Source organism: Electrophorus electricus, chromosome 15 (assembly GCF_041902795.1).
Source record: "Electrophorus electricus isolate QZ-2024a chromosome 15, ASM4190279v1, whole genome shotgun sequence".
NCBI classification, from domain to species: domain Eukaryota; kingdom Metazoa; phylum Chordata; class Actinopteri; order Gymnotiformes; family Gymnotidae; genus Electrophorus; species Electrophorus electricus.
The window spans coordinates 10,226,656-10,510,701 of NC_137511.1; the positions used below are offsets into that span (position 1 = coordinate 10,226,656).

At 40.2% G+C, this 284,046-nt stretch overlaps 20 protein-coding genes, 4 long non-coding RNA genes and 1 pseudogene across 86 annotated transcripts; 13 read left to right on the top strand and 12 right to left on the bottom strand.

Annotated features, from left to right (window-relative positions):
- Positions 1-1,083: 1,083 nt before the first annotated feature.
- Positions 1,084-11,929, top strand: itgb3b (integrin beta 3b). 2 transcript variants are annotated; one of them, XM_027002698.3, is made up of 15 exons: positions 1,084-1,476; positions 2,212-2,297; positions 2,645-2,849; positions 3,039-3,291; positions 3,798-3,960; positions 4,047-4,208; positions 4,315-4,410; positions 4,542-4,631; positions 4,774-4,908; positions 5,656-6,082; positions 7,584-7,806; positions 8,656-8,756; positions 8,843-8,962; positions 9,679-9,845; positions 10,400-11,929. In XM_027002698.3, the coding sequence occupies exons 1-15, from the start codon at positions 1,407-1,409 to the stop codon at positions 10,463-10,465; spliced, it is 2,364 nt and encodes a 787-aa protein (XP_026858499.1). In that variant the 5' UTR covers positions 1,084-1,406; the 3' UTR covers positions 10,466-11,929. The 2 variants fall into 2 exon arrangements, with proteins under 2 accessions (XP_026858499.1, XP_081553926.1); XM_081697800.1 differs by lacking the exon at positions 4,315-4,410.
- A 4,530-nt stretch (positions 11,930-16,459) lies between these two features.
- Positions 16,460-28,309, top strand: ndel1a (nudE neurodevelopment protein 1-like 1a). 7 transcript variants are annotated; one of them, XR_014117143.1, is made up of 11 exons: positions 16,460-16,844; positions 18,162-18,258; positions 20,502-20,655; positions 22,127-22,275; positions 23,107-23,243; positions 23,463-23,636; positions 24,378-24,469; positions 24,800-24,948; positions 25,284-25,363; positions 25,653-25,686; positions 27,070-27,175. XR_014117143.1 is itself a non-coding variant. In XM_027002690.3 (10 exons), exons 2-10 carry the CDS (start codon positions 18,173-18,175, stop codon positions 27,106-27,108), a joined length of 1,017 nt encoding a protein of 338 aa, XP_026858491.2. In that variant the 5' UTR covers positions 16,460-16,844; positions 18,162-18,172; the 3' UTR covers positions 27,109-28,309. The 7 variants fall into 7 exon arrangements, 6 of the variants coding, with proteins under 6 accessions (XP_026858491.2, XP_026858493.2, XP_026858494.2 ...); XM_027002690.3 differs by lacking the exon at positions 25,284-25,363 and having other exon boundaries at positions 25,650-25,686; positions 27,070-28,309; XM_027002692.3 differs by lacking the exon at positions 25,284-25,363 and having other exon boundaries at positions 25,650-25,686; positions 27,073-28,309.
- Positions 28,310-28,712: 403 nt separating this feature from the next.
- nat9 (N-acetyltransferase 9) lies at positions 28,713-30,665 on the top strand. The gene is made up of 7 exons (XM_027002707.3): positions 28,713-28,908; positions 29,042-29,128; positions 29,225-29,334; positions 29,446-29,586; positions 29,671-29,730; positions 29,812-29,906; positions 30,019-30,665. The coding sequence occupies exons 2-7, from the start codon at positions 29,052-29,054 to the stop codon at positions 30,175-30,177; spliced, it is 642 nt and encodes a 213-aa protein (XP_026858508.1). The 5' UTR covers positions 28,713-28,908; positions 29,042-29,051; the 3' UTR covers positions 30,178-30,665.
- Positions 30,666-30,971: 306 nt separating this feature from the next.
- lrrc59 (leucine rich repeat containing 59) lies at positions 30,972-35,345 on the bottom strand. Of its 2 annotated transcripts, none has more exons than XM_027002705.3 (8): positions 33,396-35,345; positions 33,044-33,143; positions 32,864-32,923; positions 32,604-32,762; positions 32,380-32,484; positions 32,005-32,077; positions 31,682-31,873; positions 30,972-31,538 (listed from the first exon to the last, which is right to left on the bottom strand). In XM_027002705.3, exons 2-8 carry the CDS (start codon positions 33,140-33,142, stop codon positions 31,282-31,284), a joined length of 945 nt encoding a protein of 314 aa, XP_026858506.1. In that variant the 5' UTR covers position 33,143; positions 33,396-35,345; the 3' UTR covers positions 30,972-31,281. The 2 variants fall into 2 exon arrangements, with proteins under 2 accessions (XP_026858506.1, XP_026858507.1); XM_027002706.3 differs by having other exon boundaries at positions 33,380-35,345.
- A 139-nt stretch (positions 35,346-35,484) lies between these two features.
- rnf157 (ring finger protein 157) lies at positions 35,485-50,744 on the bottom strand. Of its 11 annotated transcripts, XM_027002658.3 has the most exons (21): positions 50,172-50,744; positions 48,394-48,512; positions 45,463-45,551; positions 45,206-45,352; positions 44,745-44,862; positions 44,360-44,426; positions 44,212-44,255; positions 44,003-44,050; positions 43,843-43,914; positions 43,509-43,668; positions 43,185-43,297; positions 42,770-43,005; positions 42,343-42,451; positions 41,670-41,778; positions 41,105-41,286; positions 40,823-40,891; positions 40,617-40,665; positions 39,425-39,544; positions 38,539-38,573; positions 38,250-38,289; positions 38,032-38,091 (listed from the first exon to the last, which is right to left on the bottom strand). In XM_027002658.3, exons 1-19 carry the CDS (start codon positions 50,257-50,259, stop codon positions 38,539-38,541), a joined length of 1,974 nt encoding a protein of 657 aa, XP_026858459.2. In that variant the 5' UTR covers positions 50,260-50,744; the 3' UTR covers positions 38,032-38,091; positions 38,250-38,289. The 11 variants fall into 11 exon arrangements, with proteins under 11 accessions (XP_026858455.2, XP_026858454.2, XP_081553408.1 ...); XM_027002657.3 differs by having other exon boundaries at positions 37,949-38,289; XM_027002656.3 differs by lacking the exon at positions 38,250-38,289 and having other exon boundaries at positions 37,953-38,091.
- A 1,469-nt stretch (positions 50,745-52,213) lies between these two features.
- srsf2a (serine and arginine rich splicing factor 2a) lies at positions 52,214-55,665 on the top strand. 2 transcript variants are annotated; one of them, XR_014117263.1, is made up of 4 exons: positions 52,214-52,713; positions 53,306-53,630; positions 54,797-54,893; positions 55,352-55,665. XR_014117263.1 is itself a non-coding variant. In XM_027002694.3 (3 exons), the coding sequence occupies exons 1-2, from the start codon at positions 52,358-52,360 to the stop codon at positions 53,616-53,618; spliced, it is 669 nt and encodes a 222-aa protein (XP_026858495.1). In that variant the 5' UTR covers positions 52,214-52,357; the 3' UTR covers positions 53,619-53,630; positions 54,797-55,665. The 2 variants fall into 2 exon arrangements, 1 of the variants encoding a protein (XP_026858495.1); XM_027002694.3 differs by having other exon boundaries at positions 54,797-55,665.
- Positions 55,666-55,811: 146 nt separating this feature from the next.
- mxra7 (matrix-remodelling associated 7) lies at positions 55,812-60,850 on the top strand. Of its 2 annotated transcripts, XM_081697983.1 has the most exons (5): positions 55,812-56,472; positions 56,879-57,045; positions 57,966-58,113; positions 58,200-58,308; positions 60,311-60,850. In XM_081697983.1, exons 1-5 carry the CDS (start codon positions 56,337-56,339, stop codon positions 60,423-60,425), a joined length of 675 nt encoding a protein of 224 aa, XP_081554109.1. In that variant the 5' UTR covers positions 55,812-56,336; the 3' UTR covers positions 60,426-60,850. The 2 variants fall into 2 exon arrangements, with proteins under 2 accessions (XP_081554109.1, XP_026858488.2); XM_027002687.3 differs by lacking the exon at positions 55,812-56,472 and having other exon boundaries at positions 56,485-57,045.
- Positions 60,851-62,082: 1,232 nt separating this feature from the next.
- On the top strand, positions 62,083-67,995 carry LOC113572794 (alpha-N-acetylgalactosaminide alpha-2,6-sialyltransferase 1-like). Of its 2 annotated transcripts, XM_081697790.1 has the most exons (11): positions 62,083-63,192; positions 63,293-63,468; positions 63,583-64,200; positions 64,485-64,797; positions 64,952-65,114; positions 65,429-65,597; positions 65,904-66,042; positions 66,292-66,395; positions 66,665-66,748; positions 66,923-67,022; positions 67,248-67,995. In XM_081697790.1, the coding sequence occupies exons 3-11, from the start codon at positions 64,109-64,111 to the stop codon at positions 67,416-67,418; spliced, it is 1,335 nt and encodes a 444-aa protein (XP_081553916.1). In that variant the 5' UTR covers positions 62,083-63,192; positions 63,293-63,468; positions 63,583-64,108; the 3' UTR covers positions 67,419-67,995. The 2 variants fall into 2 exon arrangements, with proteins under 2 accessions (XP_081553916.1, XP_035389681.1); XM_035533788.2 differs by having other exon boundaries at positions 62,083-63,468.
- A 5,483-nt stretch (positions 67,996-73,478) lies between these two features.
- caskin2a (CASK interacting protein 2a) lies at positions 73,479-107,127 on the top strand. Of its 14 annotated transcripts, none has more exons than XM_081697341.1 (21): positions 73,479-73,631; positions 74,082-74,430; positions 84,967-85,018; positions 88,315-88,412; positions 88,688-88,833; positions 89,587-89,682; positions 90,002-90,195; positions 92,212-92,320; positions 92,854-92,962; positions 94,300-94,394; positions 97,348-97,465; positions 98,355-98,525; positions 99,368-99,501; positions 99,887-99,986; positions 101,286-101,383; positions 101,545-101,655; positions 101,764-101,865; positions 102,002-102,140; positions 102,232-103,926; positions 104,028-104,283; positions 104,503-107,127. In XM_081697341.1, exons 2-21 carry the CDS (start codon positions 74,337-74,339, stop codon positions 104,597-104,599), a joined length of 4,014 nt encoding a protein of 1,337 aa, XP_081553467.1. In that variant the 5' UTR covers positions 73,479-73,631; positions 74,082-74,336; the 3' UTR covers positions 104,600-107,127. The 14 variants fall into 14 exon arrangements, with proteins under 14 accessions (XP_081553467.1, XP_081553468.1, XP_081553469.1 ...); XM_081697340.1 differs by having other exon boundaries at positions 73,489-73,631; positions 73,852-74,430; XM_081697348.1 differs by lacking the exons at positions 73,479-73,631; positions 74,082-74,430 and adding exons at positions 81,694-82,149; positions 83,114-83,215.
- Positions 107,128-107,737: 610 nt separating this feature from the next.
- Positions 107,738-110,003, top strand: dusp29 (dual specificity phosphatase 29). 4 transcript variants are annotated; one of them, XM_027031709.3, is made up of 4 exons: positions 107,738-107,952; positions 108,173-108,409; positions 108,732-108,958; positions 109,196-110,003. In XM_027031709.3, exons 2-4 carry the CDS (start codon positions 108,246-108,248, stop codon positions 109,453-109,455), a joined length of 651 nt encoding a protein of 216 aa, XP_026887510.2. In that variant the 5' UTR covers positions 107,738-107,952; positions 108,173-108,245; the 3' UTR covers positions 109,456-110,003. The 4 variants fall into 4 exon arrangements, with proteins under 4 accessions (XP_026887510.2, XP_026887512.2, XP_026887511.2 ...); XM_027031711.3 differs by having other exon boundaries at positions 108,735-108,958; XM_027031710.3 differs by having other exon boundaries at positions 108,186-108,409.
- Positions 110,004-111,351: 1,348 nt separating this feature from the next.
- On the bottom strand, positions 111,352-121,783 carry adkb (adenosine kinase b). 3 transcript variants are annotated; one of them, XM_027031720.3, is made up of 11 exons: positions 121,738-121,783; positions 120,616-120,690; positions 119,024-119,077; positions 116,767-116,845; positions 116,059-116,231; positions 115,666-115,774; positions 114,997-115,167; positions 114,503-114,538; positions 114,248-114,362; positions 112,504-112,590; positions 111,352-112,059 (listed from the first exon to the last, which is right to left on the bottom strand). In XM_027031720.3, the coding sequence occupies exons 2-11, from the start codon at positions 120,669-120,671 to the stop codon at positions 111,935-111,937; spliced, it is 1,005 nt and encodes a 334-aa protein (XP_026887521.2). In that variant the 5' UTR covers positions 120,672-120,690; positions 121,738-121,783; the 3' UTR covers positions 111,352-111,934. The 3 variants fall into 3 exon arrangements, with proteins under 3 accessions (XP_026887521.2, XP_026887520.2, XP_026887519.2); XM_027031719.3 differs by lacking the exon at positions 121,738-121,783 and adding an exon at positions 121,553-121,710; XM_027031718.3 differs by lacking the exon at positions 121,738-121,783 and adding an exon at positions 121,265-121,526.
- A 645-nt stretch (positions 121,784-122,428) lies between these two features.
- vclb (vinculin b) lies at positions 122,429-145,115 on the bottom strand. Of its 6 annotated transcripts, XM_081697565.1 has the most exons (22): positions 144,760-144,777; positions 138,606-138,676; positions 138,330-138,392; positions 138,076-138,226; positions 137,609-137,717; positions 137,371-137,493; positions 136,304-136,464; positions 132,245-132,338; positions 131,935-132,082; positions 131,299-131,452; positions 130,837-131,012; positions 130,412-130,602; positions 129,253-129,452; positions 127,786-127,914; positions 127,227-127,376; positions 126,759-126,867; positions 126,172-126,474; positions 125,814-125,938; positions 125,096-125,281; positions 124,726-124,929; positions 124,009-124,113; positions 122,429-123,688 (listed from the first exon to the last, which is right to left on the bottom strand). In XM_081697565.1, exons 4-22 carry the CDS (start codon positions 138,184-138,186, stop codon positions 123,542-123,544), a joined length of 2,925 nt encoding a protein of 974 aa, XP_081553691.1. In that variant the 5' UTR covers positions 138,187-138,226; positions 138,330-138,392; positions 138,606-138,676; positions 144,760-144,777; the 3' UTR covers positions 122,429-123,541. The 6 variants fall into 6 exon arrangements, with proteins under 6 accessions (XP_081553691.1, XP_026887514.2, XP_026887515.2 ...); XM_027031713.3 differs by lacking the exon at positions 138,330-138,392 and having other exon boundaries at positions 144,760-145,114; XM_027031714.3 differs by lacking the exon at positions 138,330-138,392 and having other exon boundaries at positions 132,245-132,335; positions 144,760-145,113.
- Positions 145,116-150,989: 5,874 nt separating this feature from the next.
- On the bottom strand, positions 150,990-169,067 carry exoc7 (exocyst complex component 7). Of its 14 annotated transcripts, XM_081697506.1 has the most exons (22): positions 168,870-169,067; positions 168,358-168,423; positions 166,778-166,962; positions 166,570-166,675; positions 165,987-166,203; positions 165,358-165,525; positions 165,045-165,056; positions 163,090-163,179; positions 162,556-162,627; positions 161,622-161,767; positions 161,273-161,425; positions 160,740-160,838; positions 160,388-160,450; positions 160,159-160,225; positions 157,807-157,845; positions 155,889-155,954; positions 155,377-155,497; positions 154,553-154,648; positions 154,284-154,347; positions 153,802-153,843; positions 153,398-153,531; positions 150,990-153,303 (listed from the first exon to the last, which is right to left on the bottom strand). In XM_081697506.1, exons 1-22 carry the CDS (start codon positions 168,927-168,929, stop codon positions 153,201-153,203), a joined length of 2,169 nt encoding a protein of 722 aa, XP_081553632.1. In that variant the 5' UTR covers positions 168,930-169,067; the 3' UTR covers positions 150,990-153,200. The 14 variants fall into 14 exon arrangements, with proteins under 14 accessions (XP_081553632.1, XP_081553633.1, XP_081553636.1 ...); XM_081697507.1 differs by lacking the exon at positions 165,045-165,056; XM_081697510.1 differs by lacking the exon at positions 163,090-163,179.
- Positions 169,068-170,972: 1,905 nt separating this feature from the next.
- tvp23b (trans-golgi network vesicle protein 23 homolog B (S. cerevisiae)) lies at positions 170,973-175,030 on the bottom strand. Of its 2 annotated transcripts, XM_027031721.3 has the most exons (7): positions 174,945-175,030; positions 174,027-174,103; positions 173,701-173,845; positions 173,091-173,180; positions 172,703-172,840; positions 172,368-172,496; positions 170,973-172,138 (listed from the first exon to the last, which is right to left on the bottom strand). In XM_027031721.3, exons 1-7 carry the CDS (start codon positions 174,954-174,956, stop codon positions 172,112-172,114), a joined length of 618 nt encoding a protein of 205 aa, XP_026887522.2. In that variant the 5' UTR covers positions 174,957-175,030; the 3' UTR covers positions 170,973-172,111. The 2 variants fall into 2 exon arrangements, with proteins under 2 accessions (XP_026887522.2, XP_026887523.2); XM_027031722.3 differs by lacking the exon at positions 174,945-175,030 and having other exon boundaries at positions 174,018-174,103.
- Positions 175,031-175,576: 546 nt separating this feature from the next.
- Positions 175,577-181,453, bottom strand: LOC113591260 (tripartite motif-containing protein 16-like; annotated as a pseudogene).
- Positions 181,454-181,740: 287 nt separating this feature from the next.
- On the bottom strand, positions 181,741-189,462 carry fads6 (fatty acid desaturase 6). Of its 2 annotated transcripts, none has more exons than XM_081697288.1 (6): positions 189,086-189,462; positions 186,817-186,983; positions 186,161-186,341; positions 185,715-185,899; positions 184,402-184,581; positions 181,741-183,119 (listed from the first exon to the last, which is right to left on the bottom strand). In XM_081697288.1, exons 1-6 carry the CDS (start codon positions 189,336-189,338, stop codon positions 182,925-182,927), a joined length of 1,161 nt encoding a protein of 386 aa, XP_081553414.1. In that variant the 5' UTR covers positions 189,339-189,462; the 3' UTR covers positions 181,741-182,924. The 2 variants fall into 2 exon arrangements, with proteins under 2 accessions (XP_081553414.1, XP_026887503.2); XM_027031702.3 differs by having other exon boundaries at positions 181,741-183,074; positions 189,086-189,460.
- Positions 189,206-199,585, bottom strand: ush1gb (Usher syndrome 1Gb (autosomal recessive)). Its single transcript, XM_035533822.2, has 5 exons — positions 199,422-199,585; positions 194,685-195,135; positions 194,002-194,523; positions 193,280-193,568; positions 189,206-189,342 (listed from the first exon to the last, which is right to left on the bottom strand). Exons 1-4 carry the CDS (start codon positions 199,583-199,585, stop codon positions 193,284-193,286), a joined length of 1,422 nt encoding a protein of 473 aa, XP_035389715.1. The 3' UTR covers positions 189,206-189,342; positions 193,280-193,283.
- On the top strand, positions 198,097-203,083 carry LOC118242447 (uncharacterized). The gene is made up of 5 exons (XM_081697291.1): positions 198,097-198,992; positions 199,403-199,789; positions 200,082-200,105; positions 200,559-200,592; positions 201,455-203,083. The coding sequence occupies exons 4-5, from the start codon at positions 200,583-200,585 to the stop codon at positions 202,237-202,239; spliced, it is 795 nt and encodes a 264-aa protein (XP_081553417.1). The 5' UTR covers positions 198,097-198,992; positions 199,403-199,789; positions 200,082-200,105; positions 200,559-200,582; the 3' UTR covers positions 202,240-203,083.
- LOC145651283 (uncharacterized) lies at positions 202,591-203,913 on the bottom strand. Its single transcript, XR_014117147.1, has 2 exons — positions 203,774-203,913; positions 202,591-203,533 (listed from the first exon to the last, which is right to left on the bottom strand). It is a non-coding gene; the product is annotated as an uncharacterized LOC145651283 (long non-coding RNA).
- Positions 203,914-205,309: 1,396 nt separating this feature from the next.
- LOC118242441 (uncharacterized) lies at positions 205,310-214,576 on the top strand. 2 transcript variants are annotated; one of them, XR_014117145.1, is made up of 6 exons: positions 205,310-205,832; positions 210,693-210,789; positions 211,189-211,322; positions 211,968-211,991; positions 212,562-212,595; positions 214,466-214,576. It is a non-coding gene; the product is annotated as an uncharacterized LOC118242441 (long non-coding RNA). The 2 variants fall into 2 exon arrangements; XR_014117146.1 differs by lacking the exon at positions 205,310-205,832 and adding an exon at positions 210,296-210,451.
- Positions 214,577-218,040: 3,464 nt separating this feature from the next.
- Positions 218,041-230,572, top strand: LOC118242440 (uncharacterized). Of its 3 annotated transcripts, XR_014117144.1 has the most exons (7): positions 218,041-218,563; positions 220,834-220,886; positions 221,392-221,433; positions 222,273-223,992; positions 227,963-227,986; positions 228,558-228,591; positions 230,462-230,572. XR_014117144.1 is itself a non-coding variant. In XM_081697289.1 (6 exons), the coding sequence occupies exons 1-6, from the start codon at positions 218,289-218,291 to the stop codon at positions 230,466-230,468; spliced, it is 435 nt and encodes a 144-aa protein (XP_081553415.1). In that variant the 5' UTR covers positions 218,041-218,288; the 3' UTR covers positions 230,469-230,572. The 3 variants fall into 3 exon arrangements, 2 of the variants coding, with proteins under 2 accessions (XP_081553415.1, XP_081553416.1); XM_081697289.1 differs by lacking the exon at positions 222,273-223,992; XM_081697290.1 differs by lacking the exons at positions 221,392-221,433; positions 222,273-223,992.
- A 4,119-nt stretch (positions 230,573-234,691) lies between these two features.
- On the top strand, positions 234,692-239,256 carry LOC145651263 (uncharacterized). Its single transcript, XR_014117104.1, has 4 exons — positions 234,692-235,396; positions 236,104-236,127; positions 236,684-236,717; positions 238,538-239,256. It is a non-coding gene; the product is annotated as an uncharacterized LOC145651263 (long non-coding RNA).
- Positions 239,257-246,510: 7,254 nt separating this feature from the next.
- LOC118242388 (uncharacterized) lies at positions 246,511-255,102 on the bottom strand. Its single transcript, XR_004776810.2, has 4 exons — positions 254,672-255,102; positions 253,686-253,986; positions 253,130-253,180; positions 246,511-249,807 (listed from the first exon to the last, which is right to left on the bottom strand). It is a non-coding gene; the product is annotated as an uncharacterized LOC118242388 (long non-coding RNA).
- A 1,643-nt stretch (positions 255,103-256,745) lies between these two features.
- LOC118242387 (uncharacterized) lies at positions 256,746-258,539 on the top strand. Its single transcript, XM_035533216.2, has 2 exons — positions 256,746-257,282; positions 257,523-258,539. Exons 1-2 carry the CDS (start codon positions 257,099-257,101, stop codon positions 257,966-257,968), a joined length of 630 nt encoding a protein of 209 aa, XP_035389109.1. The 5' UTR covers positions 256,746-257,098; the 3' UTR covers positions 257,969-258,539.
- Positions 258,540-258,645: 106 nt separating this feature from the next.
- On the bottom strand, positions 258,646-261,672 carry LOC145651393 (uncharacterized). Its single transcript, XM_081698243.1, has 3 exons — positions 261,561-261,672; positions 261,001-261,052; positions 258,646-259,321 (listed from the first exon to the last, which is right to left on the bottom strand). The coding sequence occupies exons 2-3, from the start codon at positions 261,008-261,010 to the stop codon at positions 258,837-258,839; spliced, it is 495 nt and encodes a 164-aa protein (XP_081554369.1). The 5' UTR covers positions 261,011-261,052; positions 261,561-261,672; the 3' UTR covers positions 258,646-258,836.
- Positions 261,673-284,046: the final 22,374 nt, after the last annotated feature.

Sequence of the window (284,046 nt, forward strand, 5' to 3'; positions counted from 1 at the left end):
CTCCACTAATCTCAGCTGAGACAAAAACATCAAAGACATGCTAGTCAAGAGTGAGTTAAATGGCCATTCAGATAATAACAACACTAGATGTGCTAAATGTACATTTAACACAGCCATCAAAAATAACTGGCACAAAAAGATCAATTATCATCACCCATGCCTCTTCATGCATTACTGTGGGTATTGTCTGCTGTATTACCTGCAAGAGATTTAATCAGTTTTACACTGGCCAAACCAAGAGAAGGCTTGTTGATCCGTTTGTTGAACACAGGAAAATCAGAATTAAAGATTTGTCATTGTAAACCATAGTCAGAGTATGCAGGATCGGAGTAGGTTGAGGGGGTGTGTCTGTCAGCCATTGTCGATGGACTATGGAACCATATATCGGCCCAACCCAAGAATCCACCCCCTTCAATTGCATGCCCTCCAAAGCAAAACATTTGTTTGTTTTAATAGTTTTAATATCAGAGTTGTGCCTATGGCTGAAATTATACAGTATTCTTAGATATTTATTAGAATTTCCTACAATGCAGTTCTTTTTACAGTAAACGAGTTTATTCTATCCACCTATATTAAAGATATATTCTCTGTCATGTTAGCATGTCTAGTCTTAGATATGTGCAAGGCTATGTCAAATATAGTTTGAGCTAGTGGCAGATGGCTAGTAGTCTCATTTGCATTAGTTGCATTTGCTATATCATTTACATAGTTCCTCTTACGCATCTGCTTAGCCATCTATGTGTTCTCATGTATCTCTAAATCAAGTGTACTGCTTCTCAGCAATCTATGTCACTCATTCTGAGAAACGTGCCCCAGGGCCCTGATGAAGGACAACCAGACCAGGCGAGGGACCAGATGGACAGTTTAAGGAAAATATGTATTTTTTCCTTTACAATATTACTTACAAAAATGTTTAATAATGAAACTGTGTACTGTTCACTTATTGCAAGATGTTCCCGTCATCTTTTCCGGAAAAAAAAAATCTCATTACGTATTGTGCGTTTTCAATTGGTCACGTGGGACACTAGAACGAAAACCACAAAGTATTTGGAAGGCTCAGATGTGAACTTGGCTACTTGCTTGAGCAATCAAACAAACAAACAAATTTTCTTTTTCACAAGATGTTTAAAATGTAAAGATCACCTAAAACAGCATTATCCAATTAATATGTTCACTCATGAAAGATTCAACAAAACAGAAGAGCTACCAACAATCAAACTGTCAGTTAAGGCAGAGTGTGGCCCCACCTCGTCCTTACTTTGCTAGTAAAAAACCTCTTCGCTACAGTTTACTCATTTTTTTGATACTTGTTTCCGCTAGAAGGGAAAAGCGAACACCAGCACATGAAAGGCCAGTTGGCAAAGGCGCGCGTCTGAGGAGCGGCTTGTTTACTCCAGACGAATAAAATGCCAGTTTTACTCGCGCTAAATGTATGGATTTATTATCTTGTTTTACTCCTAACAGATTGTGCTCTTGGTGAGTCCGATTTTCCTTTTTGTTTTATCGCTAAACCTGTCCAGTTTTATCGCTTAGAATGTCGTCGACCTGTTAGATAATTGATTGGCATAATATGCTTTAGGGGTTTTGAAAGACTAGTCTGTCCATCCAGGAAACTTCTAAGCGTACAGCCGTGTTTAGATGTTGCACGTAGTCAATAAACTAAACAGCCTACTGAACGGAAAATAATGTTTAAAATAACGTTATTATTAGTTGAATTTTATGTGTATCGTTTATATTTCTCTAGTATTAGGACTTTTTTCTTTTCTCTATCTTTTTTTTTCGGGGGGGGGGGACTTATTTTCCCCCGACCAACTGAAGAATTTATTCATCGGTCCCTTTACAATTGACGTTTCCATGTGGCTTTAGAGCGCTAAATCCGACAGCGTATTTGACCAAACTTTAATCAAACTGTATTTGACAGTTCAGTTCGGATAAGTGGCCTCGGATTCCACAAGAGCTTGCACAAAGCATGTGAATGATATGCTTATGGGTTTGTTTGTTTGTTTGTTTTTTGTTCACATCTGCTATTTCAAATGGAACTGAAATAATGTAATATCGTGAGAATGTTGTATGATTATATCTCAAGACTCAAGAATAAATAATAATTTAAAAAAATAAATAAATGCTGTGTGTGTGTGTGTGTGTGTGTGTGTGTGTGTGTGTGTGTGTGTGTAATCAACGAACTACAATCAATATTTTTATTTGTTTCAGGCTCCAATATTTGTACATCTCGAGGAGCCAGCACATGTCAGCAGTGTTTAGCAGTGCATCATTCCTGTGCATGGTGTTTCCAAGAGGTGTGACCCACCACCTTTGCCAAGCCATATGAAAACATCTGTTTCAGAGATGTGACCAGCATGTACACTTCACTAGACATGAGGAACACAATAACTAATAAGTCCAGATACAGAATTTTGTTTGATTCTTTTCTTGTGACAAATGTGGTTGAAAATAGATGTTCTTTTTCTGTGTAGTCTTTTTGTTCTTGTATAGCTGTGAATCATTAATTTATAGTTTGCAGATGTCTTGTCACTAGTTATGTGACGATATTTTCATATTAAACTATTTTTTACCAATATCTACCACTATGTCCCACTATGAGGAAATTTTTGTGAGTTTGTGAAAACCCATGATGTCATATCAGGAGTTTGGGCTAAATACCCCTGGTGCCTCCCGCTGTGACCTGGAGAGGAACCTCATAAAGGCTGGATGCAGGAGAGGAGCACTGGAGTACCCCACCAGCCAGCTGCTGGTTAAAGAAGACAGACCTCTAAGTGACAAAGCCTCTGGAGCCACCACTGAGGTCACACAGATCCGACCCCAGAAACTGTACATAACCCTGAGACCTGGTGAGTCCAACCCAACCTGAAATCAACACTTCTATGGACGGGGCCAGGGTTACTTGGAGAAACTTTACATGACACACACTATGCTCGGTCCACCTGCTACATACCATGAGATATAGATCATTGCAACAGTTTGTAAGTGACCGACTCTAAGGACTGTTCCCGCTACCATTTGTATCTTATCTTCCGTAGATGACACCAAGCAGTTCACGCTGCAGGTGCGACAGGTGGAGGACTACCCTGTGGATCTGTACTATCTGATGGACCTCTCCTACTCTATGAATGATGACCTGTCCCAGCTGAGGAGGCTTGGGAAAGGGTTGGCTGAGGAGATGAGTAAAACCACCAGCAATCTGCGCATGGGCTTTGGGGCCTTCGTGGACAAACCCGTGTCTCCGTATATGTACATCTCCCCACCCGAGGCTGTGAAGAACCCATGCTACTCGTGAGTGATTGACAATGCCAGAAACTGGATTATATCCGTTGCATAGATGGTAGCTCATGGTATTTCCTTAAAGTATAGGGGAGTGTCTGTGTGCCTGAGGACAAACACAGCATTTTGAGTTAAACATTGTCTGTATTTGCCATCCTTTGCGTGACATGACCAAAATGCTTCTAACAGTGTGTCACCATAAAGGTAATGATTAAAGTCCTACTTGAATATGGTCATTTAAGTGATGTGTGTAAGCCTTGACTCAGTGGTTTCATTAAAGGATCTGTGGCAGACAGGCACTCTTGTCCAGACTGAGCTCATCCAAACGTGCCGATTTTTACCATGATGACTCTCATGGGTTATCTCTCTGTGTTGACAGCATGGTCATATCATAAATCCCATGTATAGCTCCCCCCCCCCCCCCCCCATTTTGGTAAACCTCACTTTAACCTTTGTGACATGGCCCTGCCAGTTGCTATGGCAACCCTAAGCAGTCATTTGTCTTCTGATGGCTATAGGATCCCGTACAAATGTCAACCACAGTTTGGCTACAGACACGTCCTGTCTCTGACAGAGGAGGTGGGCCGCTTCACAGAGGAGGTGAAGAAGCAGAAGGTTTCTCGGAACAGGGATGCCCCAGAGGGAGGCTTTGATGCCATCATCCAAGCAGCTGTGTGCAAAGTGGGCCACATCAAAAGTTCCCATGTTCAGCCATGATGCAATAAGAAACCAATAGTATTTAATTGTAAATTAAATCTCATTTTCAGGAGAAGATTGGCTGGCGGCCAGGTGCTTCTCACCTGCTGGTGTTCACCACGGATGCTAAGACCCATGTAGCACTAGATGGGCGCCTGGCAGGCATTGTGCGGCCTAACGATGGCCAGTGCCATGTGGGCACAGACAACATTTACAACATGTCCACAACAATGGTACAGTCTTTACAGCAGTTTTAATCTTTATCATGCTCATTAGCATGTCAATGCAAGAAAAAAACATTTGTTTAGATTTACAAATGATCTTTAAATGATCTTCCAGGACTACCCATCATTGGCCCTGATCACAGAGAAAATGTCAGAGAACAATATAAATCTAATCTTTGCTGTAACCAGTCCTGTGTTGTCACTATACAAGGTATGAATTGCAATGATCATTGACTGAAAGGCAGTTTTTTAAAAGAAAGTTGTTGTTGCTGTAAAATGTTTTATTTATTTCAAGTTTGGAATACTTCATTACCTATCTTTCTATTCTATTCTGCCTGACAGAATTACAGCAATCTGATCCCTGGCACTGCAGTCGGTACCCTGTCAGAAGATTCTCGCAATGTGATCCAACTGATTCAAGACGCATATGCTGTAAGTACAAAGGAAACTTCTGTGTTTATTTTAGCATGACATTGTGATATACCTTTATACACAAATTTACTTGAATGTTGTGCAAGTGCAAAAGTTATGAAATCTAATGGACTTATCTCTGTTTTATGGTGTTGGACCGCAGAAAATTCGCTCTAAGGTTGAACTGGAGCTTCTCAATGTCCCAGAGGAATTGAGCCTGTCCTTCAATGCCACGTGTATAAATGGAGAGGTCATTCCTGGGCTTAGGTCATGCTCTGGGCTCAAGAGAGGAGACACAGTCAGTGCCCTTTTCTCTCTTCATACTTATTAATTCTATTTATTAATACTATTTATTCAGTCTTTTTCTCATTCACAGTCCTTCCTTCCCTCTCTAATCTTCTTTCTCTTTATGTGTATATATATGTGTGTGTGTGTGTGTGTGTGTGTGTGTGTGTGTGTGTGTGAATAATTTTTCAGCTGCTCAACCCAAAGTTCTCTGAAAGCATGTTTCTTTTTCATTCAAACGTCACTCCGCCTTATTCAGTTGTTCAGTTTGTGGAATTTGTCCTCACACATCCCCAAATAAGGAAGAGCACAGATGAACATGCCTTTCTGATGTACATTCACCATGATAGATGACTTGCATATTGTTTTGTGGGTTCAGTTGCCTCAGTTTGCTGTACTGGTAAATGATTACGCACGCACGCACGCACGCACACATACTTACAGGATGCGTGAAAGGATGTATTTGAGTATATCTGCTGTGCCTGTTTCCTGCCTTTTTCTGCTCTGTTTCTCTGAGTCACCATGTTAAGCATTACCTAAGCTTGCACATAAGAACATCAACACATTAACACATTTCTACCCTCATCACCAGGAATGGGGGAGGATAAAACTCATAGCGCGCACACACACACACATATAAAAAAAATACCATTTCTGCTCAGTCAGGAGCCTTTGCATTATTGTAACATCATGCATTTGTTGCCACGTTTAACGTCTATTCCTACACAATGTAAACGACTGTCTGTCCTTGTCCATGTAGGTGTCCTTCAGCGTAGAGGCCCATGCCAGGGGCTGCCCCAAGGAAAAGCTCAAGACTTTTACTATTAAACCTGTGGGCTTCAAGGATGCACTCCTGATCACTGTCGACTTTGAGTGCGAGTGTAAGTGCCAGGCTCACAGCCAGCCCAACAGCCCCGTCTGCCACCATGGCAATGGCACCTATGAGTGCGGCCTCTGCCTGTGCCACCCGGGCCGACTGGGCCCACAGTGTGAGTGCGCAGAGGGTGACTATGGTCCCAGCAAGCAGGACACATGCAGCAGCCCCAATGCGTTGGTGTGCAGCGGTCGCGGCGACTGTGTGTGCGGCCAGTGTGTGTGTCACAGCAACGACTTCGGCAAGGTGTGGGGCAAGAGATGTGAGTGTGACGACTTCAACTGTCTGCGGTACAAAGGAGAGCTGTGCTCAGGTACGAGGCATAGAGCCATTCCCCATGTCTGGCCTTGTGTTTGTTTGTTTGTTTGTTATTTTAATCTGCATGTGCAAAATACTCAAGCGATAGGATGGTCTTTACCCATTATAAAGACATCTCCCTCGCACTTCTCTTCTCATGTAGTTAGTCTCAGAGGAGGAATGTCATTGCAGCAGAGTGCCCTGCTGTGTTTGTTGAAGACCTCATTTGGGAGGAATTACTTGCTATAACACTGGATGTCTTTTGGCTCTGCCCAGCAAACCAGCTGCTTTAGCAAAATAAACATGATGTGTGGAGGTGTGTAGGGGCTCAGCCCTACACTGGCCTGCCAGGGAACCTGGGCGATGTGTTATGGGCAGTGACTCAGGATGGAAGAGGCCAGTGCTTCCAGTAATGCGCCACATGGAGAAACTTGGCTGGCTACCACCGTATGTGCCTGTCAAGTTAACTACCCTACTTTGATCCTCAGTGTAGAGCCGCCTGACTTTAAGTAACATAGTGCTTCACTGTGTTTTCATTTAAAACAAGCTTACTCACTCACCATTACCACAGCACAAGTAAGGCCTTATTTACCATATTCTCTAAAGCCCAGTGATTATTGAGAAAATGCCTTTCTGCATTGTCATGCACTGATGATGTCAGAGCACTAAAATAGCTGGCCCGGTGAAGGAGTACACTGATGTCTGGCTTGGCTGAGCTAGAATAATTTCAGGGGGGTTGTTTTTCTGTGGCATGGGTGATTATAGGCAGTGAAATGTTTGTCTTAAAGTACTGGGGGGGGGGTTGGCTCTAGATGTGGCCATTGTATATATTTTTCTGGTTTCTTGTTTCCTGATGTTCTGCAGTTATACTGAAAAGAAAGTGAGAATTGTTTTGAAAACTGTAGTAAATATGCATGTAAACTCACATTAACACTACTTTACTTTAAAAATATAGATCTAATGTTCTCTTTTGCTATAAAACTAACGTTTAGTATTACTATTTCCTCGGCATTCTGTGAAAGGTGAAAAGTTAATAAAAGGACATATTATTTTGCTTCTTCACATTATTGTGAAATTCCAAATGCTTCTCAACAGGAAGATTCCACTTTGAAATGTTGTATGATATAAAGGGAGACTGGTACATTTTGGCAAGGCCTGAAATGTATACCTCTGGGATTATGGTGTGTGAATTGCATAAATCTTCCAAGGATGCAGTAGGAGTGAGCTCTGCTTCTGTGGGCACACCTTCACAAGCTTTTTATGGGCAAACCTGTATCTAAACAGAGAAAGACGTGTTTTCACAGAAAGCATTATAGGCCAAACCTTTCTCCTGTAACCATTATGCATATTAGATGAGACTATGGGTATGAGTAAATCTTCAACGCAAGGGCTGTACAACATTTACCTATTTCCTCTTCTCTGAATCACTTCAGAGATATCTGTTACCTCAGCCACTCTGAATCTGGCTAGCCCTTCCATCACTTAAAGCCCTGTGTTAATTCTGTGTTCTTACGTAGGCCATGGAACATGCTCGTGTGGTTTCTGCCAGTGTGAGCCAGACTGGACGGGTGAGAACTGCAACTGCTCTAGCCGCACAGACACCTGCATGTCCAGCCTGGGTTTGCTGTGTAGTGGCCATGGCCAGTGTGTATGTGGCATCTGTGAGTGCACCCAGCCTGGCGCCTATGGCTCAACCTGTGACAAATGCCCCACCTGCCCTGATGCCTGCACTATGAAGAAGTGAGTGAATGCATAATCATGGGGCACCTGTTCCTGTTATACATTATTAGTTGTTTGAAGGCCTAGGAAACCTAAATCTGTTTCATTCTAAGTATGTTAATCTTGTTCTTCAGGGCACATAATAAAAATATACAAAATGAGTCCTGAAACTACCATTCCAAAGTTTGATAAGTAACTAATTTAGTTCACAAGAAATTCTCCCCATCCAACATAAACTGGGTCATCCTTATGTTATATGCAGCTTATGTAAGCTTTACTCTCAGCAGTCAGAAAGACCCTTAGCCAGACCCCGTAGCCAGATGTGTAGTGATTTTCTTGCAGTAACATAGGCCTAAATTTGATTTTGCGCATTGTTTTACACAAATCAGGGCATCCTGGTGACACCAAGATTGCATCTTGTAGAATGATTAGTTAATTCTAAACATATTAAATTGGGGGATCAGGCTACACTAACATTAACTACAGGACACTACAGCTACACTGCAAGTTGTTTTGCAGTGAAAAGTTTCACCATCCACAAAGCTGTCCATTTGTGTCTAAGCCTGTACTCCATTCTCATCCAGGACTCAGGTTCCAAATTGGTTTTTGGACAGTCTTTTACTGTATTTCTTTTCTGTTTTTTATTTAAAATTAGCAGAATTTTTATCTAGTTTGTCATACTAAAATAAGTTTCATACTAAAATAAGTATTAATTTAGATTATATTACCATAGGTCCTTACCTATGAAGTAGTGACTTTTAAACGGAAATTATACTTTAAATATATATAGCTAATTGATGTGTTTGTACCAGTTGCTTTCTCATATACTATTATATAGAGACTGTGTTGATTGTTTTCCCATTTCTAAAGGGAATGTGTGGAGTGTAGGCATTTTAAAAGAGGGAAGCTTTTTGAGGATGGTAGCTGTGCTCGGATTTGCAGAGATGAAATTACATTGGTTGATGATCTAGGTAAGATGCTTGGCTGTAATTTATTTTTAGTCCTAAATGTCTTTTAAATGGACAACATAATTTCTTCTTACTCATCTGTACTCCAGCCTTTCATGATAAGAATGCTGTGAACTGCACCTACAAGGATAAGGATGACTGTGTGCAGAGGTTTCAGTACTATGAGGACAACAGTGGGAAGTCTATTTTATCTGTGGTGAAAGAACCAGGTAAAGCTCCACCCACAATGGCCAAAACGTGAGCAAAAACAAAAATGTGTACAGGTGCATGGTGAAGAGTCTATTATAAATGTGTGTAACTAAATGCTGTGTGATGTTCTTGTGATATAAGACTGAAGAAATACAGATTTGGGGCTTACCAATTTTGTGTCAATTGTCCATTGTGAAGGTGGTGGTGGTGGTGATGTGGGTGGGTGTGCAAGTGAGAGAGAGAGTTTCTGCTTTTTAAGTCCATGGGGAGTGTGTGGGTCATTAGGCCTGTAAAAGCATGGAGCCTGCAGTGAGTCTGCCCCTTTCCTTTAGCAGAGCCACATGTGCAACATGCACCCCATTAATTATTCAGCAACACACAGCGCTAGAGCACAGAGAGGAGCCCATATAGCAAAGCAAGGCAATAAACAGCATTCAAGCTACTGTGGAACACGCTGACATGGCATCAAGGGTACCACAGAATCACACAGAAAGGATAAAGGGCATGTAGGCACACACAGATGGTAGATATCAGAGAAAATGTGAAATTATACAAGACCATTTGTGTGTCATTTAGAGGGCTAAAAGACAAATAATGGTTTATCAGAATTTATTGAGTGAACAAATCTGTATATATGTATACCAAAAGGCTGTTTTTAGTACATTTTCATGTTAGTTTTACTTATGACTGTAGCCTAGCTGTTCTTGCCTGATTCTTCATGCCACTCTTCCCCTAGACTGCCCTAAAGGCCCAGACATCCTGGTGGTGCTCCTCTCAGTTGCTGGAGCTATACTGATCCTGGGCCTGGTCTCCTTGCTCATCTGGAAGCTGCTGGTCACTATCCACGACCGTCGTGAATTTGCCAAGTTTGAGGAGGAGCGGGCACGAGCCAAGTGGGACACGGTGGGCCTGGCACCTTGCCGACACGCACATAATTACTCATATCAGTCTCCGTTACTTTTATTTACAAATACTTCTCATCCAGCCATGAATAACAACTTGCTTGTTGGGCTGCATGCACACAAACATTCATTGAACCAGCAAACACATAACTACCCTGTTTACAGAATTGTAACAGCGGGTATTACTATTTCAGAGTTGCCTGAAAAATCATAGATGTAGGCGGTATGATTTTATTGTCTCTGTGGCATGCTGTTTTGCCTATAGAACAAAGGAATGCCTCCACTCCCTAGGGCATGTTTGTTTTAAATGATGCCATTATAATTAGGCTGTCCTGGTGAGATGTGTAGCTTTGCACTCACACGGGGCTATCACAGCCACATCTGGCCTCCAGTTCCTCCACAGTGTCTCCACTTTAGCACTCTTGCAACTGTCTCCAGTTTTTTTTTTCCTGCTTGAGAGTAAAGATTACAGAATGTCTGTCAGGTGTGGGCCTGGATTGGTAAAGTTTTACAGTCTGAAACATTATCTTCTCTTTTCATCTGTCTTTACTGTAGGGCCACAACCCTCTCTACAAAGGTGCAACTTCTACTTTCACTAACATCACCTATCGAGGCAACTAGGAATAGAAGTTCCTCATGTTGGTCATCGGTGCAACGGGGGGGCAGGGCCTACGGGAGATGCTCATGTTCTCTCCACGTAACAGTTTTTACAGCTGTGAATTATTGCTATTATTTTATCTTTGTGGAGGGTGTACATGTTTTGTTTGTAAATATAACAATCATCTTAAATTGTTGGGGGGGGGTTGGCTTTATAGATTTCATCACTTTTTAAAAAACGTTTAGTTTTAATTCTGTGTATTTCATGTACATGTGCACCCAGCATGCACAGTGTGAAGCATTTAAAGGCTTCTTTTTCATGTAGTATTTCTAGAAATAGCGAATCATCATGACACATGCTTCTTTGGCCTACTGTGGCTTCCTGATTAGTAGGGCCATGCAGAGACTCTTAAAGAGGCAGGTGCTCGAAAATGGGCATATAGATCAACAAGGACACCATGACCTGCTAATCAAACTGCTGTTCTTTTTAATTTTAGATCCACTGCCTCACACAATACCTTTTTTACTATTTTCTATTTGCTTTCTTTCTTTTTAGCTAACTACAAAGCAGCTCAGTGGTTAAGGTACTTGACTTGTAATTTGAAGGTTACTTGTTCAAGCCCCACCACTGCCAAGTTGCCACTCTTGGGCCCCTGCGCAAGGCCCTTAACCCTCAATTGCTCAAGTTGTACTCAGTCATAATTGTAAGTTGCTTTGGATAATGTCAGCTAAATGCTGTAAATCAATATTGAAAGATAGGACGGTTCAAATAAATTGAGAAGTTAACTATAATCTGTCATTGAATCAAACATGACTGCAAAAGCTAGGTAGTATTCTGTCAAAGTAATGAAATGGAAAACATTTTATCAATAAACACATAGGCAGTACATGTGAAAGATAGTAGATAATCAAAGACATAGATGCATGTAGCCTGCTTGCTTAGACTGCACAGCATACTGTTCTGACCTTCCAATTCCCAAAGTCATTATATCCCAGGTAACACTATAACAGTTAAACACAATGAGTAATGCACATGTTTTGGCCCCATTAAAATTTGATTAATAGAAAACTGTCACCATCTCCCAATTTTCAATTGGGTGGCGTCAGTAGGTTGTGGCTGTAATCTAATGCCATTTCACATGATATAAATTCACCAACGGTAATCAGGTCCTTTTATTTGTAATTAAATCGTTTTGTGTACTGTATTACTTGCAAGAGATGTAATCAGCTTCACATTGAAGACTCTCTCTCTCTCTCTGTGGGCACAGCACCCCTTTTTGTGTACTTGTACTTTTTAAAGTACATTCTACAATTTGTCATTTTACTTTTTCTTAAGTATGTTTTGTATGAAGTATTGTAATTCACTACATTTTAAATACATCCATTAGTGAGTTTAAAAATATAAACAAAAATGCAAGAAAAAACATTGCATCCAGGAAACTGCTGCAGTGAATGATGGGTCAGAAAATAAACTTTTGCTAAAATCAAGTCAGACACCTGTAGTGCTGACCCATTTGAATGCGAAATCCTGTTCAATTCTTCTGGAATTGAACTCTTTATTATGTAGAGTAAGTTGTGTTTGCCCAAAGAGACTGAAGTAGCAACTTAGAAAAACTAAGCATCAAACCTGTGCAAGCATGTAGAGCTAAGTTCAATAATACTTGTACTACTGCACTGGTACTTAAAAATGGTTGTTTTCATAGTTTAATAAGAGACGTTGCTCAAATTGACCAAAAGACATCAGTGCATGACATTGCTAAGACATTGCTAATGTAAATTGGCACTATTAAACAGGACTAAGTTAGCTAGCATCAAGTTCAACAGGCTATAAAATAATGCCAACGTTTAACACCAATTTATTGATAATAACAGAAATAATGCTAATTTGAATCGATAACTGCAGCTACAGTCTGTTTAGGTCTGTAGAGTGGCTCAATCCACCCATCAACTGATAATTCACGCCATGGCAGGTGCTTAGCTATGTGTAGACTACTGTATGATTGGTCTATGAACTTATGCTGGAAAATGATGTCCCATTAAAATGACCACCTGTTTGAATGTATAAGAAGTCATATCTCTATTTACAGTTGCATCAAAATTAATTGTGCGATAGTTCAGTTGTTTTGAAGAGGGGTTGTATGACAGACACTGCTGAACACAATACAACAAGTGAGACTTATTGGAAGAGTATAATATTTATTAGAAGAATATAATTGGTTTTTGTTGCTGTGGTCATGTTCCTGTGCTTAGTGGATCTCTGTTCCTCCCCCCAAAAAACCCCCCGATGTCACGGAACGCACCTCTTTTACTGGTCACGTGGTCGCTAATTGTGTATTTGTAACCACGCCTACGTTATTAAGCGCACACCCGAATCAGTTTATTCTTGCCATGTTTGTAATTATTTAAGCCCTTGTCAGTGTGTGCGTTACTGTCAGTCATTGTTCACGTTCATGTTTACAGTTATTGTCCCTGTTAAAGTTCACGTTTGTGTCTCTGTCCACCGTCTCAATGCCTGTTTTTGTGTTCACCACTTGTGTTAGATGTGAGTGCCGATGTCTTCAGTGTTCGTCAATAAATGTCTGTCTCTGTCGAGCGATTCTGTACATCCTGCTGCTTGCCCTGCGGCACTCGGGCCATTACACCTGAACTATCCCTTTAATAGTAATGATGTTCACTATAGTATAGGTGTACCTTCCACTGCTTTTAAGAGTCAAATTCATATTTTCAGGCATCTGTGTGCAAGACTTGTGCATTATGCAATGTAAAAGACAAATGTATTGAGATGTATTTTGAGATTTATATCCCCTTGTCCTGAAAGACACCCCCTCCCACTGTTTAAAAAAAAAAGCAACTTTTACTCTGAGTAAATTTTAAATTGGTTGCTTTTTACATTAACTTGAGTAGATCTTAGATCAGTAAATTGTCTTTTACTTAAGTAAAAATTTCATCAAAGTAATAGTACTTTTACTTGAGTAGAACATTTTTTACTTGAGTAGCACTCTTTCCAGCTCTACTATCTTCTCCCTAAAATTAATGAGAAAAACAATCCTGGATGTCTTATTGTATCTACTTGTTTCTGCCCAACAGAACCTATATCCCAGATTATGGATGACATTTTCATCCAATTGTTCAGTTTTTACTGACATGTTAAAGACTTCACACTTTCCGCAAATTCTTGAATGACTGAAAGAACAAATGCTACCTGCCAATTCCCTACTTTTTTTCAATGGGCATTAAAAGTTTATACACAGACATCATTAATGAAGATGGTTGGAGAACATTAAAACATTTTCTTGATGCAAGACCTGAGAAGAGCCATTCCAAAGATATTCTCTTAAGACTCAGAACTTCTGTTAACTCTGAACTGCTTCACATTTGACTCCATGTACTATTCACAAATAAGATGATTTAGTATTGGTACTAACATGGGACAATTCTATGCAAACCTATTTGTTGGATTTGTTGAGAATTTTTTGAACACTATAATGGACCTGCGCCCTTAGAATTCCCGAGAGGCCCTGATGATATTTTGTTATTTCTGCATGCACATTTGAAGAGCCCCAAGTGTTTATTTCTTCTTCCTCCAAGTTCCAGCCTTCTCTGGAATAGTACATACTGGTATGAGGATAACCTTTTTGGATGTTTCAGTTAAGTCAGGAAATTCTTGTTTAAATACCACCATCTATTATAAACATACAGGCTCTCATTCCTGTTTGCAATACATCTCTTCACATTCCAAGGCCTGCAAAAATTCCATCCCTTACTCACATGTACTAAGATTGATGCACAGTGTTACCACATTTATTTTGTTAAATCATGCTGATATCCTGGGCACAGCAATATGCAGTACATCAGACCTAGGAAAACCAAATACTTTCTGTTTGTCACTGGTGCATATTAGTTGTGTCTCATTATTATTGTTGTTGTTATTTAGCTAGTCTGTTTTGGTTTTAAGAATTTGCTCTGTTTCAATTATCAATAATGCTCTGGAGGATTCTGCAGCCACACATGCAGTTCCAGTACCACTACCTGCATACCCTTCATATTTATTATGTCAAAAATGTATACATCCTTTATCTTCTCTACCAGAGACACAAAGACATCGTGGTTGAAGTTTGAACCTGACTTCACGAGATATACTATTAGTACATGTTTACTACCATTTGATTTTTAACTACAATGTATTGTCCATTAATATAGCTGGAGCTAAGAAATTAATAACTTTGTATTTCAGGAACAGGACATTTCCAAATGCAATTAATAACTCAGAGACATGGAAGAGCAGGCTGCTAGTTTGATACGTCATATTTGGCACTGTGTGGGCGGGGAATGCGCATCAGTAGAGGAGAGTACCTGTGGGCTTAAGCAGTAGTGAGAACAAAGGAAACAAACAAGGCACAGGTGCTTGTGCTTAGTAATCAAGAGATTGGGAGTGGGGCAAGTGCAGTGTGTGTGTGTGTGTGTGTGTGTGTGTGTGTGTGTGTGTGTGTGTGTCTGTCTGTCTGTCTGTCTGTCTGTCTGTCTGTGTCAGTGGGCATGTCCTTCAGGCTGGGTGCCTAGCGTACTGTGTCACTAAGAAGCTAAGATCATTGTAAAAAAGGTCGACACTGACCGAGTACAGACTCATTGACCATCACATGGCCATAGAGACCAGCATACATAAACAGTCCTGGTTACCTAAAGAGCGGAGACTGTGCTAGCAATGCCAGGACAATAAGATTGGGACAGAGCTGAACTTTCTAACTGAATATAATAAATTTACCCAGATTAGAATTAAATTACAAAATTAGTCACATATTCCCAGAGTTTTAAAAAATCTCTCTGATGAGAAGCTGCCTTATGTTCTTGGTGAACAGAAAGAGTTCAGCACACTGGCAGCGCTGTACATTCACTCCTGCCACAGTCTGAGGGACCATATCATATACCAGAGATACAGAGCCTATTATTATTATTATTATTATTATTATATAATGGTGATAGGAGTATTGTAGTTATATTATTAATATGGTGGTTGTTATTACTATTGGTAGCAGTTGTATTATTGGTGTTGTCTATTATAGCTTTGACAATATGAATGAATATTTGTCATGCCAATAAAGCACCATTTGAATTTAATTTAATTGACTCTCTCTCTCTCTCTCTCTCTCTCTCTCTCTCTCTCTGTGTGTGTGTGTGTGTGTGTGTGTGTGTGTGTGTGTGTGTGTGTGTGTGTGTGTGTGTGTGAGTCTTTCTGTCATTACTCAATATTTACTATGGCTTTACTTGATAATTATCACTTTGTATCTACGGGATAAGCTCAAAGACTTAAAGGTAATGGAAGGCTCCACTTACCCAGACCAGGCATTTATATTGTGTTAAGATAACCACTCATTCCGTGGCAAGAAAACAATGTAATTCTGTTTATTTGCCAAGTAGACCAAGGACAGTTTTTTGTTTGCATGTTTATTGATATCATTTTTCATACATGTTTCCAGTATATACAAAATACTGTCTATGCCTACAATTATAAATGTAGGGAATACAAAATTCTAATGTATCTATTGTATCACTGCTAATGATATGCACTTTATGGTAATTTACATGAGATACTGTCAACTTGTGAGTACAATTTACATTTCAGTCCATTCAGCTGTCTTTTATAAGAAATCCCATGCATGAACTACTGAAATCATGCTTTCACACACACACACACACACACACACACACACACACTTGACATTGGTGACTTGGCATTTTTTCATTCTCTCGATATCAGTAAAAAGTCTACAGAAATAGTCACAAGCAACATTCCACTTGGCCTAAGTACATTTTAGCGTATCTTTGCATCTTGCTTGTGATAACACGCCATACTGATGCAATCATTCCATTTTGATGCAAACGTTTACAGAGCAGAAGTTATGGGCTAAGGCTTTAACACAGCGCCCTCTGCAGCTATATATATTTACAGTTTTCTGCTAAATTCGGCCTTCCTTGGCCTCGGTTGGCAATTTCGTCTTCGTTTAGAGGACTAAATATCCGTACAATTACAATGACAGTCCAGCGCTATGCTTGGGCCTTTACATATACATCCAAAAGAATGTTGGATTAGACAATAGGGGGCCGTACTCTAACAATTTTCAAGAAAGATTAAAATCTTAAATCGGTACCTACAATGACAATAAACGTTAGTCGACTTTTTTTTTTTTAATTTAAGTAAAAGTGGGAGTAACCAAAAATAAGGCAGATCGCTTGGGGAACTTCACTTAAGAATGTGACATTCATATCTGGAGATTTTTTGACACAGGGTGGCTTTGCGAGGTTTGACTAGGCAGAGATTATTACGTCATCAGAAAAATGACGCGCCTCTGGTGTGTTTTTGGATAGACGGCATTCTCAGATAAACGCAGAGGCTGGAAATGCTAAGGTAAGTTTGATGAAAGGTTTGGCTTTCGAAATATATTGCGTGACAGCCAATATTAAGAAAGGTTTGGGTTTTTTTTTTCGTCTGGCTATCTCGCTAGCTAGCTAGCAAGGTTGGCTAATGTTGTGAAGAACTGGAACAAGTGAATAACGATGACAACATCGTTCAACACCAACTTCAGTTATAAATCAAAACTCCATATATGTTCATAATAGTAACGCTGACGACATTTATCTAGGATAGACATAATTCTATGTTGGGTCAACTAACTAAATAGCTTTAGGCTAGCTAGAGCTTTTGTGGGGGATCATTTAGCGTTATTTCTGGCGTTAACTAGCCCAGATAGTTGAGCTAACTAGCTAGCGTAAAGTTACCACTGTGTAATCACGCGCCCCAGTCACATCGTTGCTAACTAACTAACTAACTTGGCTATAGCTTTTTCTTTTTTTTCTACCGCTGATGACAATTCTCATTTTATTGTTTAAGTTCACAAGTGGAATTATTCACTTTAATGAAATGACAGAACCTTCAATATTTATTATAAAACAACGTTAGCTATCTATATAACAGCTAGTTTATTTTGTTTAAGGTGTAACTACTATCATTATGCTAACCTAGCTACCTAGTTAGTTAACTAGCCAGCTAGCAAGTTTGTCCGAGACCTAAAAACTGTGATTTGAAATAGTAGCTAGCTTTTTTTGATTGATTGATTGATTGATTATTGCTGCTGGTTGTGTTGTAGTCCTACACTAAAAATAATATGGAGATGAAAAGACTAGGTACTAATTCGTTGTTAGAGTTTCTTTTCTTAGGGTCAGGGCAAGGATAGCTTGCGTTAGTATCATAAGCTAATTTTCGCCACCCTCATACTTTTGCACTATGCTGATTTGTATAATATTGATGAGACTCATTCCCCAGTCAACATCTGTCCTGAGGAGAGCACAACCACACAGACCTATAACACTGGTGTAGTATACAGCACAGAAATATGCTTTCCATGGAATTGTAATTTTTTTTTTAAATATAAGTTGTGCATCTTTGTTGACCTGTACTTGAAGGGTCATGGGTGAGCTAGGCATATAATTTAAAATAGCTTGGTACTGGATGTTTGGAGGTCATGTTTGGTCCTATTGATTTTGTAGAGACTGACACTGCAGTGCAGATGTAAGCTGAGCCTAGCATTAAATGACTCAGTTGTACAATGTTATTGTGACCCGTTGATCAGGGTAGAGGCCAAGATGGAAGCATTTTTCCCTCCCGTTACTTAAATCATCTTTTTGCATAATTGTGATTATTATTAACATAATTGTAATCTTTTAGGTTTATCTGTCATGGATGCAGATGTGATACCCAAATTCTCCTCCAAAGATGAGGAAATTGAATTCTGGAAAGCACTTTGTCTCAAGTACCAGAAAAGGTAGGTCACAATAAGTTTAACTGCATTATGCCATAGGTCTTACCATTTAGCTGACGGCACTTAAGAGAGTTCTCTCTCGACCTTGTTATCTTGGAGGAGCTTTGTTAATTTGTGACATCACTGCTAGGAAGGAAGTTACCTTAAAAAGTGTGACAAAAATGAAACCACACTCAATCACGTGATGGAGGTCCTCTTTCTTTCAAAAGGCACTAGGCCAAACTTTTTAACATAGATAGCCTTTAGCTACGTTACGGCTTAAAGGAATAAGCTTTATTTGGTGTCGCCCATGTTAGGAAGTAAACTCTTAACAAAGAATAAATGAAAGCAGCCTAAGTTCAAACAACAATATACCAAGTTTTACACTTTAGATGTAGCATTTGGGCTGGAAGTTCATCTCCCCAAAAAGCTCAATCTCATTGGTATGTTCAGAAGAATGGCTGTCTGTAAAATACTAATCTGTAATATGGTTTACACAGTCCACTACCAGCGGCTTCCTCTTATAGGTTTTTGTTGTAAGATGTGCCAGTCTTATAGGGAAGCCATTGGCTGCAGTTTTGTCCCACTACAGCTAAGATTAGGAATAAAAGATGCGTGTGTTACATGGGAAAACACATTTCATAGAACTGCATATACATTCTATCCTGGAGGACTGGGTTTAGACTAACCTGATTTACAATTACCCTCGCCATTGAAATGAAGAGCTGCTAATAACACAGTGCATTTTTAGCCTAACGGTAAACTAGTCTAAAGTTACGCCTGGGTTACATAAGAAACCCTGAGCATGCCAGAGGTTTACAGTCTCACATATTTACAGAACACCACAATCTGAGCAGAAGCTTAGATATACAAATGAGAGCTGTTCTTGTTTATTTAATTAGGATTTACTGTTACTGCCAAAGAAGACTTTGGTTACATAGCCAAAGACATTTTTGGTTAGTCAGAAATATTTGGATTTTGCAGAGTGGTTGTGAGAGTTTGGCAGTGCTTGATTAGGTTTGGCAGCCTGCCTCCAATTTGCTAATGGCTTATGACTATTTATTAGATATGTCGCATGGAGGCTGTTCCTGATCTCTGCGACACATGACTAGGGCTTCCTTTGCACACCACCCTTCTCTGCCCAGCAATTTAGAGACCAAAGAGGGTGCAGGAATGTGTCACAGATGATAACTGATAGTGCTGCCTAGCCACACTAGTGGTGCTCTTGAAACAGATGGATGCACACATCATCCCACCCTGTTCTCTGTCTCACCTGTTTATACAGTGACTATATTGTAAAAATATCTTTCAGTTATGGTTGACACATGATACTGGGTGATTACATAGCCAACTCTGAAGAGTTGCCCTTCCCCCAGTCACCAGTCAATCCTGAACTCTTATTCAGAATTCTATGCAGAATGCATGAGTTGAGGTGTTTTTAAGCAAATAGAAAAATAGAATGGCCTTGGTGTGACGAAACAATAATTTTTCCTAGATGTGCTCTTTTAGGAAAGATGCTCTTCTAGGCATCAGCATTGATCCCTGTATTTCAGCAGCATTTTAGTTCAATGGTATCTTGAACTCTAGCCTACTGTACTGGCTAGGATGCATTCTGTGTGTAAATGAAAAAGCACTTTTGTAAGGTGCTCTGAATGAGAACATCTACCAAATGCTGTAAATGTAAAAGTAAATGTCTGTGTCCATGTGTGTGTCTGTGTCAACATGTGCATGTGTGCACGTTTTTGCACATGCATGTGTGTGTGCACATTAATATATCAAGCACAGATAGCATTTATCAGGTGTCCTTGACAATACCTTAGCTTTTTCTCCAGTAGTATTGTAACTGCTCTGAGCTTTGCCAAGTATAGAATAAGGCAATAGTTCACTGGCCAAAGGCATCCAGAAATCTTTTTTGGGATAATTTTATAATAGTTTTTCTTTTTGATGTAAAATAGACTTGAATAAACATGTGTCAAAGGCCAGCGGTGTATTTCATGAGTCTATCAACTGTATTGTGTATAGAGTGCTCCTTCTGGAAATGGCGTTAAGGCTACAAAATTTATACCCTCTGTACTAGCAGTTGCAAAAAGAATAAGCTGCAAATGTGAAGTATATTAAGGAAGAATGTAAAACAAATGATCCCTGTTTTATTTCCCTTGTATTAGCCTGTTTGATGAGGACTGATCAAATTCAGTTAATTTTAGAAATATACAAATTGTGAATGTGTTTTTTGTTTGTGTTTGTGCGTGTGTATATGATGTGCTCAGCTGTAAGGAGGCACAGGAAGAACTCCTGGAATTTCAGGAGGGCAGTCGTGAGCTGGAGGCTGAGCTGGAGACTCAGCTGGGCCAGGCTGAACACTGCCTTCGAGACCTGCAGGCAGACAACCAGAGACTGCAGCGCGAACTCGACACTCTTAAGGTGACAGAAATGGAACCAGCCTGGAGACTTACTGAAGCCAGGTTCATTTTCATGCTCCCGTTGATGAAGGCAGAACTTGCATCTTTAACGCCATGTTGTGCTTCGTTTTTTTAAGTGCAATGCATGTTGACGTCACATTTTTCCTGGCACCTTGGCTAAAAAATTACACTCACGTGAAATATGTGATGAAACATATTCCTGTGCCAGGACAGCACTGTTAACACTACCCTACCCTTAAGTAGTGATTCATGTTATTTCAGCATGCTTTTTTTTATCATCTCCCTTTATTTTCAGATGACCATATGCATAGTATATGGTACTTTCATGTGTGTTCTGTCTTTGCAGTTCCCACTGCATGCTTTCCATTGATACATTACAAGCCCAGCTGTGTTCCATTATGCACATGTGAGAAGTCAGGTACCTTTTGTCTCCTCAGTGTGTAGTTTCTATAGATGACGTCTTTTCTTGTAGGTTATTGTGTATATGAGAAAAATAGATTGAAAAAGCTCTCTGGATTTTTGTTGGTGAAGGCACTGCAAAGAAGCCCAATACTGTAGTGACAAAGCTGACTAAAGTTCAGTGTTGTATCTGGATGTGAAATGAAAATTATTTAGACTAACCATAATTTCTAATGTGTAGACCTTTTTAAAAATTGTATAATATACATGGAAATTAAATGATCAGATCACTTGGCAACACAGATTTATTCTTTCCCCCAAACTAAAATGGGTGGTCCTTTATAGTAAAGGCTACATTTAAAATGTTTAAAATGGCAGGACAATTAAATTTTATGTTAATTATATATTTAGAATTAAGGCTGTTATTACACTTAGAATGTGCACAGATGTACTTCCAAAATGTACAATGTATGATTTTGCCTATATTTGGCATCAGGAACATTCGTCTTTCAGTGTCCAACGGTATTCTGCCATCAATAGTCCTGATCCTCTTTATTTGGTACCACTTTTCTATACTGTACATAATGATATTTGAGTATACTGGACCAAACAAATATGGGTAATAGAGAAATTCTGAAAACATTTGGAACATGTAACATTCAACATGTAAAAAATACATAATAAACAGGTTTTGGGTTTTTTTGGGGTTTTTTTTTTTTTGTTTTTTTGCAGTAACCAAAATTGTTGGCCAGTGAATCAGTGCAAGGTCTATCCTATTTTGGCATATTGTTCTTCCAGTAGGTCACTAGCATATATGCATTTATTTTTTCATTGGCACAAAAAACAGTTTAAAATGTGAATGTATAGTGCTAGCTTTTTTATTCTTAGCCTAGGAAGGAGAATGCTCAACAAGAATTTGTGTGTCCATAGCAGTTTGTCAGATATTGGCCCTGCCATTAAATTTGACTTGAGTGTGAGAAAGCAGTAAATATGTATCCCACAGACTAAGCACAATGAAGCCTAAAAGCGCACACAAAAAGAATTAATGTGTCCCCTTCTGTGTGTGCTTTTAGGAGAAGCTGGAGCAGCAGTATGCACAGAGCTACAAGCAGATCTCCATTCTGGAGGACGATCTGGGCCAGACCCGGAGCATAAAAGAGCAGCTGCTCAAATACGTCAGAGAGCTGGAGCAGGCCAATGATGACCTGGAGAGAGCCAAGAGGTCAGAGGTCGTTGCAGCGGCCTTTTTCTGCCATAGTAGTTACATATCTCTGTAATCTTTACTGACTCCAGTGTCTTGTAAAACTACTTTGATGTTTATTGGAAATTAGTGTTTTACGTAATCTTTTGACTTTTCCCCTAAAAAACATCACCATTGGTTTTTACATGTAGACAAACACAGGAAAAGACACTGGGGTCAGAGTATGTTAACTGCTGTGCAGTACCACTAGTAATGTTGTGCAGTACCTCTGTGTAGTGCTACTGTCAATTAATATTCTGAATTGATTGTTATCAAATTATTAAAAAACCCAGATAATTGATTGACAATTAATATATGATTGTTGGGGGAAAATAGCAGCACTAGCTTGGTTGTTTTCCTGATGTCTGTAAGACCATATAACAGTACAGAGAGAGAAATATATACATAGGTTTGATCCAGTCAAATATCAGTTTTCTGTGTGTCTCCCCTCCCCCCACTGCTTTTTAAAGAAGGAATAATTGAATTTTTGACCAATTTTGACAGCGCTACTATGCAGTACCTCTGGTGATCCTTTTCAGTACCTCTACTGATGCTGTGTAGTACTTCTTTGTAACTCTTGAGATGTTGGGGATATAGGGATTTTGTTCTAACTGCCAAAGTTCTTGCCAGCAGCTGATTGTCATATGGTTCCTCAGCCAGTCATGAAAATTAAATCACTGTATCCCTTTCATTGGAACTGATGCCATAAATAACCTCAGTGTTTATTTCACTGTGTCCTGTGGTCAATCTGAGTTATGGGTTTGAGCAATTAAAGTTTTATATTCAAATTTCTGTGATGTTTGTTCCCTGCAGAGCTACAATTACATCTCTGGAGGACTTTGAGCAGAGACTGAATCAGGCCATAGAGAGGAATGCCTTTCTGGAGAGTGAGCTGGATGAAAAAGAATCTCTCCTGGTGTCTGTGCAGAGATTAAAGGATGAGGCTAGAGGTGCTAATTGACTTCTCTCATTCTTCAACCTGCACAGTGTCTCTTGGTATTTCTGTCTAACTAAAGAAAGCCCTCTCTTTCGCTCTTGATTCTAAAGTGTTATTGGGTCCCTCTCTCTTGATTTCTCTGTCTAACTCTAATTTAAACTTAGAGGAAATGTATATTCTCTGCATATGTAACATGTACATTTTAAAATGTGGTGTGCGTATGTGTCTTAAGATCTGCGGCAAGAGCTGGCTGTGCGTGAGAGGCAGCCTGATTTAACAAGGATGTCTGCTCCCAGCTCTCCGACTCCAGACAATGAGAAAACGGATTCTGCTGTGCAGGCTTCTCTCTCACTGCCTGCAACACCGCTTAGCCAGAGCCTGGACAATGCCTTCAGTGGTCAGAAAGGTACAGCTCCAGATACAGCCCTACACCAGGAAATGAGTGGGACTGTGAAGTCACAAACATCAAGAAAGGCTTTTGATTATATGTATGTATGTGAGTGTTTTGTTAATAGTGAATAACCTTAATTCAAACTTGCAGGATTACTGTTTCTCCAGGCGAAAAAAAATTAAAGCAGATGTTCTAATTTAATTATACAATCTATATAAAAAACAAAACAAAACAAACAAACAACAGAAGAAAGCCTGGAAAAAAAATCTAAATTAGTAGTTACATGTGACGCGAGGAGGCTAAGCAGGATGCGGGGATGAGTCGTGGGAAACAGAACAAAATGTTTATTTCCAAAACAGAGAATGTAGCACTCAGGCACACGTAAGATTAAACACGGACAACATTAACAATTAAACAAGAGACTTGTACACACGCACTATAATAATACAAAACAAGGAGCAGGTGTGAAACACGGGGATGGTGTACGCGCACACACACATTGGGCTGGCGGGGGTAGACATCTGGGGGGAGGGGCTGTATGTACCGTGATATTACTGGAAGTATTTAATCACAGTTTTCCTAGCCAGGATGTGGGAATAAGTAATGGTTCCTCATGTCTTTTTTAAATGAAATGTTTCTTTTATTTCTCTAATTTGTAAAATGATAACAGTGACTGTAGAACGGTTAAACTGTTTTGTTTAATTCACTTGACTGAGCGTATGAGGCAACTACTGATAGATTTTTTTTCTTCTGCAGTGTTGCCTGATGGGTGTAATAATTCAGCCCTTACTCCAGCTGCTAGAATATCAGCTCTCAATATCGTTGGGGATTTATTACGCAAAGTTGGGGTGAGTACTGGCACCAAAGTGCTTCTTTACAGGACTTGAATCTCCACCACCTACATAAACTGGGAGAAGCATAAAAACTGGCTTTGCCTTGTGTTCACTGTGAGGATAGTAACAAATGATAGAAATAATTCTTGAACACAATCCATGGCATTATAAGATTGTATTGTTTATAGCATTATTCAAATTTATGTTAGCAAGTTTGATTGGGTACAAATATTTAACGCTTGCTTAACATTCCAATAATTACTATACATCATATCATTACTATACATACTATATAGTACTAGAGCTTTCTAATGCTTTTTGTCACTTTTTACTTTTCTTTGGCAGGCTTTAGAGTCTAAACTTGCAGCCTGTAGAAATTTTGCAAAGGACCAGGCTGCAAGAAAGAACTATGTCATCAACGCCAACGGAAACCTTATAAACGGGGGGATTCATCAATATTCACACTCACTGCACATGTCCTACTTTGACAAGGCGTGAGTATGCCCTCTCCATCCTTTCAGGAGTCTTGCATGTCAAGAAATGTTGCCAGCCACCACCCAGTAATCAGACAGTAGTTAACTGTTGGTTTGATCAGGTAACCGCATTTCTCATGTGTATTAGAATCCAGTTGTGATGCATTATCTTATTTAGCCTAAAGCTCATTCATAATATGTATTTGTTTTTAATTTTAGTTTTTGGTTGTTTCCCTTAAGGTTGCAAGATGGCTTCAAAAGCCATTTCTGATAATAAACAATAATTTCATAGAGGGCTTACAGCAGTCTCTGGTCATATACTTAGTGGCTACTTATCACCTGCATATGTCTTTCAGATGTACTGACAGGCTGAACTGCCCTGATGGAATTTTTTCTGGCTATTATACCTAGTCATCAGATGAGACACTACCAAAGAGTATGACACTGACAGTCAAATACTTTGCAGTAATCAGAAAGTGATCTATGAAAAACCCCATGGAAACAATGCATAACTTGTGCATAGTGCTACCAGCAATCAGATAACATCTGAATACAACAGATGAGGCAGCAATATGTCCTATATAATTCAGAGTTGTGTGTAAGACATGGTATTCTGTTAATTATACCTGTAAGGTAGGCATACCTGATAAAGCAGTTACTGGGTGTTTATAGGGGAAAGAGCCATCCTTCTCAGACCCTGACCCTGTGTGTTTTTTCCCCAGCAGAAGAGAGAGAGTCATTTTCCCTGCATTTCTATGGGTAATTGAGCTTAGTAGAAGCTGTATGTGGGGTGCTTGCATGCTGGTTAACACATCCCCTTTAACCCATTTAGAATAAGCTTCTATTATCCTGTAGGACTGAATCCTGTCATCTCCATTAACTGCTTGGTGGTGGTTCAAATCTTTTGCATCAAGGTGCACCCTACAAGTGTGTTCTAACCATGTTTCTTAACCATGTTTTTTTTAAAAAAATTTAACTCACTGATACCATGGGAACTTGTTTTAGTCACCAGCCTTAAAACACTGCTTGGCCTTTTCACATGGAAGGAGAAAAGCTGCTGTTACATTCAGATGAGACTGATGATCTTAAACATGACAATGTGTTAACAAGAGTGGTCTTATGGAGTTTACAGTTAACCTTAAACTGAGCCAGTGGTTCCTCTCATTATCTGCCTGACAGGATGCCTTTCATCTTAGTTTTTGTAATAAGAAGTGAAGCCGAGCACAAGGGTAGCTGGGGTTAGTGACTGTTTCCCTTTTCACGTCTGCATGCTGCATCTGTGGGGGCTGGCTTTGGGAGAGGTCTCCACAATGCTCCATCACTGCGCTGCTGATGCAGTACACGGAGAAGGACACTGAGAGGAGATGCAGAGCACTAGATTTTTAAGTGTTATTGGGTCCCTGCAGTTTTTGTCAGCATCTAGCTATTACCACTGTGGGAGAGAAAATATATGGCATTGCTGATTGCAGCTGGCAAAACTGCTTAGAAACTAAAAACATTTTTATTTGTAAAAAGTACAGTCTGAAAATTAGTTTCATCAGTTTTTCATAGTGTAAATTCAGTTTCCAATGCAGTACTAGTGGTTATGGAAGGCAGGATGTATGTGTGGCTGTGGCTGTTGTCTGCTGGTTACTTGATTTTCCTCATATTGAGTCCTAGAAGATATTACTTCTGTAAAAGTATTGAGTGTCTTGTTTTTTACTTTGTGAGTCATCAGACTTGATGTATCCACATTTTCAATTCACTCTGTTCATCTGGTGCAAACCTTTCTCCATAATTATTTTAGGGTTTGACTGGTTATGTGAAAACTTGAATACATACTCTTCTTGGTACAAAAATATGATTTTTTGATTTTTTTTTTACTGTGATGGCTAAATCAACTCACTCAGTAGCTAACTATTCTGTTCCTTGCACAACACATTTATAGAAGTACAGTAACCTACCTAGTTGGCATGAATTTCACATTTAAAAATATACAATCATATAATAAATCTTGGGTATTATAGAGTATTACTAAAAATGTTTCTTCCTGGTGCATGACTATAATAGTGCCTACAGTGATATCCTGAGCAATATGCTATAAGATGTTGTGTTAATCAGTAAGAAGCTTCTAACCAGTATAACTGTGTTTGGTGTTTGCAGCAGAGCGGTAAATGGCCTGGACCCTGGTGTCATGACTGACAACAATCCACCTTGTACCAACTCTCCCTCAAGCCTGGTGCCCTTCAGTGTGTGATCCTCTGATACGCACACTGAAAAAGACTTCTCATGGCTGCCTACACACAAGGAAATCTTCCAGAGCACTACATTACATACCCAGTCAGACAATGGTGTCTCCATTTATTATAGTTTTGTCCAGTGGGAGCAGTAAAATGTTGGCTTCTGTAGGGCAGTAACAGAGTGTGCTATGCAGCCAGTGGCAGCCTAAATAGTAGTACCTCAGTCTGTGTTCTCACTGGACTTCTGTAATGCATCTTAACTTAGAGCACATGTTAATAGTTTCTCATGTGTTTGTAAATGTAATACTTGTTTAATGCTTGCATATAGAAATCTGCTTGTAAAAATATGTAATATTTAACTAACCTTTATTATCCATTGCTTAATTTTTGTTGGAAAATGAAAATGTATTTTAAAAATGCATCTATTTATTGGTAAACCTGTGAACAAAATTAGTTGTGATGCAAAGGGAACGTACACTTTTACACTCTTTCAGTATCACAGGCTTTACTGTAGACGTGTGTTCATGGGATAGCCAGGAAAGGGCTTGAATTTCTCATTTTAGACCAGTTCTACCTTAATGAGCCCCAAATACCTTAACAGCTTGTGAGTTCCTTTTGAAGGAAGAAAGAAAAACATGAGATAAACCATCAATAAAGGGTCTAATGTGGTATGATGGTTGTAGGACAGTTAGAAACTTGTGTGCACTCAAGTATTCACTTAGGTCACCACTTGGGTCAGTGATGTGATTCATAGAAGGATGGGTATTTCCTCATGCCACATCTTGGTGTTCTCCATGTTTGTCCGTGTACCTCCAAACATGACTCGATGTGAAGTTGCAATTGTTCCAATATTTGAAAGTAAATTTGTTGAAAATGTGATAAAGGGCCTTTTCACAGGTAGCTGTTAAACTTTTAACAGAATGTTGGCCATATCCATTGTTAAATTGACATGACTCATGAAACGTCTGTCCCTTAATTGTAAATTTAAGTCTCAGTTTTTGTTTGATTTCAGCAGAAAGACATACTTTCCTGTTATTGCACTTGTGAAATACTGTATTGAATTTGCTTGAAATGGCAAGTTTGCTTGTACTTTTTCTAGTGAGTACAAAATTGTTGTGAAATGACTGTATTGTATTACAGTAATACACTGCACAGCAACTAAACTAGTTGTGAAATCTCATTCATAGCAGTAAAACAACTGTGACATAACCTAAACCATGTTTAGATTTGGACAGTATATAAAATGGCATGTGATGAGTGTGTAAGCATGTCATTTTGGTTACAGCTCCCCGAGAGTTACATGTCTGTACTTCCAAATATCCATAGATGGATATGGTTTTTAGCTGTGATTATTTTAAATAAGAAATCCTATTTCTGGGATTCTAATTAAACGACCATGCATAGGAAGATCAGCTTGATATAGAAAAAGTAACCAAGCCCGACAACTGAAAAAGCTAGAAGGATGATCCGAATGATTACAAGGGCCAACCATCCCTTGGTTTGTTGGCCATTCGTGGAGTAAAACGCCACCCTGTGGTCGTTAGACTGGAGGAGGTCTTAGCCGCATAGTGATGACGTCATAATATCGCGCATACGATGACCGTACGGAAAGTTATAATTTAGTTACACCAAAATATGTTCATTTTTAGTCATTTACACTGGGTACAATGCATGTTAAGTATTGAACGTCATGACACGAAGGAGTATTTGAACATTTAATAGACGACACCGCACACAACGTTCCACTTACTGTTTGAATCAGGTAGGCTAACACTGAGGTAACTAGTTAGCTAGGTTAGCTAGCTAGTACTATATCGCTGCCAGCTATCGGGAAAAAAAAAACATTATGCGGTTATGATTATTGATGTTTTAATGACACAGAACTTCTTGTACAGGTTCCAAGCGATGAGAATAAATGAAGACACTTTACTGGAAGGGAAGAATGTTGTTTTGGTACCGTACAACGCTGACCATGTTCCTAGGTATCTCAGTTACCCCTCCTAATTCGTACAAATACTTGTCTTAGCTAGATTAACTGTATAGCTAGCTAACCTAAAATAACCTCTTCCTAATTTCAGATATCACCAATGGATGGCTTCCCCGGAACTACAGAAGCTGACCGCATCTGAGCCTTTGACGCTAGAGCAGGAATATGACATGCAGAGAAGCTGGAGAGAAGACGATGACAGTGAGGCTTCCTTCATTACTCCGCACATATCTTGTTAGTGTCGTCTGTCTTAGTGACCTCTCTTTGCATGTAATTTACGTATTTTCATTCATTATAATTTCTGTCCATTAGAATGCACGTTTATCATATTGGACAAGCAACGATGGGCCGATCCGAATGTTCCAGAGGAAGGGTGCATGGTAGGAGACGTCAACATCTTCTTGACGGACCCCAGTGACCCTTCTCTGGGAGAGTTGGAGATCATGATTGCAGGTTTGAATTAAAGTTATAGGCAGGTATTTAATCCATGCAAGACTTCTGAATGGCCAAAGTATGCTCATTTTCCCCACTTGACAGAGCCCAGCTACAGAGGCAAAGGACTTGGCAAAGAAGTGACACACATGATGATGTGTTATGGTAAGATTAAGAGATTAAAAACCTAAAATCAAAGGTTGCATGCTGTCTCAACTGTACGTTTACTCTATTTAACTTCAACAGGAATTCATAAACTTGGAATCAGGAAATTTGAAGTGAAGATTGGTTTAGGAAACAAAATCAGCATAGCAATGTTCAAGAAATTGCACTTTAATGAGGTACAAAATAAGAGAACACTAACATAAAATATTGCAATTACAACAAAGAATGCTTATTATAATGGTATTACAAAATAGCAGTTGCGAAGACCTTTTTCCCCATCCTCACCAGCTCTTTGTCAGTGAGGTATTTCAGGAAGTCACTCTGGGACTGACGGTAGATGAGGCATTACGAGATGATCTGCTGGACAATATGGACTTCATGCAGGAGAGGGAGTATGGAAAAGTGCGGGACTGTAGGAATGGGGCAAAACCTTCTATAAGCACATAAGCACATGAGCTCATGGAAGCAGTGGAAAGGATTTAAGTTTGCTAAAAAAGCAGTTGATGGTGTATAGAAATGTCAGTAGACCATTTACTGAACCTTAAAATGTATTGTTAAGCACTATTAATTTTATTGTGAGTAAATTGAGATTAGTTTAAAAAAATGAATCTTGAGATACAAATATAAGACAAGGTAAACCTCTAATTCACTGTGTTGTGTATGTATTAATGTATAATGTTCTTATTAACACTATCTGACTTTAAATAATTCTGTATTACACAAGAATGGATTTATTAATTCAACTTTGATTGGAAGATCCCTGAAATTCACTGAGAATCTTATAGAAACTTCTATTGTGCACTAATATGATTGAGTCATGTAGATCACATGGTCAGTATGGTGACATTTATTCATGCCATTAAACTCCCTGAATGGAAATACTGTTGTCAGAACAACAAAACAAGTTTCATTAAAAAATTACAAATGTATACAAATATGTTTGGTTGTACAGTGTTGTGGAAGACGATTTGACACGTTTATGTTCTAGATTACACAGCACAAATGTGTATTAAACACAAGAAATCTAACTGGATTTAGAAATAAGCAAGGTGCACTTCATTTGGAGTAAATGAAGCTGGTGCACTGTGTTGTCCATAGTAAGGGACAAAAATGGTATGATTTGTGCATGTTGCATGAACATTCATGTGTCCTCTTGTCAGGCTTGGGCAAGTTTTGCTGTTGCCTTAATTTATTCATAGGACCTTTTCTACAGAACTATAAATAGATAAGCATGCTTCAAATTTAGCAACAGCTCTTTTTTATTATAAGACATTGCTGTACAGCATTATATAAGGTGGCAAAGACCAATTTTTTTTTTGTTCAGTAGCTTCGCCGGCACTTGGACCTGAAGTCTACTTCCCCTGTTCCATTTTGGCAATTTGACTCAAGTGTAGAACTCAACCCATTAGCCTATAAAGGCCAGCTATGCCATGTTTTTAAAGAGATGCACAGAAACATGGGAACATCAATTCCTTAGGAATATCAAAAGCCTGCCTTTGCCATCATGCTTTCCTTTTCAGGCTAAAACCTGAGCAAAGTGGAAACAGGATCTCATGCTCGGAAGTCAGAGATTTTCTGAATGACGTGCTGCACGACCTCCAGGTCTCGGGCCCAGCTCAGCGCTTCATGAGCGTACAGATTAATGGGAGCACACAATGATTCTTTACTCAGCTCAGTCAGCTGACAAGCCACTATTGCTCCTACAGCTCCGATGACAAGCAGAAGCAGGAGCCTGAGGAGCAGAGAGAAGAGGCGAGAGCACGCGGAGCGCTTGGCCTGAGGCACACTTGGCAAGGCCTTCTTTTTATCTGCAGGAAGGGAAAGCACAGACACCCCATTTTTTTACCCACTTAGTGTTGCTTCATGTCACAATGTCGGGTGTTTTTGAATAGTAATGTATTCAGCAACAGGTCCAGCCCATGACACAAAGGCATATAAACGTTTAACAAACCGTGGTTTTGACTGGCCTTCTTTTTCTTCTCTTCTTTCTTCTTCTTCTGTTGCTCCTGTGCAGCCTGAGCAGCCACCTGCGCTTGGTATTCCTTCCTCTTCCTCTCTTTTTCTTCTGCCTTTTTCTTTTTCAGGGCTTCTTTTTCCCGGGCCTCCCTCTCCCTCTGCTTAGCTTCCCTCTTCTTTTCCTGTTCTGCAGAAGATCGAGATCAAACACGCACAGGCTAATTTGTGCTGCTAAATTTGTTCTGGTTACACACCAGAACATTCAGTTTCAGTCAGTCATCACCCATGTGATGTTTTGTCTCGTGTGGCAACACCCACCTCTCTCCTTCAGCAGCTGTCGTTCTCGTTCCCGGTCTGATTCTTCTTTCAGAGCTTTCATGTGCTGGAGAACCTGGAGCAGAGTGATTTTAGAGAACCTCTGTCTAGTCTTCTTGGTAATGGAATTCAACGACAAGTGGGCTTAACATATTACAAGTTCTGCCTAAGAACACCTAGGATGAAAACTGCATTTTTGATTTTGGTACTCATTTTAAAGGATATTGCCATTTCAGTTCTGGAATATTATTTATTTTACCTTTAGGTTTCTAGTGATGGTGATACAGAATCACATATATGCAATGCTAATCACACATCCTTGTTTAATTCACCATAAGTACAGGTCTTCAGTGCTGAAATATGTATGCATCATCTCACCCTTGTTGCGCACTGTTTACACTGCTTTTCATCCAGACAGTCTCCTGCAGCCTTGGCCAGTGTCACTTCCAGGGGGTTGTCTTTGAGATCCAGCCATCTGAGATTCTGCAAACAATGACATTTGCAAGAATATGTCCATGAACCCAGTGTGGAAAATCAAGCAAACATCAAAGGGAGGTTTATAGGTACAGTGCTGCCTGAGTGCGTAGAGCACTTGAACTGACCTTAAGGTATGAGAAACTGACAGGCAGTGATGTCAGCTTGTTGTTATACAGATCCAGATGCTGTAGGTTGCTGAGCCGCCCTACGTCCTCTGGTAGACTGATTAGCTGATTTTTGCTCAGGTCAACTTTCACCAGATGAGTCAAGGTACAGAATTCAGGCTAAATAGACAATGTTAATTTCACAGCAAAGAAAACTACTATCATACCGCACATTGTAGACAATGCAAGATATGCACAGTGCAGTGCAAGGAAACGCTTACTGGAAGAATTGTGAGATTATTACAGGAGAGGTCCAAAACAGTTGCTTTCGGAACTGCTGCCTGAAAAGAGAGTCAACAGAATAATTTATCAGACTTAATTAATGGATTCACAGTACTAGGTATGGTAGTGAGCCTTGCAAGCGCATTTTCTGCTGTAGGTCATAAGCTATTTATACTTACAAGATCCTTGACCGGTACATCTGTAAGGTTGCATAGACTAAGATCCAATTCATTCCCTTCAATCTTGTCGCGAAGGTTCTCAACTTTAATTTTACTCATACTATAGAAGATAATGGATCAGCACAGAGAGGGTTATAGATGCCAAAATAAAATAATTGTTGATAACAATAATAAAAATAATAATAATTCCCTAAATACCAAGGTTCAGATTTTTAACAGATGGCTAACCTAGCTAGGTATGTCTGAATGAGAAAAGTTAGCCAGCTAAGCTAGCTAGGTTAGCTCACGTAGAAAGATAACCAGCTATTATATATAGCAATTACTGATAGTACGTACGTTATCTAAGCTTTACCTTTTACTACTATGAATAAACACAATGTCCTTATCAAGCGCCGTAAATATTCTAATGAAAATTAAAATCAGATCCACTTAGATCTAGAGCTGAGGTCAATAAATTCAAAGGCTGGAATTTGGTGATTGAAAATCCACGTCATTCATTGAGCATGATGTGGGTCCAGCTGGCAGCGTCTTCTTCGTCGTGTGTTAAACGTCCGAGTGTTGTATCGCACACTGTGAGTATGGCGCCATCTGCCTCTCGGAGGAGCGTCTTTCCTCGATCTACACAAATACATAAAATATATTTTATAGGGGCGCAGACGAAATGTAATCAGTAAAGAGCATTATTTAAATCGGTTTAAACACATCAAAATGACTAATTTACATCAATAATTCGAGTAAACATTCAATGAAACATAAAGTTAGGCCCAATTAGTTAGGCAGAGATCATAAATAGATATCATTGTAATCATAATTCTGCAATAAACATTATACCTACAAGATAACCAGAAAATATGTTTAAAAGATGTCCACTCTATATTGACAAAAGGTGGAATTAAACGAAAGCAAAGAAAGCCAGACTGAAACATTTTTAAGCTCTGCTCCAGATCCCTGTCCTTGTCTTGAGCATCCTGAGGACTGAGGGCAGGCAGATCATGTCTGAGAAGTTGCTTCTACTTTGCCCACCTCCATCCAGTCGGAGACTCCCCGGTCAGTCCAAATGAGCTATAATCATTTGCTGTCTTCTCTCCTCTTCTTCTGGCACAAAAGACAAATTTAAGCCCTCCATGTACAATTTATTTGAAGTTATTTATAAATCCAGTAAACACCCTCTTTTTAAGCTCTGAAGCAAAGCAGAATATAAATTCATCAACCTCATATCCATGTGATTTGGTAAAGAGCTGTGAATGCTCCTAGCGACATGCTTATATGCCAATTTCATATCAGCTAAATAGGTCACTAACATTGTCCCATAGAGGCTCAACAGCATTAGAAAAAAACAAAAAACAAATGTGGAGAATACATATGGAGGTGACTGGTGGGGGGTTATAAATGTGTATGCATCAACAATGATTATGATTATATAAAGGCTTAAAGCAGATATTGCTGTTTATGACCACACCATTCAAATTGTTTTTGATATGTATCTGATGGCTATCTTCTTTGTACTCCATCTGAACAATGTTCTTACCTCTCATGGGTGTATTGTCAGATTTGAAAGTTAAGCTATCATTAAGAATGACGAGTAGAACAGACATGATCAATAACACAGTCACCTTGAAGCCTAGCTTCTCCCCTTCAGTATAAGATATGAAGAAAGAGGCCAAATCTAACACAAGGACAAGTAACAGAGAATTACAAAATGAGGCAGATGTATTTTTCTTATTGACACCTAGAGAAAACTGAGGTTATACAAAAAGGGATATATAAACATCCACAGGTTTAGTTTAATTCACTTGTACATTGGAGTGTTAGATCTTAAAAAGGTCTAATGAAAGAAAATGACAAACCACACCTGAAAATATTTAGCAATAAATCCATTAGTTTGGCAAATGTAAAGCTCAACATACTGTAGATCTTGACCTCTAGTTTAGCATTTGGTTTCATGAGTGCATTCTGGTTCTTTTCTGAGTAGAAGTGACTTAGGCACAGGTGAGGCAAGCAGAAAGCTTGATCTGGTCTACTCCCTCTAGCTTTATGAGTTTTATGAAGGATTTGTTATTTGTAGCCAATACAATATTAATTTCACTGTTATTGATTTACAATATAAGGAGGATAAGATTCTTGACCAGTGACTGGGTTTGTTTATTTAACGGACAGATGTCACAGTGTCAGAAAACCTACAGATTTTCATTGATGTTTAACTATGGGCAAACAGAGATTACCAGTTCAACATTAACTGCTGAAATATTAAACTCTGCATGGACAGAATGGATTTGTCCAGATAATTCCTTTATCCCAGTAGAAAAGATGTGGTATCTTCCATAACACATTAACAGGTTTCACTGGCTATCTTGATTGCTCCCATATCTTAACACCACAATGTTTGTTTCAGAAGTATTGTTTCATATCAGATAGCCTGTTGCAGGATATAATTCACAAAATTGGTAGAACAACATTTTAATAAGAAATGTTTGTTTTGACATTTGTATCTTTCATTCTATAAAAGTGACTAATTTATAGACTCAGTCCATTTTGTAATTCATCACAGTAATTTTCCATATCAGTGCAGGATGACAACAATAAAACATAACAGAAGGGAGTGCATTCAGATAACGAAACAATGCTCCATAAGCATTTAGGAAGGAAGTTTTCTTTACAACAATTCAGCTCCTGAAGTGTCCTTAGAGAACAATCTAACTTACATTTCACTGCAATAATCTCACTGCACAGATAGGTATCTATTATTTTTAAGCAAAAAACCATGTCCATGCAGTCTTCTAAATCAATAGACCTAATTTTTCTGAAACTTCTGTTTGTAAGCAGAGGCTGGAAACGTTAGGACAGAGGGGACTACTGTAAATATTTACTGCTAATGTACGTGTTTTTTTTTTGTTTTTTTTTAAACATACATCTATTGACTTGTGGGGAATGGTCGAAACTACCATGCTTGTGTTACACTTGCCATATACTTGTGGTCTAGGGGAAACAAACAAACATTCCTAACTGTGCACTTGTGAAAGGTCACATTGTTTCTTCTGTAGAAACAGTTATTATAATTTTACATCATTACCCATATAATTACAGAACAAAATTGACAGTCTAATAACAATAGCAAGACCTATTACAAGACCTACATAAAAAAAAAAAAAAAAAAAAAAAAAAAATCTTTTTACAAAAAATGCCTATAGACATGTTTTAAAAGGAAATCATAAATATGACTCATTTGGGATTGTCTCCAGATTTATTTAGAACACGTATCTGATGTGTCATTATTGGGGCATTTTGTTTAATCACATATGGGGCAAAGCCAAAGGAACCAATAAAATAAGATTATCAATCAATTAATGCAGATTAATTAATGCACTCCTAATCTCATAAAATGTGAAATCTTATAAGATCTGTATCCTTTGAAAACACCATTGTAAAATTCAGTGTTATCAATTGGCTGTCCACCATTGTCAAGTAGGTGGCACATTTATGCTGCATTTAATATCAAACCAAATTAGTTGGCCAAGATGCCAAGTAAACACTTTTGGATGTAGAATCCTGCAAAGTACAGTTCACTCCTGCCAAGTGGAATGCATAAAATCGCATTTTAAAAGATCTGGCAGATCAAAGTCACACTGGCACACTGGCTAAGCAATCCATATTCCTCATGCAAATCTGTTTCATGTAATGCATCTCTATGGGGCACTAGTAACCATTTATTCCCAGGTTCTGTTCAAAACCAAGTTAATTGCACTATTAATCCTACCCCTTAACTACCACCCACCCCCACTCTCCATCCAAAAAATGATGCACCAACAGTCAACAGAACACAAGAATAACTGTTATAGTAAATATATCATAGCATTATCTATATAAGGTTTGTTGCCATTTGTGGACGATTTTTTTCTGATCACCAGTGATTTTATTCAGATCCATAGCCAGTCTGATTTAGAAGGCAGGTGAGGCAGCTTTGTAGCTTTAGGCTGTTATATGTCTGTGTTTTATGCACAGCTGTAAGACCATCTCAGTGATTGCAGCAAATCTAATAAGGACAGTTGCAGCGCAAAGATGTGTTATTGCTATAAATTCATACTGTGACGTGTTAGATATCCCTTAAGTAGAGCAGGCGAATCCGTGTACTAGGGGCTTATTTGGAAAATCTTCTCTTTGTTGGGTTCTTATGTTGTTAAGCGTTGCACATTCAGCCACTTTAGAAGCCTTTTATCATCTTTTTCAGTTCCTATGTCATGAGAAAGGAAGTGCAACATGTTAATACTGACATTCCAACACGGAGTATTCTAGAGCTGAGGTACAAAGAACACAGGATTGGTTTGTCCAGAGGTTCTGTGCATGCAAATGAGTAGTTGATCCATACTAAACATCCCATCAGGCCAGTACAGTAATTTAACCTTTTCTTCTGTTGAGGGAAGTAAAAACCAGGTAGTCCAGCTATACTACAGGCAATCATAATCAAAGAACACATTATCCACTACTGACCTCTCAAGAAAGCCCTTCATGAATCATGACTTCAAAAGCGATCATCAAATTTCCACCAGTTCTGCTCATTAAGAAGGGCATTTTTAGTGCTCCTTTACATGTACTGGTAAAGGGGCCTCCACATATACTGGCAGGCACTCATTTAAATTCTTTGCTTTACACAGGTGTCAACACAACATATTTTAGCACAGTGAGGAAGGGAAGCCACATAAATATCTCAGTAACATACTGACTTGTACCAAAAGTAGAGAAAGAAAAAAAATTGAAAAGAAGTCTCTAGCTGAATTCTGGTTTTGTTAAGACCAGGGTATGGGGTGACATGATGAGTTGTGGTGTAGGGGCTTGACAGCCCTCAGGCTGCAACAGGGAAGTGCTGTGTAGGTGCGTAACAGCAGGCTGCAGTATGTTTCACACTGCTAGCGGTCCACGTCGAATTTTTGGTGTCCTTTTTGGACTTGCCCCCATGTTGGTGACCTGTTGCTTCTCCAGGTTGATGTTGCTGGTGGAGGCATGGTGAGGCAGATGTGCCTGTGAACACCGGTAAGCTTCGAGGTACAGCAGTCCTGTGAACCACACAGGGCAAAGAGGATACATTGAGGGAGGATGTGAAGAGGAGCATGTAAGAAATTTGAGGAGTGAAAACAAACAAAGGCACATGGTTATTGATTTTTCGGAAGAGAATAAGAAAGGCAAGAAATTGAAGAAAAAAATAATTCATTACAACATTTGATCCTAAAGACGGGTCATTTCTCTTTCAGCATCTGGAGACCAGCAATAAAAAAAGTGTTACATACAGGTGCTTGTCTTAAGTTGACTAACACAGATGGCTTAAGACCCTTTAGACCATTGTTCAGTCCAGCACTAGACATTCAAGAGATCATTTCTGTTTAACTTCCTCTTTGGACACTAAGGTAAAGAAAGAAAGAAGGAAAAGTGGGGGAAACTGTCTAATGTGAATATTCTGTGCATTCGGTCTTCTGGGGAATGACCCCTTTGCCATGAGCCCGTACCTATTCCTCAATGTGAACAGGACACGAGTCCTCATCTGTCCATTCCACAGACATCCAGGAAGATAAAGAGAGAGAGATGGGGTGAAAAATGTAAACAGAGAGATAGAGAGAAAGAAAAGAGTACATTTACAGCACAACAGGAGATTTAATCAGACATTCACAGAAAAGAAGAAATCTGGTCTAAGAGAGAGAGGCTGAAATGTACAGAGGTGATGAAAGAATTGTAGGCTGGAGATACCATGCATGGGATGGATGACTGTATGGTTAAGAATTATTATGGCGGCAGATTTTTTCTGTTCATCACACATATTTGGAAAAAGAAATGTAGGCCATATTTGAAAACAGCCAGCATGCGCAGCTTCTGCCAGAAGGACCTGAACAAGACTTACGATCAGAAGAGAGAAATTATTATTTTGCTAATGAGTGTGCATTTAAATGCAGAATTGCTATACAAATATTGTATTGTGAAATACAGCTTTGCAAGTCTTTCTGTGATCACATATCTCTGCCCAGTCATGGCCACATTATGAGCTGGAAATGGCATAAACCAACAAGACAAATCAGAAGGTGAACAGAAAGGTGGAGGAATGAAATGCAAAGCGCCTGGGAGCTGGCAAACAATCAGCATCAGCTTAATCACATGATGTCTCTCAGATGGATCCATTCAGAAACTGACAGCACACACACTCACACCTGTACACAACCACACTATAAAAAGGAGAATCAAGGAAAGAGTGCAGCTACCAACTCTCTTTTTAACACAATTATCAGAGGTTAAGGAAAACCATATTCCATCCCTACCAAATCTCTTGACTGCCCTTTTAAACTGCAAATCCAGTATGAAGAGCTCACCTAATCCCCTCCTCTCACAAAAGTTGCCACTCACCAGCGAATTGGCCATCAGAAGCCTGTTCATTGTCCAGGAGTGTCAGACAGTGGGTGTCAGACTGCCCCTGATTGTTATTGTCAAACTCTGGACAAGGCACATCGTTCCTGCTGCGCCCACCTGCAAGCGAGGTCAGAGGTCAAACAGAGCAGCCAAGGCACAGTGGTGCACAGCAGAGTGTAGGGGAAGGCTAGGCCTGGAGGGCATTAAAGCAGTGAGTTGCTGGATGTTATGTAGCAGCCACTGTGTGATGGCAGATGCACACATGGCATAACAACAGTGCACACATGCACACAGACAAGCATGGAAGTGCAGGGAGAAAGTGAAACTCCTAGAATCAGCTCACAGACTCTGCATTACTGTGGCAAATAGTTTCTCAAATTTGACATAGCAGCTCAGAAATCCACAATATTACATCAATAAGTACATTAGATTAGCATGCATCATTATGTTTTAACAAGTATACCAAACTTAAATGAAAACAGTGTAGGCCAAAAGCATTCACTATCAGTGACCAAATGGAAAACAAGCACCGTGATACTGCAACCCAAACAGCAAAGGCACCATTTCTGTTAGATGCCAATACCCTCTGTTTTCACAGTCTTTTAAATCCATGTCTAGTCCTTAAAAAAACAACAACAGTAGTTCAAAAGAGCATATCTCCTGTCAGTATGCCAGTATTCCTGAGTGTGGCAAACCTCATATCAGTGTGCCAGGTGATTAGTAATCAGTACAGTGACTACCAGAACAATGCAGTAACTTTCAAAATTAACAAAAGGGATACCTGTATCCAAGGCAGGCTACTTCTAAAGTATACACAATTAAAGGCCATCATCACATGCTAGAGGATTATACCAGCACAAAAACTGCACATTCAGAACACAAAACATACACATCCAGTGTGAGAATGGACTATCTAAATGAAATACACAGAGTGATAAGGCACTTGTCACGGCCTGCACTGCTGAATAACCTCATCAAAATGTTCAGTGGCCCCATAATGAAACATGTTTATAGAGTGACTGAGCCATTTTTTATGAAGAATGTGTCAACAGGATGATATAGCACACTGCAATATGCTCTCTCTCTCTCTCTCTCTCTTTCTCTCTCTCTCTCTCTCACTTCTTTATTATGTGCAATTTGATATAGATGCATGACAATAAAACAATCACAAAGCAATGTTTATGTTTACCCTGGTCTTTAGTAGGAGATGCACAGTCCTCCTCTGTGACATCATTTCCCTAAGGAAGCAAAAATTATAGGAGTAAATTCTATACAAAAATTAAGGATTAAAGCATTACAAATTTAACTGCTAAGTGAAATTTGTTTTGACCCATTTAATATAGTGATAAGGTTAAATTTCTATCCCATTTAAATGTCTTTAAATTTTGATTGCACCTCCGAATCCTGTTCTTCACCCATGGCTGTCACAAAGTTATGGTCATTTGAGTCACTAGGGATTGCCTGCTAACGAAACAGAAATGGATGGTTTTTGTGCTTCTTCTCATAATGTTAAAAAGTTCACATCTAACACTTTACTGTTTTGTATCATACATATGTGAAAGATCCAGTGATTTAATAGACTTTCTGATTTATAAAATATGATTTCAGATTCAGTTATGAACAAGACACCAGGTGAGAGGTTCACTAATCCCTGGGCCTTTCCTCTCCCCAGTTTACCTCGACCTCCAGCCGGGATGGTCCCTGGCTCTCAGCCAGACTCTCGTGGGGCTCCTCCCCCTCAGCTGCTGCCAGGTAGGAGCCAGACATCGATGAGAGTGTATCTGTGCTGATCTGGGAGTGCTGGCTCTGTGACGATGCCATGGACATTACAGACTGAGCCAGGCTGCTGCTCACTGGCTCTGGAAAGGCAGGAGAGGGTAGTGGGGAGAGAGGAAGAGAGCACATTAGGCTAAGATACAGACAGTGCTGTGCTTTCACATGGGAACATAGCGTGTTGCTACGACACTCTTAAAAGTTTTTGTCAAAATATTACAACTTTTTTCTTCTAACTTTAAAACTTCATTGTCAAAATACTGCAGTTTATTTTCTTGTAACCTGACAACTTAAAATATTACTGCTTTTAAATGCTTAAAATATTACAAGCTTATCCTGAAAATACTTTGTTCTATCGATGTTTCAACTTCATTCTTGTGGTATCAGAATTTCTAACTGAATTATTTTTTTTACAGCAGCCTTAAAAAAAATATGGTATGTAGCTGTTGATCTCTGTGTGGTGTGTTACCTTCAGGGGAGGTTATAGTGGAAGACAATGGCGTGTCTGTGCAGGAGGACTGGCCTATGGCCCCACACGAGGACAGAGTGAGGTTGTCACTCTCTGGGGTCACACCACACTGAGAAAAACATCATGGCCACTTGAGTTGTCTTGTTCAACTCTGCATCTTTACATTTTGGCCAGTCCTTTTCAGATTGTGCCAATGTACACATGAAAGTTTACATGTTAAGAAAAGTCAGTTATATATATATATATATATATATATATATATATATATATATATATATATATATATATATATAAAAAAATACATATACACACACACACACACACACACACACACACACACACACACACACACATACATATACATATATATGTATGTGGTATGTGTGTGTGTATATATATATATATAATAATTTTCAGTGTGCCTATTTACTTATTTTTGCACCTATTTTATTTTTTTGTTGTACATTTCTTTTTAAAAGAAATAACAACACATTTCATGCAAGAAAGAGAGAACTCAGTAAAAAAAAAAGAGGTAAATATCTGCAAAGTCTACAAAAAATAAAACTACTACTGTTACTACTATGAAACATCATTTGTAGTTAGTCAGCTAACCAGGAGTGAAGCTTCCTAAGTTGAAGTGAAGCTTCCTAACTCTTTAACAGTTTTAAAGTACCTCTTGCTGTTCCATAGGCAGCTTCCTCCTGCATGCCTGAACCTCTGATTCACTGCATGACTTCTCATCCTCCTCCTCGGGAAGCACTGAGGAATTTTGGGAGAGGGACCTGGGAGCATCCCAGAAAGCAGAAACACAAACGCCTGGTTGGTATGTATAGATATTTAAGTTGAAATTCACTTTATAATTTGAGCGTTCTTAAAATGGTCTGCAAAATTTAGTGGTTAATTCTTCACATCAAAAGTCAAATAACTTATATCTTATAGGATTATAAGGATTATAAAGAGTAGACAAGACTGAACACTGTAAATAGATGTAGGTGAGGACATCTTTTATAACCAATTTTGACATGCACCCCATGATGAAATTGAGATTTCCCATCTGTGCAAGTTAATACAAGTGGCATGAAGGGCTGTGGGTCACTCACTTGGAGTCACTCTTCTTGAGTTTGAGACCCTGGCTGGGGTTGATGGCATGTTCTACAGGGGAGAGTGAGTGTGCAGTCATGTGGTGACCCTCACTGCTATACGAAGGCAGGGTCCCAGAGACATGGCCCTTCTTCAGGCCTTGCAAGGGAGGAGCAGATGGCGAGGGGTTCAGAGGGCCGTTCAGGGCCTCCAACAGGGACACAGCCTCGTAACCTGCCGGAATGTGCTCCGGAGCCTGAAATACACAACAGATGAAAATGGCTGCCTGAGCTGTAACAGCGTAAGCTGCTTTGTGTTTGATCTTCATAGCTGGCATGTGCATGTGTACATGCAATACAAACAGATGACACTGTTTTTTTAGAGTCTGTGCTAAGCCAAGCTTTGTGAGGTAAAAATGCAGGTTCACTATGTTACCGAGTGTTCCTCAGAGTCAGAGGTCTGTGAAGTGATGACTGAGTTGAATCCAGTCGGGGAGATGGGGTTCAGCTTCCTCCTCAAGGCTCGGATCTGCAGTAGGGCTCGGAATGCTGCAAACAGCATCAGATAACAAAAATGTGCTCCATGAACAGGTAAAAAGAAAAATAATTTTAGTAATACTCTTGTGTGCTTGGGAGAGTTTATGTCCTCTCAGTCCTGCAAAGCATCAAGTTATTGTGCATCATATACAATCCAAACAAGACATGCAGAGTTGGGAGGTCGGTGAGGCAGTCCTGGATTGGACCCTGAATTTGTACTTACGCAGGCGGCAGATTGGACAGCAGTTGGCCTGGTAACGCAGTGTATCTGCGCAGGCCGTGCACAAGCACAGGTGTCTGCAGGGCAAGATGAGCGTATCACGCACATCTGACAGACACACCACACACTCCGCACTGTTGTCACTTATCTCGTCATCAGCCACCTGGAAAAAGTGTGGATCATAAAGGAAATCATCAGTAAGATGGTCATGAAAAAATGAACCGAAACGCTAACAATGAAGGGAATGCTCTAACTGAAATGTCGTGTCTAATCATTTTATGATCTTTAACTATGTTTCCCCTTGATGCATTTGAAGAGGATGAGACTGATTACTTACTTTAGAGTCTTGGCTGTTGTATTTGTTTTCTATGCCATAAATTTCCTGTAATAGGTAACTAACTCCATCCACCTGAAAGACCATCAAAAGACATCTACTAGAACCAACAGACAACTGCTCAACTAGACCTCACAGATAATTTCATATTTAGAGGATTTACCACTTGCTTCTGCTTTAGTGGTTTCACACAGTAGCTGCCGTCCACGTGCTATAAAGGGAGGTATAAGATTTTGTACACCCAAGAGGAACATATATGTGTCTAATTTGTTATTCACCATTTCACATAGTTAAGCTTTACATTTTACTTTTAATCAGTACTTACAACCCTAATGCCTGGACTACATTTTCTACATAACTACAAATGCCTACCTTCTCAAAAGTTGCAAGAAGAATGTGAGAGTGTCCTAAATGCTCTGCAGATAAAATGAGACAAATAAAATATAAAGTCTCACATGTTCCTGTAACAGCTACAGTAGTAATCACATATGAAGACAGAAGACAACGTGATTCATCTCACCATCCCCTTCATCGACCACTGCTTGTACAACCATTGGGAAGATTTCTTTATCCATGTCAAATAAAAGCTAAATGATAACAGTTTAACATCATTAAAACAGAGCACACAGCTTTTGCAATAGTAAAGATCTACTGGCCAGACCCGTACCCCTCAGTAGCTACAGCTGACTCTAGCTAAATTCAGTACACAAGTACTTTGAGTCATTTCTCCACAAATTCATAAAAATATAATTAATAAGAAATAAGGAGGGGCAATAGGTTCCTCTTAAACTGATTGAAATATCTTTCTTCCTTTCTTTTTCACTCAATTGTACATGCATATAAGCACAAGGACACAGACATGCAGACACCTCACTGAAAGGTCTACCATTAAAACATGCAGTTACCTCCTCATCTGACCACTCTGATAAGTTGACAGAATGTGAAGGTAGGCAGAACTGCTGGCAGACACCTCTCTTGAAATGCACAGTCTCAGACTGCAATGAGCCATCCTGTGGCAGATATCTGTCAATACACAGCAATACACAAACATAGCACCTAGCTATCAACCCACAGTCTTTTATTTAGAATAAGTGGTTGTCTTTATAGTTAATGATCACATGCAGGAACACAAATTAAGTATGCAGTGAAAAATGTTTGACACATACATTATCTTTTCTTGGCCAATACACAATAGGAGCGATTACAAGCAATATAGGCAGTAGTGCTAGTAGTATTTTTAATTGTTGATATACATTTCTCATAATAAACCTACTCTTTATTCAACACTGTGCAATAATATTGAAAAGTTTTCAAGGTTGTTCTAATGATTTTCTTGACGTTTTTGGCCATCACTCCTCTGACTCACATGGGCACACCATTGTGGAATTCCTCCGAGGCTTGGTAGTAAATAGTGATGGCAACTTGCGTGTCAGCATCAAAGGTAAACTCAATGTTGTAGCAAGTGTGGCCTTTTCCAGCCTCTTGCCCTGGTAACGTCATGTCTTCACTACACCTGGAGATGGAATACTAGAATTCAACACATTCTAAAACAGTAGAACATGTCAACAGCTCATGGCAGACAATTACAAGCTCGTATACTGCATATAAATACTGAAGTCTCACCTGACCAATCGCAGGGTATCTTTGCGGATATTGATGAGACTGCGCAGTGTTTTCACTGGTTCGTGAGGTGGTGGAGCATTGTATGGGAACTGTTAAGGACCACAGTATAATTAATAAGTCAATCGCAACAGCAATAGCTACTGAATCCTAACAAACTCAAAAATTACTATCTAAAAGATGCCTTCATCACTGATTGACTATGCAGTGTCACTTCAAGGTTTTTACAATTGTATTTAATCTACCTTATCAAATGTCATAAAACAGATAATTCTAAATACAACAAAAACCCATCTGATTAAAGGATCATATAAGTGTGCATTAATCCTTACATTCCTTTAGGAAAAATACCCTCAACAGACATGCTCGTGTGCTCTAGATGCACTGTGGGTATGTAGTTTGTGTAAATCAACATTGAGGTAAATGGGAAATCGGTTTATGGGAAGGAGTTAGTATACATTGTTGATAATTACACTGGATCAGAACACTGTGTCTGAAGAAAGCTGTATTTCACCAAAAGTACCTAAGGTGTTGCACACAAATCGTCTTCAACTGTTAAGTCAGAACATCCACTTTTCAGCTTCAATACTTTCTTGTCAGTTCCCAACTCAGCCAAACTTAAAAGATGAACTTTTCCATTAGCATCAGCTGTCTTAAGAAGGTTTCCCTCTACTTGCAGGCATTTTCCCAGTAGAGCAGGGCTCCATGAGCTCACTGTCACATCAAGCTGCTTAATGTTTAAATTAATTAGGATTGCACTCTTTTATATGCTTCTGGGAATGCAGCAACCCATTTTGCAATCAGCCCAAACCTGTACCAGGTGAATTTAGCCCAGACTTGCTTTATTGTTTTCTAAAACTACTACTTGATGTGAGAAATTAGTTTAGCTGAACTAATTTACTTACAATCTGTAACTTGGTCATTTATATAACCTAATTAAAAACAGGCTCAGTAGGTATCACACAGAGATAGAAAACCTTGAAGTCAACAAATATCTATCTATGAAATAAAACCACAGTATAATTACAGCCAGTGAAAACCTATTTTCCAAAAATTATTAAATGATGGAGTAATATAACTTATAACGATTATTTAAAATATTAATAATGAATATTAACACTTTCACATAAAAAGTTTCAAGGAAATAGGAATAATCCTTCATGGGTAAATATATAGTCAAAATAACTTAAAAAGTGGGGTTGCAGCTCCAGAGCTATGTTTACAAGATCAACTCCAGGTTGCAGCTCCAGAGCTCTGCACTGTGGTCTGTGGTGTTATCTGTATTTTTTATGCAGCACCAAATAACTTTAAATATAACAGAACTATATTAATACTACTCAGAAACAAAATTTGGTTGAAAGAAAGTGTAAACTATTATAGATTTTTCAAAATAAAATATTCTTTATTTAGGTAAAAGTCATTGTTTATTCATTTGATTATTGTAAAATATTCAGAAATAAATATTTACATGAACACATGCTGTTAATTATCCTTAAGGTTTCTTGGATGTTCAGTATAAATTTCAATCCAGTCCCACTGGCAATTGGTGAGGCATAGAATTCACATACAAAATTTTGCCAAAACGAAATGTAGCTTGGAGATCCAAACTTCAAAAATGTATAATTAAGAAAAAGTATTTGCAGTAGAACTACAAAATTTTGCAAGGTCTCATGAATTTAAAAGAAGGCTTCACAGTTTTTTTCCAAGAAATTCCATGACATGAACTAGGAGGTCTAGGTGAGTTGGCATGGAATAACCTATGAGGCCTGCCTGGTACCTCCCACCCCTTTCTCCCCACTAGAGCAGGACTTGAATGTAACTCTCTGTATTCCCCACAGGAAGCTGCTGCTTATATCTACATCACCAGCCTTTCTGCTTAGAGAACCAGCCAGCTTTTAAATCACAGTGACGCTATACACATGCATATAGGCCAACAGATTGCATGAAAAATGAAATACGACCCCATGCTTTAAAGGGGTAACCCAGTAGCCTTCTCATCCAGTATTCAGTGTCATTGAGTTTGTCAAGCTCAATACAATATAAACAATATAAAACAGAGCTTCATGGTATTGTGCTGCATCCCTGAACTGTAGAATATTTCTCTTCTGTGGCTTATAGTGCTAAGCAATACCACTCAGTAGCTGCAATAATCCCCACCCCCATGAGCATGGATTGTGCATTTTAATATATGAACATCATTTTATTATATTATTTCAGATTTAGAAATCAAAGTAATTACACATGGACAAAAACTATAAGACTTTCTATGATCCCGCATAAAGGTTTGTTTTCCCAGACCCAGTTTCATCCTAAACGTGGACCTAAACAGCAATTGTGTCCTACTGTCACAATGGCAAATGACCAGTGGTATGGCTATTTATTCCAAGACTAGGCTTAATCCATTGCCACAAATCTGGACCACTCTTACAGATGTTATACTCTTTAGAGTTGACCTAAAGGCTTAATTCAATTAACACCCACTCATATTTGCCATGGAGCATTACCATTGCTTTCACATTCATCTCATTTCACCCCCGCTGCAAATGTCTTATTGGAAGCAGAAATTAAAAATGACGGCATATTAAAAGTCATGCAAAACCATTTAAATGCTCTTGATTCAGTTCCTTTTCAGAACATGCTGAGCTCAAGTCACTATGCTCTTACACAGATGTGATTATATAGAACTGACATTAATTCTTGAAATGAGAGTGAAAAGTGTGCAGAATTTATTTTTAAACAAAATACTGTGCATGTTGACACTGGTTATGAGATCATACAAATAAACTGGTTAATTCAGACAAGTACTATTTTTTAGCATTTACTTTAATAAAACTGTTACACACCTACATTCAAAACACACAAATGTCCTCATGCTTCCCATAATAAGCAGCAATATCTATCTTGTAGAAAAAATATTTAAATTATTTGTCCTACTGTCACTGGTCTGTTTCCAAGAAAGTTGAGATCAGTGTTTTCGCCAAACAGGTAGCCCTCAGGATGGGTCGACTCAAACTTCTCACCTCCCATAATAAAATGGCTGGCAAAGTAGCTCCCTATATAACAAAAGAGAACACACACATACATGAGAGTTCGCATTAAGATGAATTTACCATAAACTAATTTACCATAGAGGTCAAATACTGGTAGCTCTGTTCAACATACAGAAAATGTAATCCTGTTCATAGACTTTTTTTCAAGGAATTCTCAGTTGCAGAAAATTGTTTTATTAAGAAATGTATGCAACCTGCAATGTATGTTTACTATACATTCACTATTAACTTAATTGTTATCCATCTTTAGCCATAGTCCATTTCTGCTCACAGAAATGCTACCGCTACTATATTTTTAAACGGCAGAACACTCTCTACCCAGAAGTGACAGTAAATGTATGAAACCTCCAGCAATACCACTGTGCCATATGTACTCATATCAGTGCAACAACCACTGCCATGTGTTGAGAATAGTCACTGCTGTGTTGAGAACATTCCAACAACCAAATAATATCTAATCAACAGTAGTCATATGGTCAGATGTTGACCATTTATGAATAGGATAAAAGGTGGCTGACAAATTGTGCATGACAAGAAAAGGGCTGTAACTAGATAGTCTCTAATTGGACAATTAAAACTGCACCCAAGTGTATGTGATAAAGTAATTTTAGAGACAAAGTAGGTGTTTCTAATGAAGTCTGTTATGAGATTATAGCCATGACATTATTGCTGAATACTAATGTTGATACAAGATATATGATAATAATCACTATGTTTCCTGGAACTTCTTTAGTGGTAAGAATGCACAACTATGCATATACTACCTGTATCATGGTCTACAATAGTCTAAAGTGGTCTAATTAATGCATGATTACATCTGCATTTAATATTACTTAAATCCCACTACTGAAGCATTATCAATAACAATTTTGATCAATAATCATAATATATTGCATTGTATAGGTTTTATAATGTCATCTTGGAAACACATTTATTGCACTTTGGCAGATTTTCTTTTTGGAGAACATTTCTGAAACTTCTGAAATGTTAAAGCATCTGTTGTGTTTGACTGATAATATAGAAAGATCACAGATTCAGCAGGTAAAGCTACACACGCTATAGTGAGCCTAACAAGGTAAATTACTTCAGCCAAGGTGATTCAGTCATAAACCTGAGACCACCCTGGGCAAAATTACACAACAGTGCTGTCATAATAAATTGTGAGTGCTCATTACAAATCCAATGGCACAGCAATTGTAGCATAGCGAGTGGTAAATCGTAGGCACCAATAGGCTTTATGTCAGCATAATTTACATGGTTAGCAATAAGATGAATGGCTACCTTCAAAACCAGAATAAATTGTTCAGTGAACTGACAAAATGCAGTGGGTGGTGCCCCACAGGGCAAGAACGACTTATCTGTGATTATTCCTTTCACAGTATGAACAGTAATATCATTTTAGAAAGGCAAATTATGCTTTCATCAATTAAATTACACATTTCACTAATCTAAGCAGATGTAGCACACTCCATCTTAAAAGACTACATGAAAAAAGTGCAACAATAGTTGTTTTGCAGTTTAGCAGGCCATATACTGACAAGTCGTGATTTTGCATTGTAAGTAAAGGTGCATAGTAAATTGAAAAACCTGTGCATTCTAAAACTCTAATACAAAAAAAATAATAATAATAAAAAAAAATAATAATAATAATAATATGCTTACCGGTTTTCGGTGGATATCTGTAAACAGAGTTGGATGGTATGTCAACCTCCTCCACTCCAGCATTTTGTCTGCTTGTCAAAGCTCCCATTTCCAGGTAGTCAGTCTATCTTGTAAATTAAAATTCAGATGAACGAAGCCACTGCAAGGACGGAACGAATTGTAGACTGCTGCTCCCTTTTCTCTTAATATACCTGCTCCATCTCCAAGCAATACTGATATTGTAGCTTTTATATTTTTGAGATTGCATGAGATTAGTCTTAATGCTGCCTCTAAGCTTCGCGAAGCCACAGTCGTTGTTTTGTTTCCAGACAAACAGCTTCCGTCCCCAAACCTGAGCCCATTCCTAGGCTACCTCTTCGTCTTGAACAGCATGCTTTGCCAGGACGCGGCATACAGTGCCACTTTGACGACGAGAACGAGACTTAGGTTGGATCAATTTTCGGTGTAGTGTACAGCCTACATCATCTTATAAGATACTATAGTCCTTTCAAGATAGCGGTGGAAGCTGATGCTTATGCTTGCTCTTTTCCCAAGCTCCAACTGTCAAAGGAGAGCCCGAATGGCTACCTCTGACGTCATGCATAAATCCGGACCTTTTTTGCGCAGTACAATACAGCTCCTATTTCGCTAAACATGACCTTCCCAAAACATCACTGCAGTGCAGCAGAGGCGCAGCGATTTAACGCTGCAATTATCGGTGTTTGTTTTTTGGCGCACCTAAGGGTAATGCGTTGCTTTTTTAAAGGCATAAAATGCATTTTACTGTTTATTAGTTTATAACAGATTCAGTATTTTGAAACCTGTAGGCCTAGTTGAGTAGCCTACTGCAATATAGTAAATGGAGCCGTCCATATGCAAGCTGACTGAAAGTAGTAGATTGGACTGAAGACCAATTTCGTAGACCTGGCTACAAGTATCAAAATCTAGCCTTAAATCTAACTATTCTGCATCATAGCAAATACAGTGCTATAGCTGGCTTTGACATAACCCAGCTACAGTGCTCAAATCTAACGAGCACTGGTAGTTTTATAATAAAAAGTGATATAATACTCATTCCTTGTCATTCACTCATAGAACTACTTTAAATGAAATCTGGTTTTGTGAGCTCAGAAATCATAAAACCATAACCCTCATAAGAAATGTTATAGGATATGATAAGAATAAATACGTTTATGTGATAAATATAACTGAATTAGATATAAGCGAGAATCAGCAACTAATTGGAACTAGATAGAACGTATTTAACTATTATAACCTCAGGGAGGTTTAATTTAGAACATTTCCGCTCGATTAAATCAACTTAATTATAGCATCTTACATTACTCATACTGTATTCTTTGGTTTCCTGTTCTGTCGTCTGTCGGCTTTAGGGTCTGGGGTGCGGTCTGTATCAAAGTTCTTTATTTTTCGCATTTTGGGTAGGCTAGCAGTTAACTTTGAGTCTGTAAACAACCAGTTAGGCTATTCTTTTTTCAGTAAAGCAAATTGAAGTCCGGATTAAATGCAAATTCATTTTACATTTTTAAATCATATTTATCTAAATCGCTCGTTTTATATTGTATTCAACTGATCCAGTGCCCCACATTAGTTAACCCGATCTCATAATCTATCAGTCGACTACTGCGCCTTTTAAACCTTTAACTTCAATTTATGCTTTTATTTATAGATCTGTTAATCCCTTATAGTTATTTATCAGGATAAACAAAGCTACGTAAAAAGAAGGCTGTAATAATGAGGCCTTGCTGGATTCAATTCATATCAACCACCTAGTTATCAGAGCAGAGATTTTATCTAGCCTAAAAGGTCCCAAATGTAGTATAACGTCCCAAACGTTTTCACCTTCAGATGAGAATTACTAGCTAACTATATGTAACAAGTAGACACGTCCATCGTAAAATATAACATGAATATGCAATACAAAAAGTGTTGTAAAATATATCTATTGTGCGCATGCGTGACGTTATGCGCATTTAAGGTCCAAGAAATGCCGCAAACCGAAGAGGGTGGGTAAATGAAGTAGCGCACGCCATAAAGCACTACACCGGAAATCCTCTTGCTGCCATTTTAGGTTTAGCCGCGCAGCGTGTTCAGTCCCGGTTCTTGTAATGTAACGTTGTTTTTTGGCTTTTAAGTTCAGTCTCACACTTTCCCTTTTTTTAAGTTTACGATACAGTTGTTGACCAAGGATGAGTTACGGCAGGCCTCCGCCCGATGTTGAGGGGATGACTTCGTTGAAAGTCGACAATCTGACTTATCGAACATCGCCAGAAACGCTGCGGCGTGTTTTTGAGAAGTATGGCCGAGTTGGGGACGTCTATATTCCCAGAGATCGGTACACAAAGGAGAGCCGTGGGTTTGCCTTTGTTCGTTTCCATGATAAAAGAGACGCTGAAGATGCAATGGACGCAATGGACGGAGCCTTGCTAGATGGGCGAGAACTTCGCGTCCAGATGGCTCGCTACGGGCGCCCGCCAGACTCCCATTACGGGCGCCGCGGAGGACCTCCCCGGAGATACAGTGGATACGGACGGAGAAGTCGCAGGTAAGGCCACGTAACTTAAGTGAGCCGAATATGTTCAGCAAAAACAACAGTCGTACGTCCGAAGTGCGAAATTGCATTTAAACTAAGACTGGGGGCAACTACAAAGTGCTTTGTCCTACAGGGCCTTACTGGTTGAGTGCGTTTCAAACGCTATGCTAGCTAGTAAGATAACGTTAGCCTAGCTTGCTATACTTGCCCTGTGGGTTCCAAGTTTCTAGCCAATTAGCTAGCTAACGTGATTAGCTTCCCAAATGGCTAGTTAGCTAGCGTAGTTACTTCATAAAACGAATTGGCCTGGTCCCGTATGTGATTGTCTTGGTGCAAAACGCTAGCTAGCTAACCCTACGGTTTAACTTAAGTTTAACTTTAGTTAAACTTTGGCAATATAGCTGTCTTAAAGATGCACGGTTACTAGCTAGCGAGATAGTTGGCGAGCAATCTCGTTAACTAGATGGAGCTAGTTTTTCCAAATATAAAAGCATTGTTGCAAGTGTAATGCAAATATTTGACTTGTCCTTGGACAAAAATGTTATACTTTTTTTACTACTTGATTATGAACACGTGGCACTGATGCTAATATTCTCTTTTCTAGCCGCAGTCCACGGCGCAGGAGACACAGCCGATCGAGGAGCAGGAGTCGCTCTCGTTCCCGAAGTAGATCTCGTTACAGCCGCTCCAGATCCAGGTCTTACTCCAGGTCCCGGTCTAGGTCTCGCTCTCGTTCCAAAACCCGCACACCACGTAGAAGCAAGTCCAAGTCAGCGTCGAGGTCCCGCTCAAGGTCCAAGTCAAAGTCTCGGTCCAGGAGTCGCAGCCCTCGATCCAACAGGGGGTCCAAGTCGAGGTCCAGATCCCGAAGCAGACCCAAATCTCCTGAAGCCAATGGAACTGCCCAAGAGTCATGAACCCAAGCTTAGGTAAGAACGACATCGGAATATAAAAAAAGTTGACACTGGTGTGGGGTCTTTTTTTTTTTTTTTTTTTCCTCTTTCCCCCCCATAAAGTATGTCCCTTCAAGTTTGATTTAAGTTTTCGTTTTGTGATCGCTGTTCCTGAGGCTTCTATTACTAACTGCAAATATGCAGGTTCACATCAGGAGAAGTGGATGAAGAATATCTGCCATGTTATGTTCTTGGTTGACATGATGCTCTTTAAATTACAAATGCACTGTTAGACTATACATTTTATTTCAAGTGTTAACTTTTTTTGGGACCATTATCTGCTGCATCCTTTGGGAAATGATGCATGATCTGAAGGAATGCATGATTTTAGGTGTCTTTTAATGCACACCCTGATACTGATTTGGAGCAGCCAAAGGTAAAATCGTAAGTATTTAATTATTTGAAAACAATGGATTGTGGGTGGTAAATCTTTCATCTAAATGTGGAATTCTCTCCTCCAAGCTGCTGATTCCTGTTTGCAAAAGAGGAGTTTGGGGGCAGTTTGAGAGCAGTTAGTGTGTGATCCGACCATTGGCTGGCTGCTGCTGGTTGGCGGTTGCTATGGAGCAGGTCGGTCTCATTGAGTGTTGAGGTGGTGTTGAGGTACGTTCGAAGGACAATGGACTGAGGCCCTTTTCATCATCCTTGTCATACGCCCATGTCTATGGTTGCATAGACAAAAGCAGGATGGAAATGGTATGGTTTCTTTAAAGCTAGTTTAAGGAGTCAGCAAGCTGTCATAACTGACCTGTGGTTCTTTATTGCAAAAATTTGTAATGCAGCACTTTGCTGCCTGACTGTTAGTCTGCTGACATCTTAAAGTATGCTTTTAGAAATGCATACCCTACCCCCAGGTTTGTTGGCTTATTTCTGAGGTTACTCAACCCCAAGTAGGGCATACAACTAACTTGAGCAACTTTCAGACACTTGTTGCTCTATATACAAGTGTTAAAGGTGTGCTTTACTAAATGTGGATTTTTTTTTTTTTTCCTCTCTTTTTAAATTGAAGGTAACAAAGTGAGCATTGCTTAACCAGCAGTTGCCACTTTTTATGGAGACGTACAAGCCGCAATTTGCTTGTATAACTGAAATGTTGTCTACTTTTAAGTTCTTCAAAGCTCACTAACTCTTTTCTTTCCTAGATGATCTCAGATGATTGAGACTTCAATATGAGGATCGCTTCGAATGGGGGAAAATCCATCTGAGGATTTCTAAGTTCACCTGATATCAGACCAAAAGGTTATTGTAACTTGGTCTACATCTTTTAAAGGATTCATTCTTTCAGTTTACCAGACAATTCTGTATCACTTTTTGAAGTTTGTGATCATATGCAATTGAATATTTACACAAGTGACATTTAGGTGAACATTTATTTTTTTGGTAGTTTTTGCATTTGTTTAGTACCTCATGTAATTGAATCTCCCAGACAAAGTAAGTTCATTTTAATCACAACTCATAATCCTTAATGACCCATTGTGTATTCGGGTCTTCAATGTAGTAGGTTTTTTTTGTTTGTTTTTTTTTTCTCTCCCTTCTTTACTGATTTAGGGAAGATTTGGCCAGATTTTCATTTGGATAAAAGCTAAAATCTTGTAAAATTTACTTTTGCAGTTGCTGAGCGAACGCTTTTGTGTTAATTGCTAATTTCACAAAATTGATTTTCTAATATTCTTTCTTGTGTATCTTTTGTGCACTAGGCGCAGTTGCGCAGCAGTTGAGTATTGCTGGTTAGCTGTTAAGGTGGCGTGTTGCGGTGCAGAGTGCTTGGCTGTTTCCGGTATTCTCCTGATTGCTCCTGTGTAACGGCTTGATTTGACGGTTTTTAAGATGAAGCGCATCGTCCTTTTGTAAAATGATCCTGTGCAGGTTCTTCAGTGACAACCTTGTGTGTTTTATTCAGACATTGGGAGGTAGTGCACCATCACATTTTCAATAGCAGCTTTTGTCATATGGGGGAAAATACATAATTGTAAAATTCATGTGAATGCTAATAAACTTCCTTTTGTGTTTATGTTTGTTCTTCTTTTTATTAATGAATGGTGTGCATTTTGTGGTAAGATCATAGTCAGAGTGTTCAGGGCCTCAAATGAATCAAAACTGCATATTTCCACTATGCACTTTTTTTAGTGCAGCATAAATTGCAAGAAGGCCTTGGGGATATTCAGTGCAACAAGCTCGTGCTGGTTTAGGTCTATACAGACGTGTTGGATCAAAAGTGAAGAGTCCTTGGTTCAAGTCATAATCATGACCGCCGTCGTTTCATTTATGAAATTTCAGAAGCACGTAAAGCACATCTTTTCTCGGGAAACCGTGTATATTTCTCTACGCATTTAAATGCGACCGCAAATAAAATCTCCCATTACAAAATTACTCCTGGATTGTGTATATATGCGATAGTCTGTTTATTGGATCCCCTTTTAACAATTACACCAAGAGAATTCCTTGTTGATTATGGTACATGATGAATAAATATTCTGATGTAGCATTGTTTGCCTAGGGTGGAAACGAGTTAGTCCGGTTGTCCTTAGGCCCACTTTATGTAGACATGGTTTTCAGTTACGCCGCCTGCGTTTCCTGATATCTAGCCACACTGCAAACAAATGAAATTGTGTGACGGTTGAAATCGAGCGAGTTTGTTCCTGTATTTGAAGGCGCTGATCTTAAAAAGAGTAAAACTATATCATGTCTGCGCAGAGGTTGCGTTTAATATGTTACTTGTTCAAAATAGTTAAGACCACTACTCCGACCCAATATTCCAGTACCAGAGTGGTGTACTGCATCCCGTCATGCAACTGTGTTGGAAAATCTTTTACAAGTGGTAGGCGGAACCTTCATACGTTTGTCGCATACTTCATACTAGCTATATACTACTACGGGGATGAGTATACATTCTATAGTAGTATAACACATCGACCACTGAATTACAGCTAACTTTATCCAAGTAGTTAGTTTATTATTTATGACGGAGTGAGTAAAGGCGTGTAAGATGTGGTAATTTGTGCCTCGCTACTTTAAGACTGCTTACACATGAGATATCGGATTAGAGATTCACATTTGCAAACAGGCGTCCGAAATCACCGATGTTCAGATAACGAGAAGTTCAGTATAAGATAGCTAACTATACGGCAACAAAAGCAGAACGTTTCCAAAAGAAATCATGGACATGTCCATGGATTTGTTTATCTTGCCTGCAGTCATTTTTACGATCTTCGCCATTATTGTAGGAGCTTTTGTGTTGTGGAAAATTCAAGTTTCTGCGCCCTCCACAACCATCTACAGGAATAGTGCCGTAAAAAAAGACGGAAAACCTTCCGAGTGCATGATATCAAGCCAAGCTGAAGCGTTTACGCATTGCAAAGAGCAAGAAAACAAAACCACCAATTGTTTAGAGGTAGGCTAGACCTTGTAACAGGCGCTTGAACCTTTACGTAGGTAGCTATAACTGTTTTAAGCACTTAATCTGTCGACCTGTTAGGAATGAACAATGTATTAGGATAGCTAACCTACATGTTCTGTCACCAGTCTGGGTGTTTTTGATGCATCCTAACTGGTCTGTTAGATTATGTATTTTATACCAAGTGGTGTAGGTTTTACTTAAATTTGGGGAGACATACTGCTCCACCCAACCTATCTCATCATATGAACATATGTCTTTTATGTAAAGCAAAACCTAGGATATTATATACACAGTGAATGCCAATTAATTATTTAATTATTTAAGCATTCTTACCTTGAATACTTTGATTTACTATGAGTATATTTTAAACATCTTCACATTAGAATTGTGCTCAAATTCACAATCAGCACAGCATCACTATACTTTTGTAATTGGCTTATATATTAATTTAATTTCAGTTTTGCTTTGTTTATTTTTAGATCTCAACAGAAAGTGACCTACAGTTTTACAGACAAAGTCACAGTGTAATAACTTGACATTAAGGAGCACTGTATGTGCACTAGGCCTACAAATAACTGCACTTCAAATGTTGAAAAACATGTACCAGTTATCAAGTAAAAAAAATGCCCATGCCTCAGTTCATGAGTGTTCCTCAAGGCACTGGTCAGCATCCCTCTTATTCTGATGGAATGATCCACCTTTTATGCCTGTCATTAGCTGTTACAAATTCAAGTACCTAATCACAATAATTTTAAAATGACAAGTTACAAAATGAAATCACAAGGATACTGTGCATGGTAATTGGGGGGGGATTCACACCCCTCCAAAGAAAGGGACCCACACCCCCGTGTTTAGCGTAGGAATTTTACCATCTTAAAGGCAAAAGTGACATCTCCCCTTTTCTGCATGTTTAGGAACTGTATTCAGGACCTGGTAAGCCCAATATTGAGTGGGAGGCTACAACACAAACAACCAAAGACATTTTACAGAGTAAAGCACATCAAACAATTGCTGAGAGTCAGTGTGAGAAGGGGAATGGTGAGTCTGCAGACTGTCCCACAGGTGGGTGCTATTAGAATATTAATAACCAGCTTGTGAATATACATGGATACATCTTGGAATAAAAAAAAAAACTATAAATTTTACAGTCAAAAGAGTGGGTGGTGAGGATAAGCCTCTAAAATGCATGCCGGGTATGTTGCGGACAAGCCAGCTTGAGAAGATGATGAGCAAAGAAGAGCTGGAGGAAGAACAAAGGTACTGTTTCTATAATAAGTCATCTCTGCACTTCCCTTGCATAACCATTGCAAGCATTTTCTGTACATTTAAAATAATCTGAAAGAAAAATATGTGCCCAAACAATTTGTGTGGGATTATCAAGAAAAATAATTTCACTTGCCTACCCTATATTGAATAAGACTGTCTATTGTCATTAAACCCCTAAAAACTCATCTCTGTTCATCCAAATGACAAATGCATAAGTTATTTCCAAGAAAAAAATCATTGAATCATTGAATAGTGTCTTAGATGTAGTTCTACACCTTGGCCTTCATTCAGTACGTGCGGATCTATGAATGTGCAAATGGTCCCCACCTCTATCTCCACCCACTCCTTTGCTTACTCACCTTCAGCTCAAGCTTACCTGCTCACCTTGGACTCTGCACATCAAACGTACAAAACTCTTGTTTGTTTTCTGTATTGCTAGCTACTGTACACTACACAATGGCAAGTGGTAATATGCCAACTAGTAACAGAATCACAAGTTGATGTAACAGAATGGTAGCGTATTTTATATATGGCCCTCTACAATGTTTGAAATGTAATGGTAACATGCCTTCATCTTAACTATGTTATCAAACAGCTAATAATGTGTTGCTAACGTTACACATCCTTGGTCTTGATCCCCACCTCTGATAAGTTAGGTACCTTTTAAATATAAACATAAACATCCATATGTACCATTGTTTGATAGGCATTGTTTGATAGGCAGTTAGCTTTGGTTCTTTCCAAAATGTGCTAATGTGCAGATCATGCATATGACTGCATATGGAAGAAGTTTACCTTGAAGCCTTTATACCAGAAAGTTCCTGTTCCATGATTAGATTTAATCTTTACTTTATTTACATCCAAATGCATGCAAAAGATTAGAGTATTTAATCTTAGTATTTACATCTCTGTTAAGTATATTTATGTAACAAATTAATTGAAAGCAGTAAGATTTATGCTTATCTAAATTAAGGTATCTAAACAGAGTGGATTAATTAAGCCCTTGCAATCCACATTCACCAGGCTCACCTAGTCACGCTGGAATCCACATGTGTCTTAGTGTCTATTTCCTTGACCACTTGCATAAATTCACTAATAGACTGCAACTTTTTAAAATAAATTATTTGTTTATATAAACAAAAGATTCTGATTTTGATTTGATTTTGATTGGTTCATCATCTTGAAATCAAACTGAAATAGTCTGAAAAATGAACAAATTGAAGAAATAAACACATTTAACAAATATACATTATTAATCCAAAAAAAAAAGTATTTATTTCAGGTGGTATGCAAGTTTTGGATGTCAGCCAGATTATCTGTGACTTCTGATCACTGGCTGGATCAAGTTTATCTTTCTTATATGTAATGGAGAGGTGTAAAAATACAAAATCCACCGTAAAAGTGAGAATATTACAAAGTTTAGGGGGGTTTTTGTGTTAAAAACATTAATAGTGCTGAGGACATTGTCTCTCTAAAACCTGCCTATGAATAAGTTATTATAGCACTAAAGTGTTATATTCTTCTTCTTCTTATTTACTATGGCATACATTTGGAGCACATTATCACTTAAGATCTTTAAACTTTTGTTTGTTTTTTTTAAACTTGCATTTGAAATACACCCTTGTATTTATTTTTGCTACTCCATCTAGAGGCTCTAGACAAGAAGGTTGTATAAAATAAAGCTGAGTGTCCAAGCTGTTTGGTCACTGTCACACTCCTCATTATAATATGTTTAAGTTGGATATTTGTGTAAAACAGCAAATATATCTTCTACATAAAAGTAGTTGTGTTTTAAAAGATGTGTATAAAATACCTCCACATTGGTGGACTGTCAACTCTTAATGTAAATTCAACTCTTAATGTAAATACACCAACATTATGCTTTGTATAATGTATGTTCATATTCTATGTCATTCACAAACTTTATTTTTCTTAAAAACAACGTTCTGTCCATTACGTTTATAGAGTGTGTATGTGTACATATTTATTTCAGAGTACAACGGGAGCAGCTAGCTGCCATCTTTAAGTTGCTAAAGGAAAACCAGGATACATTTGGAGAGATGACCGAGAAAGACATGGAACAACAGCTTAAGCTTTACTCTATCTAAACACTGTGTCCCCAGATCTTGGACTGCAGTAGCTCCAAGAAATGGAGTACAGTGCAGATTAGTGTTGCTACTGTTGAAGAATGGGAAATCAGTTTTGAAGGCCCTGGGCATTTTAAATTTTTCCTCTTGTCATGAAGTTCGATTTTTAGGATAACCCAGAATTCAGAACTGGTAAATTATAAAGTATAGTAGATCTATTATTTTTGTGTTTCTGTATTTAAGACTCTATTTTCAAGCTTCAAATATATAGTTAATAGCATTGTTGAATATTTGATTGGTTATAGAGGGGTTATTGTGTTTTAAATGTGATTACCGAATAATCATTGATTCACAGCCACACATTAAGGGCTTATTACATAACACTAGGTTGTTCATTGTCTTGCCAATATTTTTGTGTATTGTCAGTTATTAAAACACTAAAGGATGTGTAAAAAAAAAAAACAGGTATATCATTTTCACTAAAACCTTTTGTAAATATGTTCAGACACATTAAGTTCTGATGTTACGTTTACTGTAATACCATAGTCATGACATGTTTGTTCAGTTCTGATGTTGGGTATGTCACAGACTGAACTTCATTTCAGTTACCAGTCCTTCATGCCAGACCATGCTATGGTGGCATTTATTATCAGCTGCCTCCCAGGGTGAGCTAAGGCCTGGCGCATGGTGCCCTCTGACCACTGACTCACTGCGTGACTACCCTGCCTTTGTTGAACAGATTAAAGCAGTGTTTAATTACTTGTGACAGGAGTAGTAGTAGAGACTGCAGTGTATTAAGCAGGGCTCCTGCCCTGTGGCTGAGTATACCATAGAGTTTCACAATTTGGCAGCTGCCACCCAATGGATCAAAGAGGTATTTTGTAGATGTCTTTGTGGAGTTCACCAGAACACACCACCTTTGACCGCTGCCTACAAGAAAAACACCACTCCTGTCAGCACAGACAACCTCCACAAACATCCATGTGTTCTTACCTTCATCCATGTGTGTTCTTACCTCAGGTAAAACCCATACAGCTGGGAGACCTGTGTCTGTACTGACCACAAGGTCTCTAAATACCCAATTTGTCCTTGTACTGCAGAGGACAAGGCTAAAGTTGACAAGGTGAATAGCACGCTTCATGATGATTTATTTATTTTTTAATCATTTCCTTTTCATTTCTAGTTATACACACCCTTCTGCAATCCCCACAGCAGAGGAAGTCCAATTAGGAGTGGAAGACCAGTTTCAATAGAACATCTGGCCATTATGAGTACCTGGTTCTCCCATATGTACTAGCCACATCACCTTCAGCTTTTCAGTTGACAGTTCCATCCAAAGAAACTTACAATTATGACTGAGTACATCAGTGGCAACTTGGCAGGGGTGGGGCTTGAACCCACAATCTTGCAGTTACAAGTCAAGTACTTTAACCACTAAGCTAGCACTTGCTGTCCCTTGGCTGTGACATGTGCCAAATACTTCCCACTCCTGCAAAACCATTTATACTCCAAGCTTGAGAAGTATGAGGTTAGGTATCTCAGCTACCTTAGTAATGCAACTGGCATACAAATGCAGACAAGCATGGTGAAGGTGTTGACCCAGTGGCCCCGTCCCCAGACACACTATGTCCTGCAGCATTTTCTCCAACTTTTAATGAGGGGATTATCAGGGACTTTAGTACTAAAGCCAAGCCTCTAATTGATTTATTTCAAGGCAAGGCTCAGCTTTTAGAGTTGAATCTGATGGCTGAGAGTGTATTTAAAGAACTAAAGAGAGATCTGACTGCCACCCCATCCTCCAGCATCCTCATTGTTATACCATGGAGGTGGATGCCCCCAAATGGGAGCAGTGCTCTCCCAGCGCTTCGGGGCTAGCCCCAAATTCATTTCTCAAAGAAACTGTCACCAACAGAAAGAAAATATAGTGTAGGGAATGGGGAGCTTCTAGCCATCAAACTGGTCTTTGAGGAATGGAGGCGCTGGTTAGAGGGTGCTTGGCATCATTTTGTGGTTATTACCAACCACAAGAATGTGCAGTATTTACAGATGGCCAATCACCTGAATTCTTGACAAGCCAGATCTTCTATCTTCTTTGCTAGGATGAATTTGCCATAGCGTCAAGACCAGGGTCAAATAGCATAAAGGGTTAAGCACTCTCTGGTCAGTTTGACCTGGAAGCCACACCCACCAACCAAGAATCCATACTGCCCTCTCACTGCTTCCTATGTGCCGTAAGATGGGACCTCGATCATGTCATAGTTTGGACCTATCCAAACCTTCAATGTCCTACACACTTTATGTTCCTGTTCAATGCCGCTCTCCTTTCATCATGTGGGCCCATAACTCTCTGTGCACTCTACTGGTGGCCTTCTATGCAGTAGGAAGTGGCCAAGCATATGGCTTTCTGAGTGACCTGTGCCTGGAGCAAAAGTGCCCCACACTCCACCCACTGGCAAACTGCTCCCACTGCCTACTCCAGAGAGGGCCATGTGGCAGTCAACTTTATAACTTATCTCCTGGCTTTGGAAGATAACACCACTGTTCTCTCCATAGAGTTTTATCCCCCCTCCCAGCTCTTTTGACAGACCAAGAGACAGCCATGCTCCAGTTCCAGCAATTTTTTCCTGCCAGTTCGGCCTGCTAAAGGACATCGACTCTGACAGAGGTATATCATTTACATCCAAGGTGTGGAAGGAATTCCTGGATAAGCTCAAAGTTATAGTGAGTCTAATGTCTGGGAACCATCCTCAGGCTAACTGCCAAGTCGAAATGGTGAACCAGGAACTTGGTAAGTTCCAGCTATACTGTTAAGAGCATCTGGAGACTTGAACTGCATACCTACTGTGGACAGAATATGTCCAAAAATCCCTGTGGCGTACCTCCACCAGGCTCACCCTGTCCTGGGATTTTAGCCCCTTGGAATCCACCTACCTCCAGTCTCCCTTTGGAGTCCTGGTTCCAGGAGAGTGAATAAGTCCTGAGAGTCCTGAGCGAGGAAGGCAGATACACAAAGAGGGGAGACCACCATCTACCAGCCAGGAGATCATGTATGGATGGCTACAAGGTACGGGTGTTTGGGCCCTCGCGGACATGTCATTGGGTTATCGGGTCAACCTACTGAGTCAGCCTACCTGTGGGTAGACAGGTGTACTCTGCCTTTCATGTTTCTTCTCTAAAGCCCATCACTACAGACCCATTGCACAAAGTCGACTCACTTGCTGAACCTACACGGCCATGGGACATAGGAGGAGCTCTAGCTTAGAAGAGGAGCACACTCCACAACTCCAGAAGATGCCAGAATGGACTTCAATTCCTGGTGCAATGGGAGGGGTACATGCCAGAAGAGAGATTCTGGATACTGGCCAGCCAAATCCTGGACCCAGAGCTGAATGTCTAGAAACCGGTCTTCGATGGGCCCTCCAGGAGGGAGGGGTGGGGTTATAGTCATGCCCATTTATTTATTTGGAACTGATCTTATAGAATGCATTAATATTCATTTCTATGCCTTTATGGAGTTTATATAAATATCAGCTTGAAATCAAAGCTCAGTAAGTTTGATTAAATGCTCTATTGCATCTAACATTTTTCAAGGCAGAAATGCAAATTTGCAGTGGCATAGACCTGTCCTGTTAGTCTCTGAGACTATAAAGTCACTCACACAGCACACACCCATCTAGTCAAAACATCAAACAGAATCACAAACGATGCAGAAAGTTTCTCTTCATGTGATATTCCTGCTTTGTTGCATCCTGTTATATGTAGTGATTTGGAAGAAGATTCCTGGAAAATGGGTTAGGTGAGTTTAACTTTAACAAAAATAAGATGTGTATATATACCAAAGATAAGCCTTACCTTTAAGATTTTTTTCTTTGCAAAATTAATTATCAGATTGAAGCTTGATGCTGAAGTAGCTCTGATTTTATAGCAATAACCTGATATTCTAAATGTTTTTTAATATTTCAGTTAGAATGAATATTTGCCAGTTTCTACCTGTAGGCAGAAGTGAAAATGTTGGATTTTACAATTTCAACAATACAAAGGGGTTCTTGATAAATTTTTCCTCTCCTTTTTTGTTAAAAGTTTCCAAAAAGTATATAATTCTACACTGAATTCAAGAATCCTTTGGGGAAATGGATATGGGACCACTGAAGAAGTTACAGAAGCAATTTTAACTGAGTCTATAAATATGTCTTCAAGACAAAATGCGATAAGTATGGCAAAAGAGGTTCTGGATACACTGCATCAAGATAAAATGCATCACTCAGCGATCTCCAGCAGCTACAAGCATACAGAAAATCTAACTGTTCTTCCACTGCTTTACAAACATTATTTTACAAAGATGCCAAAGTGGGACTTTGAGGATGTTTATATGCAGAATAGTAATGAAAGGCTGGTGAGGTTTCTTTCTTTCAGTAGACTAAAACTATAGTTTTAAACTATAGCTTTAGTCTATAGTTAGATGCTAGTGTACGACAACATAATAATTGTTCATTACGGTGTATCTGTTGTCATTTGCTTGTAACATAATAAGATGTTATTTTTAATAGGTTTGTTCTAAGTCACTTCATAACTCCAAAGATAAAACATTTCAGGCAGCAGTTATCCAAAACATACAGCTTTGGCTGCATAAAGGCCTCTTAAATATCAGTGAATGGAATCGACTGGCACACTTCAACAACCCCTTTGGATTCATGGGATACAACTATACTGGTAAGCTCACTGGATAAACTCAACAGTTGTTTCTCTTCCTTTCCACACAGTTCTTACTATGAGGACTTTTTTTCTTTTAGCTTCTGTTTGTTAAAGGGGAACAGTAGGTGTGCAAATAGTGTTTGTTCGCTATGTGTATACGATAATCCCTAAAATTACAACACTGTTTATATTAAATATTAGCAATTGTACAAGGTAAATGGCACATAGACAATTTTATTTACACAGAAATTACCTTAATTAAATTGTATTTAAACAAGCTCTCAGTGAAAACATGGTATTTTTCCAGTCATTATCTTTGTGTGTCTCCAAAGACATAAAACCATCTGTAGATTTGATCCCGAAGCCTATGTCCTATCAGCTGCTGCCAGTGCCTGAAAGTGCGGATGATGGCTGCATTCGCTGTGCTGTAGTGGGCACTGGGGGAATTCTGAATGGCTCAAAAATGGGCAAAGAGATTGATTCCCATCCTTATGTGATTCGGTGAGAAGAACAGTTGTTTGATTTGGAATTTTTTGTTGTTGTTTTCAAAGCTGCCTGTATCTTCACTTCTTCCTTCTGCACCCCCAGACATGCACAAATTTGAACTCTCACTATTCCCTATATTTGTTGAAGTCTCAAGACATTGGCACTTGAAAAGGAGTGCCCTTAACCCCTTTACTCACTGGCAGTTTTACGCTCATTTTTGAATGATTTGTACTTGTTCACTTTAACACTAGATATCTGCCATTAGTGTACAATACTGACCTTTTATTGCAACAATTATCAATTACCTTTTGATTCAAACAGAGTGAATGGAGCTGTCATCAAAGGATATGAGGAGGATGTTGGAAGTAGAACCTCAGTGTATGTGCATACATCCTTCTCCTTAGAACAATCCACTTATCTGTTGAGAACACGTGGTTTCAAGAATGCACCAAGCGATGAGGTAGGTACATTTTAAAAGTGAGCTGTTCCGATCTGCAGTATGAGTAAAAAACAATTATAAGTTAAAAAAGTTAAACAAATTAGGGGAGTTTCCCGATGACTACATAAGTGTTCAGACTATACAGTGTTTATAGGACATTTCAAGCACTGTGTTAGCTATTGACCTTTTTAGGTAACACAAATTATACATGCATTTATTAAGAAAATATAATAATCTAATATTTTAATAAATATTTGTTTAAACCCAAAGGGAATTAAATATTTAATGATTCCAGAAGGTCTAAGAGACTTTGAATGGATTCAAGGCCTGATTAATAAAAAGAGGCTGTCAAAGGGCTCATACTCTGGCTTAAGGTAAAACTCAAATCAAAGGGATTACCCTAGTTTTCACAGCATATTAATATAAAACAGCTAAAGTTATTGTCAGTAATATAAATCCTTAAAGTTCAGGGTTTTTTTGTCGGCAAAGTAGTAGAGGTATAAGTGAATGTAGTCTCAAAATATGTTTTACGAATACATATGCTCAACAGCAAGTAAAGTCTTTTTGAGAATTACTGTAGGTTTTTAATGATGAAATTATGCTAGTGTCTTGGAAATTCATTGTTTATTCTTTTGCTGTTTAGGCCATTAGATTTCTACAGTGGGTGGTTTAAGGAGGATAGATTTTATGTACTTCATCCGGATTTTTTAAGATATGTTCGGAACAGGTATGTTTATGTCTTGTCTCGAGATCAAATGTGAGCCTCAAATCTGTTTTAAAAAAAAATTTCATCTATATTTTTAATGAATAGTATTCAAGCAATTATAAGAATTTATTACACTTTTTGATTCCACTTTTCAAACACAATATGCAATATTTAAAAGTAATGTTCTTTTTATAGATTCTTACAATCCAAAAGTCTGGATAAAGATTATTGGCGTATTTACAGACCCACCAATGGAGCATTTGCAATATTCTTGGCTCTTCACACCTGTGATATTGTGAGCAAATATATACAACTCTTTTAATAATGGATAGTGTAATATTATTAACTATCCACTGTTACAACTATTACTTATAATAATAATAATAATAATAATAATAATAATTATTATTATTATTATTATTATAATCATCATCATCATCATCATAATTATAATCATCATAATATTTTGGGTTTTGTAAGGGCAAAGATAGAGCATTTTTCATTCCTTCTTCAACTTTAGGTGAATGTCTATGGATTCATCACTGAAGACTATGATAAGTACTCCAACTACTACTATGAAACAACAAAAAACAAAGTTATTTTCTATATTAACCATGACTATAACCTAGAGATTAAAACATGGAAAAAATTGCATGAATCTGGAATCATTAACCTTTACCAAAGAAATTAAAGTCTGACAATGAGCTGAAAAGGAAACATTATTTAAAGTATTTTAAAAAACCATGCAAAAAGTGTCATGGTTAGTCCCTCCCAGCTTCCATGTTCCATGTTTTCCCTGTCTTGTGTATTTTAGTTCCATGCCGTAGTTTAATTTTCTCTGCCCCTCGTTTGATTTTCCACACCTGTTCCTCGTTTCTAGTCTTGTAACGTGCATGTATTTAAACCCTGTTGTGCTGCCTGTGTCTTGGCTGTTCATTTATGGTTGTGCATGTCTGAATGTGAATGTCTTAATACCCGAAAGCCTGTATCTGCCTGTTTGTAAGTTTTGTACTACATGCCTATATGTTTCCTCTTTTAATTTCAGTTGAACATATTTGTATTAAATGCTATTGAATGTTTTAAAGATACTCTCCTGACATCAAATAAACCCCTAAAATCTAATATTCGATAATCAAAATGACATATTTAGAAGTTATTTCCAAGGGAAAAAAAAGCTTTATTCAGTACACATGGATCTATGAATATGCAAATGATCCCTGCCCCTATCGCCACATACCCCTCCACCACTTACCTTCAACTTGAGCTTACCTGCTCACCTTTTGACTCTGCTCATAAACACAAAACTCTGCTTGTTTTCTGTATTTCTAGCTACTGTATGCTACACAGTGGCAAGTGGTAATGTTGGAGTAACTCAGCCATCCATGTTCTAAGAAGAAGAAGAGCAAATTGTACAGGATCTCCGACAAGTCAATAGTTTAGAATGGTAATATATTTTATATATGGACCTCTACAATGTTAGAAACGTAACAGTAACAAACAACATAAGCCTTTGGCTCAACTATGTTATCAAACAGCTAATACTGTGTTGTTAATGCTACACAATCATGGTCCCAATAATCAGCTCTGATAGGTTAGTTACCATTTAAACATCCAGATGTACTGTTAGGAGGAAATGCTTTGAATACCATAGAAAGTTTCTGGACAAAGGCATCTAGTTCATAACATATACAGTATGCTCTGTACATCATTATATCCATGCCATATCCATGCTCCGTTCTATTAATATGCAAATACTCCTTGCCTCTATCACCACCCATCTCTGTGCTGCTCACCTGCAGCTTTGACTCTGCTCATTAAAGACATAAATCTTTGCTTGATTTCTCTATAGCTAGCTATATTATACTAAACAATTGCAAGTGGTAATATTTAAGTAATTCAGCCATACATAAGTATCAGATATATAAGTCATCCATAAGTTGATGTATACGAATGGTAATGTATTTTATGTATCGTTCTCAAGACAACCTTGGTCCAAATCGCCAGTTATCTACCTTGATAAACATCCACATGTGCTGTTAAGAAGAAATGCTTTGAACACCACAGAATGTCTCTGAAGAAAAGCATCTAGCTTGTAACTAAATTTGTAGTATACTATACACTGAATTGTCACTTTATTAGAGACACCCAACTAATAGTGCATTGACCACCTTTGGCCTTCAGAACTGCAGCAATTTGTTGTGGCATAAATTCAACAAGTGTTGAAATCATCCTGCAGGAATCATGACCAATCTTGGTTGGCCACAATGCTTAGGTAAGCCCTACTGTCCAAACGTCCAAGAAAACATTCCCCACACCACTACTCTACCTCCCATAGCCTGAAACCTTGACACCTAACAGGAAGGGCTCATCAATTCACGCTGGTTGTGCCAAATTCTGACCTTCCCATCAGCATGGTGCAACAGAAATCTGGATTCATCTGACCATGTTTTTCTACTCCTCATTGTGGTCACATTTTTGAACTCTTTTGCCCACTGGAGTCTTGCATTTCTGCTTCACTTAGTCTGCTGTTATAGCCCACATGTGATAAAGAACAGCAAGTTGTGCATTTAGACATGTTAGATGGAGCACCAGCATTGTATTTGCCTGCATTTTGCTTGACTGTGCACCACCTGTTTGTCAGAATGATTCTCGACATCCTCCTCGAACTTCTTTTGTCAACAAGTTGTTTATGGCCACAGGATCTCCTTTTGCTGGATGTTTTCCCTTAATCATACCTTTACGGGTTACTCTCAACTTCAATGCATGAGAAAATCAGTTTTTAGGTTGGCAGTTTTTTAATACTAGCCATGCTATGCCTCATTTTAAGTCACTCAGATCACTTGATTTTCCCATTCTAATGTGGATTGCCACTGAAATTGAGCCACAGAAAACTTGCTCATCTGACTTTATGCTGCACTCCAGGGTCACGTGCCTAATTTATATTAAGGGAAGCTCTTATTGTGAAAGGGTAGGTGTCTCTAATTAAGTGGCCATTCAATGTATGAATATATATATATATATTATTTTTTATTTTTTTTTAAGGAATAACAGAAAATACACTTTAGAATTATCCATTGAAAAAAAATGTTCTAAACAAGCATCCTCATATCCAAGTCATATGATATACATGTGATATGATTATTAAAAATGTGATGACTTTGGCTACTTCTTGGCCACAGATCATACATTCTCTGGCCAGTTTATTAGTTGCACCTTGCTAATAAAGGGTTGCCTTAATTATTTGTGGTATAGGTGCAAGAAACATTCCTCAGAGATTTTTAGTCCATACTGACATAATAGCGTCATGCAGTTGCTGCAGATTTGTCAGCTGTACATACATGATGGAAATCTCCTGTTCCATCACAACCCAAAGGTGCTCTGTTGGATTGAGATCTGGTGTCTATGGAGGCCATTTGAGTAGAGTGAACGCATTGTCATGTTTAAGAAACCAGTTTGAAATTATATGAATTTTGTGACATGGCTTTTTATTATGCTGGAAGTACGGACATGGTCAGGAACAATACTTGGGTTGGCTGTGGAGTCTACATTTAACAGACGCTCTTATACAGAGAAACTTTCAAAAGTGTGTTTAAATGACACTCAGGTGGAATTAAGGGGCCCAAAGTGTGCCAAGATAATATCCCTTGCACCATTACACCACCACCACCAACCTGAAGCATTAATACAACGCAGGATGGATCCATACTTTCATGTTGTTTATGCCAAATTCAGACCCTGCGACCATCCGAATGTTGCAGCAGAAATCAACACCGGATGTTTTTCCAATATTCTGTTGTCCAACTTTGGTGAGCCCATGTGAATTATAGCCTCAGTTGCTTGTTCTTTGTTGACAGGCGTGGCACCTGGTGTGATCCTCTGCTGTTGTAGCAACGTTTGAAATGTTGTGCATCCAGAGATCCTCTTCTGCACATCTCAGTTGTAACTAATGTTTATTTGAGTCATTGTTGCTTTTTTATCAGCTCAAACAAGTCTGTCCTTTTATTTCTGACCTGTGGCCTCATAAGGCATTTTTGCCTGGAGAACTGCCACTCACTGGATATTTTCTATTGTTTGTCCATTCTCTGTAAAGCCTTAGAGATGGTTGTGCCTAAAGATCCCAGTAGATCAGTAGTTTCTGAAATACTCAGACCAGCACCAACATCTAGCACCAACAACCATTCCCCATTCTGATGCTCAGTTTGAACTTCAGCAGGTTGTCCTGACCATGTCTACAGATCCAAATGCACTGACCTTCTGCCATGTCATTAGATATTTGCATTAAGCAGTTCAACAGGTGTACCTCATAAAGTGGCTGGTGAGTGTATATACAACCACTTGTGGGAGAGTTTTGTCTTTAAGGCTTTCTCCATGTGCCATATGCATTTAAATTAACTAACCTTATCTTAATAACTCTATACTAGCAGCTTATTAGGATGACCTTTATTAAGGTAACACCAAAGTCATGTGAAGATTTCTGTTAGAATTATCATAATGAATATCATCTAATTCAGCAAACTGTTTTGAGTAATGTTTACTCTGACTTTCTTTGTCAACATCTTCAAGAAACATAAAATTTTCTGTCAGCATCAGACATGCAACTTTATGTAACATCATGGCAGGCAAACATCCAACATTATGTTGTACACTGCAGATTTGTTGTACCCAGACAATTCATAAAATACAAGATAAATAAACGTACTCCTTAACGAACATATTGGCTCATGACTCCTGTAATGCCATGCGCCCCTACACAGAATTATTTCTTTCAATTTTAATGGCTGAAATGTAGTTGTTCAGTCATTTAGTTTGGTGTATGTGATTTGTTCAGTTAGTTGTCTCTTTTCTACTTTAATAGTGTTAGAAATGTTTGTATCATGGATGGACAGCAGCCATTACCACGATGCAGCTGTGTTTGGCACTGGAGGGGAAAGCACTACATGTGCTTCTGGATCTGTCACTGGAACAACACGATGACCTAGTGGCTACCCATTAAATCTATGGCATAGCTTTATCCTGTGCACCAATCATGCCTCACTGACTTGGAGTTCAGCGAGCCTGAGGGTCAGGTTGTGGGGTCGAACATGGTGCTGCAGGAATACTACATCCATACACCACTAAAGACTGACAATACCATGTGGTCCTTGAGGAAAGAGTAGAGGCAGCTGAGAAGTGTGCTGCTGTTGTCACCCCCCAGTAACGGAGTTGAAGCTGTGAGCTGTGAGGAGTTCTGCTGCACCCATGAGGAGGATGTAGAGCTGTCCTGGGTACATGGATGGGTCCAAGCAGGACAAAAAAAGGGTTGGGCAGGTGTGATGCTGCACAGGCCCACTGCCAAGGTGTTTCATGATGGCTTGGATAACCTCTAGATGAGCTGCTGTACAAGATGTGGGAGGAACTGGTGCTTGTGCAGAGTGTGTGGCAGCTGCTGGTGCTGAGCAGTTTGAGGAAGACTGCGCTGTGTACGGTGGGCCACGTTGGCATGGGGCATTTAGCTTGACAGAGGGACCACCACAACAGTCGCATGCCCCACTTCAGTCAAGCAAACCAATGGAGAGGGTTCCTGTAGATGTCCTGGGCCCCTTTCCCTCCACCGACGCCAGGATCCACTCAGCCTGCCATCGCTACTGCACAACTCCAGTACAGTTGGGACTACTGATTTGCCATGCACGTTCACTCCAGCCCCTCTGATGTTCGGCTACGAGCTCACGATGCCCACGATGCCCATGGAGCTTGTGTTCGGCGGTCTGCTAGGATCAGAGGAAGACAGGGCACCTGGAGCAGGGTACACCGAGGAGCTCCAACACTGTCTCCACACCATGGCCCAGTTCATCAGAAGCCACCAGGGTGATGCCAGTGCTCACCAAACTCTTGCCAGGGATGTAAATGTGGCTGGACAACCATTCCCATACCATCTCCATGAGATATAGACTGTGGTCGGCCAGGAGGCCAAGCAGACTTCAACTTCGACAATGCAGGCATTACTTCAAGAGTGGACTGGGGGTTCGCACTGCTGAGGACATCGGACTGTGGGTCAGTTAGGGGAGTGGAGAAAGGCAAGAACTCTCATAATGCCATGCACCATTCCACACATTTTTTTTTTTTTCAAATTTAATGTTTTAAACAATACCGATGGCAGCCTTGTATTTTAAGAAGTGTTATGAAAGCTAGAAATGTTATCATTAAAATCTCATAAGGGTCTTGGATTTTATAACTCTATCTTTATACTACTCTGTCTTGTCTTTCCACATACATATACGTAGGCAAAAATGCATGCAGATGTATACACATACAGCTATGAAAAATAAAAAGCAGAATCAGCACAAACAAAACTGTGACAGTACCTATTTCAGTGACATTCTTAGGCTATAGTCTAAATTGATCATGTGTTACTTTTTCCAGTAGGTGTCACACTCGACTTTCACTTTGACTGGTATTTGGGATACAGCCAGATAATACTTTTGTTATATATTAATTATTATAAATATGTATTTGTTTGGCAAATTAATAAGTAAAGTATCTGTTTTTAGCAAATAATGACATGCAGTGATGTGTATGATTAACAGAAATCAGCACAACAATAATTAAGCTATTTTAAAGGCTTGCTTTGCTATCTACACAGTTTAAAAACGAGTAAGCTATGCATGTTTACGGATTGAAAAGCTAGATATTGCATGACTTCGTAGAGGGACACCAGACAATGTTTACGGGGGAGGAGCTCATCAGCGAGCTCAGTTCTCTCGGGGAGTGCGGGAACATTTGGCAGTGTCAAACACCGTTGACTAATCGTAATCGGCTCCTGGTCTACAACTGGAATAATGCAATTCTGTAGTTTCAGGATAATTTCCCGAAATAACTGGACATGAGTAGTCCACCAGTGCGCCTTACATCAACTTAAGCTCTCATGGTGAGTTCACTATAATAAAAAAACAAACGGAGGTTACAGATCGCCAATTTAAGGTTGACTGTAGGTGAGCAGATTTTTTTTAATTGCAGAATTTACTCTAAACAATCTGAAAGGATTTCTTTTACCCATATTTTGTGCTAATAATGTGATCCTGGCGACCAAATAACTTCAGTCGCAGTGCAGCCTACACGCTGACTCTACTTTTTTTCTGATCATTCAGATCAACAACCCCTGCGATGACTGTACGCATGTAACACCCCGAAGACTCTCACTTCAGACAGTACAGATAAACATCAAATAGCCTGGTGTACAAAAACCTGTTTGATAGTCCATGCTTGACACCATTAGGCTGACTGATAGGAACTTATTCTCGACTGTCAAACGGCGTCAATCCTCAAAACTGAAATTTTCAAGAGCAAAACATTTGACGGATTTTCCCCTTTTTTGCAGCATCCTCGGGTAGGCTTTTGGATGGAAGATGATACATGCCATGGATAGAGTCGATGGATTAATTTGCTCGACGCTTTTGCGTGATATTAAATATTCACTGGTTCTAAAAATGCTATGGACAGAATAAGGCTTCAGATAAAGGAACATGTGGGTAATGCAATGCTAGATGAAAACGTAGAGGTGCGGCATGTTGGGGACAGAGATCATTACTGTCTGAAGCAGGTTTGACACCGCACTGAAAGTTGGAAAGGAGCCATGGGCAAAGAGCAGGACCTCCTGCTGGCTGTGAAGAATGGAGACCTCCTCTTAGCTCATAAACTCCTTGCTAAGATCAAGGTCAACCGAAACAGTAAGTGAATCTTCATTTATGAAACTCCCTAACTGAAGAGATTCTGCCTACATCTACTGTATTGAGTGAAGAAGTCCGGCACAAAAATAACTTATTTTAAGCAAAACGCATCCTTGCTACATCGGATTTAAACCTCGACCCAAAATTCCCTTATCATTTAGCATGGTTTGTAGTTGTCAGTTTCTCAGAATACACTTCGGGTGATAAAGATCACTAAGATCTTTATTTGTCACACCGTACAATACTTGATATCACTCATCTGAGTCACTCATAGTGACTTTTCATCGCGGAATCTATAAGGAACATCAGCAATAAGTAGCGGTACAATCACAACACGTTGAAGTAAGGCAATTTCAAATATTCCGCTTCAAATATTTATGTCGTGAATTTAATCATACCTAGCGCTACAGCTACGTTCATGTCCCCATTTTATCAATAAGATACCGATGAACATCATGTGATGCAATAGCCTATTACTTGAGCACGAGCTTCGTTTATTGTGGATCGTGTTGCACCGGTGACCGTTAGACTACTTCTGGACACTGAAACAGCGGTACAACCTGTCAACATGTCTTACACCGGCAGTCCTACTAAATGCAACACTACCATCTGCCGTAGGGAACCGTTATGCATTCTTATACTATTGCCCGTAAGTAGTGTACATAGGTTCGCTAAATTTACGATGCACTATGGGTAACAATATAGTGAACATTATAGGGAAACTACAAAACATTACAAGAGTGGCTGACACTCTAAATAGAACACCAAACAGTAAGAGGAACGGAAATTCATACCGAGCTACTGTGTCATTTCACTCAGTATTTTTGCTGTTTATAATCAAGGCTATGCCTTCTTAGGAAGTAGGCTACACGGAAACAGGGTCCCTCTGAACCTAATCACATCTAGCAAATCCAAATTATATTAAGCTCTTATAGGCTTACAGGCAATGCATCTTAATTCCTCATTTTAATGGCCCATTTTGACTGATTTGAATAACCACAAATAAAATATATGTCTTTAAAATGCCCATTATTTGTGACTGCGCAGGAAGGCAGTAGTGAGTGGCAGAGCCAGTGTGCCCTGCACCTTCTGGGAGGCATTCTCAGAGCTGTGGCGCAGGTCTGCCCTAGGTAGATTAAAACCAAAAGCAGGTAAGTTTAGCAGGACAAAGGGCAGGCTGTCAGTGAACTGATAATGACAACATATGATTAGCCGATGGTCTTTCCCATCCTCAGCTTTAGACGTTTCTGTGATTGTTTAGTATTTCTGCTGTTCTTACATTTTAAATAGCCTAAATAATTGTCAAAAAATGTTATTCTGATAACAGATAAACTAAACTTAAAACTGAGTTATAGTCCAGCTTTGGAATTTGAAATTAAATGACCTCATCTCCATATGCTTAGTTCATTATGCAGTATAAATGTACATATTCACTATAAATGTAATGTAGAGAAAAGTTTAGTTTTTGTTCTTTAAGACTTCATTACTGATGCCTCATAAGAACCAAAGTGCTAAATTATTTTCTTATAACTGGTATTTTTGTTGCTTTAGACAACAGGAGAACAGCAAAATCAGCTCTGGCTTCCAATGGTCTCTAAGGAATCACATTGCTCAATTCATTTAAATTTCGCACTATAACAACTTTTATAAATTCATCTCAATTCCACAGAAAGATGACTCTTCCTACATGATGCAAATTGTCCTTTTTTCTGTGCACTTTTGCGTTTAAATTTAACAATAAGTGTGATGGCCTAGAATGTGGAATAACTAACTGTGCCTGCTGTTAATAATAATAATAATAATAATAATAATAATAAATCTTGTTAATTTATGGTGTCTCATCTAGCATCTTTCAGTGGGTCAGCAGTTAATGACCACTGTGTCATCTCAATCTGTGCACTTTGAAGTGTCAGTTCTATCTGTGGCAAGTTGCAGAGTGACATCTGTAAACAAGTCAAATGCATTTACAAATAAGGGATTAGATTCATTTACATAAAACGGGAGTTTACTAGTCTTCACTACACCAATGCCAACAGCCTATTTTGTTTAATCCTTTTAGCTTTGTTTGTGCAACCTATATCTGCTATAACCCTTGTCCTAAAAATAGCAGTCCAGTGCTTTAATAAGCTAAAAGGATCAACAGTCTGCTGATACACTGTTGGATCAAGGTTAATTCATTGCCACACAGAAAGTTAAGCCTAAGTTTGCACTGGGTAAGTCATGCAAGTCTGCACACATTTGAATCTTTATCCAATTCTTTCAGAATGGATGAACTGAATTTCAGTACTGCTGTGGAATCCCCTGTTTGCCAGTGTATGGGTCATACTGGACAATTCAAATTTGCTTTTGTTTAAGCTACAGCTAGATAATAATCAATCAAATTGTTTATGTCTACGACTCAAAGTCTTTGAATATTCAGTGAAATCTAAGGTGATGAAAGGAAGGTTAACGTATTAGTGATAATGAGTATTCCTCTTGCATTTCTTCTTGCATTTCCAGACTGGCCTCATTTTATATCTTTGCTCTGTTGCTTCACTGAAAATATGAACAGTAGACTGTTACAGCAGACTGCCAATGCATCTTGGAGGCTAATTTGACCACAAATCGACCGACAATGGCTTTCAGTGGCTGTATTATAGAGTACGGTTTTGTTTATGGATAAATCCTGAGGGATCAGAGGATAGCAGTGTTGCGGTAATGTATATCTGCATGAAGTAAGTTTTGTAGTTGCACCATTTCTCCCCTTTGATCATCCTTATTTTATAATGATGCAATGAATAATGAGCCATTTATGCCATTTATGTCATACTGCCATTTATTCATCAATACATAGCCTATGATTGAAGAATATAATGATTCTGTGAGTGTTCAGCTAACTTCTTTGAATAGGCAACATAGACTGTTAAAGAATAAGTATAATTATATATTCATTCTTTAACAGTACTGGGAGAAATGGAAAAAGTCTGAACAGTAATAGTTACATAACTATATGACTATAAGTAGGCCAGAATAACAGTCAACATGGTGTAAATGTAAGGTCAAATTAAAAGAATCATGTCGTTCACCAAAAGCTAAGAAAAACTGACTTGTTTTCATATTGTATTATTGACAAGCTAGTCAAAGGAATTAGCTTCCTTATGTGCTGTTCAAGGTGGGACAAGGAAAAATATTTTCAGTATCCATTATAATATCAATTATTCTAACAGAGTTACTATTTACACCTTTGTAGCCTCATTTTCAGACATTCAACCATCTTATATGGAATCAAACCAACACTGCACCTACATCAAAAGGGAAAATGTTTGACAGTTTCAAGGTGCCAGAGTTACATATAGTGGTTCACTGCCAGATGTTGCCAGGGTTCCCATGATAATTTGATAACATTGAGAACTGCATAGGGAGACAAAAGGGACATTTTAACCAAATTTGAGATTTTAACCAAAAGGTCCCGAAAACATAATAATGAATCTATTTGTGATCATCTTTTACATTGCCATCTTTGCAAAACTGATCAATTTGATTACATTTATCTGAAGATGTCTTTGTAACTAGGGTCTATTCCCCAGATGTTCTTTAATCATTATTAGTTTACTGTTTTCAGAGCCAAAACAACCCAACAAAGGCAGATATCACTGCCCTAAAAAAGACCAGAACTATAACAGTTAAACAAATTTTGTCTGATCCCAGTGCCAATATTAACTGAGATGATTTCATCTTAGACTCACTTCTGCTTTGTTTACATTATCTGTATCTTTGAAGTCTGTTCTAAGGAGTTTGATATTATCTGTGATATTTCTAGCTTTTACATGAATGACTAATACATAAGCTTACATCACATTCATTTATATGAATGAGCCATAGAAAAACACATTTGTTTGCATAAATATATATGGAAATATAGGGTAGTTCAGAGAAGATAGCTTTGGGCCATTGTCCTGGATTCTATTTAAGGCTTTTAGTTCTAGCCTATCATTGTAAATAATGTGATTTAATACCAGATTAAATAACCATTAATGTGTTCATTTGTAGAGAAAAAATATGTAGACTATTTTAAAACTGAACTTGTTTTTGTTCCCAGGCTTCTGAATTGCTGCAGTTAAAAATAAAAATGGAAACCAAAAAAACAAAAATGTACACAAGGACATCTGTTAAAAAAGAGCACAGGCAGCAACAACCCAGTGAAGTAACTACTTGAACCTTACATTAGCCTGGAAGATTTGGCACCTCCCCTGCCTCATCTCAAGTAGCCTGCTTTTCTAAGAGGAATCATAGTGATATGTTTGTCAAATATGCAGAAACTGTCATACTGGCTTTATGTAGATTTGAACTTACTGTTATTTTGTTTTGCTTTAGAAACTTTCTGCCATGCATTTGGCATGTTTATTTGTGCTCAGAGCTGTTATGCTTTTTATTTTTTGCAGCAGTGGCAATATGCCACAAACACATGGTGCCAAAAGCCATGGTACAAAAAGGCTTGATACATGCATGTCAATCATTTTACCCAAGCTTGCGAGGTTCCGATCTGAGGGGTGAAATTTTTATTTATTTTTTTTTGCCGTGTGCTTCCTCCACCAAACATTTTTTATCAGTACTTTACATTTTGTAGCTATTTATACTGTGTTTGAGCTATTCTTTAGTATTTATTATCAAGATTGGTAGATATATTAAGAAAATATTGCTCCTTCAATGGGGCAATGAACCAAGGAGAGGAAGCATTTCAAATCTTCATCACTGCCATCCATTGTATTGTTACACCATTCCTTACCCAGAGTCAACAATGTGTAAGATTTGAAGTGCATAATATTTTTCTAGAGGTGTATAGCTAATGTAGTTGCCAAGAAAACATGCATCAATACATTTCTCTGGTACCCAGGGGGTGGAAGGCATGTCCTCTGGCTGTCAGTACTGTTGAGACAGTAGCTGTGTTCAAACGAAAACTAAAGACTCACCTCTTCACTGAGCTACTAAATAAACATCTATTTAAGAAAATATTTCTGCCATTCACATTTTAGGGCTTTAGCATGATAGTAGGTTCTTGACACTAACACAGTGGTATTCAAATCTAGGCCTCAAATCCAAATCCTGTCCTGGATTTTGTAATCCCTTGTAGTTGATTAAAATGATTAATTTAACTGGTTGGCTATCTTGTTGTTACACCTGACTCAAAGGTAAAGGGAGGGTGGAAAATTTGTAGTGTCTGGATCTTGAGGACTGTGATTTGAATACCTCTGCACTAACCTATGCTCACATGATGATATGTTTCGATAGAGAAATTTCTTTAAGTTGTTCTGGACAAATGTATCTACCAAATACTGTAAATGTAACTGGAAATGCAATGTTACATCAGCAGATTTTTCCAGTCTGACTAAAAACAATGGAACACAGCAGAATGATAGCTAGCTAGCATCAACAGATAGGTTGGTACTTACAGCTAAACAACAGGCCTGTGCAATGCAAAGTAACATTAGCAAACTCAGACCAAACTTTTCTGACATTATATTTCATGTAAGTTAGCTACATATCTATATTAAAAATTATATTTGTTTACTATAATTAGTTAGTCAGAATAATAGATTAAAATGACTTATATGCTGTTGTTTCTTTGAAGAAGGAATTTAAGAATTTATCAGAATTATTTTTTCCAGTCAGTAATGATGCTACTGATATATTTTAAGTTGCTTGACATAAAATGGCTAATATAAAACTATGCAAAGCTCCAAGATTAAAGTAGCCTAGTCAACCTTTCATATGAGTTATTTACCTTTAAAAAATATGTTCTAGGCTAATGCTTAGTATTAATTGTCTGTTAGTGATTAAACTTTCTTAACACCAGTTTTGGCACGTGAAAGCATGTAATTAAGCGTTCAAACCATATGATGTCTTCAATTAATCAACAGTCAGCACATACATCTTAATAACTCACAGTTTATGATAATATGGGGTTGTCTTATTTTTCATTTTGGTCTCATTAATGGATATTCCATTACTGCTTTTGGTCTTTCTTTGGTAGTCTTTGACGCTTTTTGTGTTTAGTAGGAACTGTGAGAGATTAACTCAGCTGCACTATATTGCAAGACAGTATAATCACAATGCCACACATCCCCATGGATTTAGTTGCTGCTCTGGGCAGTAAGCCAGCACTGACAGTTAGCTGGCTATGTATGGACAAGGAATTACTCTCCAGCTCACTACATATTTCAGAATGTAGAGGTGCAACATAGACCAGCTGGTCAGTCTTTCCTACTAGACATTGCTGTGACATATTTCAGTGAAGGGGGTCAAAGGGGGAACCCAGGATGTACACCAACAAGTGTATTGGATATTGATAAGATAACCACTTTTAGAGATGCAGATTACTTACTGGTAGATGGTTTGACTGAATCATAATTTTCTTGTGATGCTGTTTTATATACATATGCACAAACATAGACCACTGAACCATGTACTCTATCTGTCCCTTCTTGAATTCCTTGTTTCTCAGACTGCTTATCTTTTCATGTACAGTCTGAAGAGTGGTTTATGTATCATTAAGCATTAACCTTTTTTAAGTGTATCACTGGTAAGTCAACTGGAAATGAATGGTTTGATATTAGGTTTCCTTAAATCACTTCATTATACATATGAAGGGTGTTGTTTTCAGGAACACATCAACCATATTAGTTTTCTGTGGCCCATTTTGCCAAGAGATGCCCACATAAGATGCAATGCACCATTCAGACAGAACAGACTACTGTTGATTGATACAAAGAGAGTTTGTGTTAAAATGTACTTGTGTGTGTGTGTGTGTGTGTGTGTGTGTGTGTGTGTGTGTGTGTGTAAAGGAGATGGATAGAGAGACATAGGGTGGGTGAGCAATGTCTGGAATGTTGGATCATGTTGAAACTTGAACTCTTCTTGACAGGCCTACAACAGCCATTTCAACAACAACTTTCCCCCTCCTATGTTGTAATTTATGAAGTGCAGGCCTTTATAGGCAGAGTGCCCACTGCCTGCTGGCCACAGCATGCAACCCTGTAGGGCAGCTCTGTTGCAGCACAAGAGAGTCTGTGATCAGGCCAGCATGAGCGGGATGGAGTCTAAAGCTTGCCTGAAAGGTCCTTCTGATTTGGCATAGGCATGGCCATCATCGTTGTGTGTTAGAACACGTATCACTTTGAACACTCTGTACCATGTAATGTTACATTACAGAGCTTTTTGGAAGGACATTCTGAATTACTCAGAGGATATAACATCACATGATAAATCATTCTCAAGTAGCATATACAGACAGATCAAATATTTGGAAAGATATAACAAAATAACAAGACTGAAACATTCAAAGACAGCATGCACAAAAGTTTATTGTAGAGCTTCTTTGCACTGCTCATAGAGCAGTGATTTGTTTGTGATTGACTATATGCCAAACACTGTGGGGAGGAGGAATCTAGTACATCTCATATTCTTCCCACCATGAAGGAGTGAACAAATTATTATTGATGCATTGTTATACACACAGAGAGCTTCTGCAGCCTGTGTAGGGGCCCAGAGAACAACAGCTAGAGTTTGAGTGAGAATAGGAGTCAGTGAGACTGCTGTATGAGGGTTATGTTACTGGATGAGTTGGAGCAAGTGCGAATCTGAATTGAGAAAGGTGCTTGACTGAATTCAATGAGGCCTTGATGTAAATCACATCTATAAAGAAATACACGATGGGGCAGGTGGCTGGGTGTTTATTGACTGGTAAGTTCCTCATAGTTACTTGTTTAAACTGATGTTACCTTTTTGTTCATTTTCTTAATGGACAAATGTAAACTTATAGAGTAGGATCATCTTGAATTAACTGCCTTTCCTTTTTTTCCGTGCCTTTATAGCTTGGTGAGTATGGCTGTAATAAAAGCTATGATTTATATTAAAAATAACTGCCTACAGTAGGTCTGCGACTGTCATTAAGTTCATCAGTTCATCTACATGTACAAACTGTAAATACATTCTGTATTGGATCACAGATTAACTTTTTATGTAGCAGATGTTTTATAGATTTCTTTATGAGGAGGACTCAAATCTTCTTGTATGAAATAGAGAGGCAGTGTCTCATCCTGTTAGAAGATAATGGAGTGAAAACGATAACTCTAGAGCACTGCATCTGACAGGATAGTTTGCTTTCAAACACTGACAATTTGAACACAGTTGTTCAGCATCACTGTGACCTAGGTTATGTTTTCCTTTTTACTAATGGTGACACTTATATACTTTAAACCTTTTCAGTTGTTTTGTAAATGGATCCAATAATATATAGCTACCTAACATCATAAGGATGAACATTTTTAGGTTGTAGGGTTCACATTGCAAATGTTCATGCGAGTAACTGAAATTAATGGTTTAGGAAGAAGCCCCTGGCTATGACACTGTGATGACACTGGTATTTAATTTACATATGCAACTTATACATAACTAATCCCACTGATAATGCTTTAGAAAAGAGATCTTATTGATGAGGCAGTAATAAATTGCTGATATACTGTATCATTTTCATCAAGTTTTTAAAATTGTACACATACAAATACAAAAAGTAATCCCAGGCAAGCCTCTTTAGTTTTGTTGATTAACATTAGTTTTATGTTTGGTAATTATAGGATTTAATTATAATATGATGTTAATTATTAGATAAAATAGGATTTTTAACTCATACTGTGTCTGACGAAAGGTGTAAGGATAGCTGTTGGATCTCATGGGTCTGTGACTGCAGCTCAGGAATGGATCTAGAATTTGACAAAATTGTGGGCCATACTCAACACAGAGGGGCCAAGTATGTGACACATTCATACATAATTCTTTGTTCAGTGGGCTTTATACATATTTCACCAGTCATACTTTATTGTTGGCTGTACAACCTTATGCAAGAAACAGGATGCACATTATTGAATATACTTTGCAAATTTCTCATTAGAACTGATCAAGCAAAATATCTTTACTGACAACATGCAGAGCTGCATGAAGTATCTTCAGTTTACTGCCCATATATGTCCAAATAGTTGCACATGTGGAGCCAAAAACCATACCATACACCAACTACAGATTGGGTCATACTTTGAGAACCGCCAGACCTCCGACCACTACAAGGGGCAAGAATTCAGTTATTCCTTTAATTTTTGACATCATGTCATGAGAACAAAGAATGCAGTTAGCTTTACCTACAATTATTAATGCCGTGTCTAAATGTTTGCTGACCTGGCGAAAGTTTAAAACTTTAAGTAAACTCATTGGATACCGAATCTTAGACTTTGCCAAGGACTGCTAGCTAACGCTTGCTTCCTCCTTTTTCAAACAGAAAATACATAGGGTGTTAGAGCAATTTATGTTCATCACTCCTCTAATGGCAAATGTGTTAATCAACCGCATAAACCGCATTCTAGATTGTTGTGTGTGAACGGTAAGACCTATCTATGCAAACTAGTAAAGTAGCTAGCTATGAAGCTAGATTCCTATCATTAGACGACAGAAATTCAGCAAGTAAATCCACATTCCTATATTAGCTGGGTATATTGTTAAATTGGTTGTAATTTACCATGACGCTTGTGGAGGTGACAAAAAAAAAAGTCACCTCACGTTTGCCATATGGCTCTCTGTTTTGGTGTGAACTGCAGCTTGTCACAAAGTACAAGAAACGTTTAACATTTCGCTGTGAAATCAATTAAATGTGACTTTTTGCATATCAGAATTTAGCCAATTAAGTGTTCTGAAGCGACAGTGAGTGCACAGGGATACCTCTCAGTCCAGATTTCAAGCTAGTCCAACACCCTCTGTAGCCTTCCTGGATCAGCTACCGCTGCAACTCATCATTACGCTTGTTCAGGGAAGATGAACAGAACCCAGCAGGAAAGTTTTACCTGCCGTGAGATTCATACAACTATTCGGGCTAAAATATATTTTTAAGAATATGAAAGTAAATTTCTTATGTGAGCATAATATACGCACTAAATATTTTAATAGCCCTCATGCTGTATTATATGATTTGAATACATATTTTCGGAAATAAGGACGATGTAACTGGAGACGCATTTTGCAGCTCTTTGCGTAAGTTTACCCAAGGGATATCAATCGTGATTTGATTCGTTAACTGCGTACTTGGTCGCCGAGGAAGTTCTGACTGAACGTCTCTCAGTAATGAAGCTATCTGTAAGCACTGGCCTATCAACACTTTTAAATGTTCCAATACTCATGCATCACTATCACTGGAACTACTGTGTCAAAAACATTTAACAAAAAAAAGTGTTTCATTTGAGAAGGTTTTGCTTGAATGTAACAACAACAACAACAAAAAGGAAAGTAACATTTTTAGGTAACCAAACAGACATCATCCATAGGTAAAGCCAGGCGTAACAATAAGCACCATGAATCTCCAGCTGGTTCCCATGGGAAAGAGAACTGTTGAGCTGCAAGTGTCATGCTGTAGCAGCATATCATGCCTCATATTTTTCCAGTGGCTGACAGATTTGTTGTATATGTCACATATTCTGACAGAGCTTTTTTTCTGCTATGTTCTCATTGTTTTCATAGAGATACTGGGCTCGACAAAGAAACTGAATGTCAACTACCAGGATGCAGACGGGTGAGTCAGTTTGGCAGTATGATTAGCTGTTGGTATAAAAGAACACCACCTCATTTTTCATTTTATAGCAATTAAAATATGTTTTAAAACATGCTGTTCAGCTGTTACACACAAATTAATGTAAAATGTTTGTATGTGTCTGCTGAACCAGCCATTCAACTACTGTGTGTTTAACTTCTGCCAGGACTATCAGGTGGTTGTGTGTTTTTCATCATATTCTTAGTTTTCTTTGTCTTTGGCCACTTCAACATCCTTAAACAGCATTCATAACCCCTTCAGTCTTGGGTGCACTTATCACGCAACCCGAGGCAAGGATGGGAGAGACTGACAGACACCATGGCACATAAATTACTTCTCAACTCAGAATATACTGTAGATGAAAGGTCCATCTTTACTTTGAATTCAAGTTCAAGTTCAAGTTCAGTTTATTCGTCACATACATAGTCATACACAGTATAACTCGCAGTGAAATGGTGGAGAGTGCTCTGTCCAAACTGAGGAAGAGAAACAGGGGTGCATAGAGAAAAATATATATATGCAGATAAATATATATATTCTATGTATGTACAAAATATATTAACAATGTATGTACAATATATGTATATTATGATTATATACACAATGTACAATGTATATGGTTGGGTATATATGTACATACATATATATATATATATATATATATATATATATATATATATATATATATATATATATATATATATATATATGTACATATATACATATATACATATTAGAATTCCAGTCTGAGTTTGAAAACACTCAGGCTATTATCTGTATTGTTAGCTGGTAGAATGCTGTTTTTAACTGGATGCCTTAGTGGGGACATCATGAAACAGGTATGAAGAGAATGCAGCTGAACTTAGTCTGTATTTGTCCTCCTGGATGACTTTAGGTCCCACTGGACAGCCCAGTGCTTGCATAATCTCTTGCATGCTGCATACATGGTTCAGAAAAACTAACACTTTCTGCAAATATTGAGATGACCTTTTGCACTATTTTGTATATTTTAGATTTTCCCAAATAAGTTAAGACGTGTGACTTGTCATAAACCTCAAGGTAAAAATAAAGAGAAGTAATTATCAGTAATGAGTTTAGGGAATCATCTAGAATGATTGCTCTATCTATGGAGGAATTATTACAATTCTCTGCAGTTGCTGAGAACAGTGGAAGGTTAAAACAGTTATGCTGGGTTTTGAGTAAATGCAATAAAACAGAAGAATATGCTTAAAGATATGAGAGCTGTTGTAGAATTTGAGGGTCCTGCAGAGACAAAGGCAACGCAGCATGGAAAGCTCTGATAGAGTTAGGGGAAGAACATTAGCATCTTTGCACATTAATTTTCAGGGTAGGAAGAGCTGAGAAATATTCTCCTCAGGGAGCACATGAGGAAGAGGAAAACATTTCATAATTCATCACTGCTACTAACACTCATCTATCACCTTTCTTTTTAATTTTTTTCTTCCTTTGTGTAACCAGCTTTTTACTTTCTGTCTATCTGTGTTTCTTACATTCCTTCTGTAATTATTCAGTTTATTTTTACATTCATTCATTTGTGTATTTTCCCCCCACACATAGATATGTGTTCTTAGATATTAGGATTTTTGCCTAACATTCAGTGCTTCTCAGTGATGACTAACAGCCTCCGGACCTGCTTCCGGTGATGGCTCATGGTTGTCTGTTACACTCAGAGACACATGTTAGATCAGACCCCTGAAAGAGAGGGTGGTCTGGATCAGATCCACACAAGGCCTTATGTATCAGATGAAAGGCAGTGTACATCAGATGTGTGTCACTCACTGATCACATCTTGGCTGAAACTTCTTCTCTCTGTCAGGCTCACACAGTTCTGTTCGGTAGCGCAGACCTACGTGGGCATGTTTTTCATCCTCAGATCCTCAGATGTTTTGTATAGTCCAGCAAGAAAGGAACTCATTGGTGGCATTTTAAGGAGCTCTGTTACTGGAGCTGAGGGATGTGTGTGTGTGTGTGTGTGTGTGTGTGTGTGTGTGTGTGTGTGTGTGGGTGTGTGCACATGCACGCTCTGTCTCTGCATGTAGATGGGGGTTTAGATTGTCTGCTCTTCATGTGGGAACATGCTGGATCACTTTGTCATGGTTGTGTGACAGGAGAAGGGATGCAAAGTGAGGGCTTCAGAATGCACTGCTTTTGTTGCCAGTGTTGTTGTGTTTAACCCTACCTAGTTTTCATGCATACATACACCCGTGATGCCATAAGCATGAGTAAACCAGTAAGATGAATGGGTTTGTGATCCAAAGGCATTCGACCAAAAACAGATGGGGGCTGGGAAAACACTGAGGATTCACTGAATTGAAATTCTCAGGCAAATGGATGAACATACCTTTTATTGTACCTGGTGTTTTTAGACACCTGAAGATTGCAGAAAGATGTATTGCTTAGTGTTAAGATATTGCCATAAAACATATCTTTTAAAGACAAGGAGATGTTTCATGAAAAGTTTTGTTTGTTGTTTTTGTTGATTTTAAAAATATCTGATGAAGGAATTTAAAAAAATATATTTCTGTGCTATGATTATTACATTATTATTATTATTATTGAACTGCTTCCCAAAGTTATAATGATCATTTATATTCATGTTAAATTATGCTCATTTGAGGGAGGAACCATCATGGTACAAGTTAAATTGTTGCCAAGAAACTGGCTGCATATCAGTACAGAACTTTGAATGAGGCTTTGTACTGAACATTTACTATTAGTCACTTGCCCTCTTATAACAGGATCCTATTGTCTCTACATATCTAATGGAGAAGCTAAATAAAAGTAAGAATTAATATGAAATTCCAGCCTTCTTTGGACATGTCTAGAGAGAGTTTTTAACATACTTTTCCTTTAATATTTTTTTTCACAAATTATATTACACACGAACTGCATTTATCATGCTCAGACAGAAGGGCTTTGTTAGGATTAACACTTTTACAACAGATCCATTTTCCCAATCTATGGAGGAGTTAGACTGTGACTGCATATCAGAAATGTCAGCTTAATTTGGAGCTAATTATACAGCTGTTATTTGTACTGAAAGATCTGTAGCTTGCCATTCATAGACACTGTGGATAAATGTCACAAAGTTAGCTAAGTCCATTTTACTCTGAAAGACTTAAGGTGCTTGGTTAGCATCAAGTGAACATTGTCCTCAGAAAGTAAGTACATGCTGCAATGCCTTCGCATCTGAAATGGTCACAGCTCTGTCATTTTTGTCCTCTTCACCTTTCCTGTGTGTGACATTTGCGGTGCAGGTTCTCCGCCCTGCACCACGCGGCTCTCGCAGGTACCAACGACCTGCTCTCCCTCCTGCTGGAGGCTCAGGCCACAGTAGACATCAAGGACAGCAATGGTGAGGCTGTGTGACCGCCCTGCACATGTCCATCCTCTCCACAGCGTTCAGTTAGCTAGGGGGGATGCTACCACAGGAACAAATGACAAAAAATTGAAAAATTCACTTGTATTTATGGTTTGGGTTTCCTGCATTGTTTTTGTGAAGATGGTTATATTAAAGGTTAAGAGTTAGACTATGTTTGAAAGTTGCACGTGGTAATCTATGTAAGACGTGCCTTGGCCTATTTTGCCTGGGTTCTGACCTGCCGTTCCTGCCCTTCACGGCTGTCGCAGGGATGCGGCCACTGCACTACGCCGCGTGGCGAGGAAAGGCTGAATCTGTGCTGATGCTGCTCAGATATGGGGCTTCTGTTAACGGAGCATCACAGGACGGCCAAATCCCTCTCCACCTAGCAGCCCAGTATGGACATTACGAAGTTGTGAGTACCACCTTCCAGGGCTTTCCATGGCATTGATAGCAGGGAAGGCAAATCCTCAAACAGAATTCAGGCTCCTTTATCTTCAAATGAGTATGCTTTTGTCTTTATTTAAGCAGACATGATATTGTATTATGGTCAAATGACATAAATAGATTGACGTTGCATGTATAACATAAGAAGCCATGGTGCAGTTTACACAGATGCTTTTGGAGTATTCTTGTGAGCTTGACTCCTAAAGATAACCCAATGTATCTGGAGGACAAAGCATAGTTCCATTAAGAGACATGAAACCCTGTCAGCCAGGTGGGCAAGTGGTGGAGTTTTTGTTGTTTTTAGTCCCTGGTGAAAGACAGACAGAGTGCAGGAGAGCGGCTGGATGGCGAGACTTGTCATTGCATGCTCATGGATAAAGACCAGTCCCCACCACTGATAGCACTGAGTCACTGCTCCATTGCATTGTTACTAAACAAAGTATATTTGAGCCGACCCCATCGTTCATACAAAGCGTTCAAAAAACTAAGCTAGACTGGCAGTTTCCTTCACTCAAAGGAGTTCTCTTTTGCCAAATCCTGTGCATTTTCATAACACATGCAACATGATTCTGTGCTCCCAGCACACAGAGAATAAGATTTATTTATTTCTCTGACCACCCAATGAAAGATGTTTTTTTTAATTGCAGGCATAATTCATCATGGAAACCTTCCATGTAGAGACACCTGCTAACTTTGTGACTGTGTCTGTCTGCTTCTCCAGACAGAGATGCTATTGCAGCACCAGTCCAACCCCTGCACGGTTAACAAGGCCAAGAAAACACCACTGGACCTGGCCTGTGAGCTTGGCAGGCTGAAGGTTGGTTTGACCAGAGGGAATTGTTGGATGGGACTCCATCATAAGCTGCTGTAGCAATGGCCTACCATTATGGTGCACTTGGATGCGGTTTACTTTACTTTCTTTTGTTGGAAACCTGTTTCTCAGCTTCACTGGGCAAATCCTCAAACGTTCAGATGTCTAGTAGTTGAAAAAAGTCTATATTAGCAGATTCTTCCCTACTCAAGTAGAGGTGAACACAGAAGTGACTGTTGAAATAGAGCTTTAATGAGGTCTGTGGTATTTTTGAATGAATGTCTGTAATATAAACGTCTTCCGTATGGGTGTGTGTGTGCACCAGGTGGCCCAGCTGCTGCTGAGCAGTAACATGGTGGTGGCTCTGCTGGAGGGGAATGGAAGGGACAACACACCCCTACACCTCGCAGCCCGCAATGGCCATAAGGACATCATCAGGTCCTCTTCCTCATGCTCATCACTGGCTTTCCTCATCCTGTGGCTGTGTATCCACTCCTCCTTCACTCCACCTTCCACTAGGTTCCTGCCTACTTATAGGCTGATGTCAGGGAATTGTGTGTGTGTGTGTGTGTGTGTGTGTGTGTGAGAGAGAGAGAGAGAGCGAGGGAGAGAGAGAGAGAGAGAGAGAGAGAGAGAGAGAGAGTGTGTGTGTGTGTGTGTATGAGACTGAAAAAGAATGTATATCTCTGTCTATTTGTGGGCGTGCGTGTCTTGTGACTGAGTAAGTGGGTAGGTCTTTTAACCGTATGTCGCATGCTGTCATGCAGGTGTCTCTTCAGGCAGCCACTGGCCTCTCTATTGACATATGACATATATATTTGAAAAAGAAGTGAGATGTAGAGACTGGTGAAGGGTGTGTGTGTATGTGTGTTTATGTATGAGTGTGCCAGACAGTGCACATGGGTGTATGTGTGTGTGTTTGTGTACATAAGCACATACGTTTGTGTGTGTGTGTACAAGAGAGTGTGCATGGAAGTGTGTGTCTGTGTGTGTGCATGTTTGACCCACACTCATCAGCATTGTGCAGGGATCTGAGTGTGCTGAGTGTTGACATGGTGTAGGAGTGAGGCCAGGTTGGGTTTCATTGGCCAGTCAGCTGCTCTGCCTTGTTTCTCTAGTGATTTCCATATATGAGAGCTCACACTGCATTCCCAACATAAACAGCTCCCCACCAGCACCCTGCTGAAACACAGCCAGTAAACAAGCAAAAGATGGACAAAGGCAGGTAGGGAGAGAGTGAACATATGAGTCTGTTGGCACTGAATGTAAGCTTGTTTTTTTCCGCTTAATTGTGACATCAAATAACCTCACAACTGAACTGACACAAACAGATCAATTAAATCATATTGAGAATAAAGAGATATAACATCATGTTAATCTGATGTGAGCTTTACCGCAGTGTGACAGTCCTGCCCTTTCTGAAGTCAGCCCTTTTCAGAGGATGAAAAGGCACTTAATCCATCCAATTCCCAGAATCAATGAAAGCATCCTGCAACGGCCAGGCCACAGGCCTTTGGCTTTTCTGCTTTAAGAGCAGGCTCGAACTTGATAGACAGTGCAAGGTTCTGTGTGAGACCATTACATAAAGACTGGGGCCAAGCCTTCCTTGGAGACTACAGGGTACTATTAAATCACATTCTTATCCACATTCTTATTTTTAGTTTACTTCAGCGTAAAGTCAACCTCTGAGTGACCTTTAAGGCCCGGGACAGGGGCGGTCTCTACAGAATGTCCTTAGCAGTATACAATCCAGCCACTGATCATCGGTGCCAGATATGCTGAGGTGGGGGTATTCTAAGTCCATGTTTATGATGCATCCATCTTTCTCAACACTTTTTTATACCACATCCCATTTTCTCGGGATATGACTGAAACCTGAATATGACTGAAACCTGATGACCAGAGCAGGTCCACTTGATATGCGTGTTCTACACTACAGTTGCATGGTATCTAAGCTAATCAGTGCACTGGCAGCTGACTGCTGAGAGGCAGTGGAAGTAATGGTCCAGCTGGAGGCTGCTGGAGTGGAGAGGTTCTCCTTGGATATTTGCATATTTGCTGGTGTGGGAGTTTGAGATTCTCTTGTGCTTTTCTTGATTATATCATGCATTCTGCACACACTCTCTCTATCTCTTCTTTTTTTACCTCTCTTTCTTACTCTCTCTTGTGCTCTTTATCTCCAAATCACTCTTTTTCTTGTTTTTTCTCTCTCTCTGTCTCTCTCTCCTCTCACATGCTCCACAGCTCTCTGACTATCTGACTACACACTGACCATTCTCACTACCAGGGAGGGTTTGTCTGTATGAATGTTTATAGTTGTGTGTGCGTGCTTGAGACTATGTGTCTACATGTCTAATACTTACCTATTTATCCTTGACTTTTGAGAGGCAGTAAACAAGGAGTTGTCTATGAAAATATTGTGTATTACAAGAGAAATTAGCTGAATTATTCATGGAAGTTAATGATGAAATAAAGGCACGGGTGCATGTTTGTGGAGGATTTATGGTGGTGACAATGCTTCTCCACCTCTTATAGACTGCTGCTAAAAGCTGGCTTCGACATCAACAGAACCACCAAAGCTGGCACCTCCCTTCACGAGGCTGCCCTCTACGGCAAGACAGAAGTAGTCAAGCTACTGCTGGATGTAAGCAGAAGATCATGCATTTTTTATTTTTCCCTTTATCGAAGTAAGCCTGCATCAGTAAGCCTGCAAGTCTAAAAGGACTAAAGAATGGAGCCGACAAGATGAAAAAGTGTGCTTGTTTTACAGTAGTGTGCTTGTCTTAAGTATGCCAGGATTTATGAGCCTATAAAATGTGCCTGTGCTTTTATTTATGTTTAAAGTGTTTGCAGAAGACATTTAAAGCTCCTGGCCAATTTAAGGACGAGGCCACATCATGGAAAAGAGCTTCTCATTTCTATTTTTTGATGTTCTTGATTTTTATACCTAAATTAAAATTTAACAGTCACCCTTTGTACTTTCACTTTTAACTGTAGCTTTGAGTTCAGTGTCAACCCTATATGCCTGGAGGTTTCATGATGAAAGCGGAAAGCCATTTTTTTCTTCTCTCTTAAATAGCAATTTATTGGGTGAAAGGGGATTTTCTCATGACAACAATATTTTACTTTTGAAACACTTTAACTCAAAATGCCATTTTACATTACCATTTTATGTAGGCTGGAATTGATGTCAATATCCGCAACACCTATAACCAAACAGCACTGGACATCGTGAACCAGTTTACTACTTCTCATGCCAGTAAAGACATCAAACAACTGCTCAGAGGTGACTGACACCAGTACAAGCCTTTGTCATCTTTTATTTCTTTCACTTAATATTTCACTTAATATCTTGCATTGTATTTTACGGTGAGTATTATTTTTTATAAGACCTTTATATGCTGCTGTTAAAATGTATTATCTGAACATGCTCACAGTAAAAGACAGCATATTTCACAAAATTCTTCTTCTTATTATTATTAAGACGTGTCGGTAATACTGAGAAAAGAGAAAATGAGAGTCATGTAGGAGGGTAGAAAGTTGCATATTGTGACCTGTTTTATTTTCAAGTCTGTGTTAATTTCATCTGCGGATAAGCTTTCTCCTTGCTCTATGTTTGTGCATGTGTGTGTGAGGTGTGTCAGTGGTCTTGCGTGCATCTGTTGCTGTTCTGTGAGAGCTCTGCTGTTCCACTCCCTTCCCTGTCAACCTTCCTTTCACCATGTTACCTTTGAAGTCTCAGCTTTGATAACACTGAAAGGCAGTTACTTGTGAAGACAAGTAACATTAAAACCTCCATGTCAGCTTTCTCTTACTTCATTATATTTGGAAGGAATATAGACTATTTCATACATCTTTTTTGTGAGTTATTTGTGAAGCTAGTTACAAACTAATTACAGTTCTAGGCTACTAGTTTATATTAGTATTATATTAATCTTTGATGTTGCTTATTGTTTCTTGCCTCGTTGCAGAGGTTCTTTCGGAGGCCTTTGTGGTCATTGGGCATGCATCAATACAATTTCATAGAACGTTAAAAAGTACTTAAAGAAATGTTCTAGACAAAATCCTTTTGCATTCTCAATGATCTGAATGAACACGATTGCAGCTGAAACCCCCTAGAATGCTTCAATCATATTTCTATGCATTTCCCCTCTTAGACTGACTCAGGAGTCCTATTTGTCACTAATAGTAATTATGGGCAGTGGTTAAGGTACTTGTAATCAAAAGGTTGCTGGTTCAAGCCCCACCAGTGCCAAGTTGCCATTGTTGGGCCCCTGAACAAGGCCCTTAACCCTCAGTTGCTCAAGTTGTACTCATAATTGTAAGTCCCTTTGGATAAAAGTGTCAGCTAAGTGTCATAAATGTAAATGTAGTCCAGATGCAAATAGTTAGTGTTAGATATGTTAGAGTTTCACTGACGTACTCTAATGATCGTAATTAATATCATTATCATTGGTATCCTGTAATATTTGTAATCGATATAATATTTCAGGAATATAATAAATTACATAACAGCCAATACGTGTACATCTCTATGAAGTCTTTGTTGCCTAAACTGAATGTCCTGGTGATGTCGGCCTTAATGGTCATCCAAGTGTAAGCTGTCTGTCTCGTGTATGTCAGAGGCTGCAGGAGTACTGCAGGTGAGAGCCCTGGAGGACTACTGGAACCTCCATGACCCTACAGCTCTTAACATACGTGCAGGGGACACCATCATGGTAAGCATCATCATGAGGACATCATTGTCTCTTTTTGTAGTGGGTCTGTTGGTTACCGCTCTATCCAGACACCAGAAGTATGTTTCATGTAGCCTTTGTTGTATAAATGCTATATGTAAACTATTTGTATTTACTGAAAGAGGGGAGTTCTTTATAAAAATAGTATAAATATAGAATCAAGAGATCTACAGTGCATCCAGAAAGTATTCACACTTCACTTTTTCCACATTTTGTTATGTTACAGCCTTATCCAAAATGGATTAAATTCATTTTTTCCCTCAAAATTCTACACGCAATCTACAAAGTGAAAAGTTTGTTTGGAATTTTTTCAAATTTATTAAAAAATAAAAAAAAATTTAAAAAAATCACATGTACATAAGTATTCACAGCCTTTGCTCAATACTTTGTTGAGGCACCTTTGGCAACAATTACAGCCTCAAGTCTTTTTGAGTATGATGCTACAAGCTTGGCACACCTATTTTTGGGCAGTTTCTCCCATTGTTCTTTGCAGAACCTCTCAAAGCTCCATCAGGTTGAATGTGGAGTGTCGGGGCACAGCCATTTTCAGATCGCTCCAGAGATGTTCAATCAGGTTCAAGTCTGGGCTCTGGCTGGGCCACTCAAAAACATTCACAGAGTTGTCCTGAAGCCACTCCTTTGTTATCTTAGCTGTGTGCTTAGGGTCGTTGTCCTGTTGGAAGATGAACCTTTGCCCCATTCTGAGGCGCTCTGGAGCAGGTTTTCAAGGATGTCTCTGTACATTGCTGCATTCATCTTTCCCTTGACCCTGACTAGTCTCCCAGTTCCTGCTGCCGAAAAACAACCCCACAGCATGATGCTGCCACTACCATGCGTCACTGTAGGGATGGTATTGGCCAGGTGATGAGCAGTGCCTGGTTTCCTCCAGACGTGATGCTTGAGAGTTCAAACTTTGTTTCATCAGACCAGAGAATATTGTTTCTCATGGTCTGAGAGTCCTTCAGGTGCCTTTTGGTAAACTCCAAGTGAGCTGTCTTGTGCCTTTTACTGAGGAGTGGCCACTCTACCATACAGGCCTGATTGGTGGAGTGCTGCAGAAATGGTTGTCCTTCTGGAAGGTTCTCCGCTCTCCACAGAGCAATGCTGAAGTTCTGTCAGAGTGACCCTTGGGTTCTTGGTCACCTCCCTGACTTCTAGGCCCTTCTACCCCGATCACTCAGATTCGCTGGGCAGCCAACTCTAGGAAGAGTCCTGGTGGTTCCAAACTTCTTCCATTTACGGATGATGGAGGACACTGTGCTCATTGGGACCTTCATTGCTGCAGAATTTTTTCTGTACCCTTCCCCCAATCTGTGCCTCTATACAGTCCTGTCTCTGAGGTCTACAGACAATTCCTTGGACTTCATGGCTTGGTTTGTGCTCTGACATGTACTGTCAACTATGGGACCTTATATAGACAGGTGTGTGCCTTTCCAAATGATGTCCAGTCAACTGGATTTACCACAGGTGGACTCCAATCAAGTTGTCGAAACAAATGAAGGGTGATCAGTGGAAACAGGATGCACCTGAGCTCAATGGCACCTGAGCTCAGTGTCATGGCAAAGGCTGTGAATACTTATGTACATGTGGTTTTTTGGGTTTTTTATTTTTAATAAATTTGCAAAAACAAACTTTTTTCACTTTGTCATTATGGGGTACTGTGTGTAGAATTTTGAGGGAAAAATGGATTTAATTAATTTTGGAGTAAGGCTGAAACATAACTGTGCACTGTATATGATAAAAATGGTGACTGATTTTGAAACACTTTTAAAAGCATGTATGTTTTCAGTACAGTTTTATGAAAAGTATGATTTTGGTAGTTTTATGAGTATATGCCTCTTCTGAGAATTTTTGGTTTGTGTGTGTATATGTGTGTGTCATATAAAGGTGTCTATAAAGGTTTTGAACTCTGGTAATCTGCAGAAGGCTATTGACTGTGGTGTTGTGGCTGCAGTGGTGAAAGTAACCCACTGTTCTCTGCAGAGAGGATGTGTGGTGCAGCGCACCTTAGCAGGCTCACTTCTCTTAGCCATGCTGGGTGACTCAACGCAGTCTGCCTGCTCACAGCCGACTTCCTGCTCTCATTCCATTGCTCCTCAGTGCTCCTCCCATGGCTGCAGGCTGCTTTGGCTTCACTGCTGGCTGTGTTGGAAATGTGTGCCCAGAGGCCTTGTGCTGAACACATAGGGGAGGGTGCTTTGCTCACATCGAATGCATGCATGCGTGTGTGTGTGTTTGTGTGTGTGTGTGTGTGTGTGTGTTTGGTAAATGGTATTTATGATTCCACAGAAACTTGGGTAATGAAACTATATATTTAACTGACACCTATGGGGAAAATGAAGGTGGTTAAAGATATTAACACTTTAATAAAAAGCATTCAGATATATCTCTTGCTTGTCAATGGATGTTCTCATGTAGGGCCTCGTTCCTTTAAGTAAACAGAAATGAAGGGCTGCACATCCCTTAGACTGATGTCACAACTCCTATTCAGCTGAGTGAGGATTTAAGGCACGTTAAAGAGCAATCTGTTACCCAGCATTGTAAAAGTCATTGGGAGAATACAGTGTTTTGCACTCTCAAGCAGAAGTCCTGGGCACCATCCGTGGAATGCCAATGGTCTCGTTTGCCCAGCATGTTCTGCTAAATGAGGACTAGCACACAGGATTCTAGGACTTAAGGTTATGAAAAGCTTGTACCAACAGACTTTGACATTGGGAAGGGATGAATATTAATATTTAATGTGGTCTATGTAATGTATGCAATTAACACTATTCTGTAGCTCAGTGTATTTATCAGAAGTCTCCCCATAAACAAATAATTGTAATTACCACTAAAACGCTTATAGGCCAGTGACACAAAGTCTGATATAACCCATACAATCACAGCTTTTGTGGAAAGGGCACTCTACTGGCCTAAAGTTATTTGTCTGTGATAGGTGTTAGAGCAGCACATAGACGGACGCTGGAAAGGGCATATCCATGACAGCCAGAGCGGCACAGACCGCGTGGGCTACTTCCCTCCTTCCATCGTGGATGTTATAAACCCACAATTAGGTAAGCAGAATCTGTCTGTTTTACAATGTTCAAATTATGTATTTTATGTAAGAATATATATTTTTAGATTTTTAAACATTCTATATAAAAAATTTAAGTTGTTTCTCTCTGTTTGGGGAACATGTCATTTTTAGATTTTGTTTTACTCCCATAATAATAGAAAATGTTCATGAATCAGTATTTAAAATAATGATCCAAAGCAAACAAATTCTTTTTTTTTTTTTTTTTTTTTTACTTGGTCCACTGATAAAGTCCACACACATGCACGTACACACACACACACAAGATTAACATGGACATAATGGGTGCTTTCAGATCAGCTGTAAATCCCAGAGCCTCTGTAGAAGGCTTGTAGGTCCTGAGCTGGGAGGCCCTGGGTAGAAAATCTAAGCTGAGATGAGGAGCTGTTGACACTTTGTGTGTATATGTGCGCCTGTGCTTATGTGTGTGTGTGCGTGCGCGTGACTGGGGGAGTGAGTGAGTGAGTGAGTGTGTGGGAGAGTGAGCCTGGGAGAGAGAGGCAGATTCAGCACTCTGCCTTGTCATAGTGTCAGCATCCTGTAGGTTCCACAAAGTAAGCCTCTGTAGTTCACTGTTGGCTCAGTACTGTTGAACTGTAGATGGTGAGGGCAGAACACATGCTAACAGATCAAGCCCTCCCCGCTCAGCTCAGTGTGAGTGCAGGACACATAATCACAAATCAGACCCTTCCTGCTCATTCAGTGTGTATCCTGCCATTGTGCTCTCTCGCATGATCTGTTTCAGCTAAAAAAAAGCTAAAAAGATATGACCATTGTGCTTGCAGGATGTGATGATTGCCTCTTCATAAGTGATGATAAATTAATGAACTCATCAGAATTCATCATGTGTTTTCATGTTATGTCTGTAGGGGGCACTCTCTCTCGCCAGGCCTCACTGCCTATTCAAAGACATCATACACTGGCCAGAGTCCCCACCCCCTGCAGATCACATCCCAACCCAAACACTGATGACTCTTATACCCTGTACACATCTACTCATCCAACCTTACCTTGCCAAAATGACCTGGACAAGCACCCAGGTACCTAGAACTGCACATGTTTGAAACACACCCACATTCACCCTCTGACACAAAGCCCTTTCTCTTTCTCATGTGTGCACACTCACATACATTCTCTTATTCAGGTTTGTAGGTTATTGCTGTAAGAGGATCTTGTGATCAGAAATAGTCACCCTTAGCGACATACCCTACCCTGTAGCATATACTGAAAGACTCCATACCCTGTAGAGAATATTATTGGCGCACAACACCAGCAATCAAGTGTATATTCATGAAGGCAGCTCCCCTAATGTAGATGACCATCAACCCAACCTTCCTCCCAGTCTTCCTCAGATGACAACACTCTTTATGACTGGTTGTCCACTGGGTCTGCAGACACCCATAGCTGTCCCCTTCGCCCTTTAAAGTGTTTGTGTTTGCTAGGTCCTCCTCCTGGCAGCCCCAGTACCCTGTATTTATCAGCTGGCTCCACAGAGCCAGAGGACAATTGGGTCCTCAGGAGCTCTCTAACTGGTAAGAGTTGCCCAGGTCCCCTTTGGCCACCTGTCTGTTCTCGCAACGTCTCGTCATATGCCTGGCTCCCCCTGCTGGCCGTAGTGCCCGGGATAGCAGCAGGCAGCCATGCTCAGGTGGGATGAGCAGTGGTGAGAATGACATCTCAGCAGATCTGTATCTCCCTGTTTTTCCCCAGCCCTGGTTGTACATTTAATAATCCACCTCCTCATCTGCTAAACACTGTTAGTGCTCACAACCTGTGCTTCCACTATTTTGTAATACACAAAGCATCCTCCCAGCGGACTCTTCTCTCCATCTCCCTTCCTCTCCCTCTCACCCTTTTCTCACTCCCTGCGCCTGTGTCTCAGGAGACAGGAGCAGTGTTGGAAGTGCTGGCAGTGTGGGAAGCAGTCGTAGTGCAGGCAGTGGGCAGAGTGCTGAGGGCAACCTCACCCATCATACCCAGGATCAGCGCAGAGTTGCTGCCCAGGACACCAGCCAGGTGTGCTAGACATGCCAGGAATCTTATGTTAATATGATACATGCTTCTAGCTCTGCGAGACAATGTGAACATGAACCAATAAGTTATGGGTTTGGTCCTAAATAATGTTTTTATTTTCATAAATAAAATCATATACTTTATTATATACTTTAGAAAATTACAGTTGTATACATCTTGTGACTGCTAAATGAAGACGTGTTTCTGTTGGACAAAACATAGTAACTAATTTTGTAGTGTGACAGAATTTCTACAAAACAGCAAAACATAATTAGGAAAAAAACAACAAATACATCTGATATTATGATAGTATGATAGTACTCATAGTAATTAATATTCAGAATTTTAATGAGACATGCCGAGTGTGCTATACTGCTTTGTTTCACAGATCTCATTTTACCAGTGTTCTGTTCAACTGTTGCCCTCTTGTGCTGAACTCAGAGAACAGCAAAGTCTGACTTCCCACCTCCACAAGACTGAGCCTCTAGGTAAATTCAACTTATAATGAAATTATTTAAACTTATTATAAAAATTGATATACATATTGTAGTCTAAACAGATTTTGCTGATTTTGACAATTCTGATACACCACAAAGTGACAGTATCTTGGATGGTGTACAGGAGAGGATAAAAGTATTGCCTGTACATTAACATAAATAAATTTGATTCTGACACAAAAAAAGAGAGTAATAGAAACTGGAAGAACTCTTCCTTCTGTCAGCCATTTGAAATGGCCTCACCTAAGATGCCTAGACTTACAGGGTCAGCATTCTCTGTAGGAGGAACAAGGAAGAAAATAAAAAGACAAGACTGAGAAAGACACCCACACACACACACCCACACACACACACCCACACACACACACCGAGACACACACGCACACACACCCACACACACACACACACAGACACACACACACAAAATTGTATAACACACTGTGATTCTAAAGAGAAATGATGGGGGGGATTTGTTTTGATAGGCCTGTCAGTTTTCAGAGGAACTGAAGTCCCTATGATCTACTGTAGGAAAGAGATTGAGGAACCTTTATTATATTATTATTTTATTCAAGGAAAGTGTGAAAAGTGTGATATGTTCACAGCAGCTTTTCTATGCAGCTTTTGTGTCACACTGGTTAATTGGAGCTGTTGGTATAGTTAATATTTAACTGAGTACCTCTACCTGTCTAATTTTTCATGTCAGAGGCACTGGCATTCTTCATGAATAGGAAAAATCATTTTAAGCAGTACCAAGTGTCCGATAGATGTATTTATAGTAAATGTCTCTCTTCCTAAGGTAAGTGTATGATTTCATACAGATTGACTCCAAAAGGCTTTCCAGGTACACTGATAGTGTTTGTAACAAATCCATTTTATCCTTGTCCTTCAATGTAGACTTTTTGTGTGGTAGCATATACACACAGACACAGAGACAGAAAAGTGTGACACACACACACACACACACACACACACACACACACACAGACAGCCAGACAGATAGACAGATCGTTAGTCGCTAGCTTTACTGCAGGGTCCTCATTTATCTTGGTTAAGTGTCACTGTCCAGATTCTTCAGGGTGAGAAACACTGAAGTGGTTAAAACATTCTTCTCTACTTTTCTGAAACACAGTCCTTCTTTTCAATGACTCATAATCCTGGATATCCAACAGCAGATCATGTGTAGGAGTGAGTTGGGGCTGCTTGCACTAGTGGTAGCACCAACTCTGCAAGTTTATAGTTTTCTAACACCCAAATGGCTGTCTTTTTTGTGTGCTTGTTTGATTTGTGTAGGAGCTCTTGGTCATGCACAGATTCTGAACAGCTCCAGGGCTGAAGATCAAGGTTTCAGTCCACTTGTTAGCCGTCCTCAGCAGCTACTGGAGAGCAGGGTTCGTGCTCAATGTCTGGTCATGTTAAGCATTCGTCCTGCTTTATATCAATTTATATTCATACAGATATTCCATTACACAAATTGCTAGTGTCAGTCCTGAGCCTGAGTCATACAACACATCAAAGTAGGTCTTCTTTAGCATGTGTGTCTATCTATAAGGATGCACAGGCCATCTGCCAGTGGCTGAGTGGGTTTCGGCTGGAGCAATATACACAGAACTTCCTAATAGCCGGCTACGATGTGCCTACCATTAGCCGAATGACTCCTGAGGTGAACCATTTATTTTGAAAATTACACTAAGATTTGATTGTTACAGCTTTGAAGTTATTTGAAGAACAAGAAATTATTACATTTATTATGATCATCTTGTCATGGCAGGATCTCACAGCCATTGGTGTGACTAAACCAGGCCATCGCAAAAAGATTTCCATGGAGATCAGCAATATGAATATCCCTGAGTGGTTACCAGACTACATTCCAGTAAGGTTCTTTAAATGTTTTACAAAACTATTATCATTTTGTACAATTTTTTGTTGAAAAACATGTTGAAAAAGTGAAGTTTGTTTAGTGAATGTTTCAGTGACACTGCCTTTGTCTTCCTTTATCTCTGTTTTAGACTGATATTGGTGAATGGCTTGGTAATCTTGGGCTTTCTCAGTATCAGAAGAGGCTTGGCGATAATGGCTATGATTCCATTAGCATTGTGCGAGACATCACATGGGAAGATCTGCAGGAAATTGGCATCAACAAACTTGGTGAGAAGACCTAACATATCCCTCATCTGTCCAGTGGTACACAAGCATGTTTTTCAAGTGCTGGAAATCTCTGAGAATGTTTCACCCACAGGACACCAAAAAAAGATGATGCTTGCTGTGAAAAGGCTTTCTGACCTGCAGAAGGCTCGGAGGAACCAAGCAGAGGGGCAGGGGACCCTGCAGCGAAGGAGAACTCCTCCCACTCTTGAGGTGGTGGCTATAGAGCCACCTGACAGCACTGATGGCCCTTCCTCACCTCTCTTAACCAAGATGCTCACCTTCCAGGACACCGAGCTTAGCATTGAGCTACAGAGCGCCATGATCCATAATGGGTCCAGTGGTTGCCAGGAGGGCTTTGTTGCCACGGTGAATGGTAACACCGTGTCCTTCAGCCAGGGAAGCATTGGTAAACGCTCATGTGGCTCTGGGCGGTCGCAGGGAAGGCCCCAGGCTTCCGTCACACCCAACAGCCGCACTGTCGAATGCCTGGCCAGCTTCGACTGTAGCGCCTGCAAGGAACATGCTGCGATTACACAGTCACAAGAGCCAGGCACCGTCTTGGTGGCTGCCAAGATGGTGCAGACAGAGTCTCTACAACAGCAGCCACTGCCTTCAGCTGGCAGCCCCGTGTCTGCACAGACACCCCCAGTAAGCCCCAGTAAGATAACTCGCTTTGTTTACCCTGCAGCCCAGTCCAAGGCCAGGCTCGGCATCTCAGCATTGCCCCAACCCAACAGCGTCCATGGTTCCCCCAGCCAGAGGGGCTTCACCAACCTCCAGCCACAGAATACCTCAGACCAGACCCGCCCTGGCCTAGCCAGACCTGCGCAGTCCAGCAGCGGCATTTATAGGTCAAAAAAGCGCAGCCAGAGCCTGTCACGCTACACCTACTATGATGGAGAGGTGGAGGAAGATGACGTACAGGCACCGTCCACCAACCTGGCAACATACGCCACGCTTACACACAAGCCCGGCCGCTGCCGGCTGCCCACCGGCACCGCCAGTCGGCAGGTGGGTCGGAGTCATTCCTTCGCCATACGCACCAAGAGGAAAGGTCCGCCCCCACCCCCTCCAAAGCGAATGAGCTCTGCCCCAAGTGGGATGAACGATGGAGGTGTAGAGACAGAGAGTGCAGGCAGTGTCCGCAGTATTGCAGCCAGGCTAGAGAGCAGTGGAAGCCCCAATAAGATCCCCAGCATGTCACCCATCAAAGTGGCCTCACCCACCACCCCATCCAAAGCTTTAATCTGTCAGCAGAGGACCTCCAGCAAGACACTTCCACAAGAACCAGACCAGGCAGAGTTTAGCAGCCTCAAAATGAGGCAGCAAGAAAAGAAGCTTTATATAAGCCAGTCAGCTGCAATTTTGACATCACCTCACAGAAGCTTGGGTGAGAGCATTCCATTTGCTGAGGAGGGAAAGGTGACGATAAAACAGAGACCAAAAATGACAGCAACTAAAATGGATACTGAAGTCACTTTGGAGACCTCAAAACCTGCACAGTCACCCAATTCAGGTCACGAATTGCCCAAATTCAACCTGAAAGAATCAGACACAGTGAAAAGGCGCCACAGGCCCAGAGAGCAGGAAATGCAGCCTGCCAGTCAGAGCCCACGTCCCGAGATGGAAGGCATCCCACAGGCTGTGAAGATACCACTGCGTCTGCAGAATGGTGGACCCTCAGGAAAACTCCCTAAACAGAACCGCTACCCCAAACCTGCTTCTCCACAGAAACCTCCCACCCCATGTAAGCCTACACATCTTTCTGCTACTGCAGCTCGCTCAGGTAAATAAATAAATAAATAAATATATATATATATAATATATATATATATATATATATATGACATTTTAGTGCATGTTACATGGCTGCTGATCTGTTATTAGTAGATGGATGTCCCCCTGGGGGGGCGAGCAAGAAGGGGCAGAGCGCTGCCTATGCCATCTCCTCTCCATCCAGCTCGGGGGCAGTGTGTACCCCTGTTGGGGAACCCCTGGAGCAGAAAAGAAGAGGGACGGCTCAGACTTCAGGGCTTTGCCCAGACGCACTGGTTCATAGGCGGATGGAGCAGACCAGCAGTTCCTTGGAGGCAGCGCTGAGGGTTGTGGAGAGAAAGTTAGCTCAGGAAGATCAGACAGACAGGTACCACCAGACATAGGCACATGAATAATGACATCCTCTCTGTGCTTTTGAGTCATTGTCTGATTTAAATCAATTATAAGAACGTGGAAGTGATTCTTCAAAATATTCACTCTAGGATGTTCTGGCTTGCACTGGTTTTACCTGTACAACACATGAATTGATGAGTTCTGGCATCACACAGACATTACACTGACCTTTTTCATGTATTTCTCATGGCAGTGGTGTTTACACGGTGAAGTCATCTGGCAACATTCTGGATGACATTGGGAACATGTTCGACGATCTTGCTGACCAGCTGGATGCCATGTTAGAGTGACCATATTCTGTCATTTCCTACTCTTTAGTACCTTTATGTTTCTAAGAACTTCTCAGTCTCCATGCTTATGCTGGGCACTCTCACGGGATCCTGACCAGTGGAGGAACTGTGTGGTTCCAGACTGCAGCCTGGTCTTTGGCCCCACTAAACCTTGTGAGCCTGCAGCATGGCTCACACCTGAAGCAGCATTAGTGGGGAAAAAAATGCACTCCACAATTGCATCTGACTGTATCCAACATGGGATCACAAGGGCAGTGTGTCCTTTCTGTACCTGCCAGTACTTTACAGCACTTAACATTTGAACCTACTGCGTCAAAGAGAAATTATTTAATTTTCTTTGAGACACAGGCCATGGTGCTCTATGCATTATATTATAGGAAACAGGACAGTATGATTTCTCATCCTTTTAGACCTTACAGTACATATCATTTCCTTTTACTGTCTGTATATATGCCAGATAGTATTCTTATGGGTGCTTAAAGAACTTCTGGATCTGCCATGATGAAAATAACTACTAAATCCTCTCTGACAGTGAGGTGCAGGGTAAAATGATCAATACCACTATTCATGTTTGTGCTGATTTTTTTAAAAGCAAAGAGGACCAACTTTCAGACACTGATTACAAGATTACAAAGAACCAGTACATTAAGGGTTACCCTCTATATCAGATGAATTATACTTAAATGAGAATGAGCAAGTCATCACATCAAACAGCACTTTTATATGCCCTAAAATAGTATTGCAAAAATAGACTCTTTTTTCAGTATTAGAGTTGTCAGTAGTATTAATATTGAAAAATCAACTTTTTTATTGATTGTAAGGAGAGCTATTAACTGCATGCATTACATTTATGTTTGTATCTTTGTTTTTTAATGCCAGTAAATGTGGACTTTCAAACTGCAAAAATTTCAGTACTGAAAAATTTGAATTTGAAAAAGGTTCTGGATGCAACAGGAACAAATGTGAAAAAATATATAAGCAGAATTTTTGGTTTTAGTGGATGCTGAATGTGGTATTCAGATGTGCTTTCTTTTTTAATTATAATATTTTTAGCCTGTTCCTCTCACTGTTCCTTTTATATTTGTGTGGTTCATGCACTGTACTGTATGTAATTGAATTTTATTTTAGATAATTGTGTATCTTGCATGCACAGAGCACAGGCTAAATTACAAAAACCTGACACAGTTTCTGTTTGTTTAACATCTTGATATAGATATTACATCATTCAAATGAGGCCAGAAAAAAAGAGCTTCCAAAACTGGCATGTTTTTATATAAAAACAACAATGACAACACATTTTATATTACCATTTATGGTCATCTTATTTTTCAGTCTGTTAAATGATAAAGGTCCACAGGTGTTACAGTCAACTTTTAATGTAAATACTGTATACCAGATGCATCGAGTTGCCATGTAAGTACTAAGTGAAACACACAACGAGAACTGCATGTGGCTAAATCAATGTGGGACAATAATGGTATATACCTTTAATAATAAAGTGACAGCTGTTGAATAGGAAAATATAAAATGCTATTTAACAATAATAATAAAAACTTTTGTTGTATTATGGCCTTTATTTGCAGGCAAAGAAGATACAAACCTTGACCTGCCAACCTCACAATTATGAAAAGAAACATTAAATCTAAAATGGGAAAATAGGCTACTTTCCAAGTATACAAAATATTCTGTAAAAAAACATTTGTAAAAATTATACACAAAGTTTTTGTGTGCACAAAAGCGATCAAAACAAAAGAAACGCAGTGAAGGGAAATGTATGGCAAAAACCTCTTTTAGAGCTGGCTGAAATCACAGCTTTCTGCATTAGTACTGCCAGCAACACACGTTCATTGATGTAAAATAATTATAATAATAAAGCAGTAGTGTGACCGGGGCATGACTGTTCTTCATACTTACTGATGCTACAATATGTTATTGCTCTGTATAATTATGAACATAAATAAGTCTGAAAATGCTTGTTTCCTTTAATGTGTTTACTTGTCTCTATTCTGTTTTATATACTCATAATCCACACAGATCAAATATGTCCAAATTAAGTAAGTAAATCTGGGAAGTCAAACCGAGTTCCCGGTGGGTCATGGAACTGTAGTCTTAAACAGCCAGTTCATCTTAGAACAGCCTTGGCAGCCAGCAGATGCACTGAATCAGATTCCGGGTGTACTTGACTCTGCAGTGCTATGGTCCAGAATCTGACACTGCATGAAAAAGGACAGAGGCTGGTGGAACCCATTCTTTTTTGGCTCAGAAACTTTCAAGGGCCCTAGCATTAGATGGCTTTAAATCAAGACTGAAAACCTAACTATTCGCTCTAGCTTTCAATGATGCTTATTACAATGGCTTTAGCACTTAGCGTCCATACTGCAAAGATGTTTTTACTTGCTTTTATGCGTTTTATACTATTATATTTTAAAAATATCTTTATTGTTTAAATGAATGGTTTTATGTGGTTTTTTTTGTAAAGCACCTCAAGTTGTGTATGTAATGTGCTATATAAACATGCCTTGTCTCTCTTCAGTGGTGCAGTCTGCTCTAAAATGGCTCAGCATTCAAACAACTCCACAAAGAGCACAAAAAAAAATCAAGGCACCAGCTTTTACTGAGGAAATACATTTTATAAAACATAAGAGATTAAATATTTAATAACCTGTCCGCAGGATGATTAGATCCTGAAGAATGAATGCGAATGTAACAAATCAGTGTTCTGTTTAGTCTGACGTGTCCACACAGGCTCAGAGCCTCGTGTCTGGACTTAGCCTGCTTCCTACATGTGTTCCAGACAGACCACTCTAAGCAGAGGTAGTAATTTCAGGTTTTGTAATAAAGTACTCACCAAGATTTTGTTCCAGACTTTTGGATTTGCTAACTAGCATGCAAGTAGAATTAATTCACAAATGAATTGTGTGCTAAAAAATACCCATAGTAAAACAGGACTTTTACTTTTTGAATTGAAACTTCCAGACCTCAGACTGACTACGCTTCCACAGAACTGGGAACTGGGTGGTTAAACAGAAACTTCATATGAAGTCTTAGTTGGTTTAGAGTTCAGTACTGCTGACTGTCTCTCTGAGTTCTATAAATAGCCCTGAATTCGACTCCTTTCAGTGGTCTGTGCTCTGAGGAACTGTGATTCACCAGGATAAAGCCACCAGCCTGGGCAAGCTCTCTACTGATTTCTTAGCCTACACACACACACACACACACACACACACACACACACACACACACACACACACACACACACACACACACACACACACACACACACACACACACACACCTACCTTTTAGAGACGTGCAAGGAGAAGACAGAAGCTAAATTCACAGTGAAATTAAAGGTGAGTTGCAGCACTTTCAGTTTTCTGCTGCTCTATAGTACAACAGGACTCGTAGAGAAGGGTTCACAGGAATAACTTGGTGTAGCATAGAACAGCTGTAACACCTGATAGTCATTAATGCTTACTATCCTGCTCTTTCAGGCGTTTTCATCAAGTAATGATTCTTTATCTGCCAGTCTTTGACTGTAGAGCACTGCCTGTCATGATCAGCTGTGTATAGCTGTGTGTGGTAGGTGAACCAGCATTCTCTGGGCCAGGACTGTGCGGGAGGGGAGGAGTTCTGGTGAGGAAAGATGTCATGGTGTGGAGTGAGTTATGGGGAGAAGGCAGAAGCTCCTGAGGAGCAAGAGGAATACACAACCCCCAGCAACTACGCACTGGAGAAACAGCTCTCACATGGCAGTGTGACATACACACGTGTCAACGAGGTGTGGCCCAACATCTTCATAGGAGATGAGTGAGTACAGAGAAACATCTGCGCAGAGGTACAGTGTCCTGTAACCTTGATCTACTACTCAATCTGTCAAATATTATATAGCCACTTCACACACCTGGGTCCTTGGTACTGATCTCAGGAGAAATACATGAAAAATGACAAAATACATGAAAAATAAACAGCCTTTCTACCATGACACTAGAACCCAGAATATTTAATAACACAAAGCTTAAGCACTGAGCACAGATTGTAAAACCAATCCGATGCTGCATTTAAACAGATATCATGCAAGTTCCACAGAGTAGAGAGGATGTATGCTTAGGGCTGTGTGTGTGTTCATGAGCAGAGAGACGGCACGGAACTGTTACAGGCTACAGAAGATAGGTGTGACGCATGTCCTGAACGCTGCGGAGGGCCAGAGAAACAGTGTGTGCACAGGAGCAGGCTACTACAGACACATCAGTGTGGAATACTATGGGATTGAGGCCGAGGACACACCCTCATTCAACCTCAGCCAGCACTTCTTTCCTGTAGCTGAATACATGCATCAGGTTCTCAGCAACCCATCCAGTAAGAGAACTCCCCCTCCTCACCTCAGACTGACCCATAATCACATCCAACACACTAACCCTGCTTTCACTCGACACCATCTCAAATAGTTGGACAATTTATTTTAAAATAGTTCAAATTGTGGTTGCAGCACATACAGGTTTATTCCATATTTATAAGACATCTCCTTCTGTATGGCAGTAATCTGTCTCACCCACTGCCCCTTCCACCCCCACCCACTCACTGCGTGCCTCTCAGACAAGCTGCTGGTGCACTGCGTGATGGGGCGCAGTCGCTCCGCCTCACTGGTCCTGGCCTACCTCATGATCCACGAGAAGATGACGCTGGTGGAGGCCATTGAGCAGGTGAAGTGCCGCCGAAGGATCCTCCCCAACTGGGGTTTCCTGAAGCAGCTAAGGGAACTGGACTCCTTCCTGGTGGAGCAGAGAAAGCAGCCCACTCAGGAGATTCCTAATGCTGGGAGTACTGGCACTACGGACCCTACTGAGATGCTGTGAGCGAAAACAGGAGGAGAGCAGCACATAGAGAGACACGTGTTTTGAGCTGGGTTCAGCTTCACTGGAAAGAGTTCTAGTAAGTGAGCTGGGAGTAAAGGAACAGGAACTGCTCTTCAGTAATGCAGCTATGAAGTATTATCCACACTTGGTTTGCTTGCACACACTAATACCCATCATACCCCTTAAACAGTGAAGGCCTCTGTGGGAGGAGTCAGCCGCACAGAAATACAGAGCAGTGTCACAGACCCAAAGTTTACTTGCTCTTATATACATGCTTCAGATCATTGATTAATTATGCAGTCACTGAGGTGTGCTAGAGTGGAAAACCAACAGGCATGTGCAGCACAAGGGTTGTACAGGGCTGGAACTGACAACTGACAGGTTACAGGAAGAACATTTGGACCTGCTGTGCTAGCGCTGACATGGGACCGTTCTTTATCCATATAATGATCTAAAATATTTTGTTTACTGTTACACATATTAGATTAATTATTGGGATGTTGATTAGATAGCATTAACAGTTCATCCAATAAATCATTTAACATTTCTTTGTGTGTCAGTGGCAACTATTTAGATTGCACAAATACATCCGAGAACATCCTTTTAAATGATCACATGAAGACATTAAGGCAAACTAATTTTACACATTCACTCCCATTCATCAGCATTCTACCACCTTACAGAATAGGTCTCAAACTCTGGTCCTGGAGGGTCAGAGTGCAGCAAAGTCTGCTGATTTTCCAGCTGAAACACAAGTGTTAAACCTGGTCATGCCTATGAGGTTGGATCATGTGTTTGAATACCAAACTATACTTGACCCCAGGCCTCAAGGACCAGTTTGGGACAGTGTTTCCAAATCCTGGAACACTCTTTGTACACTACAGTGTAGTATTTGCCCTACTTACAAAACATCCAACTGAACTCATCAGCTTATTCTAAAAAAAGCCCTTTAAAGAGTTTGATGGAGGTGTTAGAGCAAGAACCAGTACGTAAGTTGCACAAATACTATCTGGTCTGTTTATGAGGTGGCTGTGACACTCGTCCAGTCCCAACACTAAAATGAAGCAAATTCCCACCCTACAACTAAAGGTTAAAATTTTCTTTTCCTCCATTGCCTCTGGACTCATGAAAACAATTGGGCAAATGAATTTAAAGTTGTGTGAACATTCAGAATCCAAGCAGGTGGTTGGGGGAAAAAAAGATTAAAAAATGAAATACTTCATGGGAAAATAAGATAAAGAGCTATTTCCAACAAGACATTAAAGAGGAACATGAACGTACTGCATTCCCAAGGAACCATAACTCTTTCCTCATAACATTGGTTAGTTGCAGCTAAACTGAATGGGATGCACTTATGTTACAGCAAGAGAATCTAAATCTGTTCTGGGAGATATACAGCCTAAAAGATTAGAAGGCCTCTGCTTATATTGAGTAACTGGATTAAGCATGTTAGTGTTGAATCAAAACTCTGCAGAGCAGCTACTCTCAAAACCTTGAATTAAAAGACCCTTGGGTAGTTACCTGATACGTTGAGACAGCTCTGTGGGGACCAGGGACGATTCCAAAATGTTTAATGCAGGTGGAGGGAGCTCCTTAAAAACTGAGAAACACCTGGCTGCAACTGACCGTGTAAAATTTTACACTCATGCACACACATAAAAGTAGAATAAGAATATCTTTATTGGCGAGCAGATCACTAAGATGGTTCAGTGCAGTCTGCAGTCTAAAAGAAGTGTGTTGAACTTACAACCTCCCTCTTTCAGGCACGGCATGTCACTGTGCATATTTAAATCTTGTGCATTTTAAGATTTTGGTGTATTGAAGCAACACAAACCTAGAAACACAACAACTCATAGTGGAAGTTAATGAGGTGAAAAGAAAAAAAAAACACTACAGTTAATTGTCAACATGATTTATTCTATAATTTCCAGTTTTTTGAATATGTTTGCTCTAAAGAGACTCCACAGAGAGCTCACAGCTCAGAGATGGCTTCTAGCTCAAGCTGGCAATGCATGGATTGATCACACCTGCTGATCTGCTCACTGATCAGGTGAGCAGCACAAAAACTTCTTGAGCATAACTTTGGACTGGCAGAAAACCAGACTGATATTTTATTAAAAGCCCTTTCTGTAAGATTTTCAGGTCACATTTATATTTTACAATTCATACAGTAAAATCAGTCCCAAGCAGGTGCAGGTCAGCTGACTCAGACATCATTTCTTCTCACTCGTGGAGGAGTGAAAACTGGTTTAGAGAGCCATGGGTGGGGTTAGACTGCCACTGCCTGATTGGTTCAACCAATCAGGTTCAAGTGTTTATCAATCGCTTTAGAATGTCCTCAGAGGAACTGTAAACATACGTAGAGGCACGCAAGTTATGTTGCAGGCGTCTGTTCAGGGAATTTAAGAGAAGAAATAAGAACTGGAAAGATCCAAAGCTGGAGAATAAAGGGAACAGGGTTGAGAGAAGAGGAGAGCTGTTATTGAAAGTCTGGTTTCTCAGGGAAGGTGCAACCACAGCGTCGAATAATAGTGTTGGCAGCATAGTGGCCTGCCCGAATACACTGTTCCAGAGTCTTCTCTTGAACCAGCTCTGACAGAAACCCTGCAACACACACAAATGTGTGGATATTGTTATTTATATCTCAGTGAGATATAGAAACAAATTTTAAAGATTACATATCTCAAATATAACTGATATTAGTATATTTAGCTCATAATGAAATGGAGTTAAATTCCCAAAACAAAAAGACACAATACTCAAATATATTGTAAATGCAGTTTACATTCCTTTAACCAGTTCAAAGTGGCAGACACATTCACATTGTGTGCCACAATTCTTCATGCCACCAATCAATCACTGAACTCCACATATGTCAGAGTAGTGAATAACAGTTAAGAGTGCCTGGTCTCCCTTTGGTGTCTTCGGACTGTTTGTTGCAGTGGGTCTGAGGAGTGTGTCTAGGGGCAGGCTCCCCTGTACAAAAGTTGATCTGCTAATGCCCAAAACAAGGAGGCTGCTTACTGAACAACGTACTGAATAATTTACCTCCTACAAAAGCATCTCCTGCTCCATTAGTGTCCACAATATCATTCTGATCGATATCCAACACAGGAAACATTGTCACCTTATCACCTGAGAAAGAGAGCATTAGTGTGTGAGAGAGACAATGAGTGTAGTAATACCATAAAAATAAACTCAAAATATATACTATATAATTCCTGGAGTTTGATGTTGAATTTATACCATCAGCCACAACATTAAAACCAGGGCCTAATATTGTGCAGGTCCCCCTTGTGTTGCCAAAACCATTCTGAACCCTTAAGGCATGGACTCCACACGACCTCTGAGAGTATCCTGCAGTATACGTCACAAAGACTTTAGCAGCAGATCTTTTAAGTTTTACAAGCTGTGAGATGGGGCCTTTATGGATCACACTTGTTTCTCCAGCACATTCCATAGATGCTTGATCTCATTGTGGTTTGGGGAATTTGGAGATCAAGTCAACACCTTGAACTCTTTATGTTCCTCAAACCATTCACGAACAATGTTTGACAAGGCGCATTATCTTGCTAAAAGAGGCCAATGCCATCAGAGTATATCATTCCTATGAAGGGGTGTACTTGGTCTGTAACAAGATAAGGTAGCTGTTACATGTTAAAGAAACATCCACATGCGTTCCAGGACCCAAGGTTTCCCGGCAGAACACTGCTTCTTCCCATAGTGAATCCTGGTGCCATCTCTTCCCCAGGAAAACAGTGCTCACACCATGCCATCCACGTGATGTAAAAGGAAAATGTGATTCATCAGACCAGATCACCTTCTACCATTACTCCAGCTCTGACGCTCATGTGCCCATTGTAGGCACTTTCAGAGGTGAACAGGGCTCAGCAGGGGCACCCTAACTGGTCTGTGGCTATGCAGGCCTGTACGCAGCAAGCTGAAATGTGTGTTTGGACACCTTTCCAATCATAACCAGTATTAACATTTTCAGAAATGTATGCTACACTAGCTCTTCTGTGGGATCAGTTCAGACAGACTAGCTTTTGTTCCCCACATGCATCAATGAGCCTTGGGTGCTCATGACCCTGTTTTTCGTCCTTGGACCTTTTTGGTAGGTACCAACCACCACATACCAGGAATACACCACCCCCCAGATGCAATGAATTTACAGTTTGGCCCTTGTCAAATATGCTGAGATCCATGTTTCTTTTTTAAACATTTAAACAGCTGAAACTCATCACTTTTACAATTCTGACTGAACACAACCTCAGCAATTGAGGGTTAAAGGCCTTGCTCAGGGGTCCAACAGTGGCAATGGTGGGGCTTGAACTGGCAATCTGATTACTAGACAAGCACCTTAACCACTGTGCTACCACTGTTTCTTGCTTCCAGCACATCAACTTCAAGAACTGAATGTTCACTTGCTGCTTAATATATTCTAGCCCTTGACAGGTGTCACTGTAATGACAATCGATGTTATTCACTTCACTTGTCAGTGGTTTTAATTTTATGGCTGATCGGTGAATATTTATGTAGACAAATCATATGAAAATGCGTAAGCCATTTTTCTATACAAAAACATCCCAAACAATTAATGTTAAAAATATTAAATCATAAAAAGTCAAATTAATACAGTCAATGAATCATGTATATGTTTGGGATCAGTGCTTGTGGATAGTACGATGCATTTGGGGTTTGTGATTGAGGTATTGTATTGGTGCATGACGTGGGGAGAGTGATGTGTGAATGGTGTGTGAGGTATTGTATTTGTGCATGGAGTGTGACATACCCACAGTAGCTACTGTGTCTTCTCTGCCCTGAGTGAACACTACAATTCTCTGCCTGTTCTTATTGACTTTAGGGAGGAGCTGAACCCTCCGTGCAATCTCTGCTACATCATCCGTCTGTATGACCAAACACACCCATGCAAATGCACATACGCACGCACGCAAAATATGAAGACAGAACTATCAATTATTTACAGATCCGTGTGTGTGTGTGTGTGTGTGTGTGTGCGTGTGTGTGCGTGCGTGCGTGCGCTCACCTCAAACCCCTGCTCCTTAGCAAAAGCCGCTGCCTCCTGCAAAACAGAAGCACAGCAATAAAGCAAAACATCGTAAAAACATCACTCACTCCTGTCCCTGCTGCATTTTATACTAATGAGGATTTTCTTTCCCAAACAGAAATGAAAGAAAGTAAGAGGGGGAACAGTGGGGCTCTTTGAGACCTAGTTACTTAAATCACAGCAAAGGGCTACAGACTTTCCATCTTCTTTTAACCTAGGAGGGTGTGAGGACAAAGTGGACAGTGAGTCAGTACCAGTGGCTGCAAAATCCAGGTCCAGATTAAAATATTTCTAAGGCTTTAGCTATTCTTAACCCAGCCATAGACTGAGCTGTTCTAAACATCAGATAATAAATTGTTTACCAAAACGGGCGGTAGGTCCCTGCAAGAAACCAGTCACACTAATTCAGCAAAAATGCAAATATTTGGGGCAGATCTGTGTAGTGGGAGTAAGAAGAGACTAGTTGCACCCACCGTCTCATTGCCAAACAGGATGTCCACATATGGCATAACCTTCATGAGGGGCTCTTTGAAGAACTGGCTGATGAAAGGCGCCGAGAGGTTCAGGCCGAACACCTTGTTGCGATCAGATGCATGTTTGGCCACTTTCAGAATGGAGTCTGGAGACACGGTCAAGAAAAAACCCTAGAAACCACACACACAAGCAAACACAGAGACATACACTCTGAAGATCTGTAGACATGCTTATAATGCTCAGTGGTTGGACCGTAATAAGATAACTGTGCAGTCCCTAGAGACAGAGTTGCACTGCACTTAAGGTGTACAGCTCAGGTTTAGAACGTAAAGTCCTTCCCAGCAATCTGCTTTAACTACCTGGCTAACACCATCAGGAGCATAGCAGTACATGCAATACTGAAGTCAACTGGGTTTTGTGACATATTTTTGTGAGATAGAACACTGTTTGCACTGTTTGACTGCAGCTATTAAAAGATGTTCACTGTACTCTCTCTAGCCATTACAGGCCTCTTGTCACTCAGTTCTTAGCTCTCCTCTTCCTCACTCTCTTTGTTCAGTTTGTAAATATTTTCTCTCTGTATATCAGCTCCTTCTGTATATGTGTGCATGAATGTGTGCACAGGGTGTGTGTATGTGTGTGCGCGTGTGTACGCGCATTTCCCTCACAGCGATGTAGTAGACTCTGGCTTTCTCCACCAAGCCCCAGTTGTTCTCCAAGTCCAGGTGCTTCTCCTTATTATAGCAATTTGCAGCTGCCAGGTTTGCAACCAGGGACCTAGAATGCACCAGTGATTGAGTGTACACACACACATAGGCACACACAGAAAAACATATTATATACATGAGTCAGAAGCTGGTGATCACTGGAATATGTGAATCATGAAACAGCATGTGTCTAAGCGAGGCAAACACCAGCAGTCATTCTCCCTTTTGACTCTGGCTCTAAATTCATCTGGATGCATGCATGTGTGTGTGTGTGTGTGTGTGTGTGTAAGTGAGAAAGAGAAAGACTGAGGGTCTTAAATGAACGTGCTGGTATGCTTGTATGTTATTTGTGACCTGTTGTCCCCAGTGATGCAAGCAGCACAGGTTCCTGTGGGCTCTTCATTCTGTTCATAATAATGTGCATCCACATGTGCCTCTGCTGCCTTCTGCTTAAGAATCTCCCCAAAGTGATCCTTCCCTATGCAGCCAAAAAAGGTTGCCACCTTATGCGGCTCCTGAATCATCCACTAGGGGGAGACAAAACACAAACAAGTCAGAGGAGCCAGAGGAAGGGCACATAGTGGTACATATGTGTCACTAGAAGTAAGCGACTGCAGGGTTTCATCTCACTATCCCAAAATATGGGAGTCATGCAACTTTTGTGCCCAAGTTTCCAAGCCATTAGACCATTTTGGTCCTTTGTATGTATGCTTTTTCACTTTTACAGACCAATATAAAACATACACAGCTTGACAAAGCCAGTTAATCATGTAGTTTTTTTTTTTTTTTTAATTCTATAATGTTGAGTATCTCCATATACACATTCACACTCACCCACACACAGCACGCACCCTCCCACCCAGCGACAAAGCTCAGTTACAATGCCACAGATGCAAACAGGTAACACATTTGAACAAGAAGACTTGCACAGTCTGCCCCCCCCATTGCCCCCAACAAAGAAAAACACACCGGAAATTCAGAAAGATTATAACAAAAATTGCCAAGAATGTCAGGCAAGAAAATAAAAAAAATGCAAGAGACAGAGAGAGAGACTGAACTTGCCTGTGCAATTTTGACCGAGTTCTGGGTGGAGCCGCCTGCATGGTACTCAACTTTACTCTTCTTCACAATCTCATCAAATCTGGAACAAAGACACACAGTCAAAGAATTCTTAAACAAGATCATGTACCTGCAAAAGCCTCCTTCATAGTGCATGTAACCTAAGATCGATAATTGTAATAGTTTGACAGCTATTCAGTTGAAACACAAGAATCTTCCCTCACATACCCTACCACTTGCCTGCTCAGTGACTAACCCAATGCTGAGGTGAGCCAAAGTTCCTCTGACCCATAACCAGAGAATGTGGCTGGGAATGTGTCTGCTATTGAGCTCTGTCTCGTCAGTCCAACCTGGGCTAAGATTTAAGCAAAACTCATTTTAACTTTCTTCTACCAGTCAGAATACACGCAGTTACAGGAATATTTTACCCTAAACGATTACTCCAAGGTAAACAGAAATTTTACAAGCTTAATAAACCATAGTGGGAATTGTTGGTTCAACAGCATCATCTGACCAGCAAGAAGCAGTGTTGTGTAACCACAAAGCAGGTTTTACTTCAGTTTTACTCGCAAAGTCAGCAGTGTGGTGTTCAGTGAGCTAGTCAGTATGTGCACACACGGGGGTATAACATTTATCCCTCTCCAACAGGTATTGGTTCACATGCTGACTCAGCACTTCCTGTGTGACCTCTCAACATTTCCTGTTTTCGGCAGCAGCAGACAGGCCTGGTACATGAAAACTGGTTTTGGTGAAACAAGAAGCTCTAGACAACACAGTCCACTGTACCACATGCTGCCAGTAAGGGTGTGGCTGTTGAGAGGTGCCAGAAGCAGTAGGGCAGGTTATGGGTAGGCTCAGAATTAGATTTCACACACACTACAGAACATCCTGTTATATAAAACCACACATTCCAAGCAACTGCCTAGAAAACTGCACATGCTCAAGTAGCAAAAGACCAGCCCAGCAGATCAGATAATTAATTACTGTTTATGACAATGAATAGAAGCCAAAGCAACACACATTTTACACATACTAGAAAATGCCTACCAGTTACAATGAAACTAGTAACAGCACAAGGGATGCAGGCTAACCTAAGTCTTCGTGAGTGTGTGAGCATGTATGTGAGCACGTGTGTGAGAAATGAAGGCTGACTGTGTGTGTTTGTAAAGTAGTATGACCTTGTGTCAGCACATGTGATTTAGATTTAGAAATGATGAGATTCATTTTTCATAGCTACTTTTCATATTCCTATGTTACTGCCAAATACACTACTCACTCACCATGAACACATGCACAAACTACCTCCAAGCACATCACATGATGTGTGAATAAATATGACAACTCAGAGTGGATGTTTATGTAGCAAAAATAAACACCATCACAGCTGCACCCACACATTCACCCACCCATGCATGTCTCTCCAGGAGGCAACAGCGTGAGACCTTTCAATGATGTCATTGTCAGCTCTCTAGCAAACACTGATAGTCTTTTAGGCAGAAATGGGAGCCTTTCAGATAACCAATTAACTCGAACTGCCAGATAAACTGTTTCGTCAATATGATCAGTTAAGAAGCTCATTTCTAATAAACTAAACAAAAACAAAAACAAAAAAACTCGAATTGGTGAGTTTTCTGATTTGGGTTGTGAAGAATGTTCAAAGTGCAATGCCACAGGAAGACTACACACATGATTGCATGTCAAATCTCCCTCACAGCAGAATGACTCATGGGTCAACTTTCTAGAGAACTACCAGTCAGCCAAGTCTGACAGGAAAACACAAACTTCCCTCTGACTACATTACATCAGTGCTCTGATTTCTTGGACATTCTCTTTCACAGTACTGTTTGTATTTGTTAATAGTGGAAATGAAATCTAGGTTGAGTCCTTGACTTAATCACTGACTAATAAGAGTGAGAAAGAATTCACCAGGATTTGCTTCAATACCCACTTAGTCAAGATTTGCTCACGCAGCACATTAGCTTTGACACTTTCATACAGGAAACTTCATGTTTATTGTTATTCAGTTAGTTGAATTAATTGTGTGATTTACGAGCTTTATTTTTAGAATTCAGTTATTCTTTGGGTCATCTGCCAAAATGACATGGTTGTGCCCCTGGTGACACAAAATGACAAGGCTGCTCTAAAGTGCAGTGACGACCATCAGTCCAGAGTCTCTTGCTTTATGATGTGGGAATACATATGACCGTATAAGCATGCCCACAAGAGTATATTAATTGTGTGTGTGTTTGTAAAGACTCACAGAGCTTTGTGTTTTTCTTCTGCTAGGATCTGATCATTGGGTTTCAGGCCATACCTGCACAAATGAACACATACACACACACACACACACACACACACACACACACACACACACACACACACACACACTAGCAGTTGTGTGTACCAGTGACATGCCCAAATACAATCACAGACACACATTTTCAGACATCTTAAAAATGACATACAAACACTGCAATTAAAAAATGGAAATGTGTATTTCAGAAATAATTAGATAATAAAAAATATCAAATAATCCCATAATACATGGTAAAATAATAGATTTTGCAAATTATTTATTTCCTTTATCTTAAAAAAAATGCAACCTTTGCTGCCCAAATTACAAATCAAACTGCACCCTGCCCCTCCACAAAAGAGAAACCACATGTCCCCACCTCAGTGCTCAGCAGACAGCAGCCCCATTTACATGTAATCTACAGCCTGAAAGATCCTAGTCTGTTGAATGTTTCTTAGTTGTATAAGCAAATAGTCCGTTTACAGTCTCATTTACATGCATTCCAGCATAGTTTGACTATGCGCGAAACAAGACCTTTTTCGTGACACAGTTACACATTTAACGAAGTTCTGGTTTTATAAACACACTTCCAGTCTGTGGTTCACTCATGTAGCAATGGTGACATGCTTAATCAAGTTCAACAAAACTAGACTCTTGTAGCCCTACTAGTAGGTCAGGTAGAGCAAGGTGCTGGTAACACCAAGGTCATGGGTTTGATTCCCAGGGAGCACACATACTGTTGTAATGATAAAAGTGTTTACGTCACTGTGGATAAGAACATCTGTTAAATGCTGTGAATGTGATTACACATCCTCTAGCGATTACATTTACTACAGGGAAGTGAAGCAACTGAGAGCTGACACAGATCTGACTATCTACATGTCCAGTGTGACTGGTCTGGGCCATGTGTTTTAATTAGGTTAAGCTTAGGTCATAAGATCTTTGACAGACTGAATACCAGACCATGCTTTTTATTTGATTACATCTTGGTCAGACTAACAGTTTTACATTAGTATGGGACCACTGCTATCCATGTAAACAGTCATCTGTGAGGTCAGCATTACACCACAACCTGTTAGGTTAGGCCAAATGTGGATGTGGATGTGGATGGCCAGGTCCCTGATCCCTGAGGTGGGACACACATCAGCAGCCAGTGACATATATTCCTACAGCATTTTTATTCTCAAGTATAAATTAGGTATATGCAAAATTACTATTTACTTAGCACAAGACAAATCTCCTGTTTCATGCACAATCTTTCTCTAACACACAGGTACTTACAAACACACAAATCTGCATGATCAAATCTTTGATACACAACTTTTAAGTGTTTCTAAAGTCAAGTGTTACAGAGATACAGGCCACAAGGACAGGTAATCTACATGTCTTATTCCACATGTACCAGCTGTACAGGGAATATCTCCTGATGCAGGTGGCAAACATAGAACTAGATATATAATCATTCAGTAACAATAACCATAATAATTCAGTAACACAATGTAACCCATCCCTTAGCTCAGGTATAGTGGTATTCAAGTGCTCCTGAAGAGTTTACTTACTTGTCCAGAAAATCTTTGTCCACCACAGCAGAGATATCCAGCAAAGGATTGCCCATTCCAAACAGGGCATTCTGACTAGATGGAGGGAGGGAGACAGAGAGCAACAGTAAATCATTTTGACCGGCACTGTAACTGCAGGCGAGTCAGGTTTCAATGGGTTCGCACATGGAGAACACATGGTTTAATGCTGATCAAAGTCGCAGAGGAAGGTGTATACACACACAGACCCACGCACACGGTCTCTCATAAACATAAAACTACCACTGATGCAAAAATATTTTTGGAGAACAGTGTGGAAAGACTAGTATCGGGCTACATTGTATAAGCGATCGGCAGCTCCTTTAAATCACAGGATCTCTCTACATATAAAAATAATAATAACAGAGAGCGGATCCACTCATCAGCTACAGTTCGGTGATGACGAGATACAAATGTATAAACGGTTGCGTGCAGCCAGCCGGCGACTGACCAGTAGCACCTAGTTAACCCAAGCACGAGTACGCAGAACTGACGGAAGGCAGTCAAACGTCATGCCTCGTGCATAGTCAGATAGTCCAAGACATTTATCACTAACTGCATCCCGTGTCTGGAGTAATGCCAACGAACACCGTGCCCATTTCGGAGTGTTTGGCTGCGACGGTGTACTTACCTCGGTGTCGGCATGACCTTATAACCGAACCACTGGAAGCTACAGATAAAGCGCTAGCGCTGGCTGTATGCGTGTCGCTATAGAACGCCGCAGTGGCAGCGCATGGCGTCCCTTTCGCGTCTGTGTCAGTGAAACCGGAAACCGTACAACTGTTGCCACAAGCGATTGGTTACATCAGCAGTGGGAGGCTCGGTTCGATTTCTTGGAATCCGGTTGGTTCAAAATCTACTATCTATTTTAGGTTCAAACCATAATATTTACGTAGAAAAATAAAAATGAGGAACTTGCCGGAAAGGAACTTGTTCAAATGATCACCGTTCACAAAGCCCGAGTTCTATATGCTGCCCGATGTGCAAACATGGTTAATTTAAGGTCATGGGAAGCTTTCCCTTTGCAGCGCGACCAGATCCACGTGATATTCTCACGTGCATGACTTCTTTAAACTTCAACCGATCTTTCTGACACATTCTGACCTTGTGTGGTTACAAAGACTGTCCAAAACCCCCACTTCACAGGCGACGTCCGGTCTTAGTGACGCAGGACGACGGTTGAAACAAATCAGAGGTTTTCATGTGACGCTGCTGTATCCTCCAGCGGTTGTCAAAGGGAGGAAGAAAACTCCAGGAAAGGACTGTACATGAAGAGTCGCGTCCAGCGGACTTACTGAAGCCCTTTACAAGATAAAGAATATCGGTGATTTGCTCTTGGAATACATGCATTTACATCGTGTAGTCAAATGCGTCTCCGGTTAAGCATATTGAAAAATACAAGTCTGCTCATACCACCTGACATTCCAACGTCCTGTTTTTATTCATTTATTGTTTGTTTGTTACATGTGTCTCAGGCCCCTTGAAATGGTTGGTCCAGATGCTCAAGAAGCATGAAACGACGAATAAACAGTCTAAATAACTGATACGAAATAGATTCATATTGCAATCGTTCCACATATAAAAGCGAGCCCTTGTTGAGCACGATCATTTTAAATTCTTTGCCCTTTAATATTGGAAGAGTATTGCACTCTTCTGCTCTTTTCTTTCTTAAAATATAACTCACTCATGTTTGGTGTTCGCTGAATGTTTGGCATGTACTGTAGATCTCCATCAAGAAGCGGGGTCAGCTCATTCTCGATATGTTGGCTATAAAACTTACTACCATCACTCATAATTCTGTTCATAAGTAGTTGTTTTAATAAGGCACAGGAACAAGTCTTACAGGGCAGACTGATATTTACATTCAAATTGCTGGTCACCATTAGAAATGTACTATAAAGCATTAGAATTCTTATGAACATTAGTGTATTTCAGCTGTGTGATTACCTTTCGAACATTAAAAGATGGCAGAGTACACACAGGCAAATTAGCCTTGGTTAATGCTGAATACACACTAGAGCACCAGGCCAAAGGCCTAAATTGGTTCAGGAAAAATGTTTGGTTCTGAATGACACAGACTAACAAAAATCCAATAACAAATGTGATCAACTTCACAGAGATGCCAGTTACAGGAAATGGAATAAAATCCAACCAATCTGTTCCCATAATTTCAAGCAGAGTAAAATGTTCAGAGTCATGTAGAATGTGAGTGGTTTAACTATTTCAGCCCCCAGTGCTCATTCCCTTTTGATACACAAACACAAAAGCAAATCGGAAGATCAGCAAATCTTTGGCAGTACTACTGACAAAGCATAAAACGTAAAAGGAATATGGCCTTAAAATAAGATTCCTACACGTTTCAGTGATTATTCTTATTTTACCACGCACACCTGATTTAAGCGGCTCCTCCATATAGAGCCAAACACTGAAATGAATACAATGGTTTATTACTTTGGGGAATATAAGGATTCAGTACAAAAGAATACAATTTGTGCAATTTGTTACAGGAGAATTTCAAAAAGTCCATCATACTTTGTATGCCTACAACATGAAAAGTACAGGAAAACATTAAAGGTTTAGGAAAGTAACAAACAATCTTTACCAGATTTAAATATAAAACACACTTGGGATCACTCAAACCTGTTTTTAACACAAATTATAAAAGGAATTTTCCCTTAGAAAATAATAGCAGTTGGAGTGACATGGGCAATCCCTTAGCTTACATTCTCTGACAGAGATTTGTAAGAGCAGCAGATATACAAGTTTGGGATAAAGGGCTTACCAGCTAAACCTGAGGGGAACTGTATCAGAGAGAGAGAGACAGAGAGAGAGAGAGAGAGAGAGAGTGGTAGTGGCTGGTGCTGTGTGTGGTGTGTGCTTGTGGAAGTGGTCCAGATGTAATGCTCTCTCACTGGTACCAGGGCGTCTTCCGGACCCAGCGGAGGGTAAATCCAGCGTCCGTGCGGATCTTAATTGACGCAGCCTCTGCTTCCCGCACAGTCTCCTTGACGGACTGCATGAGGTTCTGAGCATTATGAACGAGCATCTCTGTAGCCTGCATAGAGCAACAAAATCACCATTACTATTGTTAAGAGCACAGCTCATGGGGTTGGGCATAGAGACAAAAAGTGAGAAAAACAGATGGAGAGCGAGAGAGAGAGAGATCAGACATAAGGTTGGTGATCAAATTCATTACTTTTATTTTATTAAAAATTGGTCTTTTACCAAATTTTGTACCTCAACACCTAAATAATCTTCTGTATGGGAAGACAAGTCCAGTTCCTTCAACTTACTACCACTAATTCAGTGAAATGATGACTGAAGACATTACCAGACAGATGTTAAGACAGAGAGACAGATCTAGCTAAGTCTCACCTGCTCAGATTCTTCCTCACTAATGTTAGTGCGTCCCAGCATGGTAGCCTTTACTGTAGACAGAATCTTCAGTTGGGTGCTGATTGTGGGTATACGCTCACAAACCTGCAGAAAGGCAGAGAGACAATTCAGAGAGACAGACGCAAATGTTTAGCTATGCTGGCAAAGTTCTACATAGGTGTGTTGTATGTGGAGGAGGAGGAAGGGTACCCCTGTGCAGGAGCAAATTTACTGTTTATTTTCATTGTTATTTTTTGTTTGACCACCGGGGGGTGCTTGAGACGTTAACGCTCACTCCAAAAGCACAGTCTGAAGGCAGTACGGTTGTCTTAAGAAGTCAACAGTATTTTGACCATATTGTTCACAGCAACAGGCATTGTTTTTTTTGTTTTTTGTTTTTTTTGGGGGGGTGGGCATCAGGGGGGGTTTGTTGTTTATAGAATATGCCTGGACATAACAAATCTTTCCAATAGCTATGGACAAGTGATTTCTTGACTCCAGTTTTATGAGCAGTCCTAATAGTGATGAGTCAGCCATAGTGAATCCACCTCATTGTAGTGACTACTTAGCTTCATAGGAAAGTCACTACACTCAGTGTAAAAATTGGTGTGTGCATATCTGCATTAGGTTATTGTTGTGTTTGTGTACACATGTACCTGTCATAGGTTAAGGATATTGTGTAGGTGTGTATTTACATTAGGTGGAGGGTGTGTGTACCTGCAGTAAGTTGGTCCTGATGCGTTTGTCTGTGCATTGCTTGGCAACCTCTTTGGCGAGGCGAGTCACCTCATCGGAGGCTTTGGCGATGTCTTTAGCACACTGAATTAGAGCACGCTTATTGCCACTGCCCCCCCGCACCAGCCGAGACATCTCTGCCATCAACAGAGCCATGCGCTTTGCTGCACCAATGATATCATTACCCTGGAGGCACAGACATGCATGTGCTTTTACAATACAGAAATATATATTTAATATCAGTGTAGCCAACAGGCCAGTTATTTTAGGCTAATGACCTCTTTCTCTCTCTCTCTCACACACACACACACACACACACACACACACACACACACACACACACACCCCCTACCTTGCTGGACCACTTGCGAGCTTCATCATGGAGTTGTCGGGCAGCGACCATCATTGGTTCGCTGACCATCTCGCCTGCCCTTTGCTCTGGAAACTCTTCATCCTTCTCCTCAGGAGGAGGGGGTCTCGGAGGCGGCACCTCACCCTCCGGCAGGGGGGGTTTTGGGGGTGCGGTGTCATCATTTAGCTAATGAAGAACCAAAACAATCAAGATGGTGTATGTCAAGCTGACAAGAGTATGTTTGAGTGAATGAGCATGAGGTCACCTGTGCCTGAAACAGTGCTCCAGTCCAGTTATGGACATCTACCACCCTGTAATGTAGTTACAATCCTAATCTTACACAGCTGATCCACTTAACCAAGGCCTTCAGTAGATTCTTAATATAAGTGCATGTTGGATCTTAACTCTGCAGGATGGAAGAGCTCAGGCACTGGAGCTGAGCAAGCTGTGTTTACAGCAGCAAAACACAAGCAATATTTTAAGATCAGAATAGAGATTCAGCAGCAGTAATTGATTTTGAACTTCTTTCTGCCACTTAACCTTGAATCTCACACCCTTCATCTAAAGCTTGTACCTTAAAAGACATGTATGCTTAATGCTTAGCCTACACTTCTATATGCTGTGTGCAGACAAAATCATTTACAGGCTGATTTACATTTACAGAGATTTAGGGAATAAGGAAAGGGATTAGGGAATAGCAAGCATCTTGCCGACTCACGCTTAGTGGCTCAAGGTCAGGAGGGGGTGGGGGAAAGTCAGGCTCCTGAGGCTGGAAGGCCTCTTGCACTTTAGCTACAGCACCCAAAATTCTATAGCCAGAATCCATAAAGCCTTTTTGAAGAGCTGAGAGAGAAAGCAGAAAAAGATTTTATGTACAGTTATCATTTCAAACTAAATACTTTTTAATTGAATAATAAGCAATACTGTAGCTACATATGGGCATGGTAATAAAGCTAACTGAGAGAGTGAAATTCATGATGCTTCATGTAACAATCACAGCTGTGTTTACATTATGTGCAGTATGTCGGTATTTAAACAATGATTTGGATTAAACAAACATAATGTGATGGTCTCACTTGGATCCTGTATGTTGGCAGCGACAGCCTTAGCCCCCATCACCATGGGAGAGATGGTGCTGCTCAGTTCATCTGAGGCTGCTTTCACTGTCTCACGGAACTTGGGGTCCTCAGAGTTCTCCACCTCCCGCTTGGCCACCAGCAGAATACGATTGGCCCGTCGGGCGATGCTGGTTGCCCCGGCAACCAGCATCTGCGGCTGGTGATTGGCCATGGCAACCTGACATTTCTCCAGATCATTTTTAATTGCCTCTTCAGAAGCATCTAATAGCGACTTGGTATCTATTGCTTCGTCCACCAGAGCTGAGAGTGGGTGAGAGTGAGAGTGAGAGTGAGAGAGAGAGTGAGAGAGAGAGAGCGAGAGAGAGCGAGAGAGCGCGAGTAAGAGAGAGAGAGAGAGCGCGAAGAGTCAGAAGAGGTCATTTAAATGCTTTTAAAATCCTCTAACTAAATAACAAGAATGAACCAAAATAGAGTATGATGTAGGGGAGGGATGATCTGTCCTGCTTGCACTAATAACTATTTTCCTCTTTGCTGAAAGAACAGTGTTGTGTTGGAGTTAAACAAATGGTGCCATTTGAACTCACCAGTCATCTTCTCCACATTGTCGATCCACTGGTTTTTCATGGTTTCAAAGTGTTCCTGCGCTGCCTGGTTTCCAGGGTTCTTCAGAAGGATCCGAGCAGCAGAGACCACCTGCACACAAATCACAAAAACACTCACTATCTACTGCCAGCTTCACCATTAGCATCTACCTCTACTCTCACCATCACATGCACATTTAGTGTGTTTGTTCCCTGAGAACCAAACCTACACCCTTTATGTTGCCAGCACTTTTCTCTACATGCACAACAAGATGAGATTCATCACAAACACCATTACCTTCTACCATTTACTCTCACCATCAGGAACACATTCACCATCTAACATTTACCATCACCATTTACTCTCTTATCTGCCTCTACTATTACCATCATAAATCACCAATATGCCACCTGCCATTACCCCAAACTGTACACATGCATGGTCCAGCTCTCGCAGACCCCCCTCAATACCTGTGGTGTTAGGTCTCTGGCAGACTTCACTGCAGCATGTATTCCCTCCACCGTGCTTCGATTCGCTGTTCCCACAGCAGCAGCCTTTTCTGCTGTCGCCCCCAGCCGCCCAGCATGGGTCTCAAAGTTCGCTGCCCGCTCCTCAAACACCTATACACGCACCCACCCACACACACACACACCCCAGTTTAAGATGTAGATTTAAACTTGAAGTGACTGAAGACGCAAACGTTATGCTCTGCAGCCAGAGAACATGAGAGCATGTGGTTTGGTCTCCTGAGTGCCTTATTCTTGCAGTCCGCTGTGGAATGTAGTGAGAGCTGTATTTTTCCACTTCAATCAAAAGGAACTTTTTCAAAACAACAGTGCAGCTTATATTTAAATAACACTGTGATAGACTGTTCATTATTTGTTGGTAATTTGGGTAGCCGTGTTCCCAGTGGTGATTTACATATTACTTGATAAATATAAATGCATGTAGAAGTCTACATATTACAAAATACACAAAGGCTTCAGCACGTGTGTGTAACTATATGGGGTGGGTGGGTAGGTAGGTTACCTCCTCTCTGTTTGGGGTGCCTTGTGGAGCAGTTGCAGCTACAGAGAGTAGTTTGATGGGGGTGGTTGTGTCACTGAAGATGTCTGACACTTCCTGGGTCATGGCCTCTTGCATTTGACCCTTCAGTTCCTGAAACAGACAACAGACACAAACATTGAAAAAAAAAAAAAAAAAAAAAAAGTGGAATATTTATGAAGATTCTATGAAGACGACTCCAGGGAGTAGTTAAAAATGTAGCCACAATAAAAACTGCAGTGTAGTACATAAGATTTCCAAAGAAAGGATGATCAAGGCCAATGACCTTGATTAATAATGCAGCAGAACCCTTTGGAAATCATAACCTCTTTTCCACTGTATGGCCGAATGGTTTTAAGTACAGGCAGTAACTTTTCCAGTTCAGCATGGCACACATACACACTGTGCTCAGCATAGTTATCTAACTGTTGTCAGAGCCACAGAACCGTTAGGGTGGCATGGCATAATGACGGAGAGATTCACTGACTAGTTCTACACAAATGGAGGAAGGCCTTCTGTTGGCTTCTCTCTCTCTTGCCAACGGTTGGCATTTCAATATGTCCTTGCTGTTTTGCACACACGAAAAGTAACTAATAACGGTCCAAACTCCAGATATCCAGATTATCTAGCTCATCATGCACATGTAGGGACCAGAGTTGTTTACTTTTCACTGCTACAAATACTTCATGACTGATTTCCAGCACATTGCTCGTGGACAGTTCAGAATGCACAGAGCAGCCAGACACAATGGCATGGCCACAGTAACCCTTTGGTCCCACAGTGGAAATGAAGCTCTTATGTAATACAATGCAATTTCTCATACCTCTACACACACACAGTTTTTATTCATGCTTCTGGGGAGCTTATTTGGATTCTAAACATGGTGAAACTTAAAATATGTTGGTAAGCAAAGGAGACTTGACAAAATTGTCAACCGCGTGAATATAATGCAAACTGTGCCAACATTAACATTTATAATGCTGACATTATAAAAGGAGTGGATGGCACTCTTTGGGGGAGGACATAATCCAGGCTAATAGGACTTACCTCACCCAGTAGATTTATAGGATTAACTGGACTTTGATCACCCAGTAGACTCTGAATGATTCAAATATTTTAGCCTCATATTCAGAGAATAAGAGAGTGTGAACTATTCACAAGAGAACTGAAGATGAATAATTCCTTGAGTAAAAAAAAGACTTAAAAGTGCTGAGAGCAGTCTGGGTCTTATTTGAACTGCTGAACAACACGTGGGGGAAACTGAGAGAAATTTCAGCCGAGAGGATGAGTAGGGTTAGTGGTTGACTACCCATTGTTACAAGTCCAAGGGTTAACAAGCATAGGAAACGCCACTGTGTGTGAAAGAGTATTTGAGTGTATGATTAAGAGTGTGTGTGTGTGTGTGTGTGTGTGTTTGAGTAGAGGGAGAGGGAGAGAGAGAACATGTTCTACCTTAAGTGCATCCTGTAGCTGATGTGCGAGGGCACGAGCGTGTGGTGTGTCTGCACCTCCACGGGCCGACATCTCCGCCAGCTGACCCATCAGCTGCTCCACCTGCTCACACTTCCCCAGAAGCTCCGCTCGCTGAGAGCCTGGCAACACGTTGGCCAGGCGACGGCCCTCAGCAACCAGCCCACGAATCGCTGCTTGACCTGAAGAAGCACACAAAATACACAAAACTAGTTGTGTACTACTCCAATATACAGGATTGTGATCAGCACTCAACTAAATCATGTGACCGAACCAGTCATTACTGTTTCTTAGCCATGAACTTTATAAAACTGTAATAATGCATTATAAAGATTTTAAATGTTTAGAAGTTTGCACAAGCCTAAAAATTATTTTCATGCGTTGGAATTAGTTCCAGGAGAGAGTGGAATTAGCATCTCTACAGAGAGAACACCCAGAATCCCCAAGAGCAGTGACAGCAGGTTTGACCCTGGAGAGCTCTGAGTCTCTGCGGTGGCATAACATATGAATGAATTCAGACTCAGCACAGACAGCTGACCTTGCCTTCTGTCAACAGTAACCTGGCAACGACTGCTGGGTGATTAGCAACCTGCTTCTATTATATATGCTGTTAAAACTGAAAGTGAGATTTTAGTACACTGGGCCAATACTTAGGGGGATGGTATTAATGATATAAACAAACTTACTGAAAGGAAGAATTTTTTTTTTTTTTTACAAAGTAATACTTTGTATATAGCATATATTGTGTATGAAAGTCCATGAAGAGATTATGTTTGTGTCTATGTGTGAGCATGTGTAAGTGCACACAAACCCAACATTAAATGTAAATGGTCCTACCAACAAATCACTGGTCTGAAATTTAACAAGAACTAGATAAATGCTTCCTGAGACCAGTGTCACCATTTGCTCATCACTGCTCACAGGAGCTGGAAACAGGGAAATTCACTTACATAGTCGTCTTACATGCAAAGATAAAATCATGAAGAGATTTAATTGTTTGATATAAAATTCAAACATGTCTGGGTGTTCAGATTATTGCTTAATATTATGCAATTTTGGATGTGGACATTTTTTGGCATGTATTTAACTGTGTGTACAACCTCCAACTTAGCTATTGTACAGAGTGAGCACATATACCCACCCACGCCACCATCGTCCATGCTGGGGTTATCCATCCAGCGCTGGGCCTGCTCCATCTTCCCCTCCAGGTGCACTGCAGCTTTGGCTGGCCGACTGTTGGCTACAGCGCGGCCCGTTTTGGACTGCAGGTTCTGCAGAGCTGTAGAGATCTGCTTAGCCAGGGCCCGTGCTTCAGGGGTGTCTCCTTTACCCCTGTGTGCACACACACACACACACACATTCAGATGAGTGAGATGCACATTCTTCAAAATTAAAATCACACTGGAATCAGAAACTACTGCATTGGTGAATTAGCATCAGTGTAATTAAGAATAAGCTTACAAATCTTGTCTCAAACACACACGCAAACACAAACACAAGCATCTGCATTCACACACGCACGCACGGTTGCATAATGGGGTGTGTCATGTTGGTGTGGTCACGTACGCCTTCCTGAGCTGGCTCAGTTTGCCCGTGAGGGCAGCGATTTCGCCCATGCTGCGCACAATGTCGTCTCTCTCACGAGGGTCTTCACACAGCTCCGCGATCTTCCTCGCCTCTGCCAAGACCGCCTTCACATGCTCCTCCCCCTCAGGGCCAGCAACAGGGTCTGCTAGCCAGCCCTTCACACACACACACACACACACACACACACACACACACACACACACACTTACTCCTCATCACTGCAGTACAGACTGTTTTTTATCATGTTCAACTTGCAACACCTTGCATCACCTCTAAAAATAAAATTGTGTGCATATGCTGTTATTACATACTAGTTATGCACTCGAAGTGTCTGCATTCTGTTCTAGACCAGTGTTCCTTTTGAGTAGCTGAACTGAACATGCGAGTGTGCCTGTGTGTGTGTGTGTGTGGGGGGTATGATGCCGTTGTGTGCAGGCTCACCTGTGCAGCCTCTGCCCTCTTGGCCAGGGCCTGTTTGGAGTTGGTCATAGCCTCCAGTTTCCGCGCAGCGCTCCCCACCTTCCCCGACAACACGTCCAGCCCCTGAGACACCTGCTGGGCCTTCTGAATGGCCACGGGACTCGTACCTGAACCCCTGTAAACCACACACATACGTATACACACACACACACACACACACACACACACACACACACACACATGTACAGACGTGCACATGCACAGCCCATTTAACATAGTTACCAAAATTCTATGGAGAGGGATTTCATAAAGTCTAAAACCACATTCCATAGGATTTTGTGAAACCGTTGAATATGATCCATTTTCTAGCTGAGATTACTAATAGCTCTGTGACCCACAATCAGAGCATCTCTGAACCTTCTCTTGAGGGCTGTAGTTTGCATTGTTAAAGTAACGCTAATCTCACACAGCTTTATCTAATCAGTCTAATTTCATCTGATCTAATGTGTAGAAGACATCATATTTTAGCTTTGGTAATGTAGCAGGAACAGTAATAAACAGGCTATGAGCTCAGTATCTGAGTTACTGTGTGTGTGTGTGTGTGTGTGTGTGTGTGTGTGTGTGTGTGTGTGTGTACACGCATGTGCCCAGCATTACCTGGCACGCAGGTCTGCCACCTGGTCTGTGAGATGGCCAAGGGTCTTGGCTGTGTCCAGGATCTCTCTCCTCTCCTTCCCAGCACACAGTTCACCCACTTTCCCTGCCTCATCCAATATCTGCCTGACTGCCTGTTCACCTGCCTCACCTGCAACACACACACACACACACACAAAATGCACAAACAAACAATATATGATGTTTCACAGGCATATGTGAGTATATTTTGGAGTGAAAGAGTTTATGAAAGAGTGTGTCTGACAGTGCCTCCTGGGATTGCATGCATGTGTGCGTGTATGGGGAGTAGTACCAGGCTGGGCATTGGGGTCTCTTAGCCAGTTCTTTGCCTGGGCTATTTTAGAGTCGATAAGTGCCAGTGCTCTCTTCATAGTCTCAGTGTCCTTCAGAAAGACAAGAGCAGAGTGAGAACACACATTTGCACATGCATGCATGTGTGAACAAGTACACACACACACACACCCTCATTCTGTGAAACATTAAAGCAGTAGCGTTATGATTTGTACAGGAGGATCAGACTCTGCTCTGACAGCCAGCAGAACCAAATCCCAGGGCTTGTGTTTAATGCCTGATTAATGCTTCTGGTAACTAACCTCTTGAGATGCAAACTCACCATTGACATTAACAGCATTTAGCATATGCAAAAGCATAATTAAAACACTGTTTCTACATATGTCATTCATGCAGGTTTTTCTTTTAGAAATTATGCACAGAACACCCATCATCTGCACATGCAATTTATTAGACTACCCATGCAAATGAGCTCTTTTCATTAGGATCTTAGTAAAATCAGGGCCTGTATGTGTCATCAATATCAAACGGTACTAACATTCTGACAGGATCAACATTTTTTGTTCTACACGTTGAAACGTTTCTGTTGCCCTTAAGCAGTTTTTTTTAAATTATTATTTCTAAACCGATTCCTCATCAGGGAAAATGACAGACACTTCAGACAGTATCCTGCTGCAATAATCACACCAGCTAATGACATTTCGGAGGAAATAATGAAGGGTGCGTGTGTGAGATTAGTCAAGCAATGAAAGAGCATATTTTTGTATGCTTTATGTCAGCCAAGAGCTCTGTGTGTGTGGTGTGTGTGTGTGAGAGAGATTCAGCACATTTCCTTTTTAGGATAAGTTCAGCTGTGGTTCCTTGGGACTGACTCACACATGAGAACGAACACACACACACAGTTTATAAATAATTCAATCTTTATGTCAACACAAAGACAAACTACCTTCTTTTTATTATTTTAACAGTGCTAAAGGCACTGTTTAAGTTGTCATTACACTGTAATCATGGGTTCCATTTTTAGTCCAGGGAGGAGCAAATGAAAAGTCAAAGTTTAATTCATTGTCAACAGTGAATCAATGACTCACATTTCTCCAAAAGGCCACAGTAACTACAGGGGAGGTCTGATACCCCGAGGGCAAAAGGCCATAGTAGGCCCAGGGTGGGTCTGATACTCAGAGGGCAAAAGGCCATAGTAGCCCCAGGGTGGGTCTGATACCCCGAGGGCAAAAGGCCATAGTAGCCCCAGGGTGGGTCTGATACCCAGATGGCAAAAGGCCTGTAGAGTGGTTCCAAGGATATCGTAACTCAGAGCATTCTTGTGATGCCTGGATCCTTAAAAGGCAAATTCCCCTTCAGGAGTGTTTTTAATACAAGCCTTTATGGCCTGTCCGAGAGGCGTTGAGAGAACAATTGCTGAACCTCTGCACACTTGCCAGGACAAACATTTACTTTCAGAATGGCCAAGAGAATCGGCAATTCTTCCCTCCAACAGTATGCCTTGTACTGTCCAGATTTAGCTGTGACATCACAAAGTGTTTAGCTGGGAAGGCAATATACTGACTCCCCACTGACACCATCCAAGCAATCCATCACGGCTACTTTTGAAACATGGGTACAAAAAGGCCAATGTGTGAGACTCCAATGTTTCTGTCAGTAAATAAACACCATTATGTATTTTGAGAAAAAGAGGTGTGTAGCTAATTAATTTGCTTTCACAATGAAGGACTTGAATCTTTAAGCCCAAGTGTTGATGCTCTAAAAAGCTTTGAAAGAACTGCCAAATCATTTACACCAAGGGTGTTAAACTGTGGACGTGGAGAGCTGGACTCCAGGTTCAGAGACCTCCTCACTCCAACACACCTGCCAAAGCTCCTCACAGTGCAGTTTAGTTATTTATTTGTTTCCCATTTTTGATGATAATCAAGAATATGACAATAGGCAGGACAAATCACCTTGTCACTAAAGACCTAACTGGGGAAAAACCCAGGCCTATAATATTTTTGTCCTTTGTTGTAATATACGAGTATGTGGTTGCATGTTTTATGCCATTTCTGTTAGATCTCACCATTTCAAATACACTTTTTAAATAGTAGATTAGATACCAGTTTCAGATTTAGAGGGCTCTTATAATTGAAATAAATAAAAAATACATTAAAATACATACAGTTAAATAATTAAGACTGAACCTGGTCTTTACCTGTGCTTTTGTAACATGCAGGTTTGAGTAACCAGGGAACGCTAGTTCTTCGCTGACTGTCTGTATAATCCATGCTGTGCTGATGTGTGTGCACTCCTACTGATCCACCCACAGTGATTCTGCTTTAAATGCTCTGACAGTACAAATTGAAGCACTGCACAAGATCACTAACACCCTGGACACACACCCTAACTATTCCACAGACACACTGTAATCCAGTAGTAACCCCAGTCCAAACTCTGATTTAACACACAGTGTGCAGCTTCTCTGCACCAGGTAAACAGGTGACATCTAACCCTGCAGAGCAAATGGCTTCCAGAGTGGAGACTGGTCCTCATCCTCTTTATCTGCTATTTATCTCAGGGTGCTTGATGCACCATGCTCCATTATGCAGTGCTGTGACCTGTCCACTATAACCTTGCTAACTACACAAGCTAGTTTTCTGATTTTGTTGTGAAAAACATTATTCATCAACCATGCAAGTATAAAAACAAAAGCTGAACTGAGCTCACAGATGCCAAAGATGAACACACACACACACACACACACACACACACACACACACACCATATTTATACATAAAGTATGCATAAATGTGTATAAATAAATGAGAAAAAAAAAACAAAACAAAACACAGGACAGCGAGAGACTGTGTTTCTTGTTTCATACACTTCCAGGCGGTGCTAGCATAAGGCGGGGCTGAGCTGGGCGGGGCTGAGCTGGGTGGGGCTGAGCTGGGTGGGGCTGAGTTCCATTGAGCCTTCTGTTACTCCAGGCCTTTAGCCCAGACATGGGTCGACTGTCCACAGTTTCCCATAAACAACAGCAGCAGGTTTAGACTTTGCATCTCAATAACTCAGAGGAAGCACCCCGCAATGACTCACTGACACACAGCAGGACAGAGGTAAGGAGAGGAGCTCTGTGAGAGAACCTCACCAGCCTACTACAGGCTCCGCCCACAGCACCACACTCCATTAGTATTGCTTATAATGGCTGGCCTCCACTCAGGACATACACACGTATGCACACCTTTGTCATCTGTCCTTATAGATGACGTCACAGGTAAGTAACTATACACACAAAGCCGTGAACACTCAGACTGTGGGCATGCTCAGAGAGACAGAGAGAGAGTGAGAGAGAGAGTGAGAGTGATCTTACCTTCTACATGAGTAACAGAAAAGAAGGAGAGAGGGGAAAAAGAAAATGATAGACATAAATCACAAAATTTGAACCTCACAAATATAGCAGGAACTGACAGAGGGCAGGAGAAAGGAAACAGGTCACACTCAAAACAGCCAAGAGCACTCAAACTTCGCAGGAAACTCAAATGGCCCAAAATAGTCAGATTGCTCAAAATATTCATCCAAATAGCCCAAACAAGTTTGACTCAAATAGCAAACTCAAACAGCAAACAGCTTTCTTGTTAGAGAATGACTTGACTATAGCTCCTGTGTAAAAGTTCCATTCTCACAAGTTAATTTCTTCATGCATACGCACACACACACACACACACACACACACACACACACGCTCGCTGACAGATGTCCATGCTGCAGTCTGCTTAACACTCGCTAAGAGAGCCAGGAGAGTGAAGAGCATGTATGTGGGTACCTGTGCACACACAAATAAGAACATGCCTACATACTTTGACATATACACACAGGCATGTGCACACATACACATGCAAGTGATTACAAAGAGGTTTTGTGACTTTTTGTGAACACATCTGATTATTTTTACATTTCCTTTGCTGCTGCATTTCTGGCTGGTGTGCATGCAGATCCTCATGTGTGTGTGTGTGTGTGTGGGGGGGGGGGGTAACGTGTGGGGGTGTGTAAGAGAGACGAAATGCTCACACACCTTGCTGGCCCAGGCGTCTTCATCCCAGGATGTGAGCTGAAGCACGCGGATAATCTCGTTGATCTCAGCGCTCATCTTGTCCACGGTGAAGTTCCTGTTCTTAAGGGCCTCGTCCACGCCGTGGCTCTGCCCTGTCTTTGTCGTCACAAAGATCTTTATGCCTGATGGATGGACACGAAAGACACCCCACAGCGCTACAATGTGCGATCTCTATGACAATATTGGCCTTTGCAGTAATGATATATAGTATGTATATAGGCAATCTACCCAGAGTCAGCCATTTCAGAGTAGGGTTCATGGTTTGGATGACTCAGAGCAATCTAATTTTGATAAGAAAAATGCAGCCCAACTAACTAACCATGTCTCCTCAAGGACTTGATAGGTTGTTTTAATGTCACAGTAAAACATATCAAAATATTGTATAGCAATATACTTATAATACAGTATTAAAAAACAACATAATAGAAAGTGCATTTTGGTGAATCGCATCACGGCTGTGATTTGATCATTATGTGTTGCTTACAGAAAGCTATTGCTTTTTTTTTTTTCAAAGCATTTTAGAAAAAAAGTAAAGCAAAGAAGCCCTGACTATTTTTAGTACTGGAAATGATCAAAAATATATCAGAACCTTAGGTTAATGCATTCAAGCAATGAAATGGAGAATGTATGGAGAAATCACTGTGCTGTTATCAGATAACCATATCAACCATTCCGATAGTGTCATTATTATTGTGGTCACCCGATGAAATATTGACTGATATGTTCCACCCATGCTTTTTCACTGTTTTACTTGGAAATACATAATTTCCTGATTCACACTGACAGTAGGCAGTACAACTTTATTAGGAGTTTGTAAGCATCATGAATATACCATAGTTTAAACTAAGTGGTATATGCAGTAGTTTAATAAGCTGTATGAATATGCAGTAGCTATATGAATTTAATTTGAGACAGTGGTGAGATGCAAGTTGCATACATATGCTGTAATGAAATGTAATTGGCAGGAATATGCAATAAGCAGTATGAATATGCAGTAGATTAATATAAGTAGCATGAAGATGCAGTACCTGAGATGAGGATAGGCAGGAGCTCCTTCACTGTGTTCATGGAGTTGACAAGCATGACACGATGCTCCTGATGAGTCAGCTCCTGTTGGCGCTCATCAATCATCTTCGCCATCTTTGTCATTCCTGTATGCACACGCACACACACACACAAACACAAACTCAATCTAGACAGTCTTACCACTGTGGGTGTGTGCAGGGGTTTGTGTGCATGTGCATGCATGTGCTTATGTGTGCATGCCTGGCCCTAGGTTCTTCGTGTACGTGATCAGGTCATCCATTGACTCCACCACCTCAGCAACAGTCAGGTACTCCAGAATGCCCTTACACACACGGATGATTTTCCGTACCTGTGGGTGAGGGAACAGAGAGGCTCTCAGGTCCTTTCACACGGGAGGTGTACGCAGCTGTTCTGGTTCTGCTTAATCCCATTAGGCTGTTCTGATTTTTATATTCTGTGTCACATTTACCCAGACATTCTCAGTTTGGATAATAACTTTTTCCATAATTCTGGCCTGTACTTTTTGTGTCTGTGTCCATTTGTATTTGCATGACTATTTATGTGTGTGCATTTGCATGGCAGTATTTGCATGACTATGTATGTGTACATTTGTATGGCAATGTCTGTGTTTGTAAACATAGGATTGTGCGTATGTACGTGTACAACTGTGCGTTTGTGTCCGAGTGTATTTGTGTATGAGCGCGTACCTCAGCCTCGTCAAAGGTGAGGAGCAAGTCAGAGGTTCCTGAGAGGATGCCCCGGGATCCATCGATGAGGTAGTCACGTGCAGGAACGGAGTATGGGTCGGACTTCAGCATCTGAGCCGCCTGAACCAGCTTAGTGCACGCATTCTCCACCCTAGAAAGACAGAGTGAGAGATGGAATACAATAATATATAAACTTTAACCTTGCGTTTATACACACACACACACACACACACACACACACACAGTTTACCCACCTAGTTCATTCACCACAAAGAGAAGATCTGTGAACATTCTGCAGTGTTCTAATGCAGTTCCTCCTGAAAGCCACGAACCCACTGAGTACACCATTATCAGATTCATCACACAGTTCCTCTGCAAAACCCGCCCTCACTCTAATTCCCTACCCCTACACACTTCATTAGCATGTATACAAACACTTCATGAACCATTACTGACTGAAATGACCAAAGAGAGAAAAAAGACAAGGAGAGAGCTTGTGTGAGCATGTGTTGTAGGTTAATGCATCTTACTTAATGAATGCAGGAGGCATGTCTCTCTTCATAACGGCATCTTCCGTAGTTTGCACTGTTTCCTTCCCCACCTGTACATGCACACAAGCAATAAAACAAAGTGAATCTTCTGCAGAGGAAAACCATGCGAACAAAGCACATCCATTTCAGCTTCAGTAATGACCAACATCTTACAGTCATACCAGGGTAAACAGGACACTGTGGGAAGACTATCTGGACCACAAACAATCCCAGTGCTGTGTCTTGAGTTCAGTACCCCACTGAGTAAACAATCAGAACAATGAAGAAAGCTACTCCACCCAAACAACCCTCATCCGGTCAGAGCTATACATGTCTTTTCACTTCATGAGTGTGGCTTCAATACACAGGGTCAACACACACGAGGCTGATACATGCATGCCAAACACCCGCAAAACTGCCCCCTGCACTGGTGCAGGTGTAGATGGGTTCATCAGCAGGTGTAGATGTGTTTTTAAGTAGCAAAGTGCATGCGAGCTAAAAATTAAGCTATTTTGTGCCTCACCAATTTGTAATAACATCACCCACTATCTCCCACACCCTTCCCTTACTGTAACCACCTTATAGACATGTATCTACATGCAGTCTCACGCATGCTTGCACCATACTCTCACCCCATTTTTTAAACAAATAGTTTGTTATTTTTTCAACAAATAGCAAATAGTTACAGCAAGTAAAATATAGCTGTGTGCATTCATGGCTGCAAGTTAATGCATGCCTTTTAGGAGGACAGGGCTTTGTAAAGTGAGAATACTACTGTGTGAGGTCACTACACGTTGTTGGATTCTTATTGGTCGTGTTAGAGCTGAGTAGTAGTAGCATGACGTTTCATGCTTACAAATTAAGAGTAAATGTGCACAGAGTCATGTGAGGACAGGCCTCTGGTTAACTGAAGAGTGTTTCTTTTACTCAAACACCAAGCCAGCACTATGTGCAAATACTGTACACACTCATGCCTTAGCCAAGCTGTTGACGAGCTGAGACATGACTCCTGCACTTTTACATGGTCTGATCCCTGCATGCCCCTCTAACTGTAGCATGACTACAGTATACCTCTGAGTCCAACAAGCAGAACTTCACTAAATGCAGTTGCTAAGCCACAATGATTTTCGTCAGTGTTGTGGATTTTACGAGTGGCTTTTCTGCAGGTATGCCCAGCCCCCAAGTGACATCACTTCTGGCACAGGAGAACCAGAGAAAGACACACCCATTGCTGTTTATTTGCTTTCCAGGACCCTTCTCAGTATCTTTTCCCCTCCTTTCTACAGGATACATTCCCACCATATCTGGTGCAGTGTCGTGAAGTACAACTTGGTCTGGAGTGCAGAGAAATGCATAAGATGAACTTGTGGCTGGCATTTTACAGAGGATCTGCTTTGTTACAGAGCTCCTATACCCTGTTTTGCAACTCATATCCTGTTACAGAACACCCACACCCTGTTACAGAGTTCTTCTGCTCTTCTAAGCAGTTATGCTCTGTTATATGTTATAAACCAGGCAAAATGGGAAATAATGCACTTATGAAAGTCTACTAATCAGAAGTGGTGAGAGGGCTCAAAGAGTACTGTGAGAGGAATTATGCAGCTGTGAGAGGTCTGGAATTATGCACTTTACTGCTAAACCCAGAGCACCAGAGTCAGGCTAACAGATGGTGCTTTGTCTTCCTTCTCTCATCGCTTTACACACACACACACACACACACACACACACACACACACACACACACACACACACACACACACACACCTTTCAATGCACTCTCTACATACAGAGTTTTTAGTGCACTTGCCAGGCAAAGTAAAAGGCTTCATAGAATGCAGGACTGGCATGCATGCATGCCCCCCCACACACACAAACACACACAGACACACACCTCCAAAGTGAAACACACTCACTGTCCTGAGCACAATCTAATAATAACAGGAAGCAGAGTACTTTAGTCACTAATGAATGAAACGACGCAGCAGACACACATGCTGGTGAGCTGTTATTCTACCAGTCAATATATATTACTTATGCAGAATGATTTCATTACTTAGTCTTCAATTCCCTGAAAATTCCCGACAGCAGAGGTTTTAAAGTTAGTAAATCACTATAGATTGGATAAATGCAGAGACATTCACTTATATTCTACAAATTACAACAAATAGAAGAGGGAACATGGACCTTGGAGTGACTAACCCAGGAAGCACTCAGCCCTGTGTGCGTGGGTATGTGAGTGCGTGGGTGCATGGGTGTTCTCTTTCTCTCACTGTTCTGAGAGAGTAATCCTCATCACATGGTCAGGACTTGGCTCTTTACCTTCCTCCTGGCCAGCGCACACTGGAAATGCACACCTACACTCACATGCACAAACTCTCACACACATACAAATGTGTACACACGAGCAAACATGGCATGATGGCACAAATACACACACACACAAGGACTGTCACGCACGTGTGCGCATACTGCTATAAAACACCCTAGTTTCATAATGCTTTGATTATTTAATAAATGACTACAAGAATGTTAAAGAATGTTAAAGAATGTTAAAATCATATTATGGGAAGCACTCCTCTTATGTCTTTCATACATAGGATGTGAAGGGTATGAGGTAACAGTGCGGCCTTGATAACACTTAAATTAGCGCCGGCAACAACTTCAAAAAGAAAGTGGAAAGATGTGCAGTGTACTCAAGACAGTCTAGGTTCACAACAACCCTGCCTACATACAGATATAAAGAAAAAGCACATGAACATTTACGTGTGTGGGGCTTTAGGCATTTACCCTTCCAGAAGACTGATTCTTACAGTAAATCACTGTGGAGCGAGTGAGTGCTCATGCATATACAAACCAGATAGGTGGGTTTATTTATATTAGCCAACTATACATTTGCATGAAAATTAAAGGGCTTAAGGAAAGGGTGGGGTTTCAGGGTGTGGAAGGGGAGCTGTGGTTCTTTGCCACAGTAATAGAGGCTTCACTTCTGGATGACAACAGGAACATCAGAAGTCAGTACCCCATACAGGTTTTCAAGGACACACTGTTGCATGAGCAGATAGCTGTTTCAGAGTAGGTTATAAAGGTAGAACTAGACAAAAAATATATCGTTTCGGCAGGGAAAGGTGTGGCTAAGTTGGGGGTAAATTAAATAACTGGGGCTGCTTAGGCAGAGGCAGAGAAAGAGAGAGAAAGTGAAATTGACTGTGGTGGATCTCCAGACCACACCCAGCTTTGCAGAGGCTCCCCAAGCAGCTGCAAGAAGTCATGAAGTCCAGCTCAGTCTCCAGCTCAAACGGAAGCATGTTGAAGTTCAGCACTGCTCTGCAGACCCTTCCAGACTACCCAACAACTATGGACCACCAGATAACCTCAAACAGCACCATGTTCGTGAATATAAACAACATGTCTCCTACCAACACATACTGGTGAACAGAGCTCACAGAACACAACACAACACAACAACACTGGAGCTGACTTGGGGGCCCCACCCTTTGAGTCTTGGATCCTCTCAAGGTTTCTTCCTCATGCTCTGTGGAGTTTTTGCTTGCCACTGTCACCCTTGGCTTGCTCACTGGGAGCTTGGACTCAGACATTTGTAAAGCTGATTTGTGACAACAACTGTTGTAAAAAGCATTATATAAATAAATTTTACTTGACTTACAATTGTATAACCCCAGTTAAAACAGTGCAATGTGTGGATATGGATGATAACCATTCCATAAAGAAATATGAACCCTGCTTGCAGTGAGCTCTTGTTGCCTGCATGTAAGAAAGCCTTATGTTAATTATCAGTAAGAGCACCTTTTTTTCAGGTCTACATGAAAGCTCAGTACATGGGGTACTGAACACATCTGTGTATTTTCCACTGTAGCTCAATCCTTAAATCATTGTTGCAATGTAGGAGATACAAAAAGAACCCAGAACAACATGAACCAATCCAAATTCGGACATGGCATGTTCTCTGAGAATTCCCTGCATTCCAGTTGCTCATCTCTCAGCAAGCGCTGCACTCTCCACCAAGACAACTGTTCCCACTGAGGACACACTCAAGCACGCCTTCTCTCCAGTGGAAAGCCTGAGTTCAGCACGGTCACCATAAACACCATCGTGGCTCCAACAGATGCCTGGAGCAAAGTCAGCTTGGCCTAATGCAAGACCTTGTCCTCTGTGTAAGGACTCGCACGCATGGAACATCTTGACCAACAGTGAACCGGTTCTGTGGAGAAAGTGGATGCTGACGCGGCTCCGTAGGGGAAGTCACTGGGCTGCTCAATGGAAAATATTGCAAACTGAAATGCAGGGATTCCTCAGCACTGAGTAGGAGATTCACTCAACCAGCAGCTGACGATGTAGTCTATACACTAACCGTAACTCCTCCATCCACGCGAACCCTAACACCCCCCCACAGTAACTCTCTCTGTACTATATGACACTGCATGACAATCCTGTATGACTTTGAATACTAAGCCTAATCTTGTGTAATAACCCCAAGAATAGTGAACCTCTGTGCACTAAACCTGATGTGCACAGGGCCTCCTGAAACAATTAACAGTAGTGAGTCCTGAATGAGCAGGTGTTAGCAGCTTAAAGAAGTTCAAGTTAAAGAGCCTACTGAGGGACTCTCTCAGTTCTTCTCACACTTTCCTATTTCTTGTCCCTCACTTTTCCTCTTTTGCCTGGGAAACATAAGCAGGCATGCGCATCTGAGTTGGCCTGACACAGTGTGCATAATGGAGCTCAAGGAAAATTTACAGTGAAAGGACAGAAGCCCCTCCTGTCTGCTCCTAGACTGGGCACTTTCCACTAAACTCCAGTTTCGTGCTGCTGTTTCCAAACAATTCCAGAATGCAGGCTGGCACTGCGTCGGAAACATGCGCTCATCCTTCCAACAGTGCAAAATTCGTCAAAGTCACGCTCAAATTCAGCAAGGGAACAGTTGCACGCAACAAAAATGATAAATTATTCTTAACTGAAGATATCGGCCAATATCTGAAAAAAACAAACAAAAACAAAATAGTGGGCTTACAGGGGGAGCGAAAGACTTTGAAGGGTGTGAACTGCGAAATGAGCTCAAGAGAGAATTTTAAGAGGACGGGAGCTAAACACACAACTTAAATAAAAGAAGTGTGAAAGCGGTTCGTGTGAGCGCTGCTTCTGCGAAGAGACATGACTGTGTAAACGGCTGACTGACTCACATAACACCAGAGACATGTTTAAGGGCCAGGACAAGTGTTGAAGGGTGTGGACAGTGGAAGAGCATAAGGAGAGAAATCGTCCTGCACCAATCCTGCCCCCCACGCTACATTCCTTATGTCTATTCAACTATCCAGATAAACTGGACACTTATACGTAAACTTCCACATACATCATACGGATGTATCTATAATTATTCATTTACAGATAAATCATAATCCGTTGAGTAAGACGAGGTGACGCTCCAGAGAAGTAGTTAAGATATTACTCCGTCTAAATTTAACTGAACAACTGTTATGGACTCCACAATCACAGGGACAGGACAGGAATAGATTGTGAGGTCAACGTGTCATTCAGACGATATTTACAGCCTTTGGTGAACCTTTCATTTCCCTCTGTTAAACAGAGAAGAACGAGAGAGAGATATGGCGGCGAAAGATAACAGCACTCAGGCGCTGACCGGGCGGCGCTGTGGCTGGGACAGCGGCACTGTTGGAAATGTGTGATATGGGAGATGGTCAGAGGACCAACGTGGCTTTCATAAAACACTCAGATGAAAGGACACTGTGGGGCTAAAGTACCAACACACACCAGGCGAAATGGAGAAATTCATAGATTATATGTCCAAGAAAGCCAGAATGTGATAGCCAGAATGATGTTTCCTTTTTAAAATGTGTGAGATTAGTGTGTTTACTTTGTGCATTATCCAGACAGCATCGCGCGACGATGAGACAAAGGATGACATTGACCCTAACGTTACCCGTCGGGGGCTCGAGAGAAAGGCGAAAACCGCTTGGATCAAATAACTTCAGGAAACTTTAAGCATAATGTAACGCATACTACTCAAGGTTTCCAGGATGCTGAAAAACTTTTAGAGGACCACGCAGTTGCTTAGAGAAGCAAAGACCATTAAATGATCAGTTGCGCTTCTATCGCGTCCTTGTGGAAAGGCACTTACCCTGACGAGGTTGCTGACAGCTGCCTGCACCGCGGCTACGGGAGCGGTAAGATCCGGGATGGCTTTCCCATCTACTTCGCCTTCTTCGTGCATGATCACCAAGTGGGATATCTGTTGAGCCACGGGCTCCAAAATACTTTCTATCGTCTTTGTGTGAAAAACCGGCATGATGAAAACTCAGACGAGCAAGTCGGTAGAAAAAGAAAAAATATTAAGGCGCTTTAAGTGGTTAAGAGCCCTCAGTTCCTAGAGATTCTCTGCAGCGTAGCCAGCTCTGTTTCACTTCGTGAGCACACACAGAAGCTGAACTCTCCTTTCTCCCACCTATCATGGGAAGCGCCGACTGCACGCAGAACAACCTAAACCTTCGCTTCTTACTACAATTGCTACCTCGCAGCCAATAGAATTGTACCGATAGACGCACCCGTGCGCATGATTGGTTCAGGTCAACGCCACTCATCCCTTCTCTCCACCGCCTTCTGCTTTAGTCGAGTTTGCTAGAGACGCGAGTTCTTACCAAATTACGTAATACATTCTCTTGTCCTAAAAAGGAAATTCGGTTCTACCCATGAGTATTCCAACATGCCAAGTTAGCGCTCTGTTAACTGGAATGACGAGGGTGCATTTTGTCCTGGACGCAGTTTCAGTCACTTTTTATATTCTGTTACCCCCAGTCCTGTGCTGTGTTTTGTTTTTGATTCCACAGAACTGTAAACTGGTAGAAAAGATTAGAATCCATATATGGGCCCAGTCAGGGGGGAAAACCGGAACTGGCTCTGGTCGTAGAATTAGCGGTCGAAGGAAATTCCAGTTTCAAAAACTTGGGTTGGGTTTGAGCTGTCAAAATTGCCACAGTAAAGATACGGTTTTGTTTTGTTTTAGTTGTATTTCATATTGTAGAACTAGAACTGGTCATAGTACACTCACATTGACAGGGTGTGATGTACTGTATGTATTGGACCTATAACCGGGACCATAAATTAGAGTTTGCAGTAGTGCAGTTAAACAAAAAAACCACACACATTCCCCCCAGCACTTACACACTGTTGTAACATCAGGGCATTTCAGGAGCCTCAGCCAGCCCAGTGATTCCCACCATTTCCCTGGAGAGTTCCACAGACAGCACTGAATGACCTAATATGGAAGAGTCCAAAAAGCAGGAATTGAGGAACTTGCTGTACACACATCAAGAGTGATGCGCTGAACTCCACATTGCATCTCTTACTGCTCATACATCATACAACTCATACAAATTAGGTACTGCCACTGACTACTGACCATGATGCATTCAGTAGTGCATCTGTGTTCTGACCTAAGTCTTCAGTGCTGTTTCAAGTTAGTGCCTCAAGAGAAGAGTCGCAATTATATTGCCATTTACACTAATGTAATTATACAATTTACAGTTATATTGCCATTTACACGATTGGGTTTACACATTACAGTTAAAAAATAAATCCCATAACCACAAACAAACAAACAAAACAAACCTGTCATGGATTGTATGAAGAGTGTATGAAACCACTGTTTGGCACGTGGCACGGTTTGGTGGTGGGATGAGATGGTGGTCATATTTTATTTCAGTAATGACTAATACTCCTCTACACATCCAGAGTATGATTTTGGTTTGATTTTAGACAGTATTTAAAACATGGGTGTATGCTGGCTTATAAATAATCCATTTAATGTTTATATTGACATAGTTCATTGCTTGCAATATAGATCTAGTTTGTCTCCTGCTGCCATCTGTCTCAGAACCCTGGTGTCTGAGAATCTTTTTCCTCTGAGCTGTGAAGTCAAGATACACAGCTTTATCCAAATGTGCAAAACCTTCCTGTGTTATTGAATTATAATTGCTTGGCTATACTGCGATTTTCTCCGTCTGTATCTTCAAAACTAAGCATGAACCCAGTAAGAGAGGCTGAACCTAACAAGCTTAATAAGTGAGGTTTGGAGATCTCCCCATACTTTTCATTCAGATATAGAGCAATTACAACGAGACGTTTAACTCTATTCTTGATCATACACTTCCATCTAGTGGTCAGACATATAAAAGAAAACATAAAAAGAGGTTTTCAGTATGCTAACAATATAATTGTGAAAGGTACAGTGTTTATGAAATCAGTTCCTTTACTTAGCATATTACACTACAATGTGGCACAGCTGCCAAAACAAAAATAACACACATGCACACACATGCTTAACTTCATAGTTGATTCCACCATCATGCTTCTTTCAAGTAGAAAAATATAAAACGTCTTATTTCAAATAAGTAGAGCAATGCACTGAAATAAGTCCATCTTGTACTTCTAATTATGCAGATGAATTGGCATGTGTTAAAAGTCTATACAATCCATTAACCAGCTTGTCCATGAGTTGTAATGGAATGAAAGTCAGTAAAACACTGAATTAGTCACAGCAGCAGTTTCTGGTCAAGTACAGCCCAGCTCTGGTTCAGGATGCCTGAAAGCCAGCACAGGCTGTTGATTTTCCTGCTCTAAGATGGTCATTAATCCTGGTAATTAACTGAAGAGTCATGCCTTTGAGCAGGGAAATCACAGATACCGGATCAGAGAGATATATTAAGCTTTATTTGAAATCAGTTATTTCCGAGGGAAAGACCCAGCATTTTTCTCTGGAAGTAAATCGCGGCTAGAGAGAGCTTGAAAGTCACTATGCTTCACTTTCCAGATCGACCTTAACAAGAATTTTGCAGAAGCAGAGTGCACTATGCTGTTTAAAGTCTGCAGATACTTTGACAGAATTTCAAACAGTATAAGCAACAGGCAAGAAGGAATATTCTGTGTGTTCAGTGGAGATTTCTTATCATTATTACCATCTGCATTTGAAACATACAGTATCTTGAATGCTTATCTTGGCCATCTGTTCCATTATCTACAAGGAACAAGAGAGCGAGAAAGTGCACAGGAAAGGCTCCTATATGACACTCTACCACAGCGCACAGCGCACACCACACATGCTACAAAAGTGTGTAACAGACTGGTTTTAAAGTGAAGGGTAGCGTGAGTGAATCTGTGTCTGTTGATTGAGAGTAGCAGTGGTGGTTGGCAGTAGTTGCTGTAACTAAAGGGTTAATATAAAAACATGAAAATACAAGAAAGCATGTGAATTTTAATGTAGATACACTTTCTTTCAAAAAGTGCACATTAATACAATTAATAGTAAGAGTTGAACACTACTTATTTTGTTTGGACTCTGTTAGAAAACTCACCATAAATATAAAAAATACCATACTCAGGAAGAACTGCATAATCCAAAACTGAAGAGAGATGTCAGAATTTTTCAGCGCTGCTGTCGACATACCAACTCAAACAGATTCTGCAATAGAGCTGCAATGATGCTCATTAAATCACCAAGATGTCCCTGCATTAGCACAGTGCTGTGCAGGGAAGACCAGGCCTACAAATAAGCAGAAAGATGGGAGAAGCTAAGAAAGAGGAACCCAGCCAGGGGGGCCACTCCTGCAGTTATTGTGAGTTTACTGTTCGTGGCACCAGGCTGGTTTTCGGCAGGATGTAGTGGTTATACTTCATGACGTCAGGTGTAAATGCCAGGGTGGAACTCTCTGGAACATCCTTCTCCCCAACTCACCGCAACAAACAGAAAAGCTCGTACATCCACGTTACATAGCAGTTGGCCACCAGAGTCCCCCTACATAAATCAAACCCGCACACACACACAAGTTATTAAACAAAAAACTTAATTCAGCATAAAAAGTCTTTCTTTTAGATAGATCTAGATGGTTCTGTATATAAACATAAATAGAAGTGTAGATATAAAATTATAATTCAGAGGAAATCAGATACATTTTGTCAAAAGAATAGCTAGTATAAAAAAACAAGATAATGAACTGCCTATTACATTAGGAAAAAAACGCATTCCAGTGCAATTATTCTTTCCATGTTAGATGTAAAATCACATGAAAGTATTGACTTGTCATTGCTCTCCCACATCTCCTAGCTGTTCTGCATAGCTTGGTTCAGGAGTATTGGGATCTCACAGAGCAAACATGTGGATTGTCTGTGTGTACAAGTACTGGGTTGGGATCCACAAATGTTCTGTTACTGGATGAAATAAGAGAAGGTTCAAACTTTCACACCTTGCATACATCGTTGCTCCAGTCTGGAACTCGTGCACATGTTGTTATCTGTGATCATGTTGCCATAGTAATTTTTCCTTGAGCACACATCCTGTGGTAGCAAGTTGACGTTGCCGTCGCCGAGATATTTTACCATAACACACACACAAACAATTTAGTTAAACTTACCACAAATCCACAGCACTTAAACATTTGTACCATAATCTTGAAAACCTGGAAACCCAGATTTGTTTAAGAACATGAGGAGGAAATGGTGGAGAAAAATATTCATGTTACACGTGATGTAATTGTACATTGTACCATGTTGCTCTTTCCCATAGCTGGCGATCCTGCAGGATGTTTATCAGGAAGTGAGAAATAAGGAGGGAGAAACACTGTTCTCACTGAGCTCGACTCCATTGCACAGAGACCTTCCAGCCTGATTATATGCAGCAATGCTAAACACACACACACACACACACACAAACTAGGCAGAACTCTCCCAGAACACCGCTGCCATCCAGTGGTGCTCAACTGTACTTAAAGACCTGCCCACTCTCTAACTACTGCCCAGTTGGACTTCTATAATGCAAATCTCAAAAAGCAAGAGCAACAGCACAATTTAATAACTCTAAATTTCACTAACAATACATACACTAATGGGTCCATGCTAGAAATCGTCCACTGGTCAAACACTGTCATAATTTGTATCCCATGTTAAGGGACGTTCGGGTATATTATTAAGTGTACATCAAATCGGAAGGAACCCTCAGTGATAAAGCAACAGGTGTTAATTTGGAATTTGGATGTTAAAGTTTTCTCTCTGTTCTCTCTTGATTCTATGTTTTTGGTCATTGTGCACCAATTGTTTACTTTAGAACCCCCAGACATAAAAGCATTTTTGCTACATCCCAGAACCCAGCACAGCTGAACAAGAGTTAATTGTTCTTGATTGCTGCTGTGTTGGAAAAAAGTTGACCATGTGGTATAAAGTACTTAAATACTACCTCAAATCCTTCTGAAGATGGCTGGCTATGGGATATCTACCTTGCAGATTTTTCATCCCCAATACAACACATCTGATTCACTTAATAAAGGCCTTCAGTAGTTTTTGAATACTAATTCAATCCTGGTGCATTGACACTATCCCTGTTGGGCAGTCTCTCCAAGATCAGGATGGTAGTCTTTTCTTTATTCACACTCCCTCTAAAGACAACCCAGCCTTAACAACAGGCCTAGGATCATCTCTGAGCCGAACTCACCTGAGCCTGGATCTCTGAGGAAAGGCAGCACAGGGCTGGAGAGGGCTTATGGACATAGAAAAGGTCATGGTGAATATACTTTTATTTTTCACACACACACACACACACACACACACACACACACACACACACACACACACACACACACACACACACACACACACACACACACACACACAAAAGAACAAAGAAAATGTTCATATAGTGCAGAGAGATACCTATTTGATGTATTTATATGTATATTTGATCCTTACCAGGTTCTCTGTGGCAGTATGGAATGTTGTATGGACCATTTAGGATCAGTGAAAAGGTCAATTTCAAACAGAATAACCAACACAACACCCACTGACCAGACCTCCTTGTCCAAAACTGCACTGCTTTCTGTGTGAGCAGTGTGTGAGTAGTATGTGATAAGTGCGTGTGTATGTTTGTGCAGTGTGCTTTAGCATCTTGTGATGTTTATGTGTGCGTAAGCAGTATCATTGACACCTACTCTGCAAAAGCCAGTGGACAATGTGCTGTGTGTGTGTGTTAGATTTGCCTGCAGTCGTTGTGTTGTCGCAGACCTAGAGTCCTACTCTGTACTCAAAATACATGCTTGTTTATTGAATCCCAATACAGATATTTCCACAAGCTCCAGGTCTATGACACAGTGCCTCTCTAGTGCTGGCTGTTCCCAACATAACAGACCCCTGAGTCATCTACAGTTGTACCCATCTCACAAGACAGAAGCATAACGGGTGCTTTCCGACAGAAACCGATCTACCCAGACACAATGGGACCACACACAAAGTTCAAAAGGAAACCTGCATCTCATTTAAAAAGCAAAAACAAATCTTAAAAAGCATGTCTGCACAATGGTACCACAATAATGCTTTCTAATACATTTATTTAAAACAAATTATGGAAATGCAAAATCACAGATATAGAGCACCACCACATAGAACAAAGTAGAATCACACAACCACAACTATATACAAACACATGGAATCATACACACTGACAAGCAAATAATCATAGCTATATATAACCTCAAGAAGCAAAGAGGCTAGGTTGAATTTTAGTGTAATTTAACATATGCATTAGAACAGCTTGAGCAGGGCTCTAATAGGATTCTGATCACCACTGTACAGTGTGTGGATGTCACCAGCAGCAGGGACACACAGATTAACACCAACATGTTACTGTACCTGTAAAATCTCAACCTGTAGCAGGAAGACACTCTCTCTTATCCTAATCATTACTCCTGAATTACAACTAAATTAATGCATTTGTTCTCATTCTTTTCATTTTAAAGCCAATATAAAGAAACTTGAGTTGGCATTTGACTCCAAAAATTGTATTTTGCTTTTCTCAGCATAAACATTCTCCTAAATAGAGCCAAACAGAGGTAATTTTAAGATGAAAGTTCTTACATGTTATCTTAAGGGATCATCTTACCTCTCCATCAGATCAGAGTGAGCACCAGTCCAGCCTTTGTGAATGCGAGAGTGTTGTTTTTTCTGCTTCCCTCCACTGGACTAAACACTTATTTACTGCAGTGTGTGTCCTGATTGGTGGAGGGGTGAGAAAGATATGTGGTCTGCCAACTTTTTCTCTCAACCCAAAACCAGACCAGAGATTCAGTTTTTCCCTGGTACTCAACATCACTGAACAACCCATACGAACAGGGTGGACGAACAGGGTTATTACAGTATTTCCCTATAGGCTCTGATATTTTTGTTTGCTTTTAAAAATGTTCCAAGGGTCCTGTGGTAAAATGGTCTTACTGGAGATAGGGGGTCTAGGGGCTGTGACCTCCAAGATAAAGGAGTGGCTCAAATGGATCCCAGGAATGACATCAATCTCAGTTCAGACATGCACAATCCTAGGAACAGCCAACGGAAGGCCAAAATGTAAGCCAAAACCATCCATGCTAGCTGACCACTTTTACTACTTGTAGTTTAAAAGTAAAATGAACATTAAACCACCTGCCTTACATTGCGTAGATTCCCCTCATGGTACTAAAACAGCTCTGACCTATCAAAATATAGACTCCACAAGATCTCCGAAGGTGTACTGAAGTATCTGCTATCTGCTTGATCGAAATGAGATCTGGGGAATTAGTCAACACCATGGACTCTGTCATGTTCCTCAAACCATTGCTGAACAATTTTTGTAGTAAGCAGGGCATATTATCCTGCTGAAAGAGACCACTGCCATTAGGTGATAATGTTGCCATGAAGAGACATACTTGGTCCGTAACAATGTTTAAATAGGTGGCACAGGTCATCCTCATGAATGCCAGGATTCTAGGTTTTCATCCCATAGCACATCTCTTCCCCTTTTAAGTGACCAGACCATCTTCTTCCATTGCACCATGGTCCAGTTCTGATGGTCATGTGCTTTCAGTGGTAGTCAGGGGTCAACATGGGCACTGATAATCTGCAGCTATGCACTATGTGGGATCAGCCAGATGGGCCAGCCTTCAATCCCCACACACAATGATTCTTTCTTGGACCACTTCTGGTAAGTACTAACTACGATATATGGAGAACTCCCCACAAGACCTGCTGTTTTAGATATGCTCAGACTGAATCATCTAGCCATCAGAGTGTCCTACCTCTTGATATGCACCACTGTAACAAGATGTTTTTCACTTTACCTGTCAGTGGTTTTAATGGCTTGGCTGGTTAGTTGGTGTATAAATAAAAGCCAGATTAGTGATCAATCGAGTGCTTCTGAAGAGCCTAGGAATTATTCAACTGCCTTTTCAAGAAGTCTATTTCAGAAGACAGCAAGAGACAGTGTTGCACAGATGAATAGTGAAAGTTCATTCTACAATAGAAGAGTGTTCAGGTGGGTCTCTGCTTTCTCTTGAGGGCTGGAGGTTTAAGACGAGATGAACTTGAGACATGAAGTTATGAGATCATTAGTAATCATTGCAAAAAGAAGCGCCATGGTTCTTTTTATTATTATACTCTAAACTTTAAATCCATATTAGAGGTATTTACAAATTATTTTATACAAAACGGGAGTTTGGGGCAGGAAGCAGAAATTCAGATTGGACACAGCAACATGTCTGCGTGTGTTGTGGGCGTGGTTCAGGCAGAGGTGTCAAACAGCTTCTCAATCATCTCCTCTACTTGCTCAGGTGTGTATTTGTGGTACTTTTCTGGATTCTTGGTGAATGCAATGTTTGCATACCTGTGAGAAACATCGCATATATATCCAAACTTAATAATTAATACCATCTTCCTACATGATCCTTAATATACGATATGTGTGTGTGTTGCCTCACCGCTGGAGAAAGGCTCTGTATGCCTCCGACACCAGTCTTTTCTGAGCATGTCTGATGGTGTCCCTCTGCTCCTTATCAGGAATGGCCCAAACCTTCTGGATCTTACAGAGCTCCTCCAGCCCATCATTAAAGCCCTGCAAGAAGCCCCTCATCACGACACATTCTCAGCCACAGTAAGAGGAAGTTACACTACCTTTCTGATCACACACATTCACACTATGACAAGGGACATACAAACACTAAGGGGTAAGGGGAGGCCCAAATACACCCCCCCCCACACACACACACCTCAAAGTGATGCCTAAAACATATTTGTGGTTACACACTGCTATAATGTTGCTCTGTAGGCTTCTGACAACACATACATGCTCAAAAGAAAAGGATTTTACTGGGATTTGACTTACCTTGAATTTGTCTTTGATCAATTGCCTTTCCTTGTCTTTAAGCTGGAAATCAATGTAACATTGTAAAAATAATCTTGTTTTACATTTAAGACATAACCTGCCAATAAATAACTCCTAAAGCCAGTTTTTACAGCCAAGTTGTTTACATGACACACACACACACACACACACACACACACACACACACACACACACAATTTTAGATGCTTACATTTCCTAACAGTTATTCTATACAATTCTTAACAGTCAAGACCAAACCAGAGTTTTATTATCTGTCAATGAAACAATGTGTGTCATTCAGAATTAAATAAACTAAATAAAACATTTTAGAGAGAAGAAAAACCTTCATTCGGTGTGATAGGAAATTCAGGGGTAAAGCTGTTACTGGGATGTCTGTGACTGTGTGTGTGTGTGCACACATGCGTGTGTTTATGTGAGCGCCTGTAGAGGAAGAATTTGAGAGTCCGAGTGTGTATTTCCACCTTAGTTCCAGGCTGAAATGCCGGCATGTTCCGCTCAGTCAGGTGGTCTGTTACCTTCAGCCAGCTGTAGACACACCAGGGTCAAAGGTCACAAGACATAACTCTCAATAATTTATTAATTTTACTGCTGTTCTTTTCAGACTCAGGTTTCTGAGTAAACATTTCACTTGGGGTGATGTCTGACTAATCTGGGAAGGACATGGACTATGGGAAGACTGGGTGAAGTACAGGTGCTGCTGTTATAGTGCAGTACAAAATGCAGGTGTTACCTGCGCTGATATGTCTGAATCTGCTGTTCAATCAGTTCTCTGTAGGAACTCTCGGCTTTCTTCTGAGTGACAGCAACCAACTGGATCAACTCGAATCTGAACAGGACATTGAAATGGTCACACACTGTGCGTGCGTGTGCGTGATCAGCCTGACACACACACTCACACACACACACGCACGCACGCACACTCCCCCTACACAACTACAATACTCTTAACAGTTCAGTTCAGAAAGACTAACAGAGTTGGCTCCTAATCAGTCTTTAATATCATCAAGTAATGGCTTGCTAATTATTCCAAAAGCTAAGCACAGGAAAAGTAGAGAAGAAGCCCTTTTATTTAATGCTCCAGAGCTAGGAGCTCATGGTCCAAAAATATCTGTCAGAGACCTTCTGTTACTAGTCTACAAATGCAGATAAAAGAACATTTCTTTCCCATTTCAGTACCAGTTATTGATGGTGTAGTTTTTATTGTTTGTTTTTGCATGTCTTTATATTTTTTCCTTTATCACTGATTTATCTGTTAATTCTACTAAATGCTGAATTGCTTATTATCATTTTATATTTTGCATTTCTTATTTATTTGCACATTTACTGGAAGGTAGTTCTAGCTGTATTTAATTTGCTTATTTGAGTTTGCTTGCCATGCACAGGGTCTTTGGAAACACATATAAACAGGGTAAACATGTAAAACCACTGGTTGCTAATTCACAATTTTTCTAATTACATTTACCATTTTACCATTTCATTACAACTACTGTGTACTGGTGTGAGACTGGTGTGCTCTTAATTGTAAAGTGCAATTGGTCAGTACTAAGAACTTACTTTTCCAGAGACTTAAGGATGTAGTTGTAGTTGTTATGAAGGAAGATGGCACTTAAGGCCTGATCCTCATATACTTTCGATTTGCTCAGCAAATTTAACTGAAGATTTCCCAGGACTTTACCTATAACAAGAAAGCAAACCAATCCCCCAAAGATGTTACACGGCGAAGACCATTCTATGTCTTAAGTTTGAGGTACTGCAGGTGTATTTGTGAGGTACTGGTAAGTGTGCCTCTATTTGCATGTGTGTTGGGTTTGGATGTGTGAGTGTGAGGCATGGCAGTGTTTTTCCAGCATGTAGCAGTGTTTTTCCTTGGCACTCTGTTCCTTTTGCCAGTACCTAACAGATGTACTGGGACCAGGCTTAGAGCAACGATGTCTGGTTGGTTCTGAAGATTGGGTTGGGTCCAAGGTATATTGAGTAGCAAGTGTGTATTTATAACTGGCAGTGCAATGTTGTGGAGTGCTGTTTTAAATGGCAAATCAATTTAAAACAGTGCATGCGTCTCTTACAGATGTAGGTGCTAAGGAGTCTACGGCTGAACTCAGAACTGTAGCTGCTGGCTGATGAGCTCGTCTCTGGAAAGAAAATGAATGAATCAGCCACACACACGCGCACACACCCACCTCTCTCCAACCCTCTTTTGTACCAGACGTTCCTTTAGCACACACCAAAGATGAGAGGCCAGGATCTGGGCATACAGGGCCATGTCGTCTACAGCTATTGGTTTCAACGCTGCCCCTGAGCTTACATTTTCACTAAATGGCTCACTAACCTTTTCTGGAGGCGGATGGTCATTTGATTATGTGATACAGGTGTACTGAACTTTTACCACCACCAAGAGGCTTTTTTGGGCTTTTCTTTTGCCTATGTACTGCCAAGCCACAGAATCTGCTATTAATTTAATATATCCATACTGCAAAATAAAGAGTCCCTTTAAAATCACATAGGCTTCTCGGTAATGCTGCCAAAATGTTTGTTAGATTAGCACAGAATATAATGCTGGCGTTTCTTAAAACGAAATGTGCATTTTTACTGTAGAAGCACACCAAAATCATGCCAGACCTTTTTTATGATGGATGAGGCTGTATTTACTGATTTACTAATTTTATAAAACAAGCATGAAGACTAGTATGGATATCCAATTGAGGTTAAGCTTTACCACTATGAAACCTTTTAGTTTTTCAAATAGCCAAGCTATTAGTGCTCACAAACATATCCACCATCCATCTATGATATGCAATTTATTCTGGAAGGAAGTGATTGAATTGCCAGCAAGTGTCACTACTTTTCTTGTCCTACCTTTTAGGGAAGGAATTTTAAATGGGTACAGATTTCCTCCACAAGTAACGCCAAGATCTAATGATTTATGATGGTGCAAACAACCTTAAATGAAACATGAATGAGCAGTTCCCAGCATGTAAACAAGTGAAAACAAATCAGCAAGGGAATGTTGGCAGTTTGAAGCTTCAAAATAAGAGTACATAATTGTTAAAAAGAGAGTGATTTTGCAGAGAGCTGTAATGCTACGCTAGGTTTGTGAAGGACTTGTTTGCATATATAACTGTGCATGAGTAGTATTGCTAAGTGCTGGGGTGTTTGTATGATTATTACTCAGTATTCCTCAGTATGTAGCCTTGTGAGAGTGGTTATTTTAGAAAACTGCAGCCTCAACCACTAAATATATTTTCTGGGGTACCATTACAGTGGAAAATGCACATTTGCGTCATCAATGTTTTTGAGCTGTACAGTACAGACAATATAACTCACTCATTACAAACGAAATAGGCCAACGTTCCCACTGGGGTGTGTGCAGCGATGCAGGCTCTCCACTGTACTCCAAAGCAGCATTCACATTACAAAGGCAAGAGTGCAACAGTGTGCCTGAGCCGCTGCTGCTAGTGAACAGATGAACTGACGAGAGGCACTGCATTGTGCAGCCATCTGCACTTAAAGTTCAAAAGTCAAGTTCAATTTTAACTACTTCAGTTGATGGCCTTTCTATGGGTACATGCAATTAATTTTACAGGGAGAGTCCCCCAGTCTGCTGTTGGTGTGGGAGAAACCTGCTGCGTGTGTGTCAGATTCTGGAGCTGTACAGTACGTGCCTGGCTTAGATGTGCATAATGTGGTTGCTGTTGCAGAGCAACTAACTGAGAGCCAGCTGTTCCAGTTTGCATAAGTGTGACCAGTGCCAGGGTCACCTTCTGCCCACTACCAGGTTCTGCCCAAGACTGCCCATTTCTGCTATTACTAAAATATGACTGGCAGACCTGACTGATTTCCTGGTGAAGTCTCTCTGAAAGAACATATTTTAGAGACTTCATTTTGAGACTACAAAACACATCCAGCCATTAGACATGAGACAAAAACTGAATAACCAGTTTAAAAGAGACAGAAACCACAGAGCAGCCCTGTTCATATGCTTACCTCGGGGGTCTAAAGGAATATTGTAAGTGTCCCCGAGTACTATAGAACAGAGGCAAAGCAGAAAAGAGAAAGAAAGAGAAAAAGAGAGAAAGAAGCAAAGAGCAAGAGGTTAGAAAGGTCGTTAGTGCAGACCAAGCATAACCAGTCACAGCTCGGCAGCGCAAGAGCGGAGGATTATGGGATGGAAATACAGAGCAATGCGAAAGCAGGTGCTTTAGGATGAGTGGGAGGGGCCACATAATGCCTAGGTGCAGAGGTGTGTTAACAGATCTTTTCAAGGCCCACAGCACTGCAAGTCAGCAAGACTTGTAATGAGCTAAGGAGTTGAATTAGGTTTAGTAACTTAGGGAAACCACTGAACCTGCAGTGCTAGGGCCTCCAGGATCGGAGCCGGACATCCTCACCCTACAGGCAGAGAGGCTGGTATCAGGGCGTAGTAGATGAGGTGAAGAGGTTAATGCTGGGTAAAAGGCTCTATATCTCCATAGCCAGACTGCTCCATTTACAGAAACCAACCCAAACCCTTAAGGAAGAGCATCTTTAAAGCAGTTTGGTCATGTAATCTAGTTTATCCATAATTTCACATTCACTGACAAGAAACATTTTTTTATGCTTAAATAGGCTTCCTAGCAATAGATACCTCCATTCTTATTTGGCTTTAACTGACAAAGTGAATAATAAAGTGGCACCAAAGTAAAACTCAAGTAAAGATCCAGTGAGGTCGTGCCAACTCTTGCTACTTGTCATTGTCTTAATCAAGCTGCATTCAAGCCTAAGGCAATATCACTACTCAAATCACTGAAGCTTTAGAGGGATACAAGCTGACTGGTAGAAAAGCAAAGATTAGCTGTTCCTCTTTACTGGTAGCAGGCAAAGAAACAAGAATAGTTGCTAAGAGGCAGCCAGCTGCGTTGAGGGAACTTCAACTAAACATCTCCTTAGCTTTATAACCACGACAAGAATACATCAAAAGTCAAACACCATATCAGATTAAAAATAAAAATAAATATACACTTAAAGCTTTATCCCTACATTACCTCAATAACCCACATTAACCGGGCTTTAAAAAAAAAACAAAAAACAAAAACAATAACAACTCACCTCTAATTTAATGATGGTAAATAACCATTTACTAAAATGAGGCGTTCAGTGCTGTTAATCTTAGACATGTAAAAATAAAACTAATAAAACCAAAAAAACTGTAAAAGCCTTCCTTCATCTTTAATGCTGCAGTGACAGTCTCTTTAGCCACATCCACAACAAGAAGAAAACACTCAAGCAGCACCTTTATTTGTTTCTGTTATGCCTATAGCAATCCTAAGAAAGAGGTGACCTGTGCTATTGTACATTTTTACTGCTGTCCCTGTTTATTGCTAGGTTCATATGAAAGACATTTCGATGTCTTTTAGGACAGCTTGCTAAAGTGTATTGTAGTGTACTGTAATGGGATGGCATTTACTCCAAGACTAGGATCAAGGAATTAAAACAGATTTCCTCACAAGGTGTTTGACCTACAGCAAAAAGAAAATGCAGAATGACAGACAAATAGCTGAAACATGAAGCTGCTTGCAGTGACTTAACAACTAAATGGTTTTTGTTTTCCTTATAATTCTGATTTGGGACCTGATTGCATTTCCTACTTAAATGTACAGTTTGGCATTAATGAGGCAGAGCTGGTCATGAACCAGCACTCTAAGGCTGGAGCAAGGAGGAGGAACCCAGAACTGAACCACAGGTGGTGAAAAGAACAGCGCAGGAGACGCAGACACGGAGGAGACAGACAAAAGAGCATTCACTCAGGACAGGGGAGTGGAGACCAGAGGACAGCATGTGCCAAAACAAACAGATGTAGGAAATGAAGAATCCCGAAGAATAGTCTATATCTACAACTGAATGGCTTTTGCCCACAGAGTCAATATTAATGTTAGGATGAGAATCTTATGAAACCAGACGTTTGACACATGACATTCGTAGCAAACTGCATGCGTAAGTGCTGTACGTTCTCATCTACATGAGGGCACTTTTCGTAGGAGTTTAACACTAAAAGCCTGGTTTACGGTCACTGACATTTAGTCTACATTTAAACTGTGGGATAAAACACTCAAAGCAGACTGACTTAGAAGTCTTAATTTGAACAGATTTTAGTTTTTTTGATTAGTGTGTGACTGAAAATAACTGCATAAATAAGATAAATAAGGTTCAAAGACTTTGTGAAACATCAGTGACTGCAACATAGATGCACTAACAAGTCCTGCTGTTTTGGGTAGGCTATTAAATCAGTATGGGTTTAATCTGATCTTTTCCTTGAAGTGTGAGCATTTGGTGTGAAGGATTCAGGTCTGGGTGTTTTACCCTGAGATGCCAGCATCGCTCCTGCGGTCTCCTGGAAATCTAAAAGCTGCTGCAGGAACAAGATGGCCTACAGAAAGAACGAACCAATGAAAGAACAAATGGAAGAGACAGAGTGAATTACACGACTGTAAGAGAATTTCAAATCATTTGTGAAGTCAAAAGGTTTGACCTATAATATAGTAACAAAAGAATCAAAACAGGAATGAAAGGCAGTAATGAAAGCGCTTACATTGCTGGTAAGCTCATGGACCGTGCCATCTTTAGGCATGTTGTACTCCTTATCTGGATCATTCTGTAGAAGAGCCACTGCCAGTTAAAACCAGAATTCTAGAGCACTGCCACCTTACAGTATGGTTTTTAATTCTACATTTACTCATCTCACTGCTGTATTCTGCACTCAAAAAAATACACCCCAATACATTTCTGCCGCATGTGTGTATATATGGGTGATTCCTTGGATGTGCAAACATACCTGGTGAAAGACGCCTTACTGTGATTATATTTCACAACTTATTCTCCTCTACTTATTCTCTTGCACTGATTCTATTTATTCTCTCCCTGTCATTTGATGTGGGCCAAACCTTTATGCTGTCCGCAAACTCCTCCAGTGCTTTGGCTCCTGTCGTCTCCATAGAGGTGATCAAACCTGGCAGTTTGTTTTTAGTGCTGGCAGCTGTGCCCTACACAAAACATGGTATCATGTCATCTCACGGCATCAACAAGTGTGGGATGTGACATCATTCCACATAGTAGAGCAGTAAACACTGAATCCACAATGCCAGTCCCAGCACCACCCCTTTCACCTATATATAGTAGGGACAACATTTTCTGACTGCATAAGAGTAAGGAGAGATATGAAATATTGGAGGGGGGGGCGGTACATGGACATATGAAATATGGGAAATATATGAGGGATATGATATATGGGGGTATATGGGGATCATACATGATATATGAGGGTAATATATATGGCATAAAGGGGATATATGATATATATGATAATAGAGGAATAAACTGGGATATAAGATATGTGGGACAGCTGCGACAGGCGACTCAGTGGTCTGGAGGTCTGAGGAAGGTCTGCTCTCCTGGTTCTCTTTCCCCTTTCTCTCACCTGCAGTGTGGAGTCAAAGTCGGGTTTGGTTTGCTTGAGATGCCGGAGAATGGGGAAGATGGTGAGGACAGCGGAGTAGTCATGTCTCATGATGGCCTTGCGTGCTGATGTGACAATGTTGTCCCCATCCAGCATCAGATTATCCAAGGCTTCCTGCAGATATAGAAAATTACACAAACAGAAATAATGTAGTAATGCAAACACACAATAATACACTCCAACACAATGTAGTAATTTACTCATGCATGAACACAAACACACAAAGTAGGTAAGTAATACACACAAATATCCTCCTATGCACACGCACACATGCGTGCACACAGAGCTAGGTGGGGTGTCTGATGCAGACCTGAATGAGGGAGTCGAAGGTCTTTTTCTGATGGTGTTCTGGAATGATCTCGGTCAGTAGAGTATACTCGCTCTGTGCCAGCTTGACAAAGGAGCTGATGCAATGAATATACGAGTCGATCTCAACATCCATATTATCATCCTTCCCTGAGACAGACACACACGCAAAGCTATCAAAGGGACAAACTGATGCCATATGATCACTACTGCATGGAGGAAGTATATTTGTATCATATTTAAGGCAATTCCAGCAGTGGGAATCAGGGAATGTGTGTTCAGATTACAGTGTTATTGCTTAAGACAGATTACTCAGTAGGCTACAATAAGAATACACATCCTCAGTGCGAAAGTATTTTGGTCCAATAAGTTGCGGACTGCATCAGCAGAGGTTTTCTGTGTGAACCTGCCGTGGTACGACAGCTTCTCATTTTCCCCCACACTGATAATACATTTAAGGCCTATGGAGAATTCTTTTACTCTCTTGTTTACACACCACAGATATTCTTCTGGGATTTCTTTACCTGAAGAAGAAACTATGGACAGATAATTGTCAAGCTTTATGATGTGAAAAAATGAATATTTATTCAGTTCACTTTCTTATGTTACCTGAAAAAACAAAACAAAACAGGTGAGCATTCACTACTGAAACATTGCGACCAGACTGTAAATCCAGGACTGTGAGATATGTCCTCTGCAGAGTACAAAAGTAAATTCCACTGTGCACTGTGAGACCATTTATCAACTCTGTGCTGATATTGGTTTGGATCCAGCATAGAGGGAATTGGGTGTGGGTGTGAGAGAAAGAGTGAGAGAGACAAGACAATGGTGTAGGCCTTTATGGTCCTTGTACAAAAAATTAAAAGGACCAATAAGGGGATAAGGAGGGCGGAGTCCACTGAGGCAGAGTTGGTACTGGGCAGGGCTTAAAAACTCACCTGAAGAGGGCCCGTGCTTGTCACTCAGTGCTTCCGTCAGGTGTTTAACCCCACGCGTCTCATGATCAAAACCTAATTGGTTAGGGGTAAAGTCACATGACCTGTGACACCACTAATGTTGAAGAAGCAGGCCCCGCCCACCAAGCCCTCAACCAGGGAAGCACAGCACATATATCCACCGAACGGAACAGCAGTGTGTGTGTGTGTTTGGATGTATGTGCAGGATGTTAGTGATGTGGTGTCTTGAGTTAGAGAACCCAGCAATCAGAGACTTACAAAAGAGGGACATCACAACAGCCTTCCTGTGAATATAAACTAGAGGGAGAATACAGAGCTGGCTCCTAACACTGCTGTTCTCCTGAGAGGACTCTCACACCTTCTTTAGCATATAGTCAGCTTTGCACACAAAAGCCATTGTGACTTGTAAGTCTCTGATTGTCATGACTGTTGTTTTTCCAAAACACACAAAACAAAAACAACAGTTAAAAACACAGGGAGAGGAAGAGAGAGTGAAACACCGAAAAAGGAGATTACCTTCTAGAGGAGTGAGGTTAGAGGCCTTTTTCCCATCCAGGCCATGCTGAGAGTACTGTTTCAGCAGATTCTGAGCCTTACGGATTGTCCCTGCACCCCACAGAGCAGCAGCAGAGAGAGAGAGGGAGGGAAGGGGTGGAAGAGAGAGAGAGAGAGGAGGAAAAATAGAAGGGAGATGAAAGAGAGGAACATGCAGAGGAAGAGAGCGGCCTAGAGAATGGTTTCCCCCAAAAACCGGCCAACCACAAAAAGCAAAGAGTGAGAGGACCCTATTACCACTGCTCCCACTATTACACACAGAACCCCTGTTTGCCAAGTGCACATGTGCACACACCCACGCGCGGACACACAACCACTTGCACTCAGTCACACATATACCCATGCGCGCGCGCACACACGCACGCACACACACACACACACACACACACACACACCAACAACAGGTATAACGCATTGTACACACAGGGTGGAGAGAGAATGCACTGGTTAATTTATCACAGCAAAGGGTCATTCCACAGCATGACTCATTCATTTACAGGGCATCACATGCTGGCACTGTCATTATTAACAAATCCTCAGTCACATCTCAATTAGGTACAAAATGAAAAAAAAAACACATGCAAATTAGAACAAAATGATGCTCAGAAATGACTGAAGCACACAGACAGACAGCTGGCTAAGCTGCTGACGAAGTCCGAGAGTGAGTTCCACTGGTGTCATACACTAAAGCAGAGTTTCTCAGCGCTAGTCCTGGAAGTCTTATTCCACTGCAGAGGTTCACATTTTTCCTGCTTTAACACTCATAGCCTTACTGTCATATCATGAAGCACTTCAAAGCTGTCTGTTGTGTTAGAGGAAGGCAAACAGAAGGGCCTTAGGACTAGAGAACACTAAGAAACACTGCTGTAAAGTATATATTCAGACCCTCTTGGTTTCCTGCTCCAGACACAGGTGTGAGGAAACCAGGTACAAATGAGTAGACTGATTGCTGCAAGTGTGGTTTGACCTTGCACATTCAGCAAATTGTCTTATGAAGACAATGCATTTTCAACATTATGGGACAGTAGTGGAAGCCACAGAAGTCACTAGGAGAATCTAGAACGAAGGAAATCTCTGCAGGAGGAAATCCATCGCTACCACCTGAGACACAGCAGCAGGCATGCCCCACATACTTGCACACACATGCACGCGCACACACACACACACACACACCCTTACGCACACGCATGCACAAACAACACACCTGTGTGCATACACATGCATACATGCCCACCCACAATGCACAACTTCAAAGCAGCAGTAACTTTGCAGATCCATTCATAAGCATGCGTGAATGAAACTAAGGAGCTAAATTAATAAGGGGAAAAAACTCTGACCAAATTAGAAGACACACATTCTGACTACTTCTGTGGTAGGAGTTTATTGATGGAACGCTACTATTAATATTCCCCATTATTATTCTGATGAGGAGTTTGGTTCTTGGCTTCTGGAACTCTACTATTTAGTCTGGTTTTGTTGTAGATTTCTGCTTGCTCAACCTTGGTCCTGAAGAAAAATCCTGCCCTACTAGCTGCTGGTAGAATCCTTAGCACTGCCCCCAATTACAATGGCTACAGAATTGTGTTGAGCTCAGTTGGCAAACCTCGATCATTTGTCTTGATTCTGCAAAAGCATTCTACTGATGAAACCCTGGCTCTGCTATGGAGCTCTGTTGGTAGAACCCTGGTACTGCTGTGAACTTTGTCTATTGGTTCTGCAACAAGTTCTGCTGGAGGTACCATGCCTGAGGATGTAGTTCTATGGATGAAAATCTGTTATGATGATGGACCTCTGCTGGTGGAACCCTGATTCTATGATGGGGTTCTGCTTTTGTAGTGCTAGCTCTCTGTCAGTTGGATTGTGACTTAGATAAAGCAAGCACTGGCTAGAGCACATTAATAAAGCTGACACATTACCTGGGATGTAAACTGCCATTATTTCAAAGAAATGAACGAAAGGCAGAAGAGAAAAGAGAGAGAGAGAAAGAACATTATTCAGAGTTACAGGACACACAGAGCAGTGTGTCCGATTCCACTGGGTCTCTAAGAGAATTTAGAGCAATGAAACCGGTGTTTAGAAAGAAAGACCTGAGTGAAACTCATATGATGCAACACAATGATTGTCAACACTGACCCCAGCATGTCCATACCCTGAACCCAGCACACCTTAAAGTCAGGTACTTAAAACCATGGCTCAGTCCCCTCACACGCAGGATTAAAGGTCACTGACCTGGTCTTTTAGGAGCTTTCTTGGTTGGCGTATCCTTGCGTTTGGTTTGAACAGCAGGAGAATAGGGCAGAACGGAGGAAGCACTGTTCTTACGGAAATGCTCCTTAAGGCCCTTAATGGAGCGATCTAGCTGATTTGAGCGGATCTGGAAATACACGTTCATAAAGTCTGCAGACACACATTCATGCGCACGCACGCACACATGCACGCACAAGAATGCAAATGATTGATTAAGCAGAGCTGGTGATGGGAATCTGAATGTAAAGGGTAAGGTTAGCCTGCAGGGACGAGTTTGAAGCATGGCCTTAATAACAAACATTATTGATGCTTGAATTTATATAATGCACTGATGAGATTCACAGAAGGTAACCATGGATTATTTAATATATGAAATTCCAACTGGAATATCAGGCTAAACTTGTGGTATAAAGCATTTGAGCTTGCACTATTTTTATGTGTTTATTAACTTAAATGTTATCTGACTATTTATGATATCAGTGTACTTGCAAAATTATAATTTGTTTAAATGTGTTTCCCTGAAAATACAATTTAAAGGTTTACTGGAAAAAGATGATGAGGATGTCAAGTCTTTGTGGTTCACATTTGTATTAATGTGTGGGCATGTGTACCCTGGTTGCGTCCATACTCCACTAGCCATGTGGAGATGCAGATAAGGTCCTGCAACACAGCCTCAGGTAGGTGCTCCAGAGTGACCTCCCCCTCAAGCTCCTCGTCTCCACCAATTGCGTCCAGGATGAGAATGGGTGGGACTGGTTTACTGTAACGCGTCAGCAGAGCGCGAAACTCTGCCTCCAGCTGTTCCTTGCCTTTTTCAAAACGTACTTTCTGAAAGTCAGAGCCAGTAAGGGATTACCTTCCTCACCATCACACCCGTGGGTGGTCGTAGTAGTGGGGAACAATGCTCTCTCTTCTAGGGGAGACTGGGGCTCAATCCCCTGTGTAGTATACCAATAACTCCCAACATTGCCTTCACCTTACCTCTATAACATGAATGGAATTTTAAGTCGCTCTGGATAAGAATATATTTACATATGTGGTAGACAATCAATCAATCAATCAATCAATAACACACCCAGCCAGTCTACCCCAAACCCACTGCCAGCACATCACTGCTGCAGACACGGACCTCCTACAGTAACTAGAGGGGAGAGAGGGAAGGGAAGAGGGAACAAAGGACCAGAGCTATCGTACCACTGTGTTTAGCTCTGGGCTGTCTGGATTGTTGTCCTGAAAGTATTCCACAGCTTTCTGTATCTTTGCAATGCAGGCCAGATACTCATCTAGGCGACCACTGGGGCTGCAACAAACACATTAGCACTTCTTAAAATCTGTAGTTGATGCGTGCACTGAAACTGAAGTCTCTGATAACCACAGCGGCTCATTAAGATAACGCACTAACCCCTCCCTGATGATCTTGTCAGTATCCTTGGCAACATGGTAGTAGCTGATGACATGATCCAGGCAGAATAGTGTTTTGTCAACGTTCTCCTGAAGACGCTGCAGGTTTTCTGTCTGTTTGTGCACTGGGATTATGGAGTTTTCCAGCGCCATGAGACGACTTTCAAACGAAGACAGGATAGAGACCTGGCAGACAGCAAAAGCATGTGAATTATCAGGGCTGAATAATATATTGTTTACAATTATCACAATATTGGTCTTTGCAAAACTGATACTGCAAAAATATTAAATAATCAAAACATCTGAGAAATCTGATATTTTTCAGGTGAAAATTTCTGAAATTGTTAGTCAGTGTTCTGTTGAAATTAAGGTTAGTATTAACCATAGCTCATGGCTTATAACAATGAGAGATTAAGGGTTCACCAATATGTTATATTTGTTATGTTGCATGGTATGTCACAAACACCAAAGGCAGCAATGTAATCCCAATAATGTAGTTTTGTCCAGTTCATGATCCTCTAATTATAACATCACTTTAAAGATTTTAAGTTATTTACTAATTAAAAGTGGTAGTGTGGGATGTAACATTTATTTTGTTTTCTCAAAAGATACGGCAACCTTTTAATAAGTAAACAAGAATACATGTTCATAAGATCAAAACTCCATAGCTGTATTTAATATACTGCAATACCTTTTAGAGTAAACTGTAAGCTGAAATTCATACAGTTTCATCACCATTATTGCATTCAGAAAATAGAATCCATCAGCTGAATGCAATTGTATCTGTTTTTAAGTTCTTTAAAGATGAACATAGCTTTTAGATTTGGAAATAAATTTTAAAGTAGTGTTTAGGCACACAATTATGAATATGGCTAGTATAAACCAAACTGACCTGCTTCCTCCAGTTATAGACATCTTAGTGATATGCCTAATACAAGGCTTTTTAAGTGGGTAAAGTATCTAATGGTTGTAAAGGATATGTGTATGAACAATTCAACAGGAGAACACAGGGGATAATACTGTGAATGCAGAAAGTGACAACTACGCCAGCCCTAGAATCAGAGAATTCCAGGTGGCAAATGTGTCGCCTGACCACCAGATGAAAGAGCCAGTTCCCTAGAACAGCAGCCAGACATTTATCCTCCTGAGCAACACAGTGTACTCTCAGTCACACTGCCCTGCCCTTCGGGGGATGATGATCTTTCTCGCATTGCCCTCTCCTAATGGCAGATACATTTTAATAGCCTGTGTAGCTAGCAGCTTTTAATATGTATGACACAAAATAAAACCGGATTTAATAATATGCTTATATGTAATGATATTGCTTTGCATGTAGATTTGAATGTGACTGTAAAAGCTATTGTAGCATATTAGATACAAATACAGAGTAGGTGGTGGATAAAATGACCACCGAGAGAATATGTTTGACTGTTCTTGTGGTTTTTTTCTTACTCACAGCTGCTCTGCCCCGCCCCGCCCCGCCCCACCACACACACACACACACACACACACACACACACACACACACACACACACAGAGAGAGAGAGAGAGAGAGAAAGAAAAAAAGAATCATTACTTACCATTCCTTTAGTAAGCTGATCACTCTTTTCCAAATTCTCACGAATAAACGACAGTGTTTCCTGTTCCTTTCAAAACAAAATGATTAAAGTATATATATATATATATATATATATATATATATATATATATATATATATATATATATATATATATATATATAACGTTGCTGACAGGAAAAAAAGAACCTGCAACGTAGCCTCAAGCCCGTGTGTACATTGAAGCAGAATAGCTACGTTTGTATTGTGAATAGGCTGTTTTCGTTGTTGACCTCATCATACTCTCGGTTTTCGAGTATATGACGAGGCCTGTACACTAAAAAACACACACAAGTACAATGACAGCTTAACTGCGATAATGAATCTTAACGTAATGAAGCAACTACAATTATTACTTCAAGAAAGCTTAGGTCATATATGTGTCTGTAGATATATAATTGGAACGTCAGATCAGTCGCAGGATTTCCCGTGACATTAGGTTACCCTAAGCCTGTGCTTTTTCCAACTAAACCGACCTGTTTCAACTTCTCTTCTATCTCCCGCTTCCTCGCGGACGCATCCTCGATTGGGATCATTCCTAAGGAATTCTGATATGTATAATTTCGATCAATTAAACAGATAATACCAGAACAATCTCCCTAGGGCAGATAGTAGTCTATATAGCTAGCCTTGCATTACCATTACACCGAAAACTATAGCTAGTCAGCTAGTGAAAAAAGCAATGTTAAGCGCCTACCAAAATGGCTGTCCATTACAAAATAAAAGTGTGCCGTTCTACACGGTTGGACACGTACTGGATTCGATATATTTTCAACTGAAGGTAAACCAACTGTTATTGAAAGCATAATCATTATTTCAGCGTCCGTCCGTCCGTCCACCCCCCACCCAAAAAAAAAAAGGCTGATGATTTCAGGAACACTCAACTTTCATCTGGGAAGGGAAATCAAGTAAATCTGAGTATTCTTTAGGAAAGGGTCTGCTATATATTTCCACACAGAACCATAGTAATGAACCATGTTAAAGGTGTACGCACTGTCTGTGAAGATATCAACCCTTTGCAGAGCACATTGTGTGTATGTATATGTGTATTTTCTATGGTAATTATTATCTTGAGATAATATTCTCTGCATAATTTTATTTACCCAGAAGAAATAAAGGGATAATTAACAGCTTGATATAATGAAGTAAGCCTTTTAAATAAAGGTGTTCCCTTGAAAGGTTTTTAGGACTCTGCAACTGAAATGTTTTATAACCCTTAGAAGATAGCTCAGCGTCAGCCTCCCATATATGGTGGCCATATGGTGGTCAACATGATGTTGAAGATGATCTGCCTTCCTATCAAATACATTATTGATATGGCTGAATTGGTGCTCACAATTATTTATCTTTGAGAACTTACTTAGTATGTAATTAGTATGTTTTTTACTTAGTATTTACTTAGTATGTTATTGCATATTTGGGTTAGTTGAAAGACAAGTGTTTTCAATAACAATATATATTTTAAAGAATATCATTTGATATATTGATGTATTTGATATATTTATATATTGATGTTATTTATAAAGGCTCACCGAAAGATATTGAACATTTTGTGCTGTATATGAACTGTTTAGATTTACTCATCATTACTCATCAAGATTAAGTTTACTCATCATGTGAACACCAAAAACTGAATTTTTGGATACTTCATACTGATGGTCAAACTGGTCTTCTCTTTACAGGAAAACACAATGGAATGTGCTCCTCCAGTTTCATTAAAACATGGTTTGCCCTACAGTCTGTCTCCAAGACCCTGACATATATTTTCTAGTACAGCTGATTTCAAGGCTAGAGCTCAGACCTATACTATGATTTTCATTCCTGTGGCTATACACATTTGTCTTGATTCTGCTTTGAAGAAGGTATGCTCTTCATATCAACTGGGACACCAAAGGGAGGCTCTGAGGGAAAGATAAAAAAAAATTCTCATGTTTTTTAAACCAACATTTAGTGCCTATAGCTATGAGATTAAGAACATCAGTAACAATGACTGATAGATCTTTCAAAAATAAGTATGAATTACCTGACCTTTTTCTAGAACCCCTTTGTGAGATTTGAGAGACAAACACACAGGTGTATATTTTCCCACTACCTCAACAACTCTTTCTACTGCCCAGGGTAATTTTCCTTGACACTATTGTACTTCAAGCTCTTAATTTGTAAAACGCAAAACTTTTACCCACCCTCATACTTTAAAAACATAAGATTAGACATTTTATAAATCTTTAAATGTTTTGGTAATCAATTTCCACTTGTTCTTTATTGTATGTAAAACAAGTCAAACTATGCAGACTCAATTAATTGAATATATGTGTGATCTTTCTGTCACTTTACATCAGATAATCATGCTTTTTCAGATTTACACTTCCATGACATTGATATGGTTTTGTTGCAAAGAAGACAGGGGAGTTCAAGATAAAAAAATCATTGCACAAGGATTTGTTGGAACTTTCATCTTTGTCCCCTAATGGTATGATCAGATATTGCTTTTTTATTAACTATTTTTGAAAAATGAATCATAGACAATTTTATTGATAAAATATCCCCAGTGGAAAAAATGGTCTTAAAAAACTGAAGTATACATTTATTGTTTTAATTTCATCAAGGAGGGCCCCATTACTTTACACAGAGAGAAACCATTCAAACCTGATCTTAATACTGTAATCTGCAAGGACTTTCAAATGTAATCCAAAATTTTATTTTAAATATCACAAAAACATTATTAAAGTTCACATAAAGAGTTTCGGAAATGTTATATTCACATTCACAAAACAAAATATTTTACATAATTTCATATACACAAGTATGTACATGTTTTAACACATCTACAAATGTCAATAAAACATCAGTAAAAAGCACACAAGACATTACATGCTTTGTAGTTTTAATAACATGGATATAAACAAAAGGTATGTTTATATGTATTAGGGCTGTACAAAATGATCAAAAAGACCATACTGAAAATATATTGCTACATATTGTGAAGTCGTGCAATATCTAAAATTGCACAAGTGAACCCTTGATTTGACATGATAAAAAGGCTGATCTAAAGAAATTATTTTAACCAAACTTGGAATTTGTGAAATCCATTTTTATCAAAAAAAATTTAATACTGTTTGAGATTGATCAGGTGCTCTCAACACACAATAAAAAAGTCTGTAATCTGTTAAAGGGCCATTTGCATATTTCAGCTCTTTGCAATATTAATAGTACAAGGGCTAATACTGCATTAATAAATAAATATATTGTACAGCCCTAAAATAAACTATAATTAATAAAATAGGAAGGATTAATGAATAACTCTGTGAAAAAGCAGTCTTAGTCATTTTAAAACACCAAACAGATGAACAGATGATTTGTGTAGAACACTTAGACTCTAAAGTCTCTGAGTCTGGGCTTTTGACAAAGGACTTCATTCAACTGTCCCTATGATTTATCAGAGCAAGATACACAATTTTAAGTCCAAAACCTTCATGTAATCTTAAAGTACATCCTAAAGTTTTAAGTTAATAATTTAAAGAAATCTGAACTCCCAGCATTTTTTTGGTTTAACTTCTAAAAATTCTATGATTATACTAAATGTAAAATGTCTGTTCAAAATAATGTAGTTGCAGAGTCTGCTGTGTGGATCTAAGTAACATGCTGCTGTAAAAAAGGTTATTTCTTTAACACTTCGCAAATGTAATATTGCAAACAGTAAAATGTTCTCAGATCCTCTTCATGATCCCTCCTGCTTACTCACAGCCTTCATTAAAAAAAAAAACAAGCAGGACAAAATGTTAGCATATACTAGACAAAAAACATTTCTGAACTAAAGGTATTTAGAAACATTCAATATCAGTATGAATACCACAATTACGCTGTATTTGCAAACATCTCTCTCTTTTTTGGTTGTACATCTCTTTCTTCATGTACCATCTGAACCAAAGCAAATAACCAATAATCAACTATATAAATACACACCAGAAACACACCTGTTTGAAAAAACGTTTTCCTAAGTAGCTGGTGGCCATGTTCTTCAAGTTAGTCCTGGTGCCTACTTTACAGCGCACGTACCCGTAGAGATTAGCCCCCTGCAGGACGACACCCATAATCACCACCGCCTGCACAGAGCAATTACACATGAGCCATTCCATCACCCCAATCTCAACATCAAACACACCAATAATAATGAACACAAGAACCCTATCCGTCAATAAAAAAAAAAGTGTTAATACAAAACACATAGCACCCACTCCATTAACCCAACTTCAACCACAATTACTGTTGACAGGTTTTATTAAGACATGATGCTTTAATCTGAGCTCACCAGCCATTTGATGTTGAAGGAGAGAAGTGCAGTGAAGGTAAAAATGATCCAGAGGACAGGGCAGATGATCAAGCCCAACCAGAAGATCCGCTCCTCAGAATCAGATGGGAGAGAGGATGGAAGCTGCTTTACACTGCCCTGCGCACAGCACACGCAAACCAATGTCACTCACACATGCATACAGCATGCAGTTTGTGGGTTAGGACAAAACTCTGAATATAGTTAGATTTCCAGGAGCAGGGCTAAAATGTGGGGCAGCACATGACCAAGAGGACAGTAAAACTAAACACTGCAGAGTGGTAAGAGCAGGATTTGGTTAGTATATTGCAGTTTGTAACTACCTCGTTCTTACACAAGACTCAAAGACAAAGACAACACACAACCTTACCTTCCTGGACTCAAACACCCAGTGACTGTTCCCATCATCATCCACCTGGTTCCACCAGCGCAGGCCCACCATCAGACGACCTGTGATGTTCTGACACAAGCACAACCTATTAAAGTGCATCTCACACACAAGAAATAAAGCCTGCCTTTATTACTGCAAACAAGACCTCAGAACAACCTCAGAGTTGCTGCAGTTAGTTATCTTTTCAACACCAACTGTCAGTCTGACTCTCTCTTTCCTAGCTATTCAAAACTTACAATCAGCTCTGCTCAGAGAAAACACACCTAATAAATAGAGACATATTGTTTGGGAATGCTGGCAAGCATTAAGAGCCAACTATTCTTCTATTATGAGCTCTTGTAGACTGTGTGTGTGAATTACTCCAACTACTACTGCTGGTATTGCACCATCCTGCACCAAATAAAAGTTTGGGAAGCGGAAGTAATGCACAAGTTTACACTAGTTAATAACTACAGAAGACATCACTCCACACAGTAGTGATTTTAATGCGCTTCCATTTTAAAGGTACTTTTAAGTGAATGAAGACTACTGTGCCGTATTGTCTCACTAGCTGGATGGAATAATTGTGAAACTGAACCCAGGCACTAACCTTTACTGTCCAGAAGTCACATGACAGGAGGAGGATGATGGTGACCATGGAGGCGATGAAGCTGTTGCTGAGCCGTTCACACAGCAGATAGATGAGAGTTGCGCTTACTCGGAAAAACAGGTGGAAGAATGAGGCTATGGGGTGCCTATAGGGACAAAACACATTCAGCACCTGGCCCTCAAAACTGAGACAAATAATGCATATATTTATGTACACATGCATTCGTGAACAAACAGCAACATACATACTCTCATGAATTTAACATCACCAAAGACGAATGTCACAACTATCTGATACAAATTTATCACAAAACATACTAGGCTCACTTGATTTTTGATTTTCGAGAATTTCTGGCAGAATCCTCTTCTGCATCAAACAGTGATACTTCATCATCATTTGAATCCTGTAGATTAAAGCCAGTCAGACCTTATTAAATAAGTATTCGTCTTCCATAACTGGATGATTCATATTGGTTTGGCAACTAGTGCACTTATTTACTTGCCTTGTGACTTTGGCCTAAAACTTACACTATGCAATTTCTGTTATATTCAAAGATAAAAACAAAGGCGACCGCATGTGCATTAAGCAGAGAGCTAACAGTTAGTTTACTTGAAAGTGCGCAGCGACAACGGACAATGTTTCTCAAAAGCACCAAGAACATTGCTCTGGTACACCCATTACGACGGGGAAAGCTTTCACCAGGACAACGTTTCAATCTTAACGTTATTAAACTTGATAAAACACTACGTTTAAAAACGCAGACAGGGCAAATATATGAGCAAATTAATATAGCTAGGTTGCATTATGAAAGCATTGCGATTTTGCCGGAACCAAACAAGAGGGGATGCGATTAATGCAAAAACATCGCTCCTGGATAATGTGCATCGACTTCTCCACTGCTGTAATAAAAGCTCTAGCCTTCCTAGCCGTCCTAGCTCTAGCCGTCCATCAGTACCAATTATGACCTCAAGTTATGGTTTGTAATGCTAACTGACCATGTCTGTCGGACATTTTTTTTGTAGCTAGCTTTAAAGACATGGCAATAACTACCTATCCAGTTAGCTGGCGTTAGCTAACTAAACTAGCCAGCCAACGTAGCTTGTGATTAGAAGTATCCTCAGCTAAGATGTTCTATAATTTCAAAACATTAACCATGCTATCTCCTATAGATAATTTAGAAACAGGTGTAATTTGGGATTTACATATGCAATGAACAAAACATGAAATAACGCTAGCAAACGTACCAGCATTAGCATTGTTATCACGCTGGAATTGCTCTACACTTCCGGTGAGCTATAACTGTTTCCGTCGACGACATGTAGCGCTGTTTCAGTGTGCGTAATTTTAAGTTATTTCTGTTAAAAATGTGTGTGTGTGTGTGTGTGTGTAATATATATATATATATATATATATATATATATATATATATATATATATATATATATATATATATATATATATATATATATATATCATATATCATATATCATATATATATATCAAAGATTAATTCAATCCAGAAGTCTTATTTTAGACATTTTTGCAGGCTTAACAATTTGAAGAAAGTAACAACAACAACAATAATAAATATGTATGGATATGTGTGTGTGTGTGTGTGTGTGTGTGTGTGTGTGTGTGTGTGAGAGAGAGAGAGAGAGAGAGAGAGAGAGAGAGAGAGAGAGAGAGAGAGAGAGAGAGAGAGAGAGAGAGAGAGAGAGAGAGATCTACTTATTGAAAGTCACTGACTGTTACAGTGGTCAAGTGATGAAAGTAAAAAAAGAGAATTTGCCTTTGTTATACACTGAACCAGAATTGTGATGAACTTAGATATATTTGAACAAATGAACAAATGAATGTGTGTTATGGTGCCTGTGTGCTAGAATGATGAGGGGCTGTTCAGAGGGAGCTCTTGCCCTGGCTCCACCAGCACCACCACATTCCCTTCTTGGGAAGCCAGCAGGCAGGGTACAGTGGCTTCGTCAGCTCTATCCGGTACTGGTTCAGCAACCCCATGTATACACCTACCGCATAGAATGCAAGCATGCTGCGGGTATAGTCCACGTACACGCCCAAGCGCATGGCTATTGGGGCTGTGACTGGCATATCCTCTACCGCATGCCATACAGAAAAGCTTTGCCCATTCCACTACAGACACCAGGAAGCACTGCTGCCTGCCAGGCACCCCTCAGCTTCGGTGCTCCACCAAGCGATGCCCTTGTAGGCCACACCTATGTGGACTCCCTTGCCACTCAGGTCCACCTCAAAGTAGTGGCAGCCCAGGTAGAAGCTCTCTGCTGCTAGCACCTGTTTCCAGTGCAGGAAATGCTCGGACCTGTCTGGGTAGTGATTTTGCCATGGTGTTGTGTTTGTCACCTTCCTCCCATCATTCATCAGGCACAGGAACTAATGCACTGTGGTTACATCAAAGGTCAGTGCAGTGGCATCTGCATGACAGAGTGGAATGGAGAGCAGTTTACCAAATGAAAAGTCTTTTTCATCATGCATTTTCATTTCAGTTGGTCTAAAATCTCAGCAACTGGGAAATGCAGTCCAAATGCAGTACAATTGAAATGAGGAAGAAAGGAGTATTTTTATGTTTAAAGTTAATCTAAAAGTATATGTTCAAAGTTAATCTGACAAAATGCCACTGTACTGTAGTAAATTAAATAAATGATATCATTGTGTCAGCAGTGATATTTTACATTCATTTGAATTGTGTCTTGTCTTTTGCCTCCCAGAATTAAATTAAATAAACACACACACACACACACACACACACACACACACACACACACACACACACACACACACACACACACACACACACACACACACACACGAAGGGCTGTAATGGTCAATGCTACTGTCTGCAGTGTATTCTCATATTTGAGGAAGTCTGTTCCGCTCTTTGGTTCAGGTAGAGAGATGTTCTGCTTTATATCACTGTTGAACTGAGTCCTCCACAACAGTATTATCTGTAGTATCAGATCAAAGCTGCACTGACGTATTAGAAAAACAGTATTGCAGTGATTATATAAAGGACACATTTGTTCTTATATAAGAGCGAAATACTTTTGCTAGGTTTCTGAGACAATACAGCACTATAACTTAACAACTCTGTCTTAGTGTTGCTCTGGTAATCATCTTATATATAGATAATAACTCCATTTGTTCCTGAATAATGCGTGAAAGTCCCGTGCTGACCATTTCTGTAGGCCTCTGTGAGAGTGTTGCGATATGAGGTAACCAGACTATCACACAGCTCCTGGGTTTTGCATGTGATGACATGACTAAGGGAGCAACTAACATGTCAGACCAATGGCCGCAGCGGGCAGAGGCACATGAGAGCTGTTCTTCTTCCACTGGGAGTACTCCTGTAAACACACACACACACACACACACACACACACACACACACACACACACACACACACACACACACACACACACACACACACACACATACACACACACACACATACACACACACACACACACACACACACACACACACATACACACACACACACACACACACACACACATACACACACACATACACACACACACACACACACAACTCCTCATTTTTTGTGAGAGAATGTTTTGTGTTTTTCCTTTTCTTTTCTGATTCTTTTCATTACATTTTTCCTCTTTTTACCCTTTCTTGCTCTTCAGTCACAGGTGGTGTGTGCATGGCAGAGAAACCTCACACTCAGTATGAATAGCTCTATTACCCTCTAGCCAAACATGACCCAGGTAGGTTGCCAGCAGCCTTCCTGTGTGCTAGAATGGTGAGGGGCTGTTCAGAGGGAGCTCTTGCCCTGGCTCCACCAGCACCACCACATTGTCCTTCTTGGAAAGCCAGCAGGACATCTTCCTGTGGTTGTGGAAACTATGTTAATCTGTTTCAGAAGGGTCAAATTATTGGCATGCATCAAGCAGAGAAAACATCTAAGGAGATTGCTGAAACTCCTAAAATCGGGTTAAGAATTGTCCAACGCATTATTAAAAAGTGGAAGGACAATGGGGAAACATCATCTTTGTGGAAGGAATGGGATCAGAAAAAAATCTTGAATGATCGTGATCGGCAATCATGTAAACATGTGATGAAATCAAGTCGTGGAAAAACAACAGTAGAACTCAGGGTATATTTAATAGTGAAAGTAAGAGCATTTCCACACACACACAATGTGAAGGAAACTCAAGGGATTTGGACTAAACAGCAGTGTAGCCTCAAGAAAACCACTTGTCAGTGAGGCTAATTGGCAAAAACGTCTTCAATTTGCTAGGGAGCAGAAAGATTGGACTCTGGAGCAATGGAAGAAGGTCATGTGGTCTTATGAGTCCAGATTTCCGCTGTTCCAGAGTGATGGGCGCGTCAGGGTAAGAAAAGAGAGGCTGCTGAAGTGATGCACCCATCATGTCTAGTGCCTACTGTACAAGCCTGTGTGGGCAGTGCTATGATCTGGGGTTGCTGCAGTTGGTCAGGTCTAGGTTCAGCAACATTTTTTACATTTATGGCATTTAGCTGACATTTTTATCCAAAGCAACTTACAATTATGACTGAGTATAACTTGAGCAATTGAGGGATAAGAGTCTTGCTCAGGGGCCCAGCAGTGGCAACTTGGCTTGAACCAGCAATCTTTCAATTACTAGTACCTTCCAGTACCTTGATCACTGAGCTACCACTGCCCACGTTATGTGCCCAAAGAATGAGGTCAGCTGACTACCTGAATATACTGAACGACCAGGTTATTCCATCAATGGATTTTTCCTTCCCTGATGGCACAGGCATATTCCAAGATGACAATGCCAGGATTCATCAGGTTCATTGTGAAAGAGTGGTTCAGGGAGCATGAGACATCATTTTCACACATGGATTGGCCACCACAGAGTCCAAACCTGGACCCCATTGAGAATCTTTGGGATGTGCTGGAGAAGACTTTGCACAGTCATCCAAATCGCCCATCATCAATACAAGATCTTGGGGAAACATGAATGTAACACTGGACAGAAATAAATGTTGTGACATTGCAGAAACTTGTGGAAACGATGCCACAGTGAATGCATGCCGTAATCAAAGGTAAATGTGCTCCAACAAAATATTGGAGTGTGTGATCTTTTTTTTGGCCAGGCAGTGTATAAAGCTCAAGAAAGGTTCTTGTTTTCCTTGATTTCTCATTGATTTCTCCTTTATTTCCAGTTTTCTCTACATGTGTGATATACATAGACACACATACACAATCACACACACCCTCAGTCACACCATCTCCCACACCCACACACAGCTACAGGAAGGCTACTGGTACCTGGAGGAAGTGCACATCATTCTGGACCTTGGCCAGTTTCTCAAGGTGTGCTTGTGTTCTCTTTAGTTCGGCACAGCAGAGCTGTTGGTGGAGCCGGACACTGTGTACCCGATGGATCATCTGCTGCTGCTCCACCACCACAGCCTGAGGGAGCTCGACTTGTACCTTCTCCAATATTGCCTGTAATACAGAGAACTGCTCTTGCAGAACCTTCCTCACATCCTGAATACATACCTGCACCCCCCCCCCAACACACACAAAAATAAGACACACTGTCATCATGCAAAATTCAAACATGCATTTTACCTGAGCACCTACTCATGTTAAGGTGACACCTTGAAACTATTAGGTAATCTTTCTTCTCAAAACTGAGGTGGTGTCCAATTCCTGTAGATAGAACAGCCCTGAGATGACAGTGTCTGTCAGAGGTGACAGATGTTTTTGATTGTGACTATGAATGAATGTGAATCTGTGGTTAGTTAATATTTCTCTGTAATAATGCTATTATTTGCCATTATTATACTGAGTCTCTTGTAATTCACTGCAGAAAGCACGGAAACCAGCAGAAATGGTGTAATACCAAGAGTGTAATATCAAGAGTGTATATGCAGTCAAAAACATGCACACACATACACATGCGCACCCACCCACCCACACACACCCACCCACACACACATTTGCACATGCAACCATTTATCTAATTGAAAAGGCTGATTTCTGATCTGTTTGAGCATTTATGTGAGTATGATTGCAAACTTGGCAATGGCATTAGCAGGAGAACATGAATAGGAAGGTGAATTGTTTGAGGAGGATCTTAAAAAGCCATGAACATTTGCCACGAGAAATGCACATGTAGGTGTTACATAGGAAGAAACTATAAACATATGGATTGAGGAGAGGTTCATGATTTAGAAGAAGTACTGTTACAAATGTGTTATATTTTTAGGAATTAAATACCATGTCACATATTTTGCTAATGGTAGTCACATGGTTACCATTTTTTAAAATCTTATTTTTGAAAATGTGCTCATTAATCTTAATATTATTTTCTTGCTGTTTTGCCTACCCTGCTGTCACTGGACAACTATAGCAACTGAAGCATACTGTTACTGCTGCCCTGCTTTATTAATGAAATAGTGAATCTGCCTGTACCTCTACAGAGAGGTTGCTGCACTGTAGTTTGCATTGTCTTCAAGACATTTGTGTGTTTGTCCTCAAGCTCTTTCTGTGACACACACACACACACACACACACACACACACACACACACACACATACACACAGAGTCCATAGCAGTGACATATGTGTTGCATGGAATCAAAAGTTTAGATCCTTAGATCTTTGTCCTGCTGTCCCTAATCTGATAATGGGAGAGTACTGTGGGAAACTGCATTCTTCAGGCAAGTCCACACAAAGATGCTAACTTCAGGAATCTAGTTAAAAGGTATTTTTTATTCCACAGCAGAAGAATATAACATCTTTAGAGTGTGGAACTGTAAGTTGTAACTTCTCAGTGGTTGTATAAAGACAATGTATGCTTTGTGTCCAGTGTTGATCCTTACAGACTGGATGTGCAGTTCAGCTTTTCTTTTCTGTGCTCTGCTGCAGTGAAGCTTTCAAATGCCTGTAGACATTAGTGTTCAGCATCCCACCTATTCCTCTATGTTTGATTCTCTCACATCAAGTCTATTTGCCTGTAAATGGTAATCTGGATAAAAGATGGACCACTTTGGCCTGTTTTATTTCTCAGTAGATTTTATAGGCCGAAACAGGTAAATCAGGAGATTCTCTGTAATATTAAAATGATCATCAGAAAATTTTAAAACAGTTAATAACCTTGTACAAAATCGGCTAAAATTGTTTAACTACTGTTGTATTTGATGCTTTTTAAAAGTCTTGATTGAACAACTTAACTTTAATCTTCTTTATCTAACACAATCCAGAACACAGCTGTCAGTAGCATAATCCGACAGGGTATCATGACGAAGTTACTAGGGAGTAGTTGAGGACTGGGTTACTCCAAGAGTACAGAGTAAAGAGACATTATGATTGTGTCAGGTTGACTACATATGCAGCCTGTCTATGCAGTCAACCTGACACAATCATGTCTCTTTACTCTGTACTCTTGCAGTAAACCAGTTCTCCCAGTGACACCAGTAAGTCTGAAACAGGTGAAACCACTCAAACTTTAGTTTCACCCACCCACTCACAAGTGACTCACATAAATGAAATTACTAAAGTACTAGAACACTACCCTACCACTTGAAAAAGAACCAGAGAGACTAATTTAGTAGTATAACTGCACTCAGTAAAAAGTGTAAATAAGCAAATTAATAAATGATTACTACAAATTAGTGGAAGGCTTTTTCATTAGAGTGTTATAACTATGACTAACTATGACATTGTCTTCAACTTACTGTCAGAAGAGAGGAGACTTTCATGTAGTTTTCATGTAGTCTTCTGTCCTATGATAAACATGCATGCAGAAAGACCATATAGAGTCTCTACAGATTCCTTTAAAGGGGCACTATTATGTTTTTCTGGTTTTTCTTTCCTTTAATGTTAAGTAGCCTTTTCTGCATTAGCCTGCAAAAGAAGTTAAATGACACTTTTGCATTTTTTAGGAAACTATTTTACATTAACGTAAAATTTAAATATAGATATTTAGCTAAATAAAACATGCATTCATACCTCACCAGTGATTTCAAGAACACACAGAGAATACACACAGAAAGTTTATTGCTGCCACCTGCTAGTACAAGAGTGGTACAATATTATATAACTACTGTTTAAGATACATATTTTATTTTCAGCTGAATGGTAATCACTATACACTATATGCCTAGGAGCCCTTATAGAATGGCAAATAATTATGCATTGATTTAAAATAGCTGCCTTGTATAGATACAATCTCAAGAACACACACATACACATATTTTATTGCCAGTCATATAAATTAGGTGCTGCAGGCTGAGCTTGTGTGACCAGTGTTCTACCAGTCAACTCAGATCTTCCTCTGCTTGCTTCATCACTGTCATAGTCTCACCTATAGCTATCAACTCCCACCCATCTTCTGTAGATCCACCATTTTGGAAACATTTCAATCAGTTAATTCAACTAATTGATTAACTGATTATCAGGTGTATTATTAGGTGTGATAGAACATAATTCAAGTGGTAGCTCTCCAGTAGGGTGTGTGGATGTTCACTGGCCTTTACAACTACATGCGTGTGTTTGTTTCTGTTGATTTGTTCAGTTTGGGCTCTTGTTATGACCAGCAGCTTGTGCATGCACATTGTTTCTCTTGAGTAGTGCCCTGATCTATAGTTATGCGAACAAAACTGTCTGGATCTGATACAGTTACAGCACAGATCTAAGCTGAAAGGAATATGCCACCTCTGCTGTGTATCTGCAGGCCTTCTTGTAAAAACAATCAATTATAGAAAGACAAAATATTAAATGATTATTGGCAAATGAATTTAACTGTGGGGTGCCATATACATTATGATTCTCACTGTAATTTGAAATAGCCTCTCCTGTTCTAAGGCTAATGTGTACCTTCAGGTGTGCTGCTGGGAGCCTGGACAAGAGCTGAGTGGAGGGAGTTTGGTGGAGAAAGCAGAAACATGAGGAGTCTCTATAGCCAATCTGTCCTGCCCCTTAGTCCTGAACAGAAACCCAACTGAAACACACATCCTAACAAACACCTCTGCATGCATACATACGCACACACACATGCACACCCTGGCTATTACTAGTAAGACATATCTACAAATATTAGAAGCTCTGTAAAGAAGCAGCTAATTCTTTAGTGAGTGTTAGAAACAATGTGTGAAACTTTATTGTGACTGGATGCAAAATTAGACCTTTTTTCTACGGGAAAGTTCTGGAAGCGAGGTGTTATTTGTCTCCTCACTGCACCCCCACCAACTCGGTGATGGGTGGAGCAAACACCATCAACTCCTGGTATTTATGGAAGAAAAGGTAAAGTCGGGCGAGATAGCTGTCCTCCTGATAGGGCAATGACTTTGCCTTCAGATACTGAGAAACTATTGGCTTCACCTGCAGAAAAAGATAGAGAGAGAGAGAGAGAGAGAGAGTGACAGACTGAAAGAGAAAATTACACATGAAGGTAACTTATACAGAAGTCCATTTTGCTCCAGCAGTATGTGTGTGTGTGTGTGTGTGTGTGTGTGTGTGTGTGTGTGAGAGAGAGAGAGAGAGAGAGAGAGAGAGAGAGAGAGAGAGTGACAGACTGAAAGAGAAAATTACACATGAAGGTAACTTATACAGAAGTCCATTTTGCTCCAGCAGTATGTGTGTGTGTGTGTGTGTGTGTGTGTGTGTGTGTGAGAGAGAGAGAGAGAGAGAGAGAGAGAGAGAGGGAGATTGATTATTGAAAGTCACTGACTGTTACAGTGGTCAAGTGATGAAAGTAAAAAAAGAGAATTTGCCTCTGTTATACACTGAACCAGAATTGTGTTGAACTTAGATATATTTGAACAAATGATATGCTGAATTTTTGAGACATCATATAATGTATATTACAAGCCACTGTTAAAGCAAACAATGAATGTGAAACCAGTGTCTACAGTTTATCAATTAAATACATTGGAAGCATCTCAGTGGCAGTGAATTCCTTTGAACTGATAACAGCCTCAATAGATAAGTCCCATGTTACTGTGTGCAGTGTGCAGTGCAGCTATGGTTAGAGCATCTGTGTTACTGTACGTTTAAAAAGCAGTGTTCTAAATCCTTTCCTTTATCATCATTTTTGCTGTGAATAGCGTACTGGAAAACACTTCGTCTCAGTTTGGCTCCCATATAAGCCATACTTTTAAATATAGAAATCAGTAAATAAAATGTAGAGTGTTATTGTTTAATAAACATGTAATGATATTTCTATTTTCTGAGTCTCACAAAAATCTGATTATGGGAGGTGGTAAACACCCTAAAAGAACTAAAAACTAAAAATAGCATTCCCGGTGAAGATTCCTAGTGTTTGTCATGTTTATGGTTCATGGACCGCATGCAGTAATTGCAAAGAATCTGTATTATTGAATATAGCGGTTTTGTATAGGATTTTTAAATGTGTCCCATAACGTTTGATTCACTGCAAGGGGCTATATAAAAAGGGGTGTAAATGTGTGTACTTGTGTTTTTGAGCATAGCATCATTGCTTCATCTTAAGTTTATTCTGCTTATGAAAAGCCCCACTGTGCAATGGAAACAGTGATAAACAGAGGTCTAACATGCTTCTAACAACACAACATTTGAATTCCTTACCTTGTATTCAAATAACTGTGAGTGTGTGTGTGTGTGTGTGTGTGTATGTGTGTGTGTGTGTGAGTGAGTGTGAGACTGCAAGTGTGAGTATGTGTATGTCTACCTTTAGGCACATGTTGTCAGAGAGGGTGGGGAACAAGTGGTGCTCCACATGGCAGTTGATGAGCGAGTGGCCAAACATCCAGTCCAGCAGTGGGTTGCGGGGCAGGTTCAACACACCGTGGCTCATCTGATAGATGCGCTTGGGCCGCCGTGTCAGAGAGAACATTGGTAAACCTATGTGCTGCAGCCAACAAACACATACAAACAAACAAACAAGCACATGGATTGGTCAGCAACTGATGGCCGTTTTTTCACAAATGTGTGTGTGAAAAAATATGTGAAATGTGTAAAAAGAAAACCCCTTGTTAGATAAGCTAAAACACACTATTCACTGATGATTCATAGGATCCATATACTATTACACACACACACCAAAGATATTCAATACAACAATACACATAAACACAAAATATATTAACACAAATAAAAAAAGCTAAAGCACTGAAAGGATTTTGCCTCCATAATAAGAACCATTGGCTGCATTCTGAATAGCTTCAGAGTGGCACAAAGACGCTATAGAATCAGCACAAGCTGACACAAATACCACACAGGATCAGCAGAGATGATAAAAGGCATGGCATGTAGTTTCCAGATGGGAAAGCTGTGGATGAACTGTTCTTTTCTGTTTTTTTCCTGCTGATCTTTTAAATGAACCCTGTGAATTTGGAGCACAGTTAACACTTGACCCTGAACTTCAGAGAGCCAGCAGAAAACAAAGCACCTTTAAGAGCAGAGAGAGAGAGAGAGAGAGAGAGAGAGAGAGAGAGAGAGAGAGCGAGAGAGAGCGAGAGAGAGAAATGTGTGGACTTGAAAAAACTGAATGTGCATTTGGAGTAATCTGTTTTTCATATTTTATAAAACTTTGTCTAAAATGCCCCAAACACATCTCTCACAGCTAATTTTACAAAAGTTGCCTGATTTGTGTCTGGCTGCGTCTTATTTTTGCAGAACGATTTCTACCTGTTCCTTCAGGGTAATCTTAAGGTACAAAATACTAAGGTACTTCATTTCCTTCAGAAGGGCATTGATCTCATAAATAATCCTTACTATAACCAGCATAGAACTCTTTGAGGGGTAAAAATGTTTACATTGTTTTTTCTTCTTAAAAGCATGTCATACTTATTGGGAAAAGTAGTTATTGACACAATTGACACAATTTCATATGATCATAATTTAACAGAAGAACCCCCTATTTTATAGCTCTTTTTTATTTAGAAGATACCAATACTACACACTAAACTCCTGAGTCTACCAGGGCTTATATCAGCTACCAGTGTGTAGGTGCCAAGGACTAAAGGTGTGTGTATACCTCACCTGAAAGATATTGACATGGATGTAGGGCACAGAGAACATGGCTCTGCTCAACAACATAACCAGCAAGGCTGAGGAACATTCCAGGCCTGACACACAGCACAGGAGCATGTACTGTGCACACACACCCACACAGACACACACCACTGTACGCACTGCTACCCAGAGAGGCTGGCCCTTCAGTTGTTCTACAACACACACACACACACACACACACACACACACACACAAGGAAAAATCAGGAAAGCAGTGCAGTATTAGAAGTGTATTTAATTGTTATCTCTCTTTATGTTGTGGTTGGGTTAACCAAAGTTCAAGTTTGTTTGAAGCTGAAGGAAACATTATAATCCTTTGTAATGCACTCTGTTATGCATTATACAGATGCTAAGCATTAAGATATTCATGGAGTCCAGTATCTTTACTCTGTGTGTTTGTCAGTGAGGCCTTACTCATGGCGACTATCGGGGTGATGATGGGCAGAGCGAGTGGAGCGATGAACAGATAGACACTGCGGGGAAGGAAGGGCACCTTCCATGTGCTGGAGTCCCCTAGACCGATCACATTGGTGTGTGCATGGTGCATTTTAACATGCGCTCTCACACCTGCCCTCGCAGTGAATGATCCACACACCTGTGAGTGAGCACATGTACACGCGCACACACACACACACACACACACACACACACACACACACACACACACACACACACACACACACACACACACACACACACGCATACACACATAAACTTTCCCTTTTTCTCTTTGTAGTTCAGCCCTGGCTGAACTTTCAGTACCATGACAGTGACATAGCTGAACAACTTATGGTGTTGTGTGTGTAGCTGTCTGTGGTATGTGTGTGTGTTTACGTAGGGGTTTATATATGTGTATTTAGATATCAAAAAAAGTGGGGGTGTGAGTGGACAAAGAACCAGGAACAATGTAAACTGGATACATTTACATTTCAAATGAATATCTCAATTCAAATGAATTTCAGAAAGATCAGTTTCACTGCACCACACCATGAGCATAATTACAATACAAAGGTCACCATGAAAGTCAGACAAAGCCCATCAGTGCACGGAAGTCTGTGTGCACTTCTTACCTCAATGAAGAAGATGGCCCAGAAGTGTCTCCAGGCCAGAGACTCGCTCAGAGCTCCGTGACTTGCCAGGTGTGTGCCCTTCACCGTAATGACAGTGTGAGCCACACCCATTGCCAACAACCCCAATGTGAAATACAGCACCTGACATGAAGCCAGCAGCCAGAATGCTGAGAGAGAGAGAGAGAGAGAGAGAGAGAGAGAGAGAGAGAGAGAGAGAGCCAAAAACAGATGGAGAGGGAGGCAAAGGGAGAAGGAGAAAGAGATGAGAGAGGACACTTTTTGTATGCTGATAATTGTAGTCGTACACCATTTCTTTTGTGTGGGGTACCTGTGAGGGAGGTGGTCTTTCATGTAGGATGTGTTTCTTTTTATTTTACCGTAGATTACTCACAAGCTATTGCTAAATGTGAAAAAAACCCCAAAAAAGTTCCATACGCTCTTTCTAGGACTTTGTGGGGAATCAGTATAAAAATGTGGAGGATTTGAACTTTAAAAAAACCCCAAAAATATTACATTGGCAAGCTTTTCCCATACAGTGTTTTATCAACACAGTCAGCCCTGATCTTGTAAAAGCCACCTTCCATACTTCTCCCATAAGAAATCTGTTTGATCTGATCAGAGATTAATTCAGAACTTGGACACCCCTGTATTGGTGCAATATCACAATCAGAGAAACTGAAAAGAGGAAAAGAGCACACACACACACACACACAAGCGCACTCATAGACCGAAGCATAAAATCTCAAACCTAAAATACAAACACCAAAAAATTAAAGAAAGATGGCAGATAAACTATAACAATAACAGATTCAGAGGGCACACCCACTTTAAGACCTAAGATTAGGGATTAGGTTTAAGTCCCTAATTAGGTTGTGTGTGTGTGTGTGTGTGTGTGTGTGTGTGTGTGTGGTATGTAGGTGCTTTATAGTGTGTGTAAAACACATATTTAAAAAACAATACCCAAAAGTAAACATTTTGAAATGTGTGTTTACTACCGATCTGCTGAAAGTCTGATCTGTTATGAATTCTATGCAGCCATTGTTCCACAACTAAAACCAAAATGTAGTTTTGCATTTTACTTTTGCACTCACTGAAACATAACCAGGGTGACTTTGCCTTTCATAAATTAAATTCATCCTCTGTGTTGCTTTGAAATACAATCTAACCCTCTAATTGGGGTCGAAGCAGTCACAGCATTTGCCTCTCTCAGCACAGTCCAATACACCATCGTATTTCTGTCTGTGCCATGCCCAGGTTTTCCTAAAACCCCACAGGTTAAGCATACAGTGAAAGGCAAATTAAATGAAACCAATGTCCAATCACTTGTGGTAGAGTAATGTTAATGAAACTATAATTGATGTACAAATTTAGCATTGAAGAATGTGTTTATTAGCATGGACTGAAATCCGAATGTGTATGAAAAGTTATACAAATAAACTTGCCTTGCCTTGCTCTGCCTTACTGTTAAAAAAGAATATAAATGCATTCCTCTGTACAGTGGAGATTAACAATGCTACTTATAAAATGATTTGCTTTACAGGGTACAGGAAACAGCTGTATCAGGCATTTTTAATCTTCCATATATGTGATGTGTCTACATATTTTTGTATCCTAGTGTGAATGGTATATATATTAACATATGTGTGTGGTCTTTTACAGAGTATGCACAGTGTGTGTGTATTACAATGTATGTGTGGTGTGAATGTGTATATGGTGTATCTGATAAGTTCTGTCTTGAGTGTTTCTTAAAAAAGAAGCTGTGTAAACAGAATGGCACAGTCACACACACACACACACACACACACACACACACACACACACACACACACACACACACACACACACACACGAACACAAACACACACACACACACACACACACACACACAAACACACACACACATACACAAACCAACAAAACAAACAACAACAAAAAAAACCACACACACATTCATTGTTGTAACACCACAAATGCAACCAGTCATGCAGCTAGTGAAACACCATGTAACATGTACTATATGCTACATACATGATTGTGGTTCTTTTTCATTAACAACCTCTGTAACACTTTAACTGAAATGTTTGTCAACAGGACAGATTGAAACATATTACAACATAAGTGTGTGTGTGTGTGTGTGTGTGTGTGTGTGTGTGTGTGTGTGTGTGTGAGAGAGAGAGAGAGAGAGAGAGAGAGAGAGAGAGAGAGAGAGAGAGAGACAGAGAGAGAGAGAGAGGGAGAGAAAGAGAGAGCGTGTGGATGTGTGTGTTACCTGCAGGCAGGCTAATGAAAGCCACAGCCAGAATGGTGCAGTCGACTCCTCTCTGCTCCCACCAGCTGCTCTCTCTCACTGTTTTCTGGACCAGCCGTGTAAGTTCCATCATTAGGGACTCTTTCTCCTCCTCTTTCTGCTCATCCAACTCCTTGGCGAGAGCTCTAGCTTCACTGCAGCTCTTGTCGGACCCATTGCTTAAGGCTGGGTCAGTGTTCTCATTCTCTCTCCATTCCTCTGGGAGGCTCTGCATGCTGCTGTGATAGGGAATCGTCTTTTACACACACACACACAGACATACACACACGTATGCACATGCACGCACGTTTAAGAGATGTCCTGTGCATGCTCACAGTGACCAGTTTTCTATACATGTTTTAGACTGACGCACATCTGAAATAGAGCCCTACCTCTTGCTCTCTTCCTCTCCCTCCCTCCCTCCCTCCCTCCCTCTTTCACTGCTGTATTGCTGCACCCTTCACCACTCCTATCATCCTGCTGTCTCCTCCTTCCCACAGCTATGTGGCTCACAAAAACATCTACAATGTCATGAGAGCCAACAGGCATCTTGAACTGCTTTCTCTCTTTCTCTGTCTTCTCTCTCTCTCTCTCTCTCTCTCTCTGTCTCTCTTTCTCTCTCTCTCTCTCTCCAACTCACACACACAGTAGTCGCTGCTAAAGACTTTGTCTCCTCCCTCCCTTTTTCTCTCCATTTTCACTTGTGGGACAAAAGGGAGTGAGGCATGAGAGTACAACAGAAGAGACTAAGACAGGAGAGAATATGACAGAAAAGACTGAGACAGGGGAGAGTATGAGAGAACAGAAATTGAGGGTCGCACACGCAGGCTGTGCTATATCTCTAACCCTGACCTCTGCACACTCCAAAGTACAAACAAATAAAAGGAACACCTAGAAATACTGACACCACAGCTGATAGGCCCACTGAAAAGTAAACATAGGAAAGATGTTGACACTCACTTGAAAAAAACATTTTATAGTAAGTTCCAGACAAGTAGTGACAACTCAATCACATCAGATTCTGCAGAATGGTTAAGATTGCTATACTCTGAATTATCCTAACTCAGAGCAGTATAAACAGAGCAAAATAAGCTTCAGTGTAACCAAATGCATTTTGGCCATCAATTAACAATTACTGTCCAGTTGTAAACACCACTAAATACAATTAAATGGTTTGAGTATTGGCAAAGGGATTAAACTAAATCTGTAAAACCAGGGAAACAAATACCTCTGTAGTTCACCTGATAGAGCCAGGTACTAGTAACACCAACACGAAGGTTCAGTTTCCAGGGAGTGCATGTACTGTCAGTATAATTCCGCTGCTTTTGTCCTTCTCTTGTGTTTTTCTGTTTTCATGGATTATAATTGATTATTTCTGTTGATATTTTTCATATCATTATGCTATCCAGTGTTGTTCAGAGAAGGATGGGTTCCTCTTTTGAGTCTTAGTTCCTACTGAAGTTTCTTCCTCTGAATTTTTCCTAACCTCTGGCTTCCTTACTGGGGGCTTGGACCTGGACATATGTAAAGCTGCCTTGTGATAACGGCTGATGTAAAAAACACTATATAAATCAACTTTGATTGATTGCTAAATATGTAATGGTTTGTTCACTGCATTTAGAAGTTGCATTAAGACCACAGTATATTCTGATAATTTGTGGTAATTGGTTATTTTTATAGCCTAGTTGAGCCCCATGTTTTCCCCCATGAGTAAATGTTAATGAGGCCTAGTACTGTACTGTACTAGTACTGCCCTGTACTGTACTTTCCATTATGGAACTTCCCTGAGCAATCCATATCCTGCCCATGTCTCCCAGTATGAAGGATAACTCTGGTTAATCTTGGTGAGCCTGTTGTATTGGCAGATGCTGCTGAATGAGTGTGTCAACCAAACTGTAAACAGGAATGTGTGGGCCCTTGGGGGGCTCCACATGCTATGGTGTACCTGTTGGAAGACACCCCTGACACAAATTTGGTTCCATTGGTGAAGCTCAAGCTCTATCACTGAATGGGGAAAAAACAGCCTCCAACCCTTTATGTGGTGCTGCCTGTGAGCCTTCAACATGGCTGTTTATTTGTGATGGAGACATAGCAGCTCCAAGATTAAGTTATGTGAGATGAAAAAAAGGATTCAAAGGAAGGAATGAGAAAGAAAATAAATGTTATTTAATTTATTTATATAATCCTTAAGAATGTGCATGCTTACTCAGTTATGGGTTTCATATTTTCATATTGCATGCGTGCCTGTGCACCTCCTGTTTTGCAAAGTGAATGCTTATTTCTTCCTTCTGATGAGTTCACAATATCCCTAAGTAGCATCCCTAAGTGTCACAACAGTCAGGAATTAACACATACCAAAACTCACATCTGTCAGAAAGCAAACAACATGGCCAAATGGCAATACAAACAAGCTCAAACACACAAAAGCAATACGGTGACACTCTGCAGCAGCTTGACTGACTTGGGCCCTGTTTTTACACAGAACTGTTTGGGGTCTTCAGGAGCACCAGTAGGCAATAAGCAGGCAGGACAGGTAGTTATCCAATCCTCTAAAGCACTCAGAGTGCAAGAGCAGTGCTTAATCAGACACAGAGGAAGGCTGGCATTAACCTTCACAGTTATAGCATTTCAGGAGCTCCACCATCATAAGATACTGAGAACTGTCTATGACAGACACTAGGTGACATGTTGAAAAGAAAGAAAGAAAGAAAGAAAGAAAGAAAGAAAGAAAGAAAGAAAGAAAAAATAAAATCATAATCTGTATTTCTATTGGAAGTTTAGTACTTGCCTTTGATAAACATGCTGATATCACCATCATTATCGTCACCATTATCACCACCACCACCACCACCATCATTATCACCACATCACCATCATCATCACCACCATCATCACCACCACCACCATCATCATCATTGTCATCATCATCACCACCACCACCATCATCATTATCACATCACCATCATCATCATCATCATCACCACCATCATCATCATCGTCATCATCATCATCATCATCACCACCACCACAACCACCACCACTATCATCACCACCACCACCATCATCATCATTATCGTCATCACCATGATCACCACCACCATCATCATCATCATCACCACCACCACATCATCATCATCATCACCACCATCACCACCACCACCATCATCATCATGATCAACATCATCATCATCATCAGTAGCAGGAGCAGCTGCTCTCTAAGCTCTACAGAAATCCCTATCATCATCATATCAGCATACCTTTTAAAAAAAATAAGAAGTAAATCATTACATGTCAAATTTCACTCTTTTTATTACACTCATGCATGTTTGGAAAGTGAACTTAGTGAATAAAAAGTGCATTTACTACAAACATGCAGTGCTGTTTCCTACACAGTCATTTTGGCACAGAGATAGTTTTATCATAATAAACAATACTACATAATCTAACCCTTCCACATAGAGAGAATAACTCATAACAACATCAAAATTATCACAGTACATTTGATGAACAATATTAAACCTGGGAACAATATTACTTGAATCTCCAATGCAGATACATGATACACAGAGCATTCTTCTTTAGAAGAAAATGGCCGCAGGCTAGATTTCATACATAACTGGCAAAACACTGTCCCAGCTAGAAAAACAAGTAACTCTCCAAATGGCGTGTCTGTCTTACATTTACAAATATTGGCAGGTGCTTTAATCCAAGCGACTTGCACATTCATCACTATAACACTACATGTACTCCTTGGGAATCAAGTGATTGTATGAGCATCCTGTTTGTGTCTGTGTGTGTGTGTGTGTGTATGTGCTGAGAATCATTCTCATCTACACTCATGAAGGGGGCTTTACATTTTCTTCACTGCCATTCTCTTATTAACCAGCAGGTCCCTGAAAAGGTAACAAAAATGTTTCTGCATGTAAATAAATATGTACAGGTAAATAGACTATGCACAGGCAGTGGCACACCTATATGCATACACATGAACACATCGACACATATAAATATCACCCACACGCATAAACATATGTGTGAGCACATACATACACACACCCATGACCATAGGTGTGATCACATATACAAATGCATACATACAGTACACACACATGCAAACACCTTATATAGACATGTTAATGTGTGTATGCACACACACATACAAACACAGACACACACCTGCTCAGAGTTCAGTGTCATGCATGGCCCCTGCTTGCTGCAGTGTGTGGCTACGTCTTCTGCAGGCCTCTATAAGGCATTTGCGGGGGCCGAGGGGGATGTGAATGGCGGCCAGGTCAGCTTCAGAGCACAGCAGCAGGTTCTCCAGGTCCATATGCTCTCGCAGGAACATGGAGAAGTAGTCACTCAGACTCTGGGCTGCTAGGAACACCTCCAGAGCAGCTGAGGAATATTGCAGCTCGACAACATCATCCTCTAGGCCAAGATCGTCATCATCCCATGGTAAATCCTGTAGGACACATTCACACCATCATCATATATCAGCATCATCATTGCTATATGGGCCCTGGTCTTATTGAATACTCAGAATCTTGAATTTTTTCCAAGCATAAATTCTGTAATTCACCTCAGTTAATCTCAAATTTGACCTGTAACCTGTTTCAAGTGGGAATGGTTGGTCTTTACTCTCATGGCATATGACAGTACTGTTCTCTACAAGCTACTTCCTACCATGGGAGAAAAAAGAGATTCTGTTGATTGCATGGAAATCCAGGAAAACCAAAGTCTTTGGATGAAAAATAGTACAGAAACACATGGTCAAAGCTTACTTTTGCAAACCCCTGTAATCATTAACACACACACACACACACACACAAACACACACACACACACATGCACAAACAAACACATAAACACTCACTCAGTTACGTTTGTGTGTTTACCTGTAGGTTTCTGTCCTGTAGGCTTGCTAAGCTTCCTGGGCTGGGTGATGGAGGCAGTCGGCCTTGTAGGTGCACGTTTGATACGTGCCCCACCGGCTTGCTGCCCACCTTGCTGTACAACTCATCCTGGCTGCTTAACATTCCCTCTCCATCGTACCTCCGCCGGAAGACTAGCATTCCGAGGCCTGGTCGGGAGAACAGGGAATCTTGGCTGGAGTCTTCGTAGACCTCTGAGTAGGTGGTATCATACAGCCCTGGTTCACTCAGAGCACGTAAAACTGTGTCTGCATCATCATCATCATCATCAGCCATCCCGTCCAGGTCGAACATGTTCCGGACGTGTTGGTGACTAGCCGGGCCCTGCCTCAGGAACAACACATCGCTGCCCAGCTGCAGGCCAGACAGGGAATGCACGGTTTTGCGGCCATCCTCCGAGATTTTAAAAGTGCTATCACCCTGTGTCTTCCTCTCTAGACATTTCTGGATCATCGTCTTTGCCTTAGCTGTGAAGTGCAGTGTTGCCTGCAGGGAGGTAAAAAGGTGGCAGCAGGTGAACGCAAGGAGGTGTGTGCGTGTATACCAGTGTGTCGTCAGCAGTAGTGTGTGCCTGTGTGTTCCTGTGTGAAGCTAGTCATGGTGGGTATATGAGTTTAAGTAAGAGTATTAGTGTCACTAGCGTGTACCTGTCTGGAGCTGACACTGGAGTAAACATTGCTGAACTGTGGGCTCTTGTTGCTCAAGCAGCTGTTGGAGCTGGATAAGCTTGTGGCATCGGGTATATCCATGGCAACTGCCTCTTTCAGGAAGCGCTTCTCCATGTGCAGCTGGTGCTTGTGCTGCAGTTTGGTGCAGGCTTTAATGCGACGCTCTGCGGTGCGGACTGCGCGCTCCTTCAGCTTGGTCACCAGTTTGGGGTTAAGGGTCATCTGCTTGGCGACGATGGAGTCCAAGTAACGAACGCAGTCCATGTGGCCACGGGTGGCAGCCATGTCTAGGGGAGTGTGGTAGTCGTTGTCCAGACACCACACGTTGGCGCCGAATGAAATCAGGAAAGACAGACAGTTCAGATGGCCGTTAGCAGCAGCCACATGTAGAGCAGTGTTTCCCCAGATGTCACACTTATCTGGATCTCCTCTGAGACAGAGAAAGTGTTGAAAAGAAAAGGAATACATTATATATCGATTATCTGATATTGACTGTTAAAAGGGCATATTTAATACTCAAGTCAGGTAGGGCAGTTTTAGCTGAACCTGCTTGCCCCACTGCCTGAGCCAGCTGCAGCTAAGGGTTTGTGCTTAGTTGAGATCATACTATATTATTCAGAGTATTAGAATTACAGTATCATTAAAATAGGGTAGAGTACTAGGATTACAACAGGACTGTACTATTCGGATCCTTGGAATTAGTTCAGTATACTGTACACTATAGTATTAGTATATAGAAGGCTTAGGTTAGTTTATATATGGTTTAGTACTTAGCACGTAATGGGTTAGGGTTAATATAAAGTAGTATTTATAAAATTAGTATAGAGCATATTGCAATATTTTGAGCATTAAAATTAGTTTATACATTGATTAGATTATACATTGTATAGAGAGCCAGAATCGCCACAGTATACACTGTATTATTTGGAGAGTTAGGGTTAGTTCAATGTATATTGTATTTTTTCAGATTAGTGCAGTATATACTGTTTTGAACATTGCTCTACAGCTCTACTCCTCCTGGAGATCTGCTATACCTTTCTGACAGTCCCTCACACACACTTAATCCAGCACCAACAGTGAACTTGATAAACCAGATCTGGAGTGGAGATCTGGACTGGAACTACCCTTTTCAGGAGTGAGGGTTGGTGACAAATTGATTTATTGTCCAGTTTAGCCTAGTATGATCTGCTTTGATTGCATGTGCATCTGGAAATGATGTGCAGTTAGGAGTAAAGGTAACCTGACTCTCACACAATTAAACATGAGACGCCAGGACCTATTAGAATCATGTGTGCGCGTGCACACACACACACACACACACACACACACACACACACACACACACACACACACACACACACACACAAATACACACTTAAAAGATGTTTAAAGATGCTGTTGTAACATAATCCCATTTTGAAACATTTATTAAACAACTTCAAACTATTTATGTTGAATATAGGTGTGGCGGTTTAGTATATTCAGTAGAACTTGGGAAACAGGCTGTTTCATTATGAAGTAAAACATCAAGAATGCTGGCTGCAATTTTACAAATTTTAATATGCATGTCATGCAGTGTTTTTTTTGGGCACTGTGGGGTGCTGGTGACCAGAATTGTATATTTGGAGGGACATAGGTAAACACAGGGCTGCCATACAGAGTGCGCTTGGGAGAGATGTCTGATGTTTGTTCAGATTCTTTCATTTACTGCATAGCCCTAAGGCACAGTGATCCAATGGACAGAATTTAAGTCTGTCATCTGATCCCGCTGCCGCTATACTTAAACCCAAGATGCCAAACTGTGTCTAGAGTGTAATGACTGATATATACGTATATTAAAACTCAAATCTCAGGACAATAATGTTATGAGTCTAGCCACGTGCAAGAGACTCTTGCTAACAGCATCACATATAACACCATGTTACTGGGAAAATGTTCTTATTAAATCTATGATATCTATGAGTGTGTGATGCATAATCTATTACTTTTTAGGCATTTTGGCCGTTCCATGCATACCTAAGAAAGACATTTTTATTTAATATATATAATCCTTAAAAAATTATTTTGTTTCATAATGAGTTATGGGTTTCACATTTTCTTCAAATGCTTGACTGTGTGTAGGGTATCAGTGGACCACCTGTTTTGTTTATCTCACCACTGTGGTGGATGCATAACAGTGTTTCACAAAACAGTTGTGCAGTGACCAGTGGGTCAGTCTGACTGGAGCATTCCATATGTGAAGCCTAGCTCTCTAGTACCTTTGTTATTAGATTTTATGTCATTATAAAGAGGACACACACCTCCATGACTGTTATATATAAACCATGCTGCAATGATTTGCAATTCAATCACAAGTAGCTCCTCCCATAGTCACTTTTTATCTGTATACAAAAACAGGACACGACAACCACAGTGCACTCTGTGAGGTAAACCTAGTGCTCTTGGTAACCAGCAGTAAAATATAATGGAACTGTATATCATTTTGCTGACAGCTCTGAATATTGGCAAGGAAAGGTCAAATGTCATCATGATGTACAAGCTGCACTTTCTCTTAATGAGGTCAAAGGTCAGGTGCTTTTTAGGTGTTAAAAACACCCCAAATCTGTAAATATTATAGATAGCTAGATAGGCAGAGAGAAACATTGACATTCAAATCAGAGCCAAAACAACATGAAATTATATCTCACAGACTGAACTGTATGTGTTTAAATGTACCTGCTGAAATTATTACTAATTTTTTATTTTATTATTCCTAGAACATATTTAATCTCTGAGAGATCAGATGACAGAGAGGATGTTCTTATTTCTATTTCTTTTACCAACATTCACAGTTGTCTGCGCTGCTGGCAGGGAGATCAATGAATTAATTCTAAAATGATGGCCATAAAACTGCTAAGAGAAGTGGTTTCCCCGAGCTTCATACTGACCTATACAGACACGTAGATATACACACCCCCACACATATACATACGCACACCCATGCGAGTAATTGCCAACTACGCTCACACACTACCACAGAAAAATTATTTCATTACCATAGGGTAAGAGGTGTTGTAGCCTAGCATTCTCCATGTGAAGACATGTTTTATTATGCTGAATCTATAGCACAGTTAGGTAAATATATTTACATTTTTGTTTTTCAGCAGAACCCTAAAATGATTAGGGATTGACTTTCAGTGAGCGTAGCATTTAGAATTAAACCCCATTCAATTTTTAGATAGTTTATGCCCTTGGTTGATACATCAGGATACACATATTTTTAGATTTGTACTTATCTCTCCTTCACACACACACACACACCCACCCACAGACACACACACACGTGACAGTGTGCAAGAGAGGACATTGTAAACATTACTTTTCTTGTCTCTTATAAATTCCCTACATGATTACTGTAAAATATACATTCTTTCTGAAGTCAGTAATGCATTGAATTATTAAGTCATCTATTGTGTTACTGAACTGTTGTTTTAGCTCTTTCTTCAGAACTTTGAATTTTTATATGAAACAAGTCCCATGATGTTAAAGTGTCAGACCAAAATGTTTTGAACCGTTTGGTTATTGCTGAGCTTACCTCCTCTTTATTGATGATGTCACTGACAACAGCAGCAGAATTAATTCTGAGGTTGAATTCTGAGGTTGAATTCTGAGCAGAGTTACAACTGCTTAGATCCAATCTAATACCTCAAAACTCAGTGTACAGTATTTCACCTTGATGACTAAAAAGAATAGGCAGAGCCTCCACTCCACCCTTTATATCATGGCCTAACCTAGACTAGGTCACAACAAAGAGCCAAGAAGTGGAATATTCCAGACAACAAAACAAAAAGGCAGAAATTGAAAATGGCTTCATTACTGACCTGACAGAGCATCACCAGAAAGGATATTCTCTAGTGACGTCTATGTGTGTCTATATGGAGAAGGATAATGGAGAAAGATTTGCAATGATGTATAAATCAAGACTACTTTATTTAAATATTATGTTTATTAAAGATTACATATTATGATTGTTGGTTTATTTACATATGTTTATGTTCATAAGCTGATATACTTGTGTGTCCTTTTACACCATAAATCACAGTAATGCTTTGAGTAATGCAAAAATTGTGCAGATTATATGACCTTTGCTTCATATAGGAGAAAAAAATATTATACTGTTCTGAAGATATAGGTGAAATTTGTCTCTGCAGGTCCTGCCTTTGTGCCCATACGTTTGTTTCAGAACCTGTATGCGATGTTCTGGTATCACTCCCACTTTGAAAGGAGGCTCATGGGTTACACATACCGGTAAGTGGCCTTTATCTTTTAGTAAATCATTAAAATGCAGACACCATCACATGCCAGCTGCCGTCCATGCCATTAGTAACAGAGACAAATGTGTCTAAACATTTCCAACTTATAAATTGTAATAGCAGAGGAAATATATTTACAATAAACGATTTACTTTATGTACGATATGAAAAATATCATTTGTGTTCGTTTTTGATTAGCTTTATCGGCGTATATGTACAGCTATTTTTACTTTACACTTAGGTATGTTTCTATTTGCCGTTAGCTATGTTTCTGTTTCTTTCTAAAGATTTGTATGATTGTCATTCACAAGAAAGAAAAAGAAAGAAAGAAAGAAAGAAAGAAAGAAAGAAAGAAAGAAAGAAAGAAACCAATAGGTTATTTTTTTTTTTAAATGTTTTTTTAAGTTTAATCACGTCTACTCACCCCCGCCCTACCACAAGTCTGAGAGCATCCAAGTTGCCGTGGTATGCCGCCCACAACGTCGGAGTCATCCCATCCTCGTCCGGGGAATTCAGGTCTTTACGCGTGGCCTTTTTGAGTAAGTCCAAGAAGCCATCTCTGGCCGCGCGGTGATATTTGTCATTCATCACGTTTAAAATATCAAGTCGGGCTAATAATTCGACATTTGCCTCTTAAAGAAAGCAGCATTTGATCATTTTGAGTCCAGGTGGCTCTTTGAGTGGAGAGGGCAGGTTGTCATGGGAGCACGAGGGCTTGGATGGTTCGTGATGTCCGGAGAAAACAATCTGTGTTGAGAAACGAAGGGCTTCTCAATTGGTCAAAGCGATCAGGTGGTAGTTTTCAAAAGGGCTCTGATTCCTAAACTTTGAAATTTTACGCAGCACGCACACACATTGGTATGTGCATGAAAGCAAGAAGAAAATATATATAGAGAGCATATATATATAGAGAGAGCATATATATATATATATATATATATATATATATATATATATATATATATATATATATATATATATATATATATATATATATATATATATATAGAGCAAATATAAGAAAATTAATGTGGAAGTACTAATACTCCTATAAATTGGGATCATTTGTTGTTCCTCTTTTCAGAATTGAAGCAAACAAAAGAGACAGGTAAGATCCATGCCGTGTTAATGGTTTATGTTTTTACAATTTGAATAATTTTGTTAATTAATTTTTAGTTTTAAATAACATTTTAATTTAAGTCTATGAAAAGATATAACCTGTCTTTTATAGGTTTCATATTCCATTTAGTTTAATATTCAACATGTAGCTACGATTACATTTGAATGGTTAGAATATATTATATACATGAATATATAATTTATTATGTATTCTAGATTTATAGTAAATGTTACCAAAGATCTTAGTTTCTTCTCATAAAACTTTGCATTGCCTTTGTAAATATATTAAGTATGATTTACAACATGGAAGGGGTTCATTAAGACATGGGCATAGCAACAAATTCAATATTAAGTAATGACAAAGTTTTAAACAAGGAAAAGCTAAACTAAGTTAAATAAAAATGACACTAACGTATACTCCATGGGTTTACTTTCTTTCCAGTTGTTATTTTCCCACATCCCCAAGATGAGCCAAGGTAATGCAACAGAAGTTAAACATGCTTTTTGCTTTTATATATCCTGTGCTAGAGCTTTGTTGCAAAGACAAAAATACATGAATGATTATTCTACTGGGCTAATATTTTTTAATTTCAATTGAAAATTCAGGACTGTCAGCACTGTCTGGTAATAAATGAACATATATTTAATATTTAGTTTCTTGATTATTATTGATTTATTCTAGTTTTCCAAAGGACCAATATGTGTCCTTAAGCACTGTGTTACCATCCTGTAGCACAGAAGCAGGGTTCTTCTGATAGTGCTGTAATAAGAAGTGACACAGCACCCCCTAGAGTTAGTCTGCACAATTTTGAAAAACGCAGTACTATTCTCTATTAGTTCTACACAGAGATATTCTTAATAATATAAGGGAACAAATTCCAGTACATCAGCTAGTACATCAGAACCACAGATAACAGTTTATGCACAAAATACAAAAATATATGTATTGCACAAGGGAGTGGTTAGTACATCCTGACAGATGCCTGTGAAAGTGGATGTATCACTTCCACTGTGTCAGGAAGGATCTGAGAGAGGACATTATTCCAAGCAGCGTTTCGGTTTGCTTATTCAGTGATCACTGCTTATTCTTACACAACAGGCTCTGTGGACTCTCTTTCAGGCTCTGACAACCAGACAAAATTAAGCATAAACGCAGGCATTCATTAACCACACACAAGTATGACCAGTTTTAATGAGCTGCTGGTGTACCTTGGTAATCTGTTCACTCCACAGGCAACACTCAGCTATGTCTCCGCTACCACAGTAGAAAGGCTTTAAAATAATCTTACAGACAACTGTATTCCCTACTTACCTGTTTTGAATTCTCTTTAATTGCAGTTCTTGATGTGATCGATAACTATGGCAGACCACGAAAAACAGGCAGTGATTGTCACTATGCTGGCACTGGCAAATATAAAAATGGCCTTACCAACAAACCAGGACAACGTGTCCCAAAAGCTGGAGCCATAGCTGAGGTTGGAGTAGGACGGGTTGGAGCAGAGAGGAGCATCTTTCAAATTGAAGCCAAAGGGCCAAATGCTTCTGCCCAAACTGAGGTCAATCTGCTGGGTGCGGGTGCTGTGGCCCAGGCTGGGATTGGAAGTGCAACAATTTCAGCTGGTCCACTCTCAATTTCAGCTGGTCTTGAAGCGAATATTGGTACACATCTCAACCCTGAGGGCATTCTTGATGTGATCGATTACTATGACAGGCCAGGAGGTGCATATGCTGAAGGACTGTATGCCAACACAGACACATATGCATATGCCTTTACTGACAAACCAGGACAACGCATCCCAAAAGCTGGAGCCGTAGTTGAAGCTGGAGTAGGACGAGCTGGAGCAGCGTGGAGCTTCTTTGAAGCTGAAGCCAAAGGGCCAAACGCTTCTGCAGCTGCTCAGGCTAATATCCTGGGAGCGAGTGCCATGGCACGGGCTGAGGTTGGAAGTGCATCAGCTTCAGCTGGTCCACTTAGAATGACCGCTGGTCTGGGAGTGGACACAGGTGTAAGAGCTGGTGCTGATGGAGTAGAAGTTAAGTTCCTGGGTACTGGCATTAAAGCTGATGAAACTGGTGTTGGAGTTTCAGTGCTTGGAAATGAAATAAAGTGTGTAATACTATAACTGAAAAACAAAATCTTGTGAAAAAGTTTGAAATCAATGAAGCAGGGAATTTGAAGTGTTTGGAAGGGATTGATTTCATTCTGAATAGTTCTCAGTACATCTAACATTTGAGGACTGCTTTAAAATGGTCTTCTTTTACCATGTAACCATGTAAAATGATTTAAAAAAATAATAAAACAACTTACAGAAAAAAAAGAATGCTGTCTTAAATTTGTATTTGTCCAAATCCTCATTAGCCAGCTAAAGGGACAGCTACAGTGACAGATGAAGGGACAAATACTGCTGGCTTAAGAAGGCCTCATAGTGCTGAGTTACTGTAACGTTTCCACTTGGAACAAGCGAGAGGCCGAATGCCTGTGCAGGGGGCAGTTTATTAACAGAGGAAAAACACAATCACTGAGGGCAAAATAACAGGGGCAGGGAGAAAACACTGAGGCAAAATGATACACAAACTAAACAAATGGAAAAGCAACGGCAAACCAACGAGCATAATTAAACACGACAGAACAAATGTAACTTACCAAAATAACCAACAAAGTAGTAGCTGGGAGAGGAACCAGACTATACACAGGAACAGACAGGAGTTCAGGTTAGACGGAGATGATGCAGAGGGCTACACGATGCAGAGACAGGGCCAAAGGGAGGAGCCAGGGATGACAAGACAGGACCGGAAACAGACGGGGAAACACAAGGAGCAACCAAGGAAGGGACAGGACCAGGGGCAGGACTAGTAATGCAGCTGGAACAGGAGGTGGGTGTAGAGTCAGGAGAGGAGAGGGGACATGCTGGTAGCAGGCACAGACGTGTGAACAGGGACAGAAGCAAAAGCAAAGACAGAGGAAAGTATATCAAGTACGACCAACATAGGAACAGGAACAAGGTACACAATAAGCATGGATATAAGCACTGGGACAGGTAAGGAAGTAGCAATGCCACATGGCAGGGTAACGGGTCTCACTATGTTCACATGAACAGGCTTGGAGCCATAGACAGGAACCTAGACAAAATTGGCAACAGAAACAGGCGGCCACCACTAGGCCGGGAACAGGACCAGGATGGGCAGTGTCTCTCGTGCCCGGGACCAGAACTTGGTCAGGACAGGTGGCGTCTCTCGCGCTGGGGGCTGGATCCGGCCGGGCAGCGTTTCTCACGCCGGGGGCTGGAACTGGATCGGGCCTGGCAGCTTCTCTCGCGCCGGGAACAGGACCAGGACAAGGATGGGCGGCATCTCTAGCGCCCGGACCTGGACTGGTGGTGTCTCTCCTGCCTGGAACATTCATTGCGACAGCATCCACTATGCCAGGCACAGGAACAGGACCTGTTAACAGCCGGAAGAAACCTTCCACCGTTCTAGCTTCCTGAGCTCTGTGCTGGAAGATTATCTCCGCCCACGGCAGTGCTTTACCCCGAAGAAAGATCTTTATGAAGAGCAACTTCACTAGTTCTGGGGGTTTAGGGCAGGTCAGGTACTGGAGATAGATGCGGCACTGCGTAATGAATCTCCCCATCGACTTGTCCTCCCCACCATACTTACTTGGAGTCGCCATAAGAGAGGGCAGTACCAGGGGCTTCCCATCCTTGAGCATGGAGAGCAGAGTCTTCATATAACCCAACTCTGCCTCAGGGAGTAATCCAGTGTCCCTCGTTGTGTGGCGTGAGGGTTGCTGAACCGGAGAGGACTGAACACGATGCGACGGACCGAAGCCCTCCTGCTGCATTCTCTTAGTTAGGTCGGTTATTCTGTAACTTTTCCACTTGGAACAAGCGAGAGGCAGAATACACGTGCAGGGGGCAGTTTATTAACAGAATGAACATGGGAGCAGGGAGAACAAAAACACGGACCGGAATCAAGGAACAGATGAGGGGTGGCGAAAACGAAACTAAGGAGCGCAACCTGTTAACTCTTGTTCCATTCCTAATGTTTTAGGACAACCATTAATGGCACACCAAAATATGAATCTACTCACAAATGTATTCCTTTAATAATGTTTGATATTTGTTCTAAATGAGACAATTCCATGAGTTAATTAACATCCAACTTGTCTCAGTATTTAAGTGGTCCTTCCTTTAAGTGTTGTTTTAGCCTGTTACAAGTCTGAACTGTGTGGAACCCGTTTCTGTGTTCTGTGTTGACTCTGTTTATGATTTCTTGGATTTTCTCTGTGTCTTTGTGTCTTACTGGGTTAGATTATTTGTTGTGTTTCTATGTTATCTTTTCTTTGGGTAGTGAATTTAGCAACAAACCAGCACATTGATTCTTCACACTCATACTTGCAAATTTTTATAGCAGATAACAGGATTAATTTCTTCAAGGTTTTCAAATTCTAAATGCATTTTGTGTAATAATATGGAGAATCCTTAGTGTTAACAACATGGCTAGTCTTTTTTATTATCCCCCACACAGAACACACTGCAGCACATATCACTCCACTCCTTCCGTACTCTCTCTGTCACAATAAATGGCCCGGATATATACACTACATAAGTGCTTACCTGGGGAATTTAAACTCACCCACAGGCAACAGGAAAATCAACAAAATAGCTTACATATCCAATAACACAATGACACAAAAATAATTCAACTGCAGAGTTTTAAGAAAGTATGCTCCACTAAACCCAATCATACACTGGATACAGTTGATACCATAGCATTCAGAAATACTATACATTGAAACTAAAACTGTGTGCAAAATATTGTTATGGCAATATTGTAAATGCACTCTTACCGACACGTGAATCGATACATAGACGGATATAACCGATTATCCTTTACCTAGTGTGAAACTGATCCTTTAAGTGCAGTATTTAAAATGTTTCTTTTGGGCCATGCCTCTCCAGTCCACATTGATAGAGAGCCCTGACACTGACAAAGGAATCACCGTTCCTTGGGAGTATCGAGACTTGGCAGAGGTTTTCAGTACAGTGAAGGCTACACAGCTACCTCCCCATTGTGACTGGGACTGTGCCATACGTCTGAGGGAGGGGGCTGTACCACCTAGGATTACCACCAGGAGGAGACCGAGAGATTGGAGCAATACATCAGGGAAGCATCATGAAACTCGCCTTGGAGGACTGGAGACATTGGCTGGAAGGAGTACAACACCCCTTTACGGTGATAACCGATCACAAAAACCTGGAATACCTCTAAACTACTAAGAGTTTGAATTCCAGGCAGGCTCGGTGGTCACTCTTCTTCTCCCAGTTTGTTTTCCGTGTCACCTACAGACCGGGAGAGAAGAACATAAGGGCGGACGTGCTCTCCCGGCAGTACAATGCTGAAGCTCAATCGACCAGCCAAGAACCAGTTCTCTCTCCCTCATGCTTCTTCTCCTGGGATCTAGACCGCAGCATAGAGGCCGATATCCCGCGTCCACACTACCCACCAAACCGACTCTATGTTCTGCCCAAGCACCGTGCAGCTCTCATCACATGGGCGCACACGTCGATGGGAATGGGACATCTGGGATCAACACCCACGGCACCATTGTTGAGTGCACGCTACTGGTGGCTGGCGATGCACAAAGACGTGGTCAGATATGTAACATCATGCAAAGACTGTGTTCGCAGCAAGATGTAGTGCGCCGCATCTGCAGGTAAGCTGCTCCCTCTACCCACTCCCATGCGTCCATGGCCCCATATTTCCATAGACTTTGTTACAGACCTACTGGTCACTGAGGGGAACACCGCCATATTGGTTATTGTTGACCGCTTTTCTCGGTTGGTCCGATTCATTCCACTGAAAGGGTTACCCACGGCGTTGGAAACAGCAGACCTGCTCTTCCGCCATGTGTTTAGACAATTCGGGTTGTCTGAGGATATTGTTTCGGACAGGGGGCTCAATTTATTTAGTGTGAAAGAGCTACTGGGGAAACTGAATATCACTGTTAGTTTAACCTCTGGTTAGCACCTCCAGGCGAACGGGCAAGTGGAGAGAATAAATCAGTAGCTGAGTAAGTTTTTATGTTTATACTGTCAACAGTATCCTGAGACATGGAGCGCGTAGCTTGCCTGGGCTGCGTATGCGCAGAATTTTTCATGCCGGGATGAAACTTACCCCTTTTGAGTGTGTTCTAGGCTACCAGCCTCTGCTGTAGCCCTGGAATCACCCTGTGTCTGACCAACTGGCTGTGGAGACATGGTGTCAGTGCAGTGAACAGGTTTGGGAGGAAATACACCGAACTTGTGTTTTGCTATTGCAGCCTGCAAGAGAAAGGTGGACAGGCGGCATTGAGCAACCCCTCGGTTCGTACCTAGACAAAAGGTGTAGGTCGCTACCAAGGACGGTTGGACTGGTCCTTCAGGCAAACTCAAGGCCAGGTATGATGGTCCATACACCGCAACTGGTCAGGTGAACAAGGTAACCTACCAGATAGGCTTGCCTGGAAATGGTCGGGCATCAACGGCCTTCCACGTGTTGGCTCTGAAGCCAGTGGTAGATAGTCCCATCTCAGAAGAGGAGAATCCTTCAGGGGCTCCGCCCCCACCACTGAAGGTCAAAGAAGCATCGGCTTAACGGGTCTGTGCCCCGCTCAATTCATGAAGCAGGGACTCCAGATTGTAAAACCTAGTGGACTAGCTGGGGTATGGTCCAGAGGAGCGTTGTTGGATACCAGCCTCCCAAATATTAGACCCGGACCTTATCGCCTCCTTTCACAGGGAACACTCACTGAAACCTACTCCCGTGATGTAGCTAATTGCTTTTAGCAATATCTTTATTAACAAGGTAGAAACATTAAGCTCTCACAAACAATTAGATGGTCAGTCTAATTTGCAATTTTGTTAACAGTATCATAAGGGATTGTCACGGTACGGCCCCTCCTCCCAAACGTCTCCCTGTGTGTGTGTGTGTGTGTGTGTGTGTGTGTGTGTGTGTGCGTGTGTGTGTGTGCGTGTGCGCGTTCATCTGTATGGCCACGTCCTCCCAGTGTTTCACACCTGCTCCTCATTGTGTATCATTAGTGTGCATGTATATAAGTCTGGTGTTTATGAGTGTTGTTGATGTTTGAACCCGATTACCCTGCTAGCCACGCATTCGTCTTTGTTTTGTGTCACAATAAATGTTTTGTTGTGGTTGACATGACTCGTCCCCGCATGCTGCTTTGCCTACTAAAATAAAGTTAACCAAAACAGCACAGATGTTGCTCTCTTCTTCAGATCACTCATCTGCGGTATTAATAAACTGAAGGGAATTTTTAAAATGGCAGTTTCCTTGCTTTCCAAACCAATATGTCATATTTTTAATTAATGTTCATTAATATGTTATACTTTAGAAAGAGTCCAAAATTATAGCCTTGTCTAAAAATTTAAATTCAGGTTTAAATGGTTTTAATTGTAGACCTATACTCCCTGTGCTTAGTAAGACATTAGAAAACATCATTTTTAATCAAATATTAAATTATTCTAGCAGAAATGTATTACTTACAAAAGCAGAGCATGTGTATGGCCCAGGGCACACTACTGGCCCTGCATTAGTACACATAACTGATCAATGGTTAACACATATGGATGAAGATATACTACTTAGAGCTGTGCTCTTGGATTGTACTGCAGCTTTTGAGGTCACTGATCATAGTATTCTTATTGCTAAGCTTCAGTGTTATGACTTTTCACCTTTAGCTCTTGTTTAGTGAAGTTACCTCTATGGCAGAACAAAGTGAGCATTTTCAGTTCTTCTGATGGCAAAAAGTACCTTGCTGTGTCCTGCTGGGGGGCTGCTTGGGTCCACTTTTATTTTTCATTTTTATGAATGATTTACCACATAATAAAAATTCCAAAATAGTTATATATGTTGAGAGACAATCTATATGTTGGTCTGTTAGGTATAATGGGTAGTAATAAGTTAGTAATAACATTGTTAGAACTTGTATTTGGTAGCATGAATGTTCAAGTGAACTCTACAATACTCAAATGGTCTATAGACTGGATGAGCAGATCCAGTTGAGCAGGTCTGCTCAGTTGAGCAGATCACTAAGACCAAATCAGACAATTTATTGTCCATGTCTGATTGAGTTGATTACATTGTTTCAATGGTGGGAAACGCCATTGTAACTTTTAGGAAATGTTCTCCATATGTTTCATCTTCTGTGGCTATGCCAATAGTGTGAACCAGTAGGAACCAGTGGGTTTATGTGGTCTCCTGCCATGCCCTCATCTTGCCTCGTCCCTCCATCCAGTGATCTGCATCTCTCCTGTCATTCCCTCACCAATGTCTCCTTCCTCCATCCAGTGACTTGTATCAAAGGCCTTGCAAGTGACCAGCTCTGCCCAGCAATCACCCAGAGAATAGCTCTTATCTCTTTGTTCTCTGAGTCATGGATTCATTTGCCACCATATTTACACCTCTCCTAGCATTCTTTCTGTAGTCTGTCACTGAAGTAACGGAGGTCCAGAGTTAAACCATTTGCTGTTTACTTACATTGTAAGTGCATTGGCCTTTGCCTGTTAGTTAACCTGTGCTGTATTAGTCTGTTCACTTGTCCATAAGTGAACTGGTGACTTTGGTGACTTGGATGGTTTATTTCTCATTGCTCTTTTAATAAACAAATCCAGCACATGCATACAGTCTCCAATTCATTACAGCTACTTGCTCAAGAAAACATGAAATATCTCTAAATTGTAATGTTCTCTCAACTTATTGTGAAAATTGCAGATAAGTGAACACTCATTAGCAGGTTTGTAATAGCCACAAGTGCTCACAGATATAATTATTCTCATAACCCACATGATGGTAGCAAGGTTAATGTCAGTGTCGATAATATGATTTAAGCTATATAAACAAGCAAACATGAAGAAATACAGATATAAAGCATTTCCTTCCTGATACAGTGGCATGTTATGCCTGTATTGCAGTGAACTTTCTGTCTTACTCAGGGTGGGATGTCAAGTTCTTAAAGCCTGCTTACAGCCTTTAGTACGATTGACATAACCCCTTATATGTGGCATATGTGTCTATTTTATGTGAGCATATTAGCATGAGAAAGAGATCCTGGGAGAGAGGTTATCCGTCCTAATCTTTGGTGTAGACAAAGTTCCAGCCACACAGTTAATGAGAGAGGATGTTCTCTTATTTGTATTTCTTTTACCAACATTCACAGTTGTCTGCACTGCTGGCAGAGAGATCAATGAATTAATTCTAAAATGATGCTCATAAAACTGCTAAGAGAAGTGGTTTCCCCAAGCTTCATACTGACCTATACAGACACACAGATATACACACCCCCACACATATACATACGCAAACCCATGCGAGTAATTGCCAACTACGCTCACACACTACCACAGAAAAATTATTTCATTACCATAGGGTAAGAGGTGTTGTAGCCTAGCATCCTCCATGTGAAGACATGTTTTATTATGCTGAATCTATAGCACAGTTAGGTAAATATATTTACATTTTTGTTTTTCAGCAGAACCCTAAAATGATTAGGGATTGACTTTCAGTGAGCTTAGCATTTAGAATTAAACCCCATTCAATTTTTAGATAGTTTATGCCCTTGGTTGATACATCAGGATACACATATTTTTAGATTTGTACTTATCTCTCCTTCACACACACACACACACCCACCCACAGACACACACACACGTGACAGTGTGCAAGAGAGGACATTGTAAACATTACTTTTCTTGTCTCTTATAAATTCCCTACATGATTACTGTAAAATATACATTCTTTCTGAAGTCAGTAATGCATTGAATTATTAAGTCATCTATTGTGTTACTGAACTGTTGTTTTAGCTCTTTCTTCAGAACTTTGAATTTTTATATGAAACAAGTCCCATGATGTTAAAGTGTCAGACCAAAATGTTTTGAACCGTTTGGTTATTGCTGAGCTTACCTCCTCTTTATTGATGATGTCACTGACAACAGCAGCAGAATTAATTCTGAGGTTGAATTCTGAGGTTGAATTCTGAGCAGAGTTACAACTGCTTAGATCCAATCTAATACCTCAAAACTCAGTGTACAGTATTTCACCTTGATGACTAAAAAGAATAGGCAGAGCCTCCACTCCACCCTTTATATCATGGCCTAACCTAGACTAGGTCACAACAAAGAGCCAAGAAGTGGAATATTCCAGACAACAAAACAAAAAGGCAGAAATTGAAAATGGCTTCATTACTGACCTGACAGAGCATCACCAGAAAGGATATTCTCTAGTGACGTCTATGTGTGTCTATATGGAGAAGGATAATGGAGAAAGATTTGCAATGATGTATAAATCAAGACTACTTTATTTAAATATTATGTTTATTAAAGATTACATATTATGATTGTTGGTTTATTTACATATGTTTATGTTCATAAGCTGATATACTTGTGTGTCCTTTTACACCATAAATCACAGTAATGCTTTGAGTAATGCAAAAATTGTGCAGATTATATGACCTTTGCTTCATATAGGAGAAAAAAATATTATACTGTTCTGAAGATATAGGTGAAATTTGTCTCTGCAGGTCCTGCCTTTGTGCCCATACGTTTGTTTCAGAACCTGTATGCGATGTTCTGGTATCACTCCCACTTTGAAAGGAGGCTCATGGGTTACACATACCGGTAAGTGACCTTTATCTTTTAGTAAATCATTAAAATGCAGACACCATCACATGCCAGCTGCCGTCCATGCCATTAGTAACAGAGACAAATGTGTCTAAACATTTCCAACTTATAAATTGTAATAGCAGAGGAAATATATTTACAATAAACGATTTACTTTATGTACGATATGAAAAATATCATTTGTGTTCGTTTTTGATTAGCTTTATCGGCGTATATGTACAGCTATTTTACTTTACACTTAGGTATGTTTCTATTTGCCGTTAGCTATGTTTCTGTTTCTTTCTAAAGATTTGTATGATTGTCATTCACAAGAAAGAAAAGAAAGAAAGAAAGAAAGAAAGAAAGAAAGAAAGAAAGAAACCAATAGGTTATTTTTTTTTTAAATGTTTTTTTAAGTTTAATCACGTCTACTCACCCCCGCCCTACCACAAGTCTGAGAGCATCCAAGTTGCCGTGGTATGCCGCCCACAACGTCGGAGTCATCCCATCCTCGTCCGGGGAATTCAGGTCTTTACGCGTGGCCTTTTTGAGTAAGTCCAAGAAGCCATCTCTGGCCGCGCGGTGATATTTGTCATTCATCACGTTTAAAATATCAAGTCGGGCTAATAATTCGACATTTGCCTCTTAAAGAAAGCAGCATTTGATCATTTTGAGTCCAGGTGGCTCTTTGAGTGGAGAGGGCAGGTTGTCATGGGAGCACGAGGGCTTGGATGGTTCGTGATGTCCGGAGAAAACAATCTGTGTTGAGAAACGAAGGGCTTCTCAATTGGTGAAAGCGATCAGGTGGTAGTTTTCAAAAGGGCTCTGATTCCTAAACTTTTACGCAGCACGCACACACATTGGTATGTGCATGAAAGCAAGAAGAAATCGCTCATATATATATATATATATATATATATATATATATATATATATATATATATATATATATATATATATATAAATACTTTGTTTGTAGAGTTGATGAAGCACCTGTGAGAATTTACAAAATGTCAGTTTAAAATGTGAGAAAGTCCTGTAAAAATGAAAGTGAAAGTGAAAACCCCTATAAATTTACATCAGTTGAGGTATTCCCCCACAATCCAGTCAATTGCTGCAAGAGCAAATATAAGAAAATGAATGTGGAAGTACTAATACTCCTATAAATTGGGATAATTTGTTGTTCCTCTTTTCAGAATTGAAGCAAACAAAAGAGACAGGTAAGATCCATGCCGTGTTAATGGTTTATGTTTATGTCTAGTTAGATTTCTAACATCACTCCTAATTAATGGGCATTTATTCAGTGTCAGTATGTTCCAGACATTGCATGTGGTAGTTTGCTTTTTTTTTCTCTCTCCACATAGTGATTTTACAATTTGAATAATTTTGTTAATTAATTTTTTTGTTTTAAATAACATTTTAATTTAAGTCTATGAAAAGATATAACCTGTGTTTTATAGGTTTCATATTCCATTTAGTTTAATATTCAACATGTAGCTATGATTACATTTGAATGGTTAGAATATATTATATACATGAATATATAATTTATTATGCATTCTAGATTTATAGTAAATGTTACCAAAGATCTTAGTTTCTTCTCATAAAACTTTGCATTGCCTTTGTAAATATATTAAGTATGATATACAACATGGAAGGGGTTCATTAAGACATGGGCATAGCAACAAATTCAATATTAAGTAATGACAAAGTTTTAAACAAAGAAAAGCTAAACTAAGTTAAATAAAAATGGCACTAACGTATACTCCATGGGTTTACTTTCTTTCCAGTTGTTATTTTCCCACATCCCCAAGATGAGCCAAGGTAATGCAACAGAAGTTAAACATGCTTTTTGCTTTTATATATCCTGTGCTAGAGCTTTGTTGCAAAGACAAAAATACATGAATGATTATTCTACTGGGCTAATATTTTTTAATTTTGAAAATTCAGGACTGTCAGCACTGTCTGGTAATAAATGAACATATATTTAATATTTAGTTTCTTGATTATTATTGATTTATTCTAGTTTTCCAAAGGACCAATATGTGTCCTTAAGCACTGTGTTACCATCCTGTAGCACAGAAGCAGGGTTCTTCTGATAGTGCTGTAATAAGAAGTGACACAGCACCCCCTAGAGTTAGTCTGCACAATTTTGAAAAAAACAGTACTATTCTCCATTAGTTCTACACAGAGAAATTTTTAATAATATAAGGAAACAGATTCCAGTACATCAGCTAGTACATCAGAACCGCAGATAACAGTTTATGCACAAAATACAAAAATATATGCATTGCTCAAGGGAGTGGTTAGTACGTCCTGACAGATGCCTGTGAAGTTGGATGTATCACTTCCACTGTGTCAGGCGACGGATGAAGGATCTGAGAGAGGAAACTATTCCGAGCAGCTTTTCGGTTTGCTTATTCAGTGATCACTGCTTATTCTTACACAACAAGCTCTGTGTGTGGACCCTTTTTCAGGCTCTGACAACCTGACAAAATTCAGCATAAAAGTAGGCATTAATTAACCACAGAAAATGAAACTACGGCATGGAACTAAAATAGACGAGACAGGGAAAAGATGGAAGCTGGGAGAGACAAATCGTGATAATTGTAAATGAAAATTCAGCTCTGTATGGTGTTAAATTAACTTATATTTAGATTCTGGATGTTTTATTCATTTATTTTTCTACTTTTCCGCATGACCAATAGAAACTCTATGTTTCCTTAAGCACCGTGTTATCATCATATAGATCAGGAGAAGCCGAAGCACCCCCAAGAGTTATTAATCTGTGCAATTTTGAAAATAGCAGTTCTACTCCCATATTAGTTACACACAGTGAAATTCTTAATAATATTCTAAATAATAGTTTAAGAATAGTGTCCGCTTCGTTACCGCTCACCGTTACAATAGTTTAATAATAGTCTAATAGTTTAAATTTAATTTTGCTCACTTTAATTTTTACTTATTTTAGTTAGTACATCACAATCACATATAACAGGTTATGCACAAAATACAAAAGAAAATGTGCATTGCTCAAGGGAGTGCTCACAGACAGATCAAAGATACACACAAAGTACCAGTACATCCTACCTGATGCCTGTGAGAGTGAATGTATCACTTCCAATGGGTCAGGTGACAACTCTGTCACAACTCTACCCTGTCCCTCCCCTTCTGTTTGCTTTATCTTGTGTCAGTCCTGCCATGCCTTTTTTCTTACTCTGCCCCACCTTTGATTTTTTTGTTGTTGGTTCTGGTTGCCTTTCTGTCTTGCCATGTCATGTACTATTCTTTTTTTCCTTAGCCCCGCCCTGGTTTACTCCTCCTTGGGCATTGTTTCCAGCTGATTGTAATTACCCTCATTTAATCCTGTGTATTTATACCCCTCCATTCTTTGTCAACCGTGAAGTAATTGTTTTGCTGTCTGCATGGTTCAGTGTTGGTCTCGCCTGGTTTCTGATGTTGCTTAAACACTGAAGAGCTAAGGATATTTGGTTACACTGTGCCCTAGACACTGGAGTATGGAAGCAACATTAAAGAGGCTTTAAAACCTTTGCTCTTGCAACCTGCTTTATCTATCTCGTCATTACAAACATTCAGCCACACACCTGCTACCACAGTAAAAAGTCTCTAAAATAATCTTACAGAAAACTATATTCCCAAATTATTTACCCTTTTGACTTCTTTTTAATTGCAGATCGTGATGTGAAACGTCTTGCTGTGAATGTTAACCCTGAGGGCATTCTTGATGTGATCGATTACTATGACAGGCCAGGAGGTGCATATGCTGAAGGACCGTATGCCAACGCAGACACATATGCATATGCCTTTACTGACAAACCAGGACAACGTGTCCCAAAAGCTGGAGCTGTAGTTGAAGCTGGAGTAGGACGAGCTGGAGCAGAGTGGAGCATCTTTGAAGCTGAAGCCAAAGGGCCAAACGCTTCTGCAGCTGCTCAGGCTAATGTCCTGGGAGCGAGTGCCATGGCACGGGCTGAGGTTGGAAGTGCATCAGCTTCAGCTGGTCCAGTTAAAGTGACCGCTGGTCTGGGAGTGGACACAGGTGTAAGAGCTGGTGCTGATGGAGTAGAAGTTAAGTTCCTGGGTACTGGTATTAAAGTTGGTGAAACTGGTGTTGGGGTTTCAGTGCTTGGAAGTGAAGTAAGTTGCGCAATAATGTAACTGAAGAACAAAATCTTATCAGAACTCTATTTTTCTTGTGAAAAGGTTTGAAATCAATCAAGCAGTGAATTTGAAGTGTTTGGAAGGGATTGATTTCATTCTGAATAGTTCTCAGTACATCTAACATTTGAGGACTGCTTTAAAATGGTCTTCTTTTACCATGTAACCATGTAAAATGATTTAAAAAAATAATAAAACAACTTACAGAAAAAAAAGAATGCTGTCTTAAATTTGTATTTGTCCAAATCCTCATTAGCCAGCTAAAGGGACAGCTACAGTGACAGATGAAGGGACAAATACTGCTGGCTTAAGAAGGCCTCATAGTGCTGAGTTACTGTAACGTTTCCACTTGGAACAAGCGAGAGGCCGAATGCCTGTGCAGGGGGCAGTTTATTAACAGAGGAAAAACACAATCACTGAGGGCAAAATAACAGGGGCAAGGAGAAAACACTGAGGCAAAATGATACACAAACTAAACAAATGGAAAAGCAACGGCAAACCAACGAGCATAATTAAACACGACAGAACAAATGTAACTTACCAAAATAACCAACAAAGTAGTAGCTGGGAGAGGAACCAGACTATACACAGGAACAGACAGGAGTTCAGGTTAGACGGAGATGATGCAGAGGGCTACACGATGCAGAGACAGGGCCAAAGGGAGGAGCCAGGGATGACAAGACAGGACCGGAAACAGACGGGGAAACACAAGGAGCAACCAAGGAAGGGACAGGACCAGGGGCAGGACTAGTAATGCAGCTGGAACAGGAGGTGGGTGTAGAGTCAGGAGAGGAGAGGGGACATGCTGGTAGCAGGCACAGACGTGTGAACAGGGACAGAAGCAAAAGCAAAGACAGAGGAAAGTATATCAAGTACGACCAACATAGGAACAGGAACAAGGTACACAATAAGCATGGATATAAGCACTGGGACAGGTAAGGAAGTAGCAATGCCACATGGCAGGGTAACGGGTCTCACTATGTTCACATGAACAGGCTTGGAGCCATAGACAGGAACCTAGACAAAATTGGCAACAGAAACAGGCGGCCACCACTAGGCCGGGAACAGGACCAGGATGGGCAGTGTCTCTCGTGCCCGGGACCAGAACTTGGTCAGGACAGGTGGCGTCTCTCGCGCTGGGGGCTGGATCCGGCCGGGCAGCGTTTCTCACGCCGGGGGCTGGAACTGGATCGGGCCTGGCAGCTTCTCTCGCGCCGGGAACAGGACCAGGACAAGGATGGGCGGCATCTCTAGCGCCCGGACCTGGACTGGTGGTGTCTCTCCTGCCTGGAACATTCATTGCGACAGCATCCACTATGCCAGGCACAGGAACAGGACCTGTTAACAGCCGGAAGAAACCTTCCACCGTTCTAGCTTCCTGAGCTCTGTGCTGGAAGATTATCTCCGCCCACGGCAGTGCTTTACCCCGAAGAAAGATCTTTATGAAGAGCAACTTCACTAGTTCTGGGGGTTTAGGGCAGGTCAGGTACTGGAGATAGATGCGGCACTGCGTAATGAATCTCCCCATCGACTTGTCCTCCCCACCATACTTACTTGGAGTCGCCATAAGAGAGGGCAGTACCAGGGGCTTCCCATCCTTGAGCATGGAGAGCAGAGTCTTCATATAACCCAACTCTGCCTCAGGGAGTAATCCAGTGTCCCTCGTTGTGTGGCGTGAGGGTTGCTGAACCGGAGAGGACTGAACACGATGCGACGGACCGAAGCCCTCCTGCTGCATTCTCTTAGTTAGGTCGGTTATTCTGTAACTTTTCCACTTGGAACAAGCGAGAGGCAGAATACACGTGCAGGGGGCAGTTTATTAACAGAATGAACATGGGAGCAGGGAGAACAAAAACACGGACCGGAATCAAGGAACAGATGAGGGGTGGCGAAAACGAAACTAAGGAGCGCAACCTGTTAACTCTTGTTCCATTCCTAATGTTTTAGGACAACCATTAATGGCACACCAAAATATGAATCTACTCACAAATGTATTCCTTTAATAATGTTTGATATTTGTTCTAAATGAGACAATTCCATGAGTTAATTAACATCCAACTTGTCTCAGTATTTAAGTGGTCCTTCCTTTAAGTGTTGTTTTAGCCTGTTACAAGTCTGAACTGTGTGGAACCCGTTTCTGTGTTCTGTGTTGACTCTGTTTATGATTTCTTGGATTTTCTCTGTGTCTTTGTGTCTTACTGGGTTAGATTATTTGTTGTGTTTCTATGTTTTCTTTTCTTTGGGTAGTGAATTTAGCAACAAACCAGCACATTGATTCTTCACACTCATACTTGCAAATTTTTATAGCAGATAACAGGATTAATTTCTTCAAGGTTTTCAAATTCTAAATGCATTTTGTGTAATAATATGGAGAATCCTTAGTGTTAACAACATGGCTAGTCTTTTTTATTATCCCCCACACAGAACACACTGCAGCACATATCACTCCACTCCTTCCGTACTCTCTCTGTCACAATAAATGGCCCGGATATATACACTACATAAGTGCTTACCTGGGGAATTTAAACTCACCCACAGGCAACAGGAAAATCAACAAAATAGCTTACATATCCAATAACACAATGACACAAAAATAATTCAACTGCAGAGTTTTAAGAAAGTATGCTCCACTAAACCCAATCATACACTGGATACAGTTGATACCATAGCATTCAGAAATACTATACATTGAAACTAAAACTGTGTGCAAAATATTGTTATGGCAATATTGTAAATGCACTCTTACCGACACGTGAATCGATACATAGACGGATATAACCGATTATCCTTTACCTAGTGTGAAACTGATCCTTTAAGTGCAGTATTTAAAATGTTTCTTTTGGGCCATGCCTCTCCAGTCCACATTGATAGAGAGCCCTGACACTGACAAAGGAATCACCGTTCCTTGGGAGTATCGAGACTTGGCAGAGGTTTTCAGTACAGTGAAGGCTACACAGCTACCTCCCCATTGTGACTGGGACTGTGCCATACGTCTGAGGGAGGGGGCTGTACCACCTAGGATTACCACCAGGAGGAGACCGAGAGATTGGAGCAATACATCAGGGAAGCATCATGAAACTCGCCTTGGAGGACTGGAGACATTGGCTGGAAGGAGTACAACACCCCTTTACGGTGATAACCGATCACAAAAACCTGGAATACCTCTAAACTACTAAGAGTTTGAATTCCAGGCAGGCTCGGTGGTCACTCTTCTTCTCCCAGTTTGTTTTCCGTGTCACCTACAGACCGGGAGAGAAGAACATAAGGGCGGACGTGCTCTCCCGGCAGTACAATGCTGAAGCTCAATCGACCAGCCAAGAACCAGTTCTCTCTCCCTCATGCTTCTTCTCCTGGGATCTAGACCGCAGCATAGAGGCCGATATCCCGCGTCCACACTACCCACCAAACCGACTCTATGTTCTGCCCAAGCACCGTGCAGCTCTCATCACATGGGCGCACACGTCGATGGGAATGGGACATCTGGGATCAACACCCACGGCACCATTGTTGAGTGCACGCTACTGGTGGCTGGCGATGCACAAAGACGTGGTCAGATATGTAACATCATGCAAAGACTGTGTTCGCAGCAAGATGTAGCGCGCCGCATCTGCAGGTAAGCTGCTCCCTCTACCCACTCCCATGCGTCCATGGCCCCATATTTCCATAGACTTTGTTACAGACCTACTGGTCACTGAGGGGAACACCGCCATATTGGTTATTGTTGACCGCTTTTCTCGGTTGGTCCGATTCATTCCACTGAAAGGGTTACCCACGGCGTTGGAAACAGCAGACCTGCTCTTCCGCCATGTGTTTAGACAATTCGGGTTGTCTGAGGATATTGTTTCGGACAGGGGGCTCAATTTATTTAGTGTGAAAGAGCTACTGGGGAAACTGAATATCACTGTTAGTTTAACCTCTGGTTAGCACCTCCAGGCGAACGGGCAAGTGGAGAGAATAAATCAGTAGCTGAGTAAGTTTTTATGTTTATACTGTCAACAGTATCCTGAGACATGGAGCGCGTAGCTTGCCTGGGCTGCGTATGCGCAGAATTTTTCATGCCGGGATGAAACTTACCCCTTTTGAGTGTGTTCTAGGCTACCAGCCTCTGCTGTAGCCCTGGAATCACCCTGTGTCTGACCAACTGGCTGTGGAGACATGGTGTCAGTGCAGTGAACAGGTTTGGGAGGAAATACACCGAACTTGTGTTTGGCTATTGCACCCTGCAAGAGAAAGGTGGACAGGCGGCATTGAGCAACCCCTCGGTTCGTACCTAGACAAAAGGTGTAGGTCGCTACCAAGGACGGTTGGACTGGTCCTTCAGGCAAACTCAAGGCCAGGTATGATGGTCCATACACCGCAACTGGTCAGGTGAACAAGGTAACCTACCAGATAGGCTTGCCTGGAAATGGTCGGGCATCAACGGCCTTCCACGTGTTGGCTCTGAAGCCAGTGGTAGATAGTCCCATCTCAGAAGAGGAGAATCCTTCAGGGGCTCCGCCCCCACCACTGAAGGTCAAAGAAGCATCGGCTTAACGGGTCTGTGCCCCGCTCAATTCATGAAGCAGGGACTCCAGATTGTAAAACCTAGTGGACTAGCTGGGGTATGGTCCAGAGGAGCGTTGTTGGATACCAGCCTCCCAAATATTAGACCCGGACCTTATCGCCTCCTTTCACAGGGAACACTCACTGAAACCTACTCCCGTGATGTAGCTAATTGCTTTTAGCAATATCTTTATTAACAAGGTAGAAACATTAAGCTCTCACAAACAATTAGATGGTCAGTCTAATTTGCAATTTTGTTAACAGTATCATAAGGGATTGTCACGGTACGGCCCCTCCTCCCAAACGTCTCCCTGTGTGTGTGTGTGTGTGTGTGTGTGTGTGTGTGTGTGTGTGTGTGTGTGCGTGTGTGTGTGTGCGTGTGTGCGTTCATCTGTATGGCCACGTCCTCCCAGTGTTTCACACCTGCTCCTCATTGTGTATCATTAGTGTGCATGTATATAAGTCTGGTGTTTATGAGTGTTGTTGATGTTTGAACCCGATTACCCTGCTAGCCACGCATTCGTCTTTGTTTTGTGTCACAATAAATGTTTTGTTGTGGTTGACATGACTCGTCCCCGCATGCTGCTTTGCCTACTAAAATAAAGTTAACCAAAACAGCACAGATGTTGCTCTCTTCTTCAGATCACTCATCTGCGGTATTAATAAACTGAAGGGAATTTTTAAAATTGCAGTTTCCTTGCTTTCCAAACCAATATGTCATATTTTTAATTAATGTTCATTAATATGTTATACTTTAGAAAGAGTCCAAAATTATAGCCTTGTCTAAAAATTTAAATTCAGGTTTAACTGGTTTTAATTGTAGACCTATACTCCATGTGCTTAGTAAGACATTGGAAAAGATCATTTTTAATCAAATATTAAATTAATCTAGCAGAAATTTATTACAAAAGCAGAGCATGTGTATGGCCCAGGGCACACTACTGGCCCTGCATTAGTACACATAACTGATCAATGGTTAACACATATGGATGAAGATATACTACTTAGGTTGTGCTCTGCAGCTTTTGAGGTCATTGATCAATATATTCTTATTGCTAAGCTTCAGTGTTATGACTTTTCACCTTTAGCTCTTGTTTAGTGAAGAGTTACCTCTATGGCAGAACAACGTGAGCAGTTTCAGCTTTTTTCTGATGACAAAAAGTACCTTGCTGTGGTTGGGCCTTGCCTGTGCTTGGGCCTTCATTTTGAGAGTTCAGGAAGTTAAGCTCAGAAAGTAAATGTCACTACCGTTTTGCTACTTCCTTACATTTATCTTTCGTGCATTTTGAAAACGCTCTTATCCAGAGCGACTTACAAAAGTGCTTTGTCATTTACTCACAGATCATTTGCTGTACCTCTATTCAGAAACATACAGAAATATACAGAAGAGACAGGTAAGACCAATTCATTGGTTTATGTTAATGTCTGGTTAGATTAATGGGCATTTCTTTGTCAGTATTTGTTTTACTTTGCATGTGGTTTGCCTTTTTCTCTCCCCACATACTGATTATACAATTTGAATAATTATGTTTTAGTTTTAAATTAGATTGTAATGTAAATCTATGAAAAAATATAACCTTTCTTTTATAAGTTTCATACTTCCAGTAGTGTCTTAACTACATCTACATTTGAATGGTTATAATGTGTTATAGAAGTGAATTAATAATTTATTATGCATACCACATTTTTTAAAAGTGTTTTTTTTTTCCTCATATTTTTAACTGCATTTGTAAATATATTAAGTATGACTTACAGCATGGTTGCACTATGTGAGGGCTTAGTTAAGACATGGGTATAGCAACAAATTCAATCAAATGTAATAGCAATGTTTTAAACAAGAAAATACTAAACAAATTTAAATAAAAAAATGAGAAAGCAGCACTGTCGTATACTCCGCAGGTTTACTCTTGCCAGTAGGTATTTTCCTCAAGATGGGCCAAGGTAAGGTAACAGAAGTCGAACTTGCCTTTTACTTTCATTTATTTTGTACTAGAGCTGTGTTGTAAAGAGAAAAAATGCATGAATGATGATTCTATGAATTGGGCTAATATTTAAGCATAACTGTTGTAACGGTGAGCGGTAACGAGGCCGACACGTGCGGAGAAGAGTGAGATTTATTAAGGGTATATCCAAAGTCGTAGTCGTAGAGCCAGTCCAGGGTCAAAGAGCCAACACGGAGATTACGGTGATACATGATGAAGCCAAAACATAAGTACACGAAGGCAAACAGGGGAAGCAGGCTACAACAGATACTAGTAAATAACACATGGAGGTAAGGAAAAACAAACAGTTAAGATAACACACGGGCAAACAAACGCAGGCTTCGAAAAACAGACGGGCTTTCTAACACAGCCAAACATATACACGCAATCATATAAATCCATTCAAACAAACACAATGAACAGCCCAAACACAGGGACTCATAGAGGGTGAGCAATTAAACGAGAGGCGGAGAAAATGAAACTATGGCAGGACACTATTCCAAACAAGTTTTCAGTTTGCTTATTCAGTGATCACTGCTTATTCTTGCAGAACAGACTCTGTGTGTGGACTCTCTTTCAGGCTCTGACAACCACACAAAATTCAACATAAAATTAAGAATTCATTAACCACACACAAGTATGACTAGTTTTAATGTGCTGCTGGTGTACTTGGGTAATCTGTTCACACCTCAGACAACACTCAGCTATGTCCCCGCTACCACAGTAGAAAGGCTTTAAAATGATCTTACAGACAACTGTATTCCCTACTTACCTGTTTTGAATTCTCTTTAATTGCAGTTCTTGATTTGATCGATAACCATGACAGACCACTAAATATAGGCAGTGATTGTCACTATGCTGGCACTGGCAAATATAAAAATGGCTTTACCAAGAAACAAGGAAAACGTGTCCCAAAAGCTGGAGTCATAGCTGAGGTTGGAGTACGACGGGTTCGAGCAGAGAGGAGCATCTTTCAAGCTGAAGCCAAAGGGCCAAATGCTTCTGCCCAAGCTGAGGTCAATCTGCTGGGTGCGGGTGCTGTGGCCCAGGTTGGGATTGGAAGTACAACAATTTCAGCTGGTCCACTCTCAATTTCAGCTGGTCTTGAAGCGAATATTGGTGCACATCTTACCCCTCAGAGCATTCTTGATGTGATTGATTACTATGACAGGCCAGGTCGTGCATATGCTGAAGGACTGTATGCCAAAACAAACACATATGCATATTTCTTTACTGACAAACCAGGACAACGCATCCCAAAAGCTGTAGCTATAGCTGAAGCTGGAGTAGGACGAGCTAGAGCAGAGTGGAGCATCTTTGAAGCTGAAGCCAAAGGGCCAAACGCTTCTGCAACTGCTCAGGCTAATATCCTGGGAGCGAGTGCTATGGCTCGGGCTGAGGTTGGAAGTGCATCAGCTTCAGCTGGTCCGTTTAAACTGACTGCTGGTCTGGGAGTGGACACAGGTGTAAGAGTTGGGCTTGGTGGAGCAGAAGTTAAGTTATTGGGTACTGGCATTAAAGCTGATGAAACTGGTGCTGGAGTTTCAGTGCTTGGAAGTGGAGTAAGTTGCGCAATAATGTAACTGAAAAACAAAGTCTTATCAGAACTCTGTTTTTCTTGTGAAAAAGTTTGAAATCAATGAAGCAGGGAATTTGAAGTGTTTGGAAGGGATTGATTTCATTATGAATAGTTCTCAGTACATCTAACATTAGAGGACTGTTTTAAAATGGTCTTCTTTTACCATGTAACCATGTAAAATGATTTAAAAAAATAATAAAACAACTTACAGAAAAATAAGAATGCTGTCTTAAATTTGTATTTGTCCAAATCCTCATTAGCCAGCTAAAGGGACAGCTACAGTGACAGATGAAGGGACAAATACTGCTGGCTTAAGAAGGCCTCATAGTGCTGAGTTACTGTAACGTTTCCACTTGGAACAAGCGAGAGGCCGAATGCCTGTGCAGGGGGCAGTTTATTAACAGAGGAAAAACACAATCACTGAGGGCAAAATAACAGGGGCAAGGAGAAAACACTGAGACAAAATGATACACAAACTAAACAAATGGAAAAGCAACGGCAAACCAACGAGCATAATTAAACACGACAGAACAAATGTAACTTACCAAAATAACCAACAAAGTAGTAGCTGGGACAGGAACCAGACTAGACACAGGAACAGACAGGAGTTCACGTTAGATGGAGATGATGCAGAGGGCTACACGATGCAGAGACAGGGCCAAAGGGAGGAGCCAGGGAAGACAAGACAGGACCGGAAACAGACGGGGAAACACAAGGAGCAACCAAGGAAGGGACAGGACCAGGGGCAGGACTAGTAATGCAGCTGGAACAGGAGGTGGGTGTAGAGTCAGGAGAGGAGAGGGGACATGCTGGTAGCAGGCACAGACGTGTGAACAGGGACAAAAGCAATAGCAAAAACAGAGGAAAGTATATCAAGTACGACCAACATAGGAACAGGAACAAGGTACATAACAAGCACGGATACAGGCACTGGGACAGGTAAGGAAGTAGCAATGCCACATGGCAGGGTAACGGGTCTCACTATGTTCACATGAACAGGCTTGGAGCCATAGACAGGAACCCAGACAAAACTGGCAACAGAAACAGGCGGCCACCACTAGGCCGGGAACAGGACCCGGACGGGCAGTGTCTCTCGTGCCCGGGACCAGAACTTGGTCAGGACAGGTGGCGTCTCTCGCGCTGGGGGCTGGATCCAGCCGGGCGGCGTTTCTCATGCCGGGGGCTGGAACTGGATCGGGCCTGGCAGCTTCTCTCGCGCCGGGAACAGGACCAGGACAAGGATGGGCGGCATCTCTAGCGCCCGGAACTGGACTGGTGGTGTTTCTCCTGCCTGGAACATTCATGGCGACAGCATCCACTATGCCAGGCACAGGAACAGGACCTGTTAACAGCCGGAAGAAACCTTCCACCATTGTAGCTTCCTGAGCTCTGTGCTGGAAGATTATCTCCGCCCACGGCAGTGCTTTACCCCGAAGAAAGGTCTTTATGAACAGCACCTTCACTAGTTCTGGGGGTTTAGGGCAGGTCAGGTACTGGAGATAGATGCGGCACTGCGTAATGAATCTCCCCATCGACTTGTCCTCCCCACCATACTTACTTGGAGTCGCCATAAGTGAGGGCAGTACCAGGGGCTTCCCAGCCTTGAGCATGGAGAGCAGAGTCTTCATATAACCCAACTCTGCCTCAGGGAGTAATCCAGTGTCCCTCGTTGTGTGGTGTGAGGGTTGCTGAACCGGAGAGGACGGAACACGATGCGACGGACCGAAGCCCTCCTGCTGCATTCTCTTAGTTAGGTCGGTTATTCTGTAACTTTTCCACTTGGAACAAGCGAGAGGCAGAATACACGTGCAGGGGGCAGTTTATTAACAGAATGAACATGGGAGCAGGGAGAACAAAAACACGGACCGGAATCAAGGAACAGATGAGGGGTGGCGAAAACGAAACTAAGGAGCGCAACCTGTTAACTCTTGTTCCATTCCTAATGTTTTTGCCAAATACGCTCACACAGTACCACAGAAAAATTATTTCATTACCATAGGGTAAGAGGTGTTGTAGCCTACCTAGCATTCTCCATGTGAAGACATGTTTTATTAGGCTGAATCTACAGCACAGTTAGGTAAATATATTTACATTTTTGTTTTTCTGCAGAACCCTAAAATGATTAGGGATTGACTTTCAGTGAGCTTAGCATTTAGAATTAAACCCCATTCAGTTTTTAGATAGTTTATGCCCTTGGTTGATACATCAGGATACACATATTTTTAGATTTGTACTTATCTCTCCTTCACACACACACACACACACACACACACACACACACCCACAGACACACACACGTGACAGTGTGCAAGAGAGGACATTGTAAACATTACTTTTCTTGTCTCTTATAATTTCCCTACATGATTACTGTTAAATATATATTCTTTCTGAAGTCAGTAATGCATTGAATTATTAAATCATCTATTGTGTTACTGAACTGGACTTGGATGGTTCGTGATGTCCGGAGAAAACAATCTGTGTTGAAAAACGAAGGGCTTCTCAATTGGTCAAAGCGATCAGGTGGTAGTTTTCAAAAGGGCTCTGATTCCTAAACTTTGAAATTTTACGCAGCACGCACACACATTGATATGTGCATGAAAGCAAGAAGAAATCGCTCAGTAAAACCTCTAGTAACTCACGCTCTGCAATAGTTTTGCCTTAGACCAGTAACATTTTCTTCAGTCATTTTGACTCAGCAGTTGGCTAGCTGCATTCTGTGGTGTCAGATGCCACGTTAAGATGACAGTACAGTCGAAATGTTGCAGAATAAACGTCTTGGCATACAAGATGATCTTCTGTTGTATTTGAATTCCTCCAGTGGAACTGTTTTGGCATTATGAGAAAAAATCTGAGAAACAGCTAACCAAAATCAACATATATGATATGAATATATTAATTTGCCCAAAGGTGGTATGACTAACATGGATTTATGCATATATAGTACAATAGAATCTGGTCATAATAGTGATAGCCAAGGGGTCCTACTCGTATGTGGTAGTGCAATTGTTTTGGCATTATGGAAAATTTCTGATAAATAACCAAACTGTCTCCAAGTCCCTTTAACATCATTAGTATTTTAATATGGATTCATGAAGAAATGGTACAGAGAAATCTGTCCAAAATTACTCTGCTGATAGCCAAGGGTTCCAACGCATATGTGGTAGTGGAACTGTCCAGACATTATGGGAAAATTCAGAAAAATATGTAACCATACTGTGAATTAAATTGGCATGTAAACATCATTACAAATACAAGGACTTCAATACAGATTTATTAAAAACTGGTGCATTATAATCTTTTCAAACTTGGTCTGGTGATAGCCAAGGGCCACAACTCAGTACCCCCTGCCCTGCACACTGGCAACATTTCATTATCGACTACAACTGGCAGTCAAGCTCTATAATAAACTTCTGATAAAAAATCATATGCATGGAGACTAGTTCAGATTCAGATGGGGACCAGGAACGTTAGGAAGGAAATGCCGAAGAAAGCGTAAAAAATTGCTCGAGAAGTAAATGGGGAAGCTGGGGACTACGCGGGAACATGCGTATATACGCATAGATAGTTCAATCAAGTAAACTCTATGTTGTACTTTGAAATGTTGTAAAAGTGTATGTCTTCATCAAAGCTAGTCAAAAATACGCATGTCTCTTTTTCTCTTTGCTTAGGGAGAATTGGATTGCGGTGAGCAGCGAAATACCGTAAAATCGCGCATATAGTCGCATTTGAATTTAAAACTCGGATAGGTTGACTGCGGTGTTGAAAGCTGCATGAATGTGTGGATAATTATTTTTCCAAATAACCTAACTATGATAGCTAACGTCAGTAGTAATAGCAATTGATTTAGCATTCGCAAACTGACCAATTTTCACCAAAAATATTTGTTTCCACTGGGCTACAGATGTAGGTAAAAAATAGCAATTGTAAAAACGTAAAATATTTAAGAATTTCACTGTCCAGGAATTTGAAATTAGGTATCAAAACAAGGGCGCACACTCATAAGTAAAAGTGAAACTCAACGTAAGAAACTCGAGTTTCACTGCGATAACCCAGTATCACGCCCAGTATTACAGCATCCCACCAATATGCATTACACTTTAGGGTTTTATACTGGTCTCTGTACAGATCTCTTGGTCTCGAAATCTGTGCCTTTTAGAACTCAAGCAAAGCACAAGACAGGTAAATATTCACAAAAATAATGTGTTTATAATGTGATATTATTCTTATTATTGTTTTTATTTATTATTAGTATTTTTATTATTAACCCCGAAATCCTGCTCTATGGAGTATGCTTACTCATTTTGTTTGTCCCTTTTTGTAGGAAAGGTATGTTTTGCTATCATTTGTTGTTGATGGCTTTTTTTGGTGTTTTGAAATGACTCGTAGATCTGATCCTGCTTCGATTCCTGTAGGTGGTCAACGGTTTTACATTATATGCATTAATGCTTCAGTGCTTGGTGCCTTGATAGAAATATTTTCTTTTAAAAGGGGGTAGAGCTGTAGGCAATCAAAATATGCTAAAATCTATCTATCTATCTATCTATCTATCTATCTATCTATCTATCTATCTATCTATCTATCTATCTATCTATCTATCTATCTATCTATCTATATATATGTATATATATATATATATATATATATATATATATATATATATATATATATATAATATATATATATAGTTTGCAGAGTTGATGAAGCACCTGTGAGAATTTACAAAATGTCAGTTTAAAATGTGAGAAAGTCCTGTAAAAATGAAAGTGAAAGTGAAAACCCCTATAAATTTACATCAGTTGAGGTATTCCCCCACAATCCAGTCAATTGCTGCAAGAGCAAATATAAGAAAATGAATGTGGAAGTACTAATACTCCTATAAATTGGGATCATTTGTTGTTCCTCTTTTCAGAATTGAAGCAAACAAAAGAGACAGGTAAGATCCATGCCGTGTTAATGGTTTATGTTTATGTCTAGTTAGATTTCTAACATCACTCCTAATTAATGGGCATTTATTCAGTGTCAGTATGTTCCAGACATTGCATGTGGTAGTTTGCTTTTTTTTTTCTCTCTCCACATAGTGATTTTACAATTTGAATAATTTTGTTAATTAATTTTTTTGTTTTAAATAACATTTTAATTTAAGTCTATGAAAAGATATAACCTGTCTTTTATAGGTTTCATATTCCATTTAGTTTAATATTCAACATGTAGCTACGATTACATTTGAATGGTTAGAATATATTATATACATGAATATATAATTTATTATGCATTCTAGATTTATAGTAAATGTTACCAAAGATCTTAGTTTCTTCTCATAAAACTTTGCATTGCCTTTGTAAATATATTAAGTATGATATACAACATGGAAGGGGTTCATTAAGACATGGGCATAGCAACAAATTCAATATTAAGTAATGACAAAGTTTTAAACAAAGAAAAGCTAAACTAAGTTAAATAAAAATGGCACTAACGTATACTCCATGGGTTTACTTTCTTTCCAGTTGTTATTTTCCCACATCCCCAAGATGAGCCAAGGTAATGCAACAGAAGTTAAACATGCTTTTTGCTTTTATATATCCTGTGCTAGAGCTTTGTTGCAAAGACAAAAATACATGAATGATTATTCTACTGGGCTAATATTTTTTAATTTTGAAAATTCAGGACTGTCAGCACTGTCTGGTAATAAATGAACATATATTTAATATTTAGTTTCTTGATTATTATTGATTTATTCTAGTTTTCCAAAGGACCAATATGTGTCCTTAAGCACTGTGTTACCATCCTGTAGCACAGAAGCAGGGTTCTTCTGATAGTGCTGTAATAAGAAGTGACACAGCACCCCCTAGAGTTAGTCTGCACAATTTTGAAAAAAACAGTACTATTCTCCATTAGTTCTACACAGAGAAATTTTTAATAATATAAGGAAACAGATTCCAGTACATCAGCTAGTACATCAGAACCGCAGATAACAGTTTATGCACAAAATACAAAAATATATGCATTGCTCAAGGGAGTGGTTAGTACGTCCTGACAGATGCCTGTGAAGTTGGATGTATCACTTCCACTGTGTCAGGCGACGGATGAAGGATCTGAGAGAGGAAACTATTCCGAGCAGCTTTTCGGTTTGCTTATTCAGTGATCACTGCTTATTCTTACACAACAAGCTCTGTGTGTGGACCCTTTTTCAGGCTCTGACAACCTGACAAAATTCAGCATAAAAGTAGGCATTAATTAACCACAGAAAATGAAACTACGGCATGGAACTAAAATAGACGAGACAGGGAAAAGATGGAAGCTGGGAGAGACAAATCGTGATAATTGTAAATGAAAATTCAGCTCTGTATGGTGTTAAATTAACTTATATTTAGATTCTGGATGTTTTATTCATTTATTTTTCTACTTTTCCGCATGACCAATAGAAACTCTATGTTTCCTTAAGCACCGTGTTATCATCATATAGATCAGGAGAAGCCGAAGCACCCCCAAGAGTTATTAATCTGTGCAATTTTGAAAATAGCAGTTCTACTCCCATATTAGTTACACACAGTGAAATTCTTAATAATATTCTAAATAATAGTTTAAGAATAGTGTCCGCTTCGTTACCGCTCACCGTTACAATAGTTTAATAATAGTCTAATAGTTTAAATTTAATTTTGCTCACTTTAATTTTTACTTATTTTAGTTAGTACATCACAATCACATATAACAGGTTATGCACAAAATACAAAAGAAAATGTGCATTGCTCAAGGGAGTGCTCACAGACAGATCAAAGATACACACAAAGTACCAGTACATCCTACCTGATGCCTGTGAGAGTGAATGTATCACTTCCAATGGGTCAGGTGACAACTCTGTCACAACTCTACCCTGTCCCTCCCCTTCTGTTTGCTTTATCTTGTGTCAGTCCTGCCATGCCTTTTTTCTTACTCTGCCCCACCTTTGATTTTTTTGTTGTTGGTTCTGGTTGCCTTTCTGTCTTGCCATGTCATGTACTATTCTTTTTTTCCTTAGCCCCGCCCTGGTTTACTCCTCCTTGGGCATTGTTTCCAGCTGATTGTAATTACCCTCATTTAATCCTGTGTATTTATACCCCTCCATTCTTTGTCAACCGTGAAGTAATTGTTTTGCTGTCTGCATGGTTCAGTGTTGGTCTCGCCTGGTTTCTGATGTTGCTTAAACACTGAAGAGCTAAGGATATTTGGTTACACTGTGCCCTAGACACTGGAGTATGGAAGCAACATTAAAGAGGCTTTAAAACCTTTGCTCTTGCAACCTGCTTTATCTATCTCGTCATTACAAACATTCAGCCACACACCTGCTACCACAGTAAAAAGTCTCTAAAATAATCTTACAGAAAACTATATTCCCAAATTATTTACCCTTTTGACTTCTTTTTAATTGCAGATCGTGATGTGAAACGTCTTGCTGTGAATGTTAACCCTGAGGGCATTCTTGATGTGATCGATTACTATGACAGGCCAGGAGGTGCATATGCTGAAGGACCGTATGCCAACGCAGACACATATGCATATGCCTTTACTGACAAACCAGGACAACGTGTCCCAAAAGCTGGAGCTGTAGTTGAAGCTGGAGTAGGACGAGCTGGAGCAGAGTGGAGCATCTTTGAAGCTGAAGCCAAAGGGCCAAACGCTTCTGCAGCTGCTCAGGCTAATGTCCTGGGAGCGAGTGCCATGGCACGGGCTGAGGTTGGAAGTGCATTAGCTTCAGCTGGTCCGGTTAAAGTGACCGCTGGTCTGGGAGTGGACACAGGTGTAAGAGCTGGTGCTGATGGAGTAGAAGTTAAGTTCCTGGGTACTGGTATTAAAGTTGGTGAAACTGGTGTTGGGGTTTCAGTGCTTGGAAGTGAAGTAAGTTGCGCAATAATGTAACTGAAGAACAAAATCTTATCAGAACTCTATTTTTCTTGTGAAAAGGTTTGAAATCAATCAAGCAGTGAATTTGAAGTGTTTGGAAGGGATTGATTTCATTCTGAATAGTTCTCAGTACATCTAACATTTGAGGACTGCTTTAAAATGGTCTTCTTTTACCATGTAACCATGTAAAATGATTTAAAAAAATAATAAAACAACTTACAGAAAAAAAAGAATGCTGTCTTAAATTTGTATTTGTCCAAATCCTCATTAGCCAGCTAAAGGGACAGCTACAGTGACAGATGAAGGGACAAATACTGCTGGCTTAAGAAGGCCTCATAGTGCTGAGTTACTGTAACGTTTCCACTTGGAACAAGCGAGAGGCCGAATGCCTGTGCAGGGGGCAGTTTATTAACAGAGGAAAAACACAATCACTGAGGGCAAAATAACAGGGGCAAGGAGAAAACACTGAGGCAAAATGATACACAAACTAAACAAATGGAAAAGCAACGGCAAACCAACGAGCATAATTAAACACGACAGAACAAATGTAACTTACCAAAATAACCAACAAAGTAGAAGACAAAATACAGGGCTTAAATAATCAATACAATCAGGTACAGAACAGACTCAGGTGAACATGGGAACAGGGAGAACCAAAACACGGAATGAAGGAACAGATGAGGGGTGGCGAAAACAAAACTAAGGAGAGGAACCAGGAAGTGCAGGAAAACCATGACAACAGCGACGCCAGGAGGGCAACCATTCCTTACAGAACCCCCCACTAAAGCGTGCAACACTGGGGTGCGCAAAACACAAGACTAGGACAAGGCACTGAGGAAGACAGAACGGGCAAGGCAAGTAGCTGGGAGAGGAACCAGACTATACACAGGAACAGACAGGAGTTCAGGTTAGACGGAGATGATGCAGAGGGCTACACAATGCAGAGACAGGGCCAAAGGGAGGAGCCAGGGACGACAAGACAGGACCGGAAACAGACGGGGAAACACAAGGAGCAACCAAGGAAGGGACAGGACCAGGGGCAGGACTAGTAATGCAGCTGGAACAGGAGGTGGGTGTAGAGTCAGGAGAGGAGAGGGGACATGCTGGTAGCAGGCACAGATGTGTGAACAGGGACAAAAGCAAAAGCAAAAACAGAGGAAAGTATATCAAGTACGACCAACATAGGAACAGGAACAAGGTACATAACAAGCACGGATACAGGCACTGGGACAGGTAAGGAAGTAGCAATGCCACATGGCAGGGTAACGGGTCTCACTATGTTCACATGAACAGGCTTGGAGCCATAGACAGGAACCCAGACAAAACTGGCAACAGAAACAGGCGGCCACCACTAGGCCGGGAACAGGACCAGGATGGGCAGTGTCTCTCGTGCCCGGGACCAGAACTTGGTCAGGACAGGTGGCGTCTCTCGCGCTGGGGGCTGGATCCAGCCGGGTGGCGTTTCTCACGCCGGGGGCTGGAACTGGATCGGGCCTGGCAGCTTCTCTCGCGCCGGGAACAGGACCAGGACAAGGATGGGCGGCATCTCTAGCGCCCGGAACTGGACTGGTGGTGTCTCTCCTGCCTGGAACATTCATGGCGACAGCATCCACTATGCCAGGCACAGGAACAGGACCTGTTAACAGCCGGAAGAAACCTTCCACCATTGTAGCTTCCTGAGCTCTGTGCTGGAAGATTATCTTCGCCCACGGCAGTGCTTTACCCCGAAGAAAGGTCTTTATGAACAGCACCTTCACTAGTTCTGGGGGTTTAGGGCAGGTCAGGTACTGGAGATAGATGCGGCACTGCGTAATGAATCTCCCCATCGACTTGTCCTCCCCACCATACTTACTTGGAGTCGCCATAAGTGAGGGCAGTACCAGGGGCTTCCCATCCTTGAGCATGGAGAGCAGAGTCTTCATATAACCCAACTCTGCCTCAGGGAGTAATCCAGTGTCCCTCGTTGTGTGGTGTGAGGGTTGCTGAACCGGAGAGGACGGAACACGATGCGACGGACCGAAGCCCTCCTGCTGCATTCTCTTAGTTAGGTCGGTTATTCTGTAACTTTTCCACTTGGAACAAGCGAGAGGCAGAATACACGTGCAGGGGGCAGTTTATTAACAGAATGAACATGGGAGCAGGGAGAACAAAAACACGGACCGGAATCAAGGAACAGATGAGGGGTGGCGAAAACGAAACTAAGGAGCGCAACCTGTTAACTCTTGTTCCATTCCTAATGTTTTTGCCAAATACGCTCACACAGTACCACAGAAAAATTATTTCATTACCATAGGGTAAGAGGTGTTGTAGCCTACCTAGCATTCTCCATGTGAAGACATGTTTTATTAGGCTGAATCTACAGCACAGTTAGGTAAATATATTTACATTTTTGTTTTTCTGCAGAACCCTAAAATGATTAGGGATTGACTTTCAGTGAGCTTAGCATTTAGAATTAAACCCCATTCAGTTTTTAGATAGTTTATGCCCTTGGTTGATACATCAGGATACACATATTTTTAGATTTGTACTTATCTCTCCTTCACACACACACACACACACACACCCACCCACAGACACACACACGTGACAGTGTGCAAGAGAGGACATTGTAAACATTACTTTTCTTGTCTCTTATAATTTCCCTACATGATTACTGTTAAATATATATTCTTTCTGAAGTCAGTAATGCATTGAATTATTAAATCATCTATTGTGTTACTGAACTGGACTTGGATGGTTCGTGATGTCCGGAGAAAACAATCTGTGTTGAAAAACGAAGGGCTTCTCAATTGGTCAAAGCGATCAGGTGGTAGTTTTCAAAAGGGCTCTGATTCCTAAACTTTGAAATTTTACGCAGCACGCACACACATTGATATGTGCATGAAAGCAAGAAGAAATCGCTCAGTAAAACCTCTAGTAACTCACGCTCTGCAATAGTTTTGCCTTAGACCAGTAACATTTTCTTCAGTCATTTTGACTCAGCAGTTGGCTAGCTGCATTCTGTGGTGTCAGATGCCACGTTAAGATGACAGTACAGTCGAAATGTTGCAGAATAAACGTCTTGGCATACAAGATGATCTTCTGTTGTATTTGAATTCCTCCAGTGGAACTGTTTTGGCATTATGAGAAAAAATCTGAGAAACAGCTAACCAAAATCAACATATATGATATGAATATATTAATTTGCCCAAAGGTGGTATGACTAACATGGATTTATGCATATATAGTACAATAGAATCTGGTCATAATAGTGATAGCCAAGGGGTCCTACTCGTATGTGGTAGTGCAATTGTTTTGGCATTATGGAAAATTTCTGATAAATAACCAAACTGTCTCCAAGTCCCTTTAACATCATTAGTATTTTAATATAGATTCATGAAGAAATGGTACAGAGAAATCTGTCCAAAATTACTCTGCTGATAGCCAAGGGTTCCAACGCATATGTGGTAGTGGAACTGTCCAGACATTATGGGAAAATTCAGAAAAATATGTAACCATACTGTGAATTAAATTGGCATGTAAACATCATTACAAATACAAGGACTTCAATACAGATTTATTAAAAACTGGTGCATTATAATCTTTTCAAACTTGGTCTGGTGATAGCCAAGGGCCACAACTCAGTACCCCCTGCCCTGCACACTGGCAACATTTCATTATCGACTACAACTGGCAGTCAAGCTCTATAATAAACTTCTGATAAAAAATTATATGCATGGAGACTAGTTCAGATTCAGGTGGGGACCAGGAACGTTAGGAAGGAAATGCCGAAGAAAGCGTAAAAAATTGCTCGAGAAGTAAATGGGGAAGCTGGGGACTACGCGGGAACATGCGTATATACGCATAGATAGTTCAATCAAGTAAACTCTATGTTGTACTTTGAAATGTTGTAAAAGTGTATGTCTTCATCAAAGCTAGTCAAAAATACGCATGTCTCTTTTTCTCTTTGCTTAGGGAGAATTGGATTGCGGTGAGCAGCGAAATACCGTAAAATCGCGCATATAGTCGCATTTGAATTTAAAACTCGGATAGGTTGACTGCGGTGTTGAAAGCTGCATGAATGTGTGGATAATTATTTTTCCAAATAACCTAACTATGATAGCTAACGTCAGTAGTAATAGCAATTGATTTAGCATTCGCAAACTGACCAATTTTCACCAAAAATATTTGTTTCCACTGGGCTACAGATGTAGGTAAAAAATAGCAATTGTAAAAACGTAAAATATTTAAGAATTTCACTGTCCAGGAATTTGAAATTAGGTATCAAAACAAGGGCGCACACTCATAAGTAAAAGTGAAACTCAACGTAAGAAACTCGAGTTTCACTGCGATAACCCAGTATCACGCCCAGTATTACAGCATCCCACCAATATGCATTACACTTTAGGGTTTTATACTGGTCTCTGTACAGATCTCTTGGTCTCGAAATCTTTGCCCTTTAGAACTCAAGCAAAGCACAAGACAGGTAAATATTCACAAAAATAATGTGTTTATAATGTGATATTATTCTTATTATTGTTTTTATTTATTATTAGTATTTTTATTATTAACCCCGAAATCCTGCTCTATGGAGTATGCTTACTCATTTTGTTTGTCCCTTTTTGTAGGAAAGGTATGTTTTGCTATGATTTGTTGTTGATGGCTTTTTTTGGTGTTTTGAAATGACTCGCAGATCTGATCCTGCTTCGATTCCTGTAGGTGGTCAACGGTTTTACATTATATGCATGAATGCTTCAGTGTTTGGTGCCTTGATAGAAATATTTTCTTTTTAAAGGGGGTAGAGCTGTAGGCAATCAAAATATGCTAAAATCTATCTATCTATCTATCTATCTATCTATCTATCTATCTATCTATCTATCTATCTATCTATCTATCTATCTATCTATCTATCTATCTATCTATCTATCTATCTATCTATCTATCTATCTATCTATCTATATATATTTTGTTTGCAGAGTTGATGAAGCACCTGTGAGAATTTACAAAATGTCAGTTTAAAATGTGAGAAAGTCCTGTAAAAATGAAAGTGAAAGTGAAAACCCTTATAAATTTACATCAGTTGAGGTATTCCCCCACAATCCAGTCAATTGCTGCAAGAGCAAATATAAGAAAATGAATGTGGAAGTACTAATACTCCTATAAATTGGGATCATTTGTTGTTCCTCTTTTCAGAACTGAAGCAAACAAAAGAGACAGGTAAGATCCATGCCGTGTTAATGGTTTATATTTATGTCTGGTTAGATTTCTAACATCACTCCTAATTAATGGGTATTTATTAGATGTCAGTATGTGCCAGACATTGCATGTGGTAGTTTGCTTTTTTTCTCTCTCCACATAGTGATTTTACAATTTGAATAATTCTGTTAATTAATTTTTAGTTTTAAATAACATTTTAATTTAAGTCTATGAAAAGATATAACCTGTTTCATATTCCATTTAGTTTAATATTCAACATGTAGCTACAATTACATTTGAATGGTTATAATGTATTATATACATGAATATATAATTTATTATGCATACTATATTTATAGTAAATGTTACCAAAGATCTTAGTTTCTTCTCATAAAATTTTGCATTGCCTTTGTAAATATATTAAGTATGATTTACAACATGGAAGGAGTTCATTAAGACATGGGCATAGCAACAAATTCAATATTAAGTAATGACAAAGTTTTAAACAAGGAAAAGCTAAACTAAGTTAAATAAAAATGACACTAACGTATACTCCATGGGTTTACCTTCTTTCCAGTTGCTATTTTCCCACATCCCCAAGATGAGCCAAGGTAATGTAACAGAAGTTAAACATGCTTTTTGCTTTTTTATATCCTGTGCTAGAGCTTTGTTGCAAAGACAAAAATACATGAATGATTATTCTACTGGGCTAATATTTTTTAATTTCAATTGAAAATTCAGGACTGTCAGCACTGTAATATTTAGTTTCTTGATTATTATTGATTTATTCTAGTTTTCCAAAGGACCAATATGTGTCCTTAAGCACTGTGTTACCATCCTGTAGCACAGAAGCAGGGTTCTTCTGATAGTGCTGTAATAAGAAGTGACACAGCACCCCCTAGAGTTAGTCTGCACAATTTTGAAAAAAATTGTTCTACACAGAGAAATTTTTAATAATATAAGGAAACAGATTCCAGTACATCAGCTAGTACATCAGAACCACAGATAACAGTTTATGCACAAAAAACAAAAATATATGCATTGCTCAAGGGAGTGGTTAGTACGTCCTGACAGATGCCTGTGAAGTTGGATGTATCACTTCCACTGTGTCAGGCGACGGATGAAGGATCTGAGAGAGGAAACTATTCCAAGCAGCTTTTCGGATTGCTTATTCAATGATCACTGCTTATTCGTACACAACAAGCTCTGTGTGTGGACTCTCTTTCAGGCTCTGACAAAATTCAGCATAAAAGTAGGCATTAATTAACCACAGAAAATGAAACTACGGCATGGAACTAAAATAGACGAGACAGGGAAAAAATGCAAGCTGGGAGGGACAAATCATGATAATTGTAAATGAAAATTCAGCTCTGTATGGTGTTAAATTAACTTATATTTAATATTTAGATTCTGGATGTTTTATTTATTTATTTTTCTACTTTTCCACAGGACCAATAGAAACTCTGTGTGTCCTTAAGCAATGTGTTATCATCATATAGATCAGCAGAAGCAGAAGCACCCCCAAGAGTTATTAATCTGTGCAATTTTGAAAATACCAGTTCTACTCCCATATTAGTTACACACAGTGAAATTCTTAATAATATTCTAAATAATAGTTTAATAATAGTGTGCGCATCGTTACAACAATAGTTTAATAATAGTCTAATAGTCTAAGTTTCATTTTGCTTACTTTAATTTTTACTTATTTTACTTAGCCAGTACATCACAATCACATATAACAGTTTATGCACAAAATACAAAAGAAAATGTGCATTGCTCAAGGGAGTGCTCACAGACAGATCAAAGATACACACAAAGTACCAGTACATCCTACCTGATGCCTGTGAGAGTGAATGTATCACTTCCAATGGGTCAGGTGACAACTCTGTTACAACTCTACCCTGTCCCTCCCCTTCTGTTTGCTTTATCTTGTGTCAGTCCTGCCATGCCTTTTTTCTTGCTCGGCCCCACCTTTGATTTTTTTGTTGTTGGTTCCGGTTGCCTTTCTGTCTTGCCATGTGCTATTTTTTTTCCTTAGCCCCACCCTGGTTTACTCCCCCTTGAGCATTGTTTCCAGCTGATTGTAATTACCCTCATTTAATCTTGTGTATATATATACACCTCCATTCCTTGTCAACCGTGAAGTAATTGTTTTGCTGTCTGCATGGTCCAGTGTTGGTCTTGCCTGGTTTCTGATGTTGCTTAAATACTGAAGAGCTAAGGATTTTTGGGTACACTGTGCCCTAGACACAAGTTTGGAAGCAACATTAAAGAGGCTTTAAAACCTTTGCTTTTGCAACCTGCTTTATCTATCTCGTCATTACAAACATTCAGCCACACACCTGCTACCACAGTAGAAAGTCTCTAAAATGATCTTACAGAAAACTATATTCCCAAATTATTTACCTTTTTGTCTTCTCTTTAAATGCAGATCGTGATGTGAAATGTCTTGCTGCGAATGTTAACCCCGAGGGCAATCCTGAGGATGTGATCGATTACTATGACAGGCCAGGAGGTGCATATGCTGAAGGACCGTATGCCAATGCAGACACATGTGCATATGCCTTTACTGACAAACCAGGACAACGCATCCCAAAAGCTGGAGCCATAGCTGAAGCTGGAGTAGGACGAGCTGGAGCAGAGTGGAGCATCTTTGAAGCTGAAGCCAAAGGGCCAAATGCTTCTGCAGCTGCTCAGGCTAATGTCCTGGGAGTGAATGCCATGGCTCGGGCTGAGGTTGGAAGTGCATCAGCTTCAGCTGGTCCACTTAAAGTGACCGCTGGTCTGGGAGTGGACACAGGTGTAAGAGCTGGTGCTGATGGAGTAGAAGTTAAGTTCCTGGGTACTGGTATTAAAGTTGGTGAAACTGGTGTTGGGGTTTCAGTGCTTGGTAATGAAGTAAGTTGTGCAGTAATGTAACTAAAGAACAAAATCTTATCAGAACTCTGTTTTTCTTGTGAAAAGGTTTGAAATCAATCAAGCAGTGAATTTGAAGTGGATGAAAGCAATGAATAAGATTTGAAAGGGATGGATTTCTCTATGAATAATTCTCATTATATTTAACATTTAACAACTGCTTTAAAATGGTCTTCCTTTGCCTTGTAATAAAATGATTAAAAAAATGAAATAAAAGAACAAAACATTTACATGAAAAAATGAGTGCCGTATTAAGTTTGTCTTTTGCTTTTGTCCAGAACCACATTAGGCAGCTGCTCCCTACGGCTTGAAGTCATTTAATTGTAAAAATATTAAAATAATGTTAAATATCTGCCTTCCTGTTACAATGAAATGACTTCTGGGTGCACTGAAAATTGCTTTACACACACGCGGCATACATACACACACACAAGTGAAGTTAAACTCTCTGTTTACACACCAGTAAATGAATGTGCATGTGTACATATACGCAAGTGTAAGTTATCATACGCAAATGTAAGTAACAGATTATTTATGTGAAAATGTTTCATATTTATGCGCAAGTGTTTCATAGGTATGCAGAAGCGTTTCATAGATATGTGCAAGTGGCGTGCGTGTGTGCAAGTTTAATGAATTAATGGGCATTTCTTCATTGTCAGTAGGTGTTTGACCTTGCATGTGGTTTGCTTTTTTCTCTCTCCACATACATTAACTAGAATACTGTAGAAATACAGGGATCACTGCTGATGCCTAGAAGTACAAAATAGTTAAGGTCATTCATGTCAGATGAGGTGTTAATACTCAGTGTGGAGGAGGTATGGGCTGTGAATGACAGTGGCTGTAGTAGTCCTGAGGTGTTAAGAGCATTTTTAGAGAAGGGCATTCTAACAAATATATGTTGGTTACAGGATCCCATATTAGTTATTTTGAGAGGTAAGGTTTTCCAAAAAAAAAAACCAACATCTCTGTGCACATTACAAAATGTTTATATGACATGAAATGTTTTAATTCAATAGTGAAAATGTATAGAACCTAAAGTGACATTCTCTGAGGTTATACCATGCTGGAAAGCTTATGCATGTTAAATCTTCCCTAGATTGTCCCCATTCTTTTCTAAGCTCCATGTTATAAAGAACATTCAAATATAGCAGACAAGACAACAAGGTGCTTATTTACATATATTATTAAATTTCCACTCTGGGATATGTGTCAAGTTGCTGTCATAACTTGGGGACTGACTGAAGCAAAACTGCTGCTGATTGTAAGGGTTGATAATGAGGTGGTTTGCATGAACCATTAATGAATTTTTGTGAGCAGTAACAGGGTGGAATATGAGGCTCATTCACTTGTACAAATGGTTAAGAATATTGTCATTTATAAAGAGAAAATTGAATGTTGAAAATTGAATCAAATCATTTGGGGGCCCTACACCATTTCCTATTATTTATGCACATGCACTTTCACTCTGGAATTTGATGTTTTTTAGATGTGAAGAATCTAAAACCTAAAGCAAGCAGGAAATTCTCCACAAGGTGTAGTGTCACAGGGGTACTTTGCATCAATGACATTGTGCATCCTTTTGTTAATGAGATCCCTGGTAAGGCTGTCTGAACATCTAAGCGATCTGAACTGATAGAAAACAGTTCATCAGCAATTCACAACTTGCCCTTATGCTCATGTGTCCCACCCACATTTATGTACCCATTCACAAACTTTTGATTTAATAAGACTAAATATCAAACTGAAACTAATTAAATGCCATGTCTTGAAGTCTTGATTGAAATATGTTTAAAGAAACTGGTACCAGTTATTTTACCACCTTGGAGGTTGTGCAGCATGCTATTGGATACATCAGCAAGTATATAAATCATGCTAATATTTCCAAGTGCTTCAACCTATGAGCAATACAAAAGCCAAAAAACATGGGCTTAAACTGACGCACATCAACAGGGCAGCAAAGCACAGATATGCATGGAAAATATAACACAGAGGATAACAGCAAAACAGGATAATAAAGTGAAACAGAGGACTAATATTACGAAGATGCCGCCCTCTTGTGGTTGGTGCAGGGTACTGCTGGGAGCTAGTGTAATATTTTATTAAATCTGATTGAAATAAACCTGCCTATAACCAGTAAGCATACTAAGCATGTACTGTGCATAAATGTCTACAGGATGACTATATTGATTTATGTTTCTGCACCAAATTATGATTCTTACATCAGCACAATGCAGAAGGAACTTTTTTCTTCTCCTCAGCTATCTAGATTTGCTGCTCTTGAGTCCATTGGAAATGTGCTTTCTAGTTCTACACTAAGTATTGGAACCCATTTGAGACAAAATCCATGGTGTGTTCTGAGATGACATAATAACTGATGTTTTAGGTTTATTGGTTTCCTTGAACATAAGGAGATAAAGATTTCATTTACAGGATGGCTCTGATCCTTGGTGGCACTGGTTCCGCTTGAGATCACCTGATGCAGTGTAAAGAGCTTCAGTGTGGGGATCTGCCCCAATGTTCTGTGCTGTGTGAACAACTCCATCCAGCGCTTTGTAGTCATAACCGCGTACCACACCAGTTACCACATCGGCCTTTTAGAGTTATTCTTGAGTTATTCTTGAGTTTAAATACACCCTCTGCTGACAAGGCTTGATTTACTTTCCCTCTAGTGAGTAGGGAAGGAACTGCAGCTGCAGCTGATTTTTAAATGCAGAGCACAACAGAGCTGAGCGAGTGCAGTTAGCAGAGTAGCCTTTGTTAATGGAGTATACTAATCTGCCAGGCTGACAGCAACATCTGTGCACTTCATAGGAATCTAACATAAAAGCTTGAGGAAGAGATTTACATTCTTTGCTTGTGCCATTTCAGTAAGTGATTAGTGGAGATAGTATTACTCAATGCAAATTCTTCTTTGGAGTGACTTGTGAGTGTTTCGACATTTTATTTTTGGTTTTTAGTAGGATGTAACTATGGTGAACTTCTGTGGGGGAGGTAAAATGCACCACAATATGTAACCTGTGTTTATAGGCCCTGGGTGTGCTATATCTGGAGGTGTGTGTGTGTGCGCCAACCAGACTGTTTTCTAACGCATGCCAGAGCTGTCTGAGGAAGAATCCGATGAGGTGAAACGAACCAAAATCTATTTAAAAAACTTTCCAATTTTATCCTTAGAAATGCACACATATATAACTCTGGCAGCATCAAAGCAAAGGGCTGCAGGAACAAGCCATGGGAACAGACATTTTTTTAAACAGAAACTGATACACATGTGACGAATGACAGGACAAGTCACAAATAGCAGCACAGTCCAACACCAGGACAATAACCATGTATTGATAATTTCTCATCATTACAATGACTGATCTCTTAAAAAGATGCTCCTCAGGAGCACTTAGCTATTATACAGAATCCTCTGAGACTCTGAGATGCACCTGCAGAAGCAACTATTATTCGAGATATTGTGTATTTTTACATGTTTTTGCAAGAATGCAATTAAGAAAGAAAGCAAGAAATTTAAAAAAAATGAAAGAAAGAATGAAAACACAAACTATGTATAACCGCTTATTTTTTCATAGATTTAAAAAAAGTGATTAATGATGTTAACCAGTAGTAAAGTCACCCTATTTTGTGAAGTTGAACATTTTTTCATGCAATTCCAGTTCAGTGTCAGTTCTGTTTCCTGGACACTATTCTCAGATAGGCATCAAACCCAAAACAATGTGCACTAGCATGTGGTGCATTATGATTTTTTCCTTGCTAGAAGAGTTTATAAATCCATAAATGCATGCCTTTCATACTTAGCACTTCATGTCCATAGCTCATTGTGGAATTTAGTGTTGCTGGATTTGAGGATTAAGCATAAATTATATACAGATTAGATTAACTATCTTGCTGAACATTGTGGATATATTACCAATTAAAACTAAATTGGCCTTTTCATATATCTTAGTCAGTTAAACTCAAGGTAAGAGGAAATATATTGCAATAAGTTGACATTTTCCAAACTTTGTTTTTGTTGTTGTCTGTGACAGTTCTCTATGTGATACTGTTTGGTTTTTGCATTGCCACACCCCCCTTTTTAGCTCATTACACCTGCGCTTTATTACTCCTCTTATTGGTGTATGTTTTTAAACCCTTGTGTTTGCTCTAGAGCTTGTTGGTTGTTGTCCTGGCGTTGGACTGTGCTGCGACTTGTGACTTGTCCTGTCATTCATCACATGTGTATCAGTTTCTGTTTGAAAAAATGTCTGTTTCCATGGCTTGTTCCTGCATCCCTTTGCTTTGATGCTCCCAGAGTTATATATGTGTGAATTTGTAAGGAAAGTTTTTAAAATAGATTTTGGTTCGTTTCACCTCATCGGATTCTTCCCCAGACAGCTCTGGCATGCGTTAGAAAACAGTCTGGTTGGCGCACACACACACACCTCCAGATATAGCACACCCAGGGCCTATAAACACAGGTTACATATTGTGGTGCATTTTACCTCCCCCACAGAAGTTCACCATAGTTACATCCTACTAAAAACCAAAAATAAAATGTCGAAACACTCACAAGTCACTCCAAAGAAGAATTTGCATTGAGTAATACTATCTCCACTAATCACTTACTGAAATGGCACAAGCAAAGAATGTAAATCTCTTCCTCAAGCTTTTATGTTAGATTCCTATGAAGTGCACAGATGTTGCTGTCAGCCTGGCAGATTAGTATACTCCATTAACAAAGGCTGCTCTGCTAACTGCACTCGCTCAACTCTGTTGTGCCCTGCATTTAAAAATCAGCTGCAGCTGCAGTTCCTTCCCTACTCACTAGAGGGAAAGCAAATCAAGCCTTGTCAGCAGAGGGTGTATTTAAACTCAAGAATAACTCAAGAATAACTCTAAAAGGCTGGTGTGGTAACTGGTGTGGTATGCTGTTATGACTACAAAGCACTGGATGGAGTTGTTCACACAGCACAGAACATTGGGGCAGATCCCCACACCGCTCTTTACACTGCATCAGGTGATCTCAAGCGGAACCAGTGCCACCTAGGATCAGAGCCATCCTGTAAATGAAATCTTTATCTCCTTATGTTCAAGGAAACCAATAAACCTAAAACATCAGTTATTATGTCATCTCAGAACACACCGTGGATTTTGTCTCAAATGGGTTCCAATACTTAGTGTAGAACTAGAAAGCACATTTCCAATGGACTCAAGAGCAGCAAATCTGGACAGCTGAGGAGAAGAAAAAAGTTCCTTCTGCATTGTGCTGATGTAAGAATCATAATTTGGTGCAGACAACATAAATCAATATAGTCATCCTGTAGACATTTATGCACAGTACATGCTTAGTATGCTTACTGGTTATAGGCAGGTTTATTTCAATCAGATTTAATAAAATATTACACTAGCTCCCAGCAGTACCCCCCACCAACCACTAGAGGGATATCTTCGTAATATTAGTCCTCTGTTTCACTTTATTATCCTGTTTTGCTGTTATCCTCTGTGTTATATTTTCCATGCATATCTGTGCTTTGCTGCCCTGTTGATGTGCGTCAGTTTAAGCACATTTATTTCTGGCTTTTGTATTGCTCATAGGTTGAAGCACTTGGAAATATTAGCATGATTTATATACTTCCTGATGTATCCAATTGCATGCTGCACACACCTCCAAGGTGGTAAAATAACTGCTACCAGTTTCTTTAAACATATTTCAATCAAGACTTCAAGACATGACATTTAATTTGTTTCAGTTTGATATTTAGTCTTATTAAATCAAAAGCTTGTGAATGGGTCCATAAATGTGGGTAGGACACATGAGCATAAGGGCAAGTTGTGAATTGCTGATGAACTGTTTTCTATCAGTTCAGATCGCTTAGATGTTCAGACAGCCTTACCAGGGATCTCATTAACAAAAGGATGCACAATGTCATTGATGCAAAGTACCCCTGTGACACTACACCTTGTGGAGAATTTCCTGCTTGCTTTAGGTTTTAGATTCTTCACATCTAAAAAACATCAAATTCCAGAGTGAAAGTGCATGTGCATAAATAACAGGAAATGGTGTAGGGCCCCCAAATGATTTGATTCAATTTTCAACATTCAATTTTCTCTTTATAAATGACAATATTCTTAAGCATTTGTACAAGTGAATGAGCCTCATATTCCACCCTGTTACTGCTCACAAATATTCATTAATGGTTCATGCAAACCACCTCATTACCAACCCTTACAATCAGCAGCAGTTTTGCTTCAGTCAGTCCCCAAGTTATGACAGCAACTTGACACATATCCCAGAGTGGAAATTTAATAATATATGTAAATAAGCACCTTGTTGTCTTGTCTGCTATATTTGAATGTTCTTTATAACATGGAGCTTAGAAAAGAATGGGGACAATCTAAGGAAGATTTAACACGCATAAGCTTTCCAGCATGGTATAACCTCAGAGAATGTCACTTTAGGTTCTATAAATTTTCACTATTGAATTAAAACATTTCATGTCATATAAACATTTTGTAATGTGCACAGAGATGTTGTTTGTTTGTTTTTGAAAACCTTACCTCTCAAAATAACTAATATGGGATCCTGTAACCAACATATATTTGTTAGAATGCCCTTCTCTAAAAATGCTCTTAACACCTCAGGACTACTACAGCCACTGTCATTCACAGCCCATACCTCCTCCACACTGAGTATTAACACCTCATCTGACATGAATGACCTTAACTATTTTGCACTTCTAGGCATCAGCAGTGATCCCTGTATTTCTACAGTATTCTAGATAATGGGTTTATTGGACATTCATTTATTGGAAATTATTCATTCACTTATATAACACATTATAACCATTCAAATGTAGATGTAGTTAAGATACTACTGGAAATAGTGTGAAAATATGAAACTTATAAAAGAAAGGTTATATCTTTTCATAGATTTACATAACAATCTAATTTAAAACTAAAAATTAAACACAATTATTCAAATTGAACAATCAATATGTGGAGAGAGAAAAAAAGCAAACCACATGCAAAGTCAAACACAAACTAACAAAGAAGAAATGCCCATTAATCTAACCAGACATTAACATTAACCACAGACGCTGCATGGGACTTACCTGTTTCTTCTGTATGTTTCTGTTCTGAATAAAGGTACAACAAATTATCTAAATTTATATGGGAAAGAGTATTTTCATTTTCATTTTTACATATGACTTAAATATGACTGCCTCACTGGAATGTAGGCTGAATTCTTCTGTGTAGGGGGAATGTAGGAGGAATTTCTGTATGTATGGGCAAGTGGTGTTCAGATCAGTTCAGATCTCTAGCTGGTCAATGGTCAAAGCTCCATTCATACCTCTAGTACTTTGAACCTCATTTACAGGTCAGCTTGAAATATTAAGCTTCAAGTCTCATGGAAGACAAGCATCGAGACTATTCTCTGTCCTGGCTCCTAGATGATGGAACTAACCTCCGCTTGCTGTCCGGACAGCAGAGTTTCAGTTTCAAGTTTCAAAGTTTTATTTGTCACATACATAGTCATACGTGGTATAACTCGCAATGAAATGCTTTTGTGACTGCTCTGTCCAAGCTGAAGGGATACAGGGATACAGGGATACAGGGATACATACAGTATATGTATAATATAATATGTATATGTATATATGTGTATATACAAAATGTACAATTACCAGTTGCAATTTACAATTTACAGTTATTGCAGTCCTTCATGCTGTTATTGACATCATATGCAGTGCACAGAGTGGTCCCCACAGTTCATCAGTTGCCCTGATTCAGGGCCCGAATGGCCTGCGGGAAGAAGCTCCTCTTCAGTCTTTCTGTGTTGGTCTTCCTTGCAGTCTTCAAATGCGGACTGAAAACCCATCTATTTGTGGAATATTGAAATGACCACTGATCCTGCTCCTATGTTGACTAAATGAAACTCAAGTACTTATTGTAGCGTATTGTTTATTGCACTGATGTTGATTAACTGATTTTGGGCAGTGGTAGCTCAGTGGTCAATGTACACAAATAGTAATCAGAAGCTTGCAAGTACAAGCCCCACTACTGTGAAATTGCTCTGTTGTGCACCTGAGCAAGGCCCTTCACCCTTAATTGCTCGAGTTGTATTCGGACATAATTGTAAGTTTCCGTGGATGAAAGTGTCATTGTAACATGTGCATGGACTGAAGACCCATCTATTCGTGGAATATTTAAATGACAACTGACCCTGCTCTTGTATTGACTAACTAAATTTATACTTATTGTTTATTACACTTATCATTGTTTAAGATAGACCTTATGTATTTTGTACTTCTAGGCATCAGCAGTAACCTGTATTTCTGTATTTCTACAGTATTCTAGATCATTGGTATATTGGACTCTAAATGACAAAGCACCTTTGTAAGTCGCTCTGGATAAGAGCATCTGCTAAATGCAGTAAATGTAAATGAGTTGTTTGGGTATCCAAGGGACCTTTTAGATTTTTTTTGTTGTTACTGAAAATCTTACCTCTCAAAAGAACTAATACAGAAACCTATGTCACAATTAGTCCCTCCAAGCTTCCGTATTCCATGTTTTCCCTGTCTTGCGTATTTTAGTTCCATGCCACAGTTTCGTTTTCTCCGCCCCTCGTTTGATTACTTACACCTGTCCCTTGTTTCTACCTTGTTAAGTTCATGTTTTTAAACCCTGTCATGTGCCCTGTGTCTGGGCTGTTCATTGTTTCTTTAATTCTGTGCATTTATGTGTATGTTTTTGAAGGCCTGTGTATGCATGTATTTAAGTTTGTACTCCATGCCTTTGTGTTTATCGTAGCCCAAGTGTTTCTTAGCCTTTGTTATAGCCTGCTTCCCCTGTTTGCCTTTGTGTGTTTTGTTTGTTTGATCATGTATCCCCGTAATCTCCGTACTGGCTCTATGACCCTGGACTGCTACAACGACTCTGATTTTGGATTTGCTCCTAATAAATCTCCTCTTCTCCACACATGCGTCTGCCTCCTCACCGCTCACCGTTACAGAATGAACAGCCTAACAAGGATGCAGCGAGAGAGCGAGACTCTGGCAGCTGATTGTTCCGCTGGGACGAAACTCCAGCTGTTTCTACGTAGTCCAAGTTCGTTAAGTCTCTGCGCCACCAAACCAGAGATAGCAAATCCCCTGATGCTGCGGGTACACGGGCATCTCGTTGTTCCCGGAAAAAGCAGGAACCTGTTTATTTTGATGACGATGAGATCTCAGGTAAGCGTCAAGAGTCTGCCCGTCTTGACCAACGCTGCAGGGGGGAGCGGCCTGCAGCGCAAGACGTGAGTAGGCAGAGTGAAGGCACAGAACCTGTCTAACGTCACTAAGTGGGTGCTCAAGTGCAAATGCGATCTCTCCGTAGTTCATATGCACCTTGAGAACTGTCGAGAAGATTCTGTATCTGTGTGTTCCTGCAGGGTCACCCCACCAATGCCTGTGGTAGTCTCGCAAGCCACCCAGTCTGTTCCCGTACCCGGCGTGAGAGATGCCACCCGTCCTGATCCAGTTCCCGTTCCCGGTGTGAGATGCCGCCCGTTCTGTCACCAGGTCTGTTCGTGTAGCTGTGCCTCCGGACCCGCCACCACTGGACGCCGCAGCCACACCTCCAGACCCGTCAGCTCCTGTTCCTGGAGTGGAAGAAGCCACTCCACGAGCCCTCGTGCCAAGCCTGTCCCCGTGCCTTGTGCTGTGTACGAGGGGAGAAACTGTGGCAGATGCAGGTGGATGAATCCATCATCTTGTGGACAATGGCCTATCTGACTTATCAACCCCACTTTGTGTGGCTGCAGGGCTGTTTCAGACACAGCCATGTGCAGCATGAGGGCTCCTCAGGGGACTGTATTAGCACCATTCCTGTACAACATTTACACCTCTGACTTCAGATACAACTCTGCCAGCTGCAGAAATTCTCTGATGACACGGCCATTGTGAGGTATATCAGGAATGGGCTGGAGGCTGAATACAGGAAGCTGGTGTCTGACTTTATCAACTGGTGTGAACTGAAGCAACTGCAGCTCAACATCAGTAAGACGAGTGAGATGGTGGTGAACGTTAGGAAACTAAGTCCTCCCCTGTCACTGGCTACCATCGATGGAGTTGATGTGGAAGTGGTTTGTACTTACAGCACCTGCGTGTGCCCTTAGACGACCACCTGGACTGGAGTTCTAATACCTGTGCAGTGTTCAAGAAAGGGCAGAGCCATCTATACTTTCAGAGGAGACTGAGGTCCTTTCTATGGGGGCCGTATAGGGTGAAATCAGTGAAACCCTTGCACATATCTATGAAACAAGTATGCATACCACTTTAAATTTACTGCTTGATTGATTTCAAACCTTTTCACAAGAAAAAAAGAGTTCTGATAAGATTTTGTTTTTCAGTTACATTATTGCACTTACTTCACTTCCAAGCACTGAAACCCCAACACCAGTATCACCAACTTTAATACCAGTACCCAAGAACTTAACTTCTGCTCCCACAAGCCCAACTCTTACACCTGTGTCCACTCCCAGACCAGCGATCAGTCTAAGTGGACCAGCTGATGCACTTGCAACCTCAGCCCTCAGCCCAAGCCATGGCACTCGCTTCCAGGACATTAGCCTGAGCAGCTGTAGAAGCGTTTGGCCCTTTGGCTTCAGCTTCAAAGATGCTCCACGCTGCTCCAGCTCGTCATATTCCAGCTTCAGCTACGGCTCCAGCTTTTGGGATGCGTTGTCCTGGTTTGTCAGTAAAGGCATATGCATATGTGTCTGCGTTGGCATACAGTCCTTCAGCATATGCACCTCCTGGCCTGTCATAGTAATCGATCACATCAAGAATGCCCTCAGGGTTAAGATGTGCACCAATATTCACAGTTCTCTATGTGACAATTCTCTATGTGATACTGTTTGGTTTTTGCATTGCCACACCCCCCTTTTTAGCTCATTACACCTGCGCTTTATTACTCCTCTTATTGGTGTATGTTTTTAAACCCTTGTGTTTGCTCTAGAGCTTGTTGGTTGTTGTCCTGGCGTTGGACTGTGCTGCAACTTGTGACTTATCCTGTCATTCATCACATGTGTATCAGTTTCTGTTTGAAAAAATGTCTGTTTCCATGGCTTGTTCCTGCATCCCTTTGCTTTGATGCTCCCAGAGTTATATATGTGTACATTTCTAAGGAAAGTTTTTAAAATAGATTTTGGTTCGTTTCACCTCATCGGATTCTTCCCCAGACAGCTCTTGCATGCGCTAGAAAACAGTCTGGTTGGCACATACACACACACCTCCAGATATAGCACACCCAGGGCCTATAAACACAGGTTACATATTGTGGTGCCTTTTAACTCCCCACAGAAGTTCACCATAGTTACATCCTACTAAAAACCAAAAATAAAATGTCGAAACACTCCCAAGTCACTCCGAATAAGAATTTGTATTGAGTAATACTATCTCCACTAATCACATATTGAAATGGCACAAGCAAAGAACGCAAATCTCTTCCTTAAGCTTTGATGTTAGATTCCTACAAAGTGCACAGATGTTGCTGTCAGCCTGGCAGATTAGTATACTCCATTAACAAAGGCTACTCTGCTAACTGCACTCGCTCAGCTCTGTTGTGCCCTGCATTTAAAAATCAGCTGCAGCTGCAGTTCCTTCCCTACTCACTAGAGGGATAGCAAATCAAGCCTTGTCAGCAGAGGGTGTATTTAAACTCAAGAATAACTCAAGAATAACTCTAAAAGGCCGGTGTGGTAACTGGTGTGGTATGCTGTTATGACTACAAAGCACTGGATGGAATTGTTCACACAGCACAGAACATTGGGGCAGATCCCCACACTGAAGCTCTTTACACTGCATCAGGTGATCTCAAGCGGAACCAGTGCCACCAAGGATCAGAGCCATCCTTTAAATGAAATCTTTATCTCCTTATGTTCAAGGAAACCAATAAACCTAAAACATCAGTTATTATGTCATCTCAGAACACACCGTGGATTTTGTCTCAAATGGGTTCCAATACTTAGTGTAGAACTAGAAAGCACATTTCCAATGGACTCAAGAGCAACAAATCTGGACAGCTGAGGAGAAGAAAAAAGTTCCTTCTGCATTGTGCTGATCTAAGAATCATAATTTAGTGCAGACAACATAAATCAATATAGTCATCCTGTATACATTTATGCACAGTACATGCTTAGTATGCTTACTGGTTATAGGCAGGTTTATTTCAATCAGATTTAATAAAATATTACACTAGCTCCCAGCAGTACCCCGCACCAACCACAAGAGGGCGGCATCTTCGTAATATCAGTCCTCTGTTTCACTTTATTATCCTGTTTTGCTGTTATCCTCTGTGTTATATTTTCCATGCATATGTATGCTTTGCTGCCCTGTTGATGTGCGTCAGTTTAAGCCCATTTTTTTGGCTTTTGTATTGCTCATAGGTTGAAGCGCTTGGAAATATTAGCATGATTTATATACTTATATAAATAAGCACCTTGTTGTCTTGTCTGCTATATTTGAATGTTCTTTATAACATGGAGCTTAGAAAAGAATGGGGACAATCTAGGGAAGATTTAACACGCATAAGCTTTCCAGCATGGTATAACCTCAGAGAATGTCACTTTAGGTTCTATAAATTTTCACTATTGAATTAAAACATTTCATGTCATATAAACATTTTGTAATGTGCACAGAGATGTTGGTTTTTGGTTTTTTTTTTGAAAACCTTACCTCTCAAAATAACTAATATGGAATCCTCTAACCAACATATATTTGTTAGAATAAGTATAGAATAGGTTAAGATGTGCACCAATATTCACTTCCAGACCAGCTGAGAGTAGACCAGCTGAAATTGTTGCACTTCCAATCCCATCTTGAAAGATGCTACACTTTGCTCCAACTCGTCCTAATCTAACCTCAGCTATGGCTCCAGCTTTTGGGACACGTTGTCCTGGTTTGTAGTTGAGCCATATTTATATTTGCATGCACCAGCATAGTGATTATCACTGCCTGTGTTTTCTGGTCTGTCATACTTATCAATCACATCAAGAACTCCCATTAAAATGCCATCATTTTAGAGCCTTTCTACTGTGGTAGCGGGGACATAGCTGAGTGTTGTCTGTGGCGTGAACAGATTACCCAGGTACACCAGCATCTCATTAAAACTGGTAATACCTGTGTGTGGTTAATGACAACCCACTTATATGCTGAATTTTGTCAGTAGGTTGTCAGAGCCTGTAAAATTATCTTAAACTACTTTTTAGAATATTATTAAGAATTTCCCCGTGTGTAACTAATAAGTAACTAATAAGAACTGCTATTTTCAAAATTGCACATATTCATAACTCTTGGGGGTGCTGTGTCACTTATACCAGCACAATCAAGCAGAGGAACCCTTCTGCTGATGTATATGATGATAACACATTGCTTAAGGACACACAGAGCTTCCATTGGTCCTTTGGAAAAGTAGAAAAATAAATAAAACATCCAGAATCTAAATATTAAATATAAGTTCATTTAAAACCATTCAGAGCTGAATTTTCATTTACAATTGTCACGATATGTCCCTCCCAGCTTCCATCTTTTCTCTGTCTCGTGTATTTTAGTTCCATGCCGTAGTTTCATTTTCTACGCCCCTCGTTTGATTGCTCACCCTGTATGAGTCCCTGTGTTTGGGCTGTTCATTGTGTTTGTTTGAATGGATTTATATGGTTGCGTGTATATGTTTGGCTGTGTTAGAAAGCCCGTCTGTTTTTCGAAGCCTGCGTTTGTTTGCCCGTGTGTTATCTTAACTGTTTGTTTTTCCTTACCTCCATGTGTTATTTACTAGTTTCTGTTGTAGCCTGCTTCCCCTGTTTGCCTTCGTGTACTTGTGTTTTTGCTTCATCGTGTATCCCCGTAATCTCTGTGTTGGTTCTTTGACCCTGGACTAACTCTACGACTTTGGATATACCCTTAATAAATCTCACTCTTCTCCGCACAGGTGTCCGCCTCGTTACCGCTCACCGTTACAACAGTTATGCTTAAATATTAGCCCAATTCATAGAAACATCATTCATGCAGTTTTTCTCTTTGCAACACAGCTCTAGTACAAAATAAACGAAAGTAAAAGGCAAGTTCGACTTCTGTTACCTTACCTTGGCTCATCTTGAGGATGGAGGAAAATACCTACTGGCAAGAGAGTAAACCTGCGGAGTATACGACAGTGCTGCTTTCTCATTTTGTTATTTAAATTTGTTTAGTATTTCCTTGTTTAAAACATTGCTATTGCATTTTATTGAATTTGTTGCTATACCCATGTCTTAACTAAGCCCTCACATAGTGCAACCATGCTGTAAGTCATACTTAATATATTTACAAATGCAGTGCAAAATATGAGAAAAAAAAAACATTTTAAAAATGTGGTAGGCATAATAAATTATTAATTCACTTCTATAACACATTATAACCATTCAAATGTAGATGTAGTTAAGACACTACTGGAAATATGAAACTTATAAAAGAAAGGTTATATCTTTTCATAGATTTACATTACAATCTAATTTAAAACTAAAACATAATTATTCAAATTGTACAATCAGCATGTGGAGAGAGAAAAAGGCAAACCACATGCAAAGTGAAACACATACTGATAAAGAAGAAATGCCCATTAATCTAACCAGACATTAACATAAACCAATGAATTGGTCTTACCTGTCTCTTCTGTATATTTCTGTATGTTTCTGAATAGAAGTACAGCAAATGATCTGTGAGTAACTGACAAAGCACTTTTGTAAGTCGCTCTGGATAGGACCATTTTTAAAATGCCCGAAATGTAAGTACTTACTTACATTTACATTTCGGGCATTAAACTTCCTGAACTTATCTTCCTATGCCGGGAGTCACTTTTGAAACTACTCTGTTCCCTGAGGCTGCTGCGCCAGCCCCCAATACGGCTCCCTTGTCTGCTTCTGTATCCTCTGTTCCTGTTTTGCCTGTTTCTTCTGCTTCAGTTCTGAAAAGAGGAACAACAAATGATCCCAATTTATAGGAGTATTAGTACTTCCACATTCATTTTCTTATATTTGCTCTTGCAGCAATTGACTGGATTGTGGGGGAATACCTCAACTGATGTAAATTTATAGGGGTTTTCACTTTCACTTTCATTTTTACAGGACTTTCTCACATTTTAAACTGACATTTTGTAAATTCTCACAGGTGCTTCATCAACTCTGCAAACTATATATATATATATATATATATATATATATATATATAGATAGATAGATAGATAGATAGATAGATAGATAGATAGATAGATAGATAGATAGATAGATAGATAGATAGATAGATAGATTTTAGCATATTTTGATTGCCTACAGCTCTACCCCCTTTTAAAAGAAAATATTTCTATCAAGGCAGCAAGCACTGAAGCATTAATGCATATAATGTAAAACCGTTGACCACCTACAGGAATCGAAGCAGGATCAGATCTACGAGTCATTTCAAAACATCAAAAAAAGCCATCAACAACAAATCATAGCAAAACATACCTTTCCTACAAAAAGGGACAAACAAAATGAGTAAGCATACTCCATAGAGCAGGATTTCGGGGTTAATAATAAAAATACTAATAATAAATAAAAACAATAATAAGAATAATATCACATTATAAACACATTATTTTTGTGAATATTTACCTGTCTTGTGCTTTGCTTGAGTTCTAAAGGGCAAAGATTTCGAGACCAAGAGATCTGTACAGAGACCAGTATAAAGCCCTAAAGTGTAATGCATATTGGTGGGATGCTGTAATACTGGGCGTGATACTGGGTTATCGCAGTGAAACTCGAGTTTCTTACGTTGAGTTTCACTTTTACTTATGAGTGTGCGCCCTTGTTTTGATACCTAATTTCAAATTCCTGGACAGTGAAATTCTTAAATATTTTACGTTTTTACAATTGCTATTTTTTACCTACATCTGTAGCCCAGTGGAAACAAATATTTTTGGTGAAAATTGGTCAGTTTGCGAATGCTAAATCAATTGCTATTACTACTGACGTTAGCTATCATAGTTAGGTTATTTGGAAAAATAATTATCCACACATTCATGCAGCTTTCAACACCGCAGTCAACCTATCCGAGTTTTAAATTCAAATGCGACTATATGCACGATTTTACGGTATTTCGCTGCTCACCGCAATCCAATTCTCCCTAAACAAAGAGAAAAAGAGACATGCGTATTTTTGACTAGCTTTGATGAAGACATACACTTTTACAACATTTCAAAGTACAACATAGAGTTTACTTGATTGAACTATCTATGCGTATATACGCATGTTCCCGCGTAGTCCCCAGCTTCCCCATTTACTTCTCGAGCAATTTTTTACGCTTTCTTCGGCATTTCCTTCCTAACGTTCCTGGTCCCCATCTGAATCTGAACTAGTCTCCATGCATATAATTTTTTATCAGAAGTTTATTATAGAGCTTGACTGCCAGTTGTAGTCGATAATGAAATGTTGCCAGTGTGCAGGGCAGGGGGTACTGAGTTGTGGCCCTTGGCTATCACCAGACCAAGTTTGAAAAGATTATAATGCACCAGTTTTTAATAAATCTGTATTGAAGTCCTTGTATTTGTAATGATGTTTACATGCCAATTTAATTCACAGTATGGTTACATATTTTTCTGAATTTTCCCATAATGTCTGGACAGTTCCACTACCACATATGCGTTGGAACCCTTGGCTATCAGCAGAGTAATTTTGGACAGATTTCTCTGTACCATTTCTTCATGAATCCATATTAAAATACTAATGATGTTAAAGGGACTTGGAGACAGTTTGGTTATTTATCAGAAATTTTCCATAATGCCAAAACAATTGCACTAACACATACGAGTAGGACCCCTTGGCTATCACTATTATGACCAGATTCTATTGTACTATATATGCATAAATCCATGTTAGTCATACCACCTTTGGGCAAATTAATATATTCATATCATATATGTTGATTTTGGTTAGCTGTTTCTCAGATTTTTTCTCATAATGCCAAAACAGTTCCACTGGAGGAATTCAAATACAACAGAAGATCATCTTGTATGCCAAGACGTTTATTCTGCAACATTTCGACTGTACTGTCATCTTAACGTGGCATCTGACACCACAGAATGCAGCTAGCCAACTGCTGAGTCAAAATGACTGAAGAAAATGTTACTGGTCTAAGGCAAAACTATTGCAGAGCGTGAGTTACTAGAGGTTTTACTGAGCGATTTCTTCTTGCTTTCATGCACATATCAATGTGTGTGCGTGCTGCGTAAAATTTCAAAGTTTAGGAATCAGAGCCCTTTTGAAAACTACCACCTGATCGCTTTGACCAATTGAGAAGCCCTTCGTTTTTCAACACAGATTGTTTTCTCTGGACATCACGAACCATCCAAGTCCAGTTCAGTAACACAATAGATGATTTAATAATTCAATGCATTACTGACTTCAGAAAGAATATATATTTAACAGTAATCATGTAGGGAAATTATAAGAGACAAGAAAAGTAATGTTTACAATGTCCTCTCTTGCACACTGTCACGTGTGTGTGTCTGTGGGTGGGTGTGTGTGTGTGTGTGTGTGAAGGAGAGATAAGTACAAATCTAAAAATATGTGTATCCTGATGTATCAACCAAGGGCATAAACTATCTAAAAACTGAATGGGGTTTAATTCTAAATGCTAAGCTCACTGATAGTCAATCCCTAATCATTTTAGGGTTCTGCAGAAAAACAAAAATGTAAATATATTTACCTAACTGTGCTGTAGATTCAGCCTAATAAAACATGTCTTCACATGGAGAATGCTAGGTAGGCTACAACACCTCTTACCCTATGGTAATGAAATAATTTTTCTGTGGTACTGTGTGAGCGTATTTGGCAAAAACATTAGGAATGGAACAAGAGTTAACAGGTTGCGCTCCTTAGTTTCGTTTTCGCCACCCCTCATCTGTTCCTTGATTCCGGTCCGTGTTTTTGTTCTCCCTGCTCCCATGTTCATTCTGTTAATAAACTGCCCCCTGCACGTGTATTCTGCCTCTCGCTTGTTCCAAGTGGAAAAGTTACAGAATAACCGACCTAACTAAGAGAATGCAGCAGGAGGGCTTCGGTCCGTCGCATCGTGTTCCGTCCTCTCCGGTTCAGCAACCCTCACACCACACAACGAGGGACACTGGATTACTCCCTGAGGCAGAGTTGGGTTATATGAAGACTCTGCTCTCCATGCTCAAGGCTGGGAAGCCCCTGGTACTGCCCTCACTTATGGCGACTCCAAGTAAGTATGGTGGGGAGGACAAGTCGATGGGGAGATTCATTACGCAGTGCCGCATCTATCTCCAGTACCTGACCTGCCCTAAACCCCCAGAACTAGTGAAGGTGCTGTTCATAAAGACCTTTCTTCGGGGTAAAGCACTGCCGTGGGCGGAGATAATCTTCCAGCACAGAGCTCAGGAAGCTACAATGGTGGAAGGTTTCTTCCGGCTGTTAACAGGTCCTGTTCCTGTGCCTGGCATAGTGGATGCTGTCGCCATGAATGTTCCAGGCAGGAGAGACACCACCAGTCCAGTTCCGGGCGCTAGAGATGCCGCCCATCCTTGTCCTGGTCCTGTTCCCGGCGCGAGAGAAGCTGCCAGGCCCGATCCAGTTCCAGCCCCCGGCATGAGAAACGCCGCCCGGCTGGATCCAGCCCCCAGTGCGAGAGACGCCACCTGTCCTGACCAAGTTCTGGTCCCGGGCACGAGAGACACTGCCCGTCCGGGTCCTGTTCCCGGCCTAGTGGTGGCCGCCTGTTTCTGTTGCCAGTTTTGTCTGGGTTCCTGTCTATGGCTCCAAGCCTGTTCATGTGAACATAGTGAGACCCGTTACCCTGCCATGTGGCATTGCTACTTCCTTACCTGTCCCAGTGCCTGTATCCGTGCTTGTTATGTACCTTGTTCCTGTTCCTATGTTGGTCGTACTTGATATACTTTCCTCTGTTTTTGCTATTGCTTTTGTCCCTGTTCACACGTCTGTGCCTGCTACCAGCATGTCCCCTCTCCTCTCCTGACTCTACACCCACCTCCTGTTCCAGCTGCATTACTAGTCCTGCCCCTGGTCCTGTCCCTTCCTTGGTTGCTCCTTGTGTTTCCCCGTCTGTTTCCGGTCCTGTCTTGTCTTCCCTGGCTCCTCCCTTTGGCCCTGTCTCTGCATCGTGTAGCCCTCTGCATCATCTCCGTCTAACCTGAACTCCTGTCTGTTCCTGTGTCTAGTCTGGTTCCTGTCCCAGCTACTACTTTGTTGGTTATTTTGGTAAGTTACATTTGTTCTGTCGTGTTTAATTATGCTCGTTGGTTTGCCGTTGCTTTTCCATTTGTTTAGTTTGTGTATCATTTTGCCTCAGTGTTTTCTCCTTGCCCCTGTTATTTTGCCCTCAGTGATTGTGTTTTTCCTCTGTTAATAAACTGCCCCCTGCACAGGCATTCGGCCTCTCGCTTGTTCCAAGTGGAAACGTTACAGTAACTCAGCACTATGAGGCCTTCTTAAGACAGCAGTATTTGTCCCTTCATCTGTCACTGTAGCTGTCCTTTTAGCTGGCTAATGAGGATTTGGACAAATACAAATTTAAGACAGCATTCTTTTTTTTCTATAAGTTGTTTTATTATTTTTTTAAATCATTTTACATGGTTACATGGTAAAAGAAGACCATTTTAAAGCAGTCCTCAAATGTTAGTGGTACTGAGAACTATTCATAATGAAATCAATCCCTTCCAAACACTTCAAATTCCCTGCTTCATTGATTTCAAACGTTTTCACAAGAAAAACAGAGTTCTGATAAGACTTTGTTTTTCAGTTACATTATTGCGCAACTTACTCCACTTCCAAGCACTGAAACTCCAACACCAGTTTCATCAGCTTTAATGCCAGTACCCAATAACTTAACTTCTGCTCCACCAAGCCCAACTCTTACACCTGTGTCCACTCCCAGACCAGCGGTCACTTTAAGCGGACCAGCTGAAGCTGATGCACTTGCTACCTCAGCCCGAGCAATGGCACTCGCTCCCAGGATATTAGCCTGAGCAGTTGCAGAAGCGTTTGGCCCTTTGGCTTCAGCTTCAAAGAAACTCCACGCTGCTCTAGCTCGTCCTACTCCAGCTTCAGCTATAGCTACAGCTTTTGGGATGCGTTTTCCTGGTTTGTCAGTAAAGCCATATGCATATGTGTTTGCGTTGGCATACGCTCCTTCAGCATATGCACCTCCTGGCCTGTCAAAGTAATCGATCACATCAAGAATGCCCGCAGGGTTAACATTCGCAGCAAGACATTTCACATCACGATCTGCAATTAAAGAGAAGTCAAAAAGGTAAATAATTTGGGAATATAGTTTTCTGTAAGATCATTTTAGAAACTTTCTACTGTGGTAGCAGGTGTGTGGCTGAATGTTTGTAAAGACGAGATAGATAAAGCAGGTTGCAAGAGCAAAGGTTTTAAAGCCTCTTTAATGTTGCTTCCATACTCCAGTGTCTAGGGCACAGTGTAACCAAATATCCTTAGCTCTTCAGTGTTTAAGCAACATCAGAAACCAGGCGAGACCAACACTGAACCATGCAGACAGCAAAACAATTACTTCACGGTTGACAAGGAATGGAGGGGTATAAATACACAGGATTAAATGAGGGTAATTACAATCAGATGGAAACAATGCCCAAGGGGGAGTAAACCAGGGCGGGGCTAAGGAAAAAAAAATAGCACATGGCAAGACAGAAAGGTACCAGAGCCAACAACAAAAAAATCAAAGGTGGGGCAGAGTAAGAAAAAAGGCATGGCAGGACTGACACAAGATGAAGCAAACAGAAGGGGAGGGACAGGGTAGAGTTGTGACAGAGTTGTCACCTGACCCATTGGAAGTGATACATTCACTCTCACACGGATCAGGTAGGATGTACTGGTACTTTGTGTGTATCTTTGATCTGTCTGTGAGCACTCCCTTGAGCAATGCACATTTTCTTTTGTATTTTGTGCATAAACTGTTATATGTGATTGTGATGTATTGGCTAAGTAAAATAAGTAAAAATTAAAGTAAGCAAAATTAAACTTAAACTATTAGACTATTATTAAACTATTGTTATAACGGTGAGTGGTAACGACGCGCACACTATTATTAAACTATTATTTAGAATATTATTAAGAATTTCACTGTGTGTAACTAATATGGGAGTAGAACTGGTATTTTCAAAATTGCACAGATTAATAACTCTTGGGGGTGCTTCTGCTTCTGCTGATCTATATGATGATAACACGTTGCTTAAGGACACACAGAGTTTCTATTGGTCTTGTGGAAAAGTAGAAAAATAAATAAATAAAAACATCCAGAATCTAAATATTAAATATAAGTTCATTTAAAACCATACAGAGCTGAATTTTCATTTACAATTATCACGATTTGTCCCTCCCAGCTTCCATCTTTTCCCTGTCTCGTCTATTTTAGTTCCATGCCGTAGTTTCATTTTCTCCACCTCTCGTTTAATTGCTCACCCTCTATGAGTCCCTGTGTTTGGGCTGTTCATTGTGTTTGTTTGAATGGATTTATATGGTTGCGTGTATGTTTGGCTGTGTTAGAAAGCCCGTCTGTTTTTCGAAGCCTGCGTTTGTTTGCCCGTGCGTTATCTTAACTGTTTGTTTTTCCTTACCTCCATGTGTTATTTACTAGTTTCTGTTGTAGCCTGCTTCCCCTGTTTGCCTTCGTGTACTTGTGTTTTTGCTTCATCGTGTATCCCCGTAATCTCTGTGTTGGTTCTTTGACCCTGGACTAACTCTACGACTTTGGATATACCCTTAATAAATCTCACTCTTCTCCGCACAGGTGTCCGCCTCGTTACCACTCACCGTTACAACAGTTATGCTTAAATATTAGCCCAATTCATAGAATCATCATTCAAGCAGTTTTTCTCTTTGCAACACCGCTCTAGTACAAAATAAACGAAAGTAAAAGGCAAGTTCGACTTCTGTTACCTTACCTTGGCTCATCTTGAGAATGGAGGAAAAATACCTACTGGCAAGAGAGTAAACCTGCGGAGTATACGACAGTGCTGATTTCTCATTTTATTATTAAATTTGTTTAGCATTTCCTTGTTTATAACATTGCTATTACATTTTATTGAATTTGTTGCTATACCCATGTCTTAACTAAGCCCTCACATAGTGCAACCATGCTGTAAGTGATACTTAATATATTTACAAATGCAGTGCAAAATATGAGAAAAATAAATCTTTGGTAACACTTTTTAGGTATGCATAATAAATTATTAATTCACTTCTATAACACATTATAACCATTCAAATGTAGATGTAGTTAAGACACTACTGGAAATATGAAACTTATAAAAGAAAGGTTATATCTTTTCATAGATTTACATTACAATCTAATTTAAAACTAAAACATAATTATTCAAATTGTACAATCAGTATGTGGAGAGAGAAAAAGGCAAACCACATGCAAAGTGAAACACATACTGACAAAGAAGAAATGCCCATTAATCTAACCAGACATTAACATAAACCAATGAATTGGTCTTACCTGTCACTTCTGTATATTTCTGTATGTTTCTGAATAGAGGTACAGCAAATGATCTGTGAGTAAATGACAAAGCACTTTTGTAAGTTGCTCTGGATAAGAGCGTTTTCAAAATGCACGAAAGGTAAATGTAAGTAACAGGAAGTTAACTTCCTGTTACTTACATTTACATTTCTGTGCATTGACTTCCTGTTACTTACATTTACCTTTCGTGCATTTTGAAAACGTTCTTACGTCACGAACGTTTTCAAAATGCACAAAATGTAAATGTAAGTAACAGGAAGTTGACTTAATTTCGTGCATTGACTTCCTGTTACTTACATTTACATTTTGTGCATTTTGAAAACGTTCGTGACGGGTTTTAGGCTCCCAAACCACTCTCAAAGTGAAGAAGAAAAAACAGAGGAAGATGATACTCTTAAGAATCAGACACAAGAGGTCAAAATTGTGAATCTGTAACTCACATTTCATCACTTGAACTGGGATTTACATGGTTGTTGTAATCTCATTATGCTGGGCTTTAAGCATAAAGCCACTATTATTACCTCATAGGTCTTCTTCACAATTCCTCTAGCCACCTGAAGCTGTAGTGGAAGCCATTGGAGATAATTTGACAGGGAATGGCACACATGAAACTATGGTTTATCCTTAGGGGTTTTGGTTCTCCATGACAAGCATACAGACACCAAAGCAGAAAGCAAACGTGAGAGAACTCTGAACACAATGCCCCTTCAGCTTCATCAGCCTACTGCAGAAGTTCACAGAACAATTAGATCTATTCTCTGGACAGGACCAAGGAAATGTCTATTTAATGGCAGATGGTCATACATCTGACTCAGGGAATTAGGATTACCTCCTTCCCAGGGTGACTGCACACACTTTTTCAGGACTGAGCCTTGAAAAGTATCTCAGAGCAGAGATAGAGTTTGATTACTTTGGTGGTAATGTGGATATTAGTTACAAAATACTAAAATGCACAAAAGTAATCCCAAATCAACAGTACTGTTCTGGGATTTTTCTTTTCAGCTTCAGTGAGCCAGGTTCAGCTCCCAGCCCAGCTGCTGCCTGAGTGGAGTTTGTGCACTCTCTCTGTGCCTGTTTGGGTTTACTCTGGTTTCCTTCCACATTCCAAAGTCATATGTCTTATGTTGATTGGTGACTCTGAATAGGGTCCGTGCGAGTGTGCGTGTGTATGTGTGTGTGTGTGTGTTTGTGTGTGTGAGTGTGCGTGAGTGTGCGTGTGTGCGTGTGTGTGTGCCCTGTGATGGATTGGCATCATGTCCAGGGTTGGTTGCTGCTTTGCACCTTGGGCTGCTTGGATGGGTTTTGACCCCCTGCAACTCTGAATTGGATTAATCTAGTTTAGAATATAAATGCATGAATTTGTGAATTTCAGCCTATAGCAATAATACGGAGCTCATCAAACATGACACTTATCAAAATTAATGAGTGTGCATGAACATGATTCTAGAGGTTGAAAATATAACTCTTTATTCACTGACAATCTAAGGTTGGAAGACCCCCAGCTCCTACAATACAAATATGATCAGAAGAAAATTTTTCTTGCCATTTCTTTATTCAACCTTTGCCTTCCTCACAGTTTCTTTCTGTCTGTCTTTCTCTCTACCTGTGTCTGGGCATCTTTCTTTCTTTCTTTCTTTCTTTCTTTCTTTCTCTCTCTCTCTCTCTCTCTCTCTCTCTCTCTCTCTCTCTCTCTCTCTCTCTCTCTCTCTCTCTCTCTCTCTTTTAAATTTAGTTAGTGAAGCAGTAAAATCATACCTGTTCTATGACTAGCTTTCCTCCACCAGTCACAAAGCAGCCCCATGACCTTCACAAAGCCTCCAGTCTTAGAGCTGAAGTAAAAGACCCCTCTGAAAAAGAAAGCATGGAGAGGACCTCTGGATTTTGATAGTTTTTCAAAAAAATCATTCTGTTTTTGGCTCTGGAATGAATTATGTCATGAAATGTTACTATAGCAATATATCTGAAAAAAAACCCATAAAAAATATGTATATATATCTCAGGTTTTCCAATTTATACAAAATCAGCAAGGTATCCAGTGAATACTTAGGCTACTAACAAGGACCAACTGAAGCTATTATAATGTCGATACACAAGACAACAATTCTTACTTGTCCTCGTGGTTTTTAATACAAAAATCATCAGACAGAAGATGACTTGTTTTCAGTGACATTCCTTGTCAAATTCAGATGCTATTTGTAGCACTATAGGAAAAGAAAGTGCAGCAGAATAGCCTTGGGTCAGGGGTATAATTTCTCATCATTACAATGACTGATCTCTTAAAAAGATGCTCCTCAGGAGCACTTAGCTATTATACAGAATCCTCTGAGACTCTGAGATGCACCTGCAGAAGCAAATATTATTCCAGATATTGTGTATTGTTACATGTTTTTGCAAGAATGCAATTAAGAAAGAAAGCAAGAAATTAAAAAAAAATGAAAGAAAGAATGAAAACACAAACTATGTATAACCGCTTATTTTTTCATAGATTTAAAAAAAGTGATTAATGATGTTAACCAGTAGTAAAGTCACCCTATTTTGTGAAGTTGAACATTTTTTCATGCAATTCCAGTTCAGTGTCAGTTCTGTTTCCTGGACACTATTCTCAGATAGGCATCAAACCCAAAACAATGTGTACTAGCATGTGGTGCATTATGATTTTTTCCTTGCTAGAAGAGTTTATAAATCCATAAATGCATGCCTTTCATACTTAGCACTTCATGTCCATAGCTCATTGTGGAATTTAGTGTTGCTGGATTTGAGGATTAAGCATAAATTATATACAGATTAGATTAACTATCTTGCTGAACATTGTGGATATATTACCAATTAAAACTAAATTGGCCTTTTCATATATCTTAGTCAGTTAAACCCAAGGTAAGAGGAAATATATTGCAATAAGTTGACATTTTCCAAACTTTGTTTTTGTTGTTGTCTGTGACAGTTCTCTATGTGATACTGTTTGGTTTTTGCATTGCCACACCCCCCTTTTTAGCTCATTACACCTGCGCTTTATTACTCCTCTTATTAGTGTATGTTTTTAAACCCTTGTGTTAGCTCTAGAGCTTGTTGGTTATTGTCCTGGCTTTGGACTGTGCTGCCACTTGTGACTTGTCCTGTCATTCATCACATGTGTATCAGTTTCTGTTTGAAAAAATGTCTGTTTCCATGGCTTGTTCCTGCATCCCTTTGCTTTGATGCTCCCAGAGTTATATATGTGTGCATTTCTAAGGAAAGTTTTTAAAATAGATTTTGGTTCGTTTCACCTCATCGGATTCTTCCCCAGACAGCTCTTGCATGCGCTAGAAAACAGTCTGGTTGGCGCATGCACACACACCTCCAGCTATAGCACACCCAGGGTCTATAAACACAGGTTACATATTGTGGTGCCTTTTAACTCCCCCACAGAAATTCACCATAGTTATATCCTACTAAAAACCAAAAATAAAATGTCGAAACACTCCCAAGTCACTCCGAATAAGACAACAATTCTTACTTGTCCTGGTGGTTTTTAAAATGGTCTTCCTTTGCCTTGTAATAAAATGATTAAAAAAAATGAAATAAAAGAACAAAACATTTACATGAAAAAATGAGTGCCGTATTAACTTTGTCTTTTGCTTTTGTCCAGAACCACATTAGGTAGCTGCTCCCTACGGCTGGAAGTCATTTAATTGTAAAAATATTAAAATAATGTTAAATATCTGCCTTCCTGTTACAATGAAATGACTTCTGGGTGCACTGAAAATTGCTTTACACACACGCGGCATACACACACACAAGTGAAGTTAAACTCTCTGTTTACACACCAGTGAATGAATGTGCATGTGTGCATATATGCAAGTGTAAGTTATCATACGCAAATGTAAGTAATAGATTATTTATGTGAAAATGTTTCATATTTATGCGCAAGCGTTTCATAGGTATGCAGAAGCATTTCATAGATATGTGCAAGTGGTGTGCGTGTGTGCAAGTTTAATGAATTAATGGGCATTTCTTCATTGTCAGTAGGTGTTTGACCTTGCATGTGGTTTGCTTTTTTCTCTCTCCACATACATTAACTAGAATACTGTAGAAATACAGGGATCACTGCTGATGGCTAGAAGTACAAAATAGTTAAGGTCATTCATGTCAGATGTGGTGTTAATACTCAGTGTGGAGGAGGTATGGGCTGTGAATGACAGTGGCTGTAGTAGTCCTGAGGTGTTAAGAGCATTTTTAGAGAAGGGCATTCTAACAAATATATGTTGGTTACAGGATCCCATATTAGTTATTTTGAGAGGTAAGGTTTTCCAAAAAAAAACAACCCAACATCTCTGTGCACATTACAAAATGTTTATATGACATGAAATGTTTTAATTCAATAGTGAAAATTTATAGAACCTAAAGTGACATTCTCTGAGGTTATACCATGCTGGAAAGTTTATGCATGTTAAATCTTCCTTAGATTGTCCCCATTCTTTTCTAAGCTCCATGTTATAAAGAGCATTCAAATATAGCAGACAAGACAACAAGGTGCTTATTTACATATATTATTAAATTTCCACTCTGGGATATGTGTCAAGTTGCTGTCATAACTTGCGGACTGACTGAAGCAAAACTGCTGCTGATTGTAAGGGTTGGTAATGAGGTGGTTTGCATGAACCATTAATGAATATTTGTGAGCAGTAACAGGGTGGAATATGAGGCTCATTCACTTGTACAAATGCTTAAGAATATTGTCATTTATAAAGAGAAAATTGAATGTTGAAAATTGAATCAAATCATTTGGGGGCCCTACACCATTTCCTGTTATTTATGCACATGCACTTTCACTCTGGAATTTGATGTTTTTTAGATGTGAAGAATCTAAAACCTAAAGCAAGCAGGAAATTCTCCACAAGGTGTAGTGTCACAGGGGTACTTTGCATCAATGACATTGTGCATCCTTTTGTTAATGAGATCCCTGGTAAGGCTGTCTGAACATCTAAGCGATCTGAATTGATAGAAAACAGTTCATCAGCAATTCACAACTTGACCTTATGCTCATGTGTCCTACCCACATTTATGGACCCATTCACAAGCTTTTGATTTAATAAGACTAAATATCAAACTGAAACAAATTAAATGTCATGTCTTGAAGTCTTGATTGAAATATGTTTAAAGAAACTGGTACCAGTTATTTTACCACCTTGGAGGTTGTGCAGCATGCTATTGGATATATCGGCAAGTATATAAATCATGCTAATATTTCCAAGCGCTTCAACCTATGAGCAATACAAACGCCAAAAAAATGGGCTTAAACTGATGCACATCAACAGGGCAGCAAAGCATACATATGCATGGAAAATATAACACAGAGGATAACAGCAAAACAGGATAATAAAGTGAAACAGAGGAATAATATTACAAAGATGCCGTCCTCTTGTGGTTGGTGCGGGGTACTGCTGGGAGCTAGTGTAATATTTTATTAAATCTGATTGAAATAAACCTGCCTATAACCAGTAAGCATACTAAGCATGTACTGTACATAAATGTCTACAGGATGACTATATTGATTTATGTTGTCTGCACTATATTTTTATGATTCTTACATCAGCACAATGCAGAAGGAACTTTTTTCTTCTCCTCAGCAGTCCAGATTTGCTGCTCTTGAGTCCATTGGAAATGTGCTTTCTAGTTCTACACTAAGTATTGGATCCCATTTGAGACAAAATCCATGGTGTGTTCTGAGATGACATAATAACTGATGTTTTAGGTTTATTGGTTTCCTTGAACATAAGGAGATAAAGATTTCATTTAGAGGATGGCTCTGATCCTTGGTGGCACTGGTTCCGCTTGAGATCACCTGATGCAGTGTAAAGAGCTTCAGTGTGGGGATCTGCCCCAATGTTCTGTGCTGTGTGAACAACTCCATCCAGTGCTTTGTAGTCATAACCGCATACCACACCAGTTACCACATCGGCCTTTTAGAGTTATTCTTGAGTTATTCTTGAATTTAAATACACCCTCTGCTGACAAGGCTTGATTTGCTTTCCCTCTAGTGAGTAGGGAAGGAACTGCAGCTGCAGCTGATTTTTAAATGCAGAGCACAACAGAGCTGAGCGAGTGCAGTTAGCAGAGTAGCCTTTGTTAATGGAGTATACTAATCTGCCAGGCTGACAGCAACATCTGTGCACTTTGTAGGAATCTAACATCAAAGCTTAAGGAAGAGATTTGCGTTCTTTGCTTGTGCCATTTCAATATGTGATTAGTGGCGCTAGTATTACTCAATACAAATTCTTATTCGGAGTGACTTGGGAGTGTTTCGACATTTTATTTTTGGTTTTTAGTAGGATATAACTATGGTGAATTTCTGTGGGGGAGTTAAAAGGCACCACAATATGTAACCTGTGTTTATAGACCCTGGGTGTGCTATATCTGGAGGTGTGTGTGCATGCGCCAACCAGACTGTTTTCTAGCGCATGCAAGAGCTATCTGGGGAAGAATCCGATGAGGTGAAACGAACCAAAATCTATTTTAAAAACTTTCCTTAGAAATGCACACATATATAACTCTGGGAGCATCAAAGCAAAGGGATGCAGGAACAAGCCATGGAAACAGACATTTTTTCAAACAGAAACTGATACACATGTGATGAATGACAGGACAAGTCACAAGTAGCAGCACAGTCCAAAGCCAGGACAATAACCAACAAGCTCTAGAGCTAACACAAGGGTTTAAAAACATACACTAATAAGAGGAGTAATAAAGCACAGGTGTAATGAGCTAAAAAGGGGGGTGTGGCAATGCAAAAACCAAACAGTATCACATAGAGAACTGTCACAGACAACAACAAAAACAAAGTTTGGAAAATGTCAACTTATTGCAATATATTTCCTCTTACCTTGGGTTTAACTGACTAAGATATATGAAAAGGCCAATTTAGTTTTAATTGGTAATATATCCACAATGTTCAGCAAGATAGTTAATCTAATCTGTATATAATTTATGCTTAATCCTCAAATCCAGCAACACTAAATTCCACAATGAGCTATGGACATGAAGTGCTAAGTATGAAAGGCATGCATTTATGGATTTATAAACTCTTCTAGCAAGGAAAAAATCATAATGCACCACATGCTAGTACACATTGTTTTGGGTTTGATGCCTATCTGAGAATAGTGTCCAGGAAACAGAACTGACACTGAACTGGAATTGCATGAAAAAATGTTCAACTTCACAAAATAGGGTGACTTTACTACTGGTTAACATCATTAATCACTTTTTTTAAATCTATGAAAAAATAAGCGGTTATACATAGTTTGTGTTTTCATTCTTTCTTTCATTTTCTTTTAATTTCTTGCTTTCTTTCTTAATTGCATTCTTGCAAAAACATGTAACAATACACAATATCTGGAATAATATTTGCTTCTGCAGGTGCATCTCAGAGTCTCAGAGGATTCTGTATAATAGCTAAGTGCTCCTGAGGAGCATCTTTTTAAGAGATCAGTCATTGTAATGATGAGAAATTATACCCCTGACCCAAGGCTATTCTGCTGCACTTTCTTTTCCTATAGTGCTACAAATAGCATCTGAATTTGACAAGGAATGTCACTGAAAACAAGTCAACTTCTGTCTGATGATTTTTGTATTAAAAACCACGAGGACAAGTAAGAATTGTTGTCTTGTGTATCGACATTATAATAGCTTCAGTTGGTCCTTGTTAGTAGCCTAAGTATTCACTGGATACCTTGCTGATTTTGTATATATTGGAAAACCTGATATATATATATATATATATATATATATATATATATATATATATATATATATATATATACATACACATATTTTTAATGTTTTTTTTTCAGATATATTGCTATAGTAACATTTCATGACATAATTCATTCCAGAGCCAAAAGCAGAATGATTTCTTTGAAAAACTATCAAAATCCAGAGGTCCTCTCCATGCTTTATTTTTCAGAGGGGTCTTTTACTTCAGCTCTAAGACTGGAGACCTTTTGAAGGTCATGGGGCTGTTTTGTGACTGGTGGAGGAAAGCCAGTCATAGAACAGGTATGATTTTACTGCTAACTAAATTTCACTAACTAAATTTAAAATAGAGAGAGAGAGAGAGAGAGAGAGAGAAAGAGAGAAAGAAAGAAAGAAAGAAAGAAAGAAAGAAAGAAAGAAAGAAAGATGCCCAGACACAGGTAGAGAGAAAGACAGACGGAAAGAAACTGTGAGGAAGGCAAAGGTTGAATAAAGAAATGGCAAGAAAAATTTTCTTCTGATCATATTTGTATTGTAGGAGCTGGGGGTCTTCCAACCTTAGATTGTCAGTGAATAAAGAGAGTTATATTTTCAACCTCTAGAATCATGTTCATGCACACTCATTAATTTTGATAAGTGTCATGTTTGATGAGCTCCGTATTATTGCTATAGGCTGAAATTCACAAATTCATGCATTCATATTCTAAACTAGTTTAATCCATTTCAGAGTTGCAGGGGGTCAAAACCCATCCAAGCAGCCCAAGGTGCAAAGCAGCAACCAACCCTGGACAGGATGCCAATCCATCACAGGGCACACACACACGCACACACACACACGCACGCACCAACCCTATTCAGAGTCACCAATCAACATAAGACACATGACTTTGGAATGTGGGAGGAAACCAGAGTACCCAGAGCTAACCCAAACATGCACAGGGAGAGTGCACTAACTCCACACAGGCAGCAGATGGGCTGGGAGCTGAACCTGGCTCACTGAAGCTGAAAAGAAAAATCTCAGAACAGTACTGTTGATTTGGGATTACTTTTGTGCATTTTAGTATTTTGTAACTAATATCCACATTACCACCAAAGTAATCAAACTCTAGCTCTGCTCTGAGATACTTTTCAAGGCTCAGTCCTCAAAAAGTGTGTGCAGTCACCCTGGGAAGGAGGTAATCCTAATTCCCTGAGTCAGATGTATGACCATCTGCCATTAAATAGACATTTCCTTGGCCCTGTCCAGAGAACAGATCTAATTGTTCTGTGAACTTCTGCAGTAGGCTGATGAAGCTGAAGGGGCATTGTGTTCAGAGTTCTCTCACGTTTGGTTTCTGGTTTGGTGTCTGTATGCTTGTGATGGAGAACCAAAACCCCTAAGGATAAACCATAGTTTCATCTGTGCCATTCCCTGTCAAATTGTTCTCCAGTGGCTTCCACTACAGCTTCAGGTGGCTAGAGGAATTGTGAAGAAGACCTATAAGGTAATAATAGTGGGTTTATGCTTAAAACCCATCATAATGAGATTACAACAACCATGTAAATCCCAGTTCAAGTGAGTTACAGATTCACAATTTTGACCTCTTGTGTCTGATTCTTAAGAGTATCATCTTCCTCTGTTTTTTCTCCTTCACTTTGAGAGTGGTTTGGGAGCCTAAAACCCCTCACAAACGTTTTCAAAATGCACAAAATGTAAATCTAAGTAACAGGAAGTCAATGCACGAAATTAAGTCAACTTCCTGTTACTTACATTTACATTTTGTGCATTTTGAAAACGTTCGTGACGTAAGAGCGTTTTCAAAATGCATGAAATGTAAATGTAAGTAACAGGAAGTCAAGGCACAGAAATGTAAATTTAAGTAACAGGAAGTTAACTTCCTGTTATTTACATTTATCTTTCGTGCATTTTGAAAACACTCTTATCCAGAGCGACTTAAAAAAGTGCTTTGTCATTTACTCACAGATCATTTGCTGTACCTCTATTCAGAAACATACAGAAATATACAGAATAGACAGGTAAGACCAATTTATTGGTTTATGTTAATGTCTGGTTAGATTAATGGGCATTTCTTCTTTATCAGTATGTGTTTCACTTTGCATGTGGCTTGCTTTTTTTCTCTCTCCACATACTGATTATACAATTTGAATAATTATGTTTAATTTTAGTTTTAAATTAGATTGTAATGTAAATCTATGAAAAGATATAACCTTTCTTTTATAAGTTTCATATTTCCAGTAGTATCTTAACTCCATCTACATTTGAATGGTTATAATGTGTTATAGAAGTGAATTAATAATTTAATATGCATACCACATTTTTAAAAAGTGTTACCAAAGAATGTTTTTTCTCATATTTTGCACTGCATCTGTAAATATATTAAGTATAACTTACAGCATGGTTGCACTATGTGAGGGCTTAGTTAAGACATGGGAATAGCAACAAATTCAATTAAATGTAACAGCAATGTTTTAAACAAGTAAATACTAAACAAATTTAAATTTAAAAATGAGAAAGCAACACTGTCGTATACTCCGCAGGTTTACTCTCTTGCCAGTAGGTATTTTCCTCCATCCTCAAGATGGGCCAAGGTAAGGTAACAGAAGTCGAACTTGCCTTTTACTTTCGTTTATTTTGTACTAGAGCTGTGTTGCAAAGAGAAAAACTGCATGAATGATGATTCTATGAATTGGGCTAATATTTAAGCATAACTGTTGTAACGGTGAGCGGTAACGAGGCGGACACCTGTACGGAGAAGAGTGAAATTTATTAAGGGTATATCCAAAGTCGTAGAGTTAGTCCAGGGTCAAAGAACCAACATGGAGATTACGGGGATACACGATGAAGCAAAAACACAAGTACACGAAGGCAAACAGGGGAAGCAGGCTACAACAGATACTAGTAAATAACACATGGAGGTAAGGAAAAACAAACAGTTAAGATAACACACGGGCAAACAAACGCAGGCTTCGAAAAACAGACGGGCTTTCTAACACAGCCAAACATATACACGCAACCATATAAATCCATTCAAACAAACACAATGAACAGCCCAAACACAGGGACTCATACAGGGTGAGCAATCAAACGAGGGGCGGAGAAAACGAAACTACGGCATGGAAATAAAATACACGAGACAGAGAAAAGATGGAAGCTGGGAGGGACAAATCGTGACAATTGTAAATGAAAATTCAGCTCTGAATGGTTTTAAATTAACTTATATTTAATATTTAGATTCTGGATGTTTTCTTTATTTTTCTGCTTTTCCAAAGGACCAATGGAAGCTGTGTGTGTCCTTAAGCAATGTGTCATCATCATATACATCAGCAGAAGGGTTCTTCTGATTGATTGTGCTGTTATAAGTGACACAGCACCCCCAAGAGTTATGAGTATGTGCAATTTTGAAAATAGCAGTTCTACTCCCTTATTAGTTACACACTGAGAAATTCTTAATAATATTCTAAATAGTAGTTTAAGATAATTTTACTTCATTTAATTTTTACTTATTTTACTTAGCCAGTACATCACAACCACCTATAACAGTTTATGCACAAAATGCAAAAAATATATGCATTGCTCAAGGGAGTGCTCACAGACAGATCAAAGATACACAGAAAGTACCAATACATCCTACCTAATGCATGTGAGAGTGAATGTATCACTTCCAATATTCCTTTAATTTACTCCCAAACAAAAAAAAAAACAGCTAGGAAACCATTCCAAACAACTTTTCAGTTTGCTTATTCAGTGATTACAGCTTCTGTTTCAGCAACAGGCTCTGTGTGTGGACTCTCTCTCAGGCTCTGACAACCTACTGACAAAATTCAGCATATAAGTAGGTTGTCATTAACCACACACAGGTATTACCAGTTTTAATGAGATGCTGGTGTACCTGGGTAATCTGTTCACGCCACAGACAACATTCAGCTATGTCCCCGCTACCACAGTAGAAAGGCTCTAAAATGATGGCATTTTAATGGCAGTTCTTGAAGTGATTGATAAGTATGACAGACCACAAAACACAGGCAGTGATAATCACTATGCTGGCGCATGCAAATATAAATATGGCTCAACTACAAACCAGGACAACGTGTCCCAAAAGCTGGAGCCATAGCTGAGGTTAGATTAGGACGAGTTGGAGCAAAGTGTAGCATCTTTCAAGATGGGATTGGAAGTGCAACAATTTCAGCTGGTCTACTCTCAGCTGGTCTGGAAGTGAATATTGGTGCACATCTTAACCCTGAGGGCATTCTTGATGTGATCGATTACTATGACAGGCCAGGAGGTGCATATGCTGAAGGACTGTATGCCAACGCAGACACATATGCATATGCCTTGACTGACAAACCAGGACAACGCATCCCAAAAGCTGGAGCCGTAGCTGAAGCTGGAATATGACGAGCTGGAGCAGCGTGGAGCATCTTTGAAGCTGAAGCCAAAGGGCCAAACGCTTCTACAGCTGCTCAGGCTAATGTCCTGGAAGTGAGTGCCATGGCTTGGGCTGAGGGCTGAGGTTGCAAGTGCATCAGCTGGTCCACTTAGACTGATCGCTGGTCTGGGAGTGGACACAGGTGTAAGAGTTGGGCTTGTGGGAGCAGAAGTTAAGTTCTTGGGTACTGGTATTAAAGTTGGTGATACTGGTGTTGGGGTTTCAGTGCTTGGAAGTGAAGTAAGTGCAATAATGTAACTGAAAAACAAAATCTTATCAGAACTCTTTTTTTCTTGTGAAAAGGTTTGAAATCAATCAAGCAGTAAATTTAAAGTGGTATGCATACTTGTTTCATAGATATGTGCAAGGGTTTCACTGATTTCACCCTATACGGCCCCCATAGAAAGGACCTCAGTCTCCTCTGAAAGTATAGATGGCTCTGCCCTTTCTTGAACACTGCACAGGTATTAGAACTCCAGTCCAGGTGGTCGTCTAAGGGCACACGCAGGTGCTGTAAGTACAAACCACTTCCACATCAACTCCATCGATGGTAGCCAGTGACAGGGGAGGACTTAGTTTCCTAACGTTCACCACCATCTCACTCGTCTTACTGATGTTGAGCTGCAGTTGCTTCAGTTCACACCAGTTGATAAAGTCAGACACCAGCTTCCTGTATTCAGCCTCCAGCCCATTCCTGATATACCTCACAATGGCCGTGTCATCAGAGAATTTCTGCAGCTGGCAGAGTTGTATCTGAAGTCAGAAGTGTAAATGTTGTACAGGAATGGTGCTAATACAGTCCCCTGAGGAGCCCTCATGCTGCACATGGCTGTGTCTGAAACAGCCCTGCAGCCACACAAAGTGGGGTTGATAAGTCAGATAGGCCATTGTCCACAAGATGATGGATTCATCCACCTGCATCTGCCACAGTTTCTCCCCTCGTACACAGCACAAGGCACGGGGACAGGCTTGGCACGAGGGCTCGTGGAGTGGCTTCTTCCACTCCAGGAACAGGAGCTGACGGGTCTGGAGGTGTGGCTGCGGCGTCCAGTGGTGGCGGGTCCGGAGGCACAGCTACACGAACAGACCTGGTGACAGAACGGGCGGCATCTCACACCGGGAACGGGAACTGGATCAGGACGGGTGGCATATCTCACGCCGGGAACGGGAACAGACTGGGTGGCTTGCGAGACTACCACAGGCATTGGTGGGGTGACCCTGCAGGAACACACAGATACAGAATCTTCTCGACAGTTCTCAAGGTGCATATGAACTACGGAGAGATCGCATTTGCACTTGAGCACCCACTTAGTGACGTTAGACAGGTTCTGTGCCTTCACTCTGCCTACTCACGTCTTGCGCTGCAGGCCGCTCCCCCCTGCAGCGTTGGTCAAGACGGGCAGACTCTTGACGCTTACCTGAGATCTCATCGTCATCAAAATAAACAGGTTCCTGCTTTTTCCGGGAACAACGAGATGCCCGTGTACCCGCAGCATCAGGGGATTTGCTATCTCTGGTTTGGTGGCGCAGAGACTTAACGAACTTGGACTACGTAGAAACAGCTGGAGTTTCGTCCCAGCGGAACAATCAGCTGCCAGAGTCTCGCTCTCTCGCTGCATCCTTGTTAGGCTGTTCATTCTGTAACGGTGAGCGGTGAGGAGGCAGACGCATGTGTGGAGAAGAGGAGATTTATTAAGAGCAAATCCAAAATCAGAGTCGTTGTAGCAGTCCAGGGTCATAGAGCCAGTACGGAGATTACGGGGATACATGATCAAACAAACAAAACACACAAAGGCAAACAGGGGAAGCAGGCTATAACAAAGGCTAAGAAACACTTGGGCTACGATAAACACAAAGGCATGGAGTACAAACTTAAATACATGCATACACAGGCCTTCAAAAACATACACATAAATGCACAGAATTAAAGAAACAATGAACAGCCCAGACACAGGGCACATGACAGGGTTTAAAAACATGAACTTAACAAGGTAGAAACAAGGGACAGGTGTAAGTAATCAAACGAGGGGCGGAGAAAACGAAACTGTGGCATGGAACTAAAATACGCAAGACAGGGAAAACATGGAATATGGAAGCTTGGAGGGACTAATTGTGACATAGGTTTCTGTATTAGTTCTTTTGAGAGGTAAGATTTTCAGTAACAACAAAAAAAATCTAAAAGGTCCCTTGGATACCCAAACAACTCATTTACATTTACTGCATTTAGCAGATGCTCTTATCCAGAGCGACTTACAAAGGTGCTTTGTCATTTAGAGTCCAATATACCAATGATCTAGAATACTGTAGAAATACAGAAATACAGGTTACTGCTGATGCCTAGAAGTACAAAATACATAAGGTCTATCTTAAACAATGATAAGTGTAATAAACAATAAGTATAAATTTAGTTAGTCAATACAAGAGCAGGGTCAGTTGTCATTTAAATATTCCACGAATAGATGGGTCTTCAGTCCATGCACATGTTACAATGACACTTTCATCCACGGAAACTTACAATTATGTCCGAATACAACTCGAGCAATTAAGGGTGAAGGGCCTTGCTCAGGTGCACAACAGAGCAATTTCACAGTAGTGGGGCTTGTACTTGCAAGCTTCTGATTACTATTTGTGTACATTGACCACTGAGCTACCACTGCCCAAAATCAGTTAATCAACATCAGTGCAATAAACAATACGCTACAATAAGTACTTGAGTTTCATTTAGTCAACATAGGAGCAGGATCAGTGGTCATTTCAATATTCCACAAATAGATGGGTTTTCAGTCCGCATTTGAAGACTGCAAGGAAGACCAACACAGAAAGACTGAAGAGGAGCTTCTTCCCGCAGGCCATTCGGGCCCTGAATCAGGGCAACTGATGAACTGTGGGGACCACTCTGTGCACTGCATATGATGTCAATAACAGCATGAAGGACTGCAATAACTGTAAATTGTAAATTGCAACTGGTAATTGTACATTTTGTATATACACATATATACATATACATATTATATTATACATATACTGTATGTATCCCTGTATCCCTGTATCCCTGTATCCCTTCAGCTTGGACAGAGCAGTCACAAAAGCATTTCATTGCGAGTTATACCATGTATGACTATGTATGTGACAAATAAAACTTTGAAACTTGAAACTGAAACTCTGCTGTCCGGACAGCAAGCGGAGGTTAGTTCCATCATCTAGGAGCCAGGACAGAGAATAGTCTCGATGCTTGTCTTCCATGAGACTTGAAGCTTAATATTTCAAGCTGACCTGTAAATGAGGTTCAAAGTACTAGAGGTATGAATGGAGCTTTGACCATTGACCAGCTAGAGATCTGAACTGATCTGAACACCACTTGCCCATACATACAGAAATTCCTCCTACATTCCCCCTACACAGAAGAATTCAGCCTACATTCCAGTGAGGCAGTCATATTTAAGTCATATGTAAAAATGAAAATGAAAATACTCTTTCCCATATAAATTTAGATAATTTGTTGTACCTTTATTCAGAACAGAAACATACAGAAGAAACAGGTAAGTCCCATGCAGCGTCTGTGGTTAATGTTAATGTCTGGTTAGATTAATGGGCATTTCTTCTTTGTTAGTTTGTGTTTGACTTTGCATGTGGTTTGCCTTTTTTCTCTCTCCACATATTGATTGTTCAATTTGAATAATTGTGTTTAATTTTTAGTTTTAAATTAGATTGTTATGTAAATCTATGAAAAGATATAACCTTTCTTTTATAAGTTTCATATTTTCACACTATTTCCAGTAGTATCTTAACTACATCTACATTTGAATGGTTATAATGTGTTATATAAGTGAATGAATAATTTCCAATAAATGAATGTCCAATAAACCCATTATCTAGAATACTGTAGAAATACAGGGATCACTGCTGATGCCTAGAAGTGCAAAATAGTTAAGGTCATTCATGTCAGATGTGGTGTTAATACTCAGTGTGGAGGAGGTATGGGCTGTGAATGACGGTGGCTGTAGTAGTCCTGAGGTGTTAAGAGCATTTTTAGAGAAGGGCATTCTAACAAATATATGTTGGTTACAGGATCCCATATTAGTTATTTTGAGAGGTAAGGTTTTCAAAAAAACAACAACAACATCTCTGTGCACATTACAAAATGTTTATATGACATGAAATGTTTTAATTCAATAGTGAAAATGTATAGAACCTAAAGTGACATTCTCTGAGGTTATACCATGCTGGAAAGCTTATGCGTGTTAAATCTTCCTTAGATTGTCCCCATTCTTTTCTAAGCTCCATGTTATAAAGAACATTCAAATATAGCAGACAAGACAACAAGGTGCTTATTTACATATATTATTAAATTTCCACTCTGGGATATGTGTCAAGTTGCTGTCATAACTTGGGGACTGACTGAAGCAAAACTGCTGCTGATTGTAAGGGTTGGTAATGAGGTGGTTTGCATGAACCATTAATGAATATTTGTGAGCAGTAACAGGGTGGAATATGAGGCTCATTCACTTGTACAAATGCTTAAGAATATTGTCATTTATAAAGAGAAAATTGAATGTTGAAAATTGAATCAAATCATTTGGGGGCCCTACACCATTTCCTGTTATTTATGCACATGCACTTTCACTCTGGAATTTGATGTTTTTTAGATGTGAAGAATCTAAAACCTAAAGCAAGCAGGAAATTCTCCACAAGGTGTAGTGTCACAGGGGTACTTTGCATCAATGACATTGTGCATCCTTTTGTTAATGAGATCCCTGGTAAGGCTGTCTGAACATCTAAGCGATCTGAACTGATAGAAAACAGTTCATCAGCAATTCACAACTTGCCCTTATGCTCATGTGTCCTACCCACATTTATGGACCCATTCACAAGCTTTTGATTTAATAAGACTAAATATCAAACTGAAACAAATTAAATGTCATGTCTTGAAGTCTTGATTGAAATATGTTTAAAGAAACTGGTAGCAGTTATTTTACCACCTTGGAGGTGTGTGCAGCATGCAATTGGATACATCAGGAAGTATATAAATCATGCTAATATTTCCAAGTGCTTCAACCTATGAGCAATACAAAAGCCAGAAATAAATGTGCTTAAACTGACGCACATCAACAGGGCAGCAAAGCACAGATATGCATGGAAAATATAACACAGAGGATAACAGCAAAACAGGATAATAAAGTGAAACAGAGGACTAATATTACGAAGATATCCCTCTAGTGGTTGGTGCGGGGTACTGCTGGGAGCTAGTGTAATATTTTATTAAATCTGATTGAAATAAACCTGCCTATAACCAGTAAGCATACTAAGCATGTACTGTGCATAAATGTCTACAGGATGACTATATTGATTTATGTTGTCTGCACCAAATTATGATTCTTACATCAGCACAATGCAGAAGGAACTTTTTTCTTCTCCTCAGCTGTCCAGATTTGCTGCTCTTGAGTCCATTGGAAATGTCCTTTCTAGTTCTACACTAAGTATTGGAACCCATTTGAGACAAAATCCACGGTGTGTTCTGAGATGACATAATAACTGATGTTTTAGGTTTATTGGTTTCCTTGAACATAAGGAGATAAAGATTTCATTTACAGGATGGCTCTGATCCTTGGTGGCACTGGTTCCGCTTGAGATCACCTGATGCAGTGTAAAGAGCTTCAGTGTGGGGATCTGCCCCAATGTTCTGTGCTGTGTGAACAACTCCATCCAGTGCTTTGTAGTCATAACAGCATACCACACCAGCCTTTTAGAGTTATTCTTGAGTTATTCTTGAGTTTAAATACACCCTCTGCTGACAAGGCTTGATTTGCTTTCCCTCTAGTGAGTAGGGAAGGAACTGCAGCTGCAGCTGATTTTTAAATGCAGGGCACAACAGAATTGAGCGAGTGCAGTTAGCAGAGCAGCCTTTGTTAATGGAGTATACTAATCTGCCAGGCTGACAGCAACATCTGTGCACTTCGTAGGAATCTAACATCAAAGCTTAAGGAAGAGATTTGCGTTCTTTGCTTGTGCCATTTCAGTATGTGATTAGTGGAGCTAGTATTACTCAATGCAAATTCTTATTCGGAGTGACCTGGGAGTGTTTCGACATTTTATTTTTGGTTTTTAGTAGGATGTAACTATGGTGAACTTCTGTGGGGGAGTTAAAAGGCACCACAATATGTAACCTGTGTTTATAGGCCCTGGGTGTGCTATATCTGGAGGTGTGTGTGTGTGCACCAACCAGACTGTTTTCTAGCACATGCAAAAGCTGTCTGGGGAAGAATCCGATGAGGTGAAATGAACCAAAATCTATTTTAAAAACTTTTCAATTTTATCCTTAGAAATGCACACATATATAACTCTGGGAGCATCAAAGCAAAGGGCTGCAGGAACAAGCCATGGGAACAGACATTTTTTCAAACAGAAACTGATGCACATGTGATGAATGACAGGACAAGTCACAAGTAGCAGCACAGTCCAAAGCCAGGACAATAACCAACAAGCTCTAGAGCTAACACAAGGGTTTAAATACATACACTAATAAGAGGAGTAATAAAGCGCAGGTGTAATGAGGTAAAAATTTGGGTGTGGCAAAACAAAAACCAAACAGTATCACATAGAGAACTGTCACAGACAACAACAAAAACAAAGTTTGGAAAATGTCAACTTATTGCAATATATTTCCTCTTACCTTGGGTTTAACTGACTAAGATATATGAAATGGTCAATTTAGTTTTAATTGGTAATATATCCACAATGTTCAGCAAGATAGTTAATCTAATCTGTATATAATTTATGCTTAATCCTCAAGTCCAGCAACACTAAATTCCACAATGAGCTATGGACATGAAGTGCTAAGTATGAAAGGCATGCATTTATGGATTTATAAACTCTTCTAGCAAGGAAAAAATCATAATGCACCACATGCTAGTGCACATTGTGTTTGGGTTTGATGACTATCTGAGAATAGTGTCCAGGAAACAGAACTGACACTGAACTGGAATTGCATGAAAAAATGTTCAACTTCACAAAATATGGTGACTTTACTCTTGGTTAACATCATTAATCACTTTTTTTAAATCTATGAAAAAATAAGCGGTTATACATAGTTTGTGTTTTCATTCTTTCTTTCATTTTTTTTTTAATTTCTTGCTTTCTTTCTTAATTGCATTCTTGCAAAAACATGTAACAATACACAATATCTGGAATAATAGTTGCTTCTGCAGGTGCATCTCAGAGACTCAGAGGATTCTGTATAATAGCTAAGTGCTCCTGAGGAGCATCTTATTAAGAGATCAGTCATTGTAATGATGAGAAATTATACCCCTGACCCAAGGCTATTCTGCTGCACTTTCTTTTCCTATAGTGCTACACACAGCAGCTGCATTTGACAATGAATGTCACTGAAAACAAGTCATCTTCTGTCTAAGTGTTTTGTTTTAAAAACCAGCAGGACAAGTAAGAATTGTTGTCTTGTGTATTGACATTATAATAGCTTCAGTTGGTCCTTGTTAGTATTCACTGGATACCTTGCTGATTTTGTATAAGTTGGAAAACCTGAGATATATATACATATTTTTAATGTTTTTTTTTTCAGATATATTGCTATAGTAACATTTCATGACATAATTCATTCCAGAGCCAAAAACAGAATGATTTTTTTGAAAAACTATCAAAATCCAGAGGTCCTCTCCATGCTTTCTTTTTCAGAGGGGTCTTTTACTTCAGCTCTAAGACTGGAGGCCTTGTGAAGGTCATGGGGCTGCTTTGTGACTGGTGGAGGAAAGCTAGTCATAGAACAGGTATGATTTTACTGCTTCACTAACTAAATTTAAAATAGAGAGAGAGAGAGAGAGAGAGAGAGAGAGAGAGAGAGAGAGAAAGAGAGAGAGAGAAAGAAAGAAAGAAAGAAAGATGCCTAGACACAGGTAGAGAGAAAGACAGACGGAAAGAAACTGTGAGGAAGGCAAAGGTTGAAAAAAGAAATGGCAAGAAAAATTTTCTTCTGATCATATTTGTATTGTAGGAGCTGGGGGTCTTCCAACCTTAGATTGTCAGTGAATAAAGAGAGTTATATTTTCAACCTCTAGAATCATGTTCATGCACACTCATTAATTTTGATAAGTGTCATGTTTGATGAGCTCCGTATTATTGCTATAGGCTGAAATTCACAAATTCATGCATTCATATTCTAAACTAGTTTAATCCAATTCAGAGTTGCGGGGGGCCAAAACCCATCCAAGCAGCCCAAGGTGCAAAGCAGCAACCAACCCTGGACAGGATGGCAATCCATCACAGGGCACACACACACGCACACACACAAACACACACACACACACACACACACACACACACACACACACACACACACACACACACACACACACACACACATACACACGCACGCCCGCACCGACCCTATTCAGAGTCACCAATCAACATAAGACACATGACTTTGGAATGTGGGAGGAAACCAGAGTACCCAGAGGTAACCCAAACAGGCACAGGGAGAGTGCACAAACTCCACACAGGCAGCATCTGGGCTGGGAGCTGACCCTGGCTCACTGAAGCTGAAAAGAAAAATCTCAGAACAGTACTGTTGATTTGGGAATACTTTTGTGCATTTTAGTATTTTGTAACTAATATCCACATTACCACCAAAGTAATCAAATTCTAGATCTGCTCTGAGATACTTTTCAAGGCTCAGTCCTCAAAAAGTGTGTGCAGTCACCCTGGGAAGGAGGTAATCCTAATTCCCTGAGTCAGATGTATGACCATCTGCCATTAAATAGACATTTCCTTGGCCCTGTCCAGAGAACAGATCTAATTGTTCTGTGAACTTCTGCAGTAGGCTGATGAAGCTGAAGGGGCATTGTGTTCAGAGTTCTCTCACGTTTGCTTTCTGCTTTGGTGTCTGTATGCTTGTGATGGAGAACCAAAACCCCTAACGATAAACCATAGTTTCATCTGTGCCATTCCCTGTCAAATTGTTCTCCAGTGGCTTCCACTACAGCTTCAGGTGGCTAGAGGAATTGTGAAGAAGACCTATAAGGTAATAATAGTGGCTTTATGCTTAAAGCCCATCATAATGAGATTACAACAACCATGTAAATCCCAGTTCAAGTGAGTTACAGATTCACAATTTTGACCTCTTGTGTCTGATTCTTAAGAGTATCACCTTCCTCTGTTTTTTCTCCTTCACTTTGAGAGTGGTTTGGGAGCCTAAAACCCGTCACAAACGTTTTCAAAATGCACAAAATGTAAATGTAAGTAACAGGAAGTAAATGCACGAAATTAAGTCAACTTCCTGTTACTTACATTGACATTTTGTGCATTTTGAAAACGTTCGTGACGTAAGAGCGTTTTCAAAATGCACGAAATGTAAATGTAAGTAACAGGAAGTCAATGCACAGAAATGTAAATGTAAGTAACAGGAAGTTAACTTCCTGTTACTTACATTTATCTTTCGTGCATTTTGAAAATGCTCTTATCCAGAGCAACTTACAAAAGTGCTTTGTCATTTACTCACAGATCATTTGCTGTACCTCTATTCAGAAACATACAGAAATATACAGAAGAGACAGGTAAGACCAATTCATTGGTTTATGTTAATGTCTGGTTAGATTAATGGGCATTTCTTCTTTATCAGTATGTGTTTCACTTTGCATGTGGTTTGCCTTTTTCTCTCTCCACATACTGATTGTACAATTTGAATAATTATGTTTTAGTTTTAAATTAGATTGTAATGTAAATCTATGAAAAGATATAACCTTTCTTTTATAAGTTTCATACTTCCAGTAGTGTCTTAACTACATCTACATTTGGATGGTTATAATGTGTTATAGAAGTGAATTAATAATTTATTATGCATACTTAAAAAGTGTTAGCATCATGAAACTCACCTTGGAGGACTGGAGACATTGGCTGGAAGGAGCGCAACTCCCCTTTACGGTGATTTCTGACCACAAAATAGAGGAATACCTCTAAACTACTAAGAGCTTGAATTCCAGGCAGGCTCGGTGGTCACTCTTCTTTTCCCAGTTTGTTTTCCGTGTCACCTACAGACCGGGAGAGAAGAACGTAAGGGCGGACATGCTCTCCCAGCAGTACAACGCTGAAGCTCAATCGACCAGCCAAGAACCAGTCCTCTCTCCCTCATGCTTCTTCTCCTGGCATCTAGACCACAGCATAGAAGCCACTAACCCGCATCCACACTGTCCACCAAACCGGCTCTATGTTCTGCCCAAGCACTGTGCAGCTCTCATCACATGGGCGCACATGTCGATGGGAATGGGACATCTGGGATTAACACACACGGCACCATTGTTGAG

What these genes read in the sequence shown, in the direction of transcription:
- itgb3b (XM_027002698.3), top strand. Translation starts at nt 1,407, where the DNA reads ATGCCAGTTTTACTCGCGCTAAATGTATGGATTTATTATCTTGTTTTA. An exon ending in GTGAAGAACCCATGCTACTC is followed by an intron (nt 3,292 to 3,797) that starts GTGAGTGATTGA and finishes TGATGGCTATAG; the next exon opens with GATCCCGTACAAATGTCAAC. An exon ending in GGCTCAAGAGAGGAGACACA is followed by an intron (nt 4,909 to 5,655) that starts GTCAGTGCCCTT and finishes TTGTCCATGTAG; the next exon opens with GTGTCCTTCAGCGTAGAGGC.
- ndel1a (XM_027002688.3), top strand. Translation starts at nt 18,173, where the DNA reads ATGGATGCAGATGTGATACCCAAATTCTCCTCCAAAGATGAGGAAATT. An exon ending in TGCCTTCAGTGGTCAGAAAG is followed by an intron (nt 23,637 to 24,377) that starts GTACAGCTCCAG and finishes TTTCTTCTGCAG; the next exon opens with TGTTGCCTGATGGGTGTAAT. An exon ending in ATTTATTACGCAAAGTTGGG is followed by an intron (nt 24,470 to 24,799) that starts GTGAGTACTGGC and finishes TTTCTTTGGCAG; the next exon opens with GCTTTAGAGTCTAAACTTGC.
- nat9 (XM_027002707.3), top strand. Translation starts at nt 29,052, where the DNA reads ATGAGAATAAATGAAGACACTTTACTGGAAGGGAAGAATGTTGTTTTG. An exon ending in AACGCTGACCATGTTCCTAG is followed by an intron (nt 29,129 to 29,224) that starts GTATCTCAGTTA and finishes TCCTAATTTCAG; the next exon opens with ATATCACCAATGGATGGCTT. An exon ending in AGAAATTGCACTTTAATGAG is followed by an intron (nt 29,907 to 30,018) that starts GTACAAAATAAG and finishes CATCCTCACCAG; the next exon opens with CTCTTTGTCAGTGAGGTATT.
- lrrc59 (XM_027002705.3), bottom strand. Translation starts at nt 33,142, where the DNA reads ATGAGTAAAATTAAAGTTGAGAACCTTCGCGACAAGATTGAAGGGAAT. An exon ending in ATAATCTCACAATTCTTCCA is followed by an intron (nt 32,763 to 32,863) that starts GTAAGCGTTTCC and finishes TTGTCTATTTAG; the next exon opens with CCTGAATTCTGTACCTTGAC. An exon ending in ACAGCTGCTGAAGGAGAGAG is followed by an intron (nt 31,874 to 32,004) that starts GTGGGTGTTGCC and finishes GATCTTCTGCAG; the next exon opens with AACAGGAAAAGAAGAGGGAA.
- rnf157 (XM_027002653.3), bottom strand. Translation starts at nt 50,259, where the DNA reads ATGGGAGCTTTGACAAGCAGACAAAATGCTGGAGTGGAGGAGGTTGAC. An exon ending in CAGATATCCACCGAAAACCG is followed by an intron (nt 48,513 to 50,171) that starts GTAAGCATATTA and finishes TTTGTTATATAG; the next exon opens with GGAGCTACTTTGCCAGCCAT. An exon ending in CTCAAGAAGAGTGACTCCAA is followed by an intron (nt 42,452 to 42,769) that starts GTGAGTGACCCA and finishes GGATGCTCCCAG; the next exon opens with GTCCCTCTCCCAAAATTCCT.
- srsf2a (XM_027002694.3), top strand. Translation starts at nt 52,358, where the DNA reads ATGAGTTACGGCAGGCCTCCGCCCGATGTTGAGGGGATGACTTCGTTG. An exon ending in TACGGACGGAGAAGTCGCAG is followed by an intron (nt 52,714 to 53,305) that starts GTAAGGCCACGT and finishes TCTCTTTTCTAG; the next exon opens with CCGCAGTCCACGGCGCAGGA.
- mxra7 (XM_081697983.1), top strand. Translation starts at nt 56,337, where the DNA reads ATGTCTGCGCAGAGGTTGCGTTTAATATGTTACTTGTTCAAAATAGTT. An exon ending in AAACCACCAATTGTTTAGAG is followed by an intron (nt 57,046 to 57,965) that starts GTAGGCTAGACC and finishes CTGCATGTTTAG; the next exon opens with GAACTGTATTCAGGACCTGG. An exon ending in GAGCTGGAGGAAGAACAAAG is followed by an intron (nt 58,309 to 60,310) that starts GTACTGTTTCTA and finishes TATTTATTTCAG; the next exon opens with AGTACAACGGGAGCAGCTAG.
- LOC113572794 (XM_035533788.2), top strand. Translation starts at nt 64,109, where the DNA reads ATGCAGAAAGTTTCTCTTCATGTGATATTCCTGCTTTGTTGCATCCTG. An exon ending in ATTCCTGGAAAATGGGTTAG is followed by an intron (nt 64,201 to 64,484) that starts GTGAGTTTAACT and finishes TTTTGTTAAAAG; the next exon opens with TTTCCAAAAAGTATATAATT. An exon ending in CATGGGATACAACTATACTG is followed by an intron (nt 65,115 to 65,428) that starts GTAAGCTCACTG and finishes GTGTCTCCAAAG; the next exon opens with ACATAAAACCATCTGTAGAT.
- caskin2a (XM_081697341.1), top strand. Translation starts at nt 74,337, where the DNA reads ATGGGCAAAGAGCAGGACCTCCTGCTGGCTGTGAAGAATGGAGACCTC. An exon ending in GTGCAGGGGACACCATCATG is followed by an intron (nt 94,395 to 97,347) that starts GTAAGCATCATC and finishes TGTCTGTGATAG; the next exon opens with GTGTTAGAGCAGCACATAGA. An exon ending in TGTTATAAACCCACAATTAG is followed by an intron (nt 97,466 to 98,354) that starts GTAAGCAGAATC and finishes TTATGTCTGTAG; the next exon opens with GGGGCACTCTCTCTCGCCAG.
- dusp29 (XM_027031709.3), top strand. Translation starts at nt 108,246, where the DNA reads ATGTCATGGTGTGGAGTGAGTTATGGGGAGAAGGCAGAAGCTCCTGAG. An exon ending in AACATCTTCATAGGAGATGA is followed by an intron (nt 108,410 to 108,731) that starts GTGAGTACAGAG and finishes TGTGTTCATGAG; the next exon opens with CAGAGAGACGGCACGGAACT. An exon ending in GGTTCTCAGCAACCCATCCA is followed by an intron (nt 108,959 to 109,195) that starts GTAAGAGAACTC and finishes CGTGCCTCTCAG; the next exon opens with ACAAGCTGCTGGTGCACTGC.
- adkb (XM_027031718.3), bottom strand. An exon ending in AGACACAGTAGCTACTGTGG is followed by an intron (nt 112,591 to 114,247) that starts GTATGTCACACT and finishes TCTCTTTCTCAG; the next exon opens with GTGATAAGGTGACAATGTTT. An exon ending in AGGAGATGCTTTTGTAGGAG is followed by an intron (nt 112,060 to 112,503) that starts GTAAATTATTCA and finishes TGTGTGTTGCAG; the next exon opens with GGTTTCTGTCAGAGCTGGTT.
- vclb (XM_027031713.3), bottom strand. Translation starts at nt 144,927, where the DNA reads ATGCCGGTTTTTCACACAAAGACGATAGAAAGTATTTTGGAGCCCGTG. An exon ending in CATGGACGATGGTGGCGTGG is followed by an intron (nt 129,453 to 130,411) that starts GTGGGTATATGT and finishes GTGCTTCTTCAG; the next exon opens with GTCAAGCAGCGATTCGTGGG. An exon ending in CTGACCTTGAGCCACTAAGC is followed by an intron (nt 125,282 to 125,813) that starts GTGAGTCGGCAA and finishes GTTCTTCATTAG; the next exon opens with CTAAATGATGACACCGCACC.
- exoc7 (XM_035533404.2), bottom strand. Translation starts at nt 168,929, where the DNA reads ATGATCCCAATCGAGGATGCGTCCGCGAGGAAGCGGGAGATAGAAGAG. An exon ending in GCCCAGAGCTAAACACAGTG is followed by an intron (nt 166,204 to 166,569) that starts GTACGATAGCTC and finishes TCTGACTTTCAG; the next exon opens with AAAGTACGTTTTGAAAAAGG. An exon ending in ATCCTTAAGTCTCTGGAAAA is followed by an intron (nt 154,649 to 155,376) that starts GTAAGTTCTTAG and finishes TGTCCTGTTCAG; the next exon opens with ATTCGAGTTGATCCAGTTGG.
- tvp23b (XM_027031721.3), bottom strand. An exon ending in TCTCGAAAATCAAAAATCAA is followed by an intron (nt 173,846 to 174,026) that starts GTGAGCCTAGTA and finishes TTGTCCCTATAG; the next exon opens with GCACCCCATAGCCTCATTCT. An exon ending in CCTTCAACATCAAATGGCTG is followed by an intron (nt 172,497 to 172,702) that starts GTGAGCTCAGAT and finishes TGCTCTGTGCAG; the next exon opens with GCGGTGGTGATTATGGGTGT.
- fads6 (XM_081697288.1), bottom strand. Translation starts at nt 189,338, where the DNA reads ATGCAGAGCCTCCCAGAGGAATGGAGAGAGAATGAGAACACTGACCCA. An exon ending in TTTCATTAGCCTGCCTGCAG is followed by an intron (nt 186,984 to 189,085) that starts GTAACACACACA and finishes TCTCTCTCTCAG; the next exon opens with CATTCTGGCTGCTGGCTTCA. An exon ending in CTGACAACATGTGCCTAAAG is followed by an intron (nt 183,120 to 184,401) that starts GTAGACATACAC and finishes TTTCTCTTTCAG; the next exon opens with TCTGTCACTCTCTCTCTCTC.
- ush1gb (XM_035533822.2), bottom strand. Translation starts at nt 199,585, where the DNA reads ATGAATGACAAATATCACCGCGCGGCCAGAGATGGCTTCTTGGACTTA. An exon ending in AGACTTGTGGTAGGGCGGGG is followed by an intron (nt 195,136 to 199,421) that starts GTGAGTAGACGT and finishes TCTCTGTCTCAG; the next exon opens with AGGAGATCCAGATAAGTGTG. An exon ending in TACAGGACAGAAACCTACAG is followed by an intron (nt 193,569 to 194,001) that starts GTAAACACACAA and finishes TGTGTCCTACAG; the next exon opens with GATTTACCATGGGATGATGA.
- LOC118242440 (XM_081697289.1), top strand. Translation starts at nt 218,289, where the DNA reads ATGCTTCTTCTCCTGGGATCTAGACCGCAGCATAGAGGCCGATATCCC. An exon ending in GAAATATACAGAAGAGACAG is followed by an intron (nt 220,887 to 221,391) that starts GTAAGACCAATT and finishes TATACTCCGCAG; the next exon opens with GTTTACTCTTGCCAGTAGGT. An exon ending in GAAGCAAACAAAAGAGACAG is followed by an intron (nt 227,987 to 228,557) that starts GTAAGATCCATG and finishes CTTTCTTTCCAG; the next exon opens with TTGTTATTTTCCCACATCCC.
- LOC118242387 (XM_035533216.2), top strand. Translation starts at nt 257,099, where the DNA reads ATGCAGCAGGAGGGCTTCGGTCCGTCGCATCGTGTTCCGTCCTCTCCG. An exon ending in CTCACTTATGGCGACTCCAA is followed by an intron (nt 257,283 to 257,522) that starts GTAAGTATGGTG and finishes TGCCTGGCATAG; the next exon opens with TGGATGCTGTCGCCATGAAT.